Here is a 249,608-nt window from a genome sequence, read left to right as displayed (position 1 = left end):
CAAAACACTTCTCCCCATTTGTACCTCATTCTCTGAGCAGCGTGTACTATGTGAGACTAAGACAGGGCGCATGTTCCAGATAAGTAGTAGGACTATTAAGAGCTAGATTCCAGTATAGGTTGTAATTAGGCCATATATGATGTTTTATTTATTAGGCAAATGACACAAGGTAGGATCCTCAATCATTCAAACTGTTAGAAAGATTTCACAAATATGATGTATTCAGCTTTTCACCCTCAGAGTGCAGGGTACTGCTGTTAACTTTATGTTGGACCTGTACTCACGTGGATCCACCTAAAAGGCCACCAGCCCCATCAGGATGACGCTAATCTAGCTCTCATAGTGGGGGGGGGGGGCTTCAGTTGGGGAGAACTGATGTGGGGTGCGACAAGATCCCAGTATGAAGGTAACATCGTTTATTTGGATAGAGTCAGTGTTCCCATATGTATATTGAAGAGCCTTTAAATCCACTTTACACACAGCCCTGTAGTATAAGCTTTGTGAGTGGGGGAGAGTCTTACTGTGTATGCCCCTGTTATAGTGAAAGTGTGGCATGGATCTCACCTAATTTCTCTGGTGAGTCTGATGTCCTGGGGTCTCTCTGACGCGAGCGGCTACACGCTCAGGTAAGCAGGTAGAGAGACTCCCGCAGTTGCAGAGGCAGCGGCTTCCTATTCTTGGTTGAGGCCGGCAGTTAATATGACTGGATGGCTATAGTTACCGGAGCTCCATCACAGGCCGCGGATCCAAGATTTACTGAATATTATTTTTAAAGTCTTGTAAAGTACAATCATAAACCAACATTAGGATGATCAGATTATCTTTGCGTACAGGTTTTATAGTTTTTATTAATGGGACAATCTAATGCAACATTAACATGCTCATATGCAAACTAGCTATGTACAGAAATGTGCATAAATACACATTTCCTGGAGTCGCCAGTGACTTACGGCACTTTAGATCCTGCCGGCGCCTAAGAAAATAAAAAAAAAGTTAAATCTCAGGTAAAAGTCTAACCCGCCTCCCAAAGATAAACCTGACACGTAAAAACCCCTATATCCACAATCCCCCCACATCGCAACTAATAATAAAATTATTAACCTCTAAACCGACAACCCCCCACAACGCAATATGCCTAATTAAACTATTAACCCCTAATCCGCCATTCACCAACATCGCAATGTACCTAATAAATGTATTAACCCCTACTCCACCATTCACCCACATCGCAATCTACCTAATAAATGTATTAACCCCTAAATCCGCCAAACCCAACATCGCAAACTACCTTATACATTTATTAACTCCTAAACCACCAAACCCACACATCGCAATCTATCTAATAAAACTATTAATCCCAAACCCGCCATTCACCCACATCGCAAGTAACCTAATTAAACTATTAACCTCTAATCCGCCATTAACCCACATCGCAATTAACCTAATAAACCAATTAACCCATAAACCGCCAAACCCCCACAACCCAATTAACCAAATTAAATTACAAAGCCCCCTTGCCTAACACCCATAAATTAACCCCAATTACCTAAATTAAAAAATACTAAGTTACAATTAAAATTATAAAACTAACATTAATTTAAAAATATAAAAACTAAGTTTAAATTAATCTAAAATGTTTTATTTTTAAAGTGAGTTAGTTTTTTTATTTTAATTGTAACTTAGTATTTTTTAATTTAGGTAATTGGGGTTTGGCGGTTTAGGGGTTAATAGATTTATTAGGCTAATTGTGATGTGGGTTAATGGTAGATTAGGGGTTAATATTTTAAAGGGATACTGAACCCAAATTTTTTCTTTCGTGATTCAGATAGAGCATGAAATTTTAAGCAACTTTCTAATTTACTCCTATTATCAAATTTTCTTAATTCTCTTGGTATCTTTATTTGAAATGCAAGAATGTAAATTTAGATGCCGGCCCATTTTTGGTGAACAACCTGGGCTGTCCTTGCTGATTGGTGGATAAATTCATCCACCAATAAAAAAAGTGCTGTCCAGAGGTCTGAACCAAAAAAACAGCTTAGATGCCTTCTTTTTCAAATAAAGATAGCAAGAGAACGAAGACAAATTGATAATAGGAGTAAGTTGCTTAAAATTGCATGTTCTATCTGAATTACGAAAGAAAAAATTTGGGTTCAGTGTCCCTTTAATTAGGTTAATTGCGATGTGGGTGAATGGCGGGTTAGGGGTTAGTAGTTTTATTAGGTAGATTGAGATGTGGGGGCTTGGCTGTTTAGGGTTTAATACATTTATTAGGTAGTTTGCAATGTTGGGGTTGGCAGATTTAGGGGCTAATACTTTTATTAAGTGGATTGCAATGTGGGTAAATGGCAGATTAGGGGTTAATAGTTTAATAAGGCATATTGCAATGTGGGGGTTCAGTGGCTTAGAGGTTAATATACTTTATTAGTTATTGCGATGAGGGACTGCAGTTGACATGACAGGTAGATAGATATTGCGCATGCGTTAGGTGTTAGTTAATATTTTCAGGTAGTTACTGTGCTCACATTTTCAGCCTAAGGCTTGCTGCGCCTGCCTATGTGTGATGAGGTGAAAATGTAGTAAAATGTCTCCATTTTCGCAGCGTAAGTCCTTGCGTTGAATATGTGATACCAACTTGCGTTGTGGTTCTATGTTAGCTTATGGGTGTAAAATTAGCGGCCGACGGGTGAAATATACGCGCCGCATTTATATGCGGCACTGTATATGTGATAGTAAACCCGGACTAAACACCAGCGTTGCCCGCTTTTGCAGGCGACGCCGCATATGTAATCTCACCCTTTGTGTTTAATACCTGTAAATCTCTGAGCTGCAAACATTGCAGGTCCTAAGCAAGAAACCTCCATTAAGCCAATTGAAGGAGTGACCGTTGCACGACCCACCAATTACCAGTTGTGTTCTGCTGGGAAGCACCAATACTTACAGCTCCCAAGCTGAACATAAATTATGTGTTATTAAACCCGCAAATAGTTTGCTAAGGTCAGTAATGAAAAAATACTCCTTTTAAAGTAGCATTTCATTTTTGCATTCAAATATCCTTTCAAACAAAGATACAATCATATCAAACGAATATGCACAAAACTGACAGGCTAAAAAACTGCATGAAAAAACAACCATACCATGTGAATCAATTCTATAGGGGGTTTAAAAGAGGGTAAGGATGTTAGAAAACTGGTGCTGTGGGGTTTCTAATGGATTGGAATACTGCTTGTGGGTACTCTCAATGCAAAATATCTGCTGGGTTTTCACAGTACAAAAGTCATCAGAAACTATTAGAAAACTCTGATAAAACTGGGTTTTCCCATGGACTGATATAACCTTGAATAATATGAAAACACTTTGAGCTCATCTAATAGCTTGAGATGAGGGCAGTGACTGGCTTGTATTGAATAAATATAAACAGTTACTGGTCTTCTCTCACTCGCACTACAATTGTGTATAGCATTTGAATGCACAGACTGCTCGTTGTCACTAGTGTATACTGGAATCTTGTTTGCCTTATGGACTTTACCTTCCATAAGCTTTCTGCAAATATATAAACTGAAAACCAGCTGGTAACCAAGGAAACTGATTGCAGCTATTATTTTCTAGCTAAACCTGCCCTTTTGTTCTTGTAAATAATTATAACAGAAACTGTGTAAATTTAAAGAGATATCACTTAGGAAACAGGTAAGATGTCTTGAAGACTTTTTTTTTTTTTACCTAATATTTTTTTTTTAAGCAATTGATTTATATGAAAATGCATAATTGTTTTCCCTTGCCTCATTAAAGGGACAGTCTAGTCTAAATTAAACTTTCATGATTCAGATAGGGCATGCAATTTTAAACAACTTTCCAATTTACTTTTATCATCAAATTTGCTTTTTTCTATTGGTATTCTTTATTGAAAGCTAAACCTAGGGAGGCTCATATGCTAATTTCTAATCTGTTGAACCGCCTCTTATTTCAGTGCATTTTGACAGTTTCTGACAGTTAGACACTGCTAGTTCATGAGTGTCATATATATAACATTGTGCTCACTTTTGTCAGCACTGATTGGCTAAAATGTTCATTTAATTGTCATGTGATGTTCAATCCTTATCAATACTTTCTATTATTCTAAAATGTATAGCTGTCTTATTCCATAGTATTAACCTCCCCCACATTTTATTGTTTGTTTACTTAACATCTCACCCTGACCAGACCAGAATCTAACTTTCCAATTGGCCTTTCCAATTGTCTTTGATTAGCAATCAACTAAATTTAGTGGACTCAGCTGACTGCCCTCCCTGCATATATTTCACACCAGTCTGGCCTGTGCATTGCTATAACAACATATGTTCACATTTTCCAAGTGAACATTTTATAAGTGATTCACTAGCAATAGAATTATACAAGAATTGGACAAGGATTGGGCAAGGGGCAAGACACAAGGCAGGTACTTTTGTTATATTATGTTTCATATACCTTACTGTTTTCAAATGCAATTGCTACTGTAATACTGTGTCTTATGTGTTTAACTGGTTCCCTCTTTTGTAAAAATGCCTAATATCTTCTTATTCCTTTTTGCTTCCTTTTGTCTCTCTAACAAACTACTTTATTCAATTACTCCTTCTCCCTCTCCACCTGCACTGTTCATTAGCCCATCTCTCTTAAACTCAAATTACTTTTGTATTCATGAACTCTACCTATTCCTAAACACTCTCTCTCCCCCCCTGCACCTTGTCTCAAAAGCAGTCTCACTACTGCAAATCTGTATCTCATCTTATGTTACTCTCCCTCTTGTTTCTACTGGCTGCTGGTGACATCTCCCCTAACCCTGGTCCCCAACAACTGCCTAGTCGTGCACATCCATGTATACCATCCCATAGACTCAAAAAACAAAACTCTGACAACCTTACTCACATTCCTCTTGCATCAAAAGCCACTTCCCCTTTCACTTGTGCACTTTGGAACTCTGGCTCTGTTTGCAACAAACTCACTTCTATACATGACCTCTTTATCTCCCACTCCCTCAACCTTCTGGCCCTAACAGAAACCTGTCTCTCTCCCCTAGACACAGCATCCACTGCTGCTCTGTCACATGGGGGTCTCCACTTCAGCCACACTCCTAGGTCTGGTAACAGACAAGGAGGTGGTGTAGGTATTTTACTTTCCTCTCATTGCACCTTTCAACAAATACATCCCATCTCTTCCCTCACATTTTCCTCATTCAAAACCCACATGATTCGCTTTTTCTCTCCTCTTTCTATACGTGTCGCAGTCATATACCGTCCTCCTGGCTCCTCAACTCAATTTCTAGATCACTTGGCTGCATGGCTACCTTATTTCCTTTCCTCAGAGACTCCTTCCCTCATTCTTGGTGACTTCAACATCCCTCTTGACAATCCCACTGCCTCCTCTGCAAAACAACTTCTGCAACTCACTTCCTCTTTTGGTTTGTCACAATGGACTGATTCTCCCACTCACAAAGATGGTCACTCCCTTGACCTGATCTTTAGCTATCGATGTACCCTCTCAAACTTCACAAACTCCCCCTTTCCTCTTTCTGACCACAATCTCCTTACTTTCAACATATTATCCCTCCCTACAACTCTCCTTCCTTCTGCTCCTCTCACCAAACTTCACAGAAGCATTACGTCATTAGATCAACAACAGCTCTCTAATTCCCTCAAACCTCTCCTCTCATCCTTCTCCTCCTTTTCATGTCCTGACCAATCTATCTGCCACTACAATTCCACCCTTACATCCATCCTTGACAATCTCGCCCCTCTTACCATAGCTCGGAAATCAAACACTCATCCTCAGCCCTGGCATACTCTTCTGACACGATACCTACGAAGATGTTCCCGTACTGCTGAGCGGCACTGGAGAAAATCTAGGAGTTCAGTTGATTTTCAACACTACAAATTTATCTTGAACTCCTACTACTCTGCCCTTAATTTCCATAAGCAACACTACTTCTCTACTCTTATCTCTAATCTTTCTTCAAACCCAAAACGTTTGTTCTCCACTTTCAATACTCTTCTCCGCCCTCCCCCTCCTCCTAATACAACTTCTCTGTCAGCTCAAGACTTTGCCAACCACTTCAATAACAAAATCAACTCCATCAGAAATGAAATCAGCTCTCAACATAATTCCATTCTCTCACCCCCTCAAATGCTCTCAATCAACCACAACCCACATAACCTTAAACTTAGCTCATTCTCCCCTGTTACTGAGGAAGAAGTTTCAGCACTTATACTGCACTCTCACCTCACTACCTGTCCCCTTGACCCTATCCCCTCACAACTACTCCCCTCCCTCTCTGCCACCCTTACCCCTATACTCACACACACTTTCAACCTCTCCTTCAGCACCGGTATATTTCCCTCATCGCTGAAACATGTACTGGTCACACCTATCCTCAAAAAACCTTCCCTTGATCCTATCTCCCCATCCAACTACCACCCTATTTCCCTCCTCCCTCTTGCATCAAAGCTTCTCGAAAAACTAGCTTATGCACGCCTATCCCATTTCCTTACAATAAACTCCCTCCTTGACCCATTTCAATCTGGATTTCGTCCCCATCACTCCACAGAAACAGCAATTGTTAAGGTTACCAACGACCTACTTACAGCAAAATCAAAAGGCCACTTCTCTCTGCTTATTCTCCTTGATCTGTCCGCAGCCTTTGATACTGTTGACCACCCTCTCTTGCTCCAAACCCTCCAATCCTTCGGCATATGTGACACAGCCCTCTCGTGGCTCTCTTCCTACCTGTCAAACTGTACCTTTAGTGTAGCCTTCTCTGGGGCCTCCTCTGCCCCGTCACCACTTTCTGTCGGAGTACCGCAAGGCTCTGTCCTTGGTCCCCTTCTCTTCTCAATCTACACGTCATCACTAGGTTCCCTAATAAAGTCTCATGGTTTACAATATCATTTGTATGTCGACGACACCCAAATATACTTCTCTGCACCAGACCTTTCTCCTTCCTTGCAAACCCGTGTCACTAACTGTCTTTCTCACATCTCCAACTGGATGTCCTCTCACTACCTCAAGCTAAATCTCTCCAAAACTGAGCTCCTTATTTTCCCCCCTTCTTCTAAACTCTCCACCCCCAATCTCTCTATAACTGTTGACAACTCCATCATTACCCCTACCCCGCATGCCCGATGTCTTGGGGTCACATTTGACTCAGATCTTTCTTTTACTCCTCACATTCAGTCTTTGGCTAAAGCCTGTCGCTTCCACCTTAAAAACAAGACACAACTAAGATTTTAATCCACTCTCTCATCCTCTCCCGCCTCGATTACTGTAACTCTGTCCTCTCTGGTCTCCCCACCTACCGCCTAGCTCCTTTACAATCCTTAATGAATGCCTTTGCCAGACTCATCTTCCTTACACGTCGCTCTTCATCTGCTGCACCTCTCTGCCAATCCCTTCACTGGCTTCCTCTTGCCTCTAGGATCAAACACAAAATTCTCACTCTGACATACAAAGCCCTCAACTGCACTGCTCCCCCCTATATCTCTGACCTTGTCTCCAGATACTCTCCCTCCCGCCCCCTTCGCTCTGCTCACGACCTCCTCCTCTCCTCCTCTCTTGTCACCTCATCACACTCCCGTTTACAGGACTTCTCCAGACTGGCTCCCATCTTGTGGAACTCTCTGCCTCGCTCCACAAGACTCTCTTCTAGTTTTAAAAGCTTCAAGTGCTCCCTAAAGACTCTACTGTTCAGGGATGCATACAACCTACGCTAACCTTTCTTTATACCAGTTCCTCTCCTCTATTGCTATCCCCTGAACCCCCCTAGCATGTAAGCTTAAGAATCCAGCTGTTTGTTGATCACCTTCTCAAGAGCTGACTACAACAGTGCAACTCTTGGCAGGGCCCTCTACCCATTTGATCCCTATAACTGTTTTTTGTACTCCGCCTTTGTTAATAGCGCTGCGGAATCTGTTGGCGCTCTACAAATAACCGATAATAATAATAATAAAAATAATAATAAAATGCAAGTCTGTCAAAATAACTGAAATAAGGGGGCAGTATGCAGAGGCTTAGAAACAAGGTAATCACAGAGGTAAAAAGTATATTAATATAACAGGGTTGGTTATGAAGAAAATGGGTAATGGATAATAAAGTGAAACAACTTTGCAATGCACGTTTATTATTTATTGTGCCTATTTTTCTTATAATTTAAATCTGAAAACTATTCTACTCTCCCCCAGAGATGCTGGAGTGGATTATGTTGAATTCAGAACCTTGACCCTTCTAAACGCTGGATAGTGATTGTTTGATTTGAGCAAGAATTCATTTCTGCCCCTAATAGATCACATCAAAAGAGAAAAGATAAGTTACACCCAAAAGGCCTTCCAACGAGTGTGTAAAACAAAGTGCACTAACAAAATGAACATTTTAAAAGATTTTTAAATCTATATTTTGTATGCAGGTATTTTGCAATGTAGTGATAAATTTCTGATGCACACATACACATATCTCTAATATCCCTTTAAAAGACCATCTACTTTATTTTTTTTATTGTTTAGAAAGATAGATTACTTTATTACTTCCCATTCCCAAGCTTTGCATAACCAGCATTGTTATATTAATATATTTTATAACTTCTAAGTTTACCTGTGCAGGCTGCCTCTTATCTCAGTGCTTTTTAAAGCTTGTACAACAGCCAGACCGTGCTAGATAATGCGTGCCATATAGATAACATTGTGCTCACTCCCATTGAGAACGATAATGGTTATACAAGAACCAGTGCTGATTGGCTAAAATGCAAGATTGTAAGCACTAAGATAAGGGGCAGTCTGCAGAGGGGTAGATGCAGGTAATCATAGAGGTAAAAACTTTATCAATATAACAGTGTTAGTTATGCAAAACTATGGAATGGGTAATAAAGGGATTATATATATATATTTAAACAATAACAATTTTCAAGTAGGCTGTCCCTTTAAACACAGTAGAATTGTTTATCCAACAAATGCATAATATAAAGATATTATTAAAAGCACTTAGTTTGAATTTAAAATTAGTAGTTTTTGTTTGGACACATTTCAGTTAGTTAAAGGAGCATAGGATAATAGGAGCATGCAATTTACTCCTATTATCACATTTTCTTCATTCTCTTGGTATCTTTATTTGAAATGCAAGAATGTAAGTTTAGATGCCGGCCCATTTTTGGTGAACAACCTGGGTTGTTCTTGCTAATTGGTGGATAAATTCATCCACCAATAAAAAAGTGCTGTCCAGAGTTCTGAACAAAAAAAAAAAGCTTAGATGCCTTCTTTTTCAAATAAAGATAGCAAGAGAACAAAGAAAAATTGATAATAGGAGTAAGTTAGAAAGTTACTTAAAATTTCATGCTCTATCTGAATCACGAAAGAAAACATTTGGGTTCAGTGTCCCTTTAAATTTTCCTTTCTCCTGCATCATGTGACAGCTATCAGCCAATTACAAAATGCATATACTTATATTCTGTGAATACTTGCACATGCTCAGTAGAAGCTGGTGTCTCAGAAAGTGCACAAATAAAAAGATTGTGCACATTTATATAATGGAAGTGAATTGACAGTTTATAATTGTTTGCTCTGTCTGAATCATGAAAGCTTAATTAGTGTTCTTTAATTAAACCTCCGGATAGCTTTGTGCATATCCAAGCAATTCTTGAATTTCCTTAGTGCAGTTACCCATGCTGCCTCTATGGGCTTGATTTATCAAGCCATTCGCCCCTCTACGACTGCAGGTTGATTGGCTGTGCGTGAGCAGGGGGTGTTGCACGTGAGCGCAAAATAGTGCTTGTGTACAATACTGAATTCCGGCAGTGGATTGCTGACCATCAAAGTCGAGCTGGGGCGGACAGTGGCGAATATGTACGCCCGTGCCCACCCTAGCTTGATAAATCAAGCTCTAAAGGTCTATTCCATGCATTATAGGGACATGAAACCCAAAATTTGTATTTTATGGTTCAAATAGAGAATGCATTTTTAAACAACTTTCTTCTATTGTAAATTTTGCTTAATTCTCTTGGGATTCTTGGTTGAAGGAGTAGCAATGCACTACTAAGAGCTAGCTGAACACATTGGTAAGCCAATGACAACAAGCATATATGTGCAGCAACCAATTAGCAGCTAGCTTCCACCTCCTAAGCCTACCTATGTATACTTTTGAACAAAGGATACCTAGAGAACTAAGCAAATTATAATAGAAGTCAATTAGAAAGTTGTTTAAAATTGTGAATCAATATTTCTGACTTTTTTCTAGGATATTTCTTAATGGAAAAAAAAGTATTTTTGTATTTTTTTTGTTTATCTGACCTCAATAATGAATATAAAAAAAAAAAAGATAGAAAAAAAAGTTGTTTAAAATTGTATGCTCTATCTATATCATGAAGGAAAAATTTGGGGTTTCGTGGCCCTTTAACCACTTACGACATTCATATGCAAATTACTCCTGCACCTGCTACCGTAAACCTTGAGTCCCCAAAGTATGGGCATTACTCTAGTGTTGAAAAGTGCATTCATCCTCAACTTAGATCACTTAAAAGGACATTAAGTGATTTAAGTTGAGGATGAAAGTACTTTTCACCAAAAGAGTACTGCCCGAACAATAGGGTCAACGTTTTAGCATCAAATCACCCTTAAAAGTTTTATTAAGCACAGTAAAACAATGTCAGTACTACAAATAGTGACCGTGACATTTTGCTATCTTAAGAGAGAGAGGGGCTTTGTCATTTGTGAGTTATCTGAATATATAAGTCAAGGCCTGTGTTTAAAGGGACAGTCTACTTGAAAATGTTTATTGTTTAAAAAGATAGATAATCCCTTTATTACCCATTCCCCAGTTTTGCATAACCAACACTGTTATATTAATGTAATTTTTATCTCTGTGATTATCTTGTATCTAAGCCTCTGCAGACTGCCCCTTATTTCAGTTCTTTTGCAAGACTTTTCCTTTAAGCCAATCAGTGCCCTCTCATAAGTAACTCCATGGGAGTGAGCATAATGTTATCTATATGGCATACATTAACTAGCGCTGTCTAGCTGTGAAAAACTGTTAAAATGCACTGAGATAAGAGGTGGCCTTCAAGGGCTTATAAGTTAGCATATGAGTCTACCTATGGTTAGCTTTCAACAAAGAATACCAAGAAAACAAAGCAAATTTTACGATGATAAAAGTAAATTGGAAAGTTGTTTAAAATGAGATGCCCTATTTGAATCATGAAAGTTTAATTTTGACTAGACTGTCCCTTTAATAGTGAATGGACTAATACCTAAAGTCAAAATTAAACTTTTATGATTCAGACAGAGCATGCAGTTTTAAGAGACTTTTTCAATTTACTTTGGTTATCAAATTGCATGCAGTCTTTTTATAGGTAAACTTTATAAAGTGAAAGCTGCTACTGAGCATGTGCAAGAGTTCACATCACAGTGTATACGTATATGAGTCTGTGATTGGCTCATGGCTGTCACATGATACTAGGGGCCAGTATAATTAAAGAAAATGTTCAAATATGGTAGAAAAAAAATCTACTGCTCATTTAAAATTCAGATTACATTGTATTTTTGTTATGCACTTTTTGACTTTGCAATTCTACTTAATCTAAAAGGTCATTTAAGAGGAATTCTCAGGTACTTTCGATAAACAGAAATGCAGATACAGTCCTGCTCCATATATACACTTGCTATCCTATGCTCATATTCTAAGGAGTATTCTTGGGACTAAGGTCAGGCTTCTTATACTGTATCTCCTTTTGTACATTTGTTTTGGGATTGTGTGTCACATAAATGCCGTAATTTGTATGCCTTTGTGAGGGTTAAATTCATAGACTTGCAGTGTTGCTAGTGTTACAATTATAATGAATTAGAGCTTGCATTTTTTTCACTATAATTAAAGGGATAGTCTAGTCAAACTTAAACTTTCGTTATTCAGATAGAGCACGAAATTTTAAGCAACTTTCTAATTTACTCCTATTATCAATTTTTCTTTGTTCTCTTGCGATCTTTGTTTAAAAAAGCTGGAATGTAAGCTTAGAAGCCAGCCCATTTTTGGTTCAGCACACTGGGTAGCGCTTGCTGATTAGTGGCTACATTTAGACACCAATCATCAAGCGCTATCCAGGTGCTGAACCAATTGGCTGGCTCCTAAGCTTACATTCGTAATTTTTCAAATAAGGATACCAAGAGAACAAAGAAAAATTAACGATAGGAGTAAATTAGAAAATTGCTTAAAATTGCTTGCTGTATCCGAATCACAAATGTTTAATTTTGCGTAGACTATCCCTTTAATACTAGACGTGCAATGAGATTCAGACAAGTGCCAAAAAAACAAAACCCACAAAAAAGCACAAAATACTATGTTGCATTATTTGCATTAATTTGAAAAAGCAAAACAAATTTCCTTTGATGAAAAATAAACAAATACATGCAACAAAACATTTAGTTGATTCATTCATAGGTTAAAATTGGAAATCTAAAGGTAGGAAACATTTACAGTTTTACACTAAACAATAGTGATTCAGAGATGTCCTTGTTGTATGTGAACTTTACTGATGTTCTTGATAATCCTAGACTCATTAAAAATAATGAAATAAAAAAACAAAATATGGAAATAGGAGAAAAGGATTTTCATTCTTTGAGTATGCACTGATCTAGCTCGTCAGAGTATAATGCCCCTCCATGTTGGTGTCAATTTAAATACATTTAAAAAATGTGATTCCTGAGTGCACCGTATTACATTTCATAACATGGATTTTCATTGTCAAGCAAATTCTGAATGACTCTATGACCAGATACAGGACTAAATGAAAGAAACTTTTTTCTTTTTTAAGACACAAGTCCACGGATCATCTTAATTGCTAATGGGATATTCACCTCCTGGTCAGCAGGAGGAGGCAAAGAGCACCACAGCAGAGCTGTTAAATAGCTCCTCCCTTCCATCCCACTCCAGTCATTCTCTTTGCCTACGTTAGTGATAGGAAGTGGTAAAGTTAATTTATCCACCAATCAGCAAGAATAACCCAGGTTATTCACCAAAAATGGGCCGCCATCTAAACTTACATTCTTGCATTTTAAATAACGAGAACAAAGAAAATTTGATAATAGGAGTAAATTAGAAAGTTGCTTAAAATTGCATGCTCTATCTGAATCACGAAAGAAAATTTTTGGGTTTAGTGTCCCTTTAAGCCTGTGAGCTGCCTAGCTGTCAGGCAGAAGTAAAAGTAAGTGCTACTTTATATATTTTCTTGGGGGACCCAGGAAGGAGTAAGCACACCATTACTGTTACTAAGTGCACAGGGATAGAAGAGGCACTTATTTTGGGACACAAATAACTCTACTAGTCTGGAGAGGTATTGGGACAGCATTTAGGTGCAGGCACTGGGGCTGGGGATATTGCTCTGGTGGTTCACACTTTATTTAGTTATAATTTGCTCAGAAATAGGGTATATTGAGTAAAACGGAATGGAGCTTGTTGCAGGAGATGTAGTATGCCCACGATGGGCGGGTCTTCCTAGTTCGAGCCAATTCACTTGCGCCTCGGTCAGGGAAACATTTGCAACATATTTTCTGAGGTGCTGTCTAGAAACACATGGTCCGTGCAGAGCATGCTTTTCTAGCACTGGTTGGAAAATTTCTTCTGTAGCGCTCCGGATTGAAAACTGCTACTGCAGCGCAACGGATTGAAAATTTGCTACTGCAGTGCTGAGCGGACATTCGGCCACCCGTTTGCCTGTTAGGTAGGAGCACCTCAGCACAGTATCTGTAGTGCAGAGGTGTTTTTTTGGCCTTATATTGGTAGTGTAACATTGCAAGCCTTAAATGCCAAAAGTACGTCGGGTTAACCACCAGGGAGGTACGGTCGCATATCTGCAAATATTTGTCAACAATAAGTGTAGGTAAGATCAGTACCCATTTAGTCGATCAGTTTGTTAAAAAACATAACAAAAATTGTGACTCCTTGAAATGGTTAATTATTGAGAAGGTGCAATCACAGAAGAGGGGAGGGGACAAATTCCAAACATTATCTAGACAAGAGATGTATTGGATATTCAGACTTCAGACCAAGATACCGCTTGGCCTGAATTCTGAATACGATTTTATCAATTATTGGTGTTGAACCACCCCCTCCTGTGCATATTATATCTGCATACATCCATTCACTTACAGTACGTGACAGATTATTCAGAATAAGGTAATCCTCTAATGACATTCACGCACACATATGCATAAAATATGCACACTATCGATGAGATATGCAGGTGTATGCGTGTGTGTTTATTCTCGTATAGATGGTTGAGAGCCTTGGCTGTATTTATATTTATAGTGAGCTTACAGCTGACTTTTACAGCTAAGGTCAAAGTTATTCTGGTCTGTGAGTTCATTCCACCTCCTCCTATATATATCCACATATATCTACATACGCCTATATTTAGGATACTGATTACTCTGAACAAGATAACCCTCTATTGACATGCACACATAGATATGCATAGAATATGCACACTATTGATGAGGCATGCAGATGCATGTGTGTATATGTATTCTCTGGCTGGTTGTACTTATTCTTGGCCATAGCTGTATCTAACCTTTACAGCTAAAGTCGTAGTCATTCTAGCCCATAGGTTCATTTAGTACAAATTCTTTACATGTATTTTTACACAATCTATATCATCTGTATGTATGTATATGATTGGCGACACACACACACATATATATATATATATATATATATATATATATATATATATATATACTGTATATATACATTTATGTGTTCTCTACTACTTATTTTCTTTTTAAGAATAAGTTTAGCTATCCAAATGGACCCATGTTTTCTACATATACATTATATATTATATATTAATCTAATAATGTAAGCAATTCAATAGTTATTGTGTGCGATTTCAAGTAACATACTTTTTTTTGCTATATACATATGATACATTGTTTTGAGTTTGTATATAATTTCGTCTATATATATGGGATGCTCCTATCATCATAATATACACTATCCATATATTTGTCAAAGATAAATTCTGTATGGAATGTTAGATGAATATGTTAGGTGATTTGAATAAGTGTCGATATTTATAACATATTGGTAGAAAGATCTAGGCTTTAATTTTGTCTATTATAACACACGTTAGACTCCAATGAAACTATATTATACTTTGCCCCTGTACCTTTAAATATAAATCCCAGGGAAATTTTCCCACCAATTAGGGCCCAGTGAGGGCTTTTTAAACTCAAAGTGTGTGAATGATTTTAAGGACTATGAATACGGCTGCGGCTGAAACATGTTAGTCTCTTGTCTGTTTTAAGGGGTTTGTCCCTCCAAGTTTTAATGGTCGAATAAAGTTTATCTTTTTTTTTTTTTTTTTTAAATCATAAATTTTTATTTGGTTTTAGAAATAAAAGTAATACTTGTGGACACGCAGGGCCCCTGCTCAAATAGACACAAATAGACAGCACCTGGCACGCACTGCACCTAGCACACACAGCACCTAGCACACACAGCACCTAGCACAAACAGCACCTAGTACAGATGTCACTTCGCACAGACAGCACCTAGCGCACACTTTACCTAGCACACACTGTACCTAGCACACACTGTACCTAGCACACTGTACCTAGCACAAACAGCTCCTAGCACAAACAGCTCCTAGCACAAACAACACCTAGCACAAACAGCACCTAGCACAACCTGTACCTAGCACAAACAGCGCCTAGCCCACACTGTACCTAGCACACACTGTACCTAGCACACACAGCACCTAGCACACACAGCACCTAGCACACACAGCACCTAGCACAAACAGCACCTAGCACAGATGTCACTTCGCACAGACAGCACCTAGCACACACTGTACCTAGCACAAACAGCACCTAGCACAAGCAGCACCTAGCACAGATGTCACTTCACACAGACAGCACCTAGCACACACTGTACCTAGCACACTGTACCTAGCACAAACAGCTCCTAGCACAAACAGCTCCTAGCGCAAACAACACCTAGCACAAACAGCACCTAGCACAAACAGCACCTAGCACAGATGTCAATTCGCACAAACAGCACCTAGCACAACCTGTACCTAGCACAAACAGCACCTAGCACAAACAGCGCCTAGCCCACACTGTACCTAGCACACATTGTACCTAGCACACACTGTACCTAGCACAAACAGCACCTAGCACAGATGTCACTTCGCAAAGACAGCACCTAGCACAGACAGCACCTAGCGCACACTGTACCTAGCACACACTGTACCTAGCACAAACAGCACCTAACACAAACAGCACCTAGCACAAACAGCACCTAGCACAAGCAGCACCTAGCACAAGCAGCACCTAGCACAGATGTTACTACGCACAAACAGCACCTAGCACAACCTGTACCTAGCACAAACAGCACCTAGCACACACTGTTCCTAGCACACACTGTGCCTTGCACAAACAGCACCTAGCACAAACAGCCCCTGGCACAAACAGCACCTACCACAGATGTCACATCGCACAAACAGCACCTAGCACAACCTGTACCTAGCACAAACAGCACCTAGCACAGACAGCACCTAGCACAGACAGCACCTAGCATACACTGTACCTAGCATACACTGTACCTAGCACACACTGTACCTAGCACACACTGTACCTAGCACAAACAGCACCTAGCACAGATGTCACTTTGCACAAACAGCACCTAGCACAACCTGTACCTAGCACACACAGCACCTAGCACACACAGCACCCAGCACAGACAGCACCCAGCACAGATAGCACCCAGCACTGACAGCACCCACGGTACCTAGCACAAACAGCACCTAGCACAAATAGCACCTAGCACAAATAGCACCTATCACAAACAGCACCTATCACAAACAGCACCTAGCACAAACAGCACCCAGCGCACATAGCACCTAGCACAAACAGTACCTAGTACAGATGGCACTTAGCACAAACAGCACCTAGCACAAACAGCACCTAGAGCGAATAGCAACTAGCACAGATAGTACCTAGTAAACACAATACATAGCACACACTGGGCCTAGGGTAAACAGTACCTGACATCATTATCATATAATTTTAAGGTTGCCTATTCATCTGCCTCATGTCAAAGCCTCTCTGTAAAAAAGCAAACAGGTAGTGTAGAAAAACATTAAAGATCTATGTTATAATACCCTTCTAGTATTATGGATATATTTATATACTCCTACAAGGTGCTTAATACCCAAGCTACGGTGTTGGTATATCTACTGCAATACCTGCTTCACTATCCCCATCCATTTCTCCAGGGGCCACCCACCATCCCCCAAAGAATGCTGACATGCAGATGCAATGGTAGCGTATTAAATGATATATCCTGTGTATAACCTTGGATTAAATAATAAATATAATATTTAGGAAGCAGGGTCAAGCAATATAATAAATGACAGCCTCGACTCTTATACTTTATATCTGAGAGTGTAAACTGTAGTACTACATTGGATGTAGAGGTAATTAGAGCATAGATAAATGAGAATGGCTAAATAGGTATAATGCACTATGGAGATTATAGATAATTTAATGTATAATAGCTGGGTACCTCTCACCCTATGACAGCATCCCTAAGATACAGGCAGCAACATTAAAAAGAGGGCTAGTCTCTAATTTCTAAAAATGATAATAAAATATCTGCAATAACATCGGTGCCACTATTCCATTTAAATACATCACTTTGGGGGCCCCCTCAAACCCCCTCATGATACCCAAATACAGAAGTGACACTGTTATATCAAGCATGGTATCTGATACCTAACCCTCAGAAATACTATATGGCTAGAACGGCATGGTTTACACATTATGCCCAATATAGATATCTGCAGCTTAGCATTGTGGCCAAGATGCAGCTTACTGGAATACAACATAATTTGAATATATAGAAGAAAACTAAGCAAGATGCCAACTCTGTGCATATTATGCAATGCAGTGCAAAACAACCCCTCAAAGAACAACTGATTGCCATTCGGCCTGTAAACATGTTAAGGAGACAGAAACCAGGGCATCAGTGAATAACATATTTCCAGAGATAGTAATAGCGTATCTATAGTGGCAGCAGCCCACATCAGTCTGAATGGTAAGGCACCTTAGCCCGACTACTGTTATAGTCTCTGTAGAAGGACAGGGGCAAGACGTGCCATGCACTGATCCCAGAGAAACCGATGCTAGAGTTTACAGCTAGCCCCTTTGTTATTAAGTTAGTCCCCTTTGCCATCGTGATCAGTCTCCTCACAACGGGTTTTGGCGGCTCTATGTCCATTAAAGAGAGGATAGACGAGGGCTGCCAGTGTATGGCTCTATGCATGTGGATGCGACATTACGCACTTGCTAACAAAGATGTCGGGTCACGCTAGACTCCACAGTCAACAGTCCTCCGGATCCAAGCACTCAGGCACTCAGTCGCATGTCCCAGAGATCACTGCCGATCAGTCCAGGGATCAGGTCTCTTGACTCGGTAAGCTGTTGGCGTCGTATTGCTTTTTATTTATCGGTTATTAGCGCTTGAATGTGCAGATGCTAAAGCCCTTTATAAGTCTGCAGTGATCCTGCAGTTTTGTATTTTTATGTCGTCTTCCCCCACGTGTAGTTGGTTGAAGAAAAACTGAAGCTGGCAGCTAAAATCCTTGTTGGAACTGAAAGCCCTGCAGCATCGATACCGCAAAGGAGCTATGGGGTAGATGGGAGAGTACTCGTTCAGGCTGGTCGTTTGCTTTTTTCTCATTCCCGGGTATGCGCAGCAACGGCTCTGGGCCTGCAAGGAGACACTCTGGTACTGAAGGCAGGCTTTGTTTGCGGCCTGCACCGCGGCTCAGCTGGAGGTCCCTTCTTAAAAGTTATGGCCCAAACAAGCGATCCAGAGGAGCGCCAGTCATGTCCTTTGTTGGTGGTAACACTTTTGGGGCATATTTTTTAGACTGTGCAGTCCTGGGAAAAAGCTCTGTTGCCTCTGTCTCAGGAGCTCTAGTGTGGTGCGGCCATCTTGGACGCCCACACACTCCTCCCCCCCCAAGTTTATCTTTTTATACTTTATTTACTAGCACCTTTAATTTTTTTGAATATTAAATAGCGATCCAGCACTGTCATTGTCAGTTGATTTATTATTGTATGAGTCAAGTATGTAAGCCTCACATTTGACCTTGACAATCCCGCCCTGATATAAAAACAACTTGATTTTTTTCTGCTGCCGGCCTGTAGCAGCAGCAGCAATAGCTACAACTTTAACCTTCTTTAAGTTAAAGCTGCTGTCCAGCTTATCATTTCTGCCCTGAAGCGGTTTCCAATAAGAAATAGCGGACAGATTTTCATTAAATGCCAAAAGACTCATTTTTTTCATGACTATTTTACTAATATTTAAAAAGTTCTAGCACTGTTGTTTCCTCCACAGCAAGACAGTAATTCCTTGCATTTCTCCTGAGACAGATAAAAGGATTTAGTTATGCATAAGCAACAGTATCACACGGTTGGACAGCAGCAGTAGTAGTGCGTGTTTTGTACAGCACCGTTGAATGCTTCCTTCAGATTACGTAAGAACGTCCCAATAAACACATCTACACGCAAATTGTGTAGAAACACAAAACAAGTTCTCTTTTGTCTCTACTGCAGACAGGAGTTTAGAGAATTTCTCAGGTGGATTTTAAAATTGTAATATAACTCACCCTGTCGCTCGACGCCGAGAAGGCCTTTGACAGGGTGAGATGGGCCTACTTATTCCAGACACTGTCAGCGTTTGGTGTGCCGGATCCATTCATCACTGCGACCAAAGCACTGTATTCAACCCCGACCGCAGTTGTTAGGGGAGTGGGATTCTGCTCCCCTAAAATTACAATTAGTAATGGAACCAGACAGGGGTGCCCTCTCTCCCCTCTACTGTTCATTCTAGCTATTGAACCCCTAGCGATCGCAATTAGAGAGTCGACACTGATCCATGGAGTGCAGATGCATGATACCCCCCAAAAGCTTGCACTCTTTGCCGACGATCTTATGGTCTTCCTTTCTGACCCGGTAGATTCTCTCCCTCCACTGATGGCCCTTTTTAAACAATTTGGGGACATCTCCTATTACAAATTGAATGTGACCAAAACGGAGGCTTACTCCATCAATATCCCTCAGAATGAGAGAGACGAGATTCAGCGCCTCTATTCCTTCAAGTGGTCCTGCAAGGGGATCCGTCACTTGGGAGTCTTCCTCTCACATAAAAAGACTGTGGTGATCAAAGAGAACTTTGAAACACTACTAATGACGGTCACTTCGGAAATTAATTCTAAGAGATATTGCGATATATCTTGGATGGGCAGGGTAGCAGCTCTTAAAATGATGATCCTACCAAAGCTCACCTACCTATTCCGTTGTATCCCGATAACAGTCAGGGGGTCGCTGCTGGGGAGGTTCCAGACCCTCTTCAATTCATATACCTGGCATGACAAAAGACCCCGGGTGGCGGCACATATCTCCAGCAGCCAATAGAGAGAGGAGGCCTTGGCCTTCCCAGTGTCAAAACATACTATGAGGCAGCAATGCTAACCCATGCTACGGCATGGGCTAAGGCCCTCCCACCAACAAGATGGAGGGAGCTAGAGCAAGCATCGCTCCCAGCGTACATCCACCTAGAGGATCTCCTTTGGTTGCCCCAACATTGGCAAGTCAAGGTTCACATCGCGAACGACATTGTGAAAGGGTGCCGAGATGCTTGGACTATGCTGAGGCACAATAAATTAGTGGCTCCACATCCCTCATCAATACATCCAATAAGAGGTCTCTTGATAGGGCTACTGAACTCAAATCTTAGTACATGGGCTGCTACGGGAATAAACTCTGTGAGAGACTTTAACAGTAATGGACAGCTACGAGCACACAGAGACATGGTAGACCTTCCCACACTGTCCTCTAGACACCAATTTGACTTATTGAGACTCCGTACTCTAATGAGATCTTGGGGCTTTTTAGATGACACATTGAGAGACCTGACCGTTTGGGAGACGCGGTGGACAACCAACACCCAACTACACAAACCCCTCTCAGTACACTATCATTGCCTCTTAGAGGAAGGGGCTACCCCAAAAACAGTCCATATGAATGCATGGGAAGAGGAGTTACAAGTTACATTCTCAGCAGAAACCTGGGACAAAGCCATTGGGCTAACAAAAAAGGCAACCCACTGTATCACTCTCTATGAACTATATTTTAAGGTAATAACCAGATGGCACTTAGTGCCCACAAAATTAAGGAGACTTTTCCCAGAACATTCACAGCTGTGCTGGAGGGAGTGTGGGGAGCCGGGCTCCCCCATCCATGTTTGGTGGACCTGCCCCAAGCTAGCGACTTATTGGCAAAAAGTAGGTAAGATTTGTACAGAATTGGAGCTAACTCAAGCTCTGAACCCAGCCCTAGCCATCTTACATTTAGACATAGACAAGCTCCCTAAAGCTAAACAAAACCTCTTGATCTATATTCTCATCGCTGCTAAACTGCTAATAGCCAGAAACTGGAAAAAGAGCCAGCCCCCTAGAATACAAAGTGTAATTGAGAATGTGAACTACCTTAAAAATATGGAAAATTACGTTGCTAGAGAGAGAAGGCAACTGAGTAATTATTGCGCAATTTGGGAACCCTGGGACTCTATGCTGACCCGCTCGACCCCTAATATTGGAACCTAGACACTGGAGAGAGGGTAGAGAGATAAGAACACACCCCCTCCAGACACCTTCGCCCATGGCCCTTATATTCACTTCCTGTCCCCTCCCCTGTCTAGGAGCTGTGATAGTAGCCCAAAGCTCTACCTACCAGATAGCAAGCAGAGAGGGGTCGGAGAACTCCCTGCCCCATTTGGAGCCTGAGCTACAACACACTGAGTAATACCATGCTAATTGATTACTTCTTCTGACTGGTTTGTTACTTTAAGGATTACACCTTTGTAAACTGATGATATATATTTGTATACCCCTAAATGTTCATTGTATATACACAAGGTGACCTCTGTAAAAACGAGGACTCCCACACAGGGAGAAGTTTCTATTTTCAGTTACTGACAGCAGTATTAGAACTCTGTGCATAAGAATGCTCCTTTCATTCTTTGTTAAATATAGACTCTGTTTATATTCATGTTTGAGAAAGGCTGTATGTTAAAAATATATCCTCAATAAAAATGTTTTTCTTAAAAAAAAAAATTGTAATATACAATAACGTAATAAATATAATATAATAAATATGTGTAAAAAAAGTTTGCAAAAAGGGCCATTGTAGTGATAACATTGCATGTTCTCATTAATATAGCATGAAATGTTATCACTAGCGACACTGCAACTCAATTAGACACAGAGTTAAAGTTCTGCTTGGGACCCGCAGAGCACTGCTGGTCCTGAGGAGCAACTGCATCTGCAGGTTTATTCATACAATAAATATTACAGAATATTTCATGATCTGTATTAAAACACACTTGAGACGTATCATGTTTATGTGCATATGCATAAGATGATGCTTTATTTTAACTTGCTTTAATTGCCATAAAAGTGTCAAAAACGACAATCTGCATTAATCTTTATCTAGCAGACTGCGGTGTAACTGGCACAGCTCAGCTGACATTCAGTTGTATTCTATTATTATGCAGATTAATAATAATTATTCAAATATCGTGTTAAATAAGCTTAAAGGGAATTGAACTGCAAAATTGTCTCTCCTGTAATGTGTTTCCAATGACCAATTTTACCTTCTGGAATGTATGAAATAGTGTACAAATATATCCTTTATCTTTATTTTGCCATTTGAAATGGCTGATGTTGCCTGTTGAAACACCACCAACTGAAAATATAGCATGAAATGTTATCACTAGCGACACTGCAACTCAATTAGACACAGAGTTAAAGTTCTGCTTGGGACCCGCAGAGCACTGCTGGTCCTGAGGAGCAACTGCATCAGCAGTTTATTCATACAATAAATATTACAGAATATTTCATGATCTGTATTAAAACACACTTGAGACGTATCATGTTTATGTGCATATGCATAAGATGATGCTTTATTTAACTTGCTTTAATTGCCATAAAAGTGTCAAAAAGACAATCTGCATTAATCTTTATCTAGCAGACTGCGGTGTAACTGGCACAGCTCAGCTGACATTCAGTTGTATTCTATTATTATGCAGATTAATAATAATTATTCAAATATCGTGTTAAATAAGCTTAAAGGGAAATTGAACTGCAAAATTGTCTCTCCTGTAATGTGTTCCAATGACCAATTTTACCTTCTGGAATGTATGAAATAGTGTACAATATATCCTTTATCTTTATTTTGCCATTTGAAATGGCTGATGTTGCCTGTTGAAACACACCAACTGAAAATATAGCATGAAATGTTATCACTAGCGACACTGCAACTCAATTAGACACAGAGTTAAAGTTCTGCTTGGGACCCGCAGAGCACTGCTGGTCCTGAGGAGCAACTGCATCAGCAGTTTATTCATACAATAAATATTACAGAATATTTCATGATCTGTATTAAAACACACTTGAGACGTATCATGTTTATGTGCATATGCATAAGATGATGCTTTATTTAACTTGCTTTAATTGCCATAAAAGTGTCAAAAAGACAATCTGCATTAATCTTTATCTAGCAGACTGCGGTGTAACTGGCACAGCTCAGCTGACATTCAGTTGTATTCTATTATTATGCAGATTAATAATAATTATTCAAATATCGTGTTAAATAAGCTTAAAGGGAAATTGAACTGCAAAATTGTCTCTCCTGTAATGTGTTCCAATGACCAATTTTACTTCTGGAATGTATGAAATAGTGTACAAATATATCCTTTATCTTTATTTTGCCATTTGAAATGGCTGATGTTGCCTGTTGAAACACCACCAACTGAAAATATGAATACTGTATTCTCTGTAACACAGCTATGTAAATAAGAGGGAACAGCTGGGGGACGGAGAGAAAGAGCGATTAAAAATTAACATTTTAATATGTAAGTACTGGCAAGAGAAAGACAAGATACGTTCACCTTACAAATTCAGCTAATTTAAAGGGGTTGTGTTTTCAATAAGCAAAACCATCTATTTTGTATACACAAATAAACCTAAAGCAGTAATTTCCCATACATTTAATACTCTGCAGGTGGTATAACAAGTCTTTGGAAACACATTAAAGGGATATGAAATCCAAAATGATGATTCAGATAGAACATGCGATTTTAAACAACTTTCTAATTTACTTATATTATCAATTTTTCTTCATTCTGTTGGTATCTTTTGTTTGAAAAGCACAGACCCTGCAAAAGTGTTAAACATATTGTTTAAAGCCAGCTCCAGAGCAGTAATGCACTACTGGGAGCTATCTGGTGATTGGTTGCTATGCACATATCTATGCCTCTTGTTATTGGTTCACCAGAAGTTTTCAGCTAGCTGCAAGTAGTGCACTGCTGCTATTGAGCTGTTCTTTACATGGGCTGATGTCTACAGTCATGTGCAAGCAACAGTGCACCAATAAAATGCTTTAAAGCATTGAACTATTTATTTGTTTGCATTTCCATGTCTCTTTAGGTGTAATAACATGTGTGGAATGAACTCAGAAAACAAACTTCTTGCTATTCTCTGTCTGCCTCTATCTCTGAACTTTGAATACCCTTACGATTGTGAAAGCAAAAAAGTTTTATCAGTTCAATGCAATCAGGGACGTGCAGTCAGAGCCTCACCTGTCATGAATGAAAAAAGAAAATAATGTTAAATAATAATAAGAAAATTTTACCAAATGTTCTGACCTTAGCTGCAAATTCATGGAGAGAGGCAGCGACCAGCTCAGCCTCCCTCTATTCTGAAACAACTTAGATGGTGCTGTATGGAGCGCCCACTCACTGCCTGTCAGGTGTCACATTTTATCATTAAGCCAATCAGGAAAAAGCCCCAAGATAGGAAGCACTCATATCTGCCTCTTGGTGTGACAGTGTTAGTGTAAGAGAATCACTGAACTAATAGAAGAGGGAAATCTGGGCGACAGAAATACTGTATAGTGCTGCAACTGCCTTTCCACTTTAAATTGTGCACAGCATTTTTTGTTTTGTGTGCAATGTCTGCAGCAATCGCTGCAGGAGAGGTAATTATTTTATTGCCTCTCTCCGCGTCCTGTGTGAGCGGGGCTGGGTTCCACTTATATAGTTCCCTATGTAGAGGGCAGCTGGAGCATGCAATGCATGGTATCAGCAGCCCTTGCTCTATTTTGGCTGCTGGCTGCCTAGCTGTGTTTTGTTTTAACAAATTTCTGCAAGCAGCAAACAGCAGCTGTGTCTTTAAGAGGGCAGAGCTGTCAGCCTTTCAATACCTCACTCAACTAGGCAGATCGGCAGTGCATTACTGGTATGTGCTGTTCTTAGCACTCACTGCTGCTGTCATAGCTCTCATGTGAAGGTACTAAGGAGGGACAGCCTTGGTAAAGTATTTATTTTACAAGCATTTAACCCTTTATGCTCAGTGTATTTGTTGTTTATTACTGTTGTGTTAAAAAACCTTCATAAACACTGTTGTATAATTATACTGAACAGATTATTTATAATTTTGATTTCTGAGCAGTTTGAAATTGTGGTAAGGAACCAGAGTGTACTGGCAGCATTAAAAATGTCTGCATTATTTAAAAAAAAAAATAAAAATACAATGTGCCATCTTTTTAAGTCATCTCTCTCCATCATATCTTAAAAAAAGTTACGCGCCTTTATTATGTAACTAATAGTATTTTAACAATTACTTTAAATGGACAGTCAAGTCCAAAAAAAAAACTTTCATGATTTAAATAGGGAATGTAATTTTAAACAACTTTCCAATTTACTTTTAGCATCAATTTTGCTTTGTTCTTTTGGTATTCTTAGTTGAAAGATAATTCTAGGAGGTTCATATGCTACTTTTTTAAAACCTTGAAGACTGCCTCTAATCTGAATGCATTTTGACCACTAGAGGGCATTAGTTCATGTGTATCATATAGATCCTGGTTTCTCAACAGCCGGGCCGTGACAGCCCTGCTGGTGGGCCATGACCCAACATGCCCCCACTGCATACTCTTGACAGGCCCACCACTCCACATATCAGGAATACCAGGCAGGCCTTTCAGAGTGCCATTACACATACGCGAGGGTCCTGGGCATGTAGCGGCAGTATAACTAAAATACAATACATATATATGTGTGTATATATATATATATATATATATATAATATGACTCCTGGGCCCTGGATATGTCCGGCTAAAATTTACCGGGCCTTGAGGTCACTTGGGTTGAGAACCCCTGATATAGATAACATTGAGCTCATACACATGAAGTTACCCTGGAGTGAGCACTGATTGTCTGTCCCTTTAAGGACATAATTTACTATTATTTTACTATTTTAACTAGTTGTATAGGAACAATACTTTTGTTTATTTATTAGTTGTAAAACACAAAATGACATGTGCTTGCATCTTTTTGTTAATAAAGTAAACCATGTCCCTTGCCAGTGGGCTAATAGTGGATACAATAAAATTAGCTAAGGGCCTAGGTTTTTCTGAAAGGGTAATAAACTAAAAACATGTTTTATTAAACATACACATGTACAGAATTTTCCTTTCCACATTCAAAATGTTAACATGTTTCAGCAAAATCATTTAAATTAATTCAGGGAATAAAAGGAAATGCAGGGTTGTGCACAACTGATTTCTGAAGGTTTATAGTTCACTGGGGTTGATAAGGACGAGTGCCACAGCTGTGATGGTGATCAGGGGCATGACTCCACGTCATAAAAACACAAAGTCATTTTATTCAAGAGAGGAGCATCCATTTAATATGACTCCAAGGATTTTTGGCAGAGAAAGAAGGCTCCCAATTTTTTCTAATAAAGTGATTATTTTACTCGCAAAGCGATTTCCACAAGAAATAAATTCTACTCTTTAAAAATCCATTTGTTCCTCTATTTAGCAAGGTGTGCAGTTGAAACCTAGGTCTCTGGGGAACTTTATAACATGATTGTAATTGCATAACATTTAAGTATTCTATTATAACTTTCCAAATATTCTACTATATCTTTACTAAGGCCCATAAAGGACCGTTGTGTTCTACCTACTTGTTTCATTATTTAAAAATGAGGCTTCATACATAGATGCTTACTACTATAACAGACAAACATGTTTACTATTAATATATTACATGATAGGAAGGTACTTGAAAAAGCCTAACTAGAATTGAGTAGAGAAGATAGAAATAAAATATTGAATAAAGAAAAGCCAGTGGTGGATGATTAGACAGGCATTAAGGTACCATTTATAACTACATTTAATCAACATAAAATTGTGGAAAAAATATAATACGCAGACATTGGCATGTTATCAAGTCTGACATACTTTTAGGTAAAGAAATATCAGAAAAGCCTGTGTTTATATATAGAAAAGCAGCAAATCTGAAAAACATTTCGGCCCCGAGTGAATATAAAGGGAAAAGAAAATCTTTAAAAGAGGTGGATCTCAAAGGGAAAAAAAGGTGTGTGTTCTTTTTCCATGCTACAGTTGCAAAGCCTGTGAACATAGTAAGAAAATGAAAAACATTTACATCTACTAGTACAAGTAAAAAATATGGAGATAAAGGACACTATCCCCTGTAGAGATAAAGGGATATTATACATTTTACAGTGCTTGTGTAAATTACAGTATCTAGGAGAAACAATAAGACCATATAGAGGCAGGATAAGGGAGCACCTGTACAATATAGAGAAGGGCAAGCTAGAAACCCGCCTGTATGACCATTTAAAAAAAAAAAAAAAGTACATAACAGCACAAAGAACATCACATGCTGGCCGTGAAGAAAGTGAAGAAAAACTGGAGGGGGGATTACCAGAAACTAATTCTTAGAAAGGAAGCAGAACTCATACATGAATTGGGGACCTTATATCCGCAGGCCTCAATTCAGAATTTGATAAAGGTCTCTTTGTGACCGAAACGCGTCGACTGGTAAGCACAATTTCATTTTCTATTGATCTTAAAACAATCTACACCATCATATCTTTCTTTTACAGAAGGATCATCCAGGGATTATAACAAAATATTTGCCAAGAAGATAGAATTTTGGGTTGGAAAACGGCTAGCAAGTACTGACACTGCTATTCAGTATAAAACACTTGGAAAATCACCATAACTATTGCTGTTTAGGATTCACAACACTTTAAGGATTATTGTTTTTTCTTAAAGAGACACACTACTTATCCCAATTTATTGTTGGATTATTTTTTCTATTAAGTTTTCACTGTTGGACTATTTTTAATGGTTGGATTATTATTTACATTTATATAAGTCACTATTTGAACACACCACAATGTTTTTGTAAATTTTTGTTTTTTCATTTTTTCACAATATTTGTTCTTAATTCACGTTTTTTAAAGATCAACCTATTTTTGACCATTAATATATTTTTTGTACACTAATTCTTGAACACGACTTTTTTGATACACATTTTTTACATTGACATATTGCTGTCACAATATTTGTCACTTGACTATGCGTATGTGTTAAACACACAGTTAAAGGTCTAACTCAGAGCCTTACACATTAGTAACTATTGGCAATATTTAGGAGCATTGCATAAAATGGAGAACATTATTGGTTGGATAATATTATATAACTGATTAATGTATTTCACCTATTATGTGTATGTGGTAAACACAAAGTTGAATTTTTGTTGTGAGCCTTGTACTAAATTTGGAATTTTTTTGGAATATCTTTAAGAGCAATGTTTGCACAATTTTAAATGCTATATCTGCTACATAACTATTTGTTTTTACCATTAATTTAGCTACTATTGCTGTATAAATTTGTGTATGTGGTAAACACAAAGTTGAATTTATGTTGTGAGCCTTATACTAAATTTGAAATTTTTTAGGAATATTTTTAAGAGCAATGTTTGCACAAATTTAAATGCTATATCTGTTACTTAACTATTTGTTTTAACTATTCATTTAGCTATTATTGTTGTATAAAATTTGATTGTTTATACATGGATCCATATTAACTTATTTGTGTACTCCAAATTGTTTATTGTAATCGTTTGATAATATTGCATTTGATCCAGACCCAGCCTTCATATAGTTGGCGCTTTGGTATACCTTATTAGTTTCATCTTTCCATTTTGACAACTAGGTGTCAAATTATCAAAGCCAGAGGTCTTATTTAGTAGGCGCTAGGTGTACTCCACTATCAGAATTTGATCTGACCCCTATTATCCTAGATTGATTAGTGTCTATTTATAGAATATAAATATATGCAAGTTGGAACACCTACCTGATGCGATCAAGACAAACAGGAATAGGATATATTGTATATATTTTATATGATGATTTCTTGTATATATATATATATATATTTAGTATGTTTATTGACTGAAAATATTTTATATAAGAATTTTTAATAAATTGTAAACAACACAATAATTGTGGAAGCCTAAAAAAAAGTGTGGGCACAACTGTTTACACTTTCAAAAGAAGGAAAAAAAATTACATACATTTAAAAATACTTTTAGTCACCGAAAGACTATTCCACCTTAAGAAATAAATCCACCTTAAGGTGAGAAGTGAGGAGGAATAAACCAATCAGAGCCAAGAGGAGGGCTATTTAAGAATTAAACAGACACTAGTCATTGATCTTGAAAAAGCCTTGAAAGAAGGTGAAACATGTCGATTGGAGGACTGTGTATGTATAAGAAGTGGCTCAAGGTCAATTTGAGCAATATCTCTGCACAGAGAGAGAATTTTGTACCCTACATGGGCTCATTTCTAAAAGCCATCTTTGGCTATAACGTCACACGTGAGACGGAAGTATCCAACCAGGCATTCCAAGCTCAACAGAGCTGTTTTTAGAAAGCAGCTATTGGCCAAAGAGCAACACGTGACGTTGGAACATCTAAACAGTGTGTAAACGGCTAATCTACACTGGGAAACAGAGACGGTGTTGTAGCTGGAAAGGAGTAACAACAGAAGAACCTTTGAAAAGTAAGAAACATGTTAAAGGGACAGTCTACCATAGAATTGTTATTGTTTTAAAAGATAGATAATCCCTTTATTACCCATTCCCCAGTTTTGCATAACCAACACAGTTATATTAATACACTTTTTTACCTCTGTGATTACCTTGTATCTAGGAACCTTCTTCCAGCCCCCTGATCACATGACTGTGACTGTTTATTATCTATTGTCTTAAATTAGCATTGTGTTGTGCTAAAATCTTAAATAACCCCCTGTGTCTGAACACAGTTTTATCTATCTGGCCCACGTGTACTTTGTCTCTTTGTGTTGAAAAGAGATTTAAAAAGCATGTGATAAGAGGCAGCCCTCAAAGGCTTAGAAATTAGCATACGAGCCTACCTATGTTTAGTTTAAACTAAGAATACCAAGAGAAAAAAGCAAATTTGATGATAAAAGTAAATTGGAAAGTTGATTAAAATTAAAAGTCCTATTTGAATAATGAAAGTTTAATTTATACTAGACTGTCCCTTTAACATAAAATTTTCTTTTCTTCATCCGCAAAGAGTGGGAGTCCTGACGAGCAGGCAGGAGATAAACAAGCTGTCAGGTCCGTGGAGAGGAGAAGTATTTGATTTGCACATAAAAACATAATTTATATAAGAACTTACCTGATAAATTCATTTCTTTCATATTGGCAAGAGTCCATGAGCTAGTAACGTATGGGATATACAATCCTACCAGGAGGGGCAAAATTTCCCAAACCTCAAAATGCCTATAAATACACACCTCACCACACCCACAATTCAGTTTAATGAATAGCCAAGTAGTGGAGTGATAAAATAAGGAGTAAAAAAGCATACAAAAAAGAGGAACTGGAAATATAATATGCTTTCAAGAGCATTATTGGGATTAGGACACAAGGAAGAACAACAATCTCCTCACTAATGTTGTTAGAATTCACAACCTTAGGAAGAAATTTAAACGAAGTCCGCAAGACAGCCTTATCCTGATGGAAAATCAGAAAAGGAGACTCACAAGAGAGAGCAGACAATTAGGAAATTCTTCTAGCTGAAAAGATAGCCAAAAGGAACAACACTTTCCAAGAAAGTAGTTTAATATCCAAAGAATGCATAGGCTCAAAAGGAGTAGCCTGCAATGTCTTCAAAACTAAATTAAGACTCCAAGGAGGAGAGATTGATTTAATAACAGGCTTGATACGAACCAAAGCCTGAACAAAACAGTGAATATCAGGAAGCTTAGCAATCTTTCTATGAAATTAAAACAGAAAGAGCAGAGATTTGTCCCTTCAAAGTACTTGCAGACAAACCTTTATCCAAACTATCCTGAAGAATCAGTAAAATTCTAGGAATTCTAAAAGAATGCCAGGAGAATTTATGAGAAGATCACCATGAAATATAGGTCTTCCAAACTCGATAATAAATCTTTTTTGAAACAGACTTACGAGCCTGTAGCATAGTATTAGTCACTGAGTTAGAGAAACCTCTATGACTAAGCACTAAGCGTTCAATTTCCATACCTTCAAATTTAACAATTTGAGATCCTGATGGAGAAACGGCCCTTGAGTCAGAAGGTCTGGTCTTAGAGGAAGTGGCCAAGACTGGCAACTGGACATGCAAACAAGATCTGCATACCAAAACCTGTGAGGCCACGCTGGTGCTATCAGAAACACATACGATTGTTCCATAAGGATCTTGGAGATCACTTCTGGAAGAAGAACTAGAGGCGGAAAGATATAAGCAGGTTGGTAAAACCAAGGAACTGCTAAAGCATCCACCATCTCCGCCTGAGGATCCCTGGACCTAGACAGGTACCTGGGAAGTTTCTTGTTTAGATGAGAAGCCATCAGATCTATTTCTGGAAGACCCCACATCTGTACAATCTGACCAAATACATCTGGATGGAGAGACCACTCCCCCGGATGTAAGGTCTGACGGCTGAGATAATCCGCTTCCCAATTGTCTACACCTGGGATATGCACAGCAGAAATTAGACAAGAACTGGATTCTGACCAAGAAAGTATCCAAGATACTTCTTTCATAGCTATGGGACTGTGAGTCCCACCCTGATGATTGACATATGCCACAGGTGTGATATTGTCCGTCTGAAAACAAATTAATGATTCTCTCTTTAACAGAGGCCAAACCTGAAGAGCCCTTAAAATAGCACGGAGTTCTAAAATATTGATTTATAACCTCGCCTCTTGAGGTTTCCAAACCCCTTGTGCCGTCAGAGATCCCCAGACAGCTCCTCAACCTGAAAGACTTGCATCTGTTGTAATCACAGTCCAGGTAGGACGAACAAAAGAGGCCCCCTGAATTAAACGATGATGGTCTAACCACCAAGTCAAAGAGAGTTGAATGTTGGGATTTAAGTATATCAATTGTGATATCCGAGTATAATCCCTGCACCATTGATTCAGCATACAAAGCTGTAGAGGTCTCATGTGAAAACATGAGACCTAAAACTTCCATGCACATAGCCACTGAAGGGAATGATTGAGACTGAAGGTTTCGACAAGCTAAAACCAATTTCATTCGTCTCTTGTCTGTTAAGGACAGAGTCATGGACACTGAATCTGGAAACCTAAACAGGTGACCCTTGTCTGAGTAATCAAGAAACTCTTTGGTAAATTTATCCTCCAACCATGTCTTTGAAGAAACAACACTAGTTGATTTGTGTGAGATTCGGCTAAATGTAAAGACTGAGCTAGAACCAAGATATCGTCCAAATAAGGAAACACCGCAATACCCTGTCCTCTGAGTACAGATAGAAGGGCACAGAGAACCTTTGAAAAGATCCTTGGAGCTGTTGCTAGGCCAAATAGAAGAGCGACAAATTGGTACTGCTTGTCTAGAAAAGAGAATCTCAGAAACCGATAGTGGTCTGGATGAATCGGAATGTGAAGATATGCCTCCTTTAAGTCTATCGTGGACATATAATGACCTTGCTGAACAAAAGGCAAAATAGTCCTTATAGTCACCATCTTGAAAGTTAGGACTCTTACAAAACGATTCAAAAACTTCAGATCCAGAACTGGCCTAAATTTTCTTTCTTTGGGACAATGAATAGATTTGAATAAAACCCCAGACCCTGTTCCTGAAATGGAACTGGTATTATTACCCCTGAAAGCTCTAGATCTGAAACACACTTCAGAAAAGCCTGAGCCTTCACTGGATTTGCTGGAATGTGAGAAAGAATCTACTCACAGGAGGTCTTACTCTGAATCCTATTCGATACCCTTGAGAGAGAATACTCTAAATCCACTGATTTTGAACTGAATCTGCCCAAACGTCTTGGAATAATTTCAATCTGCTCCCACCAGCTGAACTGGATCGAGGGCCGCACCTTCATACAGATGAAGGTTTCCAATTGGAACCAGAGTCTTTAGGGGAAGGATTGGATTTCTGTTCCTTGTTCTGTCGAAAAGAACGAAAACTATTAGAAGCTTTAGATTTACCCTTAGATTTTTTATCCTGAGGAAAAAAAAAACTCCCTTCCACCCAGTGATAGTTGAAATAATTGAATCCAACTGATAACCAAATAAATTGTTAACTTGGAAAGAAAGATAGTAATCTAGACTTAGATACCATGTCAGCATTCCAAGATTTGAGCCATAAAGCTCTTCTAGCTAAATTAGCTAAAGACATAGTTTTAACATCAATTTTGATAATATAAAAAATAGCATCACAGATAAAATGATTAGCATGTTGAAGCAAACGAACAATGCTAGACAAATCAGGATCCGTTTCCTGTTGCGCTAAGCTATCCAACCAAAAGGTTGATGCAGCCGCAACATTAGCCATAGCAATGGCAGGCCTGAGATGATAGCCAGAATATAAATAAGCTTTCCTTAGATAAGATTCAAGCTTCCTATCTAAAGGATCTTTAAAAGAAGTACTGTCTTCCATAGGAATAGTAGTACGTTTGGCAAGAGTAGAAATAGCCCCATCAACTTTGGGGACTTTTCCCCAAAACTCTAATCTAGCCGCTGGCAAATGGTACAACCTTTTAAACCATGAAGAAGGAATAAAAGAATTACCAGGCTTAATCCATTCCTTAGCAATCACATCAGAAATAGCATCAGGAACTGGAAAAACCTCAGGAGTAACCACAGGAGGTTTATAAACAGAATTTAAATGTTTACTAGTTTTGATATCAAGAGGACTAGACTCCTCAATATCCAAAGTAACCAACACTTCTTTCAGCAAGGAACGAATATACTCAATCTTGAAAAGATAAGTAGATTTGCCAGTGTTAATGTCTGAGGTAGGATCTTCTGAATCAGAGAGATCCTCATCAGAGGAGGATATTTCAGTATGTTGTCGGTCATTAGAAATTTCATCAAATTTATGAGAAGTTTTAAAAGACCTTCTACGTTTATTAGAAGGCAGAATAGCAGACAAAGCCTTCTGTATCGCATCAGCAATATCATTTTTCATACAGGCATATCATGTACATTAGATGTTGAAGAAACAACAGAAACTGTACTAGTACTGATGGAAACATTTTCTGCGTGCAAAAGCTTATCATGAAAACTGTTACATACTACAGCTGGAGATATAATCTCAGCTAATTTACAACAGATACACTTCGCTTTGGTAGAACTGTGATCAGGCAGCAGGGTTCCAACAGTTGCTTCTGAGACAGGATCAGATTGAGACATCTTGCAAAATGTAAAAGAAAAAACAACATTAAAGCAAAATGTACAATTCCCTTATATGGCAGTTTCAGGAATGGGGAAAAATGCAAACAGCATAGCCCTCTGAGCATATAGACGGCAAGAGGCATATAGGAAGTGGGGTGAAAAAATAAACTAACATTTTTTGGCGCCAAGTATGACGCACGATGCAAAAGGAAGTTGAATTTTTTTTTGGCGCCAACAACATCCAGAAATGACGCAACTCGCATCATAAAAGACGCAACCTCGTGCAAGGAAACCTGGCATCAACTAAGACGCCGGAAATGACGAACTTGCGTCATCAAAGACGTACCTTTACGCCAAAACAATTATTGCATCAAGAATGACCCAATAAATAACAGCATTTTGCGCCCTTCCGAGCCTAATTTTGCCCGCAAAATTAAAAGAAAAAACAGTCAATTTGAAAAAAAAGGACTATACCCCAGGTAAGACTAATAATTTCCTAAACATGCTTCCCAAACTGAAACTGACAGTCTGCAAAAGGAAATATACATAGACCTGACTCATGGCAAATATAAGTAAAATACATATATTTAAAACTTAATTTTAATACATAAAGCGCCAAACCATAGCTGAGAGTGTCTTAAATAAGAAAAACATACTTACCGAAAGACACCCATCCACATATAGCAAATAGCCAAACCAGCACTGAAAAAGTATCAGCAGAGGTAAAGGTATATAAGAGTATATCGTCGATCTGAAAAGGGAGGTAGGAGATGAATCCCTACGACCGATAACAGAGAACCTTTGAAAAGATTTCCCATGAGGAAAACCATAAAATCAATAGGGGATACTTCCTTCACATCCCTCTGACAAACACTGTACTCTGAAAGGAATTGGGCTTCAAAATGCTTAGAAGCGCTTATCATAGAAGAAATCATAGAAATCAAGCACAAACTTACTTCACCACCTCCATAGGAGGCAAAGTTTTTAAAACTGAATTGTGGGTGTGGTGAGGGGTGTATTTATAAGCATTTTGAGGTTTGGGAAACTTTGCCCCTCCTGGTAGGATTGTATATCCCATTCATCACTAGCTCATGGACTCTTGCCAATTACATGAAAGAAATTAAGAATTTAAAAACAGGTGCCTTAAGGATCCTATACTTACCTAAGTGGCTTCTAACGAGACTTTGCAGCTTTTCATATGGTGTTGTGCTGTTTTATATGGTATTTTATTATATTAGGTACATTATCTTTCTATAGGATATATTAGGTTTTAATAGTGACCGGTCACATAAGTATTAACTTGAAAAGTAATATATAGATTTTTAAAGTGTGTTAATAATGTTAATTTGGTGTGAATAGACCTCTTTACTTCCTCTGATTATTTTTGCTATATTAGCGTTGTTCCATACGCTTTCTTTTTTCTGACCATTATTTATTAACAGCTAATAGGGAAATCTGTATTTTGGAATAGCTTAAATTATCATAGGGGTTGCACTGTGGTATATCCTTTGTGTACTTTGCATATTAATATTTTACATGTTCCATGATATATATACTGATATCAAACATTCAATATCAGAAGTATACACTTTATTGTAAGTTGAAATGTGGTGTTTGTTATGTCTACATATGTTTTCAATAATCTTTTAAGCTCAATTGTATATCCTCTGCTAAACATGCAGTCAGCTCCACTGCTTCTTTAAGATACACTGTATACCTTATTAATTTACTGCAATTGTGTATGGACATGTGTTCAATGTTGTAATTTATTAATTTATGTATAAAATATTTTACCAGGAAGGATACATTGAGATTTCTCTCGTTTTCAAGTATGCCCTGGGTCCACAAAACATTGCATTGATACAATAGGGTACAATAAAATACAAAAACAATAATAATACACAATATATGCAAAAAATGTATGCCTCAATATAAAAAAACTATAAAAAAAGAAATCGATTTGTTTAACTGAAATCCAAATAAGTTATGAGACATAACATTTCTTTGCCAGAATCAGACCTTCCACTGAAGATCAAAAATAAATAAAAAAATAACTAGATTTTTCTTCTCCTCAGAATTGCTAGGCAGCTGTGTGTTGTCTAAGGGCACTGACAAATATTGCTGCAGTGTTGCTTAATGGTATGTGTCTTTGAATGCTTCTGTTTGTGTGTGTCTATGAGTGTAAGTGTGTGTCAGTATCAAACAGTCATTGCATTACCAATGTGTTAAACTAGCTCCCAGTAGTGCATTGCTACTCTTTTAACAAAAGATACCAAGAAAATGAATCAAAATGTATGATAAAAGTAAATTGGAAATTTTTTTTTAAAAAAATGTATGCTCTATCTGTATTACAAATCTTTGTGTTTTATGTCCCTTTAATGCCTTGCAGACAGTGCTACATCACACGTAAGTCTTGTCTCACCACTGTCTTCAGATAAGTAGCTGTGGTACTTATCCACATGTTCAGAATACCATATTTATATTTACCTTTAAATAAATTGCTTCACATTTCAAGATGTCTTATGAAGTCTCAATCACACATCACATTTATGTAGAAGAAAATCTACTTTCCAAACAGTCCCTTGATTGGGTATAAATTTACTTATATTATTGGAAAGTAGATGGGTAGATATAACAAAGCCCCTGAAGATATGTGGGTGGCTTCTATCAACTAAAGAAGGCACATGGCTACATAGCCTCCAATACAAAATTTACATGACTGTAAATGTATTTACTAAATTGGTTAATGCAAACCTGATTTTAATGCAGAAATGTTTTGAATGTAAATAGGCTTTTAAGGGAAATGATATTCACCTCATATATTTGGCAATCACACAAGCAGGAAAAAAATGAAAGACCAGCCCTATTTTCCATTGAGTCCGTGGAATGTATTTGGCCAATTTTTCTCAAAATTGCTGGGATACTCCTCCCAATATTAGTTTGCAATACAAAAAATGCCAGATTGTTGTTATATAGGCACCCGACAGCCCAATTTCATATAGCTGCATTGCCTCATCAGCAGCACTGCCCCTTTTCTTCTTAAATGGAAAGAGTCCACAGCTGCATACATTACTTTTGGGAAATAAGAACCTGGCCACCAGGAGGAGGCAAAGACACCCCAGTCAAAGGACTTAAATACTCCTCCCACTTCCCTCATCCCCCAGTCATTCTTTACCTTTCGTCCCAGGAGGTTGGCAGAGAAGTGTCAGAATTTATTTGTCTCTTATGGAGGGTAGTACTCTTTGGCATGGGACTGGAGTTTTAAGTAGTCCGGAGATGCAGGAAGAGTATTTCTGAGAAACCATCCCGACTCATGTTAACAGCTCCTCAAGCAATCGGCGTTGTCAAACTTCGCTCTCAAATCCATGGCGGAGGCGATGCTACTATCCGTCACACTTGAAAGGCAGTGTTCCTGTTCCATGGCGTAGATTCCGGTAAGATCGCTTCATTTTACTTTCTTTATGAACGTACTGTAATGTAATTGTGTTCCCGAGAGGCTACTACCTTGCGGGTCTAACTTAACATAAGGGTGAGTCTCCTTTAGTATCTTGGAATCAAAGGTTTATATCTCCTGAGGGGGGATATTGAACAGGGGGGTGTTTATAATCATGTTTGTTATGTGATTCAACCTGCTTATGTGTGTTGTTTACGGGCTCGTGGTTGGAACATTGAGGCCTTTGGAAGTGACACAACCTTATGGTTCGGCGCGCTTTTTTAGACTATACGGTTCACCTTGCGGTCGGGTCTGGTCATAGGAGGTGGCGAGTGCCGTTTTTGTGTTACTTCTTTAGTCCATATTTGCCTTTCCTCTATCCAGTTATGGAGGCTTCTGATGCTGAGACTGTGCAAACTTCAGATTCAGTTATGGAGGATTCTGATACTGAGACTATTTTAATTTCAGATTCAGATTCTGCGTCCGGTGAAGAATCTGGATTGGCCTCATTGACATGTCAACCAGTTTTGTTCTGTATGCCATTTGAGAGCGCCTGGTTCCTCAGGCTTGGGGAATCAAGTACAGCCGAGCCATCCGCCTCTGGGGGTCCAATCCTCCGAGAGGCGAGTTCCCTACCGCTCCATACTCCTACACATGTGGGTAACCCAGTTTATGATTATTCCTCCATGCAGGGTGGTGTCTTCCCCCCGGAGGTTGCAGCACGTTTTCGCTACCACATATTTTTGGCGATTATTCATCTGCAGAGTCCGGATGTTTATGTACGTTTGTGCTCATGCCCTATTGTCCCGGGTCTACCACCTTGGGTAAGGGCCTGTACAATTCCCTGCGGGTGTAGCTGTCCCTGAGTGTTGTGCCTTCGCGTCCTACTCAGACATGTTTTTCAGTTATTAAATGATCCTATCCTTCTCGGATACGGGAATTTTCAGTCTGCTTCGAATGGTACACCTCAGTAGACAGGTGGGGATGATGTAATCTCCTGCCTGTTCTTGTTTGAGAGCCTTCCCAATTTGTTTGGATTAGGGCTCCGTTCGGCTGGTCCTGCGGTAGGTCTGTTTCCTTATTGGGTGTTAACCTACGGGTTGCCTTATATTTTCTTTTTATCCGGTTAGGATGTCTTTATTTTGTTTATTATTTTCCTTCGGGAATCTTACACTGGGATCGATGCTCTCTGTTACTTCAGCAGAAGTGTTTTTGGGGACATGTGTGTCCTATGTTTGTCTGTTTCCCTTCTTCCCCTCTGAGGGAGGATTTACATGGCCTGACGGTTAGGACCCGGATGCAGGCTGGTCCTGTTGGGTTTCGTTCTGTCTTGTGTCTGTTGAGACACGTGGTGCCGTTCTGATTGGCTGGTCCAGTCAAGGTGCTGAGTGCTCATTTTATTTCCTTTTCATTCAACTAAGCATTCTAGAGGACCTGTGGATCTACAAGGCAAGAAGGATGGTCTCAGTCCTTATAGCCTTCAATTTAGATGACTGGGTCAGTGGATTCTCCTCTGCATTGTCCTATGGCATCTGGTATTACCAGGACATAGTGTTCCGCTCCCACGTGGTGGAGAGTTGGAGGGCTTAGCGCCTTCTTCCCGCCGTGTGGCGGTTTGGCCTTTTTTCTCTTGAGGCTCGAGGATTGTCCAGCTCTGTGTACTGTCTAGCTGTTTTTATGACACTTTTTGATCTCCCTCTGTGATCTTCATGTTAGGCCTCCTTTTAGGGGCCTGGGAGATGTTTGTTCCTTGTTGGGGACACTGGGCATGGTCTCCTTGGGCTTGTTTGGGGTTCCTCCCGTAACTGAGGATGGTTTGTGCCCATTCTCCCTGTGATCATCCGCTTGTGTGGAGACCAGCCTTTGCTCGAGTGATTTTGACCTTGAGGTATCCCCTTGCCTTATTGTCCTGAGGCTTTTAGTGAGTCTAGGAGCTCTAGTGTCGTTGCACAACTTTTTACTGCCTTGGCTCCTTGGAGAGTGGGACTTTGGCAAGGGGTGGTCTCTTCCTTAGGTCAGGACTTGCAAGTTTTTCTTGTTATCCAGGTGATCTGGATATCGCATTTAGTATCCCCTGTAGTCTGGGTTGTTATTCAGACGGCATGTTAAGTTTGCGGGTATTGTTTATCTAAACAGTTGGGAGTTAAGGCCTGTTTTCCCTGGGGCTTCCGGTTGCTGGGTTTCCTTCACCATTTTCCCTTGTGGAGTTGTTACCGGACCTATAGGCTCCAGGGTTGGTTCGGGGTTCCTGGAAACTTGGGCTATGTCCTTTTGCTCGGATCTTGATCTGGTCTTGGCTGGCCTGGTTTTTCTGAGTGTCATTGCTCGTTTAAGCTTATGTTGCACCTTAGACAGTTTCCCTTAATCAGCTTGCCAGTATCAATCGACTTCACTGCTCTGTTGGTGAATGGAATTGCAGTGTCACTGCTGCTGCTAATTGCACATTGGTTGCGTGTTAGCAGGCTAGTTTTGGGGGAATCACTTTCAAGTGGGATTATTCTCTCCTTTATCCTGTACCTTTGCGGCTTCTGGAAGGTGCTGCCTGTTAGTTCATTCCCCTTCTTGGGTGAGAAAACAAAATTTATGCTTACCTGATAAATTTATTTCTCTTGTGGTGTATCCAGTCCACGGATTCATCCATTACTTGTGGGATATTCTCCTTCCCAACAGGAAGCTGCAAGAGGATCACCCACAGCAGAGCTGTCTATATAGCTCCTCCCCTAACTGCCACTCCCAGTCATTCGACCGAAGACAAGCAAGAGAAAGGAGAAACTATAGGGTGCAGTGGTGACTGTAGTTTAAAACTAAAAAACACCTGCCTTAAAATGACAGGGCGGGCCGTGGACTGGATACACCACAAGAGAAATAAATTTATCAGGTAAGCATCAATTTTGTTTTCTCTTGTAAGATGTATCCAGTCCACGGATTCATCCATTACTTGTGGGATACCAATACCAAAGCTATAGGACACGGATGAAGGGAGGGACAAGGCAGACGCTTAAACAGAAGGCACCACTGCCTGTGAGACCTTTCTCCCAAAAATAGCCTCCGAAGAAGCAAAAGTATCAAATTTGTAGAATTTAGAAAAAGTATGAAGCGAAGACCAAGTTGCCGCCTTACAAATCTGTTAAACAGAAGCCTAATTCTTAAAAGCCCATGTGGAAGCTACTGCTCTAGTGGAATGAGCTGTAATTCTTTCAGGAGGCTGCTGGCCAGCAGTCTCATTAGCTAAGCGGATTATGCTTCTTAGCCAAAAAGAAAGAGAAGTTGCCGAAGCCTTTTGGCCTCTCTTCTGTCCAGAGTAGACCACAAACAAAGCAGATGTTTGACGAAAATCCTTAGTGGCTTGTAAATAAAATTTTAAAGCACGAACCACATCAAGATTGTGTAAAAGACGTTTCTTCTCTGAAGAAGGATTAGGACATAGTGAAGGAACAACAATTTCCTGATTGATATTTTTATTAGATACCACCTTAGGATGAAAACTAGGTTTGGTACCTAACACTTCCTTATCTGCATGGAAAATCAGATAAGGGGAATCACATTGTAAAGCAGATAACTCCGAAACTCTTCGAACCAAGGAGATAGCTACTAAAAATAGAACTTTCCAAGACAAAAGTTTCATATCTATGGAATGCAAAGGTTCAAACGGAACCCCTTGCAGAACCTTAAGAACTAAATTTAAACTCCATGGCGGAGTAACAGGTTTAAACACAGGCTTGATTCTAACTAAAGCCTGACAAAACATCTGAACATCTGGAGTATCAGCCAGACGCTTGTGCAAAAGGATAGACAGAGCAGAAATCTGTCGCTTTAAGGAACTAGCTGACAATCACTTCTCCAATCCTTCTTCGAGAAAAGATAATATCCTAGGAATCCTGACCTTACTCCATGAGTAACCTTTGGATTCACACCAATGAAGATATCTACAACATATCTTATGATAGATTTTCCTAGTGACCGGCTTTCGAGACTGAATTAAGGTGTCAATGACCGACTCAGAGAAACCACGCTTTGATAAAATCAAGCATTCAATCTCCAAGCAGTCAGAAGCAGAGAAATAAGATTTGGATGGTTGAAAAGACCCTGAAGTAGAAGGTCCTGCCTCAGCGGCAGAGTCCATGGTGGAAGGATGACATGTCCACCAGATCTGCATACCAAGTCCTGCGTGGCCACGCAGGACTATCAAAATCACCGAAGCTCTCTCCTGCTTGATCTTGGCAATCAGACGAGGGAGCAGAAGAAACGGTTGAAACACATAAGTCAGGTTGAAGGACCAAGGCGCTGCTAGAGCATCTATCAGCGCTGCCTTGGGATCCCAGGACCTGGATCCGTAACAAGGAAGCTTGGCGTTCTGACGAGACGCCATGAGATCCAGTTCTGGTTTGCCCCAAAGTTGAATTAAATGTGCAAATATCTCCAGATGGAGTTCCCACTCCCCCGGATGAAAAGTCTGCCGACTTAGAAAATCCGCCTCCCAGTTCTCTACTCCTGGGATATGGATAGCTGATAGATGGCAAGAGTGAACCTCTGCCCATAGAATTATTTTTGAAACCAACATTGCTAGGGAACTCCTTGTTCCCCCTTGATGGTTGATGTAGGCTACAGTCGCGTTATTGTCCGACTGAAATCTGATGAACCTGACCGCAGCAAGCTGAGGCCAAGCTTGAAGAGCATTTAATATCACTCTTAGTTCCAGAATGTTTATCGGAAGGAGTGCCTCCTCCTGAGTCCACGAGCCCTGAGCCTTCAGGGAGTTCCAGACTGCACCCCAGCCCAGAAGGCTGGCACCTGTCGTTACTATTGTCCAATCTGGCCTGCGGAAGGTCATACCCTTGGACAGATGGACCTGAGATAGCCACCAGAGAAGAGAATCCCTGGTCTCTTGATCCAGATTTAGTAGAGGGGACAAATCTGTGTAATCCCCATTCCACTGACTGAGCATGCAAAGTTGCAGCGGTCTGAGATGTAGGCGGGCAAACGGCACTATGTCCATTGTCGCTACCATTAAGCCGATTACTTCCATACACTGAGCCACTGAAGGGCGAGAAGTAGAATAAAGAACACGGCAGGAATTTAGAAGTTTTGACAACCTGGCCTCTGTCAGGTAAATCTTCATTTCTACAGAATCTATCAGAGTTCCTAGGAAGGAAACTCTTGTGAGAGGGGATAGAGAACTCTTTTCTTTGTTCACCTTCCACCCATGAGACCTCAGGAATGCCAGAACAATGTCCGTATGGGACCTGGCGATTTGAAAATTAGACGCCTGTATCAGAATGTCGTCTAGGTAAGGGGCTACTGCTATACCCCGCGGCCTTAGGACCGATAGGAGTGACCCTAGAACTTTCGTAAAAATTCTTGGTGCCGTAGCTAATCCAAAGGGAAGAGCCACAAACTGGTAATGCCTGTCTAGAAAGGCAAACCTGAGAAACCGATGATGATCTCTGTGTATCGGAATGTGAAGATAAGCATCCTTTAAGTCCACGGTAGTCATATATTGACCCTCCTGGATCATAGGTAGGATGGTTCGAATAGTCTCCATCTTGAAGGATGGGACCCTGAGAAGTTTGTTTAGGATCTTGAGATCTAAGATTGGTCTGAAAGTTCCCTCTTTCTTGGGAACTACAAACAGATTTGAATAGAAGCCTTGCCCCTGTTCCTCCTTTGGAACTGGGTGGATCACTCCCATAACTAGGAGGTCTTGAACACAATGTAAGAATGCCTCTCTCTTTATCTGGTTTGCAGATAATTGTGAGAGATGAAATCTCCCTTTTGGGGAAGAAGCTTTGAAATACAGAAGATATCCCTGGGACACAATTTCCAACGCCCAGGGATCCTGGACATCTCTTGCCCAAGCCTGGGCGAAGAGAGAAAGTCTGCCCCTACTAGATCCGTTTCCGTATCGGGGGCTGATCCTTCATGCTGTTTTAGAGGCAGCAGCAGGTTTCTTGGCCTGCTTTCCTTTGTTCCAAGCCTGGTTAGGGCTCCAGACCGGCTTGGACTGGGCAAAATTTCCCTCTTGTTTTGTATTAGAGGAAGTTGGAGCTGTGCCACTCTTGAAGTTTCAAAAGGAACGAAAATTAGTCTGTTTGGTCCTTAATTTGTTGGACCTATCCTGAGGAAGGGCGTGACCTTTTCCTCCAGTAATATCAGAAATGATCTCCTTCAGTCCAGGCCCGAATAGGGTCTGCCCCTTGAAAGGAATGTTGAGACGCTTAGACTTTGAAGTAACGTCAGCTGACCAGGATTTGAGCCATAGCACCCTACGCACCTGAATAGCAAAACCTGAGTTTTTAGCCGTTAGCTTGGTTAAATGAACAACGGCATCAGAAACAAACGAATTGGCTAGCTTAAGAGCTTTAAGCTTGTCAAGGATATCATTAAATGGGGTTCCTACCTGTAGAGCCTCTTCTAGAGACTCAAACCAGAAGGCCGCCGCAGCAGCAGTGACAGGGGCAATGCATGCAAGGGGCTGGAGAATAAAACCTTGTTGAATAAAATTTTTCTTAAGGTAACCCTCTAATTTTTTGTCCATTAGATCTAGAAAAGCACAACTGTCCTCAACAGGGATAGTTGTACGCTTCGCTAGGGTAGAGACTGCTCCCTCCACCTTAGGGACCGTTTGCCACAAGTCCCGTGTAGCGGCATCTATAGGAAACATCTTTTTAAAAACAGGAGGGGGAGAGAACGGTACACCTGGTCTATCCCATTCCTTAGTAATAATTTCTGAAAACCTCTTAGGGATTGGAAAAACATCAGTATAAACAGGCACTGCATAGTATTTATCCAGTTTACACAATTTCTCTGGGACTACAATGGCGTCACAGTCATCCAGAGTTGCTAAAACCTCCCTGAGCAACAAGCGGAGGTGTTCAAGTTTAAATTTAAATGTAGACATATCAGAATCAGGTTGAAGTGTCTTCCCTGAATCAGAAAAATCACCCACAGATAGAAGCTCTCCTGCTTCGGCTTCTGCACATTGTGAGGGTATATCAGACATAGCTACTAAAGCGTCAGAGAGCTCTGTAATTTGTTCTAGCCCCAGAGCTGTCTCGCTTTCCTTGTAACCCTGGCAGTTTGGACAATACCTCTGTAAGGGTATGATTCATAACTGCCGCCATGTCTTGTAAAGTATACGCAATGGGCGCGCTAGATGCACTTGGCGTCCCTTGAGCGGGATTTATAGGCTCTGACACGTGGGGAGAGTTAGTCGGCATAACTTCCCCCTTATCAATTTCCTCTGGTGATAAATCTTTTAAAGCCAGAATATGGTCTTTAAAATTTATAGTAAGATCAGTGCATTTGGTACACATTCTAAGTGGGGGTTCCACAATGGCTTCTAAACATAATGAACAAGGAGTTTCCTCTATGTCAGACATGTTTAACAGACTAGTAATGAGACCAGCAAGCTTGGAAAACACTTTAATTAATGTGAAAAAGCAGAATATAAAAAACGGTACTGTGGCCTTTAAGGGAAAAAAAACAAACACAAAAACTGCAAAAACAGTGAAAAAAAGCAGTTAACTCTACGAAATTTTTACAGTGTGTATAATAGACTAAAATAGCATTACACCCACTTGCAAATGGATGATTAACCCTCAGGCTCAAAAACTAAAGGCAGAAAAACGGTAAAAACCGTTATAACAGTCACAAGCAAAACTGCCACAGCTCTACTGTGGCTCCTACCTGCCCATAAAACGACTTTTGTAGGCACAAAAACCCTTTACAGAGGTCCAATATGTCAGAGGACTCCTTCAGGGAAGCTGGATGTCTCAGAATGTAAAAACTACTGCGCAATTAGAGCGCGAAAATAGGCCCCTCCCACCATGCACTCAAAGTGAAAGGGCCATAAATAACTACTCCTAGGAGAAATCTAGTCAGCCATGTGGAAAACTAGGCCCCAAATAAAGATTTATCACCATCAGCAAAAAACGTTTTTTATATATCATGCAAATGTTTTACATACTAAGTAATAAGAGCAAGTAACATGAATATTACCCTTTACTGCAAGCATGATCCCAGTCGTTTGTTAAATCACTGTAATCAGGCTTACCTTAAATATATCAGGCACTGTCAGCATTTTCTAGACCTTATCTCTCTAGAAAAAAATATACTGAACATACCTCAGAGAAGTTAATTCTGCAGGCCGTTCCCCCAGCTGAAGTTTTCCCATACTCTTCAGTTATGTGTGAGAACAGCAGTGGACCTTAGTTACAACCTGCTAAGATCATCAAAAACCTCTTCTAATTTCTGCCTGAGGTAAAAACAGTACAACGCCGGTACCGTTTAAAAAAATAACAAACCTTTGATTGAAGATAAACTACACTAATTCACATCTCTCTTGATACTTCCTTTCTTGTTGAGAGCTGCAAGAGAATGACTAGGAGTGGCAGTTAGGGGAGGAGCTTTATAGACAGCTCTGCTGTGGGTGATCCTCTTGCAGCTTCCTGTTGGGAAGGAGAATATCCCACAAGTAATGGATGAATCCGTGGACTGGATACACCTTACAAGAGAAATTAGTTTCCTTTTAGAGAGAGGTGGTCCTTTTCTTAAGGCTTCTCCTGGTTCAGGAGTTGGGACCTGTGTTTTTCCCTAGCTGAGGTTTCTCTCTCTGGGATACATTCCGTTTGGTGTCTTACTGGTTTTGTGACGACTAAGTGGACCTTTTTGCTAAATCCTTTGGGTCTGCGGCCCTGTTGTCTGTTCTGAGGAGTCAGGTTGCACCCGTGCTCTGTTGGATTGGCTGTGGCCATTCTTTTGCTTGTTTTGAGATGATTTTGGGGTGCTTCTGTTTCTCTGTTTCAGACCTGCTGTTGCTGGGGTTCGCCCCCGGATGGGAATGGGTTCTGAAGCCGTTGTCATCTTCAGAGTCTAGGTGGGCTAGCTGGACGGCTAGTTCTGCATTCTCATGCTCTGGGGCTACTCTGTACTGTAGCAGACTGAGGGTTGCTAGTTGGTTCCCTGGCAAGGTCTACTCAGCCTTTCTTCCTTTCAAAGTTGATGAAATAAGAAGTGCATTGTGTCCCTTAAAGGGGATTAGCCACATCGCATAGTAGCTAGCTGGCTACCTAAGCTTACCAGCAGAGGGTCTAGGATTGCTCCACCTCGGGATCGGGGTGTCACTCCTCTTCTTGGGGGACCTCATGGAGGTTATGATCCCCCTTTTTTGGATGAACTGTGGTTTTTCATCTGTTTTTTTGTAGCGGAATACTTCTGTGTTCCAAGTTCAGGACTCTGTCCTCGGTTGTCCTTGGTGCTTTTACACAACGTTTGAGAGAAAGTTTTCTCTGTTTCTATGCCTGGTCCTACACCTCCGGTTTCCTTGATCCTTGAAGGCCTGTTGGCTCAGTTGAGTCCGTTTTGCAGTCTCTGGCTTGGCTCTTGACTACCTGCGGGTCTGTGTCATCGGGGCTTTTCCTTTCAAAGTTTCTCGGCTTCGGACAAAGCTGTTTTTTTTGGGGGGGTATTGGTTTCAGGCTTGGTGCCCTCAGTATGAGCCGCTTACAGTACCATCCCGTCTTGGCATTCAGTTTCCTCTATAGCTTGGGTATTGTTTTCCCAAAAGTAATGGATGCAGCTGTGGACTCTCCATTTAGGAAGAAAAACAAATTATGCTTACCTGATCATTTTATTTTATTTTGATGGAAAGAGTTCACAGCTCCCCACCCGTAATTTTTATGTGGGGCGTCATTTTTTCTTCTGGCACCTTTCACTCTGACATTTCTTCTACTGTTCCTTATTCCTCAGCAGAATGACTGGGGGTGAGGGGAGTGGAAGAAGTATTTAAGCCTCTTAATGCTCTAATACATTACAGTGTATTATTATTGTACAATTGCTTGTTTACAAATAAGTGTTTAATACCAACAAAGGAGTTAAACACAGTGAAAGTCAGCTCTGGAGCAGCATTATATTACTGATCTTGAGCTGAACACAGGCTGGTTAACAAAGTAAAGAACTGGCAAATGTGTGGAACCGCTAATCCCAAGCCAGTGTCCTACTAGGGAGTTGCATTTCCTCACAAAAAAAACCTGTAAAACGATGTAAAAGGTTCTTATTTAGCTGCAAAGAAGAAATATGATTGCCCATTTAAATATATAAAATAATACCTTTCTATAATAAACAGTATATATCTTATCAATGACAACACTTTTTCTTCATGATATGTGTAAGATCATTGCTACTGGGTTAATATCAAGGCATTGCATACAGAAAGGCAGAAATTTGGAACAGCGCTCTTCCTCCTCTTGCTCTATTATCTTATTCTAAGTTTATTATCTATCCAAGTGAACTACAGCTAAAGAAAACCCATAATAGAAAGCAAAATAAACACACACCACATCCATGAAAAGAAAGGTGTCCATATGCTGTCACACACAAGAAAAAAATGTAAAGGCAAGTTTTATTTAAATTAAAAAAAAAAAAAAAAAGTCCAAAGGGAGGGGCGAAAGGAGAGAAGTTATGTTTAAAAGCATCATCATCAAAGTGCCAAGATTCTCAGCCACAAAGCTAGATAAGCCAAGATAGTTTAAGCCAATGACTTAGCTTGAGAACACAAACCGTTGATAATGACATTACAAATTAAAGTGGATGCGAGGGGTGTGGACATTTTCATGAGGGAAGTAGTGTTTTTCTTTTACATCTGTAAGCAAAGACCCAATGTAACTAAGCACGGCACTATAGGCATTAACTTGAGGAGGATTCCTATTAAGATGTCACAGACTGTAATATATGAGAATGAAAGTAGACATGTGAGAAACTTCCCACCCTTTCCAGCAGATGTAAATAAGTCTATGACAAAATTTTGAACATTTGTTGACAATGCTAAAATATTTACCATTTATGTGATCCAATACAAAGAAAGTAGAATGGATGAAACTGTCAATACTTGAGGGGGTAGACAGCTGGCCGAAAAGTTCACTGTAGTTCTCAGGCTGCTGTTGAGGAGGGTTATTCAAAATAAGATAGCCTAGAGATAAAAGGTCCTCCAGAGAACTTGTTATACAGAGTCAAGCGACATCCTCAGAAGCACAGTGCGTTGCAGATGAGAAGCAAAGAGAGCCGAAAAATAACAGAGCATGACCAGAAGGCATATATTCTAAAAGATGAAGAGCTTTCAAAGAACAAGGAAGTGCATGGTTCAGTAAATTCCTGTAAAATGGAAATGACTGGATTAAAAAACACAAAGCAGATGTAGTATAATCTTAGGAGGTAGGACTTACGAGACCGTTAAACTAAGTCCACTGCCCCTCCTTGCGTAGCTGAGGCAATGGGGTTAGTACCAACCCATTCTATGGTAAGAATAGAAAACAACAAAGACAAAAAAAGGAGGAAGAAAGAGCAAAAGCATTTCTAAAAGAATATGAATATGAGTATGTGCAACAAAGCATAAACTGAAAGGATAGTTTGTAAAGCGGATAATAAAGGAAATGAAAAGTTTAATAATCATCTGCTAAAAATTACACACCTTATTAATACATAGCTTTGTCATCACAAGCCTGGAAGACAGTTGAAAGAGAGTAATAGATTTGAAGTGCCCCTTGGTGTCTAGCCTAGGTAAAGGTGTATTGTAGAACATCCAAACATTTGCTTAGTGAAAAACAGTATGAAAAATTAGGGCTGTGGTATCCTGAGAAAATCTGCTCTACTTGCCCTCTTCTTTATATGATACTATGAGCCTGATGATCAGAGGGCAAGTCGAGCAGATTTTCTCAGGATACAACAGCCCTAATTCTCCAAACTGTTTTTCACTACACAAATGTTTGGATATTCTACAATACACTTTTCTAGGCTAGACACCAAGGGACACTTCAAATCTAATACTCTCTTTCAAATGTCTTCCAGGCTTGTCATGACAAAGCTATGTATTAATAAGGTGGCTGGTACAGATAGAAATCGCCCTAAATCTTTGGGGGTCTTTTTTGAGCCGTATATTGTAATGTAGGAGTTTCTCCTGCACATAGAGATCCCTGTATAGTGAGTGCAAGAGCTCACAAGATAATTAGCCTATCTAAAATTATTTAAGAGACCTCACAGTACTGATACAACATCTTAGATCCTCTCACCAAAGCAGAGAGCTTTAGATCATCGGCCCTTTGTGAGAAGTGGAATGACTGATAGGTGGAATGCATTACTAATAAAGGTAGTACCAACAATACCAGTGAAGAAAGGTAAACCCTGTGTACGTGAAAGAGCTAACAAGTAACATTAGAATCTTTAAGTCCCAAAGCCCAACACTGGGACTGGCAAGGGGTGTGGGATAAATCTGTCCCTCAAGGGCTAGTTGCATCTCATGTGCATGGTACAGAGGGCTACGCAGTAAGAGGCACTAGTTGCCTCTTGCTAGTGCCTCTATACTGCCGACAAAAACACAGGGGAGTGAGCCACCCAGCAAGTATTTTCTAAGCAGAAACTTAAAAAAAACAGGAAGGAAAAAATAGGGCTGGTATAAGTGGGGCTCCAGTTCAAATGATTAGTCTTGTCTTCTGCTTCATGTGCTGTCAGGATGAACTCAGAAGGGAAACATTTTTCATCAACTTTACTGAATACAAGTTAAAATAAGAAAATGTGATACAGGGATGGCATCAACCTAATCATCTGGCATTTAATAGATAAAAACAAATAGTATATTTATAATTTTTGTTAGTACGGTCATTAAATACTTCAAAATGCTCATTTTATAATCTAGTGGTATTTTGACCCGGATTACTACTCTTTCATTAACAACATAAAGTAAGTTTATTTTAATGTACGCAATGTAATATGTTAAAAGTATACAAAACATGCAACACCTTATGCCTGAGTATCTTGTACAAATTACGGCTGCAAACTATGTATTTATTATTAGCTCTTAATCAATTAATCAGAGGCTGATTCATAATGGTTTAGCAATTAATCAATACAGTTTGCAGCTGTAATTTGTAATAGCGGATTGATGGCTGTGGCTACCCAAACATATTGTGGCCCACTTATACAGCATTCCCTTCTAACGGAGACAGCTGAGACTGTTCAAGTTGACTGGAGGGGAGTCATATGGGACGACTCAGAGGATTCAATCTGTATAATTAGCACTGTATGGTGCTCTTCTAAATTTGAGTGTTTTTTTGTTATTCCCCACATATGTTTGACCTATAAATGGGTTACACTATGAGATGCCTTCTTTTTATTAGAGAACGTTGGTGAATGGCCTGATATCCCAAGAAGTGCTGCCTGAAATTACTTTGATAAGTGAACTGTATATTTATATTCTGTTGGATTGACATATGAAGTTTGTTGTACTATTTATGACATTCTGATATATATTGTGTAACTCTTATGTGGTACCCCTGTAATTGCCGCTTGTTGGCATTTGTTTATATTTAAAACCAGATTCAGATTTCAAGGAGGAGAAACTGGACAAATAACTTATTTTTATTCTAATCTTAGCCTGTACAAAGGCCTAAAAGTTAGAAATTTTAACAATCTTCTTATGAAACAAAACAAAGTGCAGACATCTGACCCTTCAAAGAACTGGCTGAATTCCAAGTGGTCATTTTTTGCAAGAACACCATGCAAAAAAAGGTTCTCCAGACCTTATGATAAATATATAAGGTAATATGCCATTAAATTCAGAGATTTGATATCTTGAGAGAGAAGATCCTTTCTTAGAGGAAGCCTCCAAGGTAGGCACTAGGACATCTGCACCAGATCTGCAAACCAAATCCTCTGAGGCCCTGCCAGAGCAATCAGAATTGCTGAGGCTTTTTTGCTGCTTGATTCTGGCTATCACCCTGGAGAGCAAAACAGAGGAAACGTGTAAATAAGGTTGAACCACCAAGAAACCACTAGGGCATTTATCCATGCCCGAGGGTCCAGAGACCTGGCAAATACTATGAAGTTTGTGATTCAAATGGAAGGCCATGAGATCTATCTCAGGAAGACACTATAGCCTCACAATATAGTTGAACACTTAGCCGATTCAGACACTAATCCCCTGAGTGAAGAGACTAATGACTTAGAAAGTCTGCCTCCCAAATGTCCACACCTGGAATATGTCTGGCAATGATAGCGTTCTTATTGTGTGTGTGGTGATACTGATATCAGACTTAACTGCTTCCCCAAATCTGATATGCTCCCAAAATCAGATACAAAAGTCAAAAAGCAAAAAGTGGGTGGGGAGCGCTCCAAAGGAGCTATGAGTTAGACTATCTGATGTGAATTAATTGAATAGAATATTGTGCACTATATAAGTGTCCGTGACTAGAGATGTGAATAAATTATTCTTTTATGTTTTTAGTTTCCGTGACTGGGTGTAAAAGTAAATTATGTGTAAAAATATCCGAGACTGAATTAGTCTATAGTATTGAGAATAAATCCTCAATGGTTATATTAATAAACAATTACGTGAAATGGATGTGTGCATAAGCGGGGATTGCATTTAGCACTAAAATAGTGCTGTTATATCTTATGGTGTGTACCAATATCTAATGTGTCAAAGGGAATGTCTAAATAAAAGTTTGCATTGACATCTGCAAGAATAATGTCGAAAAAAATAGGATGGCTCCTGATAAATGCACTCAGTGCATTTATCAGGAGCCATCCTATTTTTTTCGACATTATTCTTGCAGATGTCAATGCAAACCCGTGCACTGTGTTTATGGTTGATTTACCTAATGTGTTGCTGCAGTAAAATGATAAACTGAGACAAAGTATTAAAAAAATAAATTTACTATCTAAAATTCAGCAGATCACTGTTCATAAATTGTACGATAAATTTGCAATAAAAACTTGTTACAATGTATATTGCGATATTCCAGCTGGTTACAGTATTCAAATTTGTTGCGGTATCAATGGTTCATACATATATAAAGATTAGCAACAGATAGCAGCTGTATATATTAGCAATAATAGCAGCAGTGATAGCAGCAACAGATAGCGGCTGTATGTATTAGGATTGAAACATACAGGTGTACCGCAAATCAAGCATGAGAGTATAACATAAACAGTTCTTGTGTAGGTATATAAGTTGTATCAATGGATAAAAAGATCAATCTGTGATGATCTAAGGATAAAAGGTTATAAGTTGTGGCCACAACTGTAAAAATATCCGCAAGGATTGTATCCAAAAGGATTCTTGGAAATTTATCTGTGTAACAGAGTAAATACAATTTCAAGCTTGAAAGAAAGATTGTAGCGATGCTCCCCCTACCCAGACTATCGATATCCCTTACCTCCTCTGACGTGAATTCTGGGTTATGGGAAGGTTGCCTCTTTGTTTAAAGGTGTTTAAAAGTAGCGGGATTAAGTTCCATCTCCGGTCGAACGACATTACCGTTCAAAACTTTCCCGGCAAACACTTCCTACCCGAGCGTGTGGTCGATGACACGTGGTTCTCGGAGGTCCAATAAGGTAGTCGGGTCGTGGGGGGAGTGTTCTAATTGCGGTCCTGTGTTTCTTTTGCTGGAGCCGATGCTGTTCACACTTGAAAGTCAATATCTTCTTCCTGTAGACCTATGTGTGTAATATCTGAGTGTGTATCATTAGTATTGTTAGAAATTTCAGATAATAAGTTCTCTCTCAAATTAAAGATGTCCATATCTGTTATAGTATCTACCAAACTGGAGAAAGAAAAGGGTACTCAGGGTGTGTGTGGTGATACTGATATCAGACTCAACTGCTTCCCCAAATCTGATATGCTCCCAAAATCAGATACAAAAGTCAAAAAGCAAAAAGTGGGTGGGGAGCGCTCCAAAGGAGCTATGAGGATGTGTGTTGTATGAGGTTGTGTGTTGTATGAGGTTGTGGGTGGGTGTTGTATGAGGTTGTGGGTGGGTGTTGTATGAGGTTGTGGGTGGGTGTTGTATGAGAGTGTGTGTGTGTTGTATGAGAGTGTGTGTGTGTTGTATGAGAGTGTGTGTGTGTTGTATGAGGGTGTCGTGTGGTGTGTTGTATGAGGGTGTGTGTGTTGTATGAGGGTGTGTGTGTTGTATGAGGGTGTGTGGGTGTGTGTGTTGTATGAGAGGGTGTGTGTGTGTGTGTTATTACCTTTTACAACACTTTCAAGTTTGACTACAATCAGGAATAAAGTATGCACACATTTTACTCACTTTGCCAAAAATTGCAGCTATCTTTTTGTATATTACTTCAGAAATGTTTAGACTAAGGATAAAAATAGGGTTGTGATAGTATGTGGTATCATGGCACTGGACCGCCTTGGGAATAATAGTTTGAAGAACCCTGACTTAGAGGATCCCCTTTCAAACAGTGAGCAGATCTTGTACTTCACTTTCACCTCACTCCTCATCAAGGAGGCAAACAAATAAAAATAAATAACTGATGGCAAATGGGAAGTGTGAGGACTTAATTTCCCCACACGTGATGGCTCCTGGACTCTCACTATCTGATGAAAGAAAAAGACCTAGGCTCTGCATTTAGAAGCTACAATCTATTCTGTCATTGGTGTCAAAGCAGACCCACTATATTGATGACAATTAACAGAAAAAGGACAATGAATTCTCAGGCAATCCAGTAAATTTATAAAGAATATTAACATGTATCAAGGAAATAAACAATTTGTAACTTTAAATGTCTATAGTGTTCAGTCTGTCTCATTAGGAATAAAACATGTTTGAGCAGAAGTCAGACAAATAATGAAAAATGTACATCTGTAATCAAGTAGGAATAAGTTTAAAACAGGATTTTCACACAAGAGTAATCAACCAATAAAATGCATGCGCAGACAAAATATTACTGCACACCAATAAATACATAATTCAAATAAAATGTTTACAGGAAATCAGACGCCCTTCATGCCAAAAAATTAGCAAGCTCTTTTCTGTTTATAATGCACAAAAAACGTTTGTTCAGGCCTAAATGATTTTTTTCTCTGTCCCAGTTGTATATATTTTTTAAAAGCCTAATGGTTCATAATTTGATAAAAAGTTCTAAAAAAAAATGGTGAAAATGAAATTAAGGCAAAGTATTTTAAGAAGACTAAGGAGTTTTTTTGTTATACTGGATATTTGTCTCCTCTGTCCGGCTTTGGATGCCTATTGTAAGGTCTCCTGTTTCCTGACCATTGTGCATCAGGACCTCGAACTGGATGGGGATTCCTGGGTGCAGTACTGGTTTCAAAATAATATGGATCAGCATTCCTGTTTTGGTATCTGTTTCTACTGTGGTATCTGCCTCTGTTCATGCCTCTGCAACAGAAGAGAAAAATGAACAGGATTAATAATCTTAACTTATACCATTAGCCCATGCATAATAGATCGATCTGTCCATCCAACCATCTACTACAATTTAACACAGTGATTTTGCAATTAGAGTCACACTCTTAAAAAGTTTTATTTTGCTCCCATTTCTGAGGCTAATCACTGGCCAGTATTCAGTCCCTTCTGCACTGATCTAAGCAACAACTGGGCAGCATATGGTAGGGTGGGAAACATTGTTGCATACTTAAAAGGACAGTAAATGTTTCTATTTTAAAAGCACTCCTCTAAACTGGCTTTAGCAGATTGAAGTACCTTGGCATTGGTGATGTAAACAATAATGGTACGCTTTCATTTATTTTTTTAAGAAGCTTAAGTGTTAGTAGTAGTGTTAAACGTTTGATGAGCTTCTGGGGAAAAAGAAAGGAAGCATAAATTGAAATACATTGGTGTCTTGTTGGTGTATATAGTAATGAAATGCTTCTATTTATTTTTTAAAAATGTTTTGTGTTAGTGATGAACAATATAGAAAAATACATATACATTGCAGTAGTTTGGTGTTTGATTGGTGTACAAAGTAATGATATGCTTCCAATAGCTTTGATATGCTTCCAATAAATAACATTGCATTTTTTTAAAATACCAACTAAATACCAAGTACTGCAATCTATATGTAAATCAAGTTAAGACTTAAAGTGAAGGTCAATTTTTCTTATTCACAAGACTTAATGTCTAAACTAATGGTAAAATTATTGCAGTCGCTTATTTTATATGTCTAAAAAAATATTCCTTTACATATAAACAGTATTTATATTATACCTCCGTTTTCCCTATACGCTCCGCCCCATCAACACTTCCTTATTCTTATCGGATGACGTAGCTTTGTTGGTTAGAAGTGGACTACGCTCGTGCACCCGTGATAGATTTGAACTGCGCATGCGTATCCTCAGATCGATGGCGCATGCGTTCCAGTAAGTGCCGTAACTATGCTGGATCTGCCATATATATATTAGCGATGTCTATTATATAAAATGTGCAACTTTAATATTTAAACACCTATCTATTGTAGAAAAAAACAGTTCTATCGATTTTCAAAACTGTTATAATATGGTGCTGGATCGTGCAAATATTCTTGACCGCGGTAGCTTTTTAGCAAAGAAGGAATATTAGAATTAAAAAAATTATACCCAGATTCTTGAATAATAGTTTAAAGCAATTGTAATATACATTAATAAGTATGTGAGATGCGCTGCGCTGTCATAATTGCCTGTTATTTTTTGAAGCGGTTTTGCTATACTCCAAGAGAGAGCGATGCTGTAGAATCAATGTAACTATGGATAGGAGAACTGACAACTCATGCGCGTTACATGAACGAGCATGCCGATGATGCGCTGTTTGTATAAACGCATGCGCATAGGGTGGCGATGACGAAAGAGAAAAGGGGCTGGACGCCATGGGGGTAAAATACCGATAGGAGCGAAAATATGTCAATCACTGAAGGCACTATGGCGGGCAGATTGTACAGCATAAACGGAGCGGGTCAAACAAGTAAAAAATAAAAATTATTGTCTTTTCATATATTTTGATGAATGAACATCATATTGATTTTTGCTGATAGATTGAAAAATGATATCCAGAACGCCAGACTTGACCTTCACTTTAAAGGGTTTCTTGGATGAATAGCTAAAACAGGGAGGCTTGATATTATTTGGCCAATATATAAGGGGGGGGGGGGGTGACCACTAGTTTAGTAAAGGGCCCTGAAATGTCTAATGGCAGCCCTGGTGGTTAAAAGGACAGTTGACTTAATGTTTTTTGATTGCTTAAAAAGATAATGCCTTTACTACCCATTCCCCAGCTTTGCACAACCAACATTGTTATATTAATATACTTTATAACCTTATAACCCTATGCAATCTTATCTCAGTGCATTTTATTGGCTTCTCACAGCCAGATAGTGCTAGTTCATGTGTGCCATATAGATAACATTGTGCTCACTCCCATAGAGTTATGCAGCGACCTGCACTAATTGGTTAAATGCAAGTTTGTAAAAAGCACTGAAATAACACCAGGAGGAGGCAAATACATCCTATCAGAGCTTTATATATATTATTATCAGTTATTTGTAGAGCACCAGATTCCGCAGAGCTATATATTATATTATATTATTATTACCATTTCCCCTTCTCTCCCAGTAGTACTCATAGCAGAGGAAAGGTAAGTATGAAAGAAAGTAGGCTAAAGAGGTGCAAACTAGGACTGCTGCCACCATATAAAAACTTTTTGGGTGGGTTCATGGACTCTCACTACCAAGAAAAAAACAATTTATGTAAGAACTTACCTGATAAATTCATTTTTCATGTTGGCAAGAGTCCATGAGCTAGTGACATATGGGATATACAATCCTACCAGGAGGGGCAAAGTTTCCCAAACCTCAAAATGCCTATAAATACACCCCTCACCACACCCACAATTCAGTTTAACGAATAGCCAAGTAGTGGGGTGATAGAAAAAAAGGAGTAAAAAGCATCAAAAAAGGAATTGGAAATATAATTGTGCTTTAAACAAAAAAACATAACCACCATTAAAAGGGTGGGCCTCATGGACTCTTGCCAATATGAAAGAAATTAAATTTATCAGGTAAGTTCTTATGTTTATTTATTATGTTTTCTTTTATGTAATTGGCAAGAGTCCATGAGCTAGCGACATATGGGATAGAAATACCCAAAATGTGGAACTCCACACAAGAGTCACTAGAGAGGGAGGGATAAAATAAAAACGGCCATTTTCAGCTGAAAAAATTAAATCCACAACCAAAAAAATAAATTTTGATCATAAATGAAAGAAAAAGAAAAAACTTAAAACATAAGCAGAGGAATCAAACTGAAACAGCTGCCTGAAGAACTTTTCTACCAAAAACTGCTTCCGAAGAGGCAAATACATCAAAACGGTACAATTTAGTAAATATATGCAAAGAAGACCAAGTTGCTGCTTTGCAAATCTGATCAACTGAAGCTTCATTCTTAAAAGCCCACGAAGTGGAGACTAATCTAGTAGAATGAGCTGTGATTCTCTGAGGCGGGGCTTGACCCAACTCCAAACAAGCCTTATTAATCAAAAGTTTTAACCAAGATGCCAAGAAAATGGCAGAAGCTTTCTGACCTTTCCTAGAACCAGAAAAGACAACAAATAGATTAGAAGTCTTCCTGAAATCTTTAGTAGCTTTGATATAATATTTCAAAGCTCTTACAACATCCAGATAATGTAAGGATATTTCCAAACAATTCTTGGGATTAGGGCACAAAGAGGGGACAACAATTAATGTTGTTAGAATTCACAACTTTAGGTAAAAATTTAAATGAAGTCCGCAAAACTGCCTTATCTTGATGAAAAATCAGAAAAGGTGACTCACAAGAAAGAGCAGATAATTCAGAAACTATTCTAGCAGAAGAAATAGCCAAAAGGAACAACACTTTCCAAGAAAGTAGTTTAATATCCAAAGAATGCACAGGCTTAAAGGAACTTGCAGATAAACCTTTATCCAAATTATCCTGAAGAAACTGTAAAATTCTAGGAATTCTAAAAGAATGCCAGGAGAATTTATGAGAAGAATACCATGAAATATGTCTTCCAAACTCAATAATACATCTTCCTAGAAACAGATTTACAAGCCTGTAACATAGTATCAATCACTGAGTCAGAGAAACCTCTATGACTAAACACTAAGCGCAATTTCCATACCTTCAAATTTAGCAATTTGAGATCCTGATGCAAAAATGGTCCTTGAGACAGAAGGTCTGGTCTTAAAGGAAGTGGCCAAGGTTGACAACTGGACATCCGGACAAGTTCCGCATACCAGAACCTGTGAGGCCATGCTGGAGCTACCAGAAACACAAACTAATGTTCCATGATGATTTTGGAAATCACTCTTGAAAGAAGAACTAGAGGCGTAAATATATAAGCAGGTTGGTAAAACCAAGTAACTGCTAATTCATCCACCGACTCCGCCTGAGGATCCCTGGACCTGGATAGGTACCTGGGAAGTTTCTTGTTTAGATGAGAAGCCATCAGATCTATTTCTGGAAGACCCCACATCTGAACAATCTGAAAAACCCATCTGGATGGAGAGACCACTCCCCCGGACCCCCGGATATAAAGCTTGACAGCTGAGATAATCCGCTTCCCAATTGTCTATAACTGGGATATGTACCACAGGAATTAGACAAGAGCTGGATTCCACCCAAGCAAGTATCCAAGATACTGCTTTCATAGCTAGGGGACTATGAGTCCCGCCCTGATGATTGGCATATGCCACAGTTGTGACATAGTCTGTCTGAAAACAAATTAAATGGTTATCTCTTCAACAGAGGCCAAACCTGAAGAGTCCTGAAAATAGCATGGAGTTCCAAAATATTAATTGGTAACCTCGCCTCTTGAGATTTCCAAACCCCTTGTGCTGTCAGAGATCCCCAGACAGCTCCCCAACCTGAAAGACGAACAAAAGAGGCCCCTTGAATTATACGGTGGTGGTCTAACCACCAAGTCAGAGACAGTTGAACATTGGGATTTAAGGGTATTAATTGTGATATCTTTGTATAATCCCTGCACCATTGCTTCAGCATACAAAGCTGGAGAGGTCTCATATGAAAACGAGCAAAGGGGATCGCGTCTGATGCTGCAGTCATGAGACCTAAAACTTCCATGCACATAGCCACTGAAGGGAACGATTGAGACTGAAAGTTCCGACAAGCTGAAACCAATTTTATTAGTCTCTTGTCTGTTAGAGACAGAGTCATAGACACTGAATCTATCTGGAACCTAAAAAAGGGGACCCTTGTCTGAGGAATCAAGGAACTTTTTGGTAAATTGATCCTCCAACCATGCCTTTGGAGAAACAACACTAGTTGATATGTGTGAGATTCGGAAAAATGAAAAAAGACTGAGCTAGTACCAAGATATCGCCCAACTCGTGAGAGAAAAAAAATCTTCTCACAGGAGGTCTAACTCTGAATCCTATTCAATACCCTTGAAAGACAATGCTCTAAATCCATTGATTTTGGACAGAATCTGCGCAAATGTTTTGGAAAAATTGTAATCTGCCCCCCACCAGCTGAGCTGGAATGAGGGCCGAACCTTCATGCAGACTTGGGGAATGGCTTTGGTTTCTTAAAAGGCTTGGATTTATTCCAACTTGAAGAGGGTTTCCAATTGGAACCAGATTCTTTTGGGGGAAGGATTGGCTTTCTGTTCCTTATTCTGTCGAAAAGAACAAAAACGATTAGAAGCTTTAGATGTACCCTTAGATCTTTTATCCTGAGGTAAAAAACCTCCCTCCCCCCAGTAACAGTTGAAATAATTGAATCCAAATGAGAACCAAATAAATTGTTACCTTGGAAAGAAAGAGTAATCTAGACTTAGATACCATGTCAGCATTCCAATATTTAAGCCACAAAGCTCTTCTAGCTAAAATAGCTAAAGACATAGATTTAACATCAATTTTGATTATACCAAAAATAGCATCACAGATAAAATGATTAGCATGTTGAAGCAAGCGAACAATGCAAGACAAATCAGGATCCGTTTCCTGCTGCGCTAAACTTTCCAACCAAAAAGTTGATGCAGCTGCAACATCAGCCATAGAAATGGCAGGCCTGAGAAGATAGCCAGAATATAAATAAGCTTTCCTTAGATAAGATTCAAGTTTCCTATCTAAAATGTCTTTAAAAGGAACTACTATCTTCCATAAGTAGAGATAGCCCCATCAACTTTGGGGATTTTTTCCCAAAACTCCAATCTAATTGCTGGCAAGGGATACAACTTTTTAAACCTAGCAGAAGGAATAAAGGAAGTACCAGGCCTATTTCATTCCTTTGAAATCATATCAGAAATAGCACCAGGAACTGGAAAAACCTCTGGAGTAACCACAGGAGGTTTATAAACAGAATTTAAAAGTTTACTAGTTTTAATATCAAGAGGACTAGTTTCCTCAATATCCAAAGTAATCAACACCTCTTAACAAGGAACAAATATACTCCATCTTAAAGAGATAAGTAGATTTGTCAGTGTCAATTCTGAGGTAGGATCCTCTGAATCAGATAGATCCTCATCAGAGGAGGATAAATCAGTATGTTGTCGGTCATTTGAAATTTCATCAACTTTATGAGAAGTTTTAAAAGACCTTTTATGTTTATTAGAAGGCGGAATAGCAGACAAAGCCTTTTGAATCGCATCAGCAATACAATCTTTTATATTCACAGGGATATCATGTACATTAGATGTTGAAGGAGCAACAGACATTGTACTAGTACTGATGGATACATTCTCTGCATGTAAAAGTTTATCATGACAACTGTTACATACTACAGCTGGAGATAATATCTCTACTAATTTACAATGGATACACTTATCTTTGGTAGAACTGTTATCAGGCAGACAGGATCAGATTGAGACATCTTGCAAATGTAAGAAAACATAATTTATGTAAGAACTTACCTGATAAATTCATTTCTTTCATATTAGCAAGAGTCCATGAGCTAGTGACGTATGGGATATACATTCCTACCAGGAGGGGCAAAGTTTCCCAAACCTCAAAATGCCTACAAATACACCCCTCACCACACCCACAAATCAGTAGCCAAGAAGTGGGGTGATAAGAAAAAAGTGCGAAAGCATAAAAATAAGGAATTGGAATAATTGTGCTTTATACAAAAAAAATCATAACCACCACAAAAAAGGGTGGGCCTCATGGACTCTTGCTAATATGAAAGAAATTAATTTATCAGGTAAGTTCTTACATAAATTATGTTTTCTTTCATGTAATTAGCAAGAGTCCATGAGCTAGTGACGTATGGGATAATAAATACCCAAGATGTGGGTCTTTCCACGCAAGAGTCACTAGAGAGGGAGGGATAAAATAAAGACAGCCAATTCCTGCTGAAAATAATCCACACCCAAAATAAAGTTTAAATGAAAACATAAGCAGAAGATTCAAACTGAAACAGCTGCCTGAAGTACTTTTCTACCAAAAACTGCTTCAGAAGAAGAAAACACATCAAAATGGTAGAATTTAGTAAAAGTATGCAAAGAAGACCAAGTTGCTGCTTTGCAAATCTGATCAACCGAAGCTTCATTCCTAAACGCCCAGGAAGTAGAAACTGACCTAGTAGAATGAGCTGTAATCCTCTGAGGCGGAGTTTTACCCGACTCAACATAGGCATGATGAATTAAAGATTTCAACCAAGATGCCAAAGAAATGGAAGAAGCTTTCTGGCCTTTTCTAGAACCGGAAAAGATGACAAATAGACTAGAAGTCTTTCGGAAAGTCTTAGTAGCTTCAACATAATATTTCAAAGCTCTAACAACATCCAAAGAATGCAATGATTTCTCCTTAGAATTCTTAGGATTAGGGCATAATGAAGGAACTACAATTTCTCTACTAATGTTGTTGGAATTCACAACCTTAGGAAAAAATTCAAAAGAAGTTCGCAACACTGCCTTATCCTGATGAAAAATCAGAAAAGTTGACTCACAAGAAAGAGCAGACAATTCAGAAACTCTTCTGGCAGAAGAGATGGCCAAAAGGAACAAAACTTTCCAAGAAAGTAATTTAATGTCCAATGAATGCATAGGTTCAAACGGAGGAGCTTGAAGAGCCCCCAGAACCAAATTCAAACTCCAAGGAGGAGAAATTGACTTAATGACAGGTTTTATACGAACCAAGGCTTGTACAAAACAATGAATATCAGGAAGATTAGCAATCTTTCTGTGAAAAGAACAGAAAGAGCAGAGATTTGACCTTTCAAGGAACTTGCGGACAAACCTTTATCTAAACCATCCTGAAGAAACTGTAAAATTCTCAGAATTCTAAAAGAATGCCAGGAAAAATGATGAGAAAGACACCAAGAAATATAAGTCTTCCAGACTCTATAATATATCTCTCTAGATACAGATTTACGAGCCTGTAACATAGTATTAATCACTGAGTCAGAGAAACCTCTTTGACCAAGAATCAAGCGTTCAATCTCCATACCTTTAAATTTAAGGATTTGAGATCCTGATGGAAAAAAGGACCTTGCGACAGAAGGTCTGGTCTTAACGGAAGAGTCCACGGTTGGCAAGAGGCCATCCGGACAAGATCCGCATACCAAAACCTGTGAGGCCATGCTGGAGCTACCAGCAGAACAAACGAGCATTCCTTCAGAATCTTGGAGATTACTCTTGGAAGAAGAACTAGAGGCGGAAAGATATAGGCAGGATGATACTTCCAAGGAAGTGATAATGCATCCACTGCCTCCGCCTGAGGATCCCGGGATCTGGACAGATACCTGGGAAGTTTCTTGTTTAGATAAGAAGCCATCAGATCTATTTCTGGAAGTTCCCACATTTGAACAATCTGAAGAAATACCTCTGGGTGAAGAGACCATTCGCCCGGATGCAACGTTTGGCGACTGAGATAATCCCCTTCCCAATTGTCTATCCTGGAGCTGGATTCCGCCCAAACCAGAATTCGAGATACTTCTTTCATAGCCAGAGGACTGTGAGTCCCTCCTTGATGATTGATGTATGCCACAGTTGTGACATTGTCTGTCTGAAAACAAATGAACGATTCTCTCTTCAGAAGAGGCCAAGACTGAAGAGCTCTGAAAATTGCACGGAGTTCCAAATATTGATCGGTAATCTCACCTCCTGAGATTCCCAAACCCCTTGTGCTGTCAGAGACCCCCACACAGCTCCCCAACCTGTAAGACATGCATCTGTTGAAATTACAGTCCAGGTCGGAAGAACAAAAGAAGCCCCCTGAACTAAACGATGGTGATCTGTCCACCACGTCAGAGAGTGTCGTACAATCGGTTTTAAAGATATTAATTGAGATATCTTTGTGTAATCCCTGCACCATTGGTTCAGCATACAGAGCTGAAGAAGGTCGCATGTGAAAACGAGCAAAGGGGATCGCGTCCGATGCAGCAGTCATAAGACCTAGAATTTCCATGCATAAGGCTACCGAAGGGAATGATTGTGACTGAAGGTTTCGACAAGCTGAAATCAATTTTAGACGTCTCTTGTCTGTCAAAGACAGAGTCATGGACACTGAATCTATCTGGAAACCCAGAAAGGTTACCCTTGTCTGAGGAATCAATGAACTTTTTAGTGAATTGATCCTCCAACCATGATCTTGAAGAAACAACACAAGTCGATTCGTATGAGATTCTGCTAAATGTAAAGACTGAGCCAAGTACCAAGATATCGTCCAAATAAGGAAATACCACAATACCCTGTTCTCTGATTACAGACAGAAGGGCACCGAGAACCTTTGTAAAAATTCTTGGAGCTGTAGCTAGGCCAAACGGCAGAGCCACAAACTGGTAATGCTTGTCCAGAAAAGAGAATCTCAGGAACTGATAATGATCTGGATGAATCGGAATATGCAGATATGCATCCTGTAAATCTATTGTGGACATATAATGCCCTTGCTGAACAAAAGGCAAGATAGTCCTTACAGTTACCATTTTGAACGTTGGTATCCTTACATAACGATTCAATATTTTTAGATCCAGAACTGGTCTGAAGGAATTCTCCTTCTTTGGTACAATGAAGAGATTTGAATAAAACCCCAGCCCCTGTTCCAGAACTGGAACTGGCATAATTACTCCAGCCAACTCTAGATCTGAAACACATTTCAGAAATGCTTGAGCTTTCACTGGATTTTCTGGGACACGGGAAAGAAAAAATCTCTTTGCAGGAGGTCTTATCTTGAAACCTATTCTGTACCCTTCTGAAACAATGTTCTGAATCCAAAGATTGTGAACAGAATTGATCCAAATTTCTTTGAAAAAACGTAACCTGCCCCCTACCAGCTGAGCTGGAATGAGGGCCGCACCTTCATGTGGACTTAGAAGCTGGCTTTGCTTTTCTAGAAGGCTTGGATTTATTCCAGACTGGAGATGGTTTCCAAACTGAAACTGCTCCTGAGGATGAAGGATCAGGTTTTTGTTCTTTGTTGAAACGAAAGGAACGAAAACGATTATTAGCCCTGTTTTTACCCTTAGATTTTTATCCTGTGGTAAAAAAGTTCCTTTCCCACCAGTAACAGTTGAGATAATAGAATCCAACTGAGAACCAAATAATTTGTTACCCTGGAAAGAAATGGAAAGTAGAGTCGATTTAGAAGACATATCAGCATTCCAAGTTTTAAGCCATAAAGCTCTTCTAGCTAAAATAGCTAGAGACATAAACCTGACATCAACTCTGATAATATCAAAAATGGCATCACAGATAAAATTATTAGCATGTTGAAGAAGAAGAATAATATTATGAGAATCATGATCTGTTACTTGTTGCGCTAAAGTTTCCAACCAAAAATTTGAAGCTGCAGCAACATCAGCCAATGATATAGCAGGTCTAAGAAGATTACCTGAACACAGATAAGCTTTTCTTAGAAAGGATTCAATTTTCCTATCTAAAGGATCCTTAAACGAAGTACCATCTGACGTAGGAATAGTAGTACGTTTAGCAAGGGTAGAAATAGCCCCATCAACTTTAGGGATTTTGTCCCAAAATTCTAATCTGTCAGACGGCACAGGATATAATTGCTTAAAACGTTTAGAAGGAGTAAATGAATTACCCAAATTATTCCATTCTCTGGAAATTACTTCAGAAATAGCACCAGGAACAGGAAAAACTTCTTTAATAACCACAGGAGATTTAAAGACCTTATATAAACGTTTAGATTTAGTATCAAGAGGACCAGAATCCTCAATTTCTAAAGCAATTAGTACTTCTTTAAGTAAAGAACGAATAAATTCCATTTTAAATAAATATGAAGATTTATCAGCATCAACCTCTGAGACAGAATCCTCTGAACCAGAAGAGTCATTAGAATCAGAATGATGTTCATTTAAAAATTCATCTGTATAAAGAGAAGTTTTAAAAGATTTTTTATGTTTACTAGGAGGAGGAACAACAGACAGCCTTCTTGATGGATTCAGAAACAAAATCTCTTATGTTATCAGGAACATTCTGAACATTAGATGTTGATGGAACTGCAACAGGTAATGGTACATTACTAAAGGAAATATTATCTGCATTAACAAGTTTGTCATGACAATTTATACAAACAACAGCTGGAGGAACAGCTACCAAAAGTTTACAGCAGATACACTTAGCTTTGGTAGTTCCAGCACCAGACAGCGATTTTCCTGAAGTATCTTCTGACTCAGATGCAACGTGAGACATCTTGCAATATGTAAGAGAAAAAACAACATATAAAGCAAAATTGATCAAATTCCTTAAATGACAGTTTCAGGAATGGGAAAAAATGCCAAGGAACAAGCTTCTAGCAACCAGAAGCAAACAAAAATGAGACTTAAATAATGTGGAGACAAAGGCGACGCCCATATTTTTTTAGCGCCAAATAAGACGCCCACATTATTTGGCGCCAAAAATGACGCCACGTCCGGAACGCCGACACTTTTGGCGCAAAAGAACGTCAAAAAATGACGCAACTCTCCGGCGACACGTATAAAAAACACGTACAAAAAATAATTGATTCAAGTGCATTATCCCAAATATGAAACTGACTGTCTGAAAATAAGGAATGTTGAACATCCTGAGTCAAGGCAAATAAATGTTTGAATACATATATTTAGAACTTTATTAAAAAAAGTGCCCAACCATAGCTTAGAGTGTCACAGAAAATAAGACTTACTTACCCCAGGACACTCATCTACATGTTTGTAGAAAGCCAAACGAGTACTGAAATGAAAATCAGCAGAGGTAATGGTATATATATATAAGAGTATATCGTCGATCTGAAAAGGGAGGTAAGAGATGAATCTCTACGACCGATAACAGAGAACCTATGAAATAGACCCCGTAGAAGGAGATCATTGAATTCAAACAGGCAATACTCTCCTCACATCCCTCTGACATTCACTGCACGCTGAGAGGAAAACCGGGCTCCAACCTGCTGCGGAGCGCATATCAACGTAGAATCTAGCACAAACTTACTTCACCACCTCCATAGGAGGCAAAGTTTGTAAAAACTGATTTGTGGGTGTGGTGAGGGGTGTATTTGTAAGCATTTTGAGGTTTGGGAAACTTTGCCCCTCCTGGTAGGAATGTATATCCCATACGTCACTAGCTCATGGACTCTTGCTAATTACATGAAAGAAAAAAACAACATATAAAGCAAAATTATCAATTTCCGTATATGGCAGTTTCAGGAATGGGAAAAAATGCAAACAACATAGACCTCTGAGCATAGAAAAACGCAAATTATTTGGCGCCAAGAATAACGCGCAATGCAAAATGAATTTTTTTGGTGCTAACAACATCCGGAAATTACGCAACTCGCGTTGTGGCAGACGCAACCTTGTGCAAGGAACCTGGCATCAACTAAGCTGGAAATGGCGAACTTGCGTCAACGAACGTACCTTCACGCCAAAAGAAATTCTTGCACCAAGAATGATGCAATAAATAATAGCATTTTGCTGCCTCGCGATCCTAATTTTGCCCGTGAAAATGAAAGAAAACAGTCAGTTTTGAAGAAAATACTATACCCCAAGTAAGAAAAAATAACTTCCTAAATACGTTATTCCCAATTTTGAAACTGATAGTCTGCAAAAGGAAATATACATAAACCTGACTCATGGCAAATATAAGTACAATACATATAGTTAGAAATTTAGATTAATACATAAAGTGCCTTAAGTAATGAAAAACATAATTTATGTAAGAACTTACCTGATAAATTCATTTCTTTCATATTGGCAAGAGTCCATGAGCTAGTGACATATGGGATATACAATCCTACCAGGAGGGGCAAAGTTTCCCAAACCTCAAAATGCCTATAAATACACCCCTCACCACACCCACAATTCAGTTTAACGAATAGCCAAGCAGTGGGGTGATAAAGAAAGGAGTAGAAAGCATCAACAAAGGAAATTTGGAAATAATTGTGCTTTATAGAAAAAATCATAACCACCATAAAAAGGGTGGGCCTCATGGACTCTTGCCAATATGAAAGAAATTAATTTATCAGGTAAGTTCTTACATAAATTATGTTTTCTTTCATGTAATTGGCAAGAGTCCATGAGCTAGTGACATATGGGATATCAATACCCAAGATGTGGATCTCCACTCAAGAGTCACTAGAGAGGGAGGGAATAAAAATAAAAACAGCCATATTCCGCTGAAAAAAATTAATCCACAACCCAAAAAAATACGTTTATTTTCATTTTTGGAAGAAAAAAACTTAAATCAAAAGCAGAAGAATCAAAATGAAACAGCTGCCTGAAGAACTTTTCTACCAAAAACTGCTTCGAAGGAAGCAAAGACATCAAAACGGTAGAATTTAGTAAATGTATGCAAAGAGGACCAAGTTGCCGCTTTGCAAATCTGATCAACTGAAGCTTCATTCTTAAAAGCCCATGAAGTGGAGACTGATCTAGTAGAATGAGCTGTAATTCTCTGAGGCGGGGCCTAACCCGAATCCAAATAAGCTTGATGAATCAAAAGTTTCAACCAAGAAGCCAAGGAAATAGCAGAAGCCTTCTGACCTTTCCTAGGACCAGAAAATAAAACAAATAGACTGGAAGTCTTCCTGAAATCTTTAGTAGCTTCTACATAATATTTCAAAGCTCTTACCACATCCAAAGAATGTAAGGATCTTTCCAAAGAATTCTTAGGATTAGGACATAAGGAAGGGACAACAATTTCTCTACTAATGTTGTTGGACTTCACAACCTTAGGTAAAAATTGAAAAGAAGTCGGCAAAACTGCCTTATCCTGATGAAAAATCAGAAAAGGAGACTCACAAGAAAGAGCAGATAACTCAGAAACTCTTCTAGCAGAAGAGATGGCCAAAAGAAACAACACTTTCCAAGAAAGTAGTTTAATGTCCAAAGAATGCATAGGTTCAAAAGGAGGAGCCTGTAAAGCTTTCAGAATTAAATTAAGACTCCAAGGAGGAGAAATTGACTTAATGAGAGGCTTAATACGAATTAAAGCCTGTACAAAACAGTGAATATCAGGAAGTATAGCAATCTTTCTGTGAAATAAAACAGAAAGAGCGGAGATTTGTCCTTTCAAGGAACTTGCAGACAAACCCTTATCCAAACCATCCTGAAGAAACTGTAAAATTCTAGGAATTCTAAAAGAATGCTAGGAGAATTTATGAGAACACCATGAAATGTAAGTCTTCCAAACTCTATAATAAATCTTTCTAGAGACAGATTTACGAGCTTGTAACATAGTATTAATCACTGAGTCAGAGAAACCTCTATGACTTAGAACTAAGCATTCAATTTCCATACCTTCAAATTTAATGATTTGAGATCCTGATGGAAAAACGGACCTTGAGATAGTAGGTCTGGCCGCAATGGAAGTGGCCAAGGCGGGCAACTGGACATCCGAACCAGATCCGCATACCAAAACCTGTGTGGCCATGCTGGAGCCACCAGCAACAAAAAAGACTGTTCCATGATGATTTTGGAGATCACTCTGGGAAGGAGAACTAGAGGCGGGAAGATGTAAGCAGGATAACACCAAGGAAGTGTCGACGCATCCACTGCTTCCGCCTGAACATCCCTGGACCTGGACAGGTATCTGGGAAGTTTCAAGTTTAGATGAGAGGCCATGAGATCTATCTCTGGAAGACCCCACATCTGAATAATCTGAGAAAACACATCTGGATGGAGAGACCATTCCCCTGGATGTAAAGTCTGGCGGCTGAGATAATCCGCCTCCCAATTGTCTACACCTGGGATATGCACCGCAGAGATTAGACAGGAGCTGGATTCCGCCCAAGCAAGTATCCGAGATACTTCTTTCATAGCTTGGGGACTGAGTCCCACCCTGATGATTGACATAAGCCACAGTTGTGATACTGTCTTAAAACAAATGAACGGTTCTCTCTTTAGCAGAGGCCAGAACTGAAGAGCCCTGAGAATTGCACAGAGTTCTAAAATATTTATTGGTAATCTCGCCTCTTGAGATTTCCAAACCCCTTGTGCTGTCAGAGATCCCCAAACAGCTCCCCAACCTGAAAAACTCACATCTGTTGTGATCACAGTCCAGGTTGGCCGAACAAAAGAAGCCCCTTGAACTAAATGGTGGTGATCTAACCACCATGTCAGAGAGTGTCTTACATTGGGATTTAAGGATATTAATTGTGATATCTTTGTATAATCCCTGCACCATTGATTCAGCATACAAAGCTGTAGAGGTCTCATGTGAAAACGAGCAAAGGGGATCACATTCGATGCTGCAGTCATGAGACCTAAAACTTCCATGACTGAGACTGAAGGTGCCAGCATGCTGCGACCAATTTTAAACGTCTCTTGTCTGTTAGAGACAGAGTCATGGACACTGAATCTATCTGGAAGCCTAAAAAGGTGACCCTTGTCTGAGGAATCAAGAAACTTTTTGTTAAATTGATCCTCCAACCATGTTTCCGAAGAAACAACACTAGTTGATTCGTGTGAGATTCTGCAGTATGTAAAGACTGAGCTAGTACCAGATATCGTCCAAATAAGGAAACACCGCAATACCCTGTTCTCTGATTACAGATAGTAGGGCACCCAGAACCTTTGTAAAGATTCTTGGAGCTGTTGCTAGGCCAAATGGAAGAGCAACAAATTGGTAATGCTCGTCTAGAAAAGAGAATCTCAGAAACTGATAGTGTTCTGGATGAATCGGAATATGAAGGTATGCATCCTGCAAGTCTATTGTGGACATATAATGTCCTCGCTGAACAAAAGGCAGAATAGTCCTTATAGTTACCATCTTGAAAGTTGGTACTCTTACATAACGATTCAAAATTTTCAGATCCAGAACTGGTCTGAATAAATTTTCTTTCTTTGGTACAATGAATAGGTTTGAATAAAACCCCTAACCTTGTTCCTGAGGAGGAACTGGCATGATTACCCCTGAAGACTCCAGGTCTGAAACACACTTCAGGAAAGCTTTTACTGGATTTACAGGGATACGTGAGAAAAAATCTTCTCACAGGAGGTCTTACTCTGAATCCTATTCGATACCCTTGGGAGACAATGTCTGAATCCAATGATTTTGGACAGATTTTATCCAAAAATCCTTGAAAAACCTTAATCTGCCCCCTACCAGCTGAGCTGGAATGAGGGCCGCACCTTCATGAAGACTTAGGGGCTGACTTTGGTTTCCTAAATGGCTTGGATTTATTCCAATTTGAGGAAGGCTTCCAATTGGAAGCAGATTCCTTGGGGGGAGGATAAAGTTTTTGTTCCTTATTTTGACGAAAGGAACGAAAACGGTTAGAAGCCTTAGATTTACCCTTAGGTTTTTTATCCTGAGGCAGAAAAACTCCTTTTCCCCCAGTAACAGTTGAAATAATAGAATCCAACTGAGAACCAAAAAAATTATTACCTTGGAAAGAAAGAGGTAGTAATCTAAATTTAGATGTCATATCAGCATTCCAAGATTTAAGCCACAAAGCTCTTCTAGCTAATACAGCTAAAGACATGGATCTAACATCAATTTTGATAATATAAAAAATGGCATCACAAATAAAATGATTAGCATGTTGCAGTAAGCGAATAATGCTAGATATGTCAGAATCCAATTCTTGTTGCGCTAAATTCTCCAACCAGAAAGTTGATGCAGCCGCAACATCACCCAAAGAAATTGCAGGTTTGAGAAGATGACCTGAATATAAATAGGCCTTCCTTAGATAGGATTCAAGCTTACTATCTAAAGGATCCTTAAAGGAAGTACTATCTTCCATAGGAATAGTGGTACGTTTAGCAAGAGTAGAAATAGCCCCATCAACTTTGGGGATTTTTTGCCAAAACTCTATAGATTTTTCTGGTAAAGGATATAATCTTTTAAACCTTGAAGAAGGAATAAAAGAAGTACCTGGCTTATTCCATTCCCTAGAAATCATACCAGAAATAGCCTCAGGAATAGGAAAAACCCCTGGAGAAACCACAGGAGGTTTAAAAACAGCATTTAAACGTTTATTAGACTGAACGTCAATAGGACTGGTTACCTCAATATCCAAAGTAATTAACACTTCTTTTAATAAAGAACGCATATACTCTATTTTAAATAAATAAGTAGATTTGTCAGTGTCAATGTCTGAGGAAGGATCTTCTGAATCAGATAGATCCTCATCAGAAGAGGATAAATTATTATGTTGTTGGTCATTTGAAATTTCATCAGCTAAATGAGAAGTTTTAAAAGACCTTTTACGTTTATTAGAAGGTGGAAATGCAGACAAAGCCTTCAGAATAGAATCAGAAAAAAAATCTTTAAAATTTACAGGTATATCATGCATATTAGAAGTTGAAGGAACTGCAACTGGCAATGTACTATTACTGATGGAAACACTATCTGCATGTAAAAGTTTATCATGACAACTATTACAAATGACATTCGGAGAAATAATTTCTACAATTTACAGCAAATGCACTTAGCTTTGGTAGAACCGATGTCAGGCAGCAATGTTCCAGCAGAAACTTCTGAGACAGGATCAGATTGGGACATCTTGCACAATGTAAGAGAAAAAACAACATATAAAGCAAAATTATCTATTTCCTTATATGACAGTTTCAGGAATGGGAAAAAATGCAAATAGCATAGGCCTCTGATAGAGAAAAAAGCAAGAGGCAAACAACAATGGGGTATTGAAATAATGAAAAAAAAAAAGTATGGCGCACAACGTAACGTAAACTTTTTTGGTGCCAAAAAATAACCGGAAATGACACACTTGCGTCACTAATGACGCCACCGTGTGAAAGATCTCGGCGTCACGTACGACGCCGGAAATGACTAAGTTGCGTCATAAACGTATCTTTTCGCACCAAGAAATATTTTTGGGCCAAGAATGACGCAATAAAGTTTAACATTTGGCGTACCCACGGGCCTAATACCCGCAAATGCAAGAAGTAGTCCATTGAAAAAAAGACTGAACAAAGTGCACGTGTAGGATTGCCCTTTTTATCTCAAAAAACTTGTTGATTTTAAATTACGGACTTTAACGAATACAGCTGCATTAACATAAGCAGCTCCTTTAACTTTTGGTGACTACGCTCTTAATATAAGAGTTGAAAGACCTCGCTATTACCATCTCTATTGCTAACGGTTGTCTTTCTGAAACAAATTAGGGATCCCTAGACTTTGCCATAGCTATTACGGAATAGATAGTGTAGTTTTTAATTCAAAATTGACATACTATACTGAGATTATTCAACACTGCAACAAACAGTAACACACTTTTAGGTTGGCCAACCACAGATATTATTCTGGGCATTAGCATTTACATATATAGAAATTGTTCTCACATATTAACGTACTATCATTTTTACTATTTTTATAAATTTTAGTAATCACTGCCCCATAAGTAATTTTCGTTGCATTATGTTCTTAAACTTTGTTAAAATATAATAAAAAAATTTTTATTTACACTTTTATATCTCAGCTCTCTATTTTTTGTGGGTATTTGCCGTAATAGGCGCTTTGAGATTTTTAAACCATCCCCCTCGTTTCATTTTGTATTGTGGATTTTGGAGGAAAATCCCTAAAAAAATCTTGCGCAGTCTGTATAAATCTCTTTTTTGCTAAAAAAGACTAAACCCCAGGTAAGAAATACATTTCTTAAAATGTTTATATTCCCGAATATGAAACTGACAGTCTGCAGAAGGAAATACATGAACCTGACTCATGGCAAATATAAGTACAATGCATATATTTAGAACTTTGCATAAAGTGCCCAACCATAGCTGAGGTGTCTTAGGAAATAAAAAAACATACTTACCAAATGACACCCATCCACATATAGCAGATAGCCAAACCAGTACTAAACCAGTTAGTAGAGGTAATGGTAAATTGAGAGTATATCGTCGATCTGAAAAGGGAGGTAGGAGATGAATCTCTACGACCGATAACAGAGAACCTATGAAATAGACCCCCATTAGGGAAATCTTCGTATTCAATAAGCGATACTCCCTTCACGTCCCTCTGACATTCGCTGTACTCTGAGAGGAATCGGGCTTCAACAATGCTGAGAAGCGCATATCAACGTAGAAATCTTAGCACAAACTTACTTCACCACCTCCATAGAAGGCAAAGTTTGTAAAACTGAATTGTGGGTGTGGTGAGGGGTGTATTTATAGGCATTTTGAGGTTTGGGAAACTTTGACCCTCCTGGTAGGATTGTATATCCCATATGTCACTAGCTCATGGACTCTTGCCAATTACATGAAAGAAACATACTTACCGAAAGACACCCATCCACATATAGCAGATAGCTAAACCAGTACTGAAACAGTTATCAGTAGAGGTAATGGAATATGAGATTATATAGTCGATCTGAAAAGGAAGGTAGGTGATGAATCCCTACGACAGATAACAGAGAACCTATGAAAAGATTTCCCGCAAGAAAAAACATAAAATTCAATAGGTGATACTCCCTTCACATCCCTCTGACATTCACTGTATTCTGAGAGGAATCGGGCTTCAAAATGCTGAGAAGCGCAAATCAACGTAGAAATCTTAGCACAAACTTACTTCCCCACCTCCATAGGAGGCAAAGTTTGTAAAACTGAATTGTGGGTGTGGTGAGGGGTGTATTTATAGGCATTTTGAGGTTTGGGAAACTTTGACCCTCCTGGTAGGATTGTATATCCCATACGTCACTAGCTCATGGCCAATTACATGAAAGAAAATTAATTTATCAGGTAAGAATACATTTTGTTTTCTTTCTAATGGTAGTGAGAGTCCACAAGACCTTACACTTAGGAACAAATACCTAAGCTGTGGAGTCCACTAAGAGTAATGGGAGGGGAAAAAAAGGTAAGGCAGGCACCACCACCTGAAGAACATTCCTACCAAATGCAGTCTCCGCTGAGGCAAACACATCAAAATGATAAAACTTCGTAAAAGTATGAAGAGAAGACCAACTCCTTGTTCCCCCTTGATGATTTATGTATGCCACTGTCTTTACATTGTCAAATTGGAAATGGATAAATTGAACTGAGCACAGAAGAGGCAACGCTTGTAAAGCGTTGAAAATTGTGCTTACTTGGAGGAGGCAAAGACTCCAGAGCTTCAGAAACTACAACTTGCAAAAAAATCAGATGTTTCCTGATTAGTTTGTACATATACTTTACTAACAGTATTTGGGGAACTTGGAGCTGGAGAATGAGACCGTAGAACAAAGGTTAAACATGCAATGAGGGACTTTAAATGACCCTAAAACACAGTAGAATTGTATAATCAACAGATGCAGAATAAACAGACAATGGAATAACGATTTAAAAAGAAACAAAAAAAAAAAAAAAAACACACCACAGTAGTTTTTTTCTGACAAATTTCAAAGGTTTCTTTAATTTCCCTGTATAATGTGAAAGTAGATGGTCAAACCCCTGACTCACATATGTATAAGAGCTTGCACAGTTTGTGAAAGTGTGCACATAAACAGTGTGCACTCCTCTAAGAATACGCAGTTGTATTTTTACACTAGTGACAAACAATTGTAAAATATATGCTCAGAAGCGGGAAAGCATCTTAAAGGGATATGAAACCCAAAAATGGTTCTTTGTGATTCAGGAAAAAACAATTTATGTAAGAACTTACCTGATAAATTCATTTCTTTCATATTAGCAAGAGTCCATGAGCTAGTGACGTATGGGATATACATTCCTACCAGGAGGGGCAAAGTTTCCCAAACCTCAAAATGCCTATAAATACACCCCTCACCACACCCACAATTCAGTTTAACGAATAGCCAAGAAGTGGGGTGATAAGAAAGGAGCGAAAGCATCAAAATAAGGAATTGGAATAATTGTGCTTTATACAAAAAAAATCATAACCACCACAAAAAGGGTGGGCCTCATAGACTCTTGCTAATATGAAAGAAATTAATTTATCAGGTAAGTTCTTACATAAATTATGTTTTCTTTCATGTAATTAGCAAGAGTCCATGAGCTAGTGACGTATGGGATAATGACTACCCAAGATGTGGATCTTCCACGCAAGAGTCACTAGAGAGGGAGGGATAAAATAAAGACAGCCAATTCCGCTGAAAATAATCCACACCCAAAATAAAGTTTAAATCTTATTTTTTTTTTTTTTTTAAATTTCCTTTATTGTTGTAAATAAAACATAGGTACATAACGGAAAGTGACAAAGCATTACAATTAAGAACACAATATATCTCAATCTGGTGGGTACATGAACATGACATTGATCTTAACAGATAAAAAAAAAAACTGCAAGTGATACCGTGAATCAGTTACTCACATTGATGCTAGATAATCTTCCCATATAAACTTTAAGTTATTGTAAAACTCCAATTGTTGTGTTTGTGTATAATGGTATTTTTCCAGGGTTAAGATCTGCGTAATGTGGCTCTGCCACTCATTAATCGTGGGGATTCTCAGACTTTTCCATAGTCGTGGTATTAGTTGTTTAGCTCCATTCGTCATTATGTGTAACAGTTTTAATCTAAGTTTGCATTTAAATTTAGGAGGGTAGTTGAAGAGTAATATTAGGGGATCTAATTGGGTCTTGTGGGCCAAGCATTTCTCTATTTCTTCCTTAATTTTCATCCAATATTGTCTAATGTATGGGCAGTTCCACCATATGTGGACTAGTGAACCCTCCTCACCGCATCCTCTCCAACATGTACTATTTGTGGTTGTATAGATTTTTGAAAGTCTAAGCGGAGTGAGGTACCATCTATATAGGAGTTTCAGGTTAGTTTCTGTAATACTCATCGAAGATGAGGCCTTGCCCATATTATTAAAAATTATTTCCCAATCTTTGTAAGAGATTTCTTTTTGTAGATCGGTTTCCCATATCTTACAGTAAGTTGGTAGAGATCTGGAGTGGTGCTCTATCAGCATTTTGTATAACATTGACAGACCTCCTTTGGTGGGGGTTTGTGAGTAGCATACATTTTCAAATAGAGTGAGGGGTCTAATTAGTTTGGATTTCTGTATGTTACTTGTAATAAAATGTTGTAGTTGTTGACGTGTGTACCATTCATTTATAAAGAGTGGAGTCATCTCCCCCATTTCCTCTTGTGGTTTTAGTTTTCCATTGCTTATGAGTGTATGGACTGGAATTAAAGTGTTTATATTGGACCATGTTTTGTTGGCAGGGTGCTGTCGTATCAGGATCTCTGGGTTATGTAAGATCGGTGTTAATGGGGAGGGATTGGAGGAAACACCTGTGGTCTTATTAGAGATGTAGTCCCATACTTTAAATGTTTCCTTTATGATACTGGGAAGCGTTTTGTTCATGTTCCTATGTAGCCTATCCAACCAACACATTCCACCCACATTAGGACAGTTAGCTATTTGTTGCTCTAGCCTCACCCATTCTTTACATTCCCCATGTTTACACCAGTCTATAACCCGATTGAGGATGGCTGCTTGCCTGTAGTAAACTAAATTAGGGACTCCTAAACCTCCATTTTTCCTGTTTCTATATATTATTTTTTTTGCTATGCGTGGTCTTTTATTTTGCCAGATATATGTATTAACAATATTTTGGAGGGTGGGCAGATATGATGGTGGAACTGGGATAGGGATCGTTTGGAGTTTATATAAAATTTTTGGAAGGCAGGTCATCTTAAATGCTTCCATTCTTCCTATCCAGGACAAATTTTTGTGTTCCCAGTTTCGTAGTTCTTGTTGCACCTCATCCATCAGGGTCTGATAGTTTAATTTAAATAGAAGGTCTTGGTTATATGTTATTTGGATCCCCAGATATTTGATAGAGGAGGTTTGTATGTTATAGTGATATTTATTTGCGATTTCCTGTAACTCCTGTTCGGGTATATAGATCCCCAACAGTTCTGATTTTGTGGGATTGATTTTAAATCCTGAAAATGTGCTATATTTATCTATTTCCTTTTTTAATGTCTCTAAAGATAGTCGTGGGCTGGTAAGTGTTAGAATAATATCATCGGCATATAATGCCTGTTTGTATTGAATATCTTGGATCTGGATGCCTTTTATGTTAGGGTTATGTCTAATTGCTGCGGCCAGGATTTCGATTGTCAATATAAATAAAATGGGGGATAAGGGGCAGCCCTGTCTGGTACCATTATTGATCTCAACTTTACTGGATAAGGAATCGTTAAGTTTGATTTTGGCTGTGGGTGAATTATATAATGTAAATATTTTGTTTATGAAACTTTCTCCCATTCCAAATCTCTCAAGTGTATGTCTCAGAAAAGCCCAGTCTAATCTATCAAAGGCCTTTTCAGCGTCCATGGCCAGGAAGATAGATGGAATGTTGTGTATTTGTGTGTATTCGAGCAAGGTCAGGATTTTCATGGTATTATCCCTCACCTCTCTGTAGGGTGTGAAGCCGACTTGGTTCGTATTTATTAATGTCGGGAGGAATTTATTGATTCGTGAAGCTAAGATTTTGGCAAATAATTTCACATCTACATTTAACAATGAAATGGGTCTAAAATTTTGGGGTGTATCTGGGGATTTACCTGGTTTAGGAAGTACAGTGATATGGGCTTCTAACATAGTCTGAGGGAAGGCATTATTAATATTTACTTTATTGAAGATTGTCAATAGATGAGGAATTAATATCGGGGCAAGGGTTTTATAATATGTGGTGAAGCCATCTGGGCCAGGACTCTTGCCTGGGTTAAGATCATGTATTGCTTTTTTTATCTCTTCAGGGGTGATAGGGGCTTCCAAGTCAGCTGCTTGTTCTTTTTCCAGTGTGGGAAGGGGGAGTGCTTGTAAGTAGTTTTGTATATTTATGTCTATATGTGGGTTATTATTGTTTTGTTTAATATTGTATAGGTGTGTATAGTATTTCTCAAATTGTGTGAGGATATCTTTAGTGGAGTAAACTTCTGTATTTTTAGGGGTTTTTATAGCATGGATAAAAGTTTTTAATTTCTTAATTTTAAGGGCTCTAGCCAGCAATTTGCCTGCCCTGTTACCTTCGTAATAAAATTTCTGTCGAAATTTAGATAGGGTATCTGTATATTCTCTTAATAACAGCTCGTGAAGAGCTTTTCTTATATTTTGAAGTGATTGGTATATTGCTTGGTCGTCAGGGTTCATCCTATAGTTATGTTCTAATTCCGATAGTTTTGTAGTGAGGTTCATGTATTTTTGCCTTTCTAATCTTTTGAATTGGGCTTTTCTTTTCATGAATTCCCCTCCAATAAAGCATTTATGAGCCTCCCATACTGTAATCGGGTCGGCATTATCTTTAGTATTAAAAGTAAAATATTCTTGTAGTGGTTTTTGGGTTTTAGTGAGTTGTATCTCCCCTTTCAAAAGGGAGTCGTCTAATTTCCATATATATGGTGTAACTGGGGTATTGGGCCAAGCTATATCAAAAAAAACTGCTGAGTGGTCAGACCATACTGTATGAACGATTTTTGCATTTTTAATATGTTCAAGGCCTATCTGATTGGTAAGTAGATAGTCCAGCCGACTGTAAGTCTTGTTTGGAGAAGAGAAGAAAGTATATTCTCTTTTTTCAGGGTTGACAAACCTCCAAATATCATAGAAATTATATTCCCTCAGTATTTTCCATAGATGTTTGAGTGTGCGTTTAGATGTACTGGGGTTAGGGTTGGAGCTATCAAGTTCTGGGTGTATGGGGATATTAAGGTCTCCTCCTATGAAAATCAGCCCTTTAGCTACATCTAGTATGCGTCTAAATGTTTTCCTATAGAATGGAAGTTGTAGGGTATTGGGCGCATATAGATTGATCAGTGTAACTGGTCTACCATATATTAATCCAAAGACCGCCAGAAAGCGGCCTTCTGTGTCAGTGTGAGTTTGAATATGTTGGAACGATATGGTTTTATGTATAAGGATACTAACTCCGCATCTTTTTGAAATATGGGAACTATGGAAATGTTGATTGTAGTTGGAGCTCATAAATTTCGGCTCATGAGAACGCTTAAAATGCGTCTCCTGCAGGAATAATATATCTCCTTTCCTTTTATGCAAATCAGACATTGCCATGGATCTTTTAGCAGGAGAATTAAAACCCCTCACATTTTGTGTAATAAATTTAAGTACTCTATTTGGAGTCTCCATTGGTCAGTAATACCGTAAGTTTCAAAAGATCACACCATGTACATTTTCCCACATTATGCAATGCCCCGTTTTTACCTTGGTATTCATTCTGCAAACAGTGCAGATTAATTAGGAAATTAACATAAAAAATCAAACAAAAACTTGACAAGTATATATCATACAAAAACAATGAGAGAACGTTCATCTCGCATCTGGAGATGAACATTAGGACCATGTGTAATCACGTAGCCTTACTCAGGAGGGGGTCAGGATTAATGGATGCGTGTTACATTGACCCTTGGTGCATTAATTAAGTATAATGTTAAAATGCCTCCTCTCCGCATATTCATTATTTGTAATACACCATATAAGGGAGGAGGTTCAGGATAATATATGTTAGGGGTGTAAGATTTGAGACAATATAAACCTAGAACAGTAGTTACATTAATAAAACGTTTGAGGGAAGAAAAATAAAAAAGAGCATAAATAACCAACAGAGGTGAACAATCATTTAAAACTCATGTAAACAAAACATTGTTAATCGAGAGTATTTTTAACTATAACTATGGTTAATTACCCAGCTTCTTTTAAAAAGTTCCTTGAAGCCTTAATGTCCATCCGTTAGGTAATCAAGTCCCTTCTTTTTCAAAGATCAGGTTAGTTGCCTTTTTCTTTTCTGGCGGGACTCCTTGTGATGCTGCTTTTCTGTTCACTCTTGAAGATACTGACTGCCATTGTTCCATTTGCTGCCGTTTTTCTTTTCTTGCTGGGGGATGTTGCGGGGTGTCTGCAGTTGAAAAGTCTGGTGGGTCCAAATCTAAGGCTTTGCAAAATTCTGGAACCTCTGATATTTTCCTGCATGTCAGTTTACTTGTATCATGAAACACGTATAGTTGGAAGGGAAAACCCCATCGATATAGGATTTTCTTGTCTCTAAGTAGTTTAGTTAGAGGGGCCAATTCTCTGCGTCTCTGCAAAGTTCTTTGTGATAAATCAGCAAAAAATTGTAAAACCGTCCCCCTGAAACGTACAGGTTGATGCTTTCTGGACAGCCTTAGGATTTCCTCTTTCTCCAGGAAGTTTTTAAACTTCATAATGACATCTCTGGGTTGCGCAGTATCAGGTGGTTTTGGCCTTAAAGCTCTATGTGCCCTGTCCCAAGGCATGTCAACTGGTTGTTGTGACCCCTTTAGGTGTGCGAATAAGGCACCAAAATAAGTGTAAAAGTCCTTTGGTAATACTGATTCAGGGATTCCTCTAATCCTTAAGTTCTTCCTGCGTCCCCTATTTTCAAGATCTTCAAGTTTGTCACTGAGATCTTCTATAATTGTGGCCTGTTCAGATACTTGATCTTGTATACTAGTGACTTCTTCTTTCACTAAGTCTGTCTGATCTTCCATAGCTTCCACTCTGAAGCCTAGGGTATGAAGGTCTTGTTTCATTTCCGCCATTTCCTCTCTCATACAGGTTCTGACAATGTCCGCAATATCCTGCTTAGATGCTAGAGAGGATAACAAAGACACTGGTATATGTGTAGATGCCTCTTGATCTTGTGAATTGTCATCTTCCAGCATGGGGCTGGGGGGTAAATGCTCTCTAGTATGTTTTATTGGGGAGGATCTCTTGTAGTCTGATGCAGGAAAAAAGGAGCTAACTGATGGATCCTTTCCCAATGCCTTTAACTGTTTGTGCACTTTAATTCCCTTCTTAGCAGTCATTTTTTCATACAGTTTTTTAACTGTTAAAAGCAGTGTGCCTTAGTGTTGTTTTGATCAGTAATACGTTTATTGCAGTCCTGTTATATCTTAGGTAGTGTGAGCTGTTGAACTATAGTGATGGACGTTCTTTGCACTTTATATATCTCTCTCAGCACTCCCCCAATTAAACACTATTAGCACAGGCAGTCAACAGATCAATACTATAATTTGCAATGTAGCGTGTCTCACTATCTCCCAGGTGTCAGCACTGATGCGTATGTGTGGGCAGCGCCATTTTGCGGCTTTCAATCTTGCCTCAGGAGGATTATCACGTGTGACTAACCGGAGACCAGGTCCGTAAGCAGAATAGTAGTTTCATGTGATTAGTGAGTAATTAGTGCTGTGGGATATCTTTACCGTGTTTGTGGAGCAGTTTGTCGGGCGGACCTTGTTAGATAGTTGTCCCGCACTAACTTCCGTGGATCTCAATGCCGGGTTCACCAGTAGCGCTCACATATCAGTGTCTCTCCATTCCTGATGCATTAAGTAAGCATCTCTTCTGTAAATTGCACCATTTAGGTCCCTGTAACTTGAGGTTTATTCAATTGTGAGTACCTGACATGCCGGAGCTCTGGGCTTAAGCAGCCATCTTAGCTGCGGCCAAACTCCGCCCCCAAAGTTTAAATCTTATAATGAAAAAAACTGAAATTATAAGCAGAAGAATCAAACTGAAACAGCTGCCTGAAGTACTTTTCTACCAAAAACTGCTTCAGAAGAAGAAAACACATCAAAATGGTAGAATTTAGTAAAAGTATGCAAAGAAGACCAAGTTGCTGCTTTGCAAATCTGATCAACAGAAGCTTCATTCCTAAACACCCAGGAAGTAGAAACTGACCTAGTAGAATGAGCTGTAATCCTTTGAGGCGGAGTTTTACCAGACTCGACATAAGCATGATGAATTAGAGATTTCAACCAAGATGCCAAAGAAATGGCAGAGGCCTTCTGACCTTTCCTAGAACCGGAAAAGATAACAAATAGACTAGAAGTCTTTCGGAAATTCTTAGTAGCTTCAACATAATATTTCAAAGCTCTAACTACATCCAAAGAATGCAATGATCTCTCATTAGAATTCTTAGGATTAGGACATAATGAAGGAACCACAATTTCTCTACTAATGTTGTTAGAATTCACAACCTTAGGTAAAAATTTAAAAGAAGTTCGCAACACCGCCTTATCCTGATGAAAAATCAGAAAAGGAGACTCACAAGAAAGAGCAGATAATTCAGAAACTCTTCTAGCAGAAGAGATGGCCAAAAGAAACAAAACTTTCAAAGAAAGTAATTTAATATCCAGTGAATGCATAGGTTCAAACGGAGGAGCTTGAAGAGCCCCCAGAACCAAATTCAAACTCCAAGGAGGAGAAATTGACTTAACAGGTTTTATACGAACCAAAGCTTGTACAAAACAATGAATATCAGGAAGATTAGCAATCTTTCTGTGAAAAAGAACAGAAAGAGCAGAGATTTGTCCTTTCAAGGAACTTGCAGACAAACCTTTATCCAAACCATCCTGAAGAAACTGTAAAATTCTCGGAATTCTAAAAGAATGCCAGGAAAAATGATGAGAAAGACACCAAGAAATGTAAGTCTTCCAGACTCGATAATATATCTTCCTAGATACAGATTTATGAGCCTGTAACATAGTATTAATCACAGAGTCAGAGAAACCTCTTTGACTAAGAATCAAGCGTTCAATCTCCATACCTTCAAATTTAAGGATTTGAGATCCTGATGGAAAAAAGGACCTTGTGACAGAAGGTCTGGTCTTAACGGAAGAGTCCACGGTTGGCAAGAGGCCATCTGGACAAGATCCGCATACCAAAACTTGTGAGGCCATGCTGGAGCCACCAGCAGAACAAACTAGCATTCCTTCAGAATCTTGGAGATTACTCTTGGAAGAAGAACTAGAGGCGGAAAGATATAGGCAGGATGATACTTCCAAGGAAGTGACAATGCATCCACTGCTTCCGCCTGAGGATCCCTGGATCTGGACAGATACCTGGGAAGTTTCTTGTTTAGATGAGAAGCCATCAGATCTATTTCTGGAAGTCCCCACATTTGAACAATCTGAAGAAATACCTCTGGGTGAAGAGACTATTCGCCCAGATGTAACGTTTGGCGACGGAGATAATCCGCTTCCCAATTGTCTATACCTGGGATATGAACCGCAGAAATTAGACAGGAGCTGGATTCCGCCCATACCAGTATTCGAGATACTTCTTTCATAGCCAGAGGATTGTGAGTCCCTCCTTGATGATTGATATATGCCACAGTTGTGACATTGTCTGTCTGAAAACAAATGAACGATTCTCTCTTTAGAAGAGGCCATGACTGAAGAGCTCTGAAAATTGCACAGAGTTCCAAAATATTGATTGGTAATCTCACCTCCTGAGATTCCCAAACCCCTTGTGCTGTCAGATACCCCCAAACAGCTCCCCAACCTGTCAGACTTGCATCTGTTGAAATCACAGTCCAGGTCGGAAGAACAAAAGAAGCCCCCTGAACTAAACGATGGTGATCTGTCCACCACGTCAGAGAGTGTCGTACAATCGGTTTTAAAGATATCAATTGAGATATCTTTGTGTAATCCCTGCACCACTGGTTCAGCATACAGAGCTGAAGAGGTCGCATGTGAAAACGAGCAAAGGGGATCGCATCCGATGCAGCAGTCATAAGACCTAGAATTTCCATGCATAAGGCTACCGAAGGGAATGATTGAGACTGAAGGTTTCGACAAGCTGAAATCAATTTTAGACGTCTCTTGTCCGTTAGTGACATGGACACTGAATCTATCTGGAGTCATGGACACTGAATCTATCTGGAAACCTAAAAGGTTACCCTTGTCTGAGGAATCAATGAACTTTTCGGTAAATTGATCCTCTAACCATGATCTTGAAGAAACAATACGAGTCGATTCGTATGAGATTCTGCTAAATGTGAAGACTGAGCAAGTACCAAGATATCGTCCAAATAAGGAAATACCACAATACCCTGTTCTCTGATTACAGACAGAAGGGCACCGAGAACCTTTGTAAAAATCCTTGGAGCTGCTGTTAGGCCAAACGGCAGAGCTACAAACTGGTAATGCTTGTCTAGGAAAGAGAATCTCAGAAACTGAAAGTGATCTGGATGAATCGGAATATGCAGATATGCATCCTGTAAATCTATTGTGGACATATAATGCCCTTGCTGAACAAAAGGCAGGATAGTCCTTATAGTTACCATTTTGAATGTTGGTATCCTTACTTAACGATTCAATATTTTTTTAAATCCAGAACTGATCTGAAGGAATTCTCCTTCTTTGGTACAATGAAGAGATTTGAATAAAACCCCAGTCCCTGTTCCAGAACTGGAACTGGCATAATTACTCCAGCCAACTCTAGATCTGAAACACATTTCAGAAATGCTTGAGCCTTCGCTGGATTTACTGGGACACAGGAAAGAAAAAAATCTTTTTGCAGGAGGCCTTATCTTGAAGCCAATTCTGTAACTTTCTGAAACAATGTTCTGAATCCAAAGATTGTGAATTGAATTGATCCAAATTTCTTTGAAAAATCGTAATCTGCCCCCTACCAGCTGGGCTGGAATGAGGGCCGCACCTTCATGTGGACTTTGGAGCTGGCTTTGGTTTTCTAAAAGGCTTGGATTTATTCCAGACTAGAGATGGTTTCCAAACTGATACCGCTCCTGTGGGTGAAGGATCAGGCTTTTGTTCCTTATTGTGACGAAAGGAACGAAAACGATTATTAGACCTAAATTTACCTTTAGATTTTTTATCCTGTGGTAAAAAAGTTTCTTTCCCTCCAGTAACAGTTGAGATAATAGAATCCAACTGTGAACCAAATAATTTTATTACCCTGGAAAGAAAGGGAAAGCAAAGTTGACTTAGAAGACATATCAGCATTCCAAGTTTTAAGCCATAAAGCTCTTCTAGCTAAAATGGCTAGAGACATATACCTGACATCAACCCTAATGATATCAAAGATGGCATCACAAATAAAGTTATTAGCATGTTGAAGAAGATTAACAATGCTATGAGAATTATGATCTGTTACTTGTTGCGCTAAAGCTTCTAACCAAAAAGTTGAAGCTGCAGCAACATCCGCTAAAGATATAGCAGGTCTAAGAAGATTACCTGAACATAAGTAAGATTTTCTTAGAAAGGATTCAATTTTCCTATCTAAAGGATCCTTAAAGGAAGTACTATCTGCCGTAGGAATAGTAGTACGTTTAGCAAGAGTAGAGATAGCCTAACAGCCCACAGGGAAAAAGTCAAATTTTAAGGTAAGAAAAAAATGATTTATTCATATGCATTATCCCAAATATGAAACTGACTGACTGAAATAAGGAACGTTGAACACCCTGAATCAAGGAAAATAAATGTTTGAACACATATATTTAGAACTTTTATATAAAGTGCCCAACCATAGCTTAGAGTGTCACAGAAAATAAGACTTACTTACCCCAGGACACTCATCTACATGTAGTAGAAAGCCAAACCAGTACTGAAACGAGAATCAGTAGAGGTAATGGTATATATAAGAGTATATCGTCGATCTGAAAAGGGAGGTAAGAGATGAATCTCTACGACCGATAACAGAGAACCTATGAAATAGACCCCGTAGAAGGAGATCATTGAATTTAAATAGGCAATACTCTCTTCACATCCATCTGACATTCACTGAACGCTGAGAGGAAAACCGGGCTCCAACCTGCTGCGGAGCGCATATCAACGTAGAATCTAGCACAAACTTACTTCACCACCTCAATAGGAGGCAAAGTTTGTAAAACTGATTTGTGGGTGTGGTGAGGGGTGTATTTATAGGCATTTTGAGGTTTGGGAAACTTTGCCCCTCCTGGTAGGAATGTATATCCCATACGTCACTAGCTCATGGACTCTTGCTAATTACATGAAAGAAACTACCATTTTGTTTTAAAAAGTTTATAACTGACTTTATTTAATCACATTTATTCGGGACAAATATAGTTCATCTGCATAATTGTCCATTTTTTATTGTCCCTGGATGCTCCCTCTCTCCTTTCTTTTTCCTTTTCTGACTCCTTTTTCTAGGTCTAAAGTAGCAATGTGATGATCTTTCTTCTTTTGAGGCAATAACATTGAGAGGTAGGACACCTATATACAATGTGACCTTTTGATGTTCTAGTATTTGTAGTCAAATGGTATAAACAATATGGACATCTACTATGTTGAGAGAGCAATTGGTTGTAAGATGTATTTTTCATTTGATAGATTTTTATCTTGTGTTTGTTATTTAAATAAACCTAAAAAAAGTTTCCAATTTTCTTCTATTATCAATTTTGCTTTGTTTCAATAGTATTCTTTGTTGAAAAGAAACCTAGGTAGGTGTCTAGAGCACTACATGGCAGGAAATCGTGCTGCCATCTAGTGCTCTTACAAATGGATAATATTCTTGCAAAACTGCTGCCATATAGTGCTGCAGACATGTGAACGCTCCTGAGCTTATATCCCTGATTTTCAACAAAAAGATACAAAGAGAAGGAAGAAAAATTGATAGTAGAAGTAAATTAGAAAGTTTAAAATTGCATGCTCTATGTGAATCATAAAAAAAAACGTTTGATTTCTTTCCCTTTAACCACTTAACGACTGATGACGTGTGGAGTACGGCCTCAAAAAAAATACAGTTAACGATCAAGGACGTACCCCATACGTCATCGGTTTTTTGAAGTGGTGGAAGTGATCCTGATCACTTCCAGATGCTTTCCTGTTATTGCAGTGATGCCTCGATATCGAGGCATCCTGTAATAACAATACTTAGCCATCTGATGCAGAGAGAGCCACACAGCAGAATAATAATAATAAAAAAAAAAAAAAAAAAAAAAAAAACAACTTATTTCAGTACTGGCAGACTTTTTGCCAGTACTTAAGATGGCGGGGACAATTGTGGGGAAGGGAAGAGAGCTGTTTGGGAGGGATCAGGGGGTGTGATGCGTCAGGTGGGAGGCTGATCTCTACACTACGCTAAAATTAACCCTGCAAGCTCCCTACCTACTTAACCCCTTCACTGGTAGACATAATACACGTGTGATGCGCAGCGGCATTTAGCGGCTTTCTAATTACCAAAAAGCAACGCCAAAGCCATATATGTCTGCTATTTCTGAACAAAAGGGATCCCAGAGAAGCATTTACAACCATTTGTGCCATAATTGCACAAGCTGTTTGTAAATAATTTCAGTGAGAAACCTAAAATTGTGAAAAATTTTAAGTTTTTTTTTTAATTTGATCGCATTTGGCAGTGAAATGGTGGCATGAAATATACCAATATGGGCCTAGATCAATACTTGAGGTTGTCTACTACATTAAAGCTAAAATTAACTCTCCAAGCTCCCTACATGCTCCCTAATTAACCCCTTCACTGCTGGGCATAATACACGTGTGGTGCACAGTGGCATTTAGCGTCCTTCTAATTACCAAAAAGTAACGCCAAAGCCATATAGGTCTGCTATTTCTGAACAAAGGGGATCCCAGAGAAGCATTTACAACCATTTATGCCATAATTGCACAAGTTGTTTGTAAATAATTTCAGTGAGAAACCTAAAGTTTGTGAAAAAAAATTGTGAAAAAGTGAACAATTTTTTTTATTTGATCGCATTTGGCGGTGAAATGGTGGCATGAAATATACCAAAATGGGCCTAGATCAATACTTTGGGTTGTCTTCTAAAAAAAAAAAATATATACATGTCAAGGGGTATTCAGGGATTCCTGAAAGATATAAGTATTCCAATATAACTATCGCTAATTTTGGAAAAAAGTGGTTTCGAAATAGCAAAGTGTTACTTGTATTTATTGCCCTATAACTTGCAAAAATAAAAGCAAAGAACATGTAAACATTGGGTATTATATGGGACACTACACTGTAGGTTTACATAGCCTAGGGTAAAAATTATTTTAGAAACACTTTAGCACTGTTTCTTGCAATCTAGCAAGTGTAAGGTACTAGGATTTAAAATAGCTCTGGAATCAGTGTTAGCACCTAGCTATACCATCACCCATTAACAGGCTGCATCATTAGACACTCTTCCGCTCATTTTAAAATTATTGGCTATAAATGAACTTGCAAACACATAAGGAATATTTTATGGGCAAGAAGGGGTTAATTTAAATTGAGAAAAAAAAATAACAACAACAAGCATGCTGGGTATTCCCTCCCATTTTCCTCAGGGCAGTGGCCATCTTATATACTTTGCACATTGTTCCCTTGGATTTCCTAGAAATGAGACTGATTTATACACTTTAGAGCAGCAACATTTATTTGAATAATATTTTTTTTATTTCTGAGCGTTGTGTAATTCCTGCAGTAATAAAAACATAATTTATGTAAGAACTTACCTGATAAATTCATTTCTTTCATATTAGCAAGAGTCCATGAGCTAGTGACGTATGGGATATACATTCCTACCAGGAGGGGCAAAGTTTCCCAAACCTCAAAATGCCTATAAATACACCCCTCACCACATCCACAATTCAGTTTAACGAATAGCCAAGAAGTGGGGTGATAAAAAAAGTGCGAAAGCATATAAAATAAGGAATTGGAATAATTGTGCTTTATACAAAATCATAACCACCACAAAAAAAGGGCGGGCCTCATGGACTCTTGCTAATATGAAAGAAATTAATTTATCAGGTAAGTTCTTACATAAATTATGTTTTCTTTCATGTAATTAGCAAGAGTCCATGAGCTAGTGACGTATGGGATAATGACTACCCAAGATGTGGATCTTTCCACACAAGAGTCACTAGAGAGGGAGGGACAAAATAAAGACAGCCAATTCCTGCTGAAAATAATCCACACCCAAAATAAAGTTTAATGAAAAACATAAGCAGAAGATTCAAACTGAAACCGCTGCCTGAAGTACTTTTCTACCAAAAACTGCTTCCGAAGAAGAAAATACATCAAAATGGTAGAATTTAGTAAAAGTATGCAAAGAGGACCAAGTTGCTGCTTTGCAAATCTGATCAACCGAAGCATCATTCCTAAACGCCCAGGAAGTAGAAACTGACCTAGTAGAATGAGCTGTAATCCTTTGAGGCGGAGTTTTACCCGACTCAACATAGGCAAGATGAATTAAAGATTTCAACCAAGATGCCAAAGAAATGGCAGAAGCTTTCTGGCCTTTTCTAGAACCGGAAAAGATAACAAATAGACTAGAAGTCTTTCGGAAAGATTTAGTAGCTTCAACATAATATTTCAAAGCTCTAACAACATCCAAAGAATGCAACGATTTCTCCTTAGAATTCTTAGGATTAGGACATAATGAAGGAACCACAATTTCTCTACTAATGTTGTTGGAATTCACAACTTTAGGTAAAAATTCAAAAGAAGTTCGCAACACCGCCTTATCCTGATGAAAAATCAGAAAAGGAGACTCACAAGAAAGAGCAGATAATTCAGAAACTCTTCTGGCAGAAGAGATGGCCAAAAGGAACAAAACTTTCCAAGAAAGTAATTTAATGTCCAATGAATGCATAGGTTCAAATGGAGGAGCTTGAAGAGCCCCCAGAACCAAATTCAAACTCCAAGGAGGAGAAATTGACTTAATAACAGGCTTTATACGAACCAAAGCTTGTACAAAACAATGAATATCAGGAAGAATAGCAATCTTTCTGTGAAAAAGAACAGAAAGAGCAGAGATTTGTCCTTTCAAGGAACTTGCAGACAAACCCTTATCTAAACCATCCTGAAGAAACTGTAATACTCTCGGTATTCTAAAAGAATGCCAAGAAAAATGATGAGAAAGACACCAAGAAATATAGGTCTTCCAGACTCTATAATATATCTCTCTAGATACAGATTTACGAGCCTGTAACATAGTATTAATCACAGAGTCAGAGAAACCTCTGTGACCAAGAATCAAGCGTTCAATCTCCATACCTTTAAATTTAAGGATTTCAGATCCTGATGGAAAAAAGGACCTTGAGACAGAAGGTCTGGTCTTAACGGAAGAGTCCACGGTTGGCAAGAGGCCATTCGGACAAGATCCGCATACCAAAACCTGTGAGGCCATGCTGGAGCTACCAGCAGAACAAACGAGCATTCCTTCAGAATCTTGGAGATTACTCTTGGAAGAAGAACTAGAGGCGGAAAGATATAGGCAGGATGATACTTCCAAGGAAGTGATAATGCATCCACTGCCTCCGCCTGAGGATCCCGGGATCTGGACAGATACCTGGGAAGTTTCTTGTTTAGATGAGACGCCATCAGATCTATTTCTGGAAGTTCCCACATTTGAACAATCTGAAGAAATACCTCTGGGTGAAGAGACCATTCGCCCGGATGCAACGTTTGGCGACTGAGATAATCCGCTTCCCAATTGTCTATACCTGGGATATGAACCGCAGAGATTAGACAGGAGCTGGATTCCGCCCAAACCAAAATTCGAGATACTTCTTTCATAGCTAGAGGACTGTGAGTCCCTCCTTGATGATTGATGTATGCCACAGTTGTGACATTGTCTGTCTGAAAACAAATGAACGATTCTCTCTTCAGAAGAGGCCAAAACTGAAGAGCTCTGAAAATTGCACGTAGTTCCAAAATATTGATCGGTAATCTCACCTCCTGAGATTCCCAAACTCCTTGTGCCGTCAGAGATCCCCACACAGCTCCCCAACCTGTGAGACTGGCATCTGTTGAAATTACAGTCCAGGTCGGAAGCACAAAAGAAGCCCCCTGAATTAAACAATGGTGATCTGTCCACCACGTTAGAGAGTGTCGAACAATCGGTTTTAAAGATATTAATTGAGATATCTTTGTGTAATCCTTGCACCATTGATTCAGCATACAGAGCTGAAGAGGTCGCATGTGAAAACGAGCAAAGGGGATCGCGTCCGATGCAGCAGTCATAAGACCTAGAATTTCCATGCAGAAGGCTACCGAAGGGAATGATTGTGACTGAAGGTTTCGACAAGCTGTAATTAATTTTAGACGTCTCTTGTCTGTTAAAGACAGAGTCATGGACACCGAATCCATCTGGAAACCCAGAAAGGTTACCCTTGTCTGAGGAATCAATGAACTTTTTGGTAAATTGATCCTCCAACCATGATCTTGAAGAAACAACACAAGTCGATTCGTATGAGATTCTGCTAAATGTAAAGACTGAGCAAGTACCAAGATATCGTCCAAATAAGGAAATACCACAATACCCTGTTCTCTGATTACAGACAGAAGGGCACCGAGAACCTTTGTAAAAATTCTTGGAGCTGTAGCTAGGCCAAACGGCAGAGCCACAAACTGGTAATGCTTGTCCAGAAAAGAGAATCTCAGGAACTGATAATGATCTGGATGAATCGGAATATGCAGATATGCATCCTGTAAATCTATTGTGGACATATAATTCCCTTGCTGAACAAAAGGCAAGATAGTCCTTACAGTTACCATCTTGAACGTTGGTATCCTTACATAACGATTCAATATTTTTAGATCCAGAACTGGTCTGAAGGAATTCTCCTTCTTTGGTACAATGAAGAGATTTGAATAAAACCCCATCCCCTGTTCCGGAACTGGAACTGGCATAATTACTCCAGTCAACTCTAGATCTGAAACACAATTCAGAAATGCTTGAGCTTTTACTGGATTTACTGGGACACGGGAAAGAAAAAATCTCTTTGCAGGAGGTCTCATCTTGAAACCAATTCTGTACCCTTCTGAAACAATGTTCTGAATCCAAAGATTGTGAACAGAATTGATCCAAATTTCCTTGAAAAAACGTAACCTGCCCCCTACCAGCTGAGCTGGAATGAGGGCCGCACCTTCATGTGGACTTAGAAGCAGGCTTTGCCTTTCTAGCTGGCTTGGATTTATTCCAGACTGGAGATGGTTTCCAAAATGAAACTGCTCCTGAGGATGAAGGATCAGGCTTTTGTTCTTTGATGAAACGAAAGGAACGAAAACGATTATTAGCCCTGTTTTTACCTTTAGATTTTTTATCCTGTGGTAAAAAAGTTCCTTTCCCACCAGTAACAGTTGAAATAATAGAATCCAACTGAGAACCAAATAATTTGTTACCCTGGAAAGAAATAGAAAGTAGAGTTGATTTAGAAGCCATATCAGCATTCCAAGTTTTAAGCCATAAAGCTCTTCTAGCTAAAATAGCTAGAGACATAAACCTGACATCAACTCTGATAATATCAAAAATGGCATCACAGATAAAATTATTAGCATGCTGAAGAAGAAGAATAATATCATGAGAATCATGATGTGTTACTTGTTGCGCTAAAGTTTCCAACCAAAAAGTTGAAGCTGCAGCAACATCAGCCAAAGATATAGCAGGTCTAAGCAGATTACCTGAACACAGATAAGCTTTTATTAGAAAGGATTCAATTTTCCTATCTAAAGGATCCTTAAACGAAGTACCATCTGACGTAGCAATAGTAGTACGTTTAGCAAGGGTAGAAATAGCCCCATCAACTTTAGGGATTTTGTCCCAAAATTCTAATCTGTCAGACGGCACAGGATATAATTGCTTAAAACGTTTAGAAGGAGTAAATGAATTACCCAATTTATCCCATTCTTTGGAAATTACTGCAGAAATAGCATTAGGAACAGGAAAAACTTCTGGAATAACCACAGGAGCTTTAAATACCTTATCCAAACGTTTAGAATTAGTATCAAGAGGACCAGAATCCTCTATTTCTAAAGCAATTAGTACTTCTTTAAGTAAAGAACGAATAAATTCCATTTTAAATAAATATGAAGATTTATCAGCATCAACCTCTGAGACAGAATCCTCTGAACCAGAAGAGTCATCAGAATCAGAATGATGATGTTCATTTAAAAATTCATCTGTAGGGAGAGAAGTTTTAAAAGATTTTTTACGTTTACTAGAAGGAGAAATAACAGACATAGCCTTCTTTATGGATTCAGAAACAAAATCTCTTATGTTATCAGGAACATTCTGCACCTTAGATGTTGAAGGAACTGCAACAGGCAATGGTACTTTACTAAAGGAAATATTATCTGCATTAACAAGTTTGTCATGACAATCAATACAAACAACAGCCGGAGGAATAGCTACCAAAAATTTACAGCAGATACACTTAGCTTTGGTAGATCCAGCACTAGACAGCGATTTTCCTGTAGTATCTTCTGACTCAGATGCAACGTGAGACATCTTGCAATATGTAAGAGAAAAAACAACATATAAAGCAAAATTGATCAAATTCCTTAAATGACAGTTTCAGGAATGGGAAAGAATGCCAAGAACAAGCTTCTAGCAACCAGAAGCAATAAAAAATGAGACTTAAATAATGTGGAGATAAAAGCGACGCCCATATTTTTTAGCGCCAAATCAGACACCCACATTATTTGGCGCCTAAATGCTTTTGGCGCCAAAATGACGCCACATCCGGAACGCCGACATCTTTGGCGCAAAATAACGTCAAAAAAATGACGCAACTTCCGGCGACACGTATGACGCCGGAAACGGAAAAGAATTTTTGCGCCAAAAAAGTCAGCGCCAAGAATGACGCAATAAAATGAAGCATTTTCAGCCCCCGCGAGCCTAACAGCCCACAGGGAAAAAATTGTCAAATTTTTGAAGGTAAGAAAAAAATGATTAATTCAAATGCATTATCCCAAATATGAAACTGACTGTCTGAAAAATAAGGAAAGTTGAACATTCTGAGTCAAGGCAAATAAATGTTTGAATACATATATTTAGAACTTTATAAACAAAGTGCCCAACCATAGCTTAGAGTGTCACAGAAAATAAGATTTACTTACCCCAGGACACTCATCTACATGTTTGTAGAAAGCCAAACCAGTACTGAAACGAGAATCAGCAGAGGTAATGGTATATATAAGAGTATATCGTTGATCTGAAAAGCGAGGTAAGAGATGAATCTCTACGACCGATAACAGAGAACCTATGAAATAGACCCCGTAGAAGGAGATCACTGCATTCAAATAGGCAATACTCTCCTCACATCCCTCTGACATTCACTGCACGCTGAGAGGAAAACCGGGCTCCAACTTGCTGCGGAGCGCATATCAACGTAGAATCTAGCACAAACTTACTTCACCACCTCCATCGGAGGCAAAGTTTGTAAAAACTGAATTGTGGGTGTGGTGAGGGGTGTATTTATAGGCATTTTGAGGTTTGGGAAACTTTGCCCCTCCTGGTAGGAATGTATATCCCATACGTCACTAGCTCATGGACTCTTGCTAATTACAGGGAGTGCAGAATTATTAGGCAAGTTGTATTTTTGATGATTAATTTTATTATTGAACAACAACCATGTTCTCAATGAACCCAAAAAACTCAATATCAAAGCTGAATATTTTTGGAAGAAGTTTTTAGTTTGTTTTTAGTTTTAGCTATTTTAGGGGGATATCTGTGTGTGCAGGTGACTATTACTGTGCATAATTATTAGGCAACTTAACAAAAAACAAATATATACCCATTTCAATTATTTATTTTTACCAGTGAAACCAATATAACATCTCAACATTCACAAATATACATTTCTGACATTCAAAAACAAAACAAAAAAAAATCAGTGACCAATATAGCCACCTTTCTTTGCAAGGACACTCAAAAGCCTGCCATCCATGGATTATGTTAGTGTTTTGATCTGTTCACCATCAACATTGCATGCAGCAGCAACCACAGCCTCCCAGACACTGTTCAGAGAGGTGTACTGTTTTCCCTCCTTGTAAATCTCACATTTGATGATGGACCACAAGTTCTCAATGGGGTTCAGATCAGGTGAACAAGGAGGCCATGTCATTAGATTTTCTTCTTATACCCTTTCTTGCCAGCCACGCTGTGGAGTACTTGGACGCGTGTGATGGAGCATTGTCCTGCATGAAAATCATGTTTTTCTTGAAGGATGCAGATTTCTTCCTGTACCACTGCTTGAAGAAGGTGTCTTCCAGAAACTGGCAGTAGGACTGGGAGTTGAGCTTGACTCCATCCTCAACCCGAAAAGGCCCCACAAGCTCATCTTTGATGATACCAGCCCAAACCAGTACTCCACCTCCACCTTGCTGGCGTCTGAGTCGGACTGGAGCTCTCTGCCCTTTACCAATCCAGCCACGGGCCCATCCATCTGGCCCATCAAGACTCACTCTCATTTTATCAGTCCATAAAACCTTAGAAAAATCAGTCTTGAGATATTTCTTGGCCCAGTCTTGACATTTCAGCTTGTGTGTCTTGTTCAGTGGTGGTCGTCTTTCAGCCTTTCTTACCTTGGCCATGTCTCTGAGTATTGCACACCTTGTGCTTTTGGGCACTCCAGTGATGTTGCAGCTCTGAAATATGGCCAAACTGGTGGCAAGTGGCATCTTGGCAGCTGCACGCTTGACTTTTCTCAGTTCATGGGCAGTTATTTTGCGCCTTGGTTTTTCCACACGCTTCTTGCGACCCTGTTGACTATTTTGAATGAAATGCTTGATTGTTCGATGATCATGCTTCAGAAGCTTTGCAATTTTAAGAGTGCTGCATCCCTCTGCAAGATATCTCACTATTTTTGACTTTTCTGAGCCTGTCAAGTCCTTCTTTTGACCCATTTTGCCAAAGGAAAGGAAGTTGCCTAATAATTATGTACACCTGATATAGGGTGTTGATGTCATTAGACCACACCCCTTCTCATTACAGAGATGCACATCACCTAATATGCTTAATTGGTAGTAGGCTTTCGAGCCTATACAGCTTGGAGTAAGACAACATGCATAAAGAGGATGATGTGGTCAAAATACTCATTTGCCTAATAATTCTGCACTCCCTGTACATGAAAGAAATAACATTTTCAGAAGCATTTTTATCTGTGTGCTAGTGTGGGTTTGGGGAATTTAAAGGTTGCTGTAGTCAGTCCTATGTTTCTAATACACTTAGCGCTCCCATTCTCATTCTATTTTCCTATCATGGAATTAATTGGGACAGCTTTAGGCCCGGGGGGGGGGGGGGATTGAGAGCACCTCTAAGGAAAGAATGTTTGTCTTCCTTCTTTGTCACTATATGCCCCCTCTGCTCAGCAGTGTAACACCTTGTGCTGAGCATACTGCAGATTTTAGACAGGGGAAGCCTGTTTGCTCTGAAAGGTTTAGGGGCTGCCGTGCCTACTGGGAGGTAATCTAGAAATCCAGCTGAATTTACCCTTACTGATTATATCTACCATACAGTTTCACAATGGTGGCAGCTATGTCTACCCCATCAAAACACAGGTGGGTACCAGCTGCAGTGGATAGCCCTATAGATATGTTTCCCTGGGGTCTCCTATATTTAATGACCTGTCTGTTTCCCTTATGAGATCTAAGAGGATGGCAGACTCTCAAAGCTCCTCAGATGAGGGCTCACTGTCTGATTCTCAGGACCCCCTGCTGCGTGCCCTTTAATTTAAAGCTGGAGCATATCCATGCTTTGTTAAGAAAAGTATTACGTACTTTGGAGATAACGGAGGATTCCACCCCTCCTAAGGCTTCTGCTAAAGTTCTTGATATGTTTTTCAAGCATGCACTGAAAGAGCTCACCCTCCTTCCCTATTCCTGATGCTATTGTTAATTTGGTCAGTAAGAAAACAAAATTGGGCACTCCATTTCTTCAGCTACATTCAAAGCCATGTTTCCTTTACCCACTGCTACCCTAGATGTACGGGAGAGCATATCAAATTTGGATGGAGTAATCTCCACGCCAGTAAGGCGTACCACTATTCCCCTAGAGGATAGTACCTCTTTCAATGACACCATGGATAGGAAGCTTAAAGACCTTCATAGACATGCTTTCAGCTAACAGTCTACTTGTTTGTCCAGCTGTCAGCATAGCCTGCGCAGCAACTGCTATGCCAGTTTGGCGTTACTACTTATCCGATTGAAGGAGAGTGGTCTCTAGAAAACATCTAGTACCACATCTGATTTAATTGGGACTGCAAAAAGTTAATTTGTGACACGACCATTGAAATAGTTCACCTCAATGCTTAGAGTGCTGTATTGGCAGTGTTAGCTAGGACATGGCTTTTGGCTTAAGTCCTGGTTTGCTGACATGGTGTCTAAGAGCAGATTTCAATATCTCCCTTTTCAGGGTAAGATACTATTTGGGCAGTCCTGAATGCTATTATATCCACGGTTACTGGCAGGAAAGGAGCCTTTCTACAACAGGATAAAAAATGCAAGCATAAGGCTAAGACCTCTAGCTGCTCCTGCTCCTTTTTGGCAGTTCAAGTCCCAAAAGAATAGTTCTGCCTCTAATGCAGCAAGTTCTCCCAAATCTCAATGGCGTCCTAGTGCTTCCACGTAAAATCCTAAGCAGTGCAAAAAGTCTTCTTTCCCCCCCAAATTGGCATGAAGGTGCATCCCGCACTTTATTGGAGGTTGGGCTATCTCCCTCAACATTCTGCAAAACTGTGCAATATTCAGCGCTCTTCAGAGTTGGCCCAGTTTCAGAATTCAGCATTACATCAGATTTCAATTGAATAATGTTGCGGCAGTATCTTACATCAACTATCAAGGGGGAACTGCAGTTGCTTAGCAACAATACAGGTGTCCCATTCTGAGATGAGCAAAGCAAAACAAGACTCAATGGTCAGCCATTCACATTCCGTGAATTATCAACTGAGATGCAAACTTTGAGTGGCCAATGCCTTTATCCCAGAGAATGGTCTCTTACCGAGAGGTGTTAAAACAGATTGTGACTCTCTAGGGTCACTCAGAAATAGACCTCATGCCTTCATGCCTCAACCACCAGCTTACCCACTACTATGCCACAGCAGGAAAAACTAGTGGATGCCTAAGTAGTCCCATGGTTATTTAAGCTAATATACATAATTCCTCCATTTGTGATGTTTTCCAGGGTGATAGACAGAATCAAACAGGAGAGAGTGTATGTGATTGTGGTCCTGCTGACTTGGTTGTGCAGACAGGATCTGTTTGTTGTTGAGTCCTACTGGTGGAATTCCTTTAGAGTTACTAGCTTGTAGGAGTTTCCTCACCAGGGCTTGGAGAAAGTGTCTGTCAGTTCTCTGAAAGGTCAGATTTCTGCCTTATCTGTTCTGTATCATAGGAAGATTGCCAAGTTTCTTGATATACAGACCTTTGTTCAGGTGCCGATTCACCCGAGGCCAGTTATTTGCCTGCAGACTTTCTGCAGTTTTAACTTGGTGCTGAGAGTTCTTCAAGTGTCTTATTTTGAGCTTATGCATGCGTTAGACCTGCAGTTGATCCCTTGGAAGGTTTTGTTTTTAGTAGCCATCTTATTAGCTAATTGAGCTCTTTCTTGTAAACCTCCTTTACTCATCTCATCAGGATAAGGCAGATTTGTAAACAAATTATTCATTCTTGCCTAAGTATGGTTTCTCCAGAAAGACATTGTGGTATCTTTCTTGTGTGCAGCTTTGAAGAATTCTAAGGAGCATCTTCTGCACAATCTAGATGTGGGTTGTGCTTTGAAGATCTATATTGAAGCTACAAAGTCCTTTCAGATTTCTTCTGCCTTCTTTGTGCATTTTTCTGGCATAGGGGTCAGAAAGCTTAATTTGAAAAGTCTGTATTGTTTTGAGGAAGTCTCCCCCAAAAGATTACTGCTCATTCTACTAGATCAGTTTTTGGGTCTTCCGTAATGACGCCTCTCTTGAACAGATTTGCAAGGCAGCTACTTGGAGGTCTTGTGGGCTTCACTGATTGGGTATAGGAAACCACATTATGATATTGTGGACTCTTACCATCCATTGAAGGAAAAACATAATTTATGTAAGAAATTACCTGATAAATTAATTTCCTTCATATTGGCAAGAGTCCATGAGCTAGTGACTTAATGGATATACATTCCTACCAGGAAGGGGCAAAAGTTTCCCAAACCTCAAATGCCTATAAATACACCTCCCACTACACCCACAACTCAGTTTAACGAAGTAGTGAGGTGATAACAAAAAGGAGTAAAAAAGTATACAAAGAGAGGAACTGGAAACATAATTGTGCTTTTATACAAAAAAACAACCACCGTAAAAAGGGTGGGCCTCATGGACTCTTGCCAATATGAAAGAAATTTATCAGGTTAAGTTCTTACATAAATTATGTTTTCTTTCATGTAATTGGCAAGAGTCCATGAGCTAGTGACGTACAGGATAGAAAAACCCAAGATGTGGAAGTCCACAGAAGAGTCACTAGAGAGGGAGGGATAAAATAACAACAGCTATTTCCACTGAGAAATTAAATCCACACAATAATTAAGGTTTTCTTAAAAAGTCAAAAGCAGTAGAACCAAACTGAGAAAACTGTCTGAAGAACTTTTCTACCAAAGACTGCTTCAGAAGAAGCAAAATACATTAAAATGGTAAAAACTAAAAGTATGCAAAGAAGACCAAAATTACTAATTTGCAAATTTGATCAACCGAAGCGTCATTCTGATAAAGTCCAAGAAATGGCGACTGAACTTAGAAGAATGAGCTGTAAATCTCTGAGGCAAAGCCTGCCCTGCCCAAAAAAGCCTTGAAAAACAAAGGCTTTAACCAGGATGCCAAAGAAATGGCAGAGGCTTCCTAACCTTTTCTGGAACCAGAAAAACAACAAATAGACTAAATCCTAGTAACCTCGATATAGAATTATAAAGCTCTTACCACATCCAAAGGATGTAAAGAACTCTCAAAGATTTTTTTAGGATTTGAACACAAAGAAGGAACAGCAATTTCTCTACTAATGTTCAAATTTGCAACCTTAGGAAAAAAAGAAGTCACAAAACAACTTATCTAGATGAAAAAAAAAAAAAATCAGATAAGGAGACACACAAGAGAGAGCTAATAAATCAGAAACTCTTGTAGCAGTAGAGATGGTCAAAAGAAACCACACTATCCAAGAAAGTAAATAATCTTCAAATAAATTATAGGCTCAAAATAAAAGAGCCTGCAAAATCTTTAAACCAAATAAGACTCCAAAAAGTAGAAATTAATGAACAGGCTTGATACCAACCAAAGCCTGAACAAAACAGTGAATATCAGGAAGTTTAAACAATCATTCTAGGAAATAAAACAGAAAGAACAGATTTGTCCCTTCAAAAAATTTGCAGACAAACTTATCCAAACCATCCTGAAAAAAACTGTAAAATCCTATGAATTCTAAAAGAATGCCAAGAGAATTTATGAGAAGAAAACTATAAAATATAGGTTTTCCAAACCTAATACATGTTTCTTGAAACAGACTTATAAGCCTGCAATATAGCGATAAAAACTAGAGAAACCTTTATGACTAAACACTAATCAATTTCCATACCATCAAATTAGTAATTTGAGATCCCGATGGAAAAATAGCCCCTAAAACAAGAGGGCTGGTCAAAGAGAAAGCGGCCAAGGATGGCAACTGGACATCTGAACAAGATTCACATACCAAACCTGTGAGGTCATGCTGATGCTATCAGAAACACACAAGACTGTTCCAATATGATCTTGGAAATTACCCTTGGAAGAAAAAATCAGAGGCGGAAAGATGAAGTCAGGTTGTAAACCAAGACACTGCTAACGCATTCACCATTTCTGCCTGAGAATCCCTGGACCTGAAAAGCTACCTGGGAAATTGAGAAAACACATCTGTATAGAGATACCACTCTCCCGGATGTAAAGACTGACGGCTGAGATAATCCAGTTCACTAATGTCTAAACCTGAGATAAAAATTGTAGAAATTAGACAGGAGATGAATTCCATCTAAGAACGTATTCAAGATACTTCTTAATTGCTAAGGAACTGCAAGTCCTTACTTGATGATTGACATATGCCACAGTTGTGATATTGTCTGTCTGAAAGCAAAATGAAAAGTACTCTCCTAAAAGAGGCCAAGCCTGAAAGAGCTCTGAAAATAGCAGTTCTAAAATATCGATTGGAAACCTCGCCTCTTTAAGTTTCCAAATCCCTTGTGCTGTCAGAGACCCTTAGACAGCTCCCCAAACTGTAAGACTTGCATCCATTAAGAATACAGACCAGGAAGGACAAACAAAAGGAGGCCCCCCCTTAATAAAACGATGATAGTCTAATCACCAAAACAGAGAGAGTTGAGTGTTAGGATTTAAGAATATCAACTGATATCTGAAAACAATCCCTGTATCATTGATTCAGTATGCAAAGCAAAAAGAGATCTCAGATGAAAAACGAGCAAAGGGAACCACGCCCGATGCTGCAGTTATGAGACCTAAAACTTCCATGCACATAGCTACTGAAAGAAATGTTCTAGACTGTAAGTTCGACAGGCTAACGCCAATTACAATTGACTTTTGTCCGATAAAGATGAAGACATGAACATGAATCCAACTAGAAACCCAAAAAGAAGTGACCCTTGTCTGAGGAATCACAACACTCTTAGGTAAATTAAATCCTCTAACCATGTCTTGAAGAAACAAAACTTAGTTGATTCATGAGAGATTGCAATAGAAGAAAAGTCCATATATTTGAATACTGCTCTTTCATATGTATGTATTGGGTACTTGTAAAACGCAGCTAATCACCCGTAAGGGACTCAAGACGCTGAACATTTCAAGGATGAAAGGCTGAATGGACCTCGCCGGGAATCGAACCTGCAACCCTCAGGTTGCTACAAAGCTCAGCCATAGTGCATTAGTATGCTGAGCTATCTGTCCAGCTTTAATAAAAGAAAAGTTTAAGCTAATACCTAATAAGGATCTATCAAACATCATGGGCCCAAAAAAAGACCACAGAAAAGAAGAATCTTAAAATGACACTTAAAGTGAAAGTAAATTTTTAAGCAGTGAAACACATCTATTTAATCTTTATCACTAATATTTAAGGATCGCTATGTTTTTTTTTTTTTTTTTCTAAAATTTGACTTTATATTTTAAGACTTTATTTCCCTTCCGTTATCGTTGCTCCACCCACCCTCCTCTTCCTGTATTTCTTAGCCTTTACGTATAGAGTGGTCCAACCCGCTCTATACGTATTATAAATGCGTGTTCACGATAACTGAAACCATTGCGCATGCGCGAATCGCGATCAGGACTACAATGCGATTTTATTCTCAACAAATCTTCAACGCGCATGCGCCAACCTATTTCAGAAACATAGTACTAAATGTATAGCAATAATGTATTCATTCAGTACTATGCGATTTGACAATACGAGGATCGCTACTAATAGGCTGTTCAGTATTGTGGCGATGCGGCAGTGTAAAAAGAAAGAAGCTGTGAGCATGCGCTAATTGTGCACGTGCGTCAGAAATAACAGTGTATGGAATAGATTTTGCGCATGCGTACTTCATCTCATGTTAGAATGACGTAGCTTCACGGCCGCCGATCGGCCAGAAAGTCAATTGGATGAACATAAAAACGTGACAAGGAAGTGTAGTATGTTTTGAAAAACGGGATGATTTGAAAATAGTCAAATTATTACTTTATTTGCGGCAAAAAATGGTATTTATAAATTGATTTGAGAAAAACGATGAATGAAACTCATATTTTTATATTACCTATGTAAATGTGCATAGCTGACCACCGAACTTTACTTTTACTTTAAAATAAACTCTCTAGAGCTCTTGAGAAATATTATTTACCCACAAGCTGAAAAAATAAACAGTGATGTTCCAATGTGAAGAGACAAACCAGGAAAAAGCAGAAATATCAGTTTTCCTCAGTCTAGATCAGCACACAGCTTTCAAGTAAGTCACCAAAAAGGAGTTCCACAGAAAGGAAGCAATGTACTAAGGGGAACTAGATTTACACTAACTCAACTTCCTATATTCCCTGCAAAAAAATCTATTCCAGATTTGGCTCACAAAGCAGTTTGCCAGCATAAAAAATGTCTCCAAGGATTTGATTTGCAAATATATAAAATTCACTAACCCTATTAAAATGCATTAAGGCTCTGTTACTGAAAAGGATGCAGTCTAGGCAGCCAAGAACTTTCCATAAAAAGCAGCAGAGAAAACCTGGAAAGCTAGAACAACAAAGATAAGCACATGGAGAATTTGTACGCAGGAGCAATCAAAAGACCAGGTCCTATAGCTGGAACAAACAAAAACACGGCTGAAGTGAGCTGTACCAGATATAGAGAATACTACAAAGCAGATTCAACCAGATATTCCTATTGAAAGCTGTGCAGGAGTGAAGGAGTAGCAAAAGAATAAATGTAACATATCCCCCTGTAGGAGAACAGCATAAGAGAAAAAGACAATGAGGAAAGATTTAAATACACAAACCTGGCTTAAAAAGAAATACAAACACTTATACTTACTCACTTTACAGAAAGCACAAACAAAACAAATGCCAGAAGCAAAGCTCTTGAACAAAAAAGCAAAATTATCCCTCCTAGAGGCTGAGATTAAAATTAATTAAAACAAATAAAATAATTTAAAAAAATTAATTAATAAAATAAAATTTTATATATATATATATATATATATATATATATATATATATATATGCACACACATATATATATATATATATATATATATATATATATATATACACATACACACACACACACACACAATATAAAAAGTCTACACACCCCTGTTAAAATGTCAGGTTTCTGTGATGTAAAAAAAAATAATTTCAGAACTTTTTCCACCTTTAATGTGACCTATAAACTGTACAACTTGATTGAAAAACAAACAGAAACTTCTAGGTGGAGGGAAGTAAAAATAAAAAAATAAAATAATATGGTTGCATAAGTGTGCACTTATAACTGGGGATGTAGCCGTGTTTAGAATTGAGCAATTACATTCAAAATCATGTTAAATAGGAGTCAGTATACACCTGCCATCATGTAAAACACCTCTGATTAACCCCAAATAAAGTTCAGCTGCTCTAGTTGGTCTTTCCTGACATTTTCTTAATCGCAACCTACAGCAAAAGCCACGGTTCGCAGAGAGCTTCCAAAGCATCAGAGGGATCTCATTGTTAAAATGTATCAGTCAGGAGAAGGGTACAAAATAATTTCCAAGGCATTAGATATACCATGGAACACAGTGAAGACAGTCATTATCAAGTGGAGAAAATATGGCGCAACAGTGACATTACCAAGAACTGGACGTCCCTCCAAAATTGATAAAAAGGCGAGAAGAAAACTGGTCTGGGAGGCTGCCAAGAGGCCTACAGCATCATTAAAGGAGCTGCAGGAATATCTGGCAAGTACTAGCTGTGTGGTGCATGTGACAACAATCGCCCGTATTCTTCATATGTCTGGGCTATGGGATAGAGTGGCAAGACGGAAGCCTTTGCTTACGAAGAAAAACATCCAAGCCCAGCTAAATTTTGCAAAAACACATCTGAAGTCTCCCAAAAGCATGTCCCAAAAGCATGTCGCAAAAGGTGTTCTGGTTTGATGAAACCAAGATTAAACTTTTTGGCTATAATTCCAAAAGATATGTTCGGCGCAAAAACACTGCATATAACCAAAAGAACACCATACCCACAGTGAAGCATTTTGGTGGCAGCATCATGCTTTGGGCCTGTTTCTTCAGCTGGAACTGGGGCCTTAATCAAGGTAGAGGGAATTATGAACAGTTCCAAATACCAGACAATATTGGCACAAAACCTTCAGGTGATACTGTACATCCATTGTCTTGAAAAAGTTTGCTGAGAACAAACGAAACGCGTAGACAGGATGGTCTACTTTTAACTACAACACTCTGCACTTGAGAAGAGACTTTTTTACCTGGTCAACATTTTATATACAATTTTATGGATTGAATTAGTTGATATACAGAGCCACAAGAGGAACAGAGATCGCTACCTGCTAATTTGTGTGGAGTTGAGAGACTCTCTCATAAGGCATTTTACCATTTTATCTCTTGTAAGTGCAATAGATTGTGTGCACCAATAAAGCTTAAAACATTTTTACCTTGAATCTGGGATGCGCTTTGTGTTCTTATCTTTCTAGTGTTTTTGAAGCCTGAGCACTCCTTTGTACTCAGTGAATGTGGAAGCTGCACCAAAGATTTGTCACCAAGGGAGAAAGCAATTTGGATTGAGGAGCTTTTGCTTCATTTTAAAGTATTTACCATACTCCCAGATTCATGAATGTGAGTAAAATCAAGTGGTTTTACGTATATATTATATTATATTCACCTTTTGTAAAAATATTTACCTTATGCAAAAGTATTCATTAACATTAGTATTACATTAATATATATGAGTATATAATTTTTATTTATTTACTAGAAAAATAGTTTGAAGGCAATAATACTGTTAATGTGGTGGCAATAGTGTTATATTGCTTTACCATTTAACCCCTTAATGACCACAGCACTTTTCCATTTTCTGTCCGTTTGGGACCAAGGCTATTTTTACATTTTTGCGGTGTTTCTGTTTAGCTGTAATTTTCCTCTTACTCATTTACTGTACCCACACATATTATATACCGTTTTTCTTGCCATTGAATGGAGTTTCTCAAGATATCATTATTTTCATCATATCTAATAATTTACTATACATTTTTTTTATAAAATATGAGGAAAAGATGGAAAAAAAACACTTTTTCTAACTTTGACCCCCAAAATCTGCTACACATCTACAACCACAAAAAAACACCCATGCTAAATAGTTTCTAAATTTTGTCCTGAGTTTAAAAAACATAATTTATGCTTACCTGATAAATTTATTTCTCTTGTAGTGTAGTCAGTCCACGGGTCATCCATTACTTATGGGATTATATCTCTTCCCCAACAGGAAGTTGCAAGAGGATCACCCAAGCAGAGCTGCTATATAGCTCCTCCCCTCACATGTCATATCCAGTCATTCGACCGAAACAAGACGAGAAAGGAGAAACCATAGGGTGCAGTGGTGACTGGAGTTTAATTAAAAATTTAGATCTGACTTAAAAGACAGGGCGGGCCGTGGACTGACTACACTACAAGAGAAATAAATTTATCAGGTAAGCATAAATTATGTTTTCTCTTGTTAAGTGTGTTCAGTCCACGGGTCATCCATTACTTATGGGATACTAATACCAAAGCTAAAGTACACGGATGAAGGGAGGGACAAGGCAGGAACTTTAAACGGAGGGAACCACTGCCTGAAGTACCTTTCTCCCAAAAATAGCCTCAGAAGAAGCAAAAGTGTCAAATTTGTAAAACTTTGAAAAAGTGTGAAGTGAAGACCAAGTCGCAGCCTTGCAATTCTGTTCAACAGAAGCCTCATTCTTAAAGGCCCAGGTGGAAGCCACAGCTCTAGTAGAATGAGCTGTAATTCTTTCAGAAGGCTGCTGTCCAGCAGTCTCATAGGCTAAACGTATTATGCTACGAAGCCAAAAAGAGAGAGAGGTAGCCGAAGCCTTTTGACCTCTCCTCTGTCCAGAGTAAACGACAAACAGGGAAGAAGTTTGACGAAAATCTTTAGTTGCCTGCAAATAGAACTTCAGGGCACGGACTACGTCCAGATTATGCAAAAGTCGTTCCTTCTTTGAAGAAGGGTTAGGACACAATGATGGAACAACAATCTCTTGATTGATATTCCTGTTAGAAACTACCTTAGGTAAGAACCCAGGTTTAGTACGCAGAACTACCTTGTCTGAATGAAAAATCAGATAAGGAGAATCACAATGTAAGGCAGATAACTCAGAGACTCTTCGAGCCGAGGAAATAGCCATCAAAAACAGAACTTTCCAAGATAACAGCTTAATATCAATGGAATGAAGGGGTTCAAATGGAACGCCTTGCAGGATGTTAAGAACTAAGTTTAAGCTCCACGGCGGAGCAACAGTCTTAAACACAGGCTTAATCCTAGCCAAAGCCTGACAAAAAGCCTGAACGTCTGGAATTTCTGCCAGACGCTTGTGTAGAAGAATAGACAGAGCAGAAATCTGTCCTTTTAACAAACTAGCGGATAAGCCCTTTTCTAAACCCTCTTGTAGAAAAGACAATATCCTAGGAATCCTAACCTTACTCCATGAGTAACTCTTGGATTCACACCAATACAAATATTTACGCCATATCTTATGGTAAATTCTTCTGGTAACAGGTTTCCTAGCCTGTATTAAGGTATCAATAACCGACTCCGAGAAGCCACGCTTTGATAGAATCAAGCGTTCAATCTCCATGCAGTCAGCCTCAGAGAAATTAGATTTGGATGGTTGAAAGGACCCTGAATTAGAAGGTCCTGCCTCAGAGGCAGAGACCATGGTGGACAGGACGACATGTCCACTAGGTCTGCATACCACCAATGCTCTCTCCTGTTTGATCTTGGCAATCAGTCGAGGAAGCATCGGAAATGGTGGAAACACATAAGCCATGTTGAAGACCCAAGGGGCTGTCAGAGCATCTATCAGCACCGCTCCCGGGTCTTTGGACCTGGATCCGTAGCAAGGAAGCTTGGCGTTCTGACGAGACGCCATGAGATCCAGATCTCGTTTGCCCCAACGATGAATCAGTTGAGCGAAGACCTCCGGATGAAGTTCCCACTCCCCCGGATGAAAAGTCTGGCGACTTAGAAAATCCGCCTCCCAGTTCTCCACGCCTGGGATGTAGATTGCTGACAGGTGGCAAGAGTGAGACTCTGCCCAGCGAATTATCTTTGAGACTTCCAACATCGCTAGGGAACTCCTGGTTCCCCCTTGATGATTGATGTAAGCCACAGTCGTGATGTTGTCCGACTGAAATCTGATGAACCTCAGAGTTGCTAACTGAGGCCAAGCTAGAAGAGCATTGAATATTGCTCTTAACTCCAGAATATTTATTGGGAGGAGTTTCTCCTCCTGAGTCCATGATCCCTGAGCCTTCAGGGAATTCCAGACTGCGCCCCAACCTAGAAGGCTGGCGTCTGTTGTTACAATCGTCCAATCTGGCCTGCGAAAGGTCATCCCCTTGGACAGGTGGGGCAGAGAAAGCCACCATAGAAGAGAATCTCTGGTCTCTTGGTCCAGATTTAGTAGAGGGGACAAATCTGAATAATCCCCATTCCACTGACTTAGCATGCACAATTGCAGCGGTCTGAGATGCAGTCGCGCAAATGGTACTATGTCCATTGCCGCTACCATTAAGCCGATTACTTCCATGCACTGAGCTACTGACGGGTGTGGAATGGAATGAAGGGCACGGCAAGCATTTAGAAGTTTTGATAACCTGGCCTCCGTCAGGTAAATTTTAATCTCTACAGAATCTATAAGAGTCCCTAGGAAGGGAACCCTTGTGAGTGGTAATAGAGAACTCTTTTCCACGTTCACCTTCCACCCATGCGACCTCAGAAATGCCAGAACTATCTCTGTATGAGACTTGGCAGTTTGGAAACTTGACGCTTGTATCAGAATGTCGTCTAGGTACAGAGCCACCGCTATGCCTCGCGGTCTTAGTACCGCCAGAAGTGAGCCCAGAACTTTTGTAAAGATTCTTGGAGCCGTAGCTAACCCGAAGGGAAGAGCTACAAACTGGTAATGCCTGTCTAGGAAGGCAAATCTTAGGTACCGATAATGATCCTTGTGAATCGGTATGTGAAGGTAGGCATCCTTTAAGTCCACAGTGGTCATGTACTGACCCTCTTGGATCATGGGTAGGATGGTTCGAATAGTTTCCATTTTGAATGATGGAACTCTTAGGAATTTGTTTAGGATTTTTAAGTCCAAGATTGGTCTGAAGGTTCCCTCTTTCTTGGGAACCACAAACAGATTTGAATAGAATCCCTGCCCGTGTTCCGTCCGCGGAACTGGGTGGATCACCCCCATTAGTAAGAGGTCTTGTACACAGCGTAGAAACGCCTCTTTCTTTATTTGGTTTGCTGATAACCTTGAAAGATGAAATCTCCCTTGTGGAGGAGAAGCTTTGAAGTCCAGAAGATATCCCTGAGATATGATCTCCAACGCCCAGGGATCCTGGACATCTCTTGCCCAAGCCTGGGCGAAGAGAGAAAGTCTGCCCCCCACTAGATCCGTTTCCGGATAGGGGGCCCTCTCTTCATGCTGTCTGTAACGAGCAACAGCTCCTTCCTGTTTTGGAGCGGAGGAAGTTGATGCTGCTCCTGCCTTGAGGTTACGAAAGGCACGAAAATTAGACTGTTTGGCCTTTGATTGGGCCCTGTCCTGAGGTAGAGCATGGCCCTTACCTCCCGTAATGTCAGCGATAATTTCTTTCAAGCCGGGCCCGAATAAGGTCTGCCCTTTGAAAGGAATATTAAGCAATTTAGATTTAGAAGTCACGTCAGCTGACCAGGATTTAAGCCATAGCGCTCTGCGCGATTGGATGGCGAATCCGGAGTTCTTAGCCGTAAGTTTGGTTAAATGTACGACGGCATCAGAAACAAATGCGTTAGCTAGCTTAAGTGCTTTAAGCTTGTTCATAATTTCATCCAATGGAGCTGTGCGAATGGCCTCTTCCAGAGACTCAAACCAGAATGCCGCCGCAGCAGTGACAGGCGCAATGCATGCAAGGGGCTGTAAGATAAAACCTTGTTGAACAAACATTTTCTTAAGGTAACCTTCTAATTTTTTATCCATTGGATCTGAAAAGGCACAACTATCCTCCACCGGGATAGTGGTACGCTTAGCTAAAGTAGAAACCGCTCCCTCCACCTTAGGGACCGTCTGCCATAAGTCTCGTGTGGTGGGGTCTATAGGAAACATTTTCCTAAATATGGGAGGAGGGGAAAAAGGCACACCGGGTCTATCCCACTCCTTGCTAATAATCTCTGTAAGCCTTTTAGGTATAGGAAACACGTCAGTACACACCGGTACCGCATAGTATCTATCCAACCTACATAATTTTTCTGGAATTGCAACTGTGTTACAATCATTCAGAGCCGCTAATACCTCCCCTAGCAATATGCGGAGGTTCTCAAGCTTAAATTTAAAATTAGAAATTTCTGAATCCAGTCTCCCTGGATCAGATCCGTCACCCACAGAATGAAGCTCTCCGTCTTCATGTTCTGCAAATTGTGACGCAGTATCGGACATGGCTCTCACATCATCAGCGCGCTCTGTCCTTAACCCAGAGCTATCACGCTTGCCTCTTAATTCTGGCAATTTAGATAATACTTCTGTCATAACAGTAGCCATGTCTTGCAAAGTGATTTGTAAGGGCCTCCCTGATGTACTTGGCGCCACAAAATCACGCACCTCCTGAGCGGGAGGCGAAGGTACTGACACGTGAGGAGAGTTAGTCGGCATAACTTCCCCCTCGTTGTCTGGTGATAAATTCTTTGCATGTAAAGACTGACTTTTATTTAAAGTTACATCAATGCATTTAGTACACAACCTTCTATGGGGCTCCACATTGGCCTTCATACATAGTGAATAAACAGATTCATCTGTGTCAGACATGTTTAAACAGACTAGCAATGAGACCAGCAAGCTTGGAAAATACTTTTCAAATAAATTTACAAGCAATATAAAAAACGCTACTGTGCTTTTAAGAAGCACAAAAAGCTGTCACAGTTGAAATAACAATGAACCAAATTAGTTATAGCACCAAATTTTCACAGTAAATGTATTAAGTTAGCAAAGGATTGCACCCACCAGCAAATGGATGATTAACCCCTTAATACCCAAAAACGGATAACAATTTAATAATTAACGTTTTTATCACAGTCAAACACACTGTCACAGGTCTGCTGTGACTGATTACCTCCCTCAAAATGAATTTTGAAGACCCCTGAGCTCTCTAGAGACGTCCTGGATCATGGAGGATGAAGTAGGAAGATTGTGACTGAATGTTTCCTGCGCAAAAAAGCGCTAAAATAGGCCCCTCCCACTCATATTACAACAGTGGGGAAGCTCAGTTAACTGTTTCTATGCAGAAACAAAAGTTAGCCATGTGGTAAAAATCATGCCCCAATAAGTTTTATCACCAAGTACCTCACAAAAAATGATTAACATGCCAGTAAACGTTTTGAACATACATTTTAAAAGTTATGAAGCGTTATTAATAAGCCTGCTACCAGTTGCTTTTACTGCAGTTAAGGCTCACACATTACTTCAGTATTAACAGTATTTTCTGAGTCAAATTCCATTCCCTAGAAAAATACTTCAGTGTACACACACTCCTCAGCCTAATACCAGTCGCTACCACTGCATTAAAGGCTGAACTTACATTATATTGGTATCAGCAGTAATTTCTCAGTCAATTCCATTGCTTAGAAAAAACAGAATTTATGTTTACCTGATAAATTACTTTCTCCAACGGTGTGTCCGGTCCACGGCGTCATCCTTACTTGTGGGATATTCTCTTCCCCAACAGGAAATGGCAAAGAGCCCAGCAAAGCTGGTCACATGATCCCTCCTAGGCTCCGCCTACCCCAGTCATTCGACCGACGTTAAGGAGGAATATTTGCATAGGAGAAACCATATGATACCGTGGTGACTGTAGTTAAAGAAAATAAATTATCAGACCTGATTAAAAAAAAAACCAGGGCGGGCCGTGGACCGGACACACCGTTGGAGAAAGTAATTTATCAGGTAAACATAAATTGTTTTCTCCAACATAGGTGTGTCCGGTCCACGGCGTCATCCTTACTTGTGGGAACCAATACCAAAGCTTTAGGACACGGATGAAGGGAGGGAGCAAATCAGGTCACCTAAATGGAAGGCACCACGGCTTGCAAAACCTTTCTCCCAAAAATAGCCTCAGAAGAAGCAAAAGTATCAAACTTGTAAAATTTGGTAAAAGTGTGCAGTGAAGACCAAGTCGCTGCCCTACATATCTGATCAACAGAAGCCTCGTTCTTGAAGGCCCATGTGGAAGCCACAGCCCTAGTGGAATGAGCTGTGATTCTTTCAGGAGGCTGCCGTCCGGCAGTCTCGTAAGCCAATCTGATGATGCATTTAATCCAAAAAGAGAGAGAGGTAGAAGTTGCTTTTTGACCTCTCCTTTTACCAGAATAAACAACAAACAAGGAAGATGTTTGTCTAAAATCCTTTGTAGCATCTAAATAGAATTTTAGAGCGCGAACAACATCCAAATTGTGCAACAAACGTTCCTTCTTCGAAACTGGTTTCGGACACAGAGAAGGCACGACTATCTCCTGGTTAATGTTTTTGTTAGAAACAACTTTTGGAAGAAAACCAGGTTTAGTACGTAAAACCACCTTATCTGCATGGAACACCAGATAAGGAGGAGAACACTGCAGAGCAGATAATTCTGAAACTCTTCTAGCAGAAGAAATTGCAACCAAAAACAAAACCTTCCAAGATAATAACTTAATATCAACGGAATGTAAGGGTTCAAACGGAACCCCCTGAAGAACTGAAAGAACTAAGTTGAGACTCCAAGGAGGAGTCAAAGGTTTGTAAACAGGCTTGATTCTAACCAGAGCCTGAACAAAGGCTTGAACATCTGGCACAGCTGCCAGCTTTTTGTGAAGTAACACAGACAAGGCAGAAATCTGTCCCTTCAAGGAACTTGCAGATAATCCTTTTTCCAATCCTTCTTGAAGGAAGGATAGAATCTTAGGAATCTTAACCTTGTCCCAAGGGAATCCTTTAGATTCACACCAACAGATATATTTTTTCCAAATTTTGTGGAAAATTTTTCTAGTTACAGGCTTTCTGGCCTGAACAAGAGTATCAATAACAGAATCTGAGAACCCTCGCTTTGATAAGATCAAGCGTTCAATCTCCAAGCAGTCAGCTGGAGTGAGACCAGATTCGGATGTTCGAACGGACCTTGAACAAGAAAGTCTCGTCTCAAAGGTAGCTTCCATGGTGGAGCCGATGACATATTCACCAGATCTGCATACCAAGTCCTGCGTGGCCACGCAGGAGCTATCAAGATCACCGACGCCCTCTCCTGATTGATCCTGGCTACCAGCCTGGGGATGAGAGGAAACGGCGGGAATACATAAGCTAGTTTGAAGGTCCAAGGTGCTACTAGTGCATCTACTAGAGTCGCCTTGGGATCCCTGGATCTGGACCCGTAGCAAGGAACCTTGAAGTTCTGACGAGAGGCCATCAGATCCATGTCTGGAATGCCCCACAGTTGAGTGATTTGGGCAAAGATTTCCGGATGGAGTTCCCACTCCCCCGGATGCAATGTCTGACGACTCAGAAAATCCGCTTCCCAATTTTCCACTCCTGGGATGTGGATTGCAGACAGGTGGCAGGAGTGAGTCTCCGCCCATTGAATGATTTTGGTCACTTCTTCCATCGCCAGGGAACTCCTTGTTCCCCCCTGATGGTTGATGTACGCAACAGTTGTCATGTTGTCTGATTGAAACCGTATGAACTTGGCCCTCGCTAGCTGAGGCCAAGCCTTGAGAGCATTGAATATCGCTCTCAGTTCCAGAATATTTATCGGTAGAAGAGATTCTTCCCGAGACCAAAGACCCTGAGCTTTCAGGGATCCCCAGACCGCGCCCCAGCCCATCAGACTGGCGTCGGTCGTGACAATGACCCACTCTGGTCTGCGGAAGGTCATCCCTTGTGACAGGTTGTCCAGGGACAGCCACCATGTAATGGTCTTAGATGAATGCGCGCAAAAGGAACTATGTCCATTGCCGCTACCATCAAACCTATCACTTCCATGCACTGCGCTATGGAAGGAAGAGGAACGGAATGAAGTATCCGACAAGAGTTTAGAAGTTTCGTTTTTCTGGCCTCTGTCAGAAAAATCCTCATTTCTAAGGAGTCTATTATTGTTCCCAAGAAGGGAACCCTTGTCGACGGAGATAGAGAACTCTTTTCCACGTTCACTTTCCATCCGTGAGATCTGAGAAAGGCCAGGACTATGTCCGTGTGAGCCTTTGCTTGAGGAAGGGACGACGCTTGAATCAGTATGTCGTCCAAGTAAGGTACTACTGCAATGCCCCTTGGTCTTAGCACCGCTAGAAGGGACCCTAGTACCTTTGTGAAAATCCTTGGAGCAGTGGCTAATCCGAAAGGAAGCGCCACGAACTGGTAATGCTTGTCCAGGAATGCGAACCTTAGGAACCGATGATGTTCCTTGTGGATAGGAATATGTAGATACGCATCCTTTAAATCCACCGTGGTCATGAATTGACCTTCCTGGATGGAAGGAAGAATTGTTCGAATGGTTTCCATTTTGAACGATGGAACCTTGAGAAACTTGTTTAAGATCTTGAGATCTAAGATTGGTCTGAACGTTCCCTCTTTCTTGGGAACTATGAACAGATTGGAGTAGAACCCCATCCCTTGTTCTCCTAATGGAACAGGATGAATCACTCCCATTTTTAACAGGTCTTCTACACAATGTAAGAATGCCTGTCTCTTTATGTGGTCTGAAGACAACTGAGACCTGTGGAACCTCCCCCTTGGGGGAAGCCCCTTGAATTCCAGAAGATAACCTTGGGAGACTATTTCTAGTGCCCAAGGATCCAGAACATCTCTTGCCCAAGCCTGAGCGAAGAGAGAGAGAGTCTGCCCCCCACCAGATCCGGTCCCGGATCGGGGGCCAACATTTCATGCTGTCTTGGTAGCAGTGGCAGGTTTCTTGGCCTGCTTTCCCTTGTTCCAGCCTTGCATTGGTCTCCAAGCTGGCTTGGCTTGAGAAGTATTACCCTCTTGCTTAGAGGACGTAGCACTTTGGGCTGGTCCGTTTCTACGAAAGGGACGAAAATTAGGTTTATTTTTGGCCTTGAAAGGCCGATCCTGAGGAAGGGCGTGGCCCTTACCCCCAGTGATATCAGAGATAATCTCTTTCAAGCCAGGGCCAAACAGCGTTTTCCCCTTGAAAGGAATGTTAAGTAGTTTGTTCTTGGAAGACGCATCAGCTGACCAAGATTTCAACCAAAGCGCTCTGCGCGCCACAATAGCAAACCCAGAATTCTTAGCCGCTAACCTAGCCAATTGCAAAGTGGCGTCTAGGGTGAAAGAATTAGCCAATTTGAGAGCACGGATTCTGTCCATAATCTCCTCATAAGGAGGAGAATCACTATCGACCGCCTTTACTAGCTCATCGAACCAGAAACACGCGGCTGTAGTGACAGGGACAATGCATGAAATTTGGTTGTAGAAGGTAACCCTGCTGAACAAACATCTTTTTAAGTAAACCTTCTAATTTTTTATCCATAGGATCTTTGAAAGCACAACTATCTTCTATGGGTATAGTGGTGCGTTTGTTTAAAGTGGAAACCGCTCCCTCGACCTTGGGGACTGTCTGCCATAAGTCCTTTCTGGGGTCGACCATAGGAAACAATTTTTTAAATATGGGGGGAGGGACGAAAGGTATACCGGGCCTTTCCCATTCTTTATTTACAATGTCCGCCACCCGCTTGGGTATAGGAAAAGCTTCTGGGAGCCCCGGGACCTCTAGGAACTTGTCCATTTTACATAGTTTCTCTGGGATGATCAAATTCTCACAATCATCCAGAGTGGATAATACCTCCTTAAGCAGAGCGCGGAGATGTTCCAACTTAAATTTAAATGTAATCACATCGGGTTCAGCTTGTTGAGAAATTTTCCCTAAATCTGAAATTTCTCCCTCAGACAAAACCTCCCTGGCCCCATCAGACTGGTGTAGGGGAATTTCAGAACCATTATCATCAGCGTCGTCATGCTCTTCAGTATCTAAAACAGAGCAGTCGCGCTTACGCTGATAAGTGGGCATTTTGGCTAAAATGTTTTTGATAGAATTATCCATTACAGCCGTTAATTGTTGCATAGTAAGGAGTATTGGCGCGCTAGATGTACTAGGGGCCTCCTGAGTGGGCAAGACTCGTGTAGACGAAGGAGGGAATGATGCAGTACCATGCTTACTCCCCTCACTTGAGGAATCATCTTGGGCATCATTTTCATTGTCACATAAATCACATTTATTTAAATGAGAAGGAACCCTGGCTTCCCCACATTCAGAACACAGTCTATCTGGTAGTTCAGACATGTTAAACAGGCATAAACTTGATAACAAAGTACAAAAAACGTTTTAAAATAAAACCGTTACTGTCACTTTAAATTTTAAACTGAACACACTTTATTACTGCAATTGCGAAAAAGTATGAAGGAATTGTTCAAAATTCACCAAAATTTCACCACAGTGTCTTAAAGCCTTAAAAGTATTGCACACCAAATTTGGAAGCTTTAACCCTTAAAATAACGGAACCGGAGCCGTTTATAACTTTAACCCCTTTACAGTCCCTGGTATCTGCTTTGCTGAGACCCAACCAAGCCCAAAGGGGAATACGATACCAAATGACGCCTTCAAAAAGTCTTTTCTATGTATCAGAGCTCCTCACACATGCGACTGCATGTCATGCCTCTCAAAAACAAGTGCGCAATACCGGCGCGAAAATGAGGCTCTGCCTATGATTAGGGAAAGCCCCTAAAGAATAAGGTGTCTAAAACAGTGCCTGCCGATATAATTTTATCAAAATACCCAGATTAAATGATTCCTCAAGGCTAAATATGTGTAATATATGAATCGATTTAGCCCAGAAAAAGTCTACAGTCTTAATAAGCCCTTGTGAAGCCCTTATTTACTATCTTAATAAACATGGCTTACCGGATCCCATAGGGAAAATGACAGCTTCCAGCATTACATCGTCTTGTTAGAATGTGTCATACCTCAAGCAGCAAGAGACTGCTCACTGTTCCCCCAACTGAAGTTAATTCCTCTCAACAGTCCTGTGTGGAACAGCCATGGATTTTAGTAACGGTTGCTAAAATCATTTTCCTCATACAAACAGAAATCTTCATCTCTTTTCTGTTTCAGAGTAAATAGTACATACCAGCACTATTTTAAAATAACAAACTCTTGATTGAATAATAAAAACTACAGTTAAACACTAAAAAACTCTAAGCCATCTCCGTGGAGATGTTGCCTGTACAACGGCAAAGAGAATGACTGGGGTAGGCGGAGCCTAGGAGGGATCATGTGACCAGCTTTGCTGGGCTCTTTGCCATTTCCTGTTGGGGAAGAGAATATCCCACAAGTAAGGATGACGCCGTGGACCGGACACACCTATGTTGGAGAAATAATTTACTGCACATACCTGCTATTCCCCTTTTCTGAAGTTACCTCACTCCTCAGAATGTGCGAGAACAGCCAGTGGATCTTAGTTACGTCTGCTAAGATCATAGAAAACGCAGGCAGATTCTTCTTCTAATGCTGCCTGAGAAACAAACAGCACACTCCGGTGCCATTTAAAATAACAAACTTTTGATTGAAGAAATAAAACAGAATTTATGTTTACCTGATAAATTTCTTTCTCCAACGGTGTGTCCGGTCCACGGCGTCATCCTTACTTGTGGGATATTCTCTTCCCCAACAGGAAATGGCAAAGAGCCCAGCAAAGCTGGTCACATGATCCCTCCTAGGCTCCGCCTACCCCAGTCATTCGACCGACGTTAAGGAGGAATATTTGCATAGGAGAAACCATATGGTACCGTGGTGACTGTAGTTAAAGAAAATAAAATATCAGACCTGATTAAAAAAACCAGGGCGGGCCGTGGACCGGACACACCGTTGGAGAAAGAAATTTATCAGGTAAACATAAATTCTGTTTTCTCCAACATAGGTGTGTCCGGTCCACGGCGTCATCCTTACTTGTGGGAACCAATACCAAAGCTTTAGGACACGGATGAAGGGAGGGAGCAAATCAGGTCACCTAAATGGAAGGCACCACGGCTTGCAAAACCTTTCTCCCAAAAATAGCCTCAGAAGAAGCAAAAGTATCAAACTTGTAAAATTTGGTAAAAGTGTGCAGTGAAGACCAAGTCGCTGCCCTACATATCTGATCAACAGAAGCCTCGTTCTTGAAGGCCCATGTGGAAGCCACAGCCCTAGTGGAATGAGCTGTGATTCTTTCGGGAGGCTGCCGTCCGGCAGTCTCGTAAGCCAATCAGATGATGCTTTTAATCCAAAAAGAGAGAGAGGTAGAAGTTGCTTTTTGACCTCTCCTTTTACCTGAATAAACAACAAACAAGGAAGATGTTTGTCTAAAATCCTTTGTAGCATCTAAATAGAATTTTAGAGCGCGAACAACATCCAAATTGTGCAACAAACGTTCCTTCTTTGAAACTGGTTTTGGACACAGAGAAGGTACGATAATCTCCTGGTTAATGTTTTTGTTAGAAACAACTTTTGGAAGAAAACCAGGTTTAGTACGTAAAACCACCTTATCTGCATGGAACACCAGATAAGGAGGAGAACACTGCAGAGCAGATAATTCTGAGACTCTTCTAGCAGAAGAAATCGCAACTAAAAACAAAACTTTCCAAGATAATAACTTAATATCAACGGAATGTAAGGGTTCAAACGGAACCCCCTGAAGAACTGAAAGAACTAAATTGAGACTCCAAGGAGGAGTCAAAGGTTTGTAAACAGGCTTGATTCTAACCAGAGCCTGAACAAAGGCTTGAACATCTGGCACAGCTGCCAGCTTTTTGTGAAGTAATACCGACAAGGCAGAAATCTGTCCCTTCAGGGAACTTGCAGATAATCCTTTTTCCAATCCTTCTTGAAGGAAGGATAGAATCCTAGGAATCTTAACCTTGTCCCAAGGGAATCCTTTAGATTCACACCAACAGATATATTTTTTCCAAATTTTGTGGTAAATCTTTCTAGTCACAGGCTTTCTGGCCTGAACAAGAGTATCGATAACAGAATCTGAGAATCCTCGCTTCGATAAAATCAAGCGTTCAATCTCCAAGCAGTCAGCTGGAGTGAAACCAGATTCGGATGTTCGAACGGACCCTGAACAAGAAGGTCTCGTCTCAAAGGTAGCTTCCAAGGTGGAGCCGATGACATATTCACCAGATCTGCATACCAAGTCCTGCGTGGCCACGCAGGAGCTATCAAGATCACCGACGCCCTCTCCTGCTTGATCCTGGCTATCAGCCTGGGGATGAGAGGAAATGGCGGGAACACATAAGCTAGTTTGAAGGTCCAAGGTGCTACTAGTGCATCCACTAGAGCCGCCTTGGGATCCCTGGATCTGGCCCCGTAGCAAGGAACTTTGAAGTTCTGACGAGAGGCCATCAGATCCATGTCTGGAATGCCCCACAGGTGAGTGACTTGGGCAAAGATTTCCGGATGGAGTTCCCACTCCCCCGGATGCAATGTCTGCCGACTCAGAAAATCCGCTTCCCAATTTTCCACTCCTGGGATGTGGATAGCAGACAGGTGGCAGGAGTGAGACTCCGCCCAAAGAATAATTTTGGTTACTTCTTCCATCGCTAGGGAACTCCTTGTTCCCCCCTGATGGTTGATGTACGCAACAGTCGTCATGTTGTCTGATTGAAACCGTATGAACCTGGTCCTCGCAAGCTGGGGCCAGGCCTGGAGAGCATTGAATATCGCTCTCAGTTCCAGAATATTTATCGGTAGAAGAGATTCTTCCCGAGACCAAAGACCCTGAGCTTTCAGGGATCCCCAGACCGCGCCCCAGCCTATCAGACTGGCGTCGGTCGTGACAATGACCCACTCTGGTCTGTGGAACATCATCCCTTGAGACAGATTGTCCAGGGACAGCCACCAACGGAGTGAGTCTCTGGTTCTCTGATTTACTTGTATCTTCGGAGACAAGTCTGTATAGTCCCCATTCCACTGACTGAGCATGCACAGTTGTAATGGTCTTAGATGAATGCGCGCAAAAGGAACTATGTCCATCGCCGCCACCATCAACCCGATCACTTCCATGCACTGAGCTATGGAAGGAAGAGGAACGGAATGAAGTATCCGACAAGAGTCCAGAAGCTTTGTTTTTCTGGCCTCTGTTAGAAAGATCCTCATTTCTAAGGAGTCTATAATTGTTCCCAAGAAGGGAACCCTTGTTGACGGGGATAGAGAACTCTTTTCCACGTTCACTTTCCAGCCGTGAGATCTGAGAAAGGCCAGGACAATGTCCGTGTGAGCCTTTGCTTGAGGAAGGGACGACGCTTGAATCAGAATGTCGTCCAGGTAAGGTACTACTGCAATGCCCCTTGGTCTTAGCACCGCTAGAAGGGACCCTAGTACCTTTGTGAAAATCCTTGGAGCAGTGGCTAATCCGAAAGGAAGCGCCACGAACTGGTAATGTTTGTCCAGGAATGCAAACCTTAGGAACCGATGATGTTCCTTGTGGATAGGAATATGTAGATACGCATCCTTTAAATCCACCGTGGTCATGAATTGACCTTCCTGGATGGAAGGAAGGATAGTTCGAATGGTTTCCATCTTGAACGATGGGACCTTGAGAAATTTGTTTAAGATCTTGAGATCTAGGATTGGTCTGAACGTTCCCTCTTTTTTGGGAACTATGAACAGATTGGAGTAGAACCCCATCCCTTGTTCTCTTAATGGAACAGGATGAATCACTCCCATTTTTAACAGGTCTTCTACACAATGTAAGAACGCCTGTCTTTTTATGTGGTTTGAAGACAACTGCGACCTGTGGAACCTCCCCCTTGGGGGAAGTCCCTTGAATTCCAGAAGATAACCCTGGGAGACTATTTCTAGCGCCCAAGGATCCAGAACATCTCTTGCCCAAGCCTGAGCGAAGAGAGAGAGTCTGCCCCCCACCAGATCCGGTCCCGGATCGGGGGCCAATATTTCATGCTGTCTTGGTAGCAGTAGCAGGTTTCTTGGCCTGCTTTCCCTTGTTCCAGCCTTGTATTGGTCTCCAAGCTGGCTTGGCCTGAGAAGTATTACCCTCTTGCTTAGAGGACGTAGCACCTTGGGCTGGTCCGTTTTTACGAAAGGGACGAAAATTAGGTCTATTTTTTGCCTTGAAAGGCCGATCCTGAGGAAGGGCGTGGCCCTTACCCCCAGTGATATCAGAGATAATCTCCTTCAAGTCAGGACCAAACAACGTTTTCCCCTTGAAAGGAATGTTTAGTAGCTTGTTCTTGGAAGACGCATCAGCCGACCAAGATTTCAACCAAAGCGCTCTGCGCGCCACAATAGCAAACCCAGAGTTCTTAGCCGCTAACTTAGCCAATTGCAAAGAGGCGTCTAATTTGAGAGCATTGATTCTGTCCATAATCTCCTCATAAGGAGGAGAGTCACTATCGAGCACCTTAATCAGTTCATCAAACCAGAAATATGCGGCAGTAGTGACAGGGACAATGCATGAAATGGGTTGTAGAAGGTAACCCTGCTGAACAAACATCTTTTTAAGCAAACCTTCTAATTTTTTATCCATAGGATCTTTGAAAGCACAACTATCCTCTATGGGAATAGTGGTGCGTTTGTTTAAAGTAGAAACCGCTCCCTCGACCTTGGGGACTGACTGCCATAAGTCCTTTCTGGGGTCGACCATAGGAAACAATTTTTTAAATATGGGGGGAGGGACGAAAGGAATACCGGGCCTTTCCCATTCTTTATTAACAATGTCCGCCACCCGCTTGGGTATAGGAAAAGCTTCTGGGAGCCCCGGCACCTCTAGGAACTTGTCCATTTTACATAGTTTCTCTGGGATGACTAAATTTTCACAATCATCCAGAGTGGATAATACCTCCTTAAGCAAAATGCGGAGATGTTCCAATTTAAATTTAAATGTAATCACATCAGATTCAGCCTGCTGAGAAATGTTCCCTAAATCAGTAATTTCTCCCTCAGACAAAACCTCCCTGGCCCCCTCAGATTGGGTTAGGGGCCCTTCAGAGATATTAATATCAGCGTCGTCATGCTCTTCAGTAACTAAAACAGAGCAGCCACGCTTACGCTGACAAGGGTTCATTTTGGCTAAAATGTTTTTGACAGAATTATCCATTACAGCCGTTAATTGTTGCATAGTAAGGAGTATTGGCGCGCTAGATGTACTAGGGGCCTCCTGAGTGGGCAAGACTCGTGTAGACGAAGGAGGGAATGATGCAGTACCATGCTTACTCCCCTCACTTGAGGAATCATCTTGGGCATCATTGTCATTATCACATAAATCACATTTATTTAAATGAATAGGAATTCTGGCTTCCCCACATTCAGAACATAGTCTATCTGGTAGTTCAGACATGTTAAACAGGCATAAACTTGATCAGAAAGTACAAAAAACGTTTTAAAATAAAACCGTTACTGTCACTTTAAATTTTAAACTGAACACACTTTATTACTGCAATTGCGAAAAAACATGAAGGAATTGTTCAAAATTCACCAAATTTTCACCACAGCGTCTTAAAGCCTTGAAAATATTGCACACCAATTTTGGAAGCTTTAACCCTTAAAATAACGGAACCGGAGCCGTTTTAAGCTTTAAACCCCTTTACAGTCCCTGGTATCTGCTTTGCTGAGACCCAACCAAACCCAAAGGGGAATACGATACCAAATGACGCCTTCAGAAGTCTTTTATAAGTATCAGAGCTCCTCTCACATGCGACTGCATGCCATGCCTCTCAAAAACAAGTGCGCAACACCGGCGCGAAAATGAGACTCTGCCTATGCTTTGGGAAAGCCCCTAAAGAATAAGGTGTCTAAAACAGTGCCTGCCGATATTATTATATCAAAATACCCAGATAAAATGATTCCTCAAGGCTAAATATGTGGTAATAATCAATCGATTTAGCCCAGAAAAAGTCTACAGTTTAAATAAGCCCTTGTGAAGCCCTTATTTACAATCGTAATAAACATGGCTTACCGGATCCCATAGGGAAAATGACAGCTTCCAGCATTACATCGTCTTGTTAGAATGTGTCATACCTCAAGCAGCAAGGGACTGCAAACTGTTCCCCCAACTGAAGTTAATTGCTCTCAACAGTCCTGTGTGGAACAGCCATGGATTTTAGTTACGGTTGCTAAAATCATTTTCCTCATACAAACAGAATTCTTCATCTCATTTCTGTTTCTGAGTAAATAGTACGTACCAGCACTATTTGAAAATAACAAACTCTTGATTGAATAATGAAAAACTACAGTTAAACACTAAAAAACTCTAAGCCATCTCCGTGGAGATGTTGCCTGTACAACGGCAAAGAGAATGACTGGGGTAGGCGGAGCCTAGGAGGGATCATGTGACCAGCTTTGCTGGGCTCTTTGCCATTTCCTGTTGGGGAAGAGAATATCCCACAAGTAAGGATGACGCCGTGGACCGGACACACCTATGTTGGAGAAACTAAGTTTAAAAACACCACAGACCTCTCACAACGACCTATCCTTAGTTAGGTTGCAAGAGAATGACTGGATATGACATGTGAGGGGAGGAGCTATATAGCAGCTCTGCTTGGGTGATCCTCTTGCAACTTCCTGTTGGGGAAGAGATATAATCCCATAAGTAATGGATGACCCGTGGACTGACTACACTTAACAAGAGAAATACCCAATGTTTACATGTTCTTTGCTTTTTTTGTAAGTTATAGGGCAATAAATACAAGTAGCACTTTGCTATTTCCAAACCACTTTTTTTCAAAATTAGCACTAGTTACATTGGAACACTGATATCTTTCAGGAATCCCTGAATATCCATTGACATGTATATATATTTTTTTTTAGAAGACATCCCAAAGTATTGATCTAGGCCCATTTTGGTATATTTCCTGCCACCATTTCACCTCCAAATGAGACCAAATAAAAAATTGTTCACAAACTTTAGATTTCTCACTGAAATTATTTGCAAACAACCTGTGCAATTGTGGCACAAATGATTGTAAATGCTTCTCTGGGATCCCCTTTGTTCATAAATAGCAGACATATATGGCTTTGGCATTTTTTTTGGTAATTAGAAGGCCGCTAAATGCCACTGCGCACCACACATGTATTATGCCCAGCAGTGGAGGGGTTAATTAGGGAGCATGTAGGGAGCTTCTAGGGTTAATTTTAGCTTTAGTTTAGTGTAGTAGACAACCCCAAGAATTGATCTAGGCCCATCTTGGTATATTTCATGCCACCATTTCACCGCCAAATGCGATCAAATAAAAAAAAAATCGTTCACTTTTTCACAATTTTAGGTTTCTCACTGAAATTATTTAAAAACAGCCGGTGCAATTATGGCACAAATGGTTGTAAAAGCTTCTCTGGGATCCCCTTTGTTCATAAATAGCAGACACATATGGCTTTGGCATTGCTTTTTGGTAATTAGAAGGCCACGAAATGCCACTGCGCACAACACGTGTATTATGCCCAGCAGTGAAGGGGTTAATTAGGGAGCGTGTAGGGTTAATTTTAGCTTAAGTGTAGTGTAGTAGAGTAGAAAACCCAAAGTATTGATCTAGACCCATTTTGGTATATTTCAGGCCACCATTTCCCCGCCAAATGCGATCAAATAAAAAAAAAATTGTTCACTTTTTCACAAACTTTAGTTTTCTCACTGAAATTATTTACAAACAGCTTGTGCAATTATGGCACAAATGGTTGTAAATGCTTCTCTGGGATCCCCTTTGTTCAGAAATAGCAGACATATATGGCTTTGGCGTTGCTTTTTGGAAATTAGAAGGCCACGAAATGCCGCTGCGCATCACATGTGTATTATGTCTAGCAATGAAGGGGTTAATTAGGTAGCTTGTAGGGAGCTTGCAGGGTTAATTTTAGCTTTAATGTAGAGATCAGCCTCCCACCTGACACATCAGACCCCCTGATCCCTCCCAAACAGTGCTCTTCCCTCCCCCAGCCCACAATTGTCCCCGCCATCTTAAGTACTGGCAGAAAGTCTGCCAGTACTAAAATAAAAGGTATTTTAAAAAAACATATTTTTTTTAGCATATTTACATATGCTGATGTGTAGGATTCCCCCCTTAGCCCCCAACCTCCCTGATCCCCCCCAAACAGCTCTCTAACCCTCCCCATCTACCTTACCTGTCTGCCAGTACCCAGTTTCAGCAAAAAAATGCCTTTTTTATTCTTTTTTTCTTCCGTAGTGTAGCTTCCCCCCCCCAAAGAACCCCCCTCCACCTCCCAGATCACTTTTATTTTTTTTTTACTTTTACCCAATTTTTATTATTATAAGTTTTCTGTAGTGTAGCCGTTCCCACCCGCATCCACCCTGTGCACGCGCCCGCCCCCCGTGCACGCACGCGCATCCGTGCATGCACGCGCGCCCCCCCCGGTGATCCCGCCCACGATCCCGCCCCCCTCCACTCCACACAGCGCATCGATGGCCGCCCACCCGCCGCCCAGACTGGCTCCCACCCACCAACGATACCGGCCATCGATGTCCGGTGCAGAGAGGGCCACAGAGTGGCTCTCTCTGCATCGGATGGCCAAGGGGGGTTATTGCAGGATGCCTCGATATCGAGGCATCACTGCAATAACCGGAAAGCGGCTGGAAGCGATCAGGATCGCTTCCAGCTGCTTTCCAGATCAAGGACGTACGCCATACGTTCTCTGTCATTAACTGTATTTTTTTTGAGGACGTATGGCGTACGTCCTTGGTCATTAAGGGGTTAATATTACATTAGCATCATTGTAGTAATAAAATAGTTAATACTGAAGGTAATATTGTTACTTTGAACATATTTGAAACATAGTTTATTATAACAACCTATGTCTTTATATATACTCAAATACTGTAATAGAGCACATTATAAAATGTTATAAATTGATAAAAGTATATATAAAATAAATATATGCATTTATTAAAATAGCCAGTACATGGAGCTGTCCGCTTGTGTTGCAGCACAGCCAAGCAAGCTGAAATTAATCAGTTTAACCAGACCTGAGCTATCGAGCAGATTTCAAAGGAACAAGATCTTCCTGTCTATAAATCAGTCTAGATTGGAATGCATGGAAAGAACTGCAGAAAAATGCAAGTGAAGTCTGTGTTGTGTGATTATTTTATTAGGTTAATAATGCTGTTTAGCAAATGATTTTGTGCATTTAACTTAGTATAATTATATATTCTGTGTTGTGTGATTATTTTATAAGGTTTATAATGCTCTTTAGCATTTAAAGTCTTCATTTCAAAGCTTTAAAAATAATGTATTAGGTGTTACTTATGACAATTTTGAGATGGGCCTGGAACCTCTCTCCCTCACTTCCCATTGACTTACATTATAAACTGGGTTTCAATTTACAACGGTTTCGATTTACAACCATTCCTTCTGGAACCTAACCCCGGCGTAAACTGAGGGCTACATATATAAAGAGTCAAAGGAAGCTCGAAATCTGCACAACCAGGCTGAAAACCATAATAGCAAGAAAACAATGCCACAAGTAAATAAATGTTTCTTAAGAAGGTTACCTGGCATAATGCCAGAAAACCTTGCTGTACAGAAGTAACCGGAATGCTTCAAAAAGCAACTTCTGTAAGGATAACAAATAAAAGGCATAGAAATCCTAAAACCGTTTATCTGGTTACAGTAAGACTTCTTTCTTAAAGTTATATAAGCGAAATAGTTTTATCAGGCTGTATAGCTCAAACATATTATTTTAACACACATTTCCATCTGAATGGATGTTGCTTTACAGTCTCTCTTTAAAACCTCTAATATCTGTACCTTGTGCATAGCCTTAGTGATGAATATGAAGACATATAGCCATTGCACTTGTTTGCCTTTATATGTAAAAGGTACTGATCGGACATACTATTTTACTTTACAGGGACATGCTGATTGGCTATTTATTTTTGCTTATTTTTCTCTGGTGAATAGAAATAAGATATAAATCATGAAAGGGTTTCTCACAGGAATAAATACGAATTTATGTTGATTAACATGTCCCTTTAAAGGGATACTGAACCCAATTTTTTTCTTTCATGATTCAGATAAAGCATGCGACTTTTTAATTTATTCCTATTATGAATTTTTCTTTATTCTCTTGCTATCTTTATTTGAAAAGCAAGAATATAAGTTTAGAAGCAGGCCCATTTGTGGTTCAGAACCTCGGTTGTCCTTGCTGATTGGACTGCACCAATAAACAAGTGCTGTCCAGTGTACTAAACCAAAAAAAATGTCTGGCTCCTCATCTTAGATGCCTTCTTTTTCAAATAAAGATAGAAAGAGAACGAAGAAAAATTGATAATAGGAGTAAATTAGAAAGTTGCTTAAAAGTGCATGCTCTATCTGATTCATGAAAGAAAAATTTTGGGTTTAGTATCCCTTTAAAAACAACAACAAAAAACACAGAATTTCCAAAGAAAATCATTACTGCAGTTCAGACATCCTTACTAGATAGAACCTTGCTTTCCAGTAAACATGGGCTCTGTTGGATAGGGACCCCTTTCTCTTGTAGCCTTGTTCATGCACAGGAACATCTATTTTTATTAAAGAGACAGTCTACACCAGAATTTTAAAAAGATACATAATCCCTTTATAACTCCTTCCCCAGTTTTGCATAACCAACACAGTTACATTAATATACTTTTTACCTGTGATTACCTTGTATCTAAGCCTATGCTGACTGCCCCTTTATTTAAGTTCTTTTGACAGACTTGCATTTTAGCCATTCAGTACTGACTCCTAGGTAACTCCACAGGCATGAGCACGATATCTATATGACACATGAACTAACACCCTTTAGTAGTGAAAAACTGTCAAAATGCATTCAGATAAGAGGCAGCCTTCAAAAGCTAAGAAATTAGCAGACGAGCCCACCTAGGTTTAGCTTTCAACTAAGAATACCAAAAGAACAAAGTAAAATTGATGATAAAAGTAAATTGGAAAGTTGTTTAAAATTGCATGCCCTATCTGAATCATGAAAGTTTAGTTTTGACTTTACTGTCCCTTTAACTCCAAAAAGAAGCTGAACTATGAGATACAGATGAAAAAGATCAGTTTTAAAACTGTACTATATACAGAATGTTGTGTTGTTTATCAGGGCATTTATTAAAGAAGACTATTTAATTTTATTGAGTAAGTTATTTGTAAGTATGTTTTTTTGTTTTAGATGTACAATAATAACTGATGCCAGATAATGTTTGCAAGTCTATTCAAGTTTATGTATTTAATTTACAAAGTTTAACGTAACTGCTGTTCATGAACACACTGGTCCAGAGTGCTCTAGTACTAGCAACAGCTCTTCTCTATACTATATCAAAACATTACCTTGAGTATCTGTGAGGATCATCTGCCATAGGTGGAAAACGGTGCATGGTTGGTGGCATGTTATGTATAGGAGGGTACGGATGAGTGTGTACCGGGAACCTGGGAACAGGGGCTTGATCCATACGGAAATGGCTGCACAAATAAAAATAAAATACAAAATCTAATGTCACTAGACAGGTAACACGATAAATAAACACCAACAACAAATGCTGTAAGTATAAATATTGTAAGATGGCTTTACAGTATTACATTTTGACTATTATATAATCTTATCTTCAAAGGCATAACTAGAACTCACTGGGCCCCAGGGCAAACTCTTTGGCAGGGCCCTCATCTTTTGAACAGCACCTTTTCCAAAGCATAGCTAATGAGCAATATATATATATATATATATATATACACACATTATATATATATATATATATATATATATATATATATATATATATATATATATATATATATATATATATATATATATATATATATATATATATATATATATATATATATATATATATCAGTAGTACCTTAGGAGCCGTGAATGCCAGTGTCCCTCACTGTCAAGTTACGGCTCAGCACTGCCAATAAACCTCCAAATGAGGCAGCTCCAAAGAGTAACACTACCCGGTTCACAACAGTGAGTGACAACACCTGGAACATGAGCGTAGTGGAGAGGAGGTGGTAGAGCAGCATGAGAGCGGCAGAGCCAGCACAGCCTGGATTTTGCCTAAAAGTGGAATTGGCTGACATTCTTGTAGTTCGTACTACTATTGGAAGAAAGGAAAGTGACAATATCAAATTGCTGCTCTAAATCACTCTTCATTGATCTGGTGTTGGGTGGTATTTTTTTCTTGTATGTAGACTTGATGGCATATATTGACTCTGACGTCATAGGTTGATCTCAGGGTAAGAAATGGTAACGGTTACAGTCTGCTTATTGGTTCTCAGTCATTCTTTGATAGATAACGGGGCATGGTACTATGGCTCTTTACATGTGTTCCTTATTTTTATATACAGTCACTATCTATGTATTTCTGGGTTTTATGTCGGATTAGTTATCATCATGCCTTTAGTTAAATACAAAGTACTGACACTCTGACAACAGATTAAAACTTCTACACTCACAGTGATTAGCTGTTGTCTGACAGTATGTTAATCTAGCAGCCTCTACACTCACAGTGATTAGCTGTTGTCTGACAGTATGTTAATCTAGCAGCCTCTACACTCACAGTGATTAGCTGTTGTCTGACAGTATGCTAATCTAGCAGCCTCTACACTCAGTGATTAGCTGTTGTCTGACAGTATGTTAATCTAGCAGCCTCTACACTCACAGTGATTAGCTGTTGTCTGACAGTATGCTAATCTAGCAGCCTCTACACTCAGTGATTAGCTGTTGTCTGACAGTATGTTAATCTAGCAGCCTCTACCCTCAGTGATTAGCTGTTGTCTGACAGTATGTTAATCTAGCAGCCTCTACACTCAGTGATTAGCTGTTTTCTGACAGTATGTTAATCTAGCAGCCTCTACCCTCAGTGATTAGCTGTTGTCTGACAGTATGCTAATCTAGCAGCCTCTACACTCACAGTGATTAGCTGTTGTCTGACAGTATGTTAATCTAGCAGCCTCTACCCTCAGTGATTAGCTGTTGTCTGACAGTATGTTAATCTAGCAGCCTCTACCCTCAGTGATTAGCTGTTGTCTGACAGTATGTTAATCTAGCAGCCTCTACCCTCAGTGATTAGCTGTTGTCTGACAGTATGCTAATCTAGCAGCCTCTACACTCACAGTGATTAGCTGTTGTCCGACAGTATGTTAATCTAGCAGCCTCTACCCTCAGTGATTAGCTGTTGTCTGATAGTATGTTAATCTAGCAGCCTCTACACTCACAGTGATTAGCTGTTGTCTGACAGTATGTTAATCTAGCAGCCTCTACCCTCAGTGATTAGCTGTTGTCTGACAGTATGTTAATCTAGCAGCCTCTACACTCACAGTGATTAGCTGTTGTCCGACAGTATGTTAATCTAGCAGCCTCTACCCTCAGTGATTAGCTGTTGTCTGATAGTATGTTAATCTAGCAGCCTCTACACTCACAGTGATTAGCTGTTGTCTGACAGTATGTTAATCTAGCAGCCTCTACCCTCAGTGATTAGCTGTTGTCTGACAGTATGCTAATCTAGCAGCCTCTACCCTCAGTGATTAGCTGTTGTCTGACAGTATGCTAATCTAGCAGCCTCTACCCTCAGTGATTAGCTGTTGTCTGACAGTATGCTAATCTAGCAGCCTCTACCCTCAGTGATTAGCTGTTGTCTGACAGTATGCTAATCTAGCAGCCTCTACCCTCAGTGATTAGCTGTTGTCTGACAGTATGTTAATAAAGCAGCATCTACACTCACAGTGATTAGCTGTTGTCTGACAGTATGTTAATCTAGCAGCCTCTACCCTCAGTGATTAGCTGTTGTCGGACAGTATGCTAATCTAGCAGCCTCTACCCTCAGTGATTAGCTGTTGTCTGACAGTATGCTAATCTAGCAGCCTCTACCCTCAGTGATTAGCTGTTGTCTGAAAATATGCTAACCTAGCAGCCTCTACACTCACAGTGATTAGCTGTTGTCTGACAGTATGCTAATCTAGCAGCCTCTACCCTCAGTGATTAGCTGTTGTCTGACAATATGCTAATCTAGCAGCCTCTACACTCACAGTGATTAGCTGTTGTCTGACAGTATGTTAATCTAGCAGCCTCTACACTCACAGTGATTAGCTGTTGTCTGACAGTACAGTCTGCTTATTGGTTCTCAGTCATTCTTTGATAGATAACGGGGCATGGTACTATGGCTCTTTACATGTGTTCCTTATTTTTATATACAGTCACTATCTATGTATTTCTGGGTTTTATGTCGGATTAGTTATCATCATGCCTTTAGTTAAATACAAAGTACTGACACTCTGACAACAGATTAAAACTTCTACACTCACAGTGATTAGCTGTTGTCTGACAGTATGTTAATCTAGCAGCCTCTACACTCACAGTGATTAGCTGTTGTCTGACAGTATGTTAATCTAGCAGCCTCTACACTCACAGTGATTAGCTGTTGTCTGACAGTATGCTAATCTAGCAGCCTCTACACTCAGTGATTAGCTGTTGTCTGACAGTATGTTAATCTAGCAGCCTCTACACTCACAGTGATTAGCTGTTGTCTGACAGTATGCTAATCTAGCAGCCTCTACACTCAGTGATTAGCTGTTGTCTGACAGTATGTTAATCTAGCAGCCTCTACCCTCAGTGATTAGCTGTTGTCTGACAGTATGTTAATCTAGCAGCCTCTACACTCAGTGATTAGCTGTTTTCTGACAGTATGTTAATCTAGCAGCCTCTACCCTCAGTGATTAGCTGTTGTCTGACAGTATGCTAATCTAGCAGCCTCTACACTCACAGTGATTAGCTGTTGTCTGACAGTATGTTAATCTAGCAGCCTCTACCCTCAGTGATTAGCTGTTGTCTGACAGTATGTTAATCTAGCAGCCTCTACCCTCAGTGATTAGCTGTTGTCTGACAGTATGTTAATCTAGCAGCCTCTACCCTCAGTGATTAGCTGTTGTCTGACAGTATGCTAATCTAGCAGCCTCTACACTCACAGTGATTAGCTGTTGTCCGACAGTATGTTAATCTAGCAGCCTCTACCCTCAGTGATTAGCTGTTGTCTGATAGTATGTTAATCTAGCAGCCTCTACACTCACAGTGATTAGCTGTTGTCTGACAGTATGTTAATCTAGCAGCCTCTACCCTCAGTGATTAGCTGTTGTCTGACAGTATGTTAATCTAGCAGCCTCTACACTCACAGTGATTAGCTGTTGTCCGACAGTATGTTAATCTAGCAGCCTCTACCCTCAGTGATTAGCTGTTGTCTGATAGTATGTTAATCTAGCAGCCTCTACACTCACAGTGATTAGCTGTTGTCTGACAGTATGTTAATCTAGCAGCCTCTACCCTCAGTGATTAGCTGTTGTCTGACAGTATGCTAATCTAGCAGCCTCTACCCTCAGTGATTAGCTGTTGTCTGACAGTATGCTAATCTAGCAGCCTCTACCCTCAGTGATTAGCTGTTGTCTGACAGTATGCTAATCTAGCAGCCTCTACCCTCAGTGATTAGCTGTTGTCTGACAGTATGCTAATCTAGCAGCCTCTACCCTCAGTGATTAGCTGTTGTCTGACAGTATGTTAATAAAGCAGCATCTACACTCACAGTGATTAGCTGTTGTCTGACAGTATGTTAATCTAGCAGCCTCTACCCTCAGTGATTAGCTGTTGTCGGACAGTATGCTAATCTAGCAGCCTCTACCCTCAGTGATTAGCTGTTGTCTGACAGTATGCTAATCTAGCAGCCTCTACCCTCAGTGATTAGCTGTTGTCTGAAAATATGCTAACCTAGCAGCCTCTACACTCACAGTGATTAGCTGTTGTCTGACAGTATGCTAATCTAGCAGCCTCTACCCTCAGTGATTAGCTGTTGTCTGACAATATGCTAATCTAGCAGCCTCTACACTCACAGTGATTAGCTGTTGTCTGACAGTATGTTAATCTAGCAGCCTCTACACTCACAGTGATTAGCTGTTGTCTGACAGTATGCTAATCTAGCAGCCTCTACACTCACAGTGATTAGCTGTTGTCCGACAGTATGATGATCTACAGCCTCTACCCTCAGTGATTAGCTGTTGTCTGACAATATGCTAATCTAGCAGCCTCTACACTCACAGTGATCAGCTGTTGTCTGACAGTATGTTAATCTAGCAGCCTCTACACTCACAGTGATTAGCTGTTGTCTGACAGTATGCTAATCTAGCAGCCTCTACACTCACAGTGATTAGCTGTTGTCCGACAGAATGATGATCTACAGCCTCTACCCTCAGTGATTAGCTGTTGTCTGACAGTATGCTAATCTAGCAGCCTCTACACTCACAGTGATTAGCTGTTGTCTGACAGTATGTTAATCTAGCAGCCTCTACACTCACAGTGATTAGCTGTTGTCTGACAGTATGTTAATCTAGCAGCCTCTACACTCACAGTGATTAGCTGTTGTCTGACAGTATGCTAATCTAGCAGCCTCTACACTCACAGTGATTAGCTGTTGTCCGACAGAATGATGATCTACAGCCTCTACCCTCAGTGATTAGCTGTTGTCTGACAGTATGCTAATCTAGCAGCCTCTACACTCACAGTGATCAGCTGTTGTCGGACAGTATGCTAATATAGCAGCCTCTACCCTCAGTGATTAGCTGTTGTCTGATAGTATGTTAATCTAGCAGTCTCTACATTCAGTGATTAGCTGTTGTCCGACAGTATGATGATCTACAGCCTCTACCCTCAGTGATTAGCTGTTGTCTGACAATATGCTAATCTAGCAGCCTCTACACTCACAGTGATTAGCTGTTGTCTGACAGTATGTTAATCTAGCAGCCTCTACACTCACAGTGATTAGCTGTTGTCTGACAGTATGCTAATCTAGCAGCCTCTACACTCACAGTGATTAGCTGTTGTCCGACAGTATGATGATCTACAGCCTCTACCCTCAGTGATTAGCTGTTGTCTGACAGTATGTTAATCTAGCAGCCTCTACACTCACAGTGATTAGCTGTTGTCGGACAGTATGCTAATCTAGCAGCCTCTACCCTCAGTGATTAGCTGTTGTCTGATAGTATGTTAATCTAGCAGTCTCTACATTCAGTGATCAGCTGTTGTCTGACAGTATGCTGATCTAGCAGCCTCTACACTCAGTGATTAGCTGTTGTCTGACAGTATGTTTAACTAGAAGCCTCTACACTCACAGTGATTAGCCGCTGTCTGACAGTATGCTAATTTAGCAGCCTCTACACTCACAGCAATTAGCTGTTGTCTGACAGTATGCTAATCTAGCAGCCTCTACACTCACAGTGATTAGCCGTTGTCTGACAGTATGCTAATTTAGCAGCCTCTACACTCACAGCAATTAGCTGTTGTCTGACAGTATGCTAATCTAGCAGCCTCTACACTCACAGTGATTAGCTGTTGTCAGACAGTATGCTAATCTAGCAGCCTCTACCCTCAGTGATTAGCTGTTGTCTGATAGTATGCTAATCTAGCAGTCTCTACATTCAGTGATTAGCTGTTGTCTGACAGTATGCTAATCTAGCAGCCTCTACACTCAAAGTGATTAGCTGTTGTCCGACAGTATGCTGATCTAGCAGCCTCTACACTCAGTGATTAGCTGTTGTCTGACAGTATGTTTATCTAGCAGCCTCTACACTCACAGTGATTAGCCGTTGTCTGACAGTATGCTAATCTAGCAGCCTCTACACTCACAGTGATTAGCTGTTTGACAGTATGCTAATTTAGCAGCCTCTACACTCACAGTGATTAGCTGTTGTCTGACAGTATGATAATAAAGCAGCCTCTACACTCAGTGATTAGATGTTGTCGGACAGTATGCTAATCTAGCAGCCTCTACCCTCAGTGATTAGCTGTTGTCTGATAATATGTTAATCTAGCAGTCTCTACATTCAGTGATTAGCTGTTGTCGGACAGTATGCTAATCTAGCAGCCTCTACCCTCAGTGATTAGCTGTTGTCTGACAGTATGCTAATCTAGCAGCCTCTACACTCACAGTGATTAGCTGTTGTCTGACAGTATGCTAATCTAGCAGCCTCTACACTCACAGTGATTAGCTGTTGTCCGACAGTATGATGATCTAGCAGCCTCTACACTCACAGTGATTAGCTGTTGTCTGACAGTATGATGATCTACAGCCTCTACAGTCACAGTGATTAGCTGTTGTCTGACAGTATGCTAATCTAGCAGCCTCTACACTCACCGTGATTAGCTGTTGTCTGACAGTATGCTAATCTAGCAGTTTGATGCATGTCCAGACAACTTTTTGATTTTCTAATATGGCAATCTATATGCATCATGTACCCTAAACTTATATCCTCCTTAATGTGGAAGTGAACTTACTTTCTAATACTTAGATAATATTCCACAACTATAGCAATCACTTTTCACTTAGGCAAAGTTAACAAATCTGATAAAGCTTTCAATCTCTCTCATGAAATTCTATTTGTTATTGTAGGTGACAAAAGGTCCTTGATATAGCTATATGGCTGGGTGTGTATCTGCTTTGCTCATGAGCTATTCTCTTAATGACCTGAAAAAAGGGAAATTGAGAAAGGTAGAGAAGAGGGAAAGAAGAAAAAAAAAAAAAAAAAAAAAAAAAGGTGTTTTCTTTCAGAATGTTAATATAGATATAGCTATTTGCGAGCTAGCTTTGCTTATATATTGGGACTGTACAGAGCCAGGTTCTGTATTTCGAATCCTGCATATAAACCCATAGATTTATGTCATTCAGCTTGGTGTTATCTCCTGTGTGTGTATGAGTGTGTCCCTGTGTATGTGCGTCCCTCTTTGTGTATCTTTCTATAGTGTATCTAATATCTCAGCACTCTGATACTAGCCAGTGAACTCAGCGCACATCACTGCTACCTGTATATTACAAAAATGCTTCTATTTAAAATTGAAATGCACCCCATGCACATTTTAATTCTTACCTTTCTATAGCCCTTAAAAATACATGAAATGGGGGGAAATATTGAAAGTGAAGTTTTCGGTTTTGTACTATGCATAATTAAAGATTTTATATTACAATCTCAAGGTGTTTCATGTCCGTGCTTTTGAAAAGCTGCAAAAAATAGCCACGTCATCCTTTTCACAGATTGCTGGTTTTCATCTATTAGAATTTGTTCTTTATTCATGTTAGAATATAAATGCTGTACATTACCCTAGACTGGGGATCCTAAAAAGGTCTTACAGGTTACCAAGAACTATATATGTTGGGTACTGATAATACCTATATTAGCTAACCTTTTATTTTTGTGCTAATAACTTAGATATCATAGAGCCATGTAAAAGATATTCCTCCCCTTTAAAGGTGTAAAGTGCACGTGGCCGGACTTTTGGCCGACGGACACTTGGCCGACGGACACTTGGCCGAAACACAAGTGGCTGTCAGATAACAGTCCGGCCAAGAGATAGATAGATTTGATAGATAGATACATAGATTAGATAGATAGATCAATAGATACATTTGATAGATACAATAGATAGATAGATTTGATAGATAATTTCCCAGACAGAGAATTACAAAACGTGCGGCCTGGGACCCATGGTAAGGTTCCCAGAGGCTGTTGCGGCGCCCGAGGCTCTGATTAGAACAGATCACTCTGGAACGTATCTGCCCTCGGCCGAAATCGGAACATTCTTTAGCTTTCTGTCTGTAAGCCAAATGTCCGTCGGCCAAATGTTCTTCTGCCAAATGTCGTCCTGCAATTTGTCAGAGCACCAAAGTGCATGGTCTCTCTGGCTTTTAAATGAAAGTTTGTTGCATAAAACCTACTGATGTTACTGTTTTTTGTTAGTTCTTTTCTGACACACAAAGCTTACTTGGAAGGCCATCGCTGCTGCTCATGCTGGGGACGTAAAGGCCGATGACATGCAGGGGCTGCAGTAATACCATTTGGTGAGTGCTGCCGATATGTAGCCTGAGGGAGCTTGGGATAGTCTAATTCAGAGTTGCTTTGAAAAGAAGAAGAAAAAATAATGTAACCTTAAAGATGTGCAGTTACCCTAATTTGTTGCAGAGGGATTTTCATATATGGAACAGCTTGGGGAAGAAAACAACACAGTGCGCAGCTGATTACATCACCACATAAACACAAAGTTCCACATAGATTCCAATTAGGGTTGCACCGATACGGATACTAGTATCGGTGCCGATAACAAGTATTTGTATGAGTACTTGTACTCATGCAAATGCACCAATACTTAAACCGATACCTCCAATTCCTACCTATACGCCATCTTGTGGAGTTTTTCAAACTTCAAAATGTTTCCATTTCATTTTAAGCTGGAGTGAAGACTTAACTAAAACTTGTTTATTTCTGTTCTGTCAATACAAATTGCTATGCAGCTGGAAGCCTACCTGGGTTAGATCACTGTACCTCATTCTGACAAACCCCTGAAGTAGTGGGCAGTTAATAAACAGATTTCCAGCTCTGGCTAAAATGGCCCAAAAATATCTTTCTGCCCCATGCAGTAGTGTGAAAAGTGAAATACCGTTCAGCTTAGCGTCAAACGTCCTTACTGATAAAAGAAACAGACTTATAGCTGAACATGCAGAGATGCTTCTGTTCCTTAATAAGAACTTGCCACTAACTTTTGAAAAATTATTTTAAATTGCTAGATTGCCTGTTATACTGCTAGTTATCATCTTGAACAATTCTGATCAAAACATACTGTACTCTGAGGAACATCCTTAGCTAGGGCTGGACTGGGAATAAAAAGCAGCCCTGGAAAAATATGAAGACCAGCCCTATTGTCTGTTGAATGCAAATGCCCCATTTTTCTCAAAAGGGGATTACTGGGACACTCCTTCCCCAATGTTTTTTTTTTCAGAATTAAATTATATTACTTTGTATTAAATACAAATGTCAGATTGATGTTATATAGGCATCCTACAACCCAAAAAAAAAAGTGTCGGTAATTGGTATCAGTGAGTATTTTAAAAAAAATATATCGGTACTTGTACTCAGTCTTTAAAAAAAAATGGTATCGGTGCAACCCTAATTCCTATAATACTGGGATTCCTTGTATATCCCAGTACTCTCCAGTTTTGCAGAGACTTCACACTATGGGGTTGATAGCAATCCTTGAGAAGAGAAAAAACAAAATACTTATCTAATGATGTTATATAGACTATCACTAATAAAGTCTTTTTTTTAGATAAATCATTTGACAAGTTTTTTTTCTAAAGGACTGTGATTGATCCTTCTGTTCCATATTGCCTTAAAGGGACATTAATATGCTGGGAACAACTACAATAGGTTGGTTACTAATCATAATGCTGTTGGTTCCCCTCATTATCCTCAGGCATATTACCCCAGGACTGGCATAAAGCCGATGTGGTGCCACTTTTTAAAAGGGAAAGCAGGGCTGATCCAGGAAGCTATAGACCAGTTAGTCTGAGATTGGTAGCAGGCAAGATAGTTGAAGGGATTATACTGACGAGTATATTCATGTAAAACAAGATTATGAGTTCAAATCAGCATGGTTTCATGAGAAATAGATCATGTCATACTAATCTAATTAGATTTTATGAGGAAGGAAGGAAGAATATAGATAAAGGAGAATCAGTTGATGTGCCACATGAGATTATTGTACAAAATTAAGGAACTGGGGCAATCTGAAATTGGATAATTAACTAGATAAAATACAGGGAGCAATGAGTAGTAGTAAATGGACCTTACTCAGATTGGACAAAGGTAATCAGTGGATTCCCCCAGGGATCAGTACTGGACCCTGTTCTTTTTTAATATTTTTATAAATGACTTGAAGCAAGGATTACATAGATATATCTCTATTTTTGCAGATGATACAATGTTGTGTAAAGTCATTAGGTCATGCAGGATGAAATTACAAGGCGATTTACAAAAATTGGAAGAAAGGGCTGGTAAATGAAAAATGAGATTTAAAACTGGAAAAATAAGGTTCTACATTTTGGAAGTAATATTAAGCAGGCAATCTATTATTTAAATTGGACTAGACATAGCCAAACAGAGGAGGAAAGGGGTTTGGGAATAGTAATAGATAACAAGCTAAAGATGGGTGCACAATGCAGGGCAGCGGTTTCTAAGGCTAATACGATGCTAGCATGTATTAAGACATTGATACAAGGGAGGAAAGCATAATTCTGTCACTATATAAATCCCTGGTAAGACCTCTCCTTGAGTATGGCGTGCAGTTCTGGGGACCAATCTCAAAAAAGAGACATTGCAGAGTTAGAAAAAGCTCAGAGAATGGCCACATAAATAATAAAGGGAAAGGAGAATTTAAACTATGAGGAGAGGTTAGCCAAACTGGATCAGTTTTCTCTAGAAGAAAATGCGCTTGAGAAGTGATATGATTAATTCATATAAATATATTCAAGGTCCATATACAGAACTTTGCACCATCTTACGTTTTATGCAAGAAATAGGTAAGTCTAAAGTATGTAACTATAAAATAGACAAAATGTTAAACCTACATTAAAATTCTTAGAATATAAATGATGTACATTACCCTTTACGAGACTGGGGATCCAAAAAAAAAGTCTCACAGGTTTGGTTGGGTACTGATAATACCTATATTAGCTAACTTTTTATTTTTGTGCTAATAAACTTAGATATCATAGAGCCATGTAAAAGATATCCCTTTAAAAGTGTAAAGTGCATGGTCTCTCTGGCTTTTAAATGAAAGTTTGTTGCATAAAACCTACTGATGTTACTGTTCTTTGTTAGTTATTTTCTGACACACAATGCTTACCTGGAAGGCCATCGCTGCTGCTCATGCTGGGGACGTAAAGGCCGATGACATGCAGGGGCTGCAGTAATACCATTTGGTGAGTGCTGCCGATATGTGGCCTGAGGGAGCTTGGGATAGTCTAATTCAGAGTTGCTTTGAAAAGAAGAAGAAGAAAAAATAATGTAACCTTAAAGATGTGTGTAATGTAAACATTCTGCATATTTTTTGTTTTACCAAACAGAAGCAGTGGGGGAAATTATACAATGATTAGTGATAAAACCACCATTAAGACACTTCTACAAATCTGCTTTTACCCTAATTTGTTGCAGAGGGATCTTCATATACGGAACAGTTTGGGGAAGAAAACAACACAGTGGGCAGCTGATTAGATCACCACATAAGCACAAAGTTCCACATATATTCCTATAATATTGGGATTCCTTGTACAGTGGGGCAAAAAAGTATTTAGTCAGCCACCAATTGTGCAAGTTCTCCCACTTAAGAAGATGAGAGAGGCCTGTAATTTTCATCATTGTTATACCTCAACTATGAGAGACAAAATGTGGAAACAAATCCAGACAATCACATTGTCTGATTTGGAAAGAATTTATTTGCATATTATAGTGGAAAATAAGTATTTGGTCACCTACAAACAAGAACGATTTCTAGCTCTCACAGACCTGTATCTTCTTCTTTAAGAGGCTCCTCTGTCCTCCACTCATTACCTGTATTAATGGCATGTGTTTGAACTTGTTATCAGTATAAAAGACACCTGTTCACAACCTCAAACAGTCATACTCCAAACTCCACTATGGTGAAGACCAAAGAGCTGTCGAAGGACACCAGAAACAAAATTGTAGACCTGCACCAGGCTGGGAAGACAATCTGAAATAGGCAAGCAGCTTGGAGTGAAGAAATCAACTGTGGGAGCAATAATTAGAAAATGGAAGACATACAAGACCACTGATAATCTCCCTCGATCTGGGGCTCCATGCAAGATCTCACCCCGTGGGGTCAAAATGATCACAAAAATGGTGAGCAAATATCCCAGAACCACATGGGGGGGGACCTAGTGAATGACATGCAGAGAGCTGGGAGCAACGTAACAAAAGCTACCATCAGTATCACACTACGCCGCCAGGGACTCAGATCCTGCAGTGCCAGACGTGTCCCCCTGCTTAAGCCAGTACATGTCCAGGTCCGTCTGAAGTATGCTAGAGAGCATTTGGATGATCCAGAAGCGGATTGGGAGAATGTCATATGGTCAGATGAAACCAAAGTAGAACTGTTTGGTAGAAACACAACTCGTCGTGTTTGGTGGAGAGAGAATGCTCAGTTGCAACCAAAGAACACCATACCTACTGTGAAGCATGGAAGTGGCAACATCATGCTTTGGGGCTGTTTCTCTGCAAAAGGAACAGGACGACTGATCCGTGTACATGAAAGAATGAATGGGGACATGTATTGTGAGATTTTGAGTGCAAACCTCCTTCCATCAGCAAGGGCATTGAAGATGAAACGTGGCTGGGTCTTTCAGCATGACAATGATCCCAAACACACCACCCGGGCAATGAAGGAGTGGCTTCGTAAGAAGCATTTGAAGGTCCTGGAGTGGCCTAGCCAGTCTCCAGATCTCAACCCCATAGAAAACCTTTGGAGGGAGTTGAAAGTCCGTGTTGCCCAGCGAGAGCCCCAAAACATCAATGCTCTAGAGGAGATCTGCATGCAGGAATGGGCCAACATACCAGCAACAGTGTGTGACAACCTTGTGAAGACTTACAGAAAACGTTTGACCTCTGTCATTGCCAACAAAGGATATATAACAGTATTGAGATGAACTTTTGATATTGGACCAAATACTTATTTTCCACCATAATTTGCAAATAAATTCTTTCCAAATCAGACAATGTGATTGTCTGGATTTGTTTCCACATTTTGTCTCTCATAGTTGAGGTATACCTATGATGAAAATTACAGGCCTCTCTCATCTTCTTAAGTGGGAGAACTTGCACAATTGGTGGCTGACTAAATACTTTTTTGTCCCACTGTATATCCCAGTACTGTCCAGCTTTGCAGAGACTTCACACTATGGGGTTGATAACAATCCATGAGAAAAAAACAAAAAAAGGGATTATACTGACGAGTATATTCATGTAAACAAGATTATGAGTTCAAATCAGCATGGTGTCATGAGAAAACATAATTTATGCTTACCTGATAAATTTATTTCTCTTGTAGTGTGTTCAGTCCACGGGTCATCCATTACTTATGGGATATATTCTCCTTCCCAACAGGAAGTTGCAAGAGGATCACCCAAGCAGAGCTGCTATATAGCTCCTCCCCTCACATGTCATATCCAGTCATTCGACCGAAACAAGACGAGAAAGGAGAAACTATAGGGTGCAGTGGTGACTGGAGTTATAATTTAAAATTTAGAACCTGCCTCAAAAAGACAGGGCGGGCCGTGGACTGAACACACTACAAGAGAAATAAATTTATCAGGTAAGCATAAATTATGTTTTCTCTTGTTAAGTGTGTTCAGTCCACGGGTCATCCATTACTTATGGGATACCAATACCAAAGCTAAAGTACACGGATGATGGGAGGGACAAGGCAGGAACATTAAACAGAAGGAACCACTGCCTGTAGAACCTGTCTCCCAAAAACAGCCTCCGAAGAAGCAAAAGTGTCAAATTTGTAAAATTTGCAAAAAGTATCAAGTGAAGACCAAGTTGCAGCCTTGCAAATCTGTTCAACAGAGGCCTCATTCTTAAAGGCCCAGGTGGAAGCCACAGCTCTAGTGGAATGAGCTGTAATTTTTTCAGGAGGCTGCTGTCCAGCAGTCTCGTAGGCTAAGCGTATTATGCTACGAAGCCAAAAAGAGAGAGAGGTAGCCGAAGCCTTTTGACCTCTCCTCTGTCCAGAGTAAACGACAAACAGAGAAGAAGTTTGTCGAAAATCTTTAGTTGCCTGTAAGTAGAACTTCAGGGCACGGACCACGTCTAGATTATGCAAAAGACGTTCCTTCTTTGAAGAAGGATTAGGGCATAACGATGGAACAACAATCTCTTGATTGATATTCCTGTTAGAAACAACCTTAGGTAAAAACCCAGGTTTAGTACGCAGGACTACCTTGTCTGAATGAAAGATCAGATAAGGAGAATCACAATGTAAGGCAGATAACTCAGAGACTCTTCGAGCCGAGGAAATAGCCATCAAAAACAGAACTTTCCAAGATAAAAGCTTAATATCAATGGAATGAAGGGGTTCAAACGGAACACCCTGAAGAACTTTAAGAACCAAGTTTAAGCTCCACGGAGGAGCAACAGTTTTAAACACAGGCTTAATCCTAGCCAAAGCCTGACAAAAAGCCTGGACGTCTGGATTCTCTGCCAGACGCTTGTGTAAAAGAATAGACAGCAGAAATCTGTCCCTTTAGTGAACTAGCGGATAAGCCCTTTTCTAAACCCTCTTGTAGAAAAGACAATATCCTAGGAATCCTAACCTTACTCCATGAGTAACTCTTGGATTCACACCAATATAAATATTTACGCCATATCTTGTGGTTAATTTTTCTAGTAACAGGTTTCCGAGCCTGTATTAATGTATCAATAACCGAATCCGAAAACCCACGCTTTGATAGAATCAAGCGTTCAATTTCCAAGCAGTCAGCCTCAGAGAAATTAGGTTTGGATGGTTGAAAGGACCCTGAATTAGAAGGTCCTGCCTCAGGGGTAGAGACCATGGTGGACAGGATGACATGTCCACTAGGTCTGCATACCAGGTCCTGCGTGGCCACGCAGGCGCTATCAGAATCACCGATGCTCTCTCCTGTTTGATCCTGGCAATCAGTCGAGGTAGCAACGGAAAAGGTGGAAACACATAAGCTATGTTGAAAACCCAAGGAGCTGCTAGTGCATCTACCAGCACCGCACCCGGGTCCCTGGACCTGGATCCGTAACAAGGAAGCTTGGCGTTCTGGCGAGATCCCATGAGATCCAGATCCGGTTTGCCCCAACGACGAATCAGTTGAGCAAATACCTCCGGGTGGAGTTCCCACTCCCCAGGATGAAAGGTCTGGAGACTTAGAAAATCCGCCTCCCAGTTCTCCACGCCTGGGATGTAGATCGCTGACAGGTGGCAAGAGTGAGACTCTGCCCAGCGAATTATCTTCGAGACTTCCAACATCGCTAGGGAACTACTGGTTCCCCCTTGATGATTGATGTAAGCCACAGTCGTGATGTTGTCCGACTGAAATCTGATGAACCTCAGAGTTGCTAACTGAGGCCAAGCTAGAAGAGCATTGAATATTGCTCTTAATTCTAGAATGTTTATCGGGAGGAGTCTCTCCTCCTGAGTCCACAATCCCTAAGCCTTCAGGGAGTCCCAGACTGCTCCCCAGCCTAGTAGGCTGGCATCTGTTGTTACAATCGTCCAATCTGGTCTGCAAAAAGTCATTCCTTTGGACAGATGAACCCGTGACAACCACCAGAGAAGAGAATCTCTGGTCTCCTGGTCCAGATTTAGCAAAGGGGACAGATCTGAGTAATCCCCGTTCCATTGACTTAGCATGCATAGTTGCAGCGGTCTGAGATGTAGGCACGCAAATGGCACTATGTCCATTGCTGCGACCATTAAGCCGATTACTTCCATGCACTGAGCTACTGATGGGCTTGGAATGGAGTGAAGGACACGGCAAGCATTGAGAATCTTTGATAACCTGGACTCCGTCAGGTAAATCTTCATCTCTACAGAATCTATAAGAGTCCCTAGAAAAGGGACCCTTGTGAGTGGTAACAGAGAACTCTTTTCCACGTTCACTTTCCACCCATGCGACCTCAGAAATGCTAGAACTATCTCTGTATGAGACTTTGCATTTTGAAAACTTGACGCTTGTATCAGAATGTCGTCTAGGTACGGAGCCACCGATATGCCTCGTGGTCTTAGTACCGCCAGAAGGGAGCCCAGAACCTTTGTAAAAATTCTCGGGGCCGTAGCTAACCCGAAGGGAAGAGCTACAAACTGGTAATGCCTGTCTAGAAAGGCAAACCTTAGGTACCGATAATGATCTTTGTGAATCGGTATGTGAAGGTAGGCATCCTTTAAGTCCACTGTGGTCATATATTGACCCTCTTGGATCATGGGTAGGATGGTCCGAATGGTTTCCATCTTGAACGATGGAACCCTTAGGAATTTGTTTAAGATTTTTAAGTCTAAGATTGGTCTGAAGGTTCCCTCTTTCTTGGGAACCACAAACAGATTTGAATAAAACCCTTGCCCCTGTTTAGTTCGTGGAACTGGGTGGACCACTCCCATCACTAAGAGGTCTTGTACACATTGTAGAAATGCCTCTTTCTTTACTAGGTTTGTTGATAACCTTGACAGATGAAACCTCCCTTGTGGAGGAGAAGTTTTGAAATCCAGAAGGTATCCCTGAGATATAATATCCAACGTCCAGGGATCCTGTACATCTCTTGCCCAAGCCTGGGCGAAGAGAGAAAGTCTGCCCCCCACTAGATCCGTCTCCGGAAAGGGGGCCCTGTCTTCATGCTGTCTTAGGGGTGGACGTAGGCTTTCTGGCCTGCTTGCCCTTGTTCCATGACTGGTTGCCTTTCCAACCCTGTCTGTAACGAGCAGCAGTTCCTTCCTGTTTTGGAGCGGAGGAAGTTGATGCTGCTCCTGCCTTGAAATTACGAAAGGCACGAAAATTAGACTGTTTGGCCTTTGATTTGGCCCTGTCCTGAGGAAGGGTGTGGCCCTTACCTCCAGTAATGTCAGCAATAATTTCCTTCAAGCCGGGCCCGAATAAGGTCTGCCCTTTGAAAGGAATGTTTAGTAGTTTAGACTTAGAAGTTACATCTGCTGACCAGGATTTAAGCCATAGCGCTCTGCGCGCCTGTATGGCGAATCCGGAATTCTTAGCCGTAAGTTTGGTTAAATGCACTACGGCATCCGAAACAAACGCATTAGCCAGCTTAAGGGTTCTAATCTTGCTCAAAGATTCATCCAATGGTGCTGTGCGAATCGCCTCTTCCAGAGACTCAAACCAGAATGCCGCTGCAGCAGTGACAGGCGCAATGCATGCAAGAGGCTGTAATATAAAACCTTGTTGAACAAACATTTTCTTAAGGTAACCCTCTAATTTTTTATCCATTGGATCTGAGAAAGCACAGCTATCCTCCACCGGGATAGTGGTACGCTTGGCTAAAGTAGAAACTGCTCCCTCCACCTTAGGGACCGTCTGCCATAAGTCTCGTGTGGTGGCGTCTATAGGGAACATTTTTCTAAATATCGGAGGAGGGGAAAAGGGCACACCGGGTCTATCCCACTCCTTGCTAATAATCTCTGTAAGCCTCTTTGGTATAGGAAAAACGTCAGTACACACCGGTACCGCATAGTATTTATCCAGCCTACATAATTTCTCTGGGATTGCCACCGTGTCACAATCATTCAGAGCCGCTAACACCTCCCCTAGCAACACGCGGAGGTTCTCAAGCTTAAATTTAAAATTTGAAATTTCTGAATCCGGTCTCCCCGAATCAGAACCGTCACCCACAGAATGAAGCTCTCCGTCCTCATGTTCTGCAAATTGTGACGCAGTATCAGACATGGCTCTCGTGTCATTGGCGCGCTCTGTCCTTAACCCAGAGCTGTTGCGCTTGCCTCTTAACTCAGGCATATTGTATAATACTTCTTTCATAACATTAGCCATATCATGTAAAGTGATTTGTAAGGGCCTTGATGTACTTGGCGCCTCAATCTTACGCACCTCCCGAGCGGGAGACGAAGGTACTGACACGTGAGGAGAGTTAGACGGCATAACTTCCCCCTCGTTGTCTGGTGATAATTTCTTTATCGGTACAGATTGACTTTTATTCAAAGTAATATCAATACAATTGGTACACATATTTCTATTGGGCTCCACATTGGCTTTTAAACATAATGAACAAGCAGATTCCTCTGTATCAGACATGTTTAAACAGACTAGCAATGAAGCTAGCAAGCTTGGAAATTACTTCAATAAGTTTACAAGCAATATAAAAAACGCTGCAGCGCTTATTTTAAAAAACACAATTGAATAACAAAGAACTAGTTCAGTTATAGTCAACAATTCTTTAAATGTATTAATAAGCAGAGGATTGCACCCATTAGCAAAAGGATGATTAACCCCTCAGTACCCAAAAAAACGGATATCAAATTAAGATTTAACGCTTTTATCACAGTCAAACACACTGTCACAGGTCTGCTGTGACTGATTACCTCCCTCAAAAACGAATTTTGAAGATCCCTGAGCTCTCTGGAGACGTCCTGGATCAAAGAGGAAGAAGCAGGAAGACTGTGCTAGAATTTTAACTGCGCAACAAGGCGCTAAAAAAAGGTCCCTCCCACTCCTATTACAACAGTGGGAGACCTGATATAACGGTTTCTATGCAGAAATATACGTTAGCCGTGTGGAAAAAAATCATGCCCAAAAAGATTTATCACCAAAGTACCTCACAAAACGATTAACATGCCAGTAAACGTTTTAAAAAACAACATTTCAGATGCTGTGTAAAGTTATTACTAAGCCTGCTACCAGTCGCTTCTACTGCAGTTAAGGCTCACACATTATATCAGTATTAACAGTATTTTTTCAGTCAAATTCTAGTCCCTAGAAAATAACTCTACTGTGCATACATTTATCAGCCTGATACCAGTCACTACTACTGCATTTAAGGCTGTACTTACATCATACGGGTAACAGCAGTGTTTTCTTAGTCAATTCCATTCCCAGAAAATATTGTACTGCACATACCTCATTTGTGGGAGACCCCGCAAGCTATTCCCATTTTCTGAAGTTACCCCACTCCTCAGAATGTCGAGAACAGCCAGTGGATCTTAGTTACGCCTGCTAAGATCATAGAAAACGCAGGCAGTTTCTTCTTCCAAATACTGCCTGAGATAGAAAAACAGCACACTCCGGTGCCATTTAAAATAAACTTTTGATTGAAGAATAATTAAGTAAAAACTCCAGCTCCTCTCACGACCTCCTTCTTTGTTGAGGGTTGCAAGAGAATGACTGGATATGACATGTGAGGGGAGGAGCTATATAGCAGCTCTGCTTGGGTGATCATCTTGCAACTTCCTGTTGGGAAGGAGAATATATCCCATAAGTAATGGATGACCCGTGGACTGAACACACTTAACAAGAGAAATAGATCATGTCAAACTAATCTAATTAGATTTTATGAGGAAGGAAGGAAGAATATAGATAAAGGGGAATCAGTTGATGTGCCACATGAGAGATTATTGTACAAAATTAAGGAATTGGGACTAGCTGAAATGGATAATTAACTAGATAAAATACAGGGAGCAATGAGTAGTAGTAAATGGATCTTACTCAGATTGGACAAAAGTAATCAGTGGAGTCCCCCAGGGATCAATACTGGGGCCAGTTCTTTTTAATAATTTAATTAATGACTTGGAGCAAGGATTAAATAGATACATCTCTATTTTTGCAGATGATACAATATTGTGTAAAGTCATTAGGTCAGTGCAGGATGAAATTACAAGGCAATTTACAAAAATTGAAAGAAAGGGCTGGTAAATGAAAGATGACATTTAAAAGGGACACTGAACCCAATTTTTTTCTTTTGTAATTCAGAAAGAGTATGCAATTTTAAGCAACTTTCTAATTTACTCCTATTATCAATTTTTCTTCGTTCTCTTGCTATCATTATTTGAAAAAGAAGGCATCTAAGCTTTTTTTTGGTTTCAGTACTCTGCACAGCACTTTTTTATTGGTGGATGAATTTATACACCAATCAGCAAGGACAACCCAGGTTGTTCACCAAAAATGGGCCGGCATCTAAACTTACATTCTTGCATTTCAAATAAAGATACCAAGAGAATGAAGAAAATTTGATAATAGGAGTAAATTGCTTAAAATTTCATGCTCAATCTGAATCACGAAAGAAATGTTTTGGATACAGTGTCCCTTTAATACTGGAAAATTTAAGGTTCTACATTTTGGAAGTAATATTAAGGAGGCAATCTATTATTTAAATGGGACTAGACTTGGTCAAACAGAGGAGGAAAGGGATTTGGGAGTAGTAATAACAAGCTAAAGATGGGCGCACAATGTAGGGCAGCGGCTTCGAAGGTTAATAAAATACTAGCATGTATTAAAAGAGACATTGATGCAAGGGAGGAAAGCATAATTATGTCCCTAAAATGTTTTTTTTTTTTACATTTAGCCCTGCTGCGGGCAAGCTGACTTTTTTTAAATGTCATTTTAAAAGCGGCCAGCGGGGGGTGTTGCGGTAGTGGGGAGAAGTGAACTGAGTGTCTTGAGGGCAGAGTGAGAGCGGAAGAAGAAGCCCTTGTACAGCAAATGTTTGCAGCCTTTGTGAATTACGTTCAACTCTGACAGTCAGCAGGCAGGGTAAATATATAATATGGAATGTGCAGGTCCTGCAGGAGCGTTGTTCATCTAAGGAACACGACAATGATCTTATGACAACTTCCAGCAGTGCTGAGAATAGCGCTTACATTTCTACGCTCTTCTGATCTTTAAAAAAGTGGAGTCGCTCTTTTTACACAAAGCGAGTCGCTCCTAACCGGTAGTTACATCACTGAGGGACATAGAGGTAACTGTATTCAGGAGTGAGAAAATTATTTAATCAGACTAAAACTAATACACAAGGAAACGAGTTTGTATACAACGATCATGAAAGAAGTGTCTGCTCTCTGGCCCCGGGTAAGAGTAGATTGTAGAAATCAGGGAATTCATTAGCGAGAATTTGAGTAAAAAAAATATGCAGATTTAAACAGTGACGTTCATAAAGGATGTGAACACTTTACTAGAGCGAGTTGTTCCTATGAAGAAACGCAGGCTTCTGTAGAGAGGCGTGGGCGGTAGTTGGCAATTCTGAGTGGCCACTTTCATTTTAAGCCTCTGTTTTAAGCACGCCTGCTTTAAACATGCAGCGGACAAAGTCTGCCGGTATGCCGAGAAAGCTTTATATTAAAATGGCCGCTCAGAATTGCCATCTACTGCCCAACCCTCTCTACAGAAGCCTGTGTTTCGTCATAGGAACAACTCGCTCTAGTAAAGTGTGTCACATCCTTTATTAACGTCACTCTGTTTAATATCGGCATATTTTTTCCCTCAACTTCTCGCTAATAATTTCCCTGATTTCTACAATCTACTCTTGCCCGGGGCCAGAGAGCAGACACTTATTTCATGATCGTTGTATACAAACTCATTTCCTTGCGTTTTAGGTTTAGTCTGTTTAAATAATTTTCTTATTCCTGAATACAGTTACCTCTATGTCCCTCAGCGATGTTGCTACCAGTTAGGAGTGACTCGCTTTGTGTAAAAAGAGTGACTCAACTTTTTTAAAGAGAAGAAGAGCGTAGAAACATAAGCGCTATTCTTAGCACTGCTGGAAGTTGTCATAAGATCATTGTTGTGTTCCTCAGATAAACAACTCGCTCCTGCAGGACCTGCACGTTCTATAATCCTGTATAGGAGTGAAGACAGGAAGCAGGAATCCCTGCAAAAGAAGACTGTTTAGCATTATGTACACCCTTGTTGCACAAATAATACATGTACTTCTGTCTGAAATGTGTTTTGTATATGTATGTGTGTGCATGTGTGTGTATGCATATATATTTATGTGTGTATTTAAATATGTACTCTATATGCGTGTATAAATGTGCATGTATGTGTGTATGCATGCATGTATGAGTGTGTGTGTGTGTGTATGTATCTGTATGTATATATGTATATGCATGTGTATGTATTCTATATGTGTGTGTGTGTGTGTGTGTGTGTGTGTGTGTGTGTGTATATATATATATATATGTATATGCATGTGTATGTATACTATATGTATGTATGTATGTGTGTGTCTGTATGTATATGCATGTGTATGCGTGTGTGTGTGTGTGTGTGTGTGTGTGTATAGATGTAGATAAGTGTGCATGTATTACGACCGTACTTAAACTCTTACCTGAGATAGTGGTTTGATAGGTCAATTGCTTTTTCAAAACAATATAAAAAAAAATACATTAAGCGGTTTTTAAAAAAAATAACTACACATTGCCAAATAAAATAAATGCTGTACTTTCTGTATGAAAGGAGAAAATGTTTGAATTCACTGTCCCTTTAATATATTTCTATAACCTACCACTCATGTGGAAATTTTGTTCTCTCAAACAGAAGACTTTAATTACAAGTGGCCCCATCAGTCCCTGCTATTGGCTGTTAGCATAAGGCCCCTCCTCTAGCTCCTGCCAAATCCAGTGTTTTAAGATAGGTTTGGTTGCATTGTTAAAAGGGTATGAGGCTCTCACATAACAGCATTGACATCTCTGTAATAAGGAAGGCTAAGGTTTCTAGGTGGTGGTAACTAGCCATACTCGCATCTTCCCGGTACACAAATTAATACAAAATAAATGTTATCAGCAAAATATAGTCATCTTGAGATATATAAAAAGTCAGGTTAAGTGCACTCACTGTTACATTGACATCTGCCGGGGTGCTGCGTAGAAATATGTAGTATTAACAATCAACCCCATAAGTGGAAGAAAAACGCTTCACTCTCCGGTCTTTGCAAACAATAAAAGGCTTTAATCCATCTTTGTTAGACAATCAGTAAAACATCCCAAACGTTTCGATACCTACTGGTATCTTTCTCAGTGGGTGAATAAATCTTCTGTGTCCCAAAAAGCTCCTAATCTAACCCACACACCGCTCACCTATTTATACCCCAAAGTGCTAATGTAACTTCCGGTATACTGGAACAACGCCCACAGATGCGGAGAGGGGGTGACAGAAATACTTAACTTCTCCAAGTAGAAACATCTTGGATCTACCGGCAGGACACGGTGACTCCAAAAGGATTGAATGTGCAGCTAGACTACAATGTTTTCCTATGAAGAGGCTTCTATGATTGTTCGATCTAGGTTGTCTCTTGATTAAAGTATTGACTTGCTCTAAACTGACATTCATACTATATGGGACTATTATCCTCAAAATTGGAGTTATATAGTGTAACAGTGTATTGTTGCTAGCCCTATTGTTCTCTACCATACTCCAATAGTTTTTGAAGTATAATATCAGGGCATCCATTTTCTAAGTTTTGTAGATCTTAGTATACATATTGCTTCTACCATATATTCTTTTTATTCATCCTTTTATTTATTTATTTTGTGTCTTTTTGTTGCTTTTTTGCCTTTTGTTTTTTTTGTCCTTTTAATGTTTATTATTTTCTAATATTTATTTTTTTCTTATTTTCTCATTTTTCATTTTTTATCCTTTACTCTCTACATTAATATTCTTTGATTAATATTGTTTTTTCTGTTTCTTTGGTCTAATTTTATTGTTTGTCACCTGTTATATTAGTGACACTTATGTGATTCAACATTAGATTTAAAGTTGGTAGTGGAGCGTCAGTAAATGTAATCACTATATGAAACCCAGCATAGTATTTATGTTATCAGGGGTCCCCTGGAGTGTTGTCTAACACTTTTTAGTAATAAATGTCTGTAGTATAGGGATTACTATGTGATCTGTTTTTAGCCTTTAGTTTTCTATTATAGGACTTTCCGGTGTTGGTCCGTAACACTGCTACACAGCATGCGCAATGTTTCCAATGAATCAGGACAAGTAGAAAAAGCTCAGAGAAGGGCCACAAAACTAATAAAGGGAATGGAGAATTTAAACTATGAGGAGAGGTTAGCCAAACTGGGTCTGTTTTCTCTAGAAAAAAAAAAAGGCACTTAAGAGTTGGTATGATTACTTTATATAAATATATTCAAGCTCCATATAAAGAGTTGGTGAAAGCTCTGTTTATTCCAAGGAAATTGTTTGTGACAAGGTCAAAATTTTAGGCTGGATCAAAGGAAATGTAATCTCCAGCAATGTAAATGTTTTTTCACTGTAAGAGCAAACTCTTGCCTAAGGAGGTAGTGACTGCCAATACCTTAGATACATTTAAACATGGTTTAGATACATTCTGACTAGAAAAACAATTCAGGGATAGGATTGCTTGTGTTAAATGGGTCACCCTTTTATTGGGATTAAGTTAAGATCAATTGGAGCTTTACTTTTAAATCAGGTAGGATATGTATAGATTGAACTTGATGGACTTCTATCTTTTTTCAACCTCATCTACTATGTTACTATGTAATCACTGAAAATAAAAGATAAAGTTTATTATTTTTGTCACTTTGCACCATCTTACATTATATGCAGGAAAAAAAGTAGGTCTAAAATATGTTACTATAAAATATTATACAAATGTTAAACTTACATTAAAATTCTGGTTTTCCAGAGGGGTGGCTTAACCCAGAGTGATGTATGCATGCATGCTCCTTTCAATGTAGCAAAAATACAAAATAAACAAATGCACTAAAAATCATATATAGAATCAAAAATGTCATACATTTTACACTCACTCAGTTCTGAGTCCTAAAATGTAATTAGATGAGAGAAAGGTAAACCTATGACCTCTAGCATCAACATTGCAATGGCTAGCAGTTTCTGCCAGTTGATTATTATTACTATGACAATCACTTTATAGGTATAAGAGCACAAAGCCCATTTTTTCTTTAATTGTGGGACCTCAGTTTTTCAAATGCAGGGTTTTAGGATATATTTCTATGGTGACGGTTAACAAAGGCCTCTAAAAAAGTGCTGAAACCCCAGGATGTAACATATAATATATTACACCACCCTAATGTTTTTCTATATGCTTATGGTTCTGTCAGGTGATCACTGTTGCGATGAACATATGGTCCCTCTTTTGAAAGAGGGGTCTCTCCTTTTTTAAAAGAAGGGTTACTTGCCACATTGAAATACAAGGTGATAGTACCCTCTGAAGTCCAGAGCAATGTAAAATGCACCTAGTATACAGGGAGTGCAGAATTATTAGGCAAATTAGTATTTTGACCACATCATCCTCTTTATGCATGTTGTCTTACTCCAAGCTGTATAGGCTCGAAAGCCTACTACCAATTAAGCATATTAGGTGATGTGCATCTCTGTAATGAGAAGGGGTGTGGTCTAATGACATCAACTCCCTATATCAGGCAACTTCCTTTTCTTTGGCAAAATGGGTCAAAAGAAGGACTTGACAGGCTCAGAAAAGTCAAAAATAGTGAGATATCTTGCAGAGGGATGCAGCACTCTTAAAATTGCAAAGCTTCTGAAGCGTGATCATCGAACAATCAAGCGTTTCATTCAAAATAGTCAACAGGGTCGCAAGAAGCGTGTGGAAAAACCAAGGCGCAAAATAACTGCCCATGAACTGAGAAAAGTCAAGCGTGCAGCTGCCAAGATGCCACTTGCCACCAGTTTGGTCATATTTCAGAGCTGCAACATCACTGGAGTGCCCAAAAGCACAAGGTGTGCAATACTCAGAGACATGGCCAAGGTAAGAAAGGCTGAAAGACGACCACCACTGAACAAGACACACAAGCTGAAACATCAAGACTGGGCCAAGAAATATCTCAAGACTGATTTTTCTAAGGTTTTATGGACTGATGAAATGAGAGTGAGTCTTGATGGGCCAGATGGATGGGCCCGTGGCTGGATTGGTAAAGGGCAGAGAGCTCCAGTCCGACTCAGACGCCAGCAAGGTGGAGGTGGAGTACTGGTTTGGGCTGGTATCATCAAAGATGAGCTTGTGGGGCCTTTTCGGGTTGAGGATGGAGTCAAGCTCAACTCCCAGTCCTACTGCCAGTTTCTGGAAGACACCTTCTTCAAGCAGTGGTACAGGAAGAAGTCTGCATCCTTCAAGAAAAACATGATTTTCATGCAGGACAATGCTCCATCACACGCGTCCAAGTACTCCACAGCGTGGCTGCCAAGAAAGGGTATAAAAGAAGAAAATCTAATGACATGGCCTCCTTGTTCACCTGATCTGAACCCCATTGAGAACCTGTGGTCCATCATCAAATGTGAGATTTACAAGGAGGGAAAACAGTACACCTCTCTGAACAGTGTCTGGGAGGCTGTGGTTGCTGCTGCACGCAATGTTGATGGTGAACAGATCAAAACACTGACAGAATCCATGGATGGCAGGCTTTTGAGTGTCCTTGCAAAGAAAGGTGGCTATATTGGTCACTGATTTGTTTTTGTTTTGTTTTTGAATGTCAGAAATGTATATTTGTGAATGTTGAGATGTTATATTGGTTTCACTGGTAAAAATAAATAATTGAAATGGGTATATATTTGTTTTTTGTTAAGTTGCCTAATAATTATGCACAGTAATAGTCACCTGCACACACAGATATCCCCCTAAAATAGCTATAACTAAAAACAAACTAAAAACTACTTCCAAAACTATTCAGCTTTGATATTAATGAGTTTTTTGGGTTCATTGAGAACATGGTTGTTGTTCAATAATAAAATTAATCCTCAAAAATACAACTTGCCTAATAATTCTGCACTCCCTGTACAGGTAATTGCAATTTCCATGACTATCATCTACTATTTAAGGGGGATGACCATTATTTTAAAATGAGTAATCACCTCTCATACAGTCTTGTATGCTGCCCATACAGTAAATGCATTATATAGGCAATTGCCATTTTTAAGGCAATCATCTACTAATAAAATGGGTATGAGATACCAGATTGAAAAAGATGGGGTTCCCTTTCTTCCAAAACAGTGTTTTCATACCCCTATGTGTTTAACAGTGGTTAAGAGCTGACCTGGTTCCAGAGTAAAAATAGTAGAATGGACTTTAAGGGACACAAATATGCTAAAATAAAATGCTCTTATGTGTTAAAGGGACTGCTGGTTACACATGGGTAGGATATGTGTCACTATTTTGTTTGGTATCAAAAATAAAATTCCAAAGTTTTCTCCAGATTTATACCTTACATTCAGCAGATTAATTAGGACAGCTTGGACTGTAGGATCAGACATGAACTCCTCTACGAGTTTTATTGTTTTCCTGGCATAAATAAATAGTTCACTTCTAAATCTCACTTTTCTTTCACTTTATCTTTAATTTCTGAATTTATAGGACACTTCTTAATCTCATCTAGATGGGGAGATGCAAACTTTGCAAGTTTCTATAGTAATTTCTGCTACGTGAGTTTGTTGTTATGATAGCCATATGGCACCAGCATTTCAGATTGTGACTTGAAAACTGAATTTTGTTTAGATCTTCAGATAAATGACCCAATGTTCAACGCATCGTCACAATAGTGCTATGTTATAAAGGTATCCACATCGGAATCAAGATTACAGGTGAAATATTCTATAGAAGGCAGTTTTGCCAAAAGGCGGTTTACTATACTTCACTGTGGGAGGCGACTGTTCTCTGCCACTGGCGCATTATTTAAAGTATCATCAGCTGAAGCTAAAGAATAATGTAAACGCTCTGTTTAGACAGTATTGAATGGCAAAACAATTTACATGTGAGAACAAAAATAGAACCTCGTTTGTTACAATACGATAGTGAGACTAATACATGAATAATAAACCTACAGTGCCCTCCACTAATATGAGCAAAGAATGCTGTGAAAATTTGTCTTTATTGATAGTTTGCTCACAAAATACACAAAAATACTCTGCTCTCATTGATATGAAAACACAACACAGGTTTATCCAAAAAAATAATAAAAATCTTCGTTAAATATATGTGTGGTACAATTATTGGCACCCCTATGAATTTATATTAGAAAAATATATTTAAAGAATATTCCCATTGATATATTCTACATTTTTTAGTACATCTGGGTGGCTAAAAACAGGAAATTGTTTCAACCATGACTTTCTGTTTCACAGGGGTATAAATATGAGGTAACACATAGGCCAAATTCTCTTAGTTTTTCCTCACAATGGGTAAGACAAAGTAAAATAGCCGTTATGTGCGGCAAAATGTTGAGCTTCACAAAATGGGAAGTGGCTATAAGAAAATAGAAAAAGCATTGAAACTTTTCCATTTCCACCATCAGGGCAATAATTTAAGTCAACTTTTACTTTTAAATTTTAAAATACAAGACATCCTACATGGGATCCCCAAATGATTTTCACAAATAAACTGTCACCTATATCCCTCAGCTCTGCTGAGGACTTACCCTCCGGTGACCAGAAAATAATTACCCACTAGCTGAGGGATCGTAGATTCGATCACCAAGCAATGTGTAAAATCCGGATAGATATACTCCTTATAGCAGCCCACCAAATACTCTGCTCTTCACTCGGCTGTACAGAGAAAGCCGAAAACTGAAGCGCGGAGGAAGGTCACGTGACCGCACTGATTGAGAAACTGCGCCACAGACAAAAAAAATGTTGCAAACTGACTATCCAGACAAAATTATGTGCAAACACCTAAATATTAAATAATAAGTGTTCAAGAAAAAAAAAATATTAACCCTCTCATGCCAGCCTTGTAAACTATACTTAGGTATACAATACCCCTATAGCAGATGCAGTGCCCTTAAAGCACCAGTCAACACAGTAGATTTGTATAATCAACAAATGCAAGATAACAAGACAATGCAATAGCGCTTAGTCTGAGCTTCAAATAAGTAGTAGATTTTTTTTTGTGACAATTTTAAAAGTTATGTCTTTTTCCACTCCCCCTGTACCATGTGACAGCCATCGGCCATTCACAAATGCATACACACTTATTCTTGCACGTGCTCAGTAGGAGCTGGTTACTCAAAAAGTTTAAATATAAAAAGACTGTGCACATTTTGTTAATGGAAGTAAATTGGAAAGTTGTTTAAAATGGCATGCACTATCTGAATAATGAAAGTTTAATTTTGACTGAGTGTCCCTTTAAATCTCGTTTAAATATATCTCTATCTACAGAGATAAATTGTGTCCCAAGAAATATCCACAGGGGAATTAACCCCTAGGAGTGCTGTTCCTTCCTTACCTAGAAAGGAAACACTTACCTGTGGATCCAGCTACAAAGCCGGTAACATCTTCTAAGGTGTGACAGATTCACCAACTTCTGACAGGGACCTGTAGAAAAAGAAAGAGTAACCAACCCTGGTTTTCTCTAAAAGGGGTAGCATTGATGTTACAAAAATCAAGTTCCTGCCATTGCTATCCCAGTCCCCTGACTTGAACCCCATAGAAAACCTGTGCCACCAGCGTTGACCTTGAAATTTGAAGGATCTGGAGATATTCTGTAAGGAGAAATGGTTTCAGATCCCTTGCCATGTATTCTTCAACCTCATCAGGCATTTTAGGAGAATACTCGGAGCTGTTATATTGGCAAAGGAAGGTAGCACAAAGTATTGACTAAAAGGGTGCAAATTGTGCCACACATTTAACAAAACATATTTTTTTGTATAAACCTGTGTTGTGTTTGCAATTGCTTGATATCCATGAGAGCAAAGAATTTGTGTGTATTTTGTTTTTACAAAAGTTAAAAAGGTTAAACAATAAAGACAATTTTTCATAGCCTTCTTTGCTCATATTTACCAAGTGTGCCAATATTATATTAATTCAGCCACTTTTTTGTTTGTGACCGGGCGTTTTTTAAACATTTAAAAAAAAAAAAAAAAAAAGGTTTTAAGTAGTGCAAAGTAGACTGCATTTTTAACATTGTATTTGTACAGCTGCTAGAACACGTTTGGTACAATGCGATTGCATTAGAAATAAACCTAAGTAAGTTCATACTGTACTGAACGTGCATACTTCTAATATTGCTGCTGCACTGAAACAAATGTGTTATTAAAATAGAACCTGTTTAGTACACCATATTAGCACTAAACATGTTCAGTTTAGTGTGGACTTATAGCTGCTATACAAATACAATGTTAAAAAGACATTTACTTTTAAAAATAGTGAAAAGTTTTTAAAAAAGCACTAAAAAAGTAAAAACAAACGCTATTGTCTTCTATGGCATATTAACTCCTTAAAGACCAGCAACGTACCCTGTACATTGCTGGTCTTTCTATGGGGATTGTGCTAATATATATGGTGTCGCTGCCAGTGACGAGACTATTTGTGTTGACAAAACATTATTATAAAAACGAAAACCCTTAACGACCGGTGATGTATATAGTACGTTGCAGTTGCTAAGGGGTTAATATCCCGTAAAGATGTAAAATTTACCCACAAACCCTCATCTCATATAGATTTATTGTTAAGCTTTCTTTACATAGTGAAAATATAGGTGTTCTGCACTATACTTTTCTATGGGAGGCACATTAGCACTCATTTGTACAGCAAGGGGCAGCCCACTTTTTTTATAACATTTGCTAGACAAATGAGCATTTCTCGTGGACCTGGCCATTTTTAGAACATTAGGCTCAAATAGAGAAGAGATTTAGGTGGTTTTCAGAAGTCGAGGCTGGAGGAAAAGCTGTTGCTACGAGCCCTCACATTTCTCTGAGCTTTCAGCTGAAATGTTTTGGAAAAATGACAGAGCAGACTGCCCCTTGTGTCAATTTCTTCATGACTACCTTCTCCTTTGCACCACTACCATTTATTCCTGTATTTATGTCTTTCGACCCACCAACAGTCATTATCAGTTTCTTTCAAACTCTAAAGTTGCAGCAGGTTTGCTTATTGTTTGCTTTTTTTCACCTGATAAAGCAGCCATAGCAAATTGTGATTTTACAACAGAGAAACAAAAACAAAGAACAAAGAGCCCAAAACAGGTAAAGGCATATGTAGAACACCCCGTATAGGCAGATTGTACAAGGACAGATTGGAAAAAAACACATTGGATCAACCACCACCTTTAAATAAGTACCACAATCCAACTGCTGCCCCAAGCAGGTTATCAACTAGTTCTCTAGGAGCCATAACAGGCCAAACTTATATTGTTTTGCCTAACCGAGCAAGTCACAACTGAGCTAGTAAACAGTTCAAAGCCTCTTGAGTACTGGAGTTTAGAAACGGTAAAAGTTCCCCTACCCAGTGTCATATTTATGTGCTGTGCTGCCCTAGGCACAAAATATTGTGCTGCACTTTGGAACTTCACAAGGGTATTTTTTTTTATTAACAGTTGTAAATATGAATCCTGGTAAAATATAAAACTTTTACCTTTACTAAGTTTAGTACTTTGGGTGAGTTGTAAATTCATGTAGGAAAGCACCTGAAATACCTTATTTAACCTTCCATGAAGAACATCTTGTAATCATTGTCTCTTGATAAAATTTGGATTGCTTAGGTGAGTTTGCATAGACAAATATTAGCATTGACAAGGTACTTTCCTGATATTGGAGACGTGTTGCCACTTAAGACAATTTGATTTTATAGACAGATACACATGATTAATCTCTGCATTTAGCAAAAATGTGTCTGATAGTGAGAACTATAACACATTCGACTATATATATATTTTTACATCTTACTGCAGCAAATGTTATTAGAGAGTGCCCTTAATTTAAAATTAAATAAGGAGTAATCTTTTGTTAAATTTATTTTAAAGGGGCACTAAAACCGCATTTTTTCTTTAATGATTCAGATAGAGCATGCAATTTTAAACCATGTTCTAATTTTCTCCTATCATCAATTTTTCTTCGTTCTCTTGCTATCTTGATTTAAAAAGCAGGAATTTAAAGCTTAAAGGGCCAGTAAACCTATAAAATAATGTTATATAATTCTGCACATAGTGCAGAATTATATAACATATTAGCGCTAGCTTTATGCAATCTAATATTCCCTTTGAATTTTTATTAAAAAAGACTTTTTCAGACCCGCTCTCTGTGCTCTTTTGAGCGGGTCTGTTTTTATCACAGAGCGCATCTGGCCAGCTGTCTAGTCACAGCCCGGCCCGACCGCACCATTACACTCAGTGCAGCACGCTCCTGCTGTCAGGCAATATTAGAGATTGCATAAAGCTAGCGCTAATATAATGTTATATAATTCTGCACTATGTGCAGAATTATATAACATTATTTTATAGGTTTACTGGCCCTTTAAGAGCCAGTCCATTTTAGGTTCAGCAACCTGGATAGCGCTTGCTTATTGGTGGCTAAATTTAGCAAACCAATAAGCAAGCATAACCCAGGTTCTCAAACAAAAATGGGCTGGCTCTTAAGCTTTACATTCATGCTTTTTAAATAAAGATAGCAAGAGAACAAAGAAAAATTAATAGGAGTAAATTAGGGAGTTGCTTTAAATTCCATGCTCTATATGATTCATTAAAGAAAAACAATTGGGTTTAGTGTCCCACTAAGGGCACTCTCTAATAATATTAGCTGCAGTAAGCTGTAAAAAAATACTGTATATATATATATATATATATATATATATATATATATATATATATCTCATCTTTTGTTAAATTGATTTTAAAAGTTATTTTGTATATTCAGCTCTTCCTCTAACTGCACTGCACATTGCAAACCACAGTTTTGCTTTCTGTAAGAAATTAGTAATCATTTTTGTAATACCAATCATGAGTCATGGCTTCTGTTAAGGTCTTGTAAACTAATACATATCATGGAACATATCACGCTGCATCAATTTATAAAGACCAGATAATATAATTGAACTAAAATTCAAAGTGGTATTTTTTTTATTAAAGCATCTAGCAGTGAAGGGGTTCACATGTGTCCCTTTAAAAGGTACTGTTACCATTTCTGTGGTGCTGCTATAGAATAATATTTGTTTTTAAAACAAACACCCTTTTTACCACAATTATTTTTCAATAGCCAAACCCACCATTTGCCTTATTTGGAGAAACCAATCTGGGCTTTAGTCCTCAGACAACAAAGCTTGCAAATTGTTTTGCAGTTGTTACCAGATAAAGCAAATTAGGGGCAGATATATAGCAGTTAGCCTTGAGAGGTGAGCAGGGTGCATTTCAAGTCATGGGAATATAATATAATATAATATATCTCAAGGTGTTTACTGGCCCTTTAATTCTTTATAGGAAATCTAGCTGTAAGAAGAACTTTAATCTAAAAATTTGGATAATATTCTGCATTTAAAATTCCTTTCTGCCGTTGTAAAACAAGTTTTGATTAGCCCTATGGAAAGAGATTGAACTTTATAGGAACTTTTTAATTCTATATTCCAGACACATTTGTATTGCAATCTGAATATACTTAAAGGGACATAATACTCATATGCTAAATCACTTGAAACTGATGCAGTATAGCTGTAAAGAGCTGACAGGAAAATATCACCTGAGCATCTCTATGTAAAAAAGGAAGATATTTTACCTCACAATTTCCTCAGCTCACCAGAGTAAGTTCTGTGTAAAAAGTTATACTCAGCTGCTGTCCAGCTGCGGGTAAAAAAATAAATAAAAAAATGAACAGCAGCCAATCAGCAGCGCTGAGGTCATGAACTCTTTGACTGTGATCTCAAGAGATTTCACTTAAAGGGACATAATACTCATAGGCTAAATCACTTGAAACTGATGCCGTATATAACTGTAAAAAGCTGACAGGAAAATATCACCTGAGCATCTCTATGTAAAAAAGGAAGATATTTTACCTCACAATCTCCTCAGCTCAGCAGAGTAAGTTCTGTGTAAAAAGTTATACTCAGCTGCTCCCAGCTGCAGGTAAAAAAAAGAAAAAAAAAAAAAAAAAGAAGAAGAAATGAACAGCAGCCAATCAACACCAGCAGTGCTGAGGTCATGAACTCTTTTACTGTGATCTCATGAGATTTCACTTAACTCATGAGATTTCATTGTAAACTTCCCTAATCTGAATAGGTAAATAATATGAGAGTGCACGAGGCTCATCCTTTCAGCTGTCCCAGGACAGACATACTGATATGCTGCTTAGAAGTCCTTTACAATGGGATGTGGCTACTGAGGAACTTTTGAGGTAAAATATCTTTCTTTTTTACATAGAGATGTTCAGGTGATATTTTCTAGTCAGCTTTTTACAGCTATGCTGCATCACTTTCAAGTGTTTAAACATTTGGGTATTATGGCCCTTTAACTCTTATGAGATTTTATAGTAAACTTCCTTAAACTGAATAGGGAAATTAGCGAGTGCACAAAGCTCGCTCCTTGGACAGATATACTGATTTGTTGCTTAGAAGTAATTTACAATGGGATGTGGCTACTGAGGAATTTTTGAGGTAAAATATCTTTCTTTTTTACATAGAGATGTTCAGGTGATATTTTCTAGTCAGCATTTACAGCTATGCTGCATCACTTTCAAGTGTTTAAACAGTTGGGTATCATGGCCCTTTAATAGTCCACGGATTATTATACTACAAATACTATTGAATATACAGCAGAATTAGGGTTGCCACCTCAGCCATGTTTTCCTGGACACTTATGAGTTACACATGCTGTAGGGTGTGCAGGGAGGAACATGTATTGTGTTTCTGGACAAAACTATTCATATTCCTTCCCTGCACAACCTGCAGCATGTGTAACTTATAAGTGTTCTGTATTTTAAGGGATGGGTGGCAACCCTAAGCAGAATGCATCTCTGAATATTACAAATAACTGCAATTGTCTTATTGGTGCACAAGGGAAAACAAGGCACAGACTCAAATGGAAGCTGTGCAAAAGTTAGTGAGATTTGCTTTTTATAACAGTGAAATTATGTAAAAAAAAGTCACAGTAATGTCAAATTAAACTTCATATCCGATTGATTAATCAATGAAAGGTTAGTAAAATCAAACTAAAGAAATGATTTATGCCATTATCTAATTTTCTTTAATATTTAGGTATCCTTTGTTAAAAAGCATAGCTAGGTTTAGTACCTGGGTGCTATTTGTGGATTGGTGGCTGCACATTTGCTGAGCCTACCTAGCTGTGTTTTTTTTAACAAAGGATACCTAATTAATTAAGCAAATTAGATAATAGAAGTAGATTGGAAAGTTGTTAAAAATGTCACTTCTTGTCACTTTTAAACTGTTCATTTTAATTTTGAAGTGAATAGGAAGTGAAACTGAGCCTTAAAGGGACAGTCTAGTCAAACTTAAACTTTCATGATTCAGATAGGGCATGCAATTTTAAACAACTTTCCAATTTACGTCTATTATCTTATTTGCTCAATTCTTTAGATATCCTTTGTTGAAGAAATAGCAATGCACATGTGTGAGCCAATCACACAAGGCCTTTATGTGCAGCAACCAATCAGCAGCTACTGAGCATATCTAGATATGCTTTTCAGCAAGTGATATCAAGAGAATGAAGCAAATTAGATAATAGAAGTAAATTAGAAAGTTGTTTAAAACGAGATGCTCTTTCTAAACCACGAACGAAAAAAATTGGGTTTCATGTCCCTTTAAAAACCAATTGTTCACTGACTGATAAGCAGAGCTCCCACTACTTTGCTTGTGCCCATTTAAGTTGATGGACATAAAAATCTGTTTCAAGACATGTGCATGTCATTTTTTTGTAAATCATTTTCTGCATGCACCAAAACCCCATGCAGTGACATGTACAGAATGGCTTTTACAGTCCTGGTATCATTAAAGAAAAACAACAACAACATTGAAACTCTGTTACATGCAAAGGATTGAACATGGATTTGTGTTTTGGGGACATTTTAGCAGTGTGGAAATCCAAAACTCACGAAGCTTCTAGAATGGGATATGCTAGGCCAGTGATTTGCAACCTTTTTTTTGCCGTGGCACACTTTTTTACATTAAAAAATCCTGCGGCACACCACCATCCCAAAATTTTACAAAATCACACATTGTAGCCTAATACAGTGTATATATATACAGTATATATATATATATATATATATACACACACACACACACTGTACTGTGCTGTCCTGCCATGCCTCCTACAAACTATACATGACATATTGACATTCATTCACAAACAATCATAATGATTGTCTATGAATGAATGTCAATATGTCATGGTTGCAAATGATGCCTGATGAGCCTGTCACATACCTACCAATATTTCAAAATTTGAAAGAGGGACACCCCCACACTGTTGTCAGTCTGCTGTGGCACACCTGAGGATCTCTCACGGCACACTAGTTGAAAAACACTGTGCTAGGCAATGTACTCTGCGACAAAGTACCTACATTCATTAGGCTTAAGAGGTTAACCCCTTTTTAAACTTACAAGTTTTAATGAAGTACAGCACATAATTTTAGACTGTTATGGCCCTTTAACAATTCTCAAAGTAGAATAATAATAATAATAATAATAATAATAATAATAATAATAATAATGTTATACAATCAGAAGGTTTTACAGCTTCAGCTATTTGTCAACTGTTAAAAATCCTAATCTAGACCCGAGTTTACTTTGCTACAGTAAAACTGTAAAGTGTGTTGAGCTGCCATCTACTGGTCATTATTTATAAACGTACTAGGAAGCAGGACAAATCCCTGGTACATCATTTCTGTGGCTACAGTTTTCATACAGCACTTATCATTTCTTTGTAGACTCTGGATTCTCATGCCTGATGGTCAGTTGGCAACATAAACAATGCTTTTTAGCCGTCTGCCAACCAATTACAGCTAAATAACAAGCATTAGATTAAAAAACAAAACTGCTTAGCAGGGAGAAGAGAAATAGTGAAGTATTTAAGAAATTAAAATATTCTGAGACCTGTACATATCAGTAGCTGCTAACACACACATACAATTGTCAAACACTTACTTTCTCTTTTTTCCATGTGTTAGGTCATCAAGATAATTGTTCCGTTCTATACAATGTCCTCGGCTTCTGTTGAAGTCTAGAAAATACAAAGGGTTTTTAGGGAATAACTTCTTTTGTTAAAGGGACAGTTCACCCAAAAATGTTCTCCTCTTTAAATTGTTCCCTATGATTCATTTTACCTGCTGGTGTGTTTTAAATTGTTTACAAGTAGCTCCTTTACCCCTATTTTTGCATTTGAAATAGCTGATTTAGCCTGTGGTAGCCCAACCTATTGTGAAAGTTTCTATACTGAAGTATATTCTATTGAATAGCCTAAGTAAACACAGCCAGCAGAAGAGATTACACTCTCAGTGGGGGGCATGATAGTTACGTAATAAAATGATAATTTTCCATTGTTCTCTTTATGTATTGAGCTTTAGTTTTACAGACAAATATAAGATAAAGAAGGAAGTCTGTTTACATAAAAATGATAACATAATGAGATCTGATATTACCTGAAGCTCAACCCATTGTAATAGGCTGTGGTTTAAAAGCACAAAACCAGCTACTTCATATACACAAATAAACCGAAAAAAGCAATTTCTCATACATTTTATACTCTGCAGCTGGTCATTGAAAATACATTCATATAAAAACAATTTTACAGTGTACTGTCCCTTTAAGCATGTAATATATATATATATGTGTGTGTGTGTATGTGTGTGTGTGTGTGGTTATGCTTCTCATGACTGATTCTACACCTTGTTCTGGTTGTGCAGGTTAGTAAATTTGGTAGAAATTCTAAAGGAGTACGGCGTTTAAACTTAGCAATATGCAAACTTTTACATCAGAAAACAACACAGAGTCACATAAAAGGAAACATAACAGGCCATGCTTAAAGTGATGGTAAATCCTAGCTATTTGAAACGCTATGATTTACCATTGGAAAATAAAAGGGAGTTTCATACATGAAGTATAAAATACTTCATGCTGAAATATCCTTTGTTTGTTCGAAGCGTTCGCTGCACTGAGCTGCTAAGGCAGCCCACGGCAGAAAGCTATTTGGCTGAGAGGTGACGTTTCCCCCTCTTAGCCAATCGCCGTGCACGAAATCCGGCTTGGCGCCGCATAATGCAATATAGCGACTGCAAGTGCCCTAGGCCAGGTTAGCTGGTGATATTAAAACGATAGTAAAAATTCCAATTAAAAATGGATATTCTATAACAACTATAATAAGCACATATTGCTAATTTGCTGCTGTGAAGGATCTGAAAAAGTATATATTTTGACCTTCTAATCAGCTCGTGCAAGCTCCTGCCAGCAGGTGGTATGGCATGTCAAACTGTATACATCTATAGCAGCATGCTTTGGTTTTTAAGGGACATAAAGCACAAAAAACATTTCTTTCATGAACTAGATAGTGCATACAATTTAAAAAAAAATCCAATGTACTTCTATTATCAAATATTCTTCGTTTTCTTGCTATCCTTTGTTGAAAAGCAGAGATGTAAGCTCACGAGTGTGCATGTGTCTGCAGCAATATATGGCAGCAGTTTTGCTACAATGTTATACATTAGCAAGAGCACTAGATGGCAGCACAATTTCCTGTCATGTAGTGCCTCAGGCATGTGCACGCTACCTACTTAGGTATCTCTTCAACAAAGCATAACATGAAAATGAAGCAAATTTTATAATAGAAGTAAATTAGAAACTTTTTAAAAATTGTATTCTCTATCAGAATAATGAAAGAAAAATGTTTGTGTTTCATGTCCCTTTAACTGTAGCAGCTGCACATACACAGCTGCAGCCAAGGCCAATCCTATGACGTAATAGCAGAGAGCATGCAAGCTGCTACAGATTTATCTACAGCTGAGAGTTCAGTTCTGATTGGCTGTACTGCCCGCTTGTCAGAAAAAAAATGCACGGAGCAGCTGGCAACAGGAGATTGCAGGGGCTAATAAAAAAATAAAATATACTGTTACAGATCGCTCACAGCAGTTAGCTTTACATTAGCAGCATGTGCTTATTGGATAGTATTAAAATAGCCATTGTATTCTTGAAATCTACTATCAGTTTAGGGGTCCCATAGCATGCACTTTACACCTCCACTTTAACCCCTTTCCAGAGGCGTAACTAGAAACCACAGGGCCCAGGTGCAAGAATCTAAGTACATTGGAAAGTTGTTCAAATGTGCCTGCTCTATCTGAATCATGAAAGTTTAATGTTCACTTTACTTCCCCATAACTGTTTGAAGCACAGCACGTTAACAAGCACATGTGAAAGGAAATGTAGATTTGTTTTCAAAGGATATCTAATCATCTAAAAACTCTTATCATTCACTGAATACAAAACGTTGTGTGAGGTGTATGTCTGAAGGCCCAATAAAAGGACAGGCTTTTTAGGTTTCATGAGTGTGTTTTAAAAAAAAAAAAACAGATTAAAGGTTGACTTACTTTCTATTGCTTCTGAGGGTACCATGCCAAGAACATCAATCAGATACCTTAAACAGAGAGACAGTGCGATTATAACCTCGGCAACAATAAGACATATTTAAAAATACATTTATTGTCAAAATGTTCGGCTTATATACAAAACAAATGGCACTGCACGACATTAAAATGACAATTTGAAAAGTGACTTTATAATGAACACAAAATTATTATTATTATTATACTTTATAAAGCGCCAACATGTTCAACAGCACTGTGCATGGGTACAATTTATTTAAATAAGACAATGATACAAAACTGGAAAGAGACAAGACATACAGGAGGAGTTAATGGCCTTATTACTTACAAACTATATAGATTAAAAACAAGTAGTAAATATGTATGAATATTCTCTTATATCAGTTGTTGTCTATTGACATTTTTCATAAATTTGGACATCCAATAATGTAAGATATCCGTAAGATATGGGTTCTTTATAGAGTAGCTGTCTGGCAATCTAGATCTCAGCTGCGTTTTGGCTATTATTGAGGTGATGAAGTACACCCTATATCTAGGATTCCCTAATAACAATAATAATAGGATATATAGGTTGTCTAATCTATTATTTCATCAAGAGGATTTATTATACGTGGCAACGGAGAGAACAAATGGGAGTCAGTTCTAAATACTGATTACATCAAGCTAGGAGTGTGCAGTTTCTGACTCCTTTTGTTTTAGAAAACAAAAAGTAGTAGATAGGAAATGAAAAACAGAGCAAATTTGTTAAACTTAAAGAGACATGAAACCCAAAATTTTTCTTTCATGATTCAGATAGAGAATACAATTTTAAACAACTTTCCAATTTACTTCTATTATTTAATTTGCTTCATTCTCTTGTTATCATTTGTTGAAAGGTTTTTCTAGGCAAGTTCACGAGCTGCAGAGAACCTTGGTTCTAGCTGTTGATTGGTGGCTGCCTATATATATTGAATGTGATTGGCTCACCCATGTGTTCAGTTAGAAACTAGTAGTGCATTGCTGCTCCTACAATAAATGATACCAAGAGAATGAAACAGATTAGATAATAGAAGTAAATTAGAAACTTGTTTAAAAATGTATTCTCTATCTGAATAATGAAAGAAAAAAAATGTAGGTTTCATGTACCTTTAAGACTTTTGACTCACCTACACACTAAGTATCCAGTTCTATTCAGGCCATGAGTGCAGTGGACTCCAATAAGTTTATCTGTGAGAGAAAACAGTTGTGTGAGAATTTAAATGGTCTTTTAACCCAGATTATCCTCTTCTCTTCCACGTATAGAAAACACCTAAGAAACAGAAGTGGAAGAGCTGACCTGGAAGTTAAAAGGATAGAAAGGTCAAAATTGAAATATGAATGAGTGCATTTACATTTTAAATTAAAGCATTTTTGCAATATACTTCCAGTAGCAAAAATGCTTCTAGTAAGTAGTATTACTGCTTTTCAGTGGCATACGCACATATGTGAGGCCCATGCACCAGTATGCAAGTTTAGAGAGCTGGTAGATGAGTCTGTGAAGACTTAGTTTGTGTGATACAACTCACTGCTGACTCTCAGTAAAGGTGTAGTGAATACTGGTGCATGGGCTCTCACAGCATATGTCGCTGAAAAACAGCAAGCATTTTTACTGGAAGTATATAGCAGAAATGCAACAAAGCACATTTTAATTTTGACCTATCCCTTTAAGGGCAGCCCACCCTTCATGAACCCATATGATATGATAGGAGGTCGTGTATGAACCCAATTCGCCTGGGGAGTTTAGCTCTTTCAATACAGGATATAAAAAAACTAAACAAATATGAACAGACCAAAAGGGTGTACATTTTTAATATAGTTTCATGATTCAGAATATGAAGTTTATAATAAAAAAATGTATTCCAATTCACTTCTGTACTGCTGGTAACTTACTGATGAGCATATCTAGATAAGCTCAGGAATGTGCATGTGCCAAGCATTATATGACAGCAGTGTTTGCAACAATATAATACAGCTTTTAAACTCTAGATGGCAGCAGTTTGCAACTATATTTAGGTATGATCTTCATCTAAAGATACCAAGAGAACAAACAATTTGATTACACAAGTAAACTGAATTGTTTTTTTTTTTTTAAATTGCATGATCTATCTGAATCATAAAAGTTTAATTTAGACTTTCATCTTCCTTTACAGGAATTAAAAATATCAGGAAGACTTGGTGATTGTAGGCTAAAAAGGCAAGATAAAATAAAAACCTTAAATGGATACTGAACCAAAAAAAGCAGAAAAATGTATAAGCTTACGAGACGTCCCATCTTTGGTTCAGCACCTGAGTAGCGCTTGCTGATTGGTAACTAAATGTAGCCACCAATCAGCAAGCACTACCCATGTGCTGAACCGTCTCGTAAGCTTACATTCCTGCTTTTTCAAATAAAGATACCAAGAAACAAAGAAAAAAAAATAATAGGAGCAAATAAGAAATTTGCTTATAATTACATGTTCTATCTGAATCATGAAAGAAAAATGTGGGTTCAGTATCCCTTTAAGAGTAGGATCATTACTCTATAAATAAAAAAACAAAAAACATACTTGATATTGCTTGAATGCTCTAAGCCATTCTGGGGCCAATACATAAGTATGTTGTGACTAGCTGATAATAGATGTGTCAGTGATTTTCAAATGCTGCAAAGAGGATGACTTAAAAAGTTAGTCTAATATATAAAGCAACTAGTATTAATAAAAGGAATGTAATGTGAAGTAAAAACCACCGTGCATTTTAGAATACGCCATACCAAAACTCATACAGGATCAGGTTTACATCATGAAAGATAGGGGAAAGGAGAACTCTGTTCTTACGTCAAACACTGTAGTTGAAAAACAGATATAAAAATCTTAAGAAGAGAATTTACCTTTATCAGAATTCTCGCCTCAGGAACTCTCTAACGAGGGACTTAAACTGATTAAAATGTTTCATCACTGAGTACCTGTCATGTCCCAACCTGTGTAAAGTTTGGCATAATGTAACGCTTTGGCAATTCCTACAAACAAGATATAAAAGTTCACAAAATCATTTATACACCTGTTGCAAAGATCAAATGAAATTCATAACAGTGCAGTTTCTGGGGAATGAAACGTATTTAGTAGCAAGTAGGGCTGTGCGATAAGGAGGAAAAAAATATCAAGATTTTTTTGATGAAAGTGATTTTTAACCCCTTAGTGACAAGACCATTTTTCAGTTTTCTTACCGTTTAGGACCAGGGCTGTTTTTTACATTTCTGGCGGCGTTTGTGTTTAGCTGTAATTTTCCTCTTACTCATTTACTGTACCCACACATTATATATCCGTTTTTTCTCGTCATTAAATGGACTTTCTAAAAGATACCATTATTATCATAACATTTTACTATAAAAAATATATATAAAAATATGATGGGGAAAAAATTGGAAAAAAACCCCACACTTTTTTCTAACTTTGACCCCCAAAATCTGTTTGCACATCTACAACCACCAAAAAACACCCAAGCTAAATAGTTTCTAAATTTTGTCCTGAGTTTAGAAATACCCAAAGTTTACAGTGTTCTTTGCAAGTTATAGGGCAATAAATACAAGTAGCACTTTGCTATTTCCAAACCATATTTTTTTTCAAAATTAGTCATTGTTTCATTGTAAAACCTGATATCTGTCAGGAATCCCTGAATATCCCATGATATATATATATATATAATATATATATATATATATATATATATATATATTTATATATATATATTTTTATATTTTTAGTAGACAACCCAAAGTATTGATCTAGGCCCATTTTGATATATTTCATGCCACCATTTCACCGCCAAATGCGATCAAATAAAAAAAATCGTTCACTTTTTTCAAAAAAGTTAGGTTTACTCACTGAAAATATTTACAAACAGCTTGTGCAATTATGGCACAAATGGTTTTGTAAATTGCTTCTCTGGTATCCCCCTATGTTCAGGAAATAGACCTATATGGCTTTGGCATTGCTTTTTGGCCGCTCTCTCTATCTATATATTTCCTGCAGGGTAGTTTCCCCCCCTCATCCTCCCAACCTCCATGACCGACCCCCCCCAAACAGCTCTCTAACCCTACCCCCTCTACCAATTAGCTGCCATGTTAGGTACTGGCAGCTGTACCCATTTTGCTAAAAAAAAAAAAAAAAAAAAAAAGTGCTCGTTTTTTTTGTATACATATATAAAAAAAATCCATAGTGTAGCTGCCCCCCCCCTCATTCCCCTACCACCCTACCCTCTCCCAAACAATTTTAAAACTAATATCCCCCCTCTCCTTTCCACCTTACTACATATTTTCCGTAGTGTAAGCGGTCCCACCTGCTCCTGCCCCCTCTTTCACCCTCTCCAGTGATGGGCCACCCACCCGCCTCCCCACGCCACCAACGATCGGCACCATCGCTGGCCGATGCAGAGTCCCTCTCTGCATCGGCTGCTTAGAAAATGGTATTGCACGAAGCCTCAATATCGCAAAAAGCAAAGTTTTTTTTTTTCCTAATTGTGAGCCTTCGACCGCTGAGAGTATGTCAGTTACACTTGTGACACTGCCAGTGCCAAACTTTTTGTTATAACGCCTGAGGCCATGCATATAATGAGGTGTTATTATTGAATTATTGTTTGCTGATTTAGTGCTAGCTGCTACTGTACTGTGACTGTTGCATGTATTTTTCTCTTAGGATTCATGACGGCCTGGGTGCAGTAATTTATTTTTGTTTCTATTGGGAACATGTGCACAGTTGCACACTGCATACCGTTTTATTTTTGGAGCCCATAGTTTTATTTGGAGGGTGGGCACAACACGGAAGGCATGATTATAGATGTATAATATTGTGTTCTGCATGCTATGGATATTTTACTACGCACAGGTTATTGAAGAGCAGGGCAGCACATTGCTGATGGTAATCATTGGCAGCTATGATAAGTGGCCAGCTTCAGCACAAACTTTGTTTGGCGCTCACATTAGCTCCTGAGTACTGACTGCACGTGTAGTCAGTGACAGTGAGTCAGCAGCGCGGTAGAAGCAGAGCTAAAGGTGTCTAGGGCTGAAGCACAACGGTCAATGAGTCAATATTATACACACATTTATCAAATAATATATCACTGATTTACAGCACAGGCATAGTGCTAGATTCACTTAAACACATTTTATTTTTATATTTTCTATATATAATAATTCCTAGAACCATACTATTATATTCTTATACACAGGATCGTTTGGTAAATGTAATGTATCTTATTTGCAGATAAAGTACATTCCTGTATTCTCAAATGAAAAGATGTGCAAGGGCAACAAACTTGTAAACATATTAAAGTCAGAAGCTGTAAATACAGATCAGCATATCAAGAAGTTGACACTTTTAAAAAAAAAGAGTTATTTTAATTGCATTTCATATCCTGTAGCACCACCTTGTGGACATTGCATTATTTTAAAATTGAAACCTATAATTTTTTTTAACTCAATATTATCTGTACAACTACAATCTATTTAAAAAAGTGAGTGTATGGTTCTGGATTAAATTCATGTGAATTTTATTATATAGAATAAAATTAATTTGAATAATAATGGTAAACAGGAGAGTGAAATAACATAAAAAGGTTGATGGGTTTTTATTGGAGCTGGATGCCCTTATTTCAAGTAGTGGGAATAAAATATATTTTTGTTTTGAGCTAGGTCATGGTTTTGGTAGAGCAATATAATTAGTCTGGGAGCCGAGTGCTTTATTTTCATTGATAATATTTTTTTTTTTTTATACATGACTATTTTTAAGCAAATCTTCCTCTATAATCTGAAGAGATTTTTTTTTTTTTTAACCAGAAACGGCTACTGGTTAATATAGATAATATAAAGGAAGCTTTTAAGCAAGCATTCAGGAAACAGCATATTTCATTAATAATAAGACAGTGAAACAGGCAGTAACCACAGTGCTGAAATTACAGCAGTGAGTCTAATCACAGGTTAAAACTCCTGTATTTTCTGCTTAGTGGAGACATTGCTTGCCAGGGGTTATTAGCACTTTATTGTAACCAAAAGCTGAAATTCACTTTGTATCTTCACCTGGTGGAGTATTTCTGCAGGAAGGAGAGCATGTGTTTTCTTGTGTGGGACAGAGCATGTGTGTGTGTGTGTGTGTGTGAAAGATCATCTTTATGCGCGTGTGTAAGTATGAGAGAGCATCTCTGTGTGTCAGAGATCATCTGTATGTTCATGTGCAAGTATTAGAGAATCTGTGTGTGTGAGAGAGATCATCTGCATGGGCAAGTATTGACAGGGTGTGTGCTTGTGAGATTCATCATCAGTATGTGCATGAGAGAGAGAGAGAAAAATCATCTGTATGTGTAAGTATGAGAACATGTGTGTTTGAGTGACAAAGTGTGTGTGTAAGTGAGATAATCTTTAAGTGAAAGTATGATAAAGCAATGTGTTTGTGCATATACGTATTTCTCGGCCAGTGCCTCACTACCCTCTGAGCTCACCGCACGTCACTGCCTAAAGGCGGCTGGAAGCGATCACGATTGCTTCCAGCACTTGAAACCCCAGAGGACCTGCCAGGCATGTCCTTAGTCGTTAAGGGGTTAATTGAGATTTTATTTAAATATTTTTAAAAATACAATTTGCATTAAAAAATGCATTTAAATGTTCAAAACAGCAGCTTGTTCCATATGCAATTTGCACTGCAGAATGAACAGGCAGTTGTAAAGATCCCGCCACCTTCCATGTCTGTGCCCGCCCCAGGACTGCAGCAGTCAGGTAATGAATCTCAGGTGATGAAATACCTGAGCTCCAGAATTTCTTTGTGCAGTGATGATCTTATGAGTATTTCTCTTGTAGAGAACCCTTGTAGAACCCCTGCTTTATTACCAGCTGGATATTTGCTGAAGGGAACAGCATACAGAAAACAGACCTAGTAGCAAGACATAGTATCAAGGATCCTAAATCAAACAACGTATGAAATTTGCTTACTTTTGGAGAGTAGTATCTTGTAGTATACGTTAAATCCACAATAAGCCCAAGTTCCTCATTCTGATTTTGAACTTCTTGGATAAGATCTAAAGGTGAAAAACGCTGCCACTCTTCTAGTTTGCAATCAAAGGCCTGAAACAAAATCATACTGTTTAAAGCAACACTAAAACGGTGGACCTTTTAATATAAAAAATATAAAAAGAAAATAAAAACTGCTATTTATTGCATCTACTCTACATTAGCTTTCCCATATACAATGTGAAATTACATTTTTAAAGGGACACTGTACTCAAAAAATGTTTGTCATTCTCCATATGAAAGAGGAGTCAAATATAAACTAATATACTATTATCAGTTTTGTAATTCCTACTAATGTTCATTAGCTTATAGCTACACACTGATAATGCTCATTGAGTATTAGCAGGAAGTACCTATTAACCAATGCGCATTACTGAAGTAACTGAACTGCTTAAAGGGACACTGAACCCAATTGTTTTCTTTCATGATTCAGATAGAGCATGAAATTTTAAGCAACTTTCTAATTTACTCCCATTATCAAAATTTTTTTGTTCTCTTGCTATCTTTATTTTAAAAGCAGGAATGTAAATCTTAGCAGCCAGCCCATTTTAGGTTCAGCACCATGCATAGCGCTTGCTTATTGGAGGGTTATATTTACCCACCAATAAGCAAGCATAACCCAGGTTCTCAACCAAAAATGGGCTGGCTCCTATGCGTCACATTCCTGCTTTTTAAATAAAGATAGCAAGAGAACGAAAAAATTGATAATAGGAGAAAAACTTAGAAAGTTGCCTTAAAATTGCATGCCTCTATCTGAATCGTGAAAGAAAAAAATTGGGTTTAGTGTCCCTTTAAAGAAAATCTAGTAATAATGTTGTTGAACTGGACAAGAACATATTTTTCTGACAAGACAAAATATTTATTTCCCTTCATTTACTTAAAAAACTTAAATCATTGCATGCTAAGATTCACTAAAGAAAATGAGGTGCTCTCTAAACATGCTGTCTACATTTTTAAGGAATAAGTTATATTACAGATCTGGCACTCTTATGCATACATTCTTTTTTATTTACTATAAACCATTAATGTAAATCAAGGTAAAATAATATGCAAACACAAAAATCTCAGTTGGCTTTATATTTTTCTAATAAAATAAATGAAAAACAGCCCACCTTTAAGGGTACTAACATCCTTGGCTTATCGAAATACTTCAGCTCAGTTTACATTTGAATGGAGTTACTCAGGAATAAACATTACTCAATACTAAGGTGCAGTCTTATCAGGCTGTGTGCAACCAAGCTCAGGATGCAATGCCCAGGAGCTATAAAGCTGACACTGCTAATCTGCCCAATATAATTTAAGAAAGCAGAGGATGATGATTCCAAAGTGTGAAATAATATGCAATTAATGTTGTACACCTGTAACCCACAAAACCTCAACTTTGCTAACAATTTTAAAAAGTTGGTGCATCCCTTCAGGTTGAAAGTTATTTAAACACATTATGAAATTACCATCCACCTCTTAATACTTCTACATCTACTAATAACTTCATCTTTGTAATTTAGCTTTTATATCCAGAATATTTTTCAAGCAATTTTTCTTAAAAAAAAAAAAAGAGTTATGTTTGCATGTTAAGAAGTTAATTTAAATGATTGACTATTTTCAGAATGTGTGGAAATAAAATAAAGTACTGTATAAAAAAGAAAAAATAATAATAATATTGCCTTACTTTCGTCAAAGGAACCTTAAAAGCGATAAAACGTGTCCCTGGTATGCGTTTTCCAACTGAGGTATACTCTGTCCACCTACAATCAAGGAGAAATAGTCTCAAGTAGATAAATCACATAATTAACAAGAATCCATAGATGCATTCATTTTTGTTAAGTAGAGATAAAGAGATCCTGAGAACGGTTCTCTTAAATCCACCTCCTACTCAATAAAAGCTTGGAAATAGTTTAAATCTTGCCTGCTATGGCTCCTTGAGGACAGGAATTGAGAAAGACTGTTCTAAAAGTTACGCACCCATTAATGTTCCTAAACACATAGAAGTAAGCTAGGCCCAAGTAAAAACTGCTGCTGAGACAATCAGCAGCGCTAGTCGCATGACTCAAATGTGTGAGTAGCTCTGCTGATTGGGTGCAGAGTCGCTAGTCTTAAATGGATAGTCTGGTCAAAATTAAACTTTCATGATACAGCTAGAACATGACATTTAAAGCAACGTTCTAATTTACTCCTATTATACATTTTCCTTCGTTCTCTTGGTATCTTTATTTGAAAAAGCAAGAATGTAAGCTTAGGAGCCAGCCCATTTTTTGGTTCAGCTGATAGGACTTGCTTATTGGTGGCTACATTTAGACACCAATCAGCATGCACTACCCCGGTGCTGAACTATGGGCCGGCTCCTAAGCTTTCATTCCTAGTTTTTCAAATAAAGATACCAAGAGAACAAAGAAAAATTGATAATAGGAGTGAATTAGAACGTTGCTTAAAATTGCATGCTCTAGCTGAATCATGAAAGTTTAATTTTGACTAGATTATCCCTTTAAAATGACATGTTCCAATAAATTACAACATTTTTCGTCTATAACGGCCCTTTAATTACAAAAAATAAACCGACCTCTGCTGACAACATGCTAAATGTTTGGCCAAAAGTGTGGTATAAATATAGTGAAAACATAATTTATGTAAGAACTTACCTGATAAATTCATTTCTTTCATATTAGCAAGAGTCCATGAGCTAGTGACGTATGGGATATACATTCCTACCAGGAGGGGCAAAGTTTCCCAAACCTTAAAATGCCTATAAATACACCCCTCACCACACCCACAATTCAGTTTAACGAATAGCCAAGAAGTGGGGTGATAAGAAAAAAGTGCGAAAGCATATAAAATAAGGAATTGGAATAATTGTGCTTTATACAAAAAAATCATAACCACCACAAAAAAGGGCGGGCCTCATGGACTCTTGCTAATATGAAAGAAATTAATTTATCAGGTAAGTTCTTACATAAATTATGTTTTCTTTCATGTAATTAGCAAGAGTCCATGAGCTAGTGACGTATGGGATAATGACTACCCAAGATGTGGATCTTTCCACACAAGAGTCACTAGAGAGGGAGGGATAAAATAAAGACAGCCAATTCCTGCTGAAAATAATCCACACCCAAAATAAAGTTTAATGAAAAACATAAGCAGAAGATTCAAACTGAAACCACTGCCAGAAGTACTTTTCTACCAAAAACTGCCTCAGAAGAAGAAAATACATCAAAATGGTAGAATTTAGTAAAAGTATGCAAAGAGGACCAAGTTGCTGCTTTGCAAATCTGATCAATCGAAGCTTCATTCCTAAACACCCAGGAAGTAGAAACTGAACTAGTAGAATGAACTGTAATCCTTAGAGGCGGAGTTTTACCCGACTCGACATAAGCATGATGAAATAAAGATTTCAACCAAGATGCCAAAGAAATGGCAGAAGCTTTCTGGCCTTTTCTAGAACCGGAAAAGATAACAAATAAACTAGAAGTCTTACGGAAAGACTTAGTAGCTTCAACATAATATTTCTAAGCTCTAACAACATCCAAAGAATGCAACGATTTCTCCTTAGAATTCTTAGGATTAGGACATAATGAAGGAACCACAATTTCTCTACTAATGTTGTTGGAATTCACAACTTTAGGTAAAAAATCAAAAGAAGTTCGCAACACCGCCTTATCCTGATGAAAAATCAGAAAAGGAGACTCACAAGAAAGAGCAGATAATTCAGAAACTCTTCTGGCAGAAGAGATTGCCAAAGGAACAAAACTTTCCAAGAAAGTAATTTAATGTCCAATGAATGCATAGGTTCAAACGGAGGAGCTTGAAGAGCCCCCAGAACCAAATTCAAACTCCAAAGAGGAGAAATTGACTTAAAGACAGGTTTTATACGAACCAAAGCTTGTACAAAACAATGAATATCAGGAAGAATAGCAATCTTTCTATGAAAAAGAACAGAAAGAGCAGAGATTTGACCTTTCAAGGAACTTGCGGACAAACCCTTATCTAAACCATCCTGAAGAAACTGTAAAATTCTTGGTATTCTAAAAGAATGCCAAAAAATGATGAGAAAGACACCAAGAAATACAAGTCTTCCAGACTCTACAATATATCTCTCTAGATACAGATTTACGAGCCTGTAACATAGTATTAATCACAGAGTCAGAGAAACCTCTTTGACCAAGAATCAAGCGTTCAATCTCCATACCTTTAAATTTAAGGATTTCAGATCCTAATGGAAAAAAGGACCTTGCGACAGAAGGTCTGGTCTTAACGGAAGAGTCCACGGTTGGCAAGAGGCCATCCGGACCAGATCCGCATACCAAAACCTGTGAGGCCATGCCGGAGCTACCAGCAGAACAAACTAGCATTCCTTCAGAATCTTGGAGATTACTCTTGGAAGAAAAACTAGAGGCGGAAAGATATAGGCAGGATGATACTTCCAAGGAAGTGATAATGCATCCACTGCCTCCGCCCGAGGATCCCGGAATCCGGACAGATACCTGGGAAGTTTCTTGTTTAGATGAGAAGCCATCAGATCTATTTCTGGGAGTTCCCACATTTGAACAATCTGAGGAAATACCTATGGGTGAAGAGACCATTCGCCCAGGTGCAACGTTTGGCGACTGAGATAATCCGCTTTCCAATTGTCCATACCTGGGATATGAACCGCAGAGATTAGACAGGAGCTGGATTCCGCCCAAACCAAAATTCGAGATACTTCTTTCATAGCCAGAGGACTGTGAGTCCCTCCTTGATGATTGATGTATGCCACAGTTGTGACATTGTCTATCTGAAAACAAATGAACAACTCTCTCCAGAACAGGTCAAGACTGAAGAGCTCTGAAAATTGCACGGAGTTCCAAAACATTGATCGGAAATCTCACCTCCTGAGATTCCCAAACCCCTTGTGCCGTCAGATACCCCCACACAGCTCCCCAACCTGTAAGACTTGCATCTGTTGAGATTATAGTCCAGGTCGGAAGAACAAAGAAGCCCCCTGAACTAAACGATGGTGATCTGTCCACCATGTCAGAGAGTGTCGTAAAATCGGTTTAAAGATATTAATTGAGATATCTTTGAGTAATCCCTGCATCATTGGTTCAGCATACAGAGCTGAAGAGGTCGCATGTGAAAACGAGCAAAGGAGATCGCATCTGATGCGGCAGTCCTAAGACCTAACATTTCCATGCATAAGGCTACCAAAGGGAATGATTGTGACTGAAGGTTTTGACAAGCTGATATCAATGTTAAAACTTCTCTTGTCTGACAAGGACAGAGTCATAGACACTGAATCTATCTAGAAACCTAAAAAGGTTACCCTTGTCTGAGGAATCAATGAACTGAATGGTAAATTGATCCTCCAACCATGAACTTGAAGAAACAACACAAGTCGATTCGTATGAGATTCTTCGAAAATGAGAAGACTGAGCAAGTACCAAGATATCGTCCAAATAAGGAAATACCAAAACCCTGTTCTCTGATTACAGAAAGAAGGGCACCGAGAACCTTTGAAAAAATTCTTGGAACTGAGGCTTGGCCAAACGGTAGAGCCACAAAACTGGTAATGCTTGTCTAAAAAGAGAATCTCAGACACTAAAAGTGATCTGGATGAATCGGAATATGCAGATACACATCCTGTAAATCTATTGTAGACATATAATGCCCTTGCTAAACAAAAGGCAGGATAGTCCTACAGTAACCATCTTGAATGTTGGTATCCTAACATAACGATTCAATAATGATAGATCCGGAACTGGTCTGAAGGAATTGACCTTCTTTGGTACAATGAAGAGATAAAATAAAACCCCAGCCCCTGTTCCAGAACTGGAACTGGCATAATCACTCCAGCCAACTCTAGATCTGAAATACATTTCAGAAATGCTGAGCCTTTGCTGTGTTACCTGGGAAACGGGAAAGAAAAAAATCTCTTAGCAAGAGGCCTTAACTTGAAGCCAATTCTGTACCTTTCTGAAACAATGTTCTGAAACCAGAGATTGAGAACGGAATTGATCCAAATTTCTTTGAAGAAAACGTAATCTGCCCCATACCAGCTGAGCTGGAATAAAGGCCGCACCTTCATAGGTACTTAGGAGCTGGCTATAGGTTTCTATAAGGCTTGGATATATTCCAAACTGGAAATAGATTCCAAACTGATACCGCTCCTGAGGATGAAGGATCAGGCTTTTGTTCCTTGTTGCGAGGAAAGGAACGAAAATTATTATTTACCCTGGAAAGAAAGGGAAAGCAAAGTTAACTTAGAAGACATATCAGCATTTCAAGTTTAATCCATAAAGCTTTTCTAGCTAAAATAGCTAGAGACATATACCTGACATCAACTCTAATGATATCAAAAGATGGTATCACCAATAAAATTATTAGCATGTTATAGAATAATAATAATGCTATAAAATTATGATCTGTTACTTGTTGCGCTAAAGCTTCTAACCAAAAAGTTGAAGCTGCAGCAACATCCGCTAAAAATATAGCAGGTCTAAGAAGATTACCTGAACATAAGTAAGCTTTTCTTAGAAAAGATTCAATTTTCCTATCTAAAGGATCCTTAAAAGAAGTACTATCTGCCGTAGGAATAGTAGTACATTAGCAGGAGTAGAGACAGCCCCATAACCTTAGGGATTTTTGTCCCAAAAAACTCTAATCTGTCAGATGGCACAGGATATTTGCTTAAACGTCTAGAAGGAGTAAATAAATTACCCAAATTATTCCATTCCCTGGAAATTACTTCAGAAATAGCATCAGGGAGATTAAACACTTCTGGAATAACTACAGGAGATTTAAAACCTATTTAAACGTTTACATTTAGTATCAAGAGGACCAGAATCCTCTATTTCTAATGCAAATAATACTTCTTTAAGTAAAGAACGAATAAATTCCATCTAACAAATACAGAGATTTATCAGCATCAACCTCTGAGACAGAAACCTCTGAACCAGAAGAACCATTATCAGTATCAGAATGATGATGTTCATTTAAAAATTCATCTGAAAAAAGAGAAGTTTTAAAAGACTTTTATAACAGACATAGCCTTCTTAATGGATTTAAAAAAATAAAATCTCTTATGTTATCAGGAACACTCTGAAAATTAGATGTTGACGGAACAGCAACAGGTAATGTAACAGTACTAAAGGAAATTTTATCTGCATTAATAAGTTTGACATGACATGCAATACAAACAACAGCTGGAGAAACAGATACCAAAAGTTTATAGCAGATACACTTAGCTTGGTAGCTCCAGCACTGGGCAGTGATTTTCCTGAAGTATCTTCTGACTCAGTTGCAACGTGGAACATCTTGCAATATGTAAAAGAAAAAAACAACATATAAAGCAAAATTGATCAAATTCCTTAAATGACAGTTTCAGGAATGGGAAAAAAATGCCAGTGAACAAGCTTCTAGCAACCAGAAGCAATAAATAATGAGACTTAAATAATGTGGAGACAAAAATGACGCCCATATTTTTTAGCGCCAAAAAAGACGCCCACATTATTTGGCGCCTAAATGCTTATGGCGCCAAAAATGACGCCACATCGGGAACGCCGACATCTTTGACGCAAAAAAACGTCAAAAAATGACGCAACTTCCGGCGACACGTATGACGCCGGAAACAGAAAAAAATTTTTGCGCCAAAAAAGTCCGCGCCAAGAATGACGCAATAAAATGAAGCATTTTCTGCCCCCGCGAGCCTAACAGCCCACAGGGAAAAAGTCAAAATTTTTTAAGGTAAGAAAAAATGATTGAAACAAATGCATTTATCCCAAATATGAAACTGACTGTCTGAAAAATAAGGAATGTTGAACATTCTGAGTCAAGGCAAATAAATGTTTGAATACATATATTTAGAACTTTATAAATAAAGTGCCCAACCATAGCTTAGAGTGTCACAGAAAATAAGATTTACTTACCCCAGGACACTCATCTACATGTTTGTAGAAAGCCAAACCAGTACTGAAACGAGAATCAGCAGAGGTAATGGTATATATAAGAGTATATCGTCAATCTGAAAAGGGAGGTAAGAGATGAATCTCTACGACCGATAACAGAGAACCTATGAAATAGACCCCGTAGAAGGAGATCACTGCATTCAAATAGGCAATACTCTCCTCACATCCCTCTGACATTCACTGCACGCTGAGAGGAAAACCGGGCTCCAACTTGCTGCGGAGCGCATATCAACGTAGAATCTAGCACAAACTTACTTCACTACCTCCATCGGAGGCAAAGTTTGTAAAACTGAATTGTGGGTGTGGTGAGGGGTGTATTTATAGGCATTTTAAGGTTTGGGAAACTTTGCCCCTCCTGGTAGGAATGTATATCCCATACGTCACTAGCTCATGGACTCTTGCTAATTACATGAAAGAAAACAATTTCATGAGAAGGCTAGTTTTTCTTAACTCTCACTTAGCATGGTCCATACGACTAGTTATAATACTATAGTACTGGATATGGCAGTATTAGTAGCAAAATAAGATAATTATTCTCTTATTATTAGATATCACATTTTTCCTTTACCAAAACAGTATAGGAAGTATGCAAGGAAACAAAAGTTAAAGGGTTTGATGACTGGCAGGTGTTGGGGGTCCAATACTAATGGTTTTAGAGTGTGCATCTGTATTGTATGTGTGTGTGTGTATATATATATATATATATATATATATATATATATATATTATATCTGAAATCAGCAACATATTAGAAAATAAAATGTCTGCCTTCTAAGGGGGTTGACAAGACCTAGCACGTTACTGTTTTCTTTTTCAACTAATCAGGTTTTTAATTTAATGATGTATTTCACTTTCTTCACTAGTTGTAATTGTGGACATCTGTCACATGTATCAATATTCTCCAAGAAAATATATAGGGGTAATGTATCAAAACTGTAAGAAAGTATCACCTTCGGGTAAATTGTTGCACTTTGCACAAACTGTATCATATGATATTTTATAAGTCAGTATATGATGCTTTGGCTACCAAATCAGTCTACTAAATTATGTAGAAAATGGGGAGGGGTCCTATCTGGAGTAATTACTGAGTTTATCACCTACAAATGCATGATGTAGCTGTATTTAACATGATACTACCGAGGATGAGGTATATAAGGGTATATGACACGATATTCTGATCATCCATGCCTCTGTAGCGGGGTGTTGTGAAATGAATTAAAAAACAGATTTGCTATAAGAATCTCACATTGCCATAGATGTGCTAAAAAGCATAAAGGGGAAGACCCAGGTTTATTAGCTGACCATAACCTTACTAGTTAGTAATTATATCAGCCCAGCCTGCTCTTGCAAAATCACTAGTTCCCACGGATACTGCCCCTCTAGCTGCCTGACACCCACAGCCCCTCAGCTATTCCTTTCATTTCTAATTCTCTACTTGCACCCGGCACCCCCTGTCTTATGACTTGTGCATAGTTCTCCCTCTCACCTATCGGGGAGATGGTTCTTCAATTTTCCCATGTTTCTTGTACAAGAATTAAAATGAGCTACTGGAGAGAACCGGAACACCGGGCGAGAGAATAGTTTCAACATGAACAAACCACCAGCACCCAGTGACCAAGACACGTCACATGCAGCACATCATATTGACGTCATCACTCACTTACTTCGAGGGAGCCATCTTTGATTAGGGCAATATGGAAAACTCGTTTGTTACAGTGTTATTAACGGACTATACACCAGACATTGTTTTGACTCTGCACAACACTGTAACGGCGTTTACTGTATCTAAAATTTGCAAATAAAGATGTAGCATAATGCTAGACGTTTATTTGCAACTGTTAGATAATTAAATCATTAGCATAGCATAAGTTTAAATCGCCAGAGTTCACCCTGCCTTTTGCGTGGTAAGGTAATTAATAATAGGTAATCTCTTATTTTAGTGTATTTTATTAGGAGCATCTGCCCAATTTAGTATCTATTTTATTCTCAGTGCTCTCACTGGTAACACAATGTTTATACAATGTTGCAAGTAATCAGATTGCATGAAAAACTGTGAAGCTAACCATTCCATGAGTTCAGTTTTTACTAGTATTATGCACTGTCAAATTAACCCTTTATTGCCTAGAGTAACTAGTATCATGCCCTGTAAAATTAACCCTTTATAATGTTGCCTACAGTAACTAATATCATGCCCTGTAAAATTAACCCTTTATTGCCTTGCCTACAGTAGCTAGTGTTAGGCTAACCATAATTTTTAGAGGTGAAACTGGGATCGCCTGGCGCGGTGCCAGTGGGGGTGTGGTCCGGCGTGGTCAAGGAGGCGTGGCGATTGCCGACTGAACTCATTTTCCAGTTTGCGATAAATACATCCCAACTTGTTATACAAAATAAACGCAATGCATGTGCAAATGGGTAAACCTTATCAGATACACATGTGAAAAAAAAAACGATCCCTTCAAGACATGGAAATGAGAACAGGGAGGCAAACTAAAATAATGTGAATTAACGGGCTGCAGCGCAAATACCCACAATGATAACAGACAGTATATAACTTTTCTCTTTATGAGTAAAGTGGAGGTTATTTCACACGTTGGTATCTTAGAGTGTAGAACTTCAAAGCATTGAGCAACGCTGCACAAGTTACTGAACTAAAGGGATAACTGTCGTCTGTATTTCAGTTACCACCCCCACCCCTCTTACTAAAAGTAGTGGAGCATTTACAGATGCACGGATACAATTAACTCCTTAAGGACACAGCTTGAGTTTGCTCAATTGTTTCATGACGGAATAATTCCGTCATTGATCCTTAAGGGGTTAAAGGAGCTATGCAATCAACACAATAGGGAGCAGTTTGATATACCATAGGAAACATGGGTAGCTAAGTGCGGCCAAAGCAAACTACTCTGCCAGCGGCACGGTCAAGATGGGTGGGCAAGAGTAGACACCACAGTTACAGTACATCGCCAGTAACATTTGTAACCTCAGCAAGGTATCCTTACCAGCAAGTCTTGCAGCAGAGCCGCATCAGAGGCAGACAGGAGACAGCATGGACACACAGAGCCGATCACTGGCACAGACTGCGCACAGTTAGTGTAATAAAAAAAAACCCAGCTTTTGCATTGCCGGTATTTTACTCATTCTGGCACCGGCTGGGTGGCAACCCTACGGCCGGGACAGAATGAACAATCGGGTGGGACACTGGGACAGCGTGTCCAAACAAGGACAATCCCAGTCAAACTGGGACTTCTGGTAAGCCTAGCTAGTGTCATGCCCTGTAAAATTAACACTTTATTGCCTATAGTAACTACTATAATGCACTGTAAAACTAACCCTTTATTGCCTAAAGTAATGGGGTTAATAGTTTATAACTGATGGCATTGCAAGGGTTAATAGAAAAAAGAATGAATTCAGTATGTCAATATGTGCCCTAAGGACAGTGCTGTTTTCATTTTAGAAGCTCTCTGTGCAGTTTCTTCAAGATGCAACATAGAAAACATCAACAGTGGCAGAGAATTTAAAACGCATGTTTCTCCCATAGAGAATAAAATACGCTAAAATAAGAGATTACCTTATTATTATTGTTACTATTATTATTAATAATAATAATACAAATTAACAACAATAATAGATAATATATATATACAGTGTTATGTGATTTTGGAAAAGGCGTGGAAAAATCATGATTTTGTATGAACTGAGCACCAATCTGCGTTTTACTGTGAAATAAAGAAGAAACTAGTACATCAACAATATATGGGGGGTACATATTCAGGAGCAGAGGGGGCACTAATAATTGCTAAATACCTATTAGTGCAAATATATATATCAAGAATTGAGGTGACTGGCCTGCAATATAAATATAATACACTTTTGTTAATTACAGCAAATTTCACAATAAAAAATACTAAGTAACCACTGTCCTCTTATAGCTCCAAATATTACGCTTGTATAAACCAGTTTCTAATCTTGAGGTATGAAAAAGGCATAAAACCCACAAATTTTATTTTTGTGATTATGACAGAGCATACAATTTCAAAAAGGTTTATATTTTACTTCTATTATCAGATTTACTTAGTTCCCATGGTATTCTTTGTTGAAGAGATGGGAGGAGTCTGGAGCACTACATGATGGGAAATAGTGCTGCCATCTAGTGCTCTTGCAAATGGATAACATTGTTGCAAAACTGCTGCTATATTGTGCTCCAGACGTGCACAGTCCTGAACTTTTTTCAACAAAAGATACCAAGAGATCAAACTAAATTAGAAAGTTGATGACAATTCCATGCACTATCTTAAACTAATAATGGAAGAATAATGTGGGGTTTCATGTCCCTTTAAATTCTCTAGGATGACCCTTATACCATTTTTTGTGCACAAAGTTATACTGACTTTGCTTTGTTACTTCTATATGGTGAACACTTTTGTGGGTGGTTAACTTTGCCAGTTTAAAATGCCAACTAGGAATAGACATATAAATACTAATACTGGTTGTAACACATCAAGATTAGGTACTGGGTTATACACGCCTAATACTGGACACTACAGGAGGACTGTGGTTGCTCAGTGTTTAGTGTGATGTTGTAATTAACAAAGGTTTATAATACTTTATATCACAGGGCAATTACCTCAATTCTTTAGATAGTCACTCATATACTAATAAATCTTTATAATAATCTCTGAGCTGGTTTTATCTGTATTTGTGTGTATATATATATAACATAATTTATGTAAAACCTTACCTGATAAACTAATTTCTTTCATAGTGGCAAGAGTCCATGAGCTAGTGGTGTATGGGCTATACATTCCTACCTGGAGGGGGCAAAGTTTCCAAAACCTCAAAATGCCTATAAATACACCTCCCACCTCACTCATACTTCAGTTTAACTTATAGCCAAGAAGTGAGGTGTAAAAAAGTATACAAAAAAGAGGAACAGGAAAAAATAATGTGCTTTATAACAATCATAACCACAAAAAAGGGTGGGTCTCATGGACGAGTGCCACTATGAAAGAAATTATTTTATCAGGTAAGTTCTTACATAATTATGTTTTCTTTCCTGTAAGTGGCAGTAGTCGATGAGCTAGTGACGTACGGGATATAATACCCAAGATGTGGAAGTCCACGAGTCACTAGAGAGGGAGGGATAAAATAAAAACAGCTAATTCCGCTGAGAAATTAAATCCAAATAAATCATTAGGTTTTCTTAAAAATGTCAGAAAAACTCAAATCAAAGGCATTAGAATCAAACTGAGACAACTGCCTGAAGAATCTTTCTACCAAAGGCTGCATCCGAAGAAGTAAACACATCAAAATGGTAAAATTTAGTAAAAGTATGCAAAGAAGACCAAGTTGCTGCTTTGCAAATTTGATCAACTGAAGCTTCATTCTTAAAAGCCCAAGAGATATTAACTGATCTATTAGAATGAGCTGTAATTCTCAGAGGTGGAAAATGCCCTGCCTCCAAATAAGCTTTGTGAATCAAAAGTTTCAACCAAGATGCCAAAGAAATGGCAGTGCAGAGGCTTTCTGACCTTTCCTAGAGCCAGAAAAAATAACAAATAGACTAGAAGTCTTTCTGAAATCTTTAGTAGCCTCAACATAATATTTCAAAGCTATTACCAAATCAAAAGAATGTAAAGACCTTTCAAGAGTATTCTTAGGATTAGGACATAAAAGAAGGAAGAACAATGTCCCTTTAATTAATGTTGTTAGAATTCACAAAGTTAGGCAAACATTTAAATGAAGTCCGCAAAACAGCTTTATCTTGATGGAAAATCAGATAAGGAGACTCACAAGAGAGAGCAGACAACTCAGAAACTCTTCTAGCAGAAGAGATATCCAAAAGAAATAACACTTTCCAAGAAAGTAATTTAATATCCAAAGAATGCATAGGCTCAAAAGGAGGAGCCTGCAAAATTTTAAAAACCAAGTTGAGACTCCAAGGAGGAGAAATATATTTAATAACAGGTTTAATATGAATCTAAGCCTGAACAAAACAGTGAATATCAGGAAGATTAGCAATCTTTCTATGAAATAAGACAGAAAGAGTAGAAATTTGTCCTTTCAAAGTATTTGCAGACAAACCCTTATCCAATCCATCCTGAAGAAACTGTAAAATCCTAGAGATTCGGAAAAAATGCCAAGAATAAATATGAGAGGAACATCAAGAAATATAGGTTTCTCCAACATTGGTGTGTCCGGTCCACGGCGTCATCCTTACTTGTGGGATATTCTCTTCCCCAACAGGAAATGGCAAAGAGTCCCAGCAAAGCTGGTCACATGGTCCCTCCTAGGCTCCACCCACCCCAGTCATTCTCTTTGCCGTTGCACAGGCAACATCTCCACGGAGATGGTTAAGAGTTTTTTTGGTGTTTAAATGTAGTTTTTATTCTTCTATCAAGTGTTTGTTATTTTAAAATAGTACTGGTATGTACTATTTACTCTGAAACAGAAAAGGATGAAGATTTCTGTTTGTAAGAGGAAGATGATTTTAGCAGACAGTAACTAAAATCGGTTGCTGTTTCCACATAGGACTGTTGAGATGAAGTAACTTCAGTTGGGGGAAACAGTTAGCAGACTTTTCTGCTTAAGGTATGACTAGCCATATTTCTAACAAGACTGTGTAATGCTGGAAGGCTGTCATTTCCCCTCATGGGGACCGGTAAGCCATTTTCTTAGTCAAACAAACAGAATAAAGGGCTTATTATGGGCTAAAAATCTGGTAGACATTTTTATGGGCTAAATCGATTGCTTTATTTGTGCATATTATTCAGATTTAGGCTAACATTTGACATTTATAATCTTGGGGAACGCTTATAAAACGGCAGGCACTGTATTGGACACCTTTTTCAGTCAGGGGGCCTTTCTAGTTATAGACTGAGCCTCATTTTCGCGCCATTAATGCACAGTTGTTTTTTGAGAGCAGGGCATGCAGATGCATGCGTGAGGATCTAAGAATCTCTGAAAAAGCTTTTAGAAGGCGTCATTTGGTATCGTATTCCCCTCAGGGCTTGGTTGGGTCTTAGCAAAGACTATAGCTGGGACTGTATAGGGGTTAAATTGAAAAACGGCCCCGGTTCCGTTATTTTAAGGGTTAAAGCTCTGAAATTTGGTGTGCAATACTTTTAAGGCTTTAAGACACTGTGGTGAAATTTTGGTAATTTTTGAACAATTCCTTCATACTTTTTCACATATTCAGTAATAAAGTGTTTTCTGTTTGAAATTTAAAGTGACAGTAACGGTTTTATTTTAAAACGTTTTTTGTGCTTTGTTGACAAGTTTAAGCCTGTTTAACATGTCTGTACCTTCAGATAAGCTATGTACTATATGTATGAAAGCCAATGTGTCTCCCCATTTAAATTTATGTGATAATTGTGCCATAGCGTCCAAACAAAGTAAGGACAGTACTGCCACAGATAATGATATTGCCCAAGATGATTCCTCAAATGAGGGGAGTAAACATGATACTACATCATCTCCTACTGTGTCTACACCAGTTTTGCCCATGCAGGAGGCCCCTAGTACATCTAGTGCGCCAATACTTATTACCATGCAACAATTAACGGCTGTAATGGATAACTCCATAGCAAATCTTTTATCCAAAATGCCTACTTATCAGAGAAAGCGCGATTGCTCTGTTTTAAACACTGAAGAGCAAGAGGACGCTGATGATAATTGTTCTGTCATACCCTCACACCAATCTGAAGGGGCCATGAGGGAAGTTTTGTCTGATGGAGAAATTTCAGATTCAGGAAAAATTTCTCATCAAGCTGAACCTGATGTTGTGACATTTAAATTTAAATTAGAACATCTCCGTGCACTGCTTAAAGGGCCACTAAACCCAAAATCTTTCTTTCATGATTCAGATAGAGAATAGAAATTTAAAAAACATTACAATTTACTTCTATTATTTATTTTGCTTCATTTTTTAGATATCCTTAGTTGAAGTAAAAGCAATGCACATGGTGAGCCAATCACACGAGGCTTCTATGTGCAGCAACCAATCAGCAGCTACTGAGCATATCTAGATATGCTTTTCAGCAAAGAATATCAAGAGAATAAAACAAATTAGATAATAGAAGTAAATTAGAAAGATGTTTAAAATTGCATTCTCTTTCTAAATCATGAAAGAAAAAATGTGGGTTTCATGGCCCTTTAAGGAGGTGTTATCTACTCTGGATGATTGTGACAATTTGGTCATTCCAGAGAAATTATGCAAGATGGACAGGTTCCTAGAGGTTCCGGTGCCCCCCGACGCTTTTCCTATACCCAAGCGGGTGGCGGACATAGTAAATAAGGAGTGGGAAAAACCCGGCATACCTTTTGTTCCTCCCCCTATATTTAAGAAATTATTTCCTATGGTCGACCCCAGAAAGGACTTATGGCAGACAGTCCCCAAGGTCGAGGGGGCAGTTTCTACTCTAAACAAACGCACTACTATTCCTATTGAAGATAGTTGTGCTTTCAAAGATCCTATGGATAAAAAATTGGAAGGTTTGCACAGGATAGGTCTTTTAAGGCTAAAAATAAGCCTAATTTTCGTCCCTTTCGCAGAAATGGACCAGTCTCTAATTCTGCATCCTCTAAGCAAGAGGGTAATGCCTCACAACCCAAACCAGCCTGGAAACCAATGCAAGGCTGGAACAAGGGTAAGCAGGCCAAGAAGCCTGCCACTGCTAACAAAACAGCATGAAGGAGTAGCCCCCGATCCGGGACCGGATCTGGTGGGGGGCAGACTCTCTCTCTTTGCTCATGCTTGGGCAAGAGATGTTCAGGATCCTTGGGCGCTAGAAATAGTTTCTCAAGGTTATCTCCTGGAATTCAAGGAACTACCCCCAAGGGGAAGGTTCCACAAGTCTCACTTATCCTCAAACCAAATAAAGAGACAGGCATTCTTACATTGTGTAGAAGACCTGTTAAAGATGGGAGTGATACACCCAGTTCCAATAAAGGAACAAGGAATGGGATTTTATTCCAATCTGTTCGTAGTTCCCAAAAAAGAGGGAACGTTCAGACCAATTTTGGATTTGAAGATCCTAAACAAATTTCTCAGGGTACCATCGTTCAAAATGGAAACTATTCGAACGATTCTACCTACCATCCAGGAAAGTCAATTTATGACTACCGTGGACCTAAAGGATGGGTACCTACATATTCCTATCCACAAAGAACATCATCAGTTCCTAAGGTTCGTTTTTCTGGACAAACATTACCAGTTTGTGGCTCTCCCATTCGGATTAGCCACTGCTCCAAGGATTTTCACAAAGGTGCTAGGGTCCCTTCTAGCGGTTCTAAGACCAAGGGGCATTGCAGTAGTACCTTACTTGGACGACATTCTAATACAAGCGTCGTCCCTGTCAAAAGCAAAGGCTCATACGGACATCGTTCTAGCCTTTCTCACATCTCACGGATGGAAGGTGAACAAAGAAAAGAGTTCTCTGTCCCCGTCAACAAGAGTTCCCTTCTTGGGAACAATAATAGATTCCTTAGAAATGAGGATTTTTCTGACAGAGGTCAGAAAATCAAAACTTCTAAGCTCTTGTCAAGTGCTTCATTCTGTTCCTCGTCCTTCCATAGCGCAGTGCATGGAAGTAGTAGGATTGATTGTTGCAACAATGGACATAGTTCCTTTTGCACGAATTCGTCTAAGACCATTACAACTGTGCATGCTCAAACAGTGGAATGGGTATTATACAGACTTGTCTCCAATGATTCAAGTAGATCAAAAGACCAGAGATTCACTCCGTTGGTGGCTGACCCTGGACCATCTGTCCCAGGGAATGAGCTTCCGCAGGCCAGAGTGGGTCATTGTCACGACCGACGCCAGTCTAGTGGGCTGGGGTGCGGTCTGGGAATCCCTGAAAGCTCAGGGTCTATGGTCTCGGGAAGAGTCTCTTCTCCCGATAAACATTCTGGAACTGAGAGCGATATTCAATGCTCTCAGAGCTTGGCCTCAACTAGCAAAGGCCAAATTCATAAGGTTCCAATCAGACAACATGACGACTGTTGCATATATCAATCATCAGGGGGGAACAAAGAGTTCCCTGGCGATGAAAGAAGTGACCAAAATAATTCAATGGGCGGAGGATCACTCCTGCCACTTGTCTGTGATCCACATCCCAGGAGTGGAAAATTGGGAAGCGGATTTTCTGAGTTGTCAGTCATTTCATCCGGGGGAGTGGGAACTCCATCCGGATATCTTTGCCCAAATAACTCAATTATGGGGCATTCCAGACATGGATCTGATGGCGTCTCCTCAGAACTTCAAGGTTCCTTGCTACGGGTCCAGATCCAGGGATCCCAAGGCGACTCTAGTAGATGCACTAGTAGCACCTTGGACTTTCAACCTAGCTTACGTATTCCCACCGTTTCCTCTCATTCCCAGGCTGGTAGCCAGGATCAATCAGGAGAGGGCCTCGGTGATCTTGATAGCTCCTGCGTGGCCACGCAGGACTTGGTATGCAGACCTGGTGAATATGTCATCGGCTCCACCATGGAAGCTACCTTTGAGACAGGACCTTCTTGTTCAGGGTCCATTCGAACATCCAAATCTGGTTTCCCTCCAACTGACGGCTTGGAGATTGAACGCTTGATTCTATCAAAGCGTGGGTTTTCAGATTCTGTGATAGATACTCTGGTTCAGGCCAGAAAACCTGTAACTAGAAAGATTTACCATAAAATATGGAAAAAATATATCTGTTGGTGTGAATCCAAAGGATTCCCATGGAATAAGATAAAAATTCCTAAGATTCTCTCCTTTCTACAAGAGGGTTTGGAGAAAGGATTATCTGCAAGTTCTCTAAAGGGACAGATCTCTGCTTTATCTGTCTTACTACACAAAAGACTGGCAGCTGTGCCAGATGTTCAAGCATTTGTTCAGGCTCTGGTTAGGATCAAGCCTGTTTACAGACCTTTGACTCCTCCCTGGAGTCTAAATCTAGTTCTTTCAGTTCTTCAAGGGGTTCCGTTTGAACCTTTACATTCCATAGATATTAAGTTACTATCTTGGAAAGTTTTGTTTTTGGTTGCAATTTCTTCTGCTAGAAGAGTTTCAGAGTTATCTGCTCTGCAGTGTTCTCCTCCTTATCTGGTGTTCCATGCAGATAAGGTGGTTTTACGTACTAAGCCTGGTTTTCTTCCTAAAGTTGTTTCTAACAAAAATATTAACCAGGAGATAGTTGTACCTTCTTTGTGTCCGAATCCAGTTTCAAAGAAGGAACGTTTGTTACACAATTTGGACGTTGTCCGTGCTCTAAAGTTCTATTTAGAGGCTACTAAAGATTTCAGACAAACATCTTCCTTGTTTGTTGTTTATTCTGGTAAAAGGAGAGGTCAAAAAGCGACTTCTACCTCTCTTTCCTTTTGGCTTAAAAGCATTATCCGATTGGCTTATGAGACTGCCGGACGGCAGCCTCCTGAAAGAATCACAGCTCACTCCACTAGGGCTGTGGCTTCCACATGGGCCTTCAAGAACGAGGCTTCTGTTGACCAGATATGTAAGGCAGCGACTTGGTCTTCACTGCACACTTTTGCCAAATTTTACAAATTTGATACTTTTGCTTCTTCGGAGGCTATTTTTGGGAGAAAGGTTTTGCAAGCTGTGGTGCCTTCCGTTTAGGTAACCTGATTTGCTCCCTCCCTTCATCCGTGTCCTAAAGCTTTGGTATTGGTTCCCACAAGGATGACGCCGCGGACCGGACACACCAATGTTGGAGAAAACAGAATTTATGCTTACCTGATAAATTACTTTCTCCAACGGTGTGTCCGGTCCACGGCCCGCCCTGGTTTTTTAATCAGGTCTGATTAATTATTTTCTCTAACTACAGTCACCACGGTACCATATGGTTTCTCCTATATATATTCCTCCTGTCCGTCGGTCGAATGACTGGGGTGGGCGGAGCCTAGGAGGGACCATGTGACCAGCTTTGCTGGGACTCTTTGCCATTTCCTGTTGGGGAAGAGAATATCCCACAAGTAAGGATGACGCCGTGGACCGGACACACCGTTGGAGAAAGTAATTTATCAGGTAAGCATAAATTCTGTTTTTCCAAACCCGATAATACATTTTCCTGGAAACAGACTTATGAGCCTGTATCATAGTGCTAATCACTAAGTCAGAAAAACCCCTATGATTAAGCACTAAGCATTTAATTTCCATGCCATTAAATTTATAGATTTGAAATCCTGATGGAAAAAAACGGCCCTTGAGACAGAAGGTCTGGCCTTAAAGGAAGTGGCCAAGGTTGGCAACTGGACATCTTGACAAGGTCCGCATACTGAGAGGCCAATCTGGAGCTATCAGAAACACATAAGATTGTTCCATTATGATCTTGGAGATCACCTTTGGAAGAAGAACCAGAGGCGTAAAAATGTAAGCAGGTTGGTAAAACCAAGGAACTGCTAGAGCATCTACCATCTCTGCCTGAGGATCCTTGGACCTGGAAAGATATCTTGGAAGCTTCTTGTTCAGACATGAGGCCATCAGATCTATTTCTGGGGGACCCCACATCTGTACCAATTGAAAAAACACATCTGGATGAGGAGACCACTCTCCCGGATGTAAAGTCTGATGACTGAGATAATCCACTTCCCAATTGTCTACTCCTGGGATATGAATCGCAGAAATTTGACAAGAAAGTATCAGAGATACTTCTTTCATTGCTGAAGAACTGCGAGTCCCCCTTGATGATTGACATATGCCACTGTAGTGATATTGTCTGTCTGGAATTGAATATAAAGTTCTCTCTTCAATAGAGGCCAAGCCTGAAGAGCTCTGAAAATAGCATGGAGTTCTAAAATATTGATTGGTAACCTCGCCTCCTGAGGTTCCAAAACCCCTTGTGCTGTTAGAGACACCCAGCCAGCTCCCCAACCTGTAAGACTTGCATCTGTTGTGATCACAGTCCAGGAGCGACGAACAAAGGAGGTCCTTTGAACAATAAGGTGATGGTTTAACTACCAAGACAGAGATTGTCGAATGTTGGAACTTAAGTATATCAACTGTGATATCTGAGATTAATCCCTGCACTATTGGTGCAACATGCAAAGCTGAAGAGGTCTCATATGAAAGCGAGCAAAGGGGATTGCGTCCGATGCTCCAATCATGAGACCTAAAACTTCCATGCAAATAGCCACTGAAGGGAATAATAGAGACTGAAGGTTTAGACAAGCTAACACTAACTTAATTCGTCTCTTTTCTGTCAAAGAAAGAGTCATGGACACTGAATCTATCTGGAAACCTAAAAAGGTGACCTTTGTCTTAGTAATCAAGAAACTCTTTTGTAAATTGATCCTCCAACCATCTCTTTGAAGAAACGACACAAGTTGTTTTGTGTGAGATTCTGCTAAATGAAAAGATTGAGCTAGAACCAAGTTATCATCCAAATAAGGAAACGCCGCAATACCCTGCTTTCTGATTACAGATAGAAGGGCACAGAGAATGTTTCAAAAGACTCTCTGAGCTGTCGCTAGACCAAATGGAAGAGCGACAAACTGCAATGCTTGTCTAGAAAAGAGAATCTCAGAAACCGATAGCGGTCTGGGTGAATCGGAATATGAAGATAAGCGTCCTGTAAGTCTACTGTGGACATGAAATGACCTTGCGGAACAAAAGGCAGAATAGTCCTTATAGTCAACATCTTTAAGGTTGGGATTCTTACAAAATTATTTAAAGTTTTCAGATCCAGAATTGGTCTGAATGACTACTCTTTCTTTGGACAATGAACAGATTTGAATAAAACCCCAAACCCTGTTACTGTAGAGGAACTGAAACAATCACCCCTGAAAGCTCTAGGTCTGAAATACACTTCAGTAAAGCCTGAGCCTTCACAGGGTTTGTTGGAACATGGGAAAGAAAGAATCTTCCCATGGGAGGTCCTGTTCTGAAACCTATTCGATACCCCTGAGAAACAATATCCTGAATCCTCTGATTTTGAACAAAATCTGCCCAAATGTCTTGAAATAATTTTAGTCTGCCCCCCACCAGTTGAACTGGATTGAGGGCTGCAACTTCATGCAGTTTTAGGGGCTGTATTTGGTTTCTTATAAGGCTTGGACTTATTCCAGTTTGTGGATGGTCTCCAACTGGAACCAGATGCCTTAGGGGAAGGAGTGTTTTTTTGTTCCTTAGGCTGACGAAAGGAAAGAAAATGATTGGGAGTTTTAAATTTACCCTTAGATTTCTTATCTCCCTTACCCCCAGTGATAGTGGAGATAATAGAATTCAATTGAGAACCAGCTAGATTAGGAGTTTTGAGCGCTATAGGGAAATTAACGACCACCACAAAAGCGGCGGTATTTAACCTCCCTATAGCGCTGCTATTACAGGTTTTGTAAAACCCGGCTTGTACGGGTGATATGGTTGCGTTGAGCTCCATACCTCACCCAAATACAAGCAGTGTTTTGACATGCTTGTACATGATTTCCCCATAGACATCAATGGGGAGAGTCGGCAAAAAAAAAAGCCTAACACCTGCGATCGTGGAAACAAAAGCTCCGTAACGCAGCCCCATTGATGTCTATGGGGAAAGAAAAAGTTACGTTTAAACCTAACACCCTAACATAAAAAACACGTCTAAACACCACTAATCTGCTGCCCCTAACATCACCGCCACCTACACTACAGTTATGAACCCCTAATCTGCCGCCCCCGATATCGCCATCACCTACATACAGTTATTAACCCCTAATCTGCTGTCCCTAACATCGCCGCAACCTACATAATGTTATTAACCACTAATCTGCTGCCCCTAACATTACCGCCACCTAAATAAAACTATTAACCCCTAATCTGCCGCTCCCGATATCGCCGCCACCTACATTACAGTTATTAACCCCTAATCTGCCACCCTCTCTATACTAAAGTTATTAACCCCTAAGTCTCTGGCCCCCCACATCACTAACACTAAATAAATATATTAACCCCTAAACCTAACGTAACCCTAACCCTAAGAATACCCCTAACCCTAACGTAACCCTAAGCCTAAGTCTAACCCTAAACCCCCTAACTTAAATATAATTAAAATAAATCTAAATAAAACTTACAATTATTACCTAAATAATTCTGATTTAAAACTAAATACTAACCTATAAAATAAAACCTAAGCTAGCTACAAAATATTTAATAGTTATATTGTATCTATCTTAGGTTTTATTTTTATTTCACAGATAAGTTTGTATTTATTTTAACTAGGTAGACTAGTTAGTAAATACATATGAACTATTTACTAACTACCTAGTTAAAATAAATACAAATTTATCTGTAAAATAAAACCTAACCTGCCTTACACTAAAACCTAACATTACAATAAAATAAAATAAATTAAAATAATAAAATACAATTATCTCAATTACAAAAAAAAATAAACACTAAATTACACAAAATAAAAAATGAAATTATCAAAAATAAAAACAAATTACTCCTAATCTAATAGCCCTATCAAAATAAAAAAGCCCCCCCAAAATAAAAAAACCCTAGCCTACACTAAACTGCCAATGGCCCTTAAAAGGGCCTTTTGCGGGGCATTGCCCCAAAGAAATCAGCTCTTTTACCTGTTAAAAAACAAACAAACACCCCCCAACAGTAAAACCCACCACCCACCCAACCAAACCCCCAAATAAAAACCTATCTAAATAAACCTAAGCTAACCATTGCCCTGAAAAGGACATTTGGATGGGCATTGCCCTTAAAAGGGCATTTAGCTCTTTTACATTGCCTAAACCATAAGCTAAAAATAAAACCCACCCAATAAACCCTTAAAAAAAACTAACACTAACCCTCAACGATCCACTTACAGTTTTCGAAGACTGGACATCCATCCAGGCAGCAGAAGTCTTCATCCAAGCGGGCAGAAGTCCTCATCGAAGCCGGCAGAAGTCTTCATCCAAGCAGGCAGAAGTCTTCATCCAGACAGCATCTTCTATCTTCATCCATCCGGTGCGGAGCGGGTCCATCTTCAAGACATCTGGCACGGAGCATCCTATTCTTCCGATCGCTTCTGTAGAATAAAGTTTCCCTTTAAGTGACGTCATCCAAGATGGCGTCCCTTACATTCCGATTGGCTGATAGAATTCTATCAGCCAATAGGAATTAAAGGTGAAAAAATCCTATTGGCTGTTGCAATCAGCCAATAGGATTGAGATTTTATCCTATTGGCTGATCCAATCAGCCAATAGGATTGAACTAGCATTCTATTGGCTATAGAATTCTATCAGCCAATTGTAATGTAAGGGACGCCATCTTGGATGACGTCACTTAAAGGTAAACTTCATTCTACAGCAGCGATCGGAAGAAGAGGATGCTCTGTGCCGGATGTCTTGAAGATGGACCCGCTCCGCGCCAGATGGATGAAGATAGAAGATGCCGTCTGGATGAAGACTTCTGCCTGCTTGGATGAAGACTTCTGCCAGCTTCGATGAGGACTTCTGCCCGCTTGGATGAAGACTTCTGCCGCCTGGATGGATGTCCAGTCTTCGAAAACTGTAAGTGGATCATTGAGGGTTAGTGTTAGTTTTTTTAAGGGTTTATTGGGTGGGTTTTATTTTTAGCTTATGGTTTAGTCAATGTAAAAGAGCTAAATGCCCTTTTAAGGGCAATGCCCATCCAAAGATGCCGTCTGGATGAAGGCTTTTGCCCGCTTGGATGAAGACTTCTGCCAGCTTCGATGAGGACTTCTTCCCGCTTAGATGAAGAATTCTGCCGCCTGGATGAGGATGGACGTCTGGTTTTCGAGAACTGTAAGTGGATCGTCGGGGGTTAGTGTCAGGTTTTTTAAAGGGTTTATTGGGTGGGTTTTATTTTTAGCTTATGGTTTGGGCAATGTAAAAGAGCTAAATGACCTTTTAAGGGCAATGCCCATCCAAATGCCCTTTTCAGGGCAATGGTTAGCTTAGGTTTATTTAGATAGGTTTTTATTTCGGGGGTTTGGTTGGGTGGATGGTGGGTTTTACTGTTGGGAGGTGTTTGCATTTTTTTTAACAGGTAAAAGAGCTGTTATCTTTGGGGCAATGCCCTGCAAAAGGCCCTTTTAAGGGCCATTGGCAGTTTAGTGTAGGCTAGGGTTTTTTTTTCTTTGGGTGGGCTTTTTTATTTTGATAGGGCTATTAGATTAGGAGTAATTCATTCTTATTTTTGATAATTTCATTTTTTATTTTGTGTAATTTAGTGTTTATTTTTTTGTAATTTAGATAATTGTATTTTATTAATTTAATTTATTTTATTTTATTGTAATGTTAGGTTTTAGTGTAAGACAGGTTAGGTTTTATTTTACAGGTAATTTATATTTATTTTAACTAGGTAGTTAGTAAATAGTTAATAAATATTTACTAACTAGTCTACCTAGTTAAAAAAAATACAAACTTAGCTGTGAAATAAAAATAAAACCTAAGCTAGCTACAATATAACTATTAGTTATTTTGTAGCTAGCTTATGTTTTATTTTATAGGTATTTAGTTTTAAATTGTAATTATTTAGGTAAAAATTGTAAGTTTTATTTAGATTTATTTTAATTATATTTAAGTTTTTTTTTACAGGTAAGTATTTAGTTTTAAATAGGAATTATTTTGGTAATAATTGTAAGTTTAATTTAGATTTATTTTAATTATATTTAAATTAGGGGGTTTAGGGTTAGACTTAGGCTTAGGGTTACGTTAGGGTTAGGGGTATGCTTAATTATATTTAAGTTAGGGGGTGTTAGGGTTAGGGTTAGACTTAGGCTTAGGGTTACGTTTAGGGGTTAATATAGTTATGTAGTGATGTGGGAGGCCAGAGGTTTAGGGGTTAATAGTTTATTTTAGTATATTTCGTTGTGGGGGACTTGCGGTTTAGTGGTTAATAGGTTTATTATAGCAGCAGTGTTGGCGGGCAGCAGATTAGGGGTTAATAATATTTAAATAGTGTTTGTGATGCAGGAGGGCGGCTGTTTAGGGGTTAATAGGTTTATTATAGTGGTGACGATGTCGGGGGGGGGCGGAATAGGGGTTAATACATTTTTTAAGTGGCGGCGATGTCCGGAGCGGCAGATTAGGGGTTAATATTTGTATTTTAGTATTTGCGATGCGGGAGGGCCTCGGTTTAGGGGTTAATAGGTAGTTTATGGGTGTTAGTGTACTTTGTGACAGTTTAGTTATGCATTTGATGGTACAGCTTTGTAGCATAAAACTCATAACTACTGACTTTAGATGGCGGTACAGATCTTGTCATTTTAGTCTGTACCGCTCACTTTTTGGCCTCACAGCAAAACTTGTAATACCGGCGCTATGAAAGTCCCATTGAAAAAGGACTTTTTTAAAAGTGCGGTACTGACGTTGCGTGACGGCCAAAAAGGTGTGCGGTACACCTATTCTGACAAGACTTGTAATAGCGGCATTAGGGAAAAAGCATTGTTATGAAGCAGAACGATGCTTTTTCACTCATAACGCAAAACTCGTAATCTAGCTGAATCTTAATAATATCAAATATAGTATCACAAATGAAATGATTAGCATGTTGAAGTAAAACAACAATGTTAGACAAATCAGGATCCAATAGCTGCTCTGCTAAATTGTCCAACCAAAAAGTTGAAGCAGCAGCAACATCAGCTATAGAAATAGCAGGTCTAAGAATATAGCCAGTATATAAATATGCCTTCCTAAGATAATATTCAATCTTCCTATCTAAAGAATCTTTAAAAGAAGTACTATCTTCCATAGGAATAGTAGTACGTTTGGCAAGAGTAAAAATAGCGCAATCAACTTTAGGGACTTTCTCCCAAAGCTCTAAATTAGACACAGGTAAAGGATACAATTTTTTAAACCTAGAAGAAGGATTAAAAGAAGTACCAGGCTTAGACCATTCCTTAGTAATCATATTAGGGATATCATCTGGAATTGGAACAACTTTAGGAGTAACCTCAGAAGTTTTAAAAACAGAATTCAAACATTTGCTATTTTTGTTATCAAGAGGACTAGATTCCTCAATACCCAAAGTAAACAATACTTCCTTTAACAAAGAACGGATGTATTCCATTTTAAAAAGAAAGAAACATAAACACTTAGCTTTGGTAGATTTGTTTTCAGGCAACTTGGTTCCTACAGTAACATCAGAAGCAGGATCAGTTTGAGACATCTTGAAAAATGTAACAAAAAAGAAAAAATAACATTTAAACAAAATATCATATTTCCTCAAAATAGCAGTTTCAGGAATGGGAAAAAATGCTTATATGAAAAACAAAAAGCAATATCATAGCCCTCTGTAACAAATGAAAGCAGAGAGCAAAAGAGGGAGAGACTTAATATAACAAAAAATGTTGGTGCCAAAAATGACGCCAACAAAGATGACGCAAATGCTGAGAAAAAGGTTAACAGGAAATGACACAATTCGCGTCATAACAGGCACGACTTTTCATCAAGAAAGATGCAAGAAGTGATGTGACTCGCATCACAACAAACGCAACCTTCATGCCAAAAAAATTGCGCCAAAAATGACGCAATAAATAGAAGTATTTTGCGACATTCACAAGCCTAATTTGCCCACGAAAATTTGAAAAAACAGATCAAAGTTACAACTAGCTGAAAACTCAGGTAAGTAAAAATATATTAAATTTCTCCCAAACATAATTTTCCATGCTGAAACTGTAAGACTGCAAAGGGAAATAAACATAGACCTGACTCATGGCAAATATATGCAATATATATTTAAAACTTTAAAAATATAAAGTGCCAAACATAGCTGAGAGTGTCTTAACAAAAGATATATACTTACCTGAAGATACCCATCCACATATAGCAGACAGCCAAACCAGTACTGAAACATATCAGCAGAGGTAATGGTAGAGGAGTATAATGTCGATCTGTAAAGGGAGGTGGCAGATGAATCCCCACGACCGATTTTACAGAGAGCCTTAGAATAGATTTCCCATAGGCAAAAACATAGCATCATTAGAAAAATACTCTCTTCACATCCCTCAGACAAACACTGTACTTTGAGAGGAACTGGGCTTCAAAATGCTTAGAAGCGCCTTTCACAGAAGAAATCAAGCACGACTTGCTTCACCATCCTCCAACAAAGGCAAACGGCTAGATCACGAGTTTTGTTGGTAAGGCTGTGCGTTGCTAACGCTCCTTTTTTTCTTACCGCTCCCTTTAAACAACGCTGGTATTACGAGTTTTCTTTAACCCGGTGTTAGCCTTGGAAAAGTGAGCGTTGAGCAAAATTTAGCTCCACATCTCACCTTGATACCAGCGTTGCTTACGGTAGCGGTAAGCTGGCAAAACGTGCTCGTGCACGATTTCCCCCTAGGAAACAATGGAGCTGAGCTGGGTGAAAAAAAACCTAACACCTGCAAAAAAGCAGCGTTCAGCTCCTAACGTAGCCCTATTGTTTCTTATGGGAAAATGAAATTTATGTCTGCACCTAACACCCTAACATGAACCCCAAGTCTAAACACCCCTAATCTTACACTTATTAACCCCTAATCTGCCGCCCCCGCTATAGCTGACATCTGCATTATATTATTAACCCCTAATCTTCCGACCCCAACGTCGCCGCTACTATAATAAATGTATTAACCCCTAAATCTAAGTCTAACCCTAACCCCCCCTTAATTAAATATAATTTAAATTAAACGGAATTAATTTAACATAATTAAATAAATTAATCCTATTTAAAACTAAATACTTACCGATAAAATAAACCCTAAGCTAGCTACAATATAACTAATAGTTACATTTGTAGCTAGCTTAGGGTTTATATTTATTTTACAGGCAAGTTTGTATTTATTTTAACTAGGTAGAATAGTTATTAAATAGTTATTAACTATTTAATAACTACCTAGCTAAAATAATTACAAAATTACCTGTAAAATAAATCCTAACTTAAGTTACAATTACACCTAACACTACACTATCATTAAACTAATTACCTAAACTACCTACAATTAATTACAGTTAAATGAAATAAACTAAAATACGAAAACCCCCCCCACTAAATTACAGAAAATAAAAAAAGAATTCCAAGAATTTTAAAATAATTACACCTAATCTAATCCCCATAATAAAATAAAAAAGCCAATAGAATGCAATGTCAATCCTATTGACTGATTCGATCAGCCAATCGGATTGAACTTCAATCCGATTGGCTGATTACATCAGCCAATAGGATTTTTCCTACCTTAATTCGGATTGGCTGATAGGATTCTATCAGCCAATCGGAATTCAAGGGACGCCATCTTGGATGACGTAATTTAAAGGAACCTTCATTCTTCGTTAGGACTTCGTTTGAAGAGGATGCTCCGCGTCGGCTGGATTGAAGATGGACCCGCTCCGCTCCGGAAGGATGAAGATAGAAGATGCCGCCTGGATGAAGCTTTCTGCCGTCTGGAGGACCTCTACTGCCCCGATCGGATGAAGACTTCTGCCGTTTGGAGGACCACTTGTGCCCGGCTGGGTGAAGACGGCTCAAGGTAGGGTGATCTTCAGGGGGTTAGTGTTAGGTTTTTTTAAGGGGGGATTGGGTGGGTTTTAGAGTAGGGGTGTGTGGGTGGTGGGTTGTAATGTTGGGGGGGTATTGTATTTTTTTTTACAGGTAAAAGAGCTAATTACTCTGGGGCAATGCCCCACAAAAGGCCCTTTTAAGGGCTATTTGTAATTTAGTATAGGGTAGGGAAATTTTATTATTTTGGGGGGCTTTTTATTTTATTAGGGGGATTAGATTAGGTGTAATTAGTTTAAAAATTCTTGTAATTCTTTTTTATTTTCTGTAATTTAGTGTTTGTTGTTTTTCGTAATTTAGTTTATTTAATTTAATTGTAATTAATTGTAGGTAGTTTAGGTAATTAGTTTAATGATAGTGTAGTGTTAGGTGTAATTGTAACTTAGGTTAGGATATATTTTACAGGTAATTTTGTACTTATTTTAGCTAGGTAGTTAATAAATAGTTAATAACTATTTAATAACTATTCCACCTAGTTAAAATAAATACAAACTTACCTGTAAAATAAATATAAACCCTAAGCTAGCTACAATGTAACTATTAGTTATATTGTAGCTAGCTTAGGGTTTATTTTATAGGTAAGTATTTAGTTTTAAATAGGATTCATTTATTTAATTATGTTAAATTAATTTAGTTTAATTTAAATTATATTTAAGTTTGGGGGGTTAGGGTAAGGGTTAGACTTAGGTTTAGGGGTTAATAAATTTATTATAGTAGCGGCTACGTTGGGTTTGAAGATTAGGGGTTAATAAATGTAGGTAGGTGTCGGCGACGTTGGGGGGGCAGATTAGGGGTTAATAAAATTTAACTAGTGTTTGCAAGGCGGGAGTGCAGCGGTTTAGGGGTTAATACATTTATTAAAGTGGTGGCGATGTCCGGTCAGCAGATTAGGGGTTAATAATTGTAGGTAGGTGGCGGCGACGTTGGGGGCAGCAGATTAGGGGTTAATAAATATAATGTAGTTGTCGGCGATGTTAGGGGCAGCAGATTAGGGGTTCATAGGTATAATGTAGGTGGCGACGATGTCCGGTCGGCAGATTAGGGGTTAAAATTTTTTATTTTAGTGTTTGCGATGTGGGGGGGAGGCCTTGGTTTAGGGGTTAATAGGTAGTTTATGGGTGTTAGTGTACTTTGTAGCACTTTAGTTAAGAGCTTTATGTTCCAGCGTTAGCCCATAAAACTCTTAACTACTGACTTTTAAATGCGGTAGGAGTCTGGACAGGAGAGGGTCTACCGCTCACTTTCTCCAAGACTCATAATACCAGCGTTAGGCAAATCCCATTAAAAAGATAGGATACGCAATTGACGTAAGGGGATTTGCGGTAGCCTCAAGTCGCGGAAAAAAAGTGAGGGGTACACCTGTACCTGCCTGACTCGTAATACCAGCGGGTGTTAAAAAGCAGTGTTGAGACCTCTCAACACTGCTTTTTAAGGCTAACGCCAAACTCGTGATCTAGCCGAAAGTTTGTAAAACTGAAGTATGAGTGAGGTGGGGGTGTATTTATAGGCATTTTGAGGTTTGGGAAACTTTGCCCCCTCAAGGTAGGAATGTATATCCCATACGTCACTAGCTCATGGACTATTGCCACTTACATAAAACAAGTATATATATATATATATATATCCTGAAAAATGGACTCGTCCTCTCGTCTGAGCGATTTGGAATTTTTTTTTTTACATTTTAATCTTTATTGAAAAATATAAAACAAATACAAAGCAGGTTAAGGTTTTCGTCAGAAGAAGTAGTAATACAGTTATACATTTCAAGTACATTTTACAATTTAATCAAAAAGTCATATTCAATAATTTCCTCAATGCAGCCATCATACAGTGCTTATTTTTGCTTTGTGTAGTAGGAAGGGTTTAAATAATAATAAAAAAGGAGTGAGAGTAAGTATGGAGTGTATGTGGAGAAGTGATCGTCCTGTACTCTGTATAGGTAGGTATGCGGCTATTATGATGAGTTAATGTATTCCTCCCAGATAAAGTGAATTGAGTGATAATGGGCTAGTCTCTTGGTGTGCAGGTAGTGATATTTTTTAATGGATAAAGTGAGTGTGACCTGTGACCGCCATTCAACTGTAGTTGGTACCTCTATTTTTTCCCATAATTTAGTTATTACCTTTTTTGCGCAGTCAACCATTGTAGTAAATAATTTAGCTCTGTACAAGCATGTTATTTTGATCGGATTGTGTAGTAAGAGTTGAATCGGGTCATGCTGTATTTTTAAGGATATGACTTTTTCCATTTCTGCTATTATGCCGGACCAGTATGTTTGTATAAGGGGGCAGGACCACCAAATGTGGGCCATTGTGCCTTGTTGGCCACAGCCTCTCCAACAGCTTCGTGTCGATTGAGGGTAGATTTTAGCTAGTCTGCTCGAGGGTACCAGTGGCAGAGTGATATCATGTTCATTTCATAAATTCCTATAGATGAGGATGATTTGCTCATAAATTTAAAAATGTTCTGCCTCTGTTTTTTTTAGTGATATTAACTTGTAAGTCTGCTTCCCACTGTTTGGTGTATGTGGGTAAGGGTGTAGAGTGAATTTGTAATAATAACTTGTATGAGAGTGAAAGTACGCCTCTTATACCCTGTGTTGAAGAGCAAATGGACTCAAAGGGGGACAATGGTCTTGTGAGATTGTTTCTATGTAGGTGTGTAGATAGGAAGTGTGACAATTGTTGGTGGCGGAACCAGTTGTTAAAGATAGTAAGGTGTGGGACTGTTAAGCTAGATGGGGGTTTCAGTTGTTCTCCTTGCAATACGATATAGCATGGTATTGAGTCATGTATAGTTTTGAAGCTTAATGGTTCAAGTGGGGTAGAAATTGGTAGGTTGGGATTGTACAGTAGTGGGGTTAAGGGGGAGGGTATTGTTGTTAAGGCATTAGGGTTTGCTGTTTGTCCCATATTCTGCAAGTTTCTATGACCATGGATGGTGTAGTATTAGGGATCCTTCTATTAGTTGTAGGTAGCCAGCAGGCACTTCCTAACTGATGGGAGTCTGTCAATAAGTGCTTAATCTGCACCCATTCTTTGTCTTTGCTATTTAAGCACCAGTTATTAATTCTACTTAGGTGGGAGGCGTTTCTATAAAGGTGAATGCTGGGAATTCCTAGCCCTCCTTTATCTTTATTCCTATATGTGGTGGCTTTCGCTATTTTAGGCATTCTTTATCGCCAGATGTACGTATTTTGTAACTTAGTGATGTAGGAGTCGGGAACAAAGACTGGTAGAGTTTGTAAAATATATAGTATTCATGGTAGGATCATCATTTTCACTGCATTAAATCTACAGAAGAATGATGAATTTTTATGTTTCCACTTGGATAGTTCAGCCTGGGTGGATTGTAGGAGTGAGATGTAATTATGAGAGTGTATGATTTGTTTGTTATGTGATAAAAACACTCCTAGATATTTTATAGGTCCTGATTAAATTTGAAATTGGTATTTATTTTCTATGGCTGTCTCTACTTCATGAGGGATGTTAACCATTATTGTTTCTGTTTTAGTTTGGTTTATCTTGTAGTTTGAATGTTTACCGTAGTTATTTAGTTCTGTCATAAGTGCCTCTAAGGAACTTATCGGGGAAGTCAGGGTCAGCATTATGTCATCCGCATAAAGTGATAGTTTGTTTGTCTGGCAACTTACGCTGAGTCCAGCAATCTCTTTGTCAGGTCGAATTTTTGTGGCAAGGATCTCTATAGCCAAAAAAATAATAGAGGGGATAAAGGGCATCCCTGTCTGGTCCTGTTGTGTATAGAAAAAGGTGTCGATAATGAGTCATTAAGCCGTATTCTAGGAACTGGGTGTTGGTAGAGCGCAAATATGTTGTTTATAAGTTGGTCTTTGAATCCAAATTGAATTAGGGAGTGTTTTAGAAAAGTCCAGTCGATTCTGTCAAAGGCTTTTTCTTTGTCTAGGAAGATAATTAGTGATGGTGTTTTGGTTGTATGGGCATGTTCTAATAGTTTCTAGTTTTGTAAAGTTTATTTAATTTGGACTTCTGTTCCTCTGTTAAGGTGGGTGTCTTAGTCTGAGTTATATATGCTTTACTAACCAATTCTTTGGCCTCTGATTGTTCCTGCGGGGTGATATTGTATAGGTTGGAGTAATATGTTCTGAATTGGGCTAATATATCGGGAGTAGTTTTGCTTAATTTGTTAGAGGCATTCCTAAATTCATAATTATAGGATTTCATTTTTTTGTTGTTTAAGGGCTCTGGCTAATCATTTTCCTGATGTGTTTCCTTCATAGAAAAAGCATTGTTTAAATTTTAATGTGTTGATATGGTCCTCTAACATTAGGTATTCATCTAAATCTGAGTTTTATTTTTATTTCTGGATTAGTGTGGTTCAATTTGAGCTCATAATCTATTTTAGATAGGTTTGATGAGAGTTCTGTGTATCTGTTTCTTTTGATTTTGTTCATCTGAGATTTATATTTAATAAATCCCCCCTGATATAACACTTATGGGCTTCCCAGACAACAAATTTGTTGGTTTCTGGTATGGCATTAATTTGGAAGTATGCTGTTAGTGATTGTCCTATTTTCTCGACTGTGTCAGTTTTGAATAAAAGGGATTCATCTAGTCTCCAATTGAATGAGGTAGCAGGTGTGTCAGGCCAGCTTATTATAGTAGTTACCGCTGCGTGATCTGACCATACGGTGGGGGTGATTTTGGAATAAAGGATACGTGTCAGACCAGGTTGGTTAGTAAGGAGATAGTCAATCCTACTATGGGTGTGGTTTGGGGGGGAGAAGAAGGTGAAATCTTTGCGTTCTGGGTACATGAACCTCCATATATCATATAGGTTGTTATCTCTGAGAGCTTTCCACAAAAATGTTGTGTTTTTTGGGATACATTGATTTTGGGGTTGGAGCTGTCTAATTCCCTATTAAATGGAAAGTTAAAGTCTCCTCTGATAAAAATGAGGCCCTTAGTTATTGTTAAAACATTTTGGAACTGATATTTGAAGAAGGGGATATGTTTTGTATTAGGGGCTTATATATTTACTAAAGTTACTGGTTTGCCATAGAGTAGGCCAACGATACCCAAGAATCTTCCCTCCATATCTTTGTGTGACTGTTGCAATTAAAATAGTATTCCCTTTTTAATCAAGATGCTAACTCCATGTTTCTTACTGGTATATGAGTTATAAAAATGTTGGGTAAAATGCTGTCCAAAATACTTTGGCTCCTTGTGTTGTTTAAAATGTGTCTCTTATAGGAATAATATGTCTCCTTGTCTTTTATGAAGATCTGACATTGCTTCAGACCGCTTATGAGAGATATTAAGACCCTTTACATTCTGGGAAAATCAAGCATACTGTACGATTTTTTTGTGTCATTGCAGTATGTTAGGATATTGGTAATGTGGAACATGACATAGCAGTGCAGGGAATCATTTGTCATGTACAGTTGAGGAAACCTTCTCACATTTATAATACATTTATAAACATAACCAACATATTATCTCAACAAGAAAAACAAAAAAAACAAAAAATTAAATGAGAGTATCAAACAGAAACTGGAAACATTAACCAGTAAAGATGTAACTAACATCAAGAATGAGAGAAAAAATGCTGTCATCAGTGGGGAATGTATCTCTAATTCTGTAAAAACTTTTTCGGGGGAAATTACAAACAACCTTACAGTTATATGTTAGATAAATTATTAAACACATAGATGTTATACACCTTTCTGCAGCATATTGTTAGATTAAAGTTTAATTATAGATAATAGTAAATTCAATCAGCTACAGTAAACTATTTACAGTCAAATCATATTTATCTAGGCAATCAACTATTAAATTGGATCTCCTCGTGGGGCTTTTGCTATTCATTTAAGGATGAGTGTTCAAGGAGAGAGCCAAATAATAATTGAGTCTAAACGTCTTTCAATGAGTATAAACCTGTATAGGAAAAAGAACAACAAACATGTAGGGATTAAATCCCAAGTAATAAAGGATGGTATACTCATCAGCCATCTTCTAGTCCACGTTCATCCTCTGATGTGCGGGCAGCTGGGGATTTAGGTGACTGTGCTTGAGGCTTTTGCTTTTGGTTTTTAGGCCCTGCTACACACCAAGATGATGGATTCAGCCTGGTGGGTCTTGAGGTGGATCCCATGGTGTTGTTCTGAGGAGTGGTGTTAGTTGGTGGATCTAGTCCCAGAGCTCTGCAAGTGTCTGGTATTTCCTAAGGGGATTTGAAAAAGAATCTCTGACCTTCATGAATGATGTATAGTTGTACTGGGAAGCCCCAGCGATATGCAATCCTCTTGTTCCCTAAAATGGTGGTTAGCCCTGCAAATTCTCTGCGCCTTTGGAGGGTGCAGGGGGAGAGGTGCAGCGTAGAATTGGAGGACTGATCCACAAAACTTTATCGGTTGATTCTTTCTTGAATTCGCCATGAGTTCCTCTTTCTCGCCAAAGTTCTTGAACTTTATTATTATATCCCTTGGTGGGGCTTGATCAGGTGGTTTAGGGCGTAATGTACAGTGAGCCCTGTCCCAAAGGATTTCTGCTCCCGTGGAGTTTCCTTGCATGTGTTAAAAAAGGTTCTGCAAATAAACATGGAAGTCTCTTGGTAGGACTGATTCAGGGACACCTCGTATTCTGATATTCTTCCTGTGTCCTCGATTCTTGAGGTCTTCTATTTTGTCATATAGCATGTCTATGGCAGCTTCTTGATATTCTAAGCGCTGAGAGATCTGGTCAAATTCTTCTCTTAAGTTGTTATGGCCATCCTCTAATGCTTTTACCCTGAAGCCCAGAGTGTGAACCTCTTGTAAAAGGTCAGCTAGTTCTTCACGCACACAGGTGCAAATTATGTCCGCTATGTCCTGTTTAGAGGCAAGTGATGAGAGGACATTTGATGAATACATGTGGTTTCAGTATTTGCTGCTGTGCTTCTGGGTGATAGAGGGTAGTCCTGAGAAGTGTTGATAGAGGTTTATTCACCTCCACTAAAGTAGGATCTAACAGTCTGCCTGTGTGAGGATGCTTTTTTGGCTTTTTTATCCTGCCTTTATTGCTTCTTTGAAGCCATGTTGTTATTATTTTTACTCCCTTTATACTTCTTTGAATCCTAATTATACAGTATGTGTATCTCTTGGTATTGAGGATAGGTTCAAAAGTTGAGGGATCTGCCAATTTGATCGTTAAAATTTGTTGCATTTTCTGTTATTTGGGGAATTTTTTTAAACCTGCTATTTCTAGAAATGTATGGGATATACAAATCAGTTTAAAATGTACATGATGTCTGCAATTAAACATTCTAACCAACCCTCCAAAAAACACAAAACCCAGTTATTTAAATTGTGCAGGGTTGTAAACATTTTACTTTACCATCTTAATTTAAAGTTTCAATTATTCCAATATATACAGGTAACTGTTCTTTCCAAGAACAACAGCTATAGGCAATTAAAATGACTGCAATATATATATATATATATATATATATATATATAAAATAAAAAAACTATATTTTATTCCTTGGGGTGGTTGACACCATGTGTTTCCGCACCGGGTGACACCAACCCTAGTGAAGCCACTGTCTGTGTGCATCTGCATGCTTGTGTGTGTGCTCATCTCTGCGTGCGTCTACGTGCATGTGTGTGTGCTCATTTCTGTGTGCGTCTGTCTGCGTGCATGTGTGTGTATGTCTGCATTTGTGTACTCATCTCTGCGTGCATATGTGTCTCTCTGCATGTGCGTGCGTGTATCTGTGTGTGTGTGTCTATCCCTCTGTGCCTGCATGTGTGTATGTGCCTGCATATATGTGGGTTACAGGCCTTCAGGCTCGCCGGTAACAGCAGTTAAGAAGCAGCAGTCTTAAGATATGACCGGGTTGATTGACACCCCTTGCTAGCGGCTGATTGGCTGCAAATCTGCAGGGGGCGGCATTCCACAAGCAGTTCACCAGAACTGCTTGTGCAATGCTAAATGCAGACAGCGTATGCTGTCGGCATTCAACGATGTCTGTCGGACATGATCTGCTGAGCGTTTAATAAATTGGCCCCATTGCCTTGTTTTATTTGTGTGCTTTGTTGAATGCTTTTTATGATACTGCTTATAGTGAAACTGGAAGTTAATGAGTGTGGAGTGCCAAATAGGCAGGGAGCACAGTAACTGGAAGGGACAATTGAATGATGTAAACACAGCAGCAGCTTCCCACTCCCTGCCTGTGAACAGGGGGGAGGGAGGGGGGAAGCTGCGTGATAACCAGGGAAAAGGGGGTTAGGGAGAAATAGGGATAGGCCAGGGGAGGGTCAAGAGAGGGGGGAAGAAGGAAGGGATATAAGGGCTTACCTGGCTCTGCAGCAACAGTTTCAAATGATCTTTTCTCATTGCAGGGTCGAACCTGGGAGCCTGAAGCAGCATGGATCGGCGTAGCAGGAAACAGATTCCCCCAAGAAGATTGCAGGACAGCGTGGTCACCATCCAGCTACCTAGGAGGAAGAAAATGGAAGCAGTTAAGTATAACTTAAGGGCTGAGAAGTCCCCTTATCTCCCCCTCCCTTCCCCTGGATCTCCAAGATCCCCCACCTGCCTTTCTCCCTCTTCCCCCCCTGTCTTTCTCCCTCTTCCCATTCTTCTGCTAGTATTCCCAATTTCTCGCCCTGTAGCACCCCTGCCCGGTTCTCATCTCCCCTCCCCAGGCCCCCCTCTCCTGGCTCTCCACTCCTGGAGGCCTTTCCAGTTTACAAGGGATTACCACCCTGCCACAGCAGGCCCCCATGCGGGGAAAAATGTAAGTTAAAAGATATTCCTGCTAAGTTCAGGGTACACATTTCTCCCCCTCGCAGCATTAACACCCCCTGCCCCCCGCCCTTCCCTGCAACACGTGCTTGGTCCTTCCCCTCCCCCTAGAAAACAAGCAGGGGAGCCTAGCCAGACTAGCCTCCCCCATGGCAATAATAACCATAGGGGCCAAGAGGTGCTATACAGGCCCTCTCCTTGCCAGCAACCTAGGGCCTCTGCCCAGGGTCCCTCCATTACGGCCCTCCCATATAAGCACCAGAGGGAGCATAACTTCAGATGGGTCATTTCTCCTTACCACCATTCCGGTTACCATTACCCCCCCCCTGCCTGTTCTTCCCCCTCCAGGGAGGCCTTCCTCCCCCATTCCATCACCCACCCCCCTCCTAGGTCCCTCCCTCCTCCATCTTTTGCCCCACCCCCCCCCACCACAGCCACTCAGCAATTCGGCAGCCACCACAAGAAATGGATTGCTCCAAAAGTGTCGCAAGTACGTTTCGCATCTACAGAAGAGGAACACAGGCAACAGCAGAACGCAGAAGGAAGCATGCAGAAGGCGATACGCAGGGATCAGACGGACACTACCAAGGGCCTGAGTGAGTACAGTGATATAGGTGATATAAGCGCACTGAATTCCTCATCGGACTCGGGATCAGACAGTTCTGGTTCCGACTCAGATTCGGATGGAGGTGGGGGCAACCGGTCCAAATGTGATAAGATTCTTAAATTACTGCAAAAAAATGAGAACGAAAACCAGGCAGAGTCCAGTTAATAAACAGAGATCCACTTCAGAGGCATACGCAAATAACACCTCAGCAGCACACAGCAATCTAAGGGAAATTGAAGGGGGGATTTCAAACTCAGCAGATAGGACAGGTGTCCATGCGAGCTGGATCCCTTATGGGATCATTTGAAACAAAAAACAATTAGGAAAGCAAGGCTAGGTCGGTACATAGATTTGTTCCAATTAACCAAGGAGGCAGTGAAGGACAAGGATAAAAAAAGTTAAGAATCGCAGAAAACAAAATGACGCACCTAGGAGAGACATAGTGCAATGGATGAAGGGTTTTTTAATATATGCCGCATGCTACTTGACAGATAGACCCACAAAAGGGGAGAGCCTGGCTAGATATATGCACACCATATTAGAGGTATACACAACCTTTGGGGGTCAGGCATGGAGGGATTATGACACTGAATTTAGGAAAAAACTAGGAAAGGCTAACGCTAAATATTTTGGGAGGAAGGAACTAGACACGTGGACTAGACTAGTTAAACTTGACGGGACGGGAACATAACCAAAAGGGGAGCTACTACGGTAACAGTTTGGGAAAAAACATGACGGAGGAGGGTAATAAAAGGATATGTTGGGCATATAATGACAAAAAATGTGACAGACAAAATTAACTTCAAACATGCATGCAGATATTGTAAGGGAGGTCACCCAGGGGCAGACTGTAATAGAAACGCCAGGCGGACCTTTCGGACCACACAGGGTAAAGGAGCAAACCAGTCCCAAACTAACTAACCCCATACAACAATACACCCCGCTCTATATCCCAATAATTGTAAAACTGCTGAGAACCCACAAAAATACAAAAAGAGCCGCCTTTTTGACAGAGTCATTCACAAATGGCTTCTGTATACCAACGCAAGGGGAAATTAAAACGGGAAAATCACGTAATCTAATATCAGCCTACTAATACCCGGAGGTGGTGAGAGAGAAACTTAGAAAAGAGGTTAAGTTGGGGAGGGTATCTGGGCCGTTCACAAGGCCACCATTAGTCAATATGGTAATTTCACCAGTGGGGGTAGCACCAAAAAAAGAGCAAGGAAAATTTCGACTCATTCATCATTTGTCTGCGCCCAAAGGTACGTCAGTAAATGACGCTATAGATGAACAGTTATGTTCAGTGAAGTACCAATCCTTTGACCATGCAGTACAAATGATAAAGAGATTAGGATCAGGCGCAGAACTGGAGAACATAGACATTGAAGCGGCATTTAGATTGCTCCCGTTACATCCTCAGAGCTATAGGTTGATGGGAATCAAATTCCAGGGGCAATATTTCTATGATCGTTGTTTGCTAATGGGCTGTGCAATATCCTGCGCATACTTTGAAGAATTCAGCTCATTTATACATGACACGATGGGGAGAACATGGTTAAGCAGTATAGCACACTATTTGGACGATTTTTTGATTGCAGGGGAAAGAGGAACAAAGCAGTGCATTCTGTTAATGACCCACCTACAATCCCTGCTTAAGCAACTGGGGGTCCCAATAGCCAAGAAAAGACAGAGGGTCCAGTAACATCACTGATATTTCTGGGTATACAAATAGATACACTTGAGGAGAAGTGCAGCCTTCCGCAAGACAAGTTGCAGAAATTGAGTAATCAATTAAAAAAGGCAAACACATCAAGGTATATAACGCTCAGGGATATGCAGTCTTTGCTAGGGCTCCTAAATTTTACATGTAAAGTCATCCCCATGGGCAGAATCTTCAAAAGACGTTCGGAACAAGCTACAGCAGGTGTTAATAATCCAAGAGATAACATCAAATTGACTAATGAAATGAGGGAGAACATACAAATGTGGGAAAAATTTATATCACAGTTTAACGGAGTTAGAATTTGGCAGAAAGGACCCTTTTCCAACCAGGTGCTTCATTTGTTCACAGACGCAGCAGGCGCGAATGGGTTTGGGGCTTATTTACAAGGTCAATGGTGCGCTGAGAGTTGGCCAAAGAATTGGGTGGAAATGGGTGCAACAAAAAATCTCACACTCTTGGAGTTTTTCCCAATAGTGGTTGCTGTGGAAATTTGGCATCACCAGTTAAGAGACAAAAGTGTGAGATTTTGGACAGACAAAATGAGTGTAGTGCACGCGATTAACAATTTGGCTTCTAAATCAAAACCAGTCATTAAACTGTTACGGTTACTGGTACTTAGATGTATGCAAAGTAACATCACATTTACTGCAGCTCATGTGCCCGGGGTAAACAACATATTAGCAGATGCCCTATCACAGGGTAAGTGGGATGTGTTCTGGAAAGTGGCACCTAACGCAGAAAAAAATAGTACAGCTTACCCATGCTATCTTTGGCAGGTGGTGAATCCGAAAGCATCCTTGGGGATTTGGTAAAACAATCACTCGCCCCTAGAACGTGGAACAATTACACAAGGTACTGGGGAGAATGGGGTTCATTCCTGGAAAACCAGACTCAGGTCAATTCCCTAATTGTGCTCTGCGAATATTTGGCTACACAAAAAATAAAAGGGGTCAAAAAAGGCCTAATCAAGGCAAAGCTTGCAGCAATATCATTCTTTAATCAATTGTTGGGGCACAGCGATTACACTAAGTAGTTTATGATTAAGAAAGTGGTGAAAGGCTGGGATAGGGAGATCACAAGAAAAGACCAAAGGGAACCCATAACAAAAGAAAGGCTGGCATTTGTCTGTAAAGACAAATTTGAAACCAAATTATTTAGGGCCTTAAACTCAGTAGCATTCGCAGGGGCATTCCGAGTAAACAAAGTAGTAGCAAAAAACAAAAAAGACCGGAAAGGGGGATTACTAATCAAGCAGGTGCAATGGTACAAAGATGGTGTATGTGAGAAGGTCAAAAACTGACCAAGAGGGAAAGGGTTGCTGGATATCCATCAACAAAGACAGGGATAAGGTACCATGCCCGCTACGAAACTTGCAGAACTATATGGCTACTCGTCCCAAAGGGGAAAACAAGCTGTTTACACACGTCAAGGGAGAACCGGTTTCTATTTTCCAATTCAGAAAAGTTCTGAAATTAACAGTACAGAAGCTGGGTTGGGAAGCATCCAGGTATAACACTCACTCGTTTAGAATAGGAGCAGCGACATCAGCAGCGTTAAGTGGGGCATCGGAGGATCAGATTAAGAAGCTAGGCAGGTGGAGGTCGAGCTGTTTTAAAGCATATGTAAGACCATAAAAAAAAAGATATACAGTATATATATATATATATATGTGTAGTTTTTCAATAGTGCGTATAATCAAGTTTAAAAAAAAATAAATAAAAAAATTAATTTTTGAAAAGAACAGTATAGTCGGGGAGGCTTAGTAACAATTGTTGTGTATTAACGATTCATTACCTTTCTTTGTTCCCATACAGGCGAAAGGGAGAGGGTGGTGAGAGTATGGATAGTGGGGCACTCGTACATACACTGGGCAGCAGTTAAGGCGGCAAAGAATAATTATCAACAATTAGACTTCCACCTCAGTAAAGTGTCAATAAGATGGCTAGGAAGGAGAGGCATGAGATGGGAACACCTTAAGCAGGCAATTAACCAGGCGGCGGCAAGGTGGGGAGCCCCCGATGTCATAGTAATCCACTTGGGGGGAAATGACATTGGATACTGGCAGAATATAGATTTGATTGCAGCTATTAAGTCAGACATACAGTGGCTGACTACTAAATGGAAACACCTTAGATTAGTGTGGTCCCCCATAATATCAAGGCAGACCTGGGGCTGTGTAGAGTCACAGAGAGGAGCATTTCGGGCCAGGAAAAGAATTGATAGCGCAGTTACAAAATTTATCATGACCCTACATGGACCAGAAAGGCATGTATGGGTGGCACACGCAAAAATAAAGGCGGAGTGTGCAGAACTGTACAGACCAGACGGGGTACACCTATCGAATAGCGGGTTAGACATTTTTCTGGAAGACATCAAGGTTACCTTGCAAAGCATGGTAAGTAAAGGTCATGGTGAGGGATGGTTAGGTACATTAGTGAAGGGGTGGCAGCAAAAGAGTCCCCTCTTTTTGGGTTATGGTGGCGGTAATTTGTGGCCAGTATTGGTGCATGGTTTGACCGAGTAACGCACAGGGCGTAAGTGGAACTGTAAGTCTACGACCCCGACGGGCGAACCGGTAAGAGTTTCCCCATGCGCAATGCAGCATTTGGTGCGGTGTCATTTAAGCCCATAATAGGCTGGCTGGGGAGCGCGGGCTCCCTCCATGTTTGAGAACAATTTGGTGTTAATTGTCTGCCACAATTAAGGGGGGTTTAGTTAGGGGACTCATTGCCGTTACTGATATGTATATAAATAAAGTGACCTTTAAAAGTTTTACCACTACAAAGGTGTTGTGTCTTTATTGATAAAGGGAACAAGGGAGGTTTGTTTGTCAAATAGGAGGTTGGCTATAATGGAATAAAGTCTTAAGCGGGGAACAGTTCACCGTACGCCACTTATGAGTGTGGAGTGCCAAATAGGCAGGGAGCACAGTAAGTGCAAGGGACAATAGAATGAAGTAAACACAGCAGCAGCTTCCCACTCCCTGCCTGTGAACAGGGGGGAAGCTGTGTGATAACCAGGGAAAAGGGGGTAGTAGGGGGGGAGGGAGAAATAGGGATAGGCCAGGGGTGGGTCAAGAGAGGGGGGAAGAAGGAAGGGATATAAGGGCTTACCTGGCTCTGCAGCAGCAGTTTCAAAATTGTCTTATACCCACCCGTCCGTCCCCAAAGGAAATGAGTTTATTGCATCGATCTTGACAGGTGTTTTTCTTTTTTGCAGTTATCCAAGCATCACAACGGTCACGGAGGGCAATGAGTCCAGCTGAAGAAGACTAAAGTGTCGTGCTAGTCGGTCGACATGAAATGGCAAATATGTTGTTAGTTAATTCCTGGCTATCCCCAGCTGTCAGGTAGCGTACCAAATTGGCGTAACTGTAGTTGGTGGAATGGCAAACCCCCCCGGGGAGGCGGTAATTTGCAGCCAGTATTGGTGCACGTTTGACTGCGTAACGCACAGGGCGTAAGTGGAACTGTAGGTCTACGACCCTGACGGGCAAGCCGGTAAGATTTTCCATATGCACAATGCAGCATTTGGTGTGGTGTAATTTAAGCACATAATAGGCTGGCTGGGAGAGCGCGGGCTCCCTCCATGTTTGAGAACAATTTGGTGTTAATTGTTAAGTCCGCCGCAATTAAGGGGGGTTTAGTTAGGGGACTCATTGCCGTTACTGATATGTATATAAAAAAAGTGACCTTTACAAATGTTGCCACTACAAAGGTTTTGTGTATTTATTGATAAAGGGAACAAGGGAGGTTTGTTCGTCAAATAGGAAGTTGGCTATAATGGAATATAGTCTTACGAGGGGAACAGTTGGCCCTACGCCACTTACCTTTAGCTTCCCCTGGAAGTCAATGCTGGATTTATTTTATTCAATATTTCATTGTTTGCTATTATTTGCATCTAAGGTCAACTAGTTATTTTGTGCAATAGTTTATAAACTTTTAAAAGTAAAAAAAAAAATCTGTTAAAATATAGCCCAGAGAAGTGTATATTGATCACATTAAAATTGATTGAAGTGCCAAAAGAAAATAATTGTTTTCACTTGTTTACACTGTCTCAAGCCCTGATTTGTAGCACCCACCATGGCCCGGGGGAGGAGGGTTGCTTTCATTGTTGTGGTCATTTAAAGGGACACTCAAGTGTATTTATGCAGGTATGTGTGTTTGTGTATGTTTGTGGAACCAGCAAATTACAGACCTTGTTACTACAGCATGGGGGGGCAGGGGGTAAACAGTGTCACTATACAGTACCACTATATACAGTATGGGGGTGGACCATGTCACTGACTACTGTGGTCACTTATAAAGTACTGGGCGGGTAGGGTCAGGCCAGCCATCTCACCGGCAGATTACAGACTGTGTCACTAACTTACTATATTCAGTACTGGGGAGTGTCACTATATACAGGGGCGGTTCTACAGGGGGCCTACAGGGGCCAGTGCCCCTGTAAAAATGTCCCTGGCCCCCCCTGTGGCCCCCCTTGAGCTGGCCACTGAGCTGACTGAAAAATATTGGACAAGATCAAGGCTATTTAGCCACTTCACTGTCCCTGAAACGCTGTCTAGTCAAAGCATGGGGTTAACAAAGTGAAGTAAAACTTGTGCCCCCTCCCCTTTCAGAGATGTGCTACAGTTCCCGGGTTGTTGTGGGGGCAGGGGATATTACAGCTGCAGTCTGCAGACAAGAGTTCCAGAAGTGTCACTGGTTTGTTTTGCAGACGTTCTCTCTAGCCTGTACACTGCCAGAAGAGATGTAAGTCTGCCCTCTCACCTCCACAACTCTATAATGACTGTTGGAGTGTTTTCCTAATTTTTCTAATATATGTAAATAATTATTTGACACTATTTTCATTGAATGTGCTATCTGAACTATGTAGCACTAGTTAAGTGCATATTCTTCTTTTTTTAATTCTTCTAATTCTACTTACTGTGTGTATTTATGTGTATGTATATATATATATATATATTTATATATATATGTGTGTGTATGCGTATGGATGTGTGTGTGTGTGTATGTGTGTGTATATGTATGTATGTGTGTATATATATATATATATGTGTATTGATGTCTATGTATTTGTGTGTGTGTGTATATATATATATATATATATATATATATATATATATATAGATATGTATATATGTGACCTGACTATATATATATATATATATATATATATATATATATATATATATATATATATATATATATATATATATATACAGTAATAGGGGGTCAGGCCATCTCACAGACTGTGGGCACAGGGTACCTCCTTTTGCAGACATGTAATCTGATTCACATTTTTTTTCTGTGTTAAATGTAAAAAAAAAAAAAAAAACAAGTATTAAATTCACCTTTTTTGGAGGGGGGAGGGGCAGTGGGGGGGGGCCTTCTTAGATTCTTGCACCTGGCCCCTGTGGTTTCTAGTTACGCCTCTGCTCAAGTCAAAACTAAACTTTCATGATTCAGATAGAGCATATCATTTTAAAGAACTTTCCAATTTACTTCCATTAACAAATTGTGAACAGCCTTTCTATATTTACACCTTTTGCTTCACCAGTTCATAGTGAGCATGTGCAAGAATTCACAGAATATACGTATATGCATTTGTGATTGGCTGATGGCTTTCACATTATACAGGAGGAGTGGAAATAGTCATAACTTTGAAATTTGTCAGAAAAAAATCTACTACTTATTTGAAGTTCAGACTAAGAGGCCCATTTATCAAGCTCCGCCAGACTCGCCAGAAACGCAAGTTATGGAGCAGCGGTCTAAAGACCACTGCTCCATAACCTGTCCGCCTGCTCTGATGAGGCGGACAGAGATCGCCACAATTCAACCTGATCGAGTACGATCGGGTTGATTGACACCTCCCTGCTGGCGGCCGATTGGCCGGGAGTCTGCAGGGGGTGGCGTTGCACCAGCAGCTCACAAAAGCTGCTGGTGCAATTCTGAATACGGAGAGCGTATTGCTCTCCGCATTCAGCGAGGTCTGTCAGACCTGATCCACACTGTCGGATCAGGTCCGACAAACCTTTGTTAAATAGGCCTCAATGTGCTATTGCATTGTCTTTTTATCATGCGTTTGTTAATTATGCAAATATACTGTATTTACTGGTACTTTAATTGAGCTGGACCTCAGGCTTAAAATATGAGGAAAACCCAGGAGTATTTAAGGCTATATTTGCAGGTCTTGCTTAAAGGGACACTGTACCCAAAATTTTTCTTTTCTAATTCAGAAAGAGCATGCAATTTTAAGCAACTTTCTAGCTTACTCCTATTATCAATTTTTCTTCGTTGCTATCTTTATTTGAAAAAGAAGGCATCTAAGCTTGTTTTGGGTTCAGTACTCTGGACAGCAACTTTTTTATTGGTGAATGAATTTATCCACCAATCAGCAATGACAACCCAGGTTGTTCAACAAAAATGGGCCGACATCTAAACTTACATTCTTGCATTTCAAATAAAGATACCAAGAGAATTGTAAGTAACTGACAGGAAGTATAGCAAGTTAATTGTATATGGATCTTCAACTGCAGATCTAGATGGAATGTTTCACTCAGCACCTGCTTATCATATGTAGAAGAGAAGCGTATGGCTTGGAGTGATTTAATATATCTTGAAAAGAACAGAGTGACACAGGTTAAAACCTGGAGCAGTCTCTTACAGAATCAGCTGTTAGAGAAAACAGGAACCCAAGGGGTTAAATAATTCAGGTAGGAGTTTAAATAACAAGGAACCATTCAGTCACAGTTTCACTCTTACCAGAGAGTGGACTTTAGCTATCCGTTGTAACAGCTGATCTGTCAGATTAGGACAGAAGAGAAATCCTCAGGCAGCGTGTGAACGGTTAGAACTGAGGAGCTGCGCTGATAGTAATTAGTGATCCAGTGAAGCAGGTAGTTTCAGGAGTGAAGAAAGATTTGCACAAGCAATATAAAAGTTCAAAACGATATTCAGAATTAAATCCTGTTGTAACAAAAGGGTAATCCAAAGAGCACAATATGCAGTGTTAGCTCAGCTACCAAACTCATTAACTAAGCACCTGTCTGCCCTCAGGAAAAGGTTTAAGTAAGGTAAAAAGGTGCGGCTTCGTAGTTAAGGTGGAATTACAGAATATCAGATGTCAGACAGTTAAGGTGGAGAGATGAGTTCTGACATGACCCCCCCTTCAGGCAAGCCTCCCAAGGCTTGCAGCCTGGGGAGATCAGGGTTCCTCCTGTGGAACTGAGCAACAAGTCTTGGAGCATTCACGTGAGATGATGGTTCCCAGGTATCCTCATCTGGTGGATAACCCTTCCATCGGACAAGGTACTGGAGTTCACCTTTAGTAATCCGAGAATCAAGTAATTCTTTCACTTCGTATTCTTCTGCATCCAGAATCGGTGGCTTGGGTGGTAAAATCTGTGTGCCGGAGGAGGAAGCTGGTTTGATCAGAGAAACGTGGAAAGTGGAGTGGATGGCCAGAGAGGGAGGTAATTGAAGTGCTACTGCATTTTGATTGATGATTCGTATAATCTGAAACGGGCCTATGAACAGACTGGCTAATTTTTTGCTTGGGATTTGCAATCTCAAATTTTTGGTCGAAAGCCATACCCAGTCACCGACTACGTATTGAGGTGGTGGTCTTCTTCTCAGATCATAATATTTTTTCTGGGCATTTTGAGCAGATTGCAAATGTTTTTGGAGTAATTGCAAATTTTGTGTCATCCTATCAGCTATATCATCAATTTTGGGACTTGGAGAACTGGTGGTTGTGAGAAAGGACATTTTTGGATGGAACCCATAGTTGGCGTAGAAGGGAGTCATTCGAGATGAAGAGTTGAGTGTGTTGTTGTATGCAAACTCAGCGGTTGATAAATAATTCATCCAGTCTTCTTGGTGGAATGCACAATAGGATCTAATGTACTGTTCTAGCCATTGATTCAGACGCTCTGTTTGGCCGTTCGTCTGTGGGTGATAAGCTGTGGTGTACCTATGGTTTATTTGTAGTTTCTGACATAGATTCCTCCAAAACCTGGAGGTAAACTGAGTCCCCCTGTTGGTGGTCAGAATGGTTGGTATGCCATGAAGTTTCAGAACATTATCCATAAATAACTGGGCTGTTTCTGCGGAGGTTGGAAGTTTCCGATATGGGATGAAATGGGCCATTTTTGTCATCAAATCAACAACTACCAATATCGTGTTCATTCCAAGTGAGAGAGGCAATTCGACTATAAAATCCATGCCCAGGTGGGTCCAAGGTTTATCAGGAACTTGTATAGGCATCAATAACCCATATGGGGGTCTTCTTTCTGATTTCGATGTGGTACAGATTGTACAATCTTGTATGTATTCCTTGATACTCATGTTCATCTTAGGCCACCAATAGTTCCTTGCTATCAAATCCTTCGTCCTGGAAATTCCTGGATGGCCAGAAAGAGGAGAGTCGTGGTGTTCCTTGATTAACTCCTGTCTTAGAGTCTGGGGTACATAAATCTTGTCTTTGATGTATCCTATCCCATCTGAAGCGGTATGGAGTTGTGATGGAGTATCCAAGTCTTGGACCAAAGCCTCTTTGAGTTTAGAGGCGAAAGTTGAAGTGATACCAATGTATCTATCATGTGGTATGATTTCCTTTGGATTGTGGTCATTTACTGGCTTTGGGTCCTTCCGGGATAAGGCGTCAGCCTTACCATTCCTTGAAGCGGGTCTGTATATGATCTGAAAATGGAATCTGCTGAAATATAGACTCCAGCGAACCTGTCTGGCAGAGAGTGTCTTGTTCCTTTGGAGAAATTCCAGATTTTTATGATCTGTATATACTATGATGGGTAATCGTGTTCCTTCTAAAAGATGTCTCCAATGCTCAAATGATCTTTTTATGGATAACAACTCTTTCTCTCCTATTGGGTAGTTGATCTCCGGAGGAGACATAACTTAGAATAAAATGCTACTGGATGAAGAGGATGATTCAAGTCTTCTCTCTGGATAAATCTGAACCTAAAGCGTAATCTGGACGATCCACTTCTAAAAAAAGTATTGCAACTCCGGATTTGGATGTCGGAGTATCGGAGCAGAGGTGAACGCAGTTTTCAATGTGAGAAAGGCTTGAGCCGCTGATGGATTCCACAAAAAGGGTGTTGTGCAGCCCGTTAAGGGCAGTTAGGGGTTTAGCGATAGCGGAATAACCTTTGATAAATTTCCTATAATAGTTACTAAACCCGAGAAGCGTTGAAGCTACTTACGGTTAGAAGGTGTTGGCCAATCTTTTACCGCTTCCACCTTGTTATCCTGCATCTGTATTCCCTCTGGGGATATATCATATCCCAAAAAGAGATCTTTTCTGTATGAAAAGGCATTTTTCTGCCTTGGCATATAATCGATTGTATTTGTAATCTAGATAATACCATGTGACGTGTTTAATGTGATCCTCCAAGTTTTGGGAGTATATTAAAATGTCATCGAGGTAAACTATCACACATATGTCAAGAAGATCCCTGAAAACATCATTGACAAAATGCTGGAACGTTGCGGATGGGCGTTACATAGACCAAAAGGCATTACCAAATACTCATATAACCCATATCTCGTTCTAAAATGCTGTCAACCACTCATCTCCCTCTCTTATGCGTATGAGGTTGTAAGCCCCCCTGAGATCGAGCTTAGTGTAGATCTTAGCTTGATGTAAACGCTCTAATAAGTTCAGGATTAGGGGGGAGAGGGTAACGATTCTTCACAGTAATTTTATTAAGCTCCCTATAGTCAATAATTGCTCTAATGTCTGATCTTTGTTCGTCACAAAGAACATGCCGGCTCCGGCAGGGGAGACAGAAGGTCTGATAACCCCTTCTTCAAATATCATCAAGATAGGACTTTAAATGACTTAATTCGGGCTGGCTCAATGGGTATAGATGTCCATATGGGACGCTAGATCCCGGTATTAAATCAATGGGACAATCGTAACTCCGATGCGGAGGTAAGCTCTCAGCCTCTCTTTTGCTGAAGACTTCTGCATATTCAGCATAAACCTTAGGGATAACTGTAGTTTCTTCTGCACAATGTAGAGTATCGTATGTCATTATAAACACAACTTACGGCAATGTGTGGAATCTAATGTGAGTTTTAATTGTTTTCCACTCTATGTTAGGCTCGTGTAGTCTTATCCACTACCATACCTAAACTATGGGAAAGAGTGGGGAAGGAAGTACATCAAATCGTAAATACTCATGATGATTGTCCTGAGTAATGACTAATAGAGGGATTGTGAGATGGGTGATAGGACCGCTTGATATGTAAGACCCATCAACTACTCTGATAGACACAGGAACAGACTTTTTTTCAAGTGGGAATTTTATTAACATTCACATACTCCAAATCAATATTAAGCCCCCATAAGCCCCCAGTGTCAATTATAGCCTCTGTAGTCGGAACGCTTACGGTCCCACTGCAAAAGAGAGAGAGATGGTACAGTAAACTGGGTTATATTGAATATGGAGGCATAGTATTGGTCATAATGTACTTACTCTTTTTATTTATCTCTGCAGTACAGGGCAGTCTTTAACAGTGTGTGCTGGATTAGCACAATACAGACACAGTGCCGCGGCCTTCCTTCTTTGCTTCTCCTCCAAAGATAAAGGGACCCCTTAACATGCCTATCTCCATCAGGTTCTTGAGGGGCAGCAGCACTGCTGAGGGATTGGTTAGGTGCAGAGGTTCTTTTATACGTAGGTTCTGAGGAGTGGCGTTCGCTCTTTCTCTACTCCCGTAGTCTCGGTCTATTTGAATGGACAGTCTCATCAACCCTTCCAGGCTGTCAGGAAGTCTCCACTCAAGCTAACTCATTCTTTTACTTGATAAGGAGACCTACCTAAACTGATTTTTTTAGGGCTATGTGATTCCATTGGGAATCTGTAGCAAACTGCTTAAAATCAGTTATATATAATTCAACTGATCTGTTGCCCTGTTTCAAAGCCCTCATCTTTGTTTCAGCAGTTAACTGCGAGGTGGTGTCCAGACTATAACTCATCCATGGCAATCAGAAAATCACTTTAAGGAGTTGATGATAGGGTTGTGTTTTCATAAAATGAATCTGCCCAAATTCTTGGCTCCCCTCTGAGGTAAGATATTACCGTGAGCACCTTTTTTTTATCATTCTGGTAGGTCTTTGGCTTTAAAGTGAAATAAGTAGACAGGCATTCCTGAACTGTCTATACATACGTCTGTCCCCTGAAAATAAATCAGGAGGGGATATCTGTGTTCTGGGCATGCATCAGGTGGTACCACTTTAGCAGATAGGGAGTCCTTGATGACCTTCCTTAACGTTTCATTTTCAACTTGAAGATTACTTAGAGCCTGACCGAGTTGGTCTACCTTCTGAGATAAGCCATAAACAACTTGAGGTAGATCCGCTGGATCCATTATTTTTGGCTTAGTTAATCTGTAAGTAACTGACAGGAAGTATAGCAAGTTAATTGTATATGGATCTTCAACTGCAGATCTAGATGGAATTGTTTCACTCAGCACCTGCTTATCATATGTAGAAGAGAAGCGTATGGCTGGAGTGATTTAATATATCTTGAAAAGAACAGAGTGACACAGGTTATAAACCCTGGAGCAGTCTCTTACAGAATCAGCTGTTAGAGAAAACAGGAAACCCAAGGGGTTAAATAATTCAGGTAGGAGTTTAAATAACAAGGAACCATTCAGTCACAGTTTTACTCTTACCAGAGAGTGGACTTTAGCTATCCGTTGTAACAGCTGATCTGTCAGATCAGGACAGAAGAGAAATCCTCAGGCAGCGTGTGAACGGTTAGAACTGAGGAGCTGCGCTGATAGTAATTAGTGATCCAGTGAAGCAGGTAGTTTCAGGAGTGAAGAAAGATTTGCACAAGCAATATAAAAGTTCCAAAACGATATTCAGAATTAAATCCTGTTGTAACAAAGGGTAATCCAAAGAGCACAATATGCAGTGTTAGCTCAGCTACCAAACTCATTAACTAAGCACCTGTCTGCCCTCAGGAAAAGGTTTAAGTAAGGTAAAAAGGTGAGGCTTCGTAGTTAAGGTGGAATTACAGAATATCAGATGTCAGACAGTTAAGGTGGAGAGATGAGTTCTGACAAGAATGAAGAAAAATTGATAAAAGGAGTAAATTAGATAGATGATTAAAATGTCATGCTCAATCTGAATCACGAACGAAAAAATTTGGGTACAGTGTCCCTTTAAGGTTAAAACTTTCTACTTACCTTACCCACTAGGTGATGACAATACCCTTAACCATAAACCCCCCAATAAACACACAGACACCAGTTATGGGAGAAAAAAAACCCTCCCCATCCGGGGACAAGGGTTGCATTTATTTAAAACAATAACTTAAACTTAACCTAAATAACTTGATGAATTAACGTTGGCCGGCAAGAACTTCCCTGTCCTATAACTCCTTAGAAAGGGGTTTGACGCCCCCATTCCATCAGCCTTGAGGGCTTTTTTCAGGAGGGATCGTGCAGGGAGCCACCGAGCATCAGCTCTTGCGGCTGACATTGAATGTGCTCACGTGTCCCTCTCCTCTTTCACCCTGCCAGGCTGACCCTAATGCTAATTTGTCATACCCCTGCTGCCGCCGCAACAGGATGCATGACGCCATGCTCCTACCTAAAACTGGAGTTGAGGGACCCCTGAACTCCTAAGACAACGGTTCCTTGGCCAAAAGACTGTTAGTTCCGAAGGGGGATCCCTAAGAGGCACAAGTACAGCACTTTGGGCTTACCAAGGTCCGAAGGATTATTTAGCCCCCAGCCAAAGTGATACTATTGCCGGCATCTACGCAGTCTACTGTCGACTGGAACAATCCATCCACTCCATCCATAACTGGAAACCGAACACCTGTGACTTGGGAGGGAAGACAAGAACAGGTTAGTGAGCTTACTTCCTGCCTGCAGACACTAATATAGGCTCTGCAACATCTCCCTCTAGCTGCCAGATCAGCTGATATACTTAGACAGAAAGACACCTAACAGTTCAGACAAAAGTTAACCCTTAAGTTACTGTGTGCTTACTCAGCTCTCCACTTTCCGTATCTGTGTGGATGTTTGTCTGTATGTGTTTCTGTCCCTGCATATGAGTGTCTAGACCTGCGTGTGTTTGTTTGTATACAATGCTACTTTTATGTGGGTGTGTCCTTACCTGTGTGTGTCTGAACTGTGTGTTCAGTTTCTGACTGCTGCCATTTTAATTATATGTCAAAAGCTTATATAAGGTCTGAATTTGCTGCCATCTAATGAAGAAACTTCTCTTTTTAGGTTGGAGAATATGTTTATATTATAATAGTATGTTTTAATATAAATGGAAAAAAATTATAAAATGTGTATCCACCCACATTTCTACTTACAAAAGGTATTCTCAACGATATGAGGATTCCCTTTCCCCCACCTCCTATTACCACTTCTCTCTTAGCTCAAGATTTTGCCAGTCACTTCAACAACAATATTGATTCTATCAGAAAGTAAATAAACTCTCAACATAGTAGCAGTCTAAAACACCCCAACCATTCACAATCATTCAAAACCCACAAAGCCACAAATTCAGCTCTTTTGCCCCTGGTACTGAAGAAGATGTTTGTGCTCTTTAATTGTCCTCTCATATCACTACCTGTCCCCTCAATCCCATCCCCTCACAGCTACACCCCTCCCTCTCTCCTGCGCTTACTCATATCCTCACACACATTTTCAACCTCTTCCTTAGCACTGGTATATGTCTCTCATCTCTTAAAGGGACACTGAACTCAAATTTTTTAGAGCACGCAATTTTAAGCAACTTTTTAATTTACTCCTATTATCAAACTTTCTTCATTCCCTTGGTATCTTTATTTGAAAAGCAAGAATGTAAGTATAGAAGACGGCCCATTTTTGGTGAACAACCTGGGTTGTTCTTGCTGATTGGTGGATACATTCACCCACCAATTGACAAGTGCTGTCCAGTGTACTGAACCAAATATTGTCTGGCTCCTTAGCTTAGATGTCTTCTTTTTCAAATAAAGATAGCAAGAGAATGAAGAAAAATTTATATTAGGAGTAAATGAGAAAGTTGCTTAAAATTGCATGCTCTATCTGAATCATGAAAAAAACAATTTGGGTTCAGTATCCCTTTAAACATACACTAGTCACACCTATACTCAAAAAACCTTCTCTCAAGCTATCCTATCTATCCAACTACTGCCTTATTTCCCTACTTCCCCTTGCCTCTTAACTTCTGAAAAAGCTAGTATACACACATTTTTTCACATTAAACTCCCTCCTTGACCCACTGCAATCTGGATTTTGTCCCCAACACTCCACAGACATAGCAGTCATCAGGGCCGCCACTAGAAATTGTGGGGCCCCTGACTTAACCATTGATCAGGCCCCCCTCCCCCTTTGACATGTGCAATTTTGGACCAAGTGACTAAAACATATATGCACTTTATTCTTAAGTGTCTATTTAAACTTGGAAATGTTGTAAAGGTAGTAACATACACACACACAGACACACTCACACATAAGGATTCACATATAGACACTCTAGCAAACACGCAAAGAAACACACTCAGACACAGACACCCAAACAGACACTCAGCACTTGTTTACATTGACCTGACAAGTAATGAGGTAAACTTGTAAAAAAAAAAAGGAGATTTAGAAAACAAAATATGGAGTTCTGATTATCTTTTTGTAAAGGAAGATGCCAACTAAATGATAACAGCATGCAGTGGCTGAAAGGAAGGGCCCTAAACAATAATTTAAAGGTTAAATGGTAGATTGGTGACTTCCGGAAAGGTCTCATTAGTCTCAAAGTCTGTAAAAAGATGTGAATAATTAGTAGTAAGGTCAAAATGTCCTAAAAAGGAACAGACAGTGGACACACAGACACACAAACTCAAACTTGCACATACACCCAAGGAAACACTGACAGAGACAGCATCAGAAAACACACAAAGACATACACACACACACACACACAGACACACACACAGACACCCACAGAAAACACACAAAGACATACACACACAGAGAGACAACCACATAAAACACAGACATACCAACACTCTCACTGAGATATCCACAGAACAGTGACGTGCGGTGACCTCAGAGGCTGGTGAGGCACTGACTATACACTGGAGAAACACATATATAAACCCAATAGAAGTAGCTCAAATTTACAATTAAATTAGCAGGTTGCACAATGATGATTAGCATTCTTTACAACATATGCATACAGGTAAGAAACAAATTAAATTCTTATTATATAGGAAAATGCAGATCCACTATTTATACTCATTCAACTCAAATGAAAATATATAGTGCATGGTTTTACCTTCCCAAAGGCAGAACTTTTTTCTCTGTGGTAAAATGGAAACATTTTCTGCAGGTCACTTTGAAATTAAATTAAGTTGTAAAATTAGGCAGTTACATAAAAGCATTATTTCTATATCGCTGTCCTCAATTACCCCCAACAGGGCAGGTTAGCAATATAGCTGATCCAGTGCACAGGTGAAATAATCAGCTAATGGGTGAGAGCAGGTTAGTAACCATGGTGTTACTGATCAGCTGATTACTTCACCTGTGCACTGGTTCAGCTATAATAAAAACCTGACATGATTGATTTCTCAAGGCTAACTTGGTTACATATCTGCCCCTAATTTGCTATATCAGATAACAAGTGCAAAGTTTTAACAAGTGTAACTTTATGACAGTTGTCTGTGGACTAAATCTCAGACTGGCTCCTCCAAATAAGGCAAAAGATAGTTGGAGTTTGGCTACTGAAAACCGATTGCAGTAAAAAGTATGTCTGGCTTCTAAATTTAAAAAAAATGTTTTGTTTCCTAACAAAGAGACACCATTAGAGGTACGGTTAAAAAGACCATAACTAATGATCGTAACTAAAACTTATACTAATAATATACACACCCAGATGTACATTATATATCACTCCCTAACTGTAATAATTCTACATATCCATGGGACATGGATTTTTAATAATAGCATAAGGGCTTCCTCCATACATTGCCTCATTAATTTCCCATTCATTCAATGAGCTTATCCTAATGTTTTTCTGGTAAGATCCTGGATCAGTTCACAACTAAGTTTAATAGTATAGCTCACCTAGATATATAGAACGCATGACCCATGTGTATATAATATAAAAGCAAGTATTTTTACGTGTCAAATCAAATGACCTTTACAAATTTGGATAAAATTACATGGCATCTCTACCAATAGGACTAACAAAAATGTTTTAGGGTAATCTATGTATTGTGTGTTTAGAGGGAGATAGGGCTCCATTTACTATTGGCCACATGACTTCCAGGTCCTTCCAAAGAGATAGCTATCCAGGTCCCTCCAAAGAGATGGTGGCGCAGAATGGGGCAAATAAAGTTTGGACATTTTTCTCATTTATCCTGAGCACTAACCATAAAAAAAACACACTTGAGAAGAAAGATGTCTTTCATGCTGCTGTATTTGTTTTCCCTTTCTGGATCCCTGCAGTGTCATTTTGAAAGTCCCCAGCATGTGCCCACTGCAGAATCCATCTCTGGTACACATTCCGCCCTGAGCTCCAGGTTGCACATACAACCACAGACACACAATACACATTGACACAAACACATACACTCACAGGTATACAAACATAGACATGCACACACATACACACTCACAGGTATACAAACATAGGCATGCACACACATACACACTCACAGGTATACAAACATAGGCATGCACACACATACACACTCACAGGTATACAAACATAGGCATGCACACACATACACACTCACAGGTATACAAACATAGGCATGCACACACATACACACTCACAGGTATACAAACATAGGCATGCACACACATACACACTCACAGGTATACAAACATAGGCATGCACACACATACACACTCACAGGTATACAAACATAGGCATGCACACACATACACACTCACAGGTATACAAACATAGGCATGCACACACATACACACTCACAGGTATACAAACATAGGCATGCACACACATACACACTCACAGGTATACAAACATAGGCATGCACACACATACACACTCACAGGTATACAAACATAGGCATGCACACACATACACACTCACAGGTATACAAACATAGGCATGCACACACATACACACTCACAGGTATACAAACATAGACATGCACACACATACACACTCACAGGTATACAAACATAGACATGCCCACACATACACACTCACAGGTATACAAACATAGACATGCACACACATACACACTCACAGGTATACAAAACATAATTTATGCTTACCTGATAAATTCCTTTCTTCTGTAGTGTGATCAGTCCACGGGTCATCATTACTTCTGGGATATTACTCCTCCCCAACAGGAAGTGCAAGAGGATTCACCCAGCAGAGCTGCATATAGCTCCTCCCCTCTACGTCACTCCCAGTCATTCGACCAAGGACCAACGAGAAAGGAAAAGCCAAGGGTGAAGTGGTGACTGGAGTATAAATGAAAAAATATTTACCTGCCTTAAAAACAGGTCGGGCCGTGGACTGATCACACTACAGAAGAAAGGAATTTATCAGGTAAGCATAAATTATGTTTTCTTCTGTTAAGTGTGATCAGTCCACGGGTCATCATTACTTCTGGGATACCAATACCAAAGCAAAAGTACACGGATGACGGGAGGGATAGGCAGGCTCTTTATACAGAAGGAACCACTGCCTGAAGAACCTTTCTCCCAAAAATAGCCTCCGATGAAGCAAAAGTGTCAAATTTGTAAAATTTGGAAAAAGTATGAAGCGAAGACCAAGTTGCAGCCTTGCAAATCTGTTCAACAGAGGCCTCATTCTTGAAGGCCCAAGTGGAAGCCACAGCTCTAGTAGAATGAGCTTTAATTCTTTCAGGAGGCTGCTGTCCAGCAGTCTCATAAGCTAAACAAATTATGCTACGAAGCCAAAAGGAAAGAGAGGTAGCGGAAGCTTTTTGACCTCTCCTCTGCCCAGAGTAAATGACAAACAGAGAAGACGTTTGTCGAAATTCCTTAGTTGCCTGTAAGTAAAATTTTAGAGCACGGACTACATCCAGGTTGTGCAGTAGACGTTCCTTCTTTGAAGAAGGATTTGGGCATAAAGAAGGAACAACAATCTCTTGATTGATATTCCTGTTAGTAACTACCTTAGGTAAGAACCCAGGTTTAGTACGCAGGACTACCTTATCCGAATGAAAAATCAAATAAGGAGAATCACAATGTAAGGCTGATAATTCAGAGACTCTTCGAGCCGAGGAAATAGCCATTAAAAATAGAACTTTCCAAGATAACAACTTTATATCAATGGAATGAAGGGGTTCAAACGGAACGCCCTGTAAAACATTAAGAACAAGGTTTAAACTCCATGGTGGAGCAACAGTTTTAAACACAGGCTTAATTCTGGCCAAAGCCTGACAAAAAGCCTGGACGTCAGGAACTTCTGACAGACGTTTGTGTAACAGAATGGACAGAGCTGAGATCTGTCCCTTTAATGAACTAGCAGATAAACCCTTTTCTAAACCTTCTTGTAGAAAAGACAATATCCTAGGAATCCTAACCTTACTCCAAGAGTAACCTTTGGATTCACACCAATATAGGTATTTACGCCATATCTTATGGTAAATCTTTCTGGTAACAGGTTTCCTAGCCTGTATTAAGGTATCAATAACTGACTCAGAAAATCCACGTCTTGATAAAATCAAGCGTTCAATTTCCAAGCAGTCAGCTTCAGAGAAGTTAGATTTTGATGTTTGAAGGGACCCTGTATCAGAAGGTCCTGTTTCAGAGGTAGAGACCAAGGTGGACAGGATGACATGTCCACCAGGTCTGCATACCAAGTCCTGCGTGGCCACGCAGGTGCTATTAGAATCACTGATGCTCTCTCTTGTTTGATTCTGGCAATCAATCGAGGAAGCAACGGGAAGGGTGGAAACACGTAAGCCATCCTGAAGTCCCAAGGTGCTGTCAGAGCATCTATCAGGACTGCTCCTGGATCCCTGGATCTGGACCCGTAACGAGGAAGCTTTGCGTTCTGTCGAGACGCCATGAGATCTATCTCTGGTTTGCCCCAACGTCGAAGTATTTGGGCAAAGACCTCCGGATGAAGTTCCCACTCCCCCGGATGAAAAGTCTGACGACTTAAGAAATCCGCCTCCCAGTTCTCCACTCCCGGGATGTGGATTGCTGACAGGTGGCAAGAGTGAGACTCTGCCCAGCAAATTATCTTTGATACTTCCATCATAGCTAGGGAGCTTCTTGTCCCTCCCTGATGGTTGATGTAAGCTACAGTCGTGATGTTGTCCGACTGAAACCTGATGAACCCCCGAGTTGTCAACTGGGGCCAAGCCAGGAGGGCATTGAGAACTGCTCTCAATTCCAGAATGTTTATTGGCAGGAGACTCTCCTCCTGACTCCATTGTCCCTGAGCCTTCAGAGAATTCCAGACGGCACCCCAACCTAGAAGGCTGGCGTCTGTTGTTACAATTGTCCAGTCTGGTCTGCTGAATGGCATCCCCCTGGACAGATGTGGCCGAGAAAGCCACCATAGAAGAGAATTTCTGGTCTCTTGATCCAGATTCAGAGAAGGGGATAAGTCTGAGTAATCCCCATTCCACTGACTTAGCATGCACAGTTGCAGTGGTCTGAGGTGTAAGCGTGCAAAGGGTACTATGTCCATTGCAGCTACCATTAAGCCGATTACCTCCATGCATTGAACCACTGACGGGTGTTGAATGGAATGAAGGGTGCGGCAAGCACTTTGAAGTCTTGTTAGCCTGTCCTCTGTCAGGTAAATCTTCATTTCTACAGAATCTATAAGAGTCCCCAGGAAGGGAACTCTTGTGAGTGGAACGAGTGAACTTTTCTTTTCGTTCACCTTCCATCCATGTGACCTTAGAAATGCCAGCACTAACTCTGTATGAGACTTGGCAGTTTGAAAGCTTGAAGCTTGTATCAGAATGTCGTCTAGGTATGGAGCTACCGAGATTCCCCGCGGTCTTAGTACCGCCAGAAGAGCACCCAGAACCTTTGTGAAGATTCTTGGAGCTGTAGCCAATCCGAATGGAAGAGCCACAAACTGGTAATGCCTGTCTAGGAAGGCAAACCTTAGGTACCGATAATGATCTTTGTGAATCGGTATGTGAAGGTAAGCATCTTTTAAATCTACAGTGGTCATGTATTGACCCTCTTGGATCATAGGTAAAATTGTCCGAATAGTCTCCATCTTGAACGATGGAACTCTTAGGAATTTGTTTAGGATCTTTAAGTCCAGGATTGGTCTGAAAGTTCCCTCTTTTTTGGGAACCACAAACAGATTTGAGTAAAACCCCTGTCCCTGTTCCGATCGTGGAACTGGATGGATTACTCCCATTAACAAGAGCTCTTGTACGCAGCGTAGAAACGCCTCTTTCTTTGTCTGGATTGTTGACAATCTTGACAGATGAAATCTCTCTCTTGGAGGAGAGTATTTGAAGTCCAGAAGGTATCCCTGAGATATTATCTCTAGCGCCCAGGGATCCTGAACATCTCTTGCCCAAGCCTGGGCGAAGAGAGAAAGTCTGCCCCCCACTAGATCCGATCCCGGATTGGGGGCCCTCAATTCATGCTGTTTTAGGGGCAGCAGCAGGTTTCCTAGTCTGCTTGCCCTTGTTCCAGGACTGGTTAGGTTTCCAGCCTTGTCTGTAGCGAGCAACAGCTCCTTCCTGTTTTGGTGCAGAGGAAGTTGATGCTGCTCCTGCTTTGAAATTACGAAAGGAACGAAAATTAGACTGTCTAGTCTTGGCTTTGGCTTTGTCCTGAGGCAGGGCATGGCCTTTACCTCCTGTAATGTCAGCGATAATCTCTTTCAACCCGGGCCCGAATAAGGTCTGCCCTTTGAAAGGTATATTAAGCAATTTAGACTTAGAAGTAACATCAGCTGACCAGGATTTTAGCCACAGCGCCCTGCGTGCCTGAATGGCGAATCCTGAATTCTTCGCCGTAAGTTTAGTAAGATGTACTACGGCCTCCGAAATGAATGAATTAGATAGTTTAAGGACTCTAAGCCTGTCCGTAATGTCATCCAGAGTAGCTGAACCAATGTTCTCTTCCAGAGACTCAATCCAGAATGCCGCTGCAGCCGTGATCGGCGCAATGCATGCAAGGGGTTGCAATATAAAACCTTGTTGAACAAACATTTTCTTAAGGTAACCCTCTAACTTTTTATCCATTGGATCTGAAAAAGCACAGCTATCCTCCACCGGGATAGTGGTACGCTTAGCTAAGGTAGAAACTGCTCCCTCCACCTTAGGGACCGTTTGCCATAAGTCCCTTGTGGTGGCGTCTATTGGAAACATTTTTCTAAATATCGGAGGGGGTGAGAACGGCACACCGGGTCTATCCCACTCCTTAGTAACAATTTCAGTAAGTCTCTTAGGTATAGGAAAAACCTCAGTACTCGTCGGTACCGCAAAATATTTATCCAACCTACACATTTTCTCTGGTATTGCAACTGTGTTACAATCATTCAGAGCCGCTAACACCTCCCCTAGTAATACACGGAGGTTTTCCAGTTTAAATTTAAAATTTGAAATATCTGAATCCAGTCTGTTTGGATCAGAACCGTCACCCACAGAATGAAGTTCTCTGTCCTCATGTTCTGCCACCTGTGACGCAGTGTCTGACATGGCCCTAATATTATCAGCGCACTCTGTTCTCACCCCAGAGTGATCACGCTTACCTCTTAGTTCTGGTAATTTAGCCAAAACCTCAGTCATAACAGTAGCCATATCCTGTAATGTGATTTGTAATGGCCGCCCAGATGTACTCGGCGCTACAATATCACGCACCTCCCTCTGAGCGGGAGATGTAGGTACTGACACGTGAGGCGAGTTAGTCGGCATAACTCTCCCCTCGTTGTTTGGTGAAATTTGTTCAATTTGTACAGATTGACTTTTATTTAAAGTAGCATCAATACAGTTAGTACATAAATTTCTATTGGGCTCCACTTTGGCATTGCAACAAATGACACAGGTATCATCCTCTGAATCAGACATGTTTAACACACTAGCAAATAAACTTTCAACTTGGAAATACAATTCAATTAGAATAATATTAAAGCGTACTGTGCCTTTATGAAGCACAGAAGATCTATGACAGTTGAAAATTAATAAATTGAAACAGTTATAGCCTCAATCCTTGTAAACAACACAACTTTAGCAAAGGTTTAATCCCATTAGCAAAGATAACAAATTCTGAAAGCAGGAAACAAATTACAGAATAAACGTTTTTTATCTCAGTCAAACTATAATTCTCACAGCTCTGCTGAGAGAAATTACCTCCCTCAAAATAAGTTTTGAAGACCCCTGAGCTCTGTAGAGATGAACCGGATCATGCAGGGAATACAATGAGTTGCTGACTGAAATATTTGATGCATAGAAAAAGCGCCAAAAAAACGGCCCCTCCCCCTCACACACAGCAGTGAGGGAGAACAGAAACTGTCAGAAAAACAGATTAAGCAACTGCCAAGTGGAAAAATGGTGCCCAAACATTTATTCACACAGTACCTCAGCAAATGAAAACGATTTTACATTCCAGCAAAAACGTTAAACATAATCTCTAGTTATTAAACAGCTTTATGTATTTCTTACAGTGTAATTCTAGTGAAGTACCATTCCCCAGAATACTGAAGTGTAAAGTATACATACATGACATTATATCGGTATGGCAGGATTTTCTCATCAATTCCATTGTCAGAAAATAAAAACTGCTACATACCTCTATGCAGATTCATCTGCCCGCTGTCCCCTGATCTGAAGTTTACCTCACTCCTCAGATGGCCGAGAACAGCAATATGATCTTAACTACTCCGGCTAAAATCATAGCAAAACTCTGGTAGATTCTTCTTCAAACTCTGCCAGAGAGGTAATAACACACTCCGGTGCTATTTTAAAATAACAAACTTTTGATTGAAGATATAAAACTAAGTATAATCACCATAGTCCTCTCACACATCCTATCTAGTCGTTGGGTGCAAGAGAATGACTGGGAGTGATGTAGAGGGGAGGAGCTATATGCAGCTCTGCTGGGTGAATCCTCTTGCACTTCCTGTTGGGGAGGAGTAATATCCCCGAAGTAATGATGACCCGTGGACTGATCACACTTAACAGAAGAAACATAGACATGCACACACATACACACTCACAGGTATACAAACATAGACATGCACACACATACACACTCACAGGTATACACACATAGACATGCACACACATACACACTCACAGGTATACACACATAGACATGCACACACATACACACTCACAGGTATACACACATAGACATGCACACACATACACACTCACAGGTATACACACATAGACATGCACATTGCAGACACATACAGGCACATTGCAGACACATACACACACAGACATGCAGACACACACACAGGCATGCAGACACACACACAGACATGCACACACACACACAGACATGCAGACACACATCGACACAGACATGCAGACACACATCGACACAGACATGCACACACACAGACACAGACATGCAGACACACACACAGACATGCAGACACACACACAGACATGCAGACACACACACAGACATGCAGACACACATAGACACAGACATGCACACACACATAGACACAGACATGCACACACACATAGACACAGACATGCACACACACAGACATGCACACACACAGACATGCACAGTCCACACACAAAGATACACACATGGACAAGCACAAACAGGTGTACACACACAGGTATACACAGTCACACACAAATACAGACCCACACTACACATACATGAAGGCACATACACACATAGACACATATAAACACATAGACATATACACACAGATAAATACATACAGAAACATGCACACAGACACAAAGGCATATACACAACATTTAAACATGCATACAAACACATACATGTACATTTTGCTATATGTTACATTTCATGCAGCATAGAGATTTAGAGCACAATAAAAAAAACACATGCACCAATATTTAGCCATGCAGTTTATTTAACCCTGATCCTGCTCTGGAATGCATTCTTAGCACAGACGCTGTAAATAACACTGAGCAGACCCTATCTTTACACTGCCCTTCTAACTGTGTGTTCAAGCTGACAAGAGGGTTGCTGGCCTGAATAAAAACGATGATTGCACATTATTTTACAGGCTGCTGACTGAGACTCAGAGCAAAACAATACTCACTGCCTGGGTGCTGGGATTGGGATCATGCCGTTTGGGTGGACTGTTCACATCAATCAAACAGATGCAGCAGTCAGTCAACAAGCCGTTCACTCCCTGACCTTTCCTTACAGTGTGTCACTCTTTGAACTCAACTGGCTCAGTCTGGCTGGAGGAACAAGTAAATTAATATGAGCATCAGCACAATCGGACCAGTGTGGGAATTTCTAATTACAGGAAGCAACAGGGCGATAGTTCATAGTTACTGCTTGTAATATGCAACAAGCTGAAGCCAGAGACAGTAATAGTATAAAAACCTCTGAGTCCCTCAGTCCCCACTCCTCCAGGCAGCACAGAGCCACTACGGTAGCGCACACAGTCCTGTCCAGGCTCAGGACAAACCTCACCTCCTTAACACAGCCACAAGAACTAGCTAGGCACTGCAGACTGTGGCACACTAGGCAGCACGCAGAGCAGCTCAGTAACTCCCCGGCTCCACAACACTGAGTCGCTTCCCGCCAGTCTGTCAGTCTCTCTGCGTGCTCGACGTCACAAGGGGTCACATGACCCACCTGTCATTCAGCAGCCCAGCAGGCACGCCTCCCCACAGTGCTGCTGAATGCTGATTGGGTCAAGTGAGCTAGCTCATCATGGAGGCGGTTTTGAGAACCGCCTCCATTGGAGCTTGTAGAGGGCCCGGCGAGTCACCAGTAGGTGGCGCAGCAGCTAAGTGAGCAGACTCAACACTTTGATCCATGTTGCGCAATTAAATGGATGGCAGCAGACTGGCTCATTGCCTCCTAATTGCGCAACATTGGATGTTACTTCACTTTTTCAGCGCAAGCGCACAACGCAATGTAAGTTCAACACACATTACAGTTACTACTGGAAATAAAGTAATTACCATTCGCCATGGGGGGAGGGGACCCTTGGGACGTAGGTGGGAGTGCCCAAAAATTAATAAAATAAAAACCACTTTTTTTTTTATTAAATATTATTTTAAATCTTTATTTTCTTCCTCATTGGACAGGGGAGGCACTGCCTCCCCTGCCTCCTATTACTGCACGTCACTGCCACAGAAAACACACAAAGACATGCACACACCCTCACAGAGACACCCACAGTAAACACACACCCTCACAGAGACAACCACATAAAACACACAAAGACATACATACAAACACCCTCACAGAGACATACACAGAAAACACAGACATACACACCCACCCTCACAGAGGCATCCAGAGAAAATACACAAAGACAAACACACACACACCCTCACAGAGACACCCATAGAAAAAGCTCAAAGACATATGCATACACCCTCACAGACATCCACAGAAAATGCACAAAGACATGCACACCCACCCTCACAGAGAGACCCACAGAAAAAAATACATACACACTCATAGAGACACAAACCAAAGCACAAAGACATAAACACAGACACCCACAGAAACACTCACAGGAGGAAACATTTATGCACCTTGCGTCCCCTAAATTAACAGTGTGTGACATGAATGATAAAAAAAATTGCAGAAATTAAGAGATCACTTTTTAAAGAATCATATTTGTAAATGTGCAAACAAAAATAATTCTGTGAATTCAAAATTGTACATTAATGATCTGGGTAGATGGCTAGATGAAGAAAAGTACTTTTAAAAGGTTGACATATGGTTGTTTGATTTTTTTCCCCAACCAAGAGCACCACTTCAAATATAGTGTACAAATGTTCCCATCTGTCAGCTGTACTTATGGATATTGAAAATGCTGTACTCTATATGGTCTTGGTGGAACCATAAGCTGTGGTACTCATATCATTAGATCTGGTTAAATGCAGGATTTAGGCTTGTTGGTAAATTAAGTCAGCTGTAGTGTAAACTGAACAGTTTTAAGTTAACCTGTCTCATTTCAAACAATGAGCAATCTTAGTCTGAGAGTATAACATGTTATGCAGATGTAAAAATCTTAGATAAAATGCCTCCTTGCATCTGGAAAGTCCTTGCATAAAGGGGCAGTAAACTGTAATATAATATATATATATATATATATATATATATATATATATATATATATATATATATATATATATATATATAAATGAATATCTGCCAAAAGGGCACCTACCATTTGTGTATTGAGGAGGAAAAATGTCTGCATGGTTTTAAATATAGAATTTCTACAGCATTGTCAAATAATCATAAATACACTGCTGCTAAAAAAAATGTTTTTATGAACCCATGGCCCCACCATACAACTACTACCACACTGAAGTTACAATCCTAAATTGCACAAAGAAATAAAAAACATTTGCTAAGTAATTCCTACCTCCTCTGCAAATGAAAGTGATAAGCCGTCTGACTCAGGCACACACTGTACAAACAAAGTGCCGTCTGTCTCACACTGTGCATAGTGGTTTAGTGCACACTCAGAAATCCTCTCAAATGCTAATACTTTACTCCTTGTTACAAAATTCCCCATGCTCAATTAGCACTCTGTTGTAGTACCCACTGGTGGCTGCCAAAATTATTATTTTTTTTTTTTTTAGCTCTTGACTCATGGGGCCCCCCTAGCCCATTGGGCCCCTGACAGGAGTCACCCCTGTCACCCCCTGATGGCGGCCCTGGCAGTCATTAAGGTTACTAATGACCTGCTTACAGCAAAAACTTTTCTCTGTTAATCCTTCTCGACCTCTCTGCAGCCTTTAATACTGTTGACCACACTCTTCTGCTCCAAACCCTCCAAACCTTTGGTATTTGTGACACAGCCCTCTTGGTTCTCCTCTTACCTGTCTAACCATACCTTTTTAGTATAGCCTTCCCTGGTGCATGAAGGTGTATGAAATCCTGTCAGCTGAATAGCAAATCCTCATGTTACCTTTGCAGCTCAAATTGGCTCCTCCAAATCAGGCAAATAGAGTGTCATTCAAAAACAGCTGTGGTTTTGGAGCTCTTCCTTCTGTCCCTCCTGCAGCAATCCATTGCCAATTAAATGTCCTCGTTTCCCAAAAGAAACAGTTTAGCCACATCCCAACCATAAGCCCCATTTATGAAGCTACAAAAGTAGCTTTGGCACTCCCAGTGTTTCAGGCTCACTTGAAACACTAGTTAAGTAGCTGAGGTCAGGCGAGCATGTTCACGGCAGTGAACCTTGTCCAGCCAGCCATTAATAAAATGGGTCCTATGTCTAAGGCTTTGTTCCGAGTCTTCCTGATTCAGTCTAAGCCTTCCAGTCTAAATGTTGGGAGGTATGTATGTACCTTAGGCAGCTTAGCTAACGCATAACAGCCATGCTTCTAACGAATGGATGTGCTCTAGGAAAAAGAGCCAAAACACCCAACATAAATACAAAGTTTTCACACTGTTTCACAAACTCTAACTGATAAGTGAAGGATACCTTGTTAGCCAAAATAGAAATGTAAAAGTATAATTTGAAATAAAATAAACAAAAATAAGGAAATGTAATACCTTTACTAGTAAAATATGTTGTATATCATGCATTTCATAATATAGAAACTGATTATTTTGTATTAAGGCACAATATACAATAAAATACATCTGAGTTTCACTGCACAACCTTTTTTATTGAAAAGCATAGAATCATGATATATGATCGAATTATTAAACACATAGCAAGTTTAAAGGGACATGGTACTCATTTTTTTCTATTATGTATATGAAAGAGCAGCAGTTAGATGGTTAAAATATTTTATTTCATGAAAAAATGTTAAATAAAAGCTGTTTAAAAATGAATGTGAATATAAAAGGAAAATCATGGGACTCTACTGCTCACTAGCTGATAGGGACAACTCAGAAATAGTTGATTTATTCAGCACAGGAACCTTCATTTACTTTTATTGTAGGTTCAACTCGATGGACTTCAGAATCATCTACTATGTTACTATGTATATTACATTTTTAAACAACTTTTAGAGAGAAAAAAGAAAATATCTGAGTATAATATCTCTTTAATAGGTATGCTACATTATATTTTAATTTGCATATATAATCATGAAAAAAGCCACAATCTTCATGAAATTTAATAAATATAATCATTACAGGATATATATATATATATATATATATATATATATATATATATATATATATATATATATATATATATATATATCAGTGATGTGCAGTCACTAGAGGCAGGTGAGGCAGTGCTTCACCTCTCATATGGGCAAAAATATATATTTTTTTATTGGCTTTAAAAAATAAAAATAAAAAAATATTTTTTTTTCCCCCAGCATTTTTTTTTTCTCACAGCTATATGTTGTGCAATGGAGAGGCACAAGCAGGTCTGCCCACCATTACACAACATGCTGCTCCACCTACTGGACGAAAGTGGTTAAGATCATTGCATGGCCCATTAACTGCTTATTTGAGGCAGTCCTATTTGGGCTGAACCAATCCAGTGAGAAGCATTAGTAAGTGGAACTTAGGGTTGGGGCTGGATGTTAAATCATATAAAACAAAACAAAAACAGAAAAAAACAACTTTCATATATTTTGTTGCTGTCCTGTGAACCTGCTAGCTTTGCTAAAGTGAAAAAGAGAGTTCTGTTCTTCCCCTCTAAGTGCAGTGGAATGTGCCACTGTCACTTCCCGAATCCTTATACAGAGCAGGAAGAGAGGCAGAGAGAGCAGTGTTTTAGCCACATCTTATTAAAGTAAGATTTTACTGAAAGGGATTCTGTTAGTGAAAATTATAATTAAATGAATGTGGTTTAGTGTTTTTTTACTCTTTTACAGCAAAGGATCGTTTTTGTATTTTGTTTACGCAAACTTTACACCCACTAATTTAGCAGCTTGCCTCTGTACTTCACACTAATTTATAGTCTCATTTTCTGAACTCTCTGTAGCTCTGCTGTTTTATTACTTAAAATGCAGTGGTCCCTCTCCCCCCCCTTGTGTGTCTCTCTCTCTCTCTCTCTCTCTCTCTCTATCCTTCTCTCTCCTTATGTGTTGTTCTCCCCCATGGTCTCTTGCTCTCTCTGTCTCTCTTCCTCCCCCTCTGACTCTCTCATCCCTTACGTGTCTCTCTAACCCTCTGTGTGTGATTGTGTATCTCTCTCTTTCTCTCTCTCTAACCCTCTGTGTGTAATTGTGTCTCTCTCTCTAACCCTCTGTGTGTAATTGTCTCTCTCTCTCTCTCTAACCCTCTGTGTATGATTGTGTCTCTCTCTCTTTCTAACCCTGTGTGTGATTGTGTCTCTCTTTCTCTCTCTCTCTCTCTCTCTCTCTCTCTAACCCTCTGTGTGTGATTGTGTCTCTCTCTTTCTCTAACCCTCTGTGTGTGATTGTGTCTCTCTCTCTCTTTCTCTCTCTCTAACCCTCTGTGTGTGATTGTGTCTCTCTCTTTCTCTCTCTCTCTAACCCTCTGTGTGTGATTGTGTCTCTCTCTTTCTCTCTCTCTCTCTCTCTCTCTCTCTCTCTCTCTCTCTCTCTAACCCTCTGTGTATGATTGTCTCTCTCTCTCTCTTTCTCTCTCTCTCTCTAACCCTCTGTGTGTGATTGTGTCTCTCTCTAACCCTCTGTGTGTGATTGTGTCTCTCTCTTTCTTTCTCTCTCTCTCTAACCCTCTGTGTGTGACTGTCTCTCTCTCTCTCTCTCTCTCTCTCTCTAACCCTCTGTTTGTGATTGTGTGTGTTTCTCTCTCTTTCTCTCTCTAACCCTCTGTGTGTGATTGTGTCTCTCTCTAACCCTCTGTGTGTGATTGTGTGTGTCTCTCTCTCTCTCTCTCTCTCTCTCTCTGTCTCTCTCTCTCTCTCTCTAACCCTCTGTGTGTGATTGTCTCTCTCTCTCTAACCCTCTGTGTGTGATTGTGTGTCTCTCTCTCTCTCTCTCTCTCTCACCCTCTCTGTGTGATTGTGTCTCTCTCTTTCTCTCTCTCTCTAACCCTCTGTGTGTGATTGTGTCTCTCTCTTTCTCTCTCTCTCTAACCCTCTGTGTATGATTGTGTCTCTTTCTCTCTCTCTCTCTCTCTCTCTCTAACCCTCTGTGTATGATTGTGTCTCTTTCTCTCTCTTTCTCTCTCTCTCTAACCCTCTGTGTGTGACTGTGTCTCTCTCTAACCCTCTGTGTGTGATTGTGTCTCTCTCTCTTTCTCTCTCTCTCTCTAACCCTCTGTGTGTGATTGTGTCTCTTTCTCTCTCTCTCTCTCTCTCTCTCTCTCACACACACCCTCTGTTTGTGATTGTGTGTGTGTCTCTCTCTCTTTCTCTCTCTAACCCTCTGTGTGTGATTGTGTGTGTCTCTCTCTCTCTTTCTCTCTCTAACCCTCTGTGTGTGATTGTGTCTCTCTTTCTCTCTCTCTAACCCTCTGTGTGTGATTGTGTCTCTTTCTCTTTCTCTCTCTCTCTCTCTCTCTCTCTCTAACCCTCTGTGTGTGATTGTGTCTCTTTCTCTCTCTCTCTCTCTCTCTCTCTCTCTCTCTCTCTAACCCTCTGTGTGTGATTGTATCTCTCTCTCTCTCTCTAACCCTCTGTGTGTGATTGTGTCTCTCTCTCACCCGCTGTGTGTGATTGTGTCTCTCTCTCTCTTTCTCTCTAACCCTCTTTGTCTCTCTCCCCCCGTCTCCCCCCCCCCCCCCCGAGTGCTTTTCTGTGTTTCTGTCTACCTTTTATTTATTTATTTAATTAATGAATTGGTAGTGCCATCTGATGGTGTGGTTTTATTTAAAGGGATGGGGTCAAGCGCCCCACCATCTTTAAATTTCACCAGCCGCCACTGGATCAAGACATTTTTATATTTACTGAATAATGAAAGAATCTATAAGCATAATTTGCAGCATTAAAGTAAAAAGTATGTTTTAAACATATTTTAATGGGCATGGATTTCTAGATCTCATAATCAGAGCAAGCATTGTGTTATCTGGCAAGAGTTTCTGTTACAATCCTTTTAGACTAAAATCAGATGTTTACTAAGTTGACCAGTTTTCCAAGACACCATTTAAAGGGACACGAAACCCATATGAAACCCATATGCAAATTTAAATAACTTTCCAATTTACATCTAATATCTAATTTTTTTCATTCTTTTGATATCCTTTGTTGAAAATCATATATAAATATGCTCAGTAGCTGCTGATTGGTGGCTGCACATAGATGCCACATGTGATTGGCTCACCCATGTGCATTGCTATTTCTTCAACAAAGGATATCTAAAGAATGAAGGCGTATCCTAGCCACTGCCTCACCAGCCTCTGACATCACTGCACGTCACTGATATATATATATATATATATATATATATATATCTATATATAATCTTTATTATTCTTTATTTATAAAGCACCAACAAATTCCACAGAGCTGTCCATGGGTACAAAAGATAAAAGTACCCCGATGATACAATATATTTTAGAGACAGGACAAAATGTATCAAACAAATACAAGAGGAATTGAGGGCCCTATTTCCATGGGAACTTACAATCTAGCTATTCATATCTATCCTGGAACCCAAACACAAATATGTATATACTGTATATGCTGATCTAACGATTCCTTCTTAACTGATTGTCCAAATTCACCAGTTGTCCCAGAAAACCCTGGTTAGGAATAATTCCTCTTTGTTCTTTCACAGTTGTAATGGCTTCAACCAAGGTCATGTTGTGGTGTATCATGAGGTAAGCAAGGACGAGCGTCGCAGATCGACTAACTCCCACTGCACAATGTACCACTATTTTACCTAGGATTAGAAAACGATGTACATTACTGATGCTCAGAGAGCTGTGGTAGATCATTTTTACATTTGTTTTGTTTCATTACAGAATGGTCCTTTGTATATATTTAGAATATAGGAAGAAAATGTGACATATAAAACTATATTGTGTAAAGGGACAGTAAACACCTTGTAATTACAAAACATTTCTGTTGCGTTGCTATAGAATAAAATATCAGCCAAATCTTACTGTTTTTAAAACAAATTAACACCATTTTTACTGCAATTAGTTTTCAATAGTCAAACTCCCCCCCCCCTAAAGTTTGTGAAAAAGTGAACAATTTTTTTTATTTGATCGCATTTGGCGGTGAAATGGTGGCATGAAATATACAAAAATGGGCCTAGATCAATACTTTGGGTTGTCTACTACACTACACTTAAGCTAAAATTAACTCTACAAGCTCCCTACATGCTCCCTAATTAACCCCTTCACTGCTGGGCATAAAACACGTGTGGTGCGCAGTGGCATTTAGCAGCCTTCTAATTACCAAATAGCAATGCCAAAGCCATATAAGTCTGCTATTTCTGAACAAAGGGGATCCCAGAGAAGCATTTACAACCATTTATGCCATAATTGCATAAGTTGTTTGTAAATAATTTCTGTGAGAAACCTAAAGTTTGGGAAAAAATGAACAATTTTTTTTATTTGATCGCATTTGGCGGTGAAAGGGTGGCATGAAATATACCAAAATGGGCCTAGATCAATACTTTGGGTTGTCTACTACACTACACTTAAGCTAAAATTAACTCTACAAGCTGCCTACATGCTCCCTAATTAACCCCTTCACTGCTGGGCATAAAACACGTATGGTGCGCAGTGACATTTAGCAGCCTTCTAATTACCAAAAAGCAATGCCAAAGCCATATAAGTCTGCTATAATGGCATGTCTGGCACACAGTGTTGGGGCAAGGGTCCATCTGACCACTGATACCTGGTCTGCAAAGCATGGTCAGGGCAGGTATATCACCTACACTGCGCACTGTGAAGCGGGTGTAACCCTTACACGTAACCCTTACACTACCTGATCGATACAACATCATACCTGATGTTTTAAAGCACGTTATTCCAAACAATTTAGGAATGTTAGGTGATTTATGCCCTTTATGGATTAAAACCAGACTCTGCATCAACTATGTAATTTTCCATGGGAGTTTTGCCATGGATCCCCCTCCGGCATGCCACAGTCCAGGTGTTAGTGCCCTTGAAACAACTTTTCCATCACTATTGTGGCCAGAAAGAGTCCCTGTGGGTTTTAAAATTCGCCTGCCTATTGAAGTCTATGGCGGTTCGCCCGGTTTGCCGGTTCGCAAACTTTTGTGGAAGTTCGAGTTCTCCGTTCGCGAACCCAAATTTTTAGGTTCGTGACATCACTAGTTATCTATATAAAACACATGAACTAACACCCTCTAACTGTGAAAAGCTGTCAAATGCAGAGGCCGCCTTCAAGAGCTTAGAAATTAGCATATGAGCCTACCTAAGTTTAGCTTTCAACTAAGAATAACAAGAGAAAAAAGCTAAGTTGTTTCAAATTACATGACCTATCTGAATCATGAAAGTTTCATTTGGACTTTACTATCCCTTTAAGGCTAAATCTCTCCCTCCCATCCCCTTTGTTCTAATTCTTCTTCAGACTGGCTCCTATTTTGTGGAACCCTCTGCCAAATTTTTAGGTTCGTGACATCACTAGTTATCTATATAAAACACATGAACTAAAACCCTCTAACTGTGAAAAGCTGTCAAATGCAGAGGCCGCCTTCAAGAGCTTAGAAATTAGCATATGAGCCTACCTAAGTTTAGCTTTCAACTAAGAATAACAAGAGAAAAAAGCTAAGTTGTTTGAAATTACATGACCTATCTGAATCATGAAAGTTTCATTTGGACTTTACTATCCCTTTAAGGCTAAATCTCTCCAAAGATGAGCTCCTTATCCCTCCTCTTCTTGCAAAATCTCCACCCCCATCTTTCTATAACTATTAATAATATCATTAC

At 39.5% G+C, this 249,608-nt stretch overlaps 1 protein-coding gene across 1 annotated transcript; it reads right to left on the bottom strand.

The window, feature by feature from the left end:
• Window positions 1-54,563: 54,563 nt before the first annotated feature.
• On the bottom strand, window positions 54,564-184,719 carry DUSP11 (dual specificity phosphatase 11). Its single transcript, XM_053719376.1, has 12 exons — window positions 184,596-184,719; window positions 176,845-176,920; window positions 175,098-175,229; window positions 174,996-175,038; window positions 171,084-171,137; window positions 169,270-169,330; window positions 168,110-168,156; window positions 165,678-165,753; window positions 140,174-140,305; window positions 137,258-137,389; window positions 128,791-128,922; window positions 54,564-55,252 (listed from the first exon to the last, which is right to left on the bottom strand). The coding sequence occupies exons 1-12, from the start codon at window positions 184,697-184,699 to the stop codon at window positions 55,060-55,062; spliced, it is 1,182 nt and encodes a 393-aa protein (XP_053575351.1). The 5' UTR covers window positions 184,700-184,719; the 3' UTR covers window positions 54,564-55,059.
• Between the last annotated feature and the right edge of the window lie 64,889 nt (window positions 184,720-249,608).

The sequence above is a fragment of the Bombina bombina genome, chromosome 6 (assembly GCF_027579735.1).
Source record: "Bombina bombina isolate aBomBom1 chromosome 6, aBomBom1.pri, whole genome shotgun sequence".
NCBI classification, from domain to species: Eukaryota; Metazoa; Chordata; class Amphibia; order Anura; family Bombinatoridae; genus Bombina; species Bombina bombina.
The sequence above is the reverse complement of the archived record's forward strand: the minus strand, read 5'-3'. Positions and strand labels throughout refer to the sequence as shown.

Excerpts from the sequence above, each read along its gene's own strand:
- DUSP11 (XM_053719376.1), bottom strand. The coding sequence starts at position 184,699 with ATGTTGAAACTATTCTCTCGCCCGGTGTTCCGGTTCTCTCCAGTAGCT. Across the intron at positions 176,921-184,595 it reads AAGAACCATCTCCCCGATAG|GTGGACAGAGTATACCTCAG; the intron begins GTGAGAGGGAGA and ends CCTTGATTGTAG. Across the intron at positions 140,306-165,677 it reads ACACATGGAAAAAAGAGAAA|CAACTCTGAATTAGACTATC; the intron begins GTAAGTGTTTGA and ends TTCTTTTCAAAG.